The following is a 237,017-nucleotide window of genomic DNA, read 5'->3' as shown; positions in this document are numbered from 1 at the left end:
ACTGCACCATATGACCTGGAGCTCCAAATTCTGTTCCTGGCTTGTTTTCATCCTCTTTCAATGGAGAATAATGATACTGCATGAATAAGCATTTTCATAAATGGATTCTTGTTTAAAATTAACACACTTTTAGAAGTTTTCCCTTTGCATTTCAGACAAACAGATAACTTTCTTAACCCAAGTGGAATGTGCAAGCCAGGTTGTAAAGCCTTACTCAAATGCATGCGAAAAACAATATTTATTTATACTATTTTTATGGCAACCAAAAAACACTAAGCCATTTTCAGACTGGTTTTAATTTCTTTAAAGGTCCTATGACATGCTGTTTTTTGAATGCTTTTATATAAGCCTTAGTGGTCCACTAATACTGTATCTGAAGTCTCTTTCCTGAAATTCAGCCTTGGTGCAGAATTACAGCCACTAGAGCCAGTCCCACAATGAGCTTTACTTAGGATGTGTCATTTATGTGTCTGTATCTTTAAATGCTATTGAGGAGGAGAGAGGGGGGCAAGTTGGAGGGTGGGGGTGTGGCCTTGACCAACTACCACTTTGATTTTTGCAAGCCATGATGTCTCTCTCTTTCTCTCTCTCAAATTCTCTGGGTGGGCAAAGCAGAGAAAGGGGAGGTAACCTTCCTCCTTATGACGTCATAAGGAGGAGATTCCAGATCGGCCCATCTGAGCTTTCATTTTCTCAAAGGCGGAGCAGGATACCCAGAGCTTGGTTTACACCTATCGCCATTTCTAGCCACTGGGGGACCATAGGCAGACTGGGGGAACTCATATTAATGTTAAAAAACCTCATAAAGTGAAATTTTCATGCCATGGGACTTTTAAATACCTGCCATCTTCTAAACTTGAAAGCTTTCTGAGCCATTCATTTGGATGGAGAAATACACACAAAAGCTGGGCAACATTGATCTGTAAAACCTTCGTTATTGTGAAAACTTTCTCATATGAACAAAGTTGTTACAGGTCTAAACATATCTCTTCTAGGGTGGCTTTAATAGCCCTCACATTTGATGTACGCATCAGACTCTTATTTTCTTGACTGTATTCATTTCAATACAGTGTAATAATATTACAGGTATTGGATGTGTAGCTGTAAGCCAAGACCTAAGAAAGATTGGGGCATTTCCTAATGCAGTCATTTGTATCTTTGCTGTGCCTCCACAGGCAGTGACACTCATACATTTAATTAAATCAGTCTGCCTCAGCCATTATGCATGATATAAATATTTATGTTAGCTTGGGCAGAATGCTGCACATATTTGAAAAGCTATTTGTTTTGCCATCTGCAAACTTCAATTCATATGAGAACATTGTTATCGTGCATCCACAAAACACATGATTGTATAGAGCCAGTTATTCCAGATAATTCCTCTGCACCACCACAGAAGCAAAGCTTTTATACATGCTTTGCTTCTCTGGCGTCACTGTCACTAGTTTGAAAGTCACTCTGTGAAGTGAACATCACGTTCCTCGCCGTAAATGATAGACAATCTGCTATTCTGTATAGCTCAGCACCTTGGTGTCCAACAGGCGTGTCCACAGTCTGGGTGTGCTGTAGAAGGTAGGTTTTTATTCTCAGATCCTATGCAAAAGGTCATGTTTTATGTTGGCATTCTCAATTGTCAGTTTATCCCTGTCTGCCTCGGTGGACCAAAAGGAAGTGGTGATTCTGTGCTTTGAAAGAATGCTATCAGGGGAAACCAGAGACCGGCAAGAGAGCCATTCATCTTCCAAACTGTACAGCTTTGATGTCATGGTCTGTATGAGAAGAAGTGTTTCATTAGGAAGCTGGGGGAGAACAAAATAAGTGTGATTGTGAAAAGAACAGAACCATCCACATAAAGTGTAGCCTTCATGTTTTATAACTCTGTGGTGTAGCAATATGACTTCACACTCACCGTATTTACAGACATACATCAAGCTTTGCTATCAGATGAATGTTTTATTCCAAAAGCGGCCACATATGTTCTTTTTGAAACTCACCTTAGATGCACTTTGTGAAGAAAACTCTCCTTTTTAAGTGGACAGCTAGCAAACTATTACTATTATCCAACCAATCACATTAATATGTTGTCCACTCATACATTTAACATAACAAGTAAGATGATATTTCAGGCTGAAACAGATGAGTAGCTACTGCAGTCAGATACTAAAATGTTGGCAGAGAGTCTCTGTGGCCAACCATGATGTTTAATAGATCAAGGAGGCAGAAGAGCCCAGTGAGACACAGCACATATGTTCATGCCACTAACAATCTGCATCGGAGGGGGGCTGACAGTGGACTGCACAATGGCAAAGGCAATGAGGACAAAGCAGAAGTGGATGCACACATTTATTCAGAGATTTTATTATGATAAAATAATTGTCAGTGAAGCTGTGACAGCATATCTGTGGGATAATGTCAGTAGATTTGAGTAAAATACAGACTTCACTTATCCCATATAATAGGGCTTAAGTTAGTGCTAGCAGCACAGCTTTATAGATGGAAATGTCGCTCTGTCGGCCCACCACTTTGGTGCAGACTGAAATAGCTTAGCAGCTGTTTGATGGATTGCCATGAAATTTAGTACAGAAATTTATGTTCACTAGAGGATGACTCCTACTGACTTTGGTGATCCTCTGACTTTTGCCCTTGCGCCACCATTAATAAAATGTCGAAACTATTGGATGGATCGCCATGGAATTTGGTACATAGAATCTTACCCCCCCTCAGGATGAATTGTAATAACTTTTGTGATCCCCTGACTTTTTTATCTAGCATCACCATCTGGTCAAAATTTTAATGTGTCCAATACTTTGGTTTGTCAGAATCAGAATTGACTTTATTGTCATTGTAGGTACATACAACGAAATTAAAAGTGCTGCTCTTTGGTGCAAACATAAAAACACACACATTAAACTAAAAACAGAGCAGAGAATGTGAAGATGGTAAAAGGATTCAAACTAGAGTAAATAGTAAAATAGTGAAATAATTTAGTAAAATAGTAATACATTTACTTCTATTGCACATTGTTACATAAAGTGCATGAGTGGATGAAAGTGCTTATTGTTTTTTCCTATTTAATGTGCAAATTGCTTGTGGGAAAAAACTGTCCCTGAATCTGGAGGTGCGTGTTTTGGCGTCTATAACGCCTCCCAGAGGGCAATAGTTCAAAGAGGTGATGGCCAGGATGGGTATAGAGTCTTTTATGTTATCTGTGTTGCTTTTCTTCCTGAAGTCCAGTATCACTTCCTTGGTTTTTGTGGTGTTCTGTGACAGGTTATTCACTGAACACCAGTCTGACAGTCTCGGTACCTCGTCCCTCGACCAAATACCTGCAAAATTACTGACATTCTCATTAGCGTCCTTTGCGTTTACTGTTGAATAGCGACTGTTGGCACGCTCACACAAAAAAAACTGCATGACAATGATAAACATTATACCTGCTTAACATCAGCATGTTAGCATTGTCATTGTTAGCACCACTGAGATTTTGATCTGATAATGAGCTAAATGTACAGTCAGGTCCATAAATATTGGGACATCGACACAATTCTAATCTTTTTGGCTCTATACACCACCACAATGGAGTTGAAATGAAACGAACAATATGTGCTTTAACTGCAGACTTTCAGCTTTAATTTGAGGGTATTTACATCCAAATCAGGTGAACGGTGTAGGAATTACAACAGTTTGTATATGTGCCTCCCACTTTTTAAGGGACCAAAAGTAATGGGACAGATTAACAATCATAAATCAAACTTTCACTTTTTAATACTTGGTTGCAAATCCTTTGCAATCAATTACAGCCTGAAGTCTGGAATGCATAGACATCACCAGACGCTGGGTTTCATCGGTGGTGAAGCTCTGCCAGGCCTCTACTGCAACTGTCTTCAGTTCCTGCTTGTTCTGGGGGCATTTTCCCTTCAGTTTTGTCTTCAGCAAGTGAAATGCATACTCAATCGGATTCAGGTCAGGTGATTGACTTGGCCATTGCATAACATTCCACTTCTTTCCCTTAAAAACTCTTTGGTTGCTTTCGCAGTATGCTTCAGGTCATTGTCCATCTGCACTGTGAAGCGCCGTCCAATGAGTTCTGAAGCATTTGGCTGAATATGAGCAGATAATATTGCCCGAAACACTTCAGAATTCATCCTGCTGCTTTTGTCAGCAGTCACATCATCAATAAATACAAGAGAACCAGTTCCATTGGCAGCCATACATGCCCACGCCATGACACTACCACCACCATACTTCACTGATGAGGTGGTATGCTTTGGATCATGAGCAGTTCCTTTCCTTCTCCATACTCTTCTCTTCCCATCACTCTGGTACAAGTTGATCTTTGTCTCATCTGTCCATAGGATGTTGTTCCAGAAATGTGAAGGCTTTTTTTAGATGTTGTTTGGCAAACTCTAATCTGGCCTTCCTGTTTTTTGAGGCTCACCAATGGTTTACATCTTGTAGTGAACCCTCTGTATTCACTCTGGTGAAGTCTTCTCTGATTGTTGACTTTGACACACATACACCTACCTCCTGGAGAGTGTTCTTGATCTGGCCAACTGTTGTGAAGGGTGTTTTCTTCACCAGGGAAAGTATTCTTCGGTCATCCACCACAGTTGTTTTCCGTGGTCTTCCGGGTCTTTTGGTGTTGCTGAGCTCACCGGTGCGTTCTTTCTTTTTAAGAATGTTCCAAACAGTTGATTTGGCCACACCTAATGTTTTTGCTATCTTTCTGATGGGTTTGTTTAGATTTTTCAGCCTAATGATGGCTTGCTTCACTGATAGTGACAGCTCTTTGGATCTCATATTGAGAGGTTGACAGCAACAGATTCCAAATGCAAATGGCACACTTGAAATGAACTCTCGACCTTTTATCTGCTTCTTGTAAATGGGATAATGAGGGAATAACACACACCTGGCCATGGAACAGCTGAGCAGCCAGTTGTCCCATTACTTTTGGCCCCTTAAAAAGTGGGAGGCACATATACAAACTGTTGTAATTCCTACACCGTTCACCTGATTTGGATGTAAATACCCTCAAATTAAAGCTGAAAGTCTGCAGTTAAAGCACATCTTGTTCGTTTCATTTCAACTCCATTGTGGTGGTGTATAGAGCCAAAAAGATTAGAATTGTGTCGATGTCCCAATATTTATGGACCTGACTGTACATTTAGCTCATTATCAGATCAAAATCTCAGAAAGTCCCAGACAAGCTTCCACCCACTTTTGTTTCCACAACCCATGAACCCAATCTACTTGTAATAGTTCCCTGAGAGATTGTTGAGAGACATGGGAGTTATTCTTGAGGCCAGTATCTCTCTATTTTAAAATATAAACACCTATTCTGTCCCTGGTCCTCTCAGTTGTCTTTTGTGTCAATAGTGAACTGTAGGAACTCAAAACATGATGTATGGTAAGTTGTGATTTCCAAATCAACTCTAGTTTTCTTATGAGATTGTAGGCCTTCGCTTTTTTGCATTTCAAGATACTGTAGTTGTGTTAAAAATGAGAAACTTATTTTTTTAAAGAAACTTTAAATTGCTGGCTTAAAATGGTAACTTCTACTGTGTACATTATACTGCAGTGCATTGAGATTGGATGCCTGGTGCCAGTTTTCTTTTTGTAGAACCTACCTACTGTACTGTATCCTCTCAGGTGAACTGACCTAGCTTAACGCATGCTCCTGAGGAACAGATCGAGGTTGATCGCATGCTAGATCCTCTCCATTTATTTTTCGGAATGCTGTTTTTATTTGTATGCATGAAAGACATGGAAGTGCTTTCTTTTGCTCCCATAACTAACATTGAAAAATGAAATATATCATGAGGTTTTCTTGCAATATTTCTACAATGCACTTTGAAAATCTGCAACCTTGATAAAAAGTGATGTACATAGTCAGTGTATATTCGACACAAAATGCTTCTTCTTGCATAGAACGAGTGAGTGCGCAACTCAAGCGGAGAAACAGTGTGTGAGGAGTAACACACTTAATCTCTTCTGAACATGCTGAACTTAAGCTTACTGGTGCATTGCTACAACTGACTAATCATAGGGTTAGACATTTAGAAATTCTGTAGACATTTTGTAATTATGGCTTCTACAAATTATAAATGTACTGATAACACTTTTAATAACCCCAGCCAATAGAGCTATCTGTTGTTACCAACTGCTTTTTAATGTTGAAACTTGATCATGCTTAACTTAATATCAATAACTTGTTACACACATTCATAAAGCTACTGTACACTATTAATAGTTATGTGCTGCATTAGCAAACAACAAAAAACATTTAAATGAATGATATTAATATGTTCAGTACTAAGTTTACATATCTTTCCTCATCATGATTTATATATGGAGACCCAGGGTGTTAAAATTGAATGAATGAATAAATAAGTCATTATGAAATAAATAATATATTAATTACAAATAAATTAATAGACATATATAACACAACCATGAAATAATTTGTGAAATCAAAAACTCATTAACTCATCGCTTATTAATTTTTACAATAACAGAGTATATTGCACGTCATTTATATTTTATTGTAGCCAGTTATGTGATTGGCTGTCGAAGTCGACTCGAAGTCACAGCCAATCACGTGACTGGCTCTGGCCAGTTGGTCTTGATTGACAAAGGAAGACTTTGTGATGAAAGGTGGCAATATGAAATAAAACAGTCGCTGGGAAAAATGGTGGTGTGAAATGAAAACAGACTGGAAAAATATGAAATATAACTAATATTACTCTTTACAGCAGGCAAGAGAAAATATTTAAGACTTTTGTAAATTAAATGCAAGACTTCTATTTTTTGAGGAAACTGAGTTCAATGCTTTTCAAGACTTAAGACCTGCATATACTCTGTATTTAATGTTGGAACACTTTTTCTCCATATTTATAAAGCATTTCCTATTGCTTTCTATGTGTGGTATTAACAATTTATAGATGTGTTTAGTCTTCTGCATTAAATAAAGCATTTCCAAAATGTTATTAACAGCATCATTGGTTGGGCTTCATAAAGGTTATCAGTGCATTTTTTTTATTCGCTCCTTAAATTCAACATGTGTACAAAAGGCTGTTTGTTCTGTTTATTTATCGATGCATCATACATATGAATAAAATATTTTGATGAACGTAGAAATTATATACTTTATATACAATATGAATTACTTATTGAAACACCTACTATAATGCATATTACTCTCCCTGTATAATCACAAGGAAAGCATTAGCACCTTTCGAAATGTACAATATGAAAGTAATCTTTTAAAATAAATTGTTGTTACATATTCTATGCTCTTGTGTCTTTATTTTCCAAAAGTAAACACTTGAACTGAAGCTTTTTATTCATTCGTAAAGAAGGCCAAGTCTCAACAAAGGTGTAGTTTATTAAATTACCCAAACATTGTAAGTAAACAGTGCCACTGCGTATACTGTCATGACTCTATTCACATACACCTAAGCCACATTTGGATAAACGCATACATTACAAAAGTCAACTTAAAATAATCCCTTCAGGAAATCTATGTAATGAAAACTACAGAATTGGCACAAGCTTGTTTTCAAAAAAGGCAACAGAGTAAAAAGAAGTGAAGAACCTTTTTTTGACATTTAGTGAAATGAAAAAGAGAATACAACTCACAAAAGTACAATTGTACAATCCAAATGACTAAATGTCAACGTCTAGTGCACATGCTGACAGTGAAAAAGCATTTTTGTGACAAATTGAACCGTTTTAACAACGTAGAGAAAAAGATTGGAAGAGACCGCGCTGAAGGAAGAGCTGAAACAAAAAGACATAAAATACAAAGACGACAACGTAAACAGGAAGATGGGGGGGGGTGGTAGAAACAAAAGGCGCAGAGAAATAAAATGAATTGCGTTTGTGAGTTTATCCCCCCCCATCCACTGATGTTCAAGAGCAGAAATACTGATTACAGACGCGGGTTCGATAGGATACATGTGGTTTCTGACAACAAAAATCACTTTTTAATTGGAAGAACGGCAGAAACACAAGACTTGCATAGAGAGACCTTTAAAGCCCCTGACACACCAACCCGACGGCCGACCGTTGGCAGAAAAGGCAGTCGGACTGATGAGTCGGCTCCCCGAGGTCCAAAAAGTGCCTCAGAACACACCGAAGCAACGCCGACTTGAGCGTACGTTCTGCGCGTGCGCGAGACGTAATACGTCTCCATAACAGCAGGCGGCAGCTGATTGGACGAACGCGTCACATGGGTCTGGATGCTTCCGGGTTTTTCAATCGGATATAATGGCGGGTTCGTTCGGAATACAATCTCATATTTTACTAAAATAGTTCACCAGAAACGTGTTTCTGAAAACATTTTAAGTGAGAAATAGGCCATGCAGTTGCTGAATCTGTCTTCATTTCAGATCAACAAAGTCAGTTTAAAAGATGTTCGTCAGATTTTGAGAGGCTTAGTCATGCTCATCCCACTTGTCATTTCCGGGTTAGCGCTCTACCAATCAGATTGGTCATGGAGCCTGACTGCCCACCCTCCGACCCAGCAAGTCAGGTCGGCCAAAATGAAGGCCGACAGCTCCTCGGACGGACGACAGCACGGAACATACTGAACAGACTCGAGTCACTGACCTCGCCAGACTGTCCGACGGTCGATTATCGGGTTGGTGTGTCAGGGCCTTTAGAATTCCCAGCTGCATAGACAATGAAGCTGCAGTTGAGCAAGTATTGTCTAATGAAGATGAGAGGTCAAGATATAATAAAACTGAAGTTCTGCTCAGGGAAGTCCACGCACAGTGTTGTTAAAGGGGAGCACCGCTGAAATATGGATTTATTCTGTAATAAAATTTTTGTCTGTAAAGATATTAACCCTAAAGGAAAAACACTCCTATGACTGTCTTAAAAACCATTACCTGAGATTGTTGAAAGACATTTTTAGGGACAAGCCTATTACAGTTATTGATGTTAATCAGATATGCAGTCAAATATGTCTCCTTTTGTTTCTTTCAACCCTCTTAAGAAATGTCAGTTTATTGTCAAAGGATTGTCCTCTCCTTGAATATGAGTGGGAATGACTACAAAATCAGCAAAAAAAAATTGCAAATATTAAGAAGGTGTAGACTTTTTCAGAATACCGTAACATTCGGAAAGTCTATTTTCAGCGGAACTCCCGTTTGAGATATGCACCCAAAAGTGCACCATTGAGTGAAAGACAGTTTCACCACATGCCAGGATCACCAAACTGGAATTAAGTGTTTGTGCCACTGACAAAATACCAACACTGCGATATTACACTGCCCTTTTTTGGGATGCAACAGATAAAACTAGATTCAGTCAGAGGTTGCAAATTCACGAATATTTGACAAACAATGCACATTATATCTATGCTGAATCTGTCTGGCACATTTCAAACATACTGAGTAGATAAATGAGAAGAGTACAGAGTTGGTGGATAATCCAGCATGAGGTTATTTATAGTGACTAAACAGCAAAGGGCCAGTTCTACGTTCACTGTGGTTTCGGAGTATTTAAGCTGAACAGGAGGTTTGGTTGCAGTGAGCACCATGGAGTTATACATTCAGCACTGCACCACATCGTTAGTACAACAGATGCAGGTCACTGTACAGCTTAGGTTCAAGAGTAGATTTGGTTGTAGTTGCATATATTGCTTTATTCGTGAAAACAGTTCAGATGCATAAATGAATTAACTGACCTGTTAAAAAGTGGCAACAGGTGAAGGAAAACATTCATTTTAAGGTTCTGGGTCACAGTCTAAATTTATCACAGAGAGAAAGGAGCCAGCTGAGAGTTGAAGTTTTGCCAACTATGAAAATATCTTGTAATATGGACAGAAGGAGAACGAAGAAGTTCAGTGAACTTATGATTTGATAGATATTAGAATGAGCACAGCGTTGCTTATATTAGATATCAATTATATGCAATGCTGTCATCTCCTTCATAGACTAATGGCTACTTCAAGGACTTACATGGTCAGCAGTACTGAAGTTGAAATTTAAGATATCACATTCAACTGCTTATAGCTGGTAAAATAAAAGTCCACTTCAACTGCATCAGCTGCAAAATATAAACTCGATCTAATCAAAAAGTGCTTTCAGGGAAGGAAAATACTTCTATATTGATACTGTAACTCAGCTGGTTTACCTCAGAAAGTTTCTGATTAAAAAAGGGACAAACTTGCATGTCATCTCCGGGTAGAACTGGAGCAGGTCTGAGCCATTATTCAACCTGTAATACTGTATTTTTAACTACAGTCTAGTTAACGCCTGTTCATGGCCTTCTTGGTGCTCCCCTACAGTCGGAACATACAGTATGTTGTTAATTCTCTCAGTAACCACCCAAAACGTTTTAATTCTTAATGTCCTTTCAATTTCGTGGGGATGAAAAAAAAACATTCTTTTGTATTTCAAAGTAAAATACAAAGCCACGAGCATCAGTGATTTCTCGTTTGTTGTTGCAGTTTCAGAGCATTTCAGGGCCGGCAGTGAAGCCATTTCAATATACATTTATAAAATGTACCACTTTGAAAATACTGGCACAGTAGCTGAAGGCATAAAGGAAGAACAATAAGATTTGATATTGACATTTTGTGTAGTGGAAATTGCACACATCCCTCTGCACCTACACTGTCAAGAAAATGACTTTTCTTAAACATAAACACCGAAATATACATTTAAAGCATAAGATAAACACAAATGCACATTGCTTTCCTTTTCTGACCACATTTCCTGGTTGCTCCTGAATGACATCACATTAAGGCGAGCAGCTGGTCTGAGAGGTTATTTCCATCGTTTTCACTGTGGCTGTTATTAGAGTTGTCTGCCAGTCTTCAGGGTGAAAGACTGCGGTTCTTTAAAAGGTTGCATTGTGGAAGAGGGGAAGGGGGGAAGGGGGGGGGACTTCAGTTTAACTGCTAGACAGTCGATGGTAAAAGTAGATGTAGCCCAAGTCTTTTGGAGGCCTTTCTGACAAACACACTTTGTGGTCATTGTAGATCACCCACCTACAGGAAAACAGAACGTGTGGAGTGTGAAATGCTTTGTCAAGTGTCACTTCTTTCAAAAACAGACTGCTATGAGGACAGAGGAAATGGGTCCATTTATTTTTTCCATTCAGTCTGAGAAAAATTGACTGTCCCTATGATTTTCAGACCTCTGGCGGCAAAAGCTTAAAAATGAAATTACAATTTTCTAGGCCGATTCCAATTTTTCATTGAGTTTGGGTTTGAACGTCAAAAAGTAACACCAGCGTGTAGTTTCTTTTTAGCATCTAACATCACACTTTCGGTCACTATGACAACTACTACGCTCAGAAACGTGCCAAAATATGAACAATAACGTCACTGTCAACGAGCTTATCTGCTAAGGTTAGCTACCGACTGTTACCTTGAAACTATCCAGCAAACAGACGGTAGCGTAGGGTGCCGTTACCTGAAACCGGTGATTTAACGTCATTGCTAATTTTACACACAGTTTAACAACAAAACAAAACGCTGAGTGAACATTACTAGCTACGTTTTTCATGTTGATTGAGCTTTATGCACCCCCATTAACCTAGAAAACGGTTTTAAAATAGTAACGTTAATACAGCATGTTGGAGTAATACAGCGTCTCCTGCAGCGGGGAGTCAGAGGCATAGGGACCGTCACCGCAGCGTTTGCTAACGTTAGATAATGTTAGCTTCTTGTCTCATCTGGGGTCTGATAAACCATAAATTCATCAACTTCAGTTTCCACAATGCTATTTTCCAATAAACTGTAGCAGTCCGCGTGAGTGCGGATTTCATGTCGCGGCTTTCGTCGCTGTTTGTCACTTTGCCTAAGATTGAGTGACAAGTAGTACTCGCCCTTTTGTTTATTTGGTTGCCATGACTTCGCGAGCGATGACGTCCTGTCACTGTTCCAGTTGCTCACCCTAAAGCACCCTAAAGGGGAGAGAGAGTGGATGACAGTTCGCTTGAGTTCAGTAGAGCAGACGGCTCTGCAGAGTCACTCTGCAGTCGTAACTACGACTTTATGACTTTTCATAAACAGCTGAAGGAGCGGCGGTGCGTGGTGTACATAGCGGAAATCCTGTTGTGTATCTGCCCTATTTCTGATACCGTGGCAGCAGAAATTTTACCGTGGCAGCCACTGCAGGCAGAAACACTGTATTTATTTACAGCATTTGACCGGCATAAAATCGGCATATGTCAGACTGACCGACCGGTCGCCGGTCATGGCTGATCACGTGAAAATCGGCCAATTCCGGTCACCAGCCGGTCAATTGGTGCATCTTTAAAACTTACAATAATTTAATTTCTTTACAACATTGATTTCCTGAGATGAAAACACATTAGGATTAGACCAATAAAAACAGACATTTCTGTGACAGTGACTTCTAGTGATCAACAATATGCTGTCGGTTGTGTACCACAATGAACTGAATGAATATAAAGTTGAGAAACTGTGTGCAACTCACCTTCCCTCCTTTTTGATGTGACAGACATAATGTCCAGACATCGTGGATGCTCCCATGTGACTGATGAAAGCAAAGAGCTCATAACCTGAAAAAGGGGAAAATCAAGTCACATATAAAATATGTGATTAGATAACACAGCAGTGTTTCACACATACTAAATGTCTTATACTTAAACCATCTGTTACACAACCTGCTCATGTAAACACAGAGCATTCATACAAGCCTTGGCTATAAAAGACTATTTTAAGGCCTCTACACAGTAAAGATAAAAGGGCAGTTGCTAAAGGCAATGCCTTCATGTTACAGATCAAGCACAGCATAAAAAATAATCAAAAAGATCAAATATACAGCCATAATTTAAAAATAATTCAATATCAGTTTTTTTATGGATTTTGATGACTAGTAAACAAGGTCCTCTTGTGGCAAGGACAGTTCAGAATATGCTTCTGTGAATAATATACGTGAAACTTAATTAAAAATCATAGAAAAGCTTACATATACTTATAGGGAGTAATGAGTCGCAGCGTTAGCCTAGACCGGCGGGGGAAGGTGTGTAGCCACAATCACGGAACACAGCCTCCCTATCTCCCCTTCTCTGCAGCTCTTAGTTATGCGGTTATAGTTTTAGACTACCGGGGTACCTCCTTGGACACACTGAGCTTCTCTCTCCTCTCTCTTTCCATCTGTGTGTATTCATGTCACAGAAATGCTTGTTACTAACATAGCTCCGGGGAGCTTATTCCCCGGAGTCCTTATGTTCTTTTTCCGCCCAGCATCATCATCTTGGATCATGACGGCACCTACATCATGGTGGCAGCCATGGTCCTGCCCTACGCCCTGCTGTGCCCTATTACACCCTGCTACGCACTGCAATGCCCGGCTTCAACTTGCTATGTCCGGCCAACGCCCTGCCACGCCCTGTTACGCCCTGCTGTGCTCTACGACACCATGAACTATTATAACTATTACAATATCTTTATTGTGACTATTATTGGGACTATACCCCCAACCGGCACCGTCAGACACCGCCTACCAAGAGCCTGGGTCTGTCCGAGGTTTCTTCCTAAAAGGGGGTTTTTCCTTGCCACTGTCGCACTTACGCATTCATGCATGCTCTTGGGGGAATCACTGGAATTGTTGGGTCCTTGTAAATTATAGAGTGTGGTCTAGACCTACTCTATCTGTAAAGTGTCCTGAGATAATTCCTGTTATGATTTGACACTATAAATAAAATTGAATTGAAAAGCCAGAATGTCTGCATTGCAAATGGAATTTTTAGATTTTCACCCACACTTTTGTGTGGTAGTTGTTTAAACACCATTGGTATACGTATGTAGATGCTTTGTTACACTACATATTTTATTTGTGAGGAGCGTTAAAGGGGAACACCACTTAAATTGAGATTTACAATGTTATTTCCACGGCGGAGGTAAGTTCAATCAATATTTGTGAACCTGAGCTACTCTCTTTCAAAGCCAGAAACCAGAGAAGTAAGTCTTAAACGAGTGATGTCATCAGGTATAAAGTCTGGATGGCTGCTCCATAGACAATGAATGGGAGACTGGTTTTGTGGATTCACAGAATGTTTGATTTCTTTTTCACACCAAATGAGCGTCATTCTATTGTAGTGATCTCAGTTCTAAAACAGAAAATACTCTGAACATTCACCTGAGTGCTCTCAGTGTCATCTATAACATCTTTCTGAATTCATCATCTATCGAGCAGTTCTGACTTAATATTTGATGACATCACAAATTGGAGTTTTAGCACTCTAGTTTTTGGATTTGGGAGAGAGTCGTTTATGTTTAGCAATATTTTTGGACTTTCTTGGACCATAGGAATAACAGATATGAATTTTGAAAATGGTTCCCCTTTAAGAGCTAAAAAGCTGCTGCATCATGTTTTTGTGCCTGAAGTTGGTCTGGCAGAGCAGCTCAGGGAGCAGCAGCACCACAGTACACTGTCAGCATCAGACATTAATTGGAACTGAGGGTAAACTGGCCTTTCATAGTACATAAGGTCCAGGCAAAATTAAAAATCAAGCGGTAGAAAATGCCCTCTGACACTTTTTTTGGACTCTGACCCCATTTTAATTTAATTGTAATGCAGGTCTTTTTCTTGCAAATGAATATACTAAATATGCTAAACGCTTCTGCTGGATATCTGCCCCATTTACCAAGCTTACTATAAATTTGACTCCACCTATCATTGCACTTCTACTGATTCAACAGATGGTGCAAAATGTCAACCTCTCATTACTTGATGCACCTTAGATAAGGATCAATAACAAACAAAGTCAAGACAGAAACAGCAGCTACAATCAGTCACGCAGAGTCACTCACGTCCCGGTCCGTCTTTGACCCGCGGGCCGGACGCTTCTCTGTCTGGGGACAGTGTGGAGTCGCTGTGTGAGTTGGCGTTGGAGAAAGCGTTGCCGTTGGGCTCCGTGTCGGCCATGTCTGAAAGGGCATCACTCTCCTCCTCCTCTGGGTGGGTGAAGATCCAGTCGAGTGCTCGTTCGAGGTTGTTGTTCTGAAAGAATGTTTCAAGTTTACTACGTAAATTCAATGTAATCCAAAACACAAAATGCCTCTAATATATTAGTATTGAAGGAAGATTTTGGTAGTTGTCGCTTTCAGATATATCAGTGTTGGTAAATCGGTTTTAGCCAGTTAAGAGTGTGCTGTAGGAGGATATCACCATTTCCTGGGAACATCCTGTGCTGCACAAACACTGATGCATAATATGACTGAAGCAGCACTTTCTTCTAAAAAGTGTGAGATTTAACAGGAATTAAAGGCACATAGAAGACATATGGCCTACATACAGATAGGCTACAATACATATATGAGGTCAAAATCTGGGCTGAGGATAATACATTTTCATATTCTATCTTTTTTTTTTTTTTTCCTCTCTCATTCCCTTGCTGTTGTGTCTTTAGGTAGCTCCTCAAAAATAAAAGACAATTTATTGGGGAGGTTGCAGGTATCCATCTGTGCACAATTCCCCCTAAAGGATGTTTGATTTTAATCTAAAATAGAGGTGTGATTGCTGGAGAAGTCTTGATTGGCGAATGAAGCTGCCTGCTTTTTCTGTCTCTCCCAATCAAGTCACTGAGGTTGAAAACAATTTCCTCCTCCTAATTTTGGACTAATAATAAACCGGACCATGAGACCCCTTTCTGCGTCACACCTCCATCCCCTCAAGAGGAATATGTTTTTCACTTCCACAACATCATAGATAGCAGGGAGTTTGGTGGTATTGTGGATGATAAACGATAAACAAGGAAGCCTGGTGTCTATTTCCGTGCCTTAATAACAGTCTGCTGTGCTATTTTTGCTGAGAGGGCAGTTTGAAATATGAAACATGAGAAACGGGGGCCATTTCAAAACAGGGGAGATAATAAATTTGCTGCAGATGCATTCCCTTTGATTCACACACAGTAAAGAATCAGAACTTCTTTACTGTGCGTTTAAAATTAATTTGTGAGATGTAATGATAAAATGGCTTGCCGTGTCTTTGAAGCAGATCCTGTTCTTTCCATATGCTGCTGGCACTATTTGTAAACACCATGTAGAGCAGACATCTTTAAATCACTCTTGACATGTAAGACCTACATTACATTTGCAGTTTGGAAAGCAAACAAGTGGGCCAGCCAAGCCCATTTATGAGTGACAGAGCTTGGTTTTCATAATCTTGCCCTCTCGTTGCCCTCTTTTCAAACAACACCTCACTTCATGCCAACCTCCTGCTTTGTCATGAACTGGTGACACTTTTTCTTTGAACACGAAGGACACTCTTCCTTTTTCTGTGGTGTCAGGCAGGTTGCTGCTGTGGTGCTGTTTCTGCACTAATCAAACTGTGTGGGTGGTTCTTTGTCTGCAGATCTTCTCTTGACTTTGTTTTTTTCTGCCATATAACTCTTTGTCTCTGTGAGTCACAGACTTAGGCCTCCTGCACACTGCCTGCGTGGTGTGAGTGTGGCGTTTCTGTTGCGTGGCGGCTGCGTGGCGTTTTCTATGTCTTTGCACACCAGAAACGTGTCTGACGCGGCACTGCTGCTGCTAGCCTTGTCTGTACACATGTATGTTTCCCATTGATAAAAGGAAATAATAGCGTGTTCTTCAACTTTATTTTGTCAATATTTTTGTGTCTGTAAATTTGTTTGCACATATTTGATTTTGATCACCCTTGTTCGACATATGGGGAGAGAGTTGTGGAAATATACTGCACTCAACCAGTAGTATACTTCATGTTAAACATAAATATACTGATTTGATTACAGTAAAGACAACGTCGGCAGTATTGACGGCAAAATAGGCTACAGAATATTTCGTTCTGTATTGACAGGTGCAATATTTGAAAATCGATAATTTTTTTTTTTTTTAAATTACATTTATATCTGCATTTATGTCAAAACCTAGAGACTTACAAACATCAAAATGTCATTTATTAATATGTATTTGTGTCAAAATGACAAACATATTTTTGTATTCTATTTTGCCTGGAAACGTTTCCAACATGCTTGTGTGTCTCGTGAAAAATAGGTGTCGGTTCTATTTCTAGCATGCACGCGTTTTCGGCGCAGCTCAAGCTGTGCCTGAGACGTGCGTGTCACGCAGGCAGTGTGCAAGCTCTAACCTGTTAACATGGGAGCCAAAATAAAAACCAACACGCCACGCAGCTGACACGCTCATGCCACGCAGGCAGTGTGTAGGAGCCATAGACAGTATATAAGAATGAACCAACAGATCCCGTTGCTCTGGACAGAGACCAGTGAAGGCCATTAGAAGCACTTTTCCGGTGATGGCTGAGCGTTACTGCGCAGCCTCCAACTGAGAGAGACGACGTAAATGTGCCGTGAGCAACGTGTCTGAAAATTGTAAGTCTTCTGGTAGCTGTGTCAAGAGAAATCTCAATCATTCCCAATCTTGCAGAGACGGAGAGCGTAGGTATATGTAAGAAGATAACATGGGCTAATTATTGCTAACTAAAATGCTAGTTAACATTAGTAATTAAACTTAAACAGCTAATGTGAGACGAAACTGCCTGCGTGCTTCTCCTGTACTATACGGGAATTCCTCTACTATGCGACAGTAAGTCCCGTGGTTATGACACAATCGTTAGCCTATTTTTACAAAAACGTCTGCTACGGAGCCATAACATGAGGTACAAGGTAATGGAGCCTTTTATACATTGTCGTGTTTCTTTAGAAATAAACAATGGACAAATAGAGTCTTTAAACGCTTCAGATGTAAAGTTATTCACTGTCAAAGTGGCGCCAAAATGAATGGCAGTCAATGGAATGCTAACGGGAGGTGATGGCTTATTAGCATCAAAATGGCACCATAGGAGGTTCGCGGTCCGAGGAGAAGCTTACCCCCTTGGTAGGAGCCCTAAGGAATGAGCGCCACCTACAGAGGTCTGACTCTCAGGAAGTGGTGCCGTTTCCTTTGTTAGCTCAGTCATGGCGGCCATCACTGCAAACACTAGCTAACCTTCCCTTTCTGGCCAGTCAACACAAACCACTGTTACACAATACAGCAGCAGAGGACTTTAGTCACAGGAGAAGACGTATTAGCAGCAGCAAATGCAGAAACTCAAACTGAGGTTGATGAACAACAATTTACTCTTAAATGTAGAGGATTAGGACTCATTTGAATTAGCTGGCAGAAACAAATTATTAGAACAAATAAGAAATGCAAGGAAAATAAGTCTCAGTGCCAGCTAATAGGAAGTTATTTAATATCAAGACATGAACAGAGTGGGCAGAAGACTGACCGTGGCTTTAAGTGCCTGGATGCTGTGAGCGCGGGGGAAGCCCATTGAAGTGAGGATGGCGATGCTCTCCTCGGGGGGCGAGTTGCCCAGGAGGGTGGCGCCCATGGGGTTGTTGCTGGTGGAGGGACCCGGATCCATCATGGAGGGCAGAGTGAGAGGTTCTGCAAAGTCTGTGAATAGATAGATAGATCGATAGATAGATAGATAGATAGATAGATAGATAGAGATAGATAGATAGATAGAGAAATAATGAGATGCTGTAGCTCTCCATATATTTTTAACCCAATCAATTAACATATTTGTGTTGGATGGTCAAAGTTACAATATCAACACTAAGTACAGAAGTGCAGTTTCATGAAGAAAGTTGTATCTTTATTTTTTTAAACAAGTAAAACACATACAACACTATTAACAGTGTTAACATCACAATATTTCTGACTATGGGGGGATCTTGTGAGTATTCATAAAGTCCCAAAACAACTGGAAAGGTGAAACACAGATCTCTGATCTCTGATATAACTGCTGTTCAAAAGAATCCATACAGGAAGAACATTACATGTCAATGTAGGAAACATTTGAACACTGAAAAACTACTTGTAAATGTTTATAGCCTCTGCATATAATACATTTAAGAATACATTCTTTCTCATTTCCAAGTGAACTGCAATGCTTTGTACATCAACAGATTCAAATGAAAAAGAAGTGACCCTCAACCCAGGAACAAGGACACTCCGGCTGGAATTACTCGACTGTTGGTCGTATACAGAGCTTTCATTACCATCCTTGCCATAAATGAAAATGCGTACCACTTATCTCCCACTCCTGTCTCTATCTCAGACTCCTTGTCTTGTGTCCTTTTGATTACCACATACAGTTGTTTATATGCAATAGGCAGAGAAACTAAAGAAAGTATTGAAACCAAACAAATGTGGGGGAGGAAGGAGAAGTTACATTTGTGCAGCAGGCAGGGACGGAACTTTTACTGAGGTTACTGAGCCTGAATGCAGCCAATACTGCGGATGCATTAAGCCCATTTAAAAACTAACAGGCAAGGGGCTGCTCTAAATTCTCTCCTCTCCACTGTAGAAGCCCTTTACAGCCAACCAGGGAAATGAAAGCGACACGAGTCAATTCCTCAGGGAGCGTCTCTACTGCTGAGAGCCTCTACAGGGACAAAGTCAGCTCCGACAAAGTTTCTGATGTTGATCATGACGCACTGCTACACACACACACACACACACACACACACACACACACACACACACATAAACACCTGCAGTACACAGAGGGATGCAAAGTCTGCATGATGATGCAAAAACTGGGGATGTGAGATATATCTCACTTTGAATTACCTTTGTGCTTAAAAGGTCCCATACAAATAAATTTGCCGTGGCATTGTACCTTGCTGCAGAAATGTTTTTTGGCAGCTTTGCATAGGCAAAAAGCATAACTCAAGCTGACCCTGGCTTTCCAAATTAATCCAATTCTTGGCCGACCATTGGGTTTTGTGAAGCAGCATCTCCATTTCTCTTTCTCGTTCATTGTCCACATTTAAAAGTAAACTTAAAACTCTCCTCTTTGATAAAGCTTATAGTTAGGGAGTGAGGAGTTGCAGCGTTCGCCTAGACCGGCAGGGGAGGGTGTATCGCTACAGACATGACACCCCTTCTCTTCTCTGCTTCTCTTCATAGTCGTCAGATTAATCTACCATAACATAAAAATAGAGGGAGGCAGGCCAGTACAGCCCGATCGGGCAGGGGAGAGGTCTACCCCGACCAGGCTCCTCTCCTTGACCTGTCTTTCTTAGTTATGCTGTTATAGTTTTAGACTGCTGGGGGACATCCTTTGACACACTGAGTTTCTCTCTTCTCACTCTTTCTATCTGTGTGCATCCTTGTCCCAAAATGCTTGTTACTAACTCAGCTCTGGGGAGCTCATTCCCCGGAGTCCTTATGTGTTTCTTTTGCCCAGCATGTTTCCTTGGACTAGGGTGGCACCTAAATCATGGTGGCAGCTGGCCGGTGGTCCTGCTCCGCACCCTGCTATGCCCCGTTACGTCCCCGCTATGCTCTGCAGCGCCCTGCTACATCCTGCTACGCCCTGCTATGTCCTGCTACGCCCTGCTACGTCCTGCTATGCTCTGCTGTGCCCTGCTCTGTCCTGTAACGGCCCTGCTATACCAGGAACTACTACAACTATTATTTCTGGTCATTTTTCCAGTATCTTTATTGTGACTATTATTGCCATTGTTCATCACACCCCCAACCGGCACCGTCAGACACTGCCTACCAAGAGCCTGGGTCTGTCCGAGGTTTCTCCCTAAAAGGAAGTTTTTCTCACCACCCGAGGTTTTTCCTCGCCACTGTCGCACTAAATGCTTGCTCTTGGGGGAATTACTGGAATTGTTGGGTATTTGTAAATTATAGAGTGTGGTCTAGACCTACTCTATCTGTAAAGTGTCCTGAGATAACTCTTGTTATGATTTGATACTATAAATAAAATTGAATTGAATTGAGTATCTTATGCTCGCCTCTTGAAGTCTGCAGACTCAGCTTATTTAAATTGTCGGAGAACTGTGTCTCTTTTAGTGCAGCTGCTGCTCAGTTTATCTGTCACCAGCATTTTTGGGTTATAGTCTGAATCATGCTCACAGATGGCTCTAAACTCTGTCCAGTGAAACAGACACTGATGGTTACCATCTGTATTATTATCGGTCAACACGTCACATTGTAATTTATCTTTAAACTATGAAGAAATTGTGAACTTTTTGCTGTTTCTTTCTGTTGTACTTTCATCCCAACAGTAAAAAGTATAAACATTTGTGTCTTGATCTCTCCATATTGATGTTCCATTTGAATGCAGTGATGTTCCCTTACCAGGCTCTTCCATGTGTGCTATGATCCAGTTGAAGGCCATCTCTGGGCCCATGTTGCCTGTGTAGTAGACCGCCTTCCTACAGGCCTCCAGCGGAAAGCCCATCTCCGCCAGCTGCATTACTGCCGCCTCGTCTATTTCTGGAGCTGAGGACACGACAAACCAACATCAATAACTAAAAACATAGCAGTTGCTGATTCAACACTCCAGGTAACTTTCCAGCTTAAACAACCAAACAGATCTGCAGGGGCACTCTCTTTGGGCCTCATTAAACAAAGAGACCGGAGGAGAATCAGCCCTGGGGATGTATCTTTATTGAGTTTGGTGATTTATCAAGGAGAAAAATGAGTCTGGCTAAAAACAAGCAGAGCCACGTGGAAAAGTAAAGTTTAGATGTAGAGAGCAGCTGCAGCACCTGCTCAAGTATGCATGGTCAGAGGTAGCATTCATCACTATTGCTTGGTGCCCAAAATAAATATTGCATGGCTATAACTTCTATAAACATTACATATAGACATAGTACTGAGTAACTGAGATCTGTAAAAGAGAAATTAAATACTCACAGTCCATGGAGCCCATGGAGTTATCTGAGAGAGGAGAGGAAACGCAATGAGATCACACACACAGTGTACTTTTATGTATATGAATGATAACTAATTTACAGGTAACATAAAAAAACCTAGAGAGAATCTTTTAAAATCTTGGTTGGTAACAACATGGTCGGATTATCCTGCAAAGGGGCCCCAGGGCAAATAATTAGCTGCTGGGGGCCCAATTAATGCCCCATTCTGACTCAATACATTTGGGAGTTTGCTGCTACAGCCCTATTTTGTCTTGCATGAGCAGCAGCCTATAATGGCTAACAATTACGGCTATAATGTTAACAAACTTGAGATATTTCTGTAAAATGGGCACTGCTGAATCAGTTTGCTGACTGTTTTATATGTATGCTGTTTGTACATTATGTTTTAACATTTACCATTGTCTCCTAATTGTCACTTGTGGGCACAGGGGCTGCTGTTTTTCAGTCATATTAGGGATGTCCCTTTACAGACAGAGCCGATTCAAGATGGGCTCAAGCTAAGATGTCAGGAGAGACTTTTGCCCTGCCACCACCTGCAGTGAGCAGATTGGTCGTCCCCAACTGTTCACAAGCAATGCAATCACAACTTAAGCAATTCCTGCTTGTATCAAAACAATAAAATACACACCGTCTCTTTCCCAATTCATCTTTTTCTCTTTTTGTTTTCATCTTTTTGTCACCAATACTTTACCTGAGAGTTTTACAAAGTCAGTTGCAGTTTTCATTGTCGTGCTCACCCAATTTCTCATGTGCTTGCGCCCTCTCTTTGATATTTTCACTAAATATATGTACAATTATAAAACAGACCAGTTCATTTTAAATATCCAGTGAGTATATTAAATAGAAAAATTATTGAGTTTTCCGGTTTAATCTCGAAGGAGACAATCAGATTAACAAAGAAACCAAAACCAGAAATAAATATCTATAACGTTTGAGCAGTTTTTAATTGTTTGTTTTGTGGTATAGGATAACGGAAAAATGGAATCACAAACAGCCATGATACTTTTTTTTTGTTCTTCCATTTTCTTAATGGCCTGGAATAATTGAGTGAATGGAGGATACACAGACCAATGAGAAATAATGTGGTCCAAGCAGCATGCAGGAAAACACATTTGTGCAATGCTTCTGTGTAATCAATGAGAAGCACTGAAGCTTTCTGGAGACACAAGGTTGACCAATGATTAATCACTGCTGATGCCAGCTGGGGACTAATGGGCCAGTGGTTCATTGGCAACCGACAAAACCCATCATATAAACGTGACATAAACAAATCAGAGAATGCATAGAAAACAGCACTTCTCCCGACCTCTTTTCATTTCACAGTTTCAACGGCATGGTTTACACACGTACTTGTTTTAACCTCTCTGTCTACAGATAGAGGAAGTCAACAGGAGACAAAATGGAGATTCCAATTACTCTCAAACTTACTACATCCAAAAAACATTTACACATATTTCCATGCATTGATTTCACTGTGGCCGTCTAAGATAGCTGCATAGCTTGCTGCTGTCAGACGTAGATATGCACTGCTGCCTAAGCAAGGTAGTTTCAGCTCAAAGAAAGGACGCTTTAATGTGTGAGAAGAGTTTTCTGCCCTAAAAAGCAGCCGGCTAAACGATTCTGTAAAGCTCTCATGAAAAAAACACAACATCCTGAATCTGTCAATGTGTGAAGCACAGCAAAAGGCTGCTTGCAGATGTTCGTGTCTTTGCAGACTGGACATCCATTTTGTGTTTGGAGCTTGAGATGGCACAAAACACTTTGTGCTTCACGCCTGCTAAAATATTAAGGAGAACACTGATAACTTGATGTAGCTGAACTTGATATAGCTGAACAAACAACGGAAGAAGGAGGCATGGAGGAATGAGAATTAAAATCACAGAGGAGAAAAACAAAGACAAGCAAGAAGGAGGGATGTTGGAGTTTTGGCCTTCCAGGAAGAGAGGCAGACATAAAGGCTCAAGTACACTGCATGTTAACATCACTAAGTACTGATGCAAAATTTCACGAAAAGTAAAAACAAAAGTGTTTGTGCTCTAAAACACACTCGCTGGCTTTCTGGTAGGTTATTCCCACAGCCCAGGGAAGTGCATTATAAGGGGATCTTAAAAAATCATTATAACCTATTAGGCTTAGCCACACTGTGAACACAACATCTTTTCAGTAATTGATTGAGCATGCCTTTCCCATAGGATTCCATTCAATATGCCCTAAAGAGAAAACTTGGGCAGCTTTGAGCAGAACATCATATTAGAGACAATTTCACGGATCATTTGTCCCTGTCACAAAAATACCAGACACCTCCTGACAACGATGTTTGGCAGTAGCTTCGGAACAACAAAATCTGAGTTAGTTCTCAAAGTAACACTGTATTCCACTTTATTGGGATTGGGATATTTAATATTCTGTACACTCAAGTATACAATTAGAGTGGACACAATATGTTTGGGATAGCTGGGGTAGCTTGGAGATAACCGTGTTCTTTAAAATTAATAAAATTACTGTGAAATTGAAAATAAAAAGGCCAAAAGTGCCCCCCAGTAGTTAAAAGCGCTGTTTTACGTTTTTGTTTTCCCAAGTAGTTGCATAAATGCAAATATATCCCTGTAGGACACTGTAGGTGAGTAATGGCAGCTTGTGACCAGGGGATCCTTCTCAGTGAATTCTGGGTTAGAAAAATAGAGCACGGTCTGATGTGAAAACAGCCGAATATATTTGAAGCACCACCAAATGCTGGCATCAATGTTTATTTGCAAATATTCAGCAGAAATGAATATAGAACAAAATTTCACATTAAAAGGGGCATAACATGTCCTTTACATTATCCTAGTTGTAATTACAGTGGTAATCGAGGTAAAGGAACACACACACACACAAAATGGACTTGTTCCGTACCTCTGGTGTCTTCAGGTAGCACGATGGGAGGCATAAGGTCAGGCAGCTCCTCTTCACTCGCCTGCAGCCCAGTGGCCCGCAGCCGGCTCAGATCCAGAAAGTCTGGAACATCTATGGCCAAGTCTGTACAGGAATAGACAGATATAAAATTTACTGAGCAATGCATTGACGTGAATGGTGTTTAGAGCCTTTGCTCTTAGGTCCCTGTAAGCTGAGGTTCCAAAAGCATTTCAGTCCAAAGCAGTTCAAGACACACACATTCATAAATTGTTCATTTATCAATGGGTTTGTTTTTTTTCTTTTAAATGTTGACATTCATCATCAAATCCTTGACTGTTATTTTTCATCAAGTTCAGGGGGTGCCATTAACTTATATTTGAACACCTCTTAGTTCCACGGAGGAGTGAAAACAAATGTAAAATAACCTAGATCACATTATAAGTAAGGAGTCTCTGCTGGCACTCCACCATAAAACACAACTGTGACTGTGGGCCACGTAAAACTTCTAAATATATTAAGGAAGATCATGATTTATAAATAGCAGTTGACACAATTTATATTTTTATATTATAGTTCATATCTTATTAGTAAAAACTGCACAGAGTTAAACCCTTGATTTTGTTGGCAAGGGGATGAGGGTTCACAGAGTTTCTGCAATTCAAAATGCTGCAAGACACTCTTAAATTCAGTGAATTCTGGTGTTCAGATAAATGTAAAACTCCAGCAGCCCTTTAAAGATATGGACAGAGTGAAAGATGGGGTAGTTTATGTCTATATTTCCAAAATTGCAGATGAAGCCATTCACGAGTTTACAAAAATGTACAGTTTCACCATAAACTGTATAAAAGAGTTTCACCTACTACTGTATGTGCTTTGCGAATTGCTGTTTGATGGTGCCCTCTGCTGGACATTTACAGCACTACAAATACTTATAATTGAGTCACAACATTGGTGTAGACCTAAATAGTCTATGGTGTAGACCAGTACAAGTTGAAATCCCAGGGTGAAGGGTGACAGATAGTTACCTAGTTTCTTCGGCACCCAGTCAACCCCAAATGTGAATTTTTTTATCTGCAAAACCAGATACTCTGGGAAGGAGGCAAAACGGGAAGTTCTGCAGAGAAAAAAATAACAATTTTGAAAACACAGAATTTCACATTTTTATCAATACAATTGGTTTTAATTTAAAGACGTGAGGTGGGATGAAAGCACTGAGGTGTAAAGTAGTCATTCCATGCCCAAGAACAGGTGGCCCTTTGCTTACTTGATTCCGGCTGACTTTGCCTGCAGCGCTGAGCTCCAGAAGTCAGGGACGTTCTCCGGCTCTGTGAAGGCCTGCAGGCAGGCGGTGAAGGGGATCCGTGCTGTAACAGGCTCAGGAGGAGCCCACGTGTTCTCCTCAGCGTCCCTCCGCTTGGCCTCGTATGCCAGCAGCTCCTCTGGTAGAATGACAACAAAGACAAACCCTTTGAGCTGTGCAAATACATTAAGTGTTAACATCGACAAAACTCCATAATATTTATTATTTTAAAAATTCAAATTTAAGTAAAATCAAGGGTGATACAATTTGCATTTTAATATTACTAAATTATTTATGGTGTTCAAGATGGCCTGCTGACAAGACAGCCTTATCATCTTTACCAGGGTCACATTTGTTTATAATAATTATACATGATCATATGCAATCACCTTTAGGGACAAACGCTGTCCCTCCCTCACTTTAAACTACACAGCTCCCAGTCTGGCCCGCCAGGACCTTCTGTGCCCTTTCAGAGAAGGACCTGCTGATTCTCCCAGCGGCTGGTGCCACTTAAGGCCATTGTCATGCCAGCTGTGTGTGCGTGCGTGCGGGCTCCTTTACCTCTATTGGTGGCCGCCTCAATGGGAGCTGGCAGCTGGATGCAGTAGTCCACCCGCTGAGTGTAACGAACCCGACGTGTCTGGCAGCACTGAACTCGCTCCTCCACCAGGAAGCGGAAGACATCGCTTGGGTTCTCCGAGCCTGCACTGTTCCTCTGTAGGACAACAATGTATAGGGAGGATGAGAGGGTGAGTTTTAATATCAACCACAAAGTCAGGCAATGAGATTAGGCACGTTTCAGTTTGATGACAGACATATAGACTTTTTTTTAAAGTACTGAATAAAGGCCAGGGATGTGGTCCAACACCGATAAAATGGAGGTTCCTCCCAGACTGCAATCGATACATAGTGTTTTCTTTGCACATTTTATTTTTCACTCAAGATTTTTTTCATCATTTAATTCTTGACTTCACTTATATCAGCCAAATGAAATCCCAAAGGCAGTCAAGCTGTCCCATCTGTCCCTCACATTGTTTGGTATGTTGCGCTAAAGCACCGATAATCTCATATTAACTTCATTAGCCTGGAGGGTTTTAGTTTCTTGTAGTCTACAAATACGTTTTAGAGAAAACTCTGAATATTTCTGTTTGTATTTTAGCAGTTCCAAGACAAAAACACAAGGATTGTTATTTAAAATAATGTATGTCTGCTTAACAGCTGTCCGGAAGCTTCACATGTACCATGAATATGGAAAGCTTCTGTGATGAATCTATTCTTTGCTGTGGTCCATTGCAGTCTCCTGGCATGACTTCAACACAACTGCTGTTTGACCCACATCTCTTAATACAGTCATTTATAATGTAGATGCAACTTTTTAATATAGGAACTGCCTCAACTAACCGGACGTGTTGCATCTTTTTAGAATCACAGGCACATCAATTATGATTACTGAGAAGTTCTGTGTGTCCTCACTGCTTATGAACCGCAGGGGTCATTGGAGTTTACACTGCGTTTATTTGAAGATTGTGATAAAGGATGGCATCAAGACTTAACACACCAGGTTGCATTGCAAGTCAGAGCATGGCATGAGCTGAGGCAGAATAGGAAGCATTATCGGTCCTCCCTGTGTACCGGATAGCACTGAGCTATATATATCCAGGTCGAGAAAGACACGTCAAAGCACCCTATGTATACGTACCAACAGAAGATACAGTGTGCTGTGTTTAGTCAAAAACAGACCCTCCCCTCTCAATCAACTGTCTGGCCATGTGTGTCAGGGGTCAGATGTACTGTAACCCAGCCATTTTGTAAACATGTTATGATTTCACAGTGGAGGAAATTCAAGTTTAATGGGGCAGTCAGTTTTGTGACACTTTGTAGGGTTAACAGGAATTATTGACCAAGAAAAAATCTAATTCCAAATTCCAGAGCTTGAAATATCTAATTACAATTATGGTGATATCCATAACATGATAGTAGTAAATGTTCCCTTCAAGGTTATAATCACATTTTAAGAATGAACTACAGCAAGTGTATACATTAAAATAAAAACAGATGGCAATTGAGTCATCGCCACAACAACTGAGCAAACTCCATCTGCTGATGAAGACCATAAGATGGGGTTAAAAGCTCCACAAAAAGCTAGCAAGTGGACCTTGTGTTAAGATATTTTGGACAAACTATACAGTAAGAGTCCTTATTATACAATTTTTTTTAAGCAACACTATGTAACTTTTCCCGCTTTGGTCCCCCTACAGGTTGTCTCATTGGAACTACAGCTGCAGCTAAAAGTTACATAGTGTTGCTTTATGATACCTTGTCACAGGAGGTTTTGAGCTGGTGGAAAGGCATGAAAGGTCAGAAGACCACCAAAATCATAAGGAGACATCCTCTGAGGACTATTAACATCCAAATACTGCAGTGAACAATTCTTGACATCAATTTATCAACTACAAAAAAACTAAGAAGAAAAAAATATTTTAATAAACAGCTTGAAAAATACTTTTCATATTATGCAAATAATTCTGTAAACACAAACAATCTAGATTCAGCACTACACGGCACATATATATAATTTATATTGTATCGTTTTATCAACTAAACAGCATCTAATAAATCAACAGGTGCTATTTAGGTATGAAAGTTAGTCTCATGATGTCACATACATACTAATCTCCTATTGTACATTTTGAATATTTTGACGTGCACAGAGGTTTAGCTTCACTCACCTCCACCACGTTTATGATGTGCAGGAAGAACTCGTGGGCATCTTGTTGTCTGTTAGAGGAGAACTCTGGGTGTCCCCTGCTGACCAGGGCCTTCAACATCCGGGGAGAGACACCCTTCTGCTGGTGCTGGAATGACAACATTTGGGCATCATACACACACACACACACACACTGACTGTGCATAACCACTCACCTGTCTCAGAGGGAAGTATAAGACAAGACAGCAGACTGGTGGTGAATATTACAGCACACTGAAAGCAGCATTCCGTGGCCTGCCAGTACCAGGCTCTGTACCAGAGAATAACCAGTGAATCCAATATAAAGAACTGTGTCAAATAAATATGCCTTTATATTTCAGTAGTCTATATCCATGACGTTCCACTTCCTGGATTGCTCAGGTGCTGGCGGATATTCCCTCTTCCCTCTTTTTTTGGGCCGGATGTCCCACACCTTCTGCTTTCTTTGTGTTGGCATTCTAAACTCCGGTTGATTTATGAGGACTATGGTTGACTGCTCCTCAGATCTCTGCAGGGTAAATCCAGACAGCTAGCTAGACTATCTGTCCAATCAGATTTTTCTGTTGCACGACTAAAACAACTTTTGAATGTACACGTTCCACCAAAACAAGTTCCTTCTCGAGGCTAGTTTGCAGAGGCACCGTCATTGTGTCCGGGGCTTAGCACCGCCCAAGACTATTGTGATTGGTTTAAATAAATGCCAATAAACCAGAGCACGTTTTTCTCCCATCCCGGAATGCTATGTGGACTCACCAGACCCTACTCCGCAGCGCTGTGGAGGAAGGTCTGGCAATGCGAGACTATATCTTCAGTAAAGAGACTTGCTTTTATACCCTGTAAACAGTTTTGAATCTCTAAAATATCATATTGAGATACCATAATACCAATTTTACTGCGTGATCCAACAACACAGAGAGTGCTATTGGCTGTAACTCAAAGTTTAGTATGCAGAAAATGTACAGCATCAACAATAAACAATTGGCATCACAGCCTCCCAATTAAATGGGCTTTACCTTTAAGGGACTGCTAAGCAGAAAATAGAATAGATTAAATAATAAAATTGTGTCTGGCTTATTGGTGTGAAACACTCAATGTTCAAAGTCGGAAGTATCCATAAGCCTTTATATGCCACCAAGCAACACAAGCAACTCGTTCTCTCTCGTGGCCTGAGAGGCAACACTCAATGCTCTCAACAACTCAAAATACTCACAGCACTAAAGCAATCTTAGTGCCAGTCATAACGGTCTTGATACTAGCAGCCCATGAATAAAAAGCAGTTTTTGTAGCAACATGGTATGCCAACGTTAAAGAAAACGTTACACTTTTTTGAGAGATAACCGTTATGCTTATTCGTTTTCTGGTGGACAGTTACCCATACATTTTTTGCCAGTAAAAAGACTTAAAAAGCCATTTTAATAAGAATATGTAATTGCAATGGGTAAGTAGACTGACCACAGCCTGCAAACTCGAGCCCCTTCTCAGCTGTCAATATGTATTCAAACCTGCTCCCACCATCACATGTGAAGTGAATAGGAAGCGCAGGATCACAGTTCTGCCCTATCAATTACTGTGGCTGGTAAAGCTTATAAGAAGCCCTGTGCTGGGCCTCATTATGCTTTAATTGCTTTCCTCTCCTAGTTTCCCAGCAGCTGTGTACTATGTAGTTCAAAAGGCAATGATTTCATATCATATGCTTTTAAATAAGCAAAGCAAAACACAGAAAGTATATAGCCAATCAATTGGCAACATCAATTAAACTGTTCAGAGACTGCAGGAAGCACAAGAGAATCATATACCACAGCTAATATTTGTGACTTAAGCAGCAATGTGGGAAATTAAAAGCAAAACACAGTATGGGGGTGTGCCTGGAGCGGTGTTCATAAACAATTTGAGTTGCACATTTGGGACCGCAGACAAAAGCTATTTTCGGACTGAAAGAAAAAGGTCTAAGCACAAGAAATCTTGATAATATGTCTTCCTTTTGTTTCGATCAACATTTTCAAAAAATTACAAAAAAGCTCAGGTTTAACACATACAGTATACTGCATTATAAAAAGTTGTTTCATGTTTACATTGGGAAAACATCAAACTGACAAGCTGAAACTCTGTCTTGACAACCCTAACATTTTAAACTAGGGCTGTCAATCGATTAAAAAATGTAATCTAATTAATTACATACACTCTGTGATTAATTAATCGAAATTAATCGCATACATAATTAACGGTGCCTGAACCGATACTTTTTAAGAAAGTAAAAAAAGAAAAGAAAACAAAAAGGGTACTAAACAGTCGGTGACATTAAAGAACGGCTTGTTTATTGCTAAGGCCATATGGTCAAAATTAAATGGTTTAATAATAATGTATAACAATAACTTATTTCACTAGTAAATTGCTGTTGAACGACAAAAACAACCACCAGATGGGAAAAGGACATTTACAATAACTTCAAATGCACCACGAGGCTGTAGTTTACCACTTTCATTGAACGTACCGTCTGTGTTGTTTTTCCGACAGCAGCTGCAGATTGTTACATCCCGGTGTTGAATCCTCTACAGTAAAACACAGTCAAACTTTACACCGTTTAGCGTTAGCTGTCAGCATTTTAACCGTGTTTAATCCAGCTACTAGCTAGCGGTAGGCTAACGTTAGCGGCTGTCGAGTATAGTGTTAACTAGCGTCATGTGCAGCGGTGTTTGTGTTTCAGAGCATCAGAGAGAAGTGCAGACATATCAGTGGCACCAGATTTCGGTAGCCAGGGTTGGCAGGAAGAAGATTTTTACAAGTAAATGTTCCAATTAATAATCCAGGCAGCACATTCTCGTCTCCCTCCTTCATTTTACAGTCCAATGGGGCTAGAACGGCTCCAGGTCAAACGTCAATATGAAATGGATTAATCTGCGTTATTTTTTTTAACGCATTATTTTTTCTCAGATTAATTAATCGAAATTAACGCGTTATTTTGACAGCCCTAGTTTAAACATTTAAAAGAGTCACTTTGCTACCACTCAATATTAACATGCTTCTGTCTGTTATGGGGACAGTTTGGGAGCTGGACATACCCAGTTTAATACCTTGTATTCTTCTTTCATCACCTGTTCAATGAGCTCAGATTTCATGGGTGGTTTGGAGTACTGGCCTGAGAGCAGTCCATGTCCCAGTTTAGCCCTGTCGGACAAAAACAAAAGGGATAAACATTAAAACATACAGTCAGTCCTTTAGTTTAGTTAGGCTGATTTCTTGGATGACACACTCTGAGGGAACATGTGTCTTCACTCATCAGAGAAGAACATTTCAAAACCTTCAGACAACACACACCAGGGGCCTGTTTCACCAGGCAGCTAACGTGTTAACCCAAGTCTCACAAAGCTGGTTCCAGTTCAAATTCAGCTCTAGTGCCATGGTAACAAACCTTTTAGGCAATATATCACTTTTCTATTCTCCGTCTTTTCCTAAATCCTTCTGATTTGCAGACATTCTAATTTGTAATGTATTTGTAAAAAGTTCATTTTATAACAAATCTTTGTTCCTTCTTCAGACTACAGACAGTCTGTATAGATTAATCATTTGTAATTCACCATTGATGATTTTAATTCATATAGAAACAAAATCGAAACCGATTCCTCAATATCTGTAATAACGAGTCTGAACTTGCTCATTAACTGTAGGCGGCAGTCACTCAACCCATTTCAGTACAACTTTCACTCAAGTCTTATGTTGTTTTACACACGGCAAGAAGTATAAAAGCAAGTTAAGTAAAAGTGAAGGCTGAATTTTCTGAATCTCTTTCTGTACTTTCTTATTTATTATGCACATTAAGTACTAGAACCCAACCGATAAAGGATTTTTAAGGCCAATAGATAGATAGATATATACACAATAGATAGATACAAATATTTGGTGATTTAAAAATCCGATAGATTATATATATATATATATATATATATATATAAAAAACAGAAACGCGTAGCAAAACATATACAACAGATTTCCCTAATGTTAGTTATTTGTAGTTATTTATGAGTCCTAAATAAAATAATATGATAATGCAGTTTAAAAATAAACTTGTTTGTTTTATTGTCACAACAGAACAGAGGACCATCCAAGTATATTAAAGTTCTGATAAATAAAATGTATAAAAATACAAACTTAAGATATGAAACTTAAAGGGTTAAACATGAGTGTTGCCAACAGGGACAATGTAGAGCGCCCTCTGGTGGACAAACTATGCAAAGCAAACACTCATAACATGGTTGAAGGTTGTTTCGTCCGTTTTTATATTTTATATTATTCATTTATCGGCCATTATAAATGCAGATACCGACAGTTTAGAAAATGCCTAATATCGGCCGATAATATCAGCCCGCCGATATATCGGTCGGGCTCTATTAAGTACAGAATACAGGGTAACATATATTAATTCAATTCGAATAAGCATACCTCTCCATGAAGATTTAATTAACGCTCTGCCTTTAGTGCTATTAAGAGAGGGGCCATATTTAATCAATACAGGCCCGACGCACTAGGAGACAGATTTTCTTTCTGAATGACTTGATTCCTGCTGACAGGCTATCAAATACGAACAGAGACGGGTATAAACATGTTTATCTGGCAATGTGCCTCAGAATATGAAACGTTTGTTGCTTCACATATCTGATATCTGTCGGCTGCCTGGCTAAGACTCTATTTACCTTTCATCATGACCACAGCACCCTACTGACCTCTTGCAACACACTGGCTTACATGACAAGTATTTAGCAGAACACATGGGAAAAAAGGCTTTCACCCAACAAAATATCTATTATTTATTAGCTTAATGAAGATTTAGAGACGATACTTGTCCCTCTTATAAAACTGCAGAGGCAATATTTAGTTATTTCAAGCATTTTGTTAACTAATTTGAAGTTAGTCACCGACAACAAAACCTCAGCCTTTTGTTAACCACAGAGACAGCAACACCTTCACTTGTTTTGTGTACTGTAACACTGCATTATGTAACACTGGAGTCACTTACATTTGTGTGGCGAAGTCCTGGCTGGGGTCAAGGGGTGAATAGTCAAATATTCTCTGAAGATTACCAACATACCTAAAGATCACAACACATGGAGATGGAGCACATGGGACGTTACACAGACACAAGACCATTGGAAGCAGACAGATGTGGCACTAAGAAGACACTAACACCTTCTGCTGATGGCCATATTAGTAATTTAAATATCCCAAGTTGTTTCAAATAGAAATATTACTCTGCATCATCAAAAAAAGTCATATTTACCAGTTTGGCCTATTGAACCTCTTGTTATGTGTCTCATGTTGCTAAGAAACTCATATCAAAATGCTGGTTCCAAGATCTCTTTAGTACCTGACAAATGTTATACCTGCCAATCAACCTAATATTTGCAATATTTTATTTTAGCAGCTTTGGTAATTCATTTAAGTCCTTCTCTGTGCTGCATTTACAGTATATTTTGTCTACCTCCCATTGTTACAAAGACATGGGAAATAAAAATCAATTAATGAAATCAAGTTGTGTTCCTTTTGATAACAAAATTCTGTTTATACTCAAAGTGACATAGACTCACTAAACATGGCTTTTTTGTGCTCTGATAGAATTGCTGTGATATATATGAATAATGTAAACAGAAATAAAAAAATAATGGGGGGGAAATAAGTCTACAGTATATCCAAAATAATATAGACAATAACATATTATATGTGAAGTCTCATCACAGTATACTCACATCCTCTGAAAGTCTGGGATGCTGAAGAGGACCTGTAGCACTGTGCCGAGGTAGCAGCTGTTCCCCAGGTTTTTGATGCCTGTGTAACCAGAACCAAACACCGCTTTCAGCTTCATGCCCGACTCCTGGATCACCTCCCATTCACTGACCCGCGGCCGGGAGTTATTGTCTGTGTGGTGACCATTCTCTGTCTGCAGGGAGAGAGATCTGTGTGAAACCTTCACTGTGGAAGCCTCACGTTTTGGTCTTGGTTTGTTTGTTCACAGCTTAACTTACTCTTTTCTGCATCTGTAGCATGTCTATTCCAAAGTGTGACAAGTGTTCTGATATGTGGGGGTCCAACACAGCTTCCTCCTCCTCAAATGAGTAGACATCTGAAACCAAAGCATCGATTAAATGACTACGATAGGTCCGATTTTTAATCTGACTCTAAAGAAAAAGCTTAACATTTTTAAATTACAGATTTCTGGTCAGCAAGTCCCACCATACCATGCCCAAATCTCTGACAAAGTGTCAAATAAACATAACTGAAAATGATGAGCTCCATGACAGATACAAGGTTTTACTGCAGGGCTGTTTTAGATTGTACAGGTGTACATCGTAACCTGGTAAATCAGTGCATATCATTTTCAAATCATACTATTTAAATACAGTCTTAGACTGTTTTCTGCTGTGACACTTTGCCAAAAGTTCCTTTGCATTAGTAAAACTCAAACAATTTAAAAGGACACCGACTAACTGACAAACACCATGTAATAACTCGGATTCTGCAGTCTAGATAATGATGTCACGTGTCTCAGACCTGCTCCGTCAGGGGTGATGGTGTCCAGTTTGACAGCCAGGGGGTATTTGGTCTCTTTGTAGTGGTCCAGAGCATGGCCGTTGCCTCCGCTCCCATCAAAGAACCACTTCCCACAGAGCACTGCTCCATCTGTCAGGTTCAGCCACAGGTTTTCTCTCATCTCACACTTTTGACACTTCCAGCCACTGATGGTAAAGAAACAGAGACTCTTGTTACCGTTTTTTTTATCCTGCAGTCAAAAAGAGTCACTGAATGACCGCATTTTGCTCACAAGCAAGTGAAGTAGTGATCAGATTTACACTTTGACTGTTAACAGATTGGATAAACAAGGCCCACAGCAAGACAAAGTAATGCAGTCATGTGAATGGCTACACAAATGCAATCATCTACCCAGAAATGTAAGGCCCAAGGTATAAATGATACAGTGGAGTATCAGTGTGGCTTGGTGCCTTTCCTACCTGGGTGGGATCCTGACCCCATTATCCAGCTGTCTGAGGCTCCTGGCGTGTCTGGACACCTGGATCTCCTCGTCCCAGGATTCAAGCTCCTGCTTCTTGTAAGCTGATGGTGCATTGAGCACTGCGTCACAGGCGATGGTCACCTGAGTGTCACAGGAAACAGCAGAGACAGAATGAAGTTCTGGAAGTGGGTGTGATTCATGTCACGTTGAAAATACATCAACCTTCTTCTTAAAAAGAAAGCTGAAGGGATTAAGAACCTCTCCTTAACAGTTCATTTGTCAGATATACAATTACCTTACCTATTTAAGATAACCTTAAATGTAAGTAATCAATAACAGTAAATGGAAAGGACAAATCGTGGATTTGCAAGATCTATGAAAGACATTGTTAAGCTGTACCACATAAAGCGATTGATTCACAGACAGAGCGGCCCTCTTTTGCTACTGTAGTGCAGAAACAAACCATGCAAAACATTGCAAAACAAGAAGGGTAAGGGTAGTAAAACAACTATGCTCAACATCACAATTTGTTCATTAAATGATACATGCATAAAATCATTTTTAAATGTAACTCCCATGACATGCCAACACCAAGCCTCATTCACTGTAGATGCTCACACTGCTCTAAAAAAATAAAACAAAAAGGAAAACAGGAATAAAATGTCTTCTCTGGACTCCATGCAAGAAATGAAACACAAAGCCAAAATATATACAGTATGTGTGTCCAGTGGTTCCCCAGACTCTTTTCTTGGCCAAAGAAACAGCCTTTACACTAAAAGCTTCCACCAAAACCCATCCAAATGAAAACTTTTAAACAGCTACTAGAGGTTAGGTGAAGCACAGGGGAAACTCGAGCTTCCACAGAATATATTATATTATATTCTTGAGTGCAAAGTTTAAAATGTGTGACCATGAAACTCTTACTTAAACCTTAACAAATGCAGGCTTTGCGGCTCTTCAACCTGTCTGTTCAGTGACAGGGGAACCACTGAGTGCACCCTCCCCATCGACATGCATAGAAACACACCAGCGCCCGTGCAGCACCGACTCACTGACCAGAGCAGGCAACTCCTCAATATTTGGTAAGGGGATCTCGAAGTGGTCTGGAAAAATGACAAGCTTGACCTCGTCTTCATATTCATAGTCCTCTCCGTTAAAATCACGGTTTAGCTCTAAATCTACAGGGGAGGAAGTAAACATTGACATACTTTGTTATTTTATGTTCTGTTCTTTTCTGCCCTCGAGTGTGAGGTCTGTTCTTTTTTTTAGGTCCTTCCTTTGTTACTTCAGTCAATAACATAATAGTCTGATGATGCAGTTGAGTACAAACAGATGAATCATTGAACAACAACAAAAAGAAAACAATGGCACCTTTATAACAATGACAGGATGACTTCCTACGATGCTGATGACTCTTTTGCTCAATTCATGTAGAGCTATATTTAGCCCTTTATAACACACTCTTATCAACAGCAATTTATAGTTACTTAGGAGTACTGAGGATGGCTTACATCTCTGACATTTGTCTGTGCAGCTATGGCACCCTCATGTTATTATTGATTATATAATGAGACTGCTTAAAATGTGAGCTGCACTACCATTATTATTTTCCTTATTGATTAATCTGCTTGGTATTTTCTCGACTAATCGTCTATACCAGTGGTTCCCAACCTTTTTTCCTTGGCGCCCCCCCTACTTATGTCTAAGAAAAGCTGAGCCCCCCCTCCGAAACCGACGTTAAGGTAACTCTCGAGATAGAGCCTTACTTTCGTTTTTGATACAGAGGGGTTATCAGCACTTTTACGTTTCTCCGCCATGTTTCATTCATAAAATAGTGATGCCGTGGCGGCAGGAAAAATGAGGATGATAGCAGCTAACAGCTGACCTGATGACAGCAAGGGCCACAGGTTAATAGGTCACAGAGGTTTGGCCTACTAAGTAGCCTGCCTACAATTTTAAGCGAGAACAAAAATATATAGTTTTTATACAGACTTTTGTATACATTATATATTCTAGTGTATTATCATAATTTGTTTAACATTGTCTAACTTTTTTTTTTTACCTCAACCTTAAACCAGATAAAGACTTGCGCACCCCCTGTGATCTTTGCCACCCCCCTGAGGGGTCCCCGGACCCCAGGTTGGGAACCACTGGTCTATACCATGTTAGAAAATATGACCAACACACTTTCCTAAAGCTTTCCGACTAACAGTCCAAAACCCAAAAGACATTTAGTTACGATGGAGCTGAAACGAGTAGATCAATAGAAAATGAACCTGCACTTATTTTGATAATTGATTAATTGTTTTTGCCAGCTAGTTTTCTGTTTTTCTGTTACATTTTTTGGGGGGGGCTTTTTTTGGCCGTTTGTCATACAAAATAAGGCATTTAAAGACATTATCCTGGGCTATATGAAGACAGTCAGTCAGCTAATTGATTACTTAACTAATCATTTCATTTCAAACTTTTTGAACCAAAATCTAGAGAGCCTCTACTCTTTAAATCACTCTCCGTACAGAGTTGTCCGTTCTCCACTCCAGCCTAAAGTTGTGTAATGACTCATGAGAAACAGGATCATAGGTTATCCCTGACATTGTTATTGTAGGTTATCTGACGTTACCAGTCAAATGAGATCACTGGACTGGTATGGATATGATGGCAGATACATACATGCCCGCTGTCACATCACAGACCCAAAATGGATGGCAGCAAGAATCGTCTCTTAAAAAGAGTCTGACAAAATTTCTATCAGAGAGACCGAGTCAGACGTTGCTAGAGGGTTGACCTAAACATGCACAGCAATCATCAAAAGGCAACGGATAACAAAGTCTATGACGATTATAAAACAGAAACATCAATTACATTGAGGGTGAGTGGAAGGAATTCCTCCCCCGCCAGGTGATGGAAGGGGGGAAGGAGGGAAGGGGGGGGGGTGTTGAGAGACACCTGGTCCTCTCCAAGCAGCGTCATAGCTGCTGTGGAAGTGTGTCAAGGAGGTTGACAGGTGGTGGCAGCTGAGAGGCCAACGACCAACACCCCCTCCCCACACCGAGGAGGAAGAGGGGAGTAGAGCAGGCTTTGATTTAGAATAGTTACCAACCACATATACAAATATATGGGCTATATTTGGAGCATACAAGGTGCAGAAGAAGGAGAATGGTGGAGAACGGAGGAGAAGGAGGAGGAGTCTGATCATGGGAAACATCTAACGCTTTGGGTAAAGGGCACTTGGGGGGGGGGGGGCAGCTGACGGGTCACCACAGTGTAACAAACAATAACACGAACTTGTAATGGAGGGGTTCTCTTAGCGGCGAGAGCTGTTTCTGACCACACAAATCAAATACTTAATAATAAAACACCAGGTTTAGTCCAGCCTCTGGCCAGTGGTGGAAACTGACTGAGTATGGGTTTTTAGTCTTTTACCTTCATTGGTATTTTATTTATTTTTGCTTGCTTATTTTCTGTTTGGATCCTACTGTATTTTAACAAATGTTTATCATGTGAAGCACTTTGCAACTTTGTCTGTAAAAGGTGCTATATCAAATAAACTTATTATATTATATTCATTACACATCACATACATAAAAAATGTGAGGTACTTGTAAGTTACTTCTACTTAATTACATCTCTGAGGAACTCAGATTTTTACTTCACTACATTTATCTGATCTCACTGTTTGGATCTCTGAGAAGAGAAAACACACGTGCAATTACCGCTTATCGCCATAGGTGCCACCAAAGAGAACGAAACAGAGAACTTAGAGATTGTAACTTTAAGTAACATTTTGAATGCAGGATTTTCACTTGTAATGGAGCATTTTTACATAGTGGAATTGATACTTTTACTAAAGTAAAGGATCTGAGTTTGTCTTCCACCACTGCCTCTGACTTACCTAGAAACACTTTTCCATTTCTTCGTCTGGGGATGGCGCCTCCTGCAGCTCCTGTGGCTTTCTGTGGGAAGCAGGAGGGAAGAGAATCAATTGGATCAGAGAACCCTCATCCCATTAAAGGCATCTTTTAACACCTTTGATGATTCTCTATGTAAAATGCTGGAAAACGCTTTTATGCTCTGCTGTGACAGAAGGCCCAGATGGTTGTCATTTTGTTAGAAATAGATGCTGGATGTTCCAGCTGCCAGGTCGGGTTACAAGGCCAGGGGAAAACCCCTTCCATGGCATAGTCAAAATTAAAGAAAGATAAATTAAGCTGATTCAGTTGCTCGTTTTACAAAGACAATTTGTAGATTTGGACAGATACCATTTATGTTATGTCACACGTCATGTGTTTGGGCCTCTCTTTGCCTGTAGAGCGTGACATCGTTTTCCTCTTTTCTCTCTGTCCAGAGTGGTAGAAAACTAAAATCATTCATCATTAACAGACTGATACACTTTTTCAGTCTACCAACAACATTTTCTGTCTTGATACATGAATCAATCAACAAACAAACTTTCTCTTTGTCAGTGAATCCACCAAAACGTGAATCTGCCAAATGACTGGCTGGCAGCAAATCAACCCAGTGCCACAGACTGGTTTCCTATTTATCCCATCAGGTGACTGCTTCCAGTTCACTCAGCAGGGAAGAGGACACAGTGGCAGACAGACAGAAAGACAGAGAATGCTGACACACTCGAGACCAAGTGGACTCATGGGGGGAAACAGCAGACACAGGAGCCAGCAGAATATGAGCAGCTGTTTCAGATCAGATCCAGGCATGGAAATAGCAGCTCTTTACAAAGCAGAGCTTATCTGAGGGCAATTAGAGCCAGTGAGAAAACATGGCAGCAGCTAAAGCCTTGTGTTGTTCAACATCAACGTTTTTTAAAAAACGGGCTTGTTTGGCTTCTTTTCTTTACACAAAAAAAAAAAAAAGCAAAAGTGCAGTGCACACAGGGATGGACAGAAAAAAACATGAATGTTATTTATATTAATTGGAAGAGTACCACTTTTTGTTTTACATAATTGGCCCCAAATTACCAGGTTCTTTCTGGGAAACATTAGAGGATAGTAAAAGAAAAAGAGGAAACCGTGAAAAATTAAGTGTTACATATAGCTACAAACAGAACAGTGTGAAAGGTTATGGTTGTGATATGGGGAGTATAGAAAGATGAAAACATATCAAGTGTCAGCCAAAAACACTCAGACAGGCCTCAGCCTGAAGGCGAGTCAGGTCCAATGAAAAGGCTAAAACAAATATATTCATTTTCACCTTTCTTTAAAAAGTTGATGACCAAGCACTCCAGCTCCAATAATATGCAGAGCACACAATGTAATATAATCACTGGTGTTCAAGTATCTGCATCATGATATCAGCAATCCAGGTCACTCAGTGTACCTTTTTTATCAAAAGCTACTTTCAGTACTGCATACTTCTGAAGCATCAGTCACCACAGTGTGAATTTAACTTGTAATCCTGATGGCATTAATAACATGATCTACTAACAGAATATACACATTCCACATGTGGCATAATAGTAAAATGCACAAGTGCTTCTTTAAATAAAGAATGGCTAACACTTTAAGTTCCCCTATTTATTTATTTATCATAAGTGGTATACAAACATGTAGTAAATACTTTATAACACACCATAATGTAGTTCTTTGCAGCTTTAAGGACATTTTAAGTGCTTATTATTAATGTACAGTATTTGTCAACAAGTATAACTTTTATGAAGACATGTTTGATATTTTTAAAACAGTGTTATATTATTATTCATTATCTGTTTATACACCAGCCTCCACTTGGGGGTGCACACAAGAGGAGTTATATTTGTGTACAAATACATTCAGAAACATTAGTAGTGTGTAATAAACCATGTGTTAAATGTTTATATACAGCTTATAAACGTGGGATAAAGTGTTACCAATTTTTCAATTCCACGTTCTCACATGAAACTCTCAAACTACATTAATAAGTTGTGCGTGTCAAGTTGTATGAATTAAATTGAATTCACATAGGCTTACTAAAATAGATAGTCTCTCTTGTTGCCTTTTGTGTATTATTGTTTTATTGATTGTAAAATTCTCATTCTTACTACTACTACTGATGTTAAAAATCAGTACCCACCCAAAAATACAGGGCAGGTGTAAAACGTACCTCTTTGACATGTCGTTTGAGGTGCATGTAAACACTCTGTCCTGTTTTGCGATAATGTCTCTCCACATGTTCCCGTCCAAAGCCCAGGAATGTGTTCATACACACATACAGGCCTCCCTCGGACTCCTGTAGACCAAAACAAACAGTAACAATGAACAGCAGCACGAGGTGAAGAACCATCAACACAACAACACGTTTAACAGATTGAAAAATACCATAGAATTGTTGTCTTCTATTTTAATATTGCCTAGTAGCGCAGAGGCAAATTTATATATATATATATATATATATATATATATATATATATATATACTACTATATACTACACATCACACACATACATATATACACATACACACACACACACACACACACACACACACACTATATACACACATACACACACACACACACACACATACACACACACACACACTGTATAACCTCACACAAATCTTCCTTCTTATAATGCCTTTTCTAATCTGACACACAGAGGCAAGGCGGTATTTTAGCTTTATTAAAAAGGTATTTCACAGTGACAATAAGTAGAAGCCGTCGTGACAAAAACATCAAAGCTATCAAGCTTGGCCACACTCCCTGGCACAAAAACATTCACATTGGAAATGCAAGCAAGAGAGATGTGTCAATGATACTGCAAGCACTTTTTCAAAAAGCCTTTCTTGCTCAGTCTTTCTTGCATTTTGTCAAATGGCCCAAAATGTGTTCGAGCACTCTTGCACAGAAAAAAAAAAAGTTACTTTAATCGAGAAAATGGCTGCTGCTGAGAAGCCTGTTTGTTTACTGTAAAATCCACCGAATCGCATTCACCTTACACACACTCTTTTAGTCAAAGAACGTCTCAAAAATGGGATTAATCTTTGATAATTTGTTTTTTACAAACAATTTGATACATCAATGTTGCTGCTACTGTTACATACAATTTCATTGACAAAGTAGTAGGCTACCGCTTTGCTTTTGGGGCACTGAGGACCTGCAGGTTTAAAAACACAGTAACCTTATTCCTTATAAAACAGCTGGTGAGTACCAGTGGACTGAGGCCCACACATGTCACATCTTGGATTGACGTACTGTATCTGAAACTTGTTGCAGGATACAAAGGTATGATGCATGTGACCAGTGGATCACATTTAAAGTATTTTAAAATGCAGGATAAATACAGTAGGACCTCCTTCAGGGGATCTAATTTCTTCTGACAGAAACAACCTCCTGCACTTTCACACGTGGACTGTTAGAAAGACAAAATACATCAAGAATACCGTTTCAAAACTAACCTAAATCTGCAATCAGTGCGGGCCTAACAAACCCCTGTGATAAACCTTTAAGTGGCCCAAAGTGTCATATGAGCTTCAACAGTCCAAGGATAAAAATAAACCAGTCCTTGGGCCAACATGATGAGCTCCAGACAGCTGAGTCACCTTTAAATACAGTTTCAGTCAAGAAAGTAATTTTTGTATTGTATGTATGCATAATGTGTTAAGAGACAAAAACTCAGACTTTCTATCAAGTCTTTACAAGTACAGGAAAGGTTGAACTCTGCATCAGAACTGTAGATTCTGACATTTAAAAGTGTTGAAAACGAAAATGACTAATTAAATGAAAATATGCATCAGCATATGGCTCATGAGATTATCTATGAACTCTCTAGTGACACAATAACATAAAAAAAATACTATAAAAGGCCCAGACTTATTAGTGTCTAGTACTACCAGTATCACAATACTAGCAGGGTTAGCATGAATTTTGGATTAGTCATTGTAAACGCACTACTGAACACAGAAGTGAATTGTAACTGTACATCACACCACACATTGATTGTTATACTATCAAAGGCTAAACAACACTATTAGGATTAAAAAAAATATATATATATATATATATATTAATATTACAAACTTCCAGCTAAGCACCACTGACGCATTTTAGCTGTAAACACCCTCTCACACACCGCAGCTACATCTTGAAATTAATTCAAAGCTCGAGGCAGGTGTGTTAGCAAGTGTGTTGAAGCGGTAATGTGGCCTGAACTGCACCGTCTACCTCTCCCTGCACAAAGGGAAACCCCTCCATCTCTCTCTTTCTCTCTCTCTCTCCTGAGATGTAAACAACGTTGAATTATTTATTTTATTTTATCTCAAGTTCACGGAGAAAGGTGGCCATGGAGACACATACACACATTACAGCAGAATCACGTGTGGTGTTAAGCCAAGCCAAACGAGACTGTCAGTTCCCCCAAACAACGCGCTCATGTCTGGGTATGTAGCCAGTATGTGGACACTTACTGGAGAGTCGAAGGAAAAGGCGCACTCGCTCTTGAAAACCCTGTCTCCTGTTTTGGGCACTCTGATGGTGGGCATGTATGGGACCAGCAGCTCTCCGAGGTCTGCAGCCATCTTCGCATTCCTGATTCTCGCACCACAGTGCTGCGGAGCCAGCGGAGCAGCGCTGTCAGAGGAGGATGCTATTTTTAAAACACTCTGTCTCTACATTCCTCCGGCCAGGGGGATGTGACGCTGAAAAACATAAAAATAAAAGGGGTGGAGGCTGGTTGCAACACATGCGGCAAAGCGAAGAGCATGAAGGCTAATGTTGGTCTTTTGGCTGTTTTCTTTTTTTGCAAAAAAGCTTTGACCTGCGCAGAAATGACATCGCTACTGTTGACTGTGGTGACGCCTTCTGCTTGGAGATGTTTTACCAGAAGGGCCCCTCCCACCTCTGAGGATGATTCATAAAGCCGCCCACACTTAATCCCATGCACTTACTACAGCATGTTTCCCCCTCCAGGATCAAGGAAAAGCATGACTATGAGGTGCACTTTGATTTTTAATAGCTGCTGCTTGCAGTATCCTACAAGCCCACCACACAAAAGACTCCATCCACGTGTTAAACTACAGTAGCTTTTGTTGTTAAAATTATAAACCATTTTTTAAAAGCTAATTTTATTACTCTGTAACATTTTGCGTTTATAATAAATAAATAAATGGTGGAAGTCACATTTAAAAAGTTATTTCGTGCATCTTATAATTGAAGGCCCTTTGTCCATCAGACAAACAGCTTGTCTGCACAGCTCTGCCACCAGGTGGACGCTCTAGTTAAAAAAAAATAAGCAATGAAGCAATTGATTTTCGCAAAATTGTATCCCATGCAGTGTGTCCTTGTTGACAAACTAATGTGTCGCCTGCCACCCTCCTTGTGGATGAGATGAACAAGCGTGATCTGTTTCTTATGGGGCAAATACAGCGCACTATCAAAAGGCTATATCTCAATGTGTACTCCAATCAGATAGACAAGACAAATAAAATAAAAATAAAAAAAAAAAAGATTAAAAAGAAAACAGACCACATAAAAATGGGACTGTACACGAGTGCATATGTATGAATTTAAAACTCAATTTGTTTCTGTACACATCCATCACATCCATTATCTGTACCTGGTTATTCTTTGCAGTGTGGCCGAGGTGGAGATTTTACCTGCACATATGCAGCATCCTGCATATTGATGAACTGTGAGAGGACACAGAAGCATCCAGGGACACAGAGAGGACATTCATACTTCATACAGAAATATCTTACCTACCTTTGCCCAGCAATGTAACCTAATTCACAAAGATTTAAATAATTGTAAAAACATTTTTGCAGCATGAAGCCAATAAAAACACTGGAGAACTAAATATCAGAGTACATATAGATACTTTATTTACGCAAGAAGGGAAACAATGTACAAACAGTGAGATTGATCGGCATGATGTTCTGATGGCAGACACGTCTGGATTAATTGTCAGGTGTTGCCTTGGGGCTGTAGTCAATTAGCTCCTTGTTGAGGGTCCGCACCTGGAACCAGGGGCCATCTCCCTTCATCCTCATCTGTCGACGCACCTCCAGCTGTGTCAGTCTGTTGAAATGGAAAACAAGAGCAAGTTGTGAATCCCAGAATGGTGCTACAACACCCTCATTCACATTGCACAAAGCCAGGAGAAAAGAAAAATCATCAAAAATCAAACCTTCATTTATGCTTGTACACTCAATCTCATTAACATCCTTGTGTGATTAAACTAGACTCACACAGAAACCTGTCTGGAAGCGTAACTGTGCCGTGGCTGTCACTGGTGCTTATAGTTAAGTCAATCCTTGAGGGGTTTCTCTGACTGTAATGCTCAGTAGACGCTCCACACAGAGATTGCCGCAACAGAGGTTGTGAACTGTACCGCCATGGTCCGACTTTGGGACCAACATAAAGAAACACAGATCGTGCCATGATTGCAGTTTGCATCTGATGCTATAAAGGGGTTGTGCTTGATAAGAAACATTCTCTCTTAAAATCAAATATTTATATTTAGTCCATGTTTAGTGTGTGACAAACAATTTCAGTTTGGCAAGATACATTAAGAATTATTTCTGAGACGGTTTATTTCTGTCACCGGAGATGTTTAAGGACAGTTAGAAATATCTTTATGCCCCTGTGTCAAAGCTGCTCTCTGGCCTTCACACATGACAGGAGAAGCTATAACACACTGGTACTAAAACTCACCTCATGTCTGCCTTTTCTTTCTCTATTTGGATTGCAGCCATCATCTTTTCATAGTCCTTTACTGGGGAATCATAGAGGTTCCGTGCAATCCACCTGGTGATGGGGTGCTGCCATGACACACAAGACAGGAGTATCTTTAATGACTGCAAATGTATTTGATCCCAATAAACAATCACTGAAATTTTAGTTAATTAAGTAATCAAGTAATTTAACAATTACTGTAACTATATTAGATTTTATCCTCTTACATTTTTGAATGAATGGACAACTGTACAGAGGCTCCTTTCTGAAATATCTGGAATTATAGAACCCTGCTCTTACAAAATCTGTGGTGGGAATATTACGGACACAACACTCATAAAACATTCACTGGAGGCAAACAGGGCTGCTATGTGTTAAAAAAACGTACTTGGCAATAAAACCCTTTCTGATTCTGATTTAAAGATTGGCACTGCAGCAAAGGCTTCATGATGGCAAGGGTGATTATGGTATGCATGTACTTAGGACTGGGCGATATATCGATATTATATCGACATCGATTATGAGACTGGATATCGTCTTAAATTTTGGATATCATAATAAGTGTTGTCTTTTCCTGTTTTTAATGGCTGCCTTACAGTAAAGTGATTTAATTTTCTGAACTTACCAGACTTCCTAGCGGTTTTATTGTTTGCCTTTACCCACTTAAGTCATTGTATCCACATTACTGGTGATTATTTATCAAAACTCTCATTGTGTTAATATTTTGTGAAAGCAATAGTCAACCCTACAATATCAACATCGATGTATTTGGTCATAAATATCGTGATATTTGATTTTCTCCATATCGCCCAGCCCTACATGTACTATGATGCCCAATTCCAAATTGAATGCATGCTTAAGCCCACCCATTCCTGAACCAGGGTTCAGATCAGTGGCACAACCTCTAACGAGATAAGATGCTACAGTAGTTACGTACCTTGTAGTACTCCCAGTGCTCAGGTTCGTAGTCCTCAGGAGTTTCAGCCAGCTCTGCCTCACCTTCACAACACAGTCACACTCAAGTTCAATTCAAAGTAACTTCTTTTGATTTACTCATCAAATCACATATTTAAATGACAAATTAGTATCAACTTATCTACAATAAAACACACAAAAAACCTGAAGACATATCCTTACTTACCGGCAAAGACATTCACACATGTGACAATGACAGCCATAGGAATGCCAGTCAGGAGGATGTAATATTGCTGTGAAAAAGAAATGAGAAGACAAAATGACATACTGAAAATTGTAATGTTGGGGTGATTAAGACTGGAGCTCCAACCAAGTCAACATGTCAGGAATAATTATTACATTGAGGCAAAAGCAGTTGGCATTTTATGCATGGCTTTAATTTCATTACACTGAACCTCTATAGCGTAGAAACTACAAGATCAGGAGAAATGTTTAGACTGGAAATTTTGGACACTTTGGGTTTGATGCCTGCATGGTTTCACTATTGGCTCCATGTCAAGTTAGTAATCCAAGTGTGGAAGCTTATTCTATTGCTGAAATAAATATAAGTCATTCTGGATCAGTGCATCTGCATTTGTGAAATATAAATATGACATGAGCATGTGCAAACATGATCTCAAATAAGGGCAATAACGGCATGTTATTTATTAGGTGGTTCAATAAGTAAATAGTTTTGAACAATGATGCAACTACCTTCAGGAATACAACTTTAAAGACTGTTGAGGGGCTGAAGTTGAGTAAAATTACATTAAAGGCTTTTATTATCGTTGTCAAAACTGTAAAAGAGTGAGCAGGTACACCAGGGCTATCAACACACAGATGTTTATGAAGACTTACTGCTGCTGGCATCAATCTTATCTACTAACTGCAGCACACTTTAGTTTCTCATGATCACAGGAAATTAATTAGATGGTGTTACAGTACTCACCAATAAGCGCAGAAATCTCCTGTCATAGAAGTCAGTGGGTTTGATGACAAACATTTTCTTTCCATGACCCCAACGGACGGCCACTGCAAGGCAAGGCAGGGGGACACTGTTGTGATCATATATTTCACAATTAAAAGGTGGGTGCTTAACTGGCACAGTACTGATATCAACACATAAGACTAGACCGACTGGGATTTTGGTTCTTGTGATAATGGCATGAACTTATTATGCTGTCTGTAGTATCTTAGTAAAGTGAACAATCGGTGCCTCATTATATCCACAATACTGATGATCATTCCTCAAATGTGTCTTCTTTTTAATAAATCAGGGGTGAGCACTATGAACAAAATCACTATTATGATCATTATCACAGCTTCATCTTGTCAATGATATCTACTAAAGTTTATCAAATTGTGTGGAAAAATGTTCAATGTGCATCCCACTGAGTCAAATGGGTTTTATAGCGTAATAGTGTCTACAAATTACAAGTAGCCTACACATAATATATTTCTCTGGTATTTAAGCTCTCGAGTTATTACAGAAGTTGGTAACATAAGGTGTATAATTCATTTCGACATTGTAAACCACAACATTTTGTAAGAGAATTTTGACATGATTATAACGTTAATAGTGAGATGATTAATTGTCATTCAACCGCTAGCTATCAATCAACTTTTACAATACAAATACTACTTGCTCTATTGAAAAGAACGGCAATTTAAAAAGGTTATTAGCTGACAAATACAATATAGCAGCTGCATGTTACGTTAACTACTGAAGTAACGTAACTAACCTACTTTGAACTTTTTGTTGACAGCAGGACAAACGTTACCAGCTAGCTAATATTAGCAAGCTAACAAGTCCCGGCGCAAGGTCATAAGAAGAGACGGCCACCTTTAGGGTCAAACTTCTCACTCTTCAAAGGCCAGGGTGTCTCTTACCTTTATCTGTCCGTGGGATTGTTCGAGTAAGTACATTTGCAGCATTATTTCCAGATTTAAGAGGACTCAGTCTGGCTGCAAAAGCAGCAGCAGACCTGAGAACACTCATGCCCACCATGTCTACTGAGGGATGGCGTTTCAACAACAAGAGCTCTGATTCGTTGATGAAAGAGTGAAGCGGAAACCGCCATCTTTAACGAGGGCAGCTCCTAGGGCCAGATCATATGGCAGATTCGTTGATTTTTATCCTTCACAATAGTACATACAGTATATAAACGTGGTAACATAAATATATATTAATAACTGAAAAAGTAAAACAATAAAAACAAAACATTTAATATAGAAAAATGCATGACGGGTAATGTGGGAAGGACTACAAAGCATGCTACAAGGCCAATTTTTTCCCTAGGATGGTAAAGGCATGACCCGCCCTACTCTCCCTTTGATTAGCTAGTACTTGCCTGCTCTGGTTGGTTCGGGTTTAGAAAAGATGAGTGGGATTGGTTAGGCCAAAGTGAGAATGTCAGGGTAAGCCAATCAGAGACAATCAGAGGCAGAGTAGGTCGTGACATATGTTCCCCATCCTTGGGAAAAAAAAAAAAGTACTTGCCTACGATAAAGATGGCGGCGTCCTCCTCAGCAGGACGCGTTTTGACTCTTTGCAAGCAGTTTCAAAATGTCTTTAGGATATCCTCATCGATAAATACTCAGCACTGTTCTACTTCTTTGATCAAATACCAGCCTCGTCTTTACAGGTAAGACGCAGTTGCAGTGTGCAAAACATGACACATAAGCGACGTTAAAGTCAACGTGTTCATAGCTAGCTAAGCTCTGCTCCCATCAGTGACAGTTTGTGTGGATTCTGTAAAGGAGTCATTATCTAATAAAATACAATAAATACAAGCCTCAATATATTAACATGGACATCTTCAAGTCTTTAGTATGATGCCACCTCCAGACGCGTTGAGTTCATCCATTGACATTGGATTAATGTAGAGCCATGGATCTAGTGGCTTGTTTTTGACTAACGTTAACACATAACGTTTTACGTTAACTCTTAAATTTAGGATTAGGATTTGCAAGTGCCTCTCTGCAGCTCTCTGATGACTTGTTACAATTCAAACTAAGAAGTGCAATCTTAGGAAAATGGAATACACATTCTAATGTGAGGTTGATTATCCCTTTTACATGTTATGTGAATTCATTTTTGCACCCACCAGGGAAAAGTCTCCACTCGCTGCCCTGTCTTGGTACAGTCCCGCCAGCTCTGTGGGACAGTGTCGAGCCCTGCACACAACCATCAACAGGAGAGGGCTGGAAGAATTCTTTGACCTCCCTGAAAACTGGGGAGAGACCAATGTGAAGTCAGGTAAAACACTTCAGGGAGCTTATGCCTACTATGGCTGCACAGTCTGCTTGTGTCTTTTAATAATAGACAATTGTTTGACAATATTCTAGGTGCACCATGGACTGCCAAACAACTGAGAACAAAGAGCAATGAAGATTTACACAAACTCTGGTAAGCACTGTTGAGATCACACCGGTGCTTCACAGTGTATGAACATTTATCAGCTGTCCGTAACGCTCTTGTTCTATCTCAGGTATGTGCTGTTGAAAGAAAAGAACTTGCTGCTCACACTTGAGCAGGAAGCAAGAAGGCAAAGGGTTCAGATGCCGAGTCCAGAAAGATCAAGGAAGGTTGGTTTGATCCTCAAGTGATATCTCCACCATTAATGTAGAAATAGATTATATATTACATTCGACAGCTCAATTTTGACTCAGCCTTTGACTGAGCTTGTTGGGATGCAGGGTTTGTACTTGCAGGACTGTGGGGGTTGTTTGTTTTAAGTAGGAGCCCTGGCTAAGATAAATATTGCTGTCTCCTCCTTCCTCCCAGGTTGAGCGGTCGATGATCAGACTGGAGACGGTGGTGAAGGAGAGAGAGACTGCCCTGCGACTGCTGCAGACAGGACAGGAGAAAGCCAGACCAGGAGCCTGGAGGAGGAACATATTTGGATACGTCTACTGGTGAGGACAGATTCTCCGTATGCATTACATCACACATGCACATGGAGAAATGCAGCTATCTTAATTAACATTTTTTAGGTTTCCTGTGGAGTGCTATGAAGCTGTTTTTCTATATTTGCGTCCCCATTTATTTATTTTTTAATCTCATGGACACACATGCGTGTTTCAGTTCCACTGATCGTGTGGTGGTGAAACGCCAAGATATGCTGCAATGCACTAGGGAAGAACCACATAATGTTAACAATTCTGAAATTTCTGAAAAAAAATCGACTTTGCAAATGTTTTCTGAGGAAGGAAAATGTACTACATTTCTTTCCAGAGTTCAAGAATACACACTGATCATTTCTAGTCAAAGCAGGTCGCGATTTCAACAGAATTTAAGTTTAGGCAATGCAGATTTAGATGGCCTGGTTAGCTCAGTTGGTAGAGCTCGACGCAGCAGCCTCGGGTTCGACTCCGGCCTGCGGCCCTTTGCTGCATGCCATTCCCCCTCTCTCTCCCCTTTCATGTCTTCGTCTGTCCTGTGGAAATAAAGGCCTAAAAATGCCCCCAAAAAATTATCAAAAAAAAAAAAAAGAAGCTGATTTAGACTTTCTGCAGGTGATCTGTTAGCTGATTGCAGTTACCTCTAAGGGCCAGGCTTTAGAAAATGAAAGGTGGTAAGTGGCATTACTTATGCACACTTGTTTTCTTTCCCTCAGGTATCGATTCAAAGAATATGCTATTCCTTGGCACATGAACAGAAGGTACAAGCGAAAGAGGTTTTTCACACCCAAGTTTGTCCAACCACACATAAGGTAAGATATGGCAGACATGCAATATTGTTGCCCTTTTTATAGTGTAAATTGTTTTAGTAGATGTAAAATGTTTGTAGTTTTTGTTCCCTTTTTAAATGTTTTTTTTTATTTCATATTTCTGTCTTGCAGACTGCGTATAGAGAAGCATCTTCGAGAGAAGGCCAGGAAAGCCACATTAGAGAAGAAAACTCAGTCCAAACTCAAGGAGAAGTTTCCTCGTGTGAAAGTTTCCGCATCGTGAAATTTCAAGCACACATTTTGCAATATTGGAGTTTGACAGCTGTGAGCCTGACGTGTGTCCAGAAACAAGGCCTTCTCTGCATTTATCTGCTGAGTTAATGTGAATACTCAAGTCTGAATCGGCTCATGTCAATAACTGAAGGTCTGAAACTGTTGTCCTATGTCGAGTACGAGTTTTTGTCCAGCTGTTATTGGAGCCTATAAGATAAATTATGCTACATCACCCTGAAATGTTTGTCAGTTTTCATACCTTATATTAAAACAAACCATGGATCATCTTGTACTAGTCCGCAAGATGATTTAAAGCGTTAATGCAACTTAAGTCATTTGATACCGTTATGAAAATGTTAACCTGCTGTTTTATGTCCAACAACCACGTTGGTCTTATTAGCAATTTTACAAGAAACCCTCACAACAATCAAAATAAAGTGAGCTATTATACTTTCATCACACACTTCATTTAACAGAAACTGACTTTATTTTTTTTAAAAGACAATATGTAGCTAATGACAAGCAAAGTGAAAATTAAATACAGATTTATTTGAGTTGACACCAAAAAGCAGAGGCGAGAACTGACTGTCCTTTTGCCTCCGATTAGCTTAAGAGGCTTATGAACAGAAGACATTATTCACCTTCATACTAAGGTTGTTCCTCCAAATGCACGTTCTATTCTGCAGAAACCTTGCAGAACAAATTTAGTTTTTCCACATTGTGATCAAAAACTTCATTAAGGACCAACACGCTGATATTTAATGATCCTCTGCACATGTCAGACTATTAAGTAGGGGGAACAAGAAAATACAATAGGATCAAGCTTTTGTCGATTTCCAGAAAAACCTTTTGAAGATGTGAGGTTTCCACAAAACTCCCAACAATCTAAAGATAAGGCAACAGACTGACTAATGACAAACAAAGGAACGTAAACCCCATTTCATCATAGTAACAGTTTACTTTGTATAGGTTTGTCTTACCGTCACAAATCCCAGACAAACAAAGTTATTTAAAAAAAAAAATATATATATAGCCGTGGGCGTTCCTGAGTCCAGGGTCAGAGGTGCGTCTCATGATGTTGAGCTTGTGGCAAAGAGGGTGATGGACAGGGTGGGGTTGGGTGTCAAATCAAGGGCACTTCCTGTCTACACACTGCTTTCCTCCTTCTTCGTACTCCTGTTTGGAGATCCACATCTGCTGGAAGGTTCCCTGCCAGACACACAATTATTATTATTATTATTATTATTATTATTATTAGTTTGAATAAATCAGGATAAAATAGGAGAGGTACGATTACACACATACTGTAACTAAAGACAAAGCTGTCAAGCAAAGTGGATGTGTGAATAGTTATGCATTTTGCCACCACTATTATCAAATTACAAGTAATAAAAGTTTAAATAAAAAAAAAAGTACTTTTTTTTTTTACAAAAAAAAAAAGCTGTTGACAAGAGTCCATCTATTTAATACTGTATATCACAGAGATAAAATAGAAACTTTCTCTTGAAATATTTAGATATGAATGCCACGGGGCTCCTCTGCAGACACCTTTCGCTCCTATTATGAAAAGCCATTTGCTGGTGGTAGCCTGATGGTTCAAGAGCAAAGTCAACAGCTCTGGAGGTTCTGCTTTAAATCCCATCAGTGTGTGAGGGACACCTTTCCCTCAAGAAACTACTGTGATAAAGATTAAAGCCATGTTGATCTATTCTAATGACGCGGTTGTAACTGCTGCGTGTCCTTACGAGTGACGCCAGGATGGAGCCTCCTATCCAGGCACTGAACCGGCGCTCCACTGTAGTGTTGTTGGCTATCAGCTTCAGCCTCATGCTCTGCAAATCACAGACATACATTTCAACTCTGGCAGGAAATAGAGTAGTGTTTAGTGGTGTATTTAAAACAAATTGTGCATAAATCAATACTTGTGCCGTGAATTATAATCCAATTTAGCTGCAGTCTATCATTAACTACAGCCTAAGATAATACATGTTCATCAGAATGTGTGAGGAAGTGGTGGCATTCACTCACAGGAGGGGTTTTCTGGGAGAGTTCTCTGTTTAGTCGGTCTGTGAAGCCCTGAATGAGTGTGTTTCCTCCAGTCACCACCACACTGCCATACAGACCCTGAGGCACAAAGTCAAATGGTTTAGTAAATTAGAGTTTCTGTTTTTAAAGCAACGCTGAAGACAATGAATGAATTTATTACCGTTATTATTCCTGAACAGAACCAATACATGAAAATGCAAGGGACTGTTTGCAGCATTTTAATTGAAGCTGCAGGTTGGCCTTAAGGCCCTGACACACCAACCCGATAATCGGCCGTCGGACCCTCTGGCAAGGTCAGTGACTCGAGTCTGTTCGTGTGTTCCGTGCCGCCGTCCGCCCGAGGAGCTGTCGGCTTTCATTTTGGCCGACCTGACATGTGTCGGAGGGCGGGCAGTCGGACTCCATGACCAATCTGATTGGTGGAGTGCTAACCCGGAAATGACGAGCAGGACGAGCGTGACGAACGCCTCTCAAAATGTGACGAAAATCTTTTTTTTTTTTTTGTCGATCTGAAATGAAGACAGATTCAGCAACTGCATGGCCTATTTCTCGCTTAAAATGTTTTCAGAAACACGTTTCGGTGAACTATTTTAGTACAATACAGCACAATTTAGTACCTTCTTAACAAGCCGCCATGAGAGTCTGGATTTGAATTTCCGGAGAAACCAGACCCACGTGACGCATTCGTCCAATCAGCTGCCGATTTTCATTTTTTGGGCGACAATACAGATAAGCGCCGCCTGTTGTTATGGAGACGTATTACACGCTCAAGTCGCTGTCGCTTCGGTGTGTTCTGAGGCACTTTTTGCACCTCAGGGAGCCGACCTATCAGTCCGACTTTTCTGCCGACGGTCGGCCATCGGGTTGGTGTGTCAGGGGCTTAAAACTCACCTTTTATGATTTACCTACATTCCTGGCTAAATTCAGCATCAACAACAAAGGTTTAAGCAAGATATCTTTACCCAGTCAGTCATTTGAAATGAATTCTAATTTGGAGCCTCATTTAAATGGATATAAGTTCAAACTGAAGTGTCTCAAAGAACAGGAAACATATTTCAGACACCAAACAAATGTGTAACCCTTGTTTAAAACATGTTGATAATCACCGGCCGGATGTCGATGTCACACATTCCAACGCTGGTCGTCACCACGTGGCCGACTCCCAACATGGTGTTTCCAGACAGGCCCTGAAGTGATCACAACAACCAACATGAAAATACATTTTCACAAAACTTATTCATAATGCATAAAAAGCAATACTTTAAACAACTTTTCATGACAGAGCTTCCCTTATTTAGAGCAGTAGGTTTAGCTATTTTCGCTACCCTGTTACCGCTACATTAACAGCACACACCTTGGCATTAGAGGGATCAAACAGCCCTTCTGGGATCTTCAGCCTTTCAGCCCCAAAGTCACAGTTGTAGCCGTTAGGCAGCTCATAGTGCACTGTGGGCATCTGTGCAGCAACCCTGGTGAAAGAGAGGGGGGGGTTACTTTAGGAGGAAACTCTAATTTTAACCTTTCAGAAGAGATTTACTTTTAGCATGCAAACCTCCATAGAAGCTGAGGGTTAAAGTGGCAAATAATGCTCTTACTGTTCATCATATGGCGAGTCTGACACCTGCAGCACAGATGCCTGGAAGTCCTGGATCACACACTGCAGACATTAAGAAAAAACAAGTTGGCACACATTCGACAAAACACAATACATACCAATCAAATCAACTATTCCTTTATTACTGCAAGGATTCAACACACGTAGAGTAGTCTAAGAGTTTGCTGCTTACATTGCACATGTAGTTGTGCCATGAGCGGGTGACCTGAGGTAGTTTCTCCTTTTTCTTCCAGCTGGCCGGTGATCCCTCTCGCACTCCATCCTGTAATGATAAACACAGTGGTTGACACGGGCTGGTATGAAGGAAGATGACAACAAGGACAAACGCACACTGTGTAGGCACATAACACACAGTCAAATGTTTTTTTACCTTTGATGCAATCATGTAAGGGGGGACTATTTCAACATTTAACTCTTGAAAAAGCTCCCGACACTGCATGCTCATGAAGTCTCCAGCCAGGGGCGATTTGACGATGCCTATCAGAGAGAATAAATAACACATGGCTTGAGGGAACACGGTAAATCTCCCCCATGTTTACATATAATACAGCAACTCCACGCTCTCTGTTTAAACTCGATAAATTACTTAATGTGGCCTTAATGAATTAGCAATCTCTTAAATGACTCTGCTTCTTTTGTTTCACTGCAGCTCGGATAGTTTCAAATAGTTTCGTATTTAAAAGCATAATGTTGCCGTTTTACAACATGATTTAGTTTCATCCTGAAAAGTGATTTCAATCAGGCGCCGTTTACACAGAGGAATCTTTAGAGATTAACAAACGCGATGGGCTGATGGCTCACTGATAATTAATCTTGCCCAACAGTAGTTCATAATGGTAACGGAAGCTTGTATTAACAGCTGGCTTGATTGGCAAGGTTGAGATGCAAGTTTAACCAGCAGATGGCAACATAAATCATAGATAAGGTAACACATGCATCAATGAAGGATTATACATTTTCCATTACTCCTCTTAGAAGCTAAATCCCCTTCTTGGTTTATATAGCCAAGTAAAATCGGCAGGTAGATCATCCACTTATGATGATGTATGATAATTGTTCACCTTGCTGCAGGACGTAGCCATCATGCACTGGAATTGCTGTGGTGTGTGTGGCTCCGCTGTCAAGGACCAAGCCTGTGGACCGCCCATTGGCAAAGCTTAGACACTCAGAGTTAAGGAAATGTAATACATTAACAGATACAGTATTAGTTCAGCAGACTTTTCATAAGAGAAACAGTTCTGTGAGGCCATTATCAAACAGTAAAGGGAAAGTCAAATGGCATATTAGCTCAGTCTCTCGTCCTTTTTCTGGATGAAGTGAAATAATAAAAGGATACGCAGATAGCACAGCGGATTTGCAGAGGAAGAAGGCAGGAATGTTGTAATGTTCGAACATCAGCTCTGTTAGTTTCTCTCGTTTCGCTCGTGTGTTCCACTGCGGACACAAAACAGAAAATAGGCTGCTTAAACAGATTATTGTCAGCACAACACACACTACTAAGTTTCTCCGTGAGGTGATGAGGACCACAGCAGGAAACAAACTCAAATCCTCGCCTCACCATACACAGATTATGGCTAACACAAACCAAAAAAGGTCACCAGTTACCATGAGCATTTAACTAACAAGTTAATATTTTAAGACAGATCAGGACTAAATCAGCCAGCATTTCGCTGTTGGCTGATACATTCAAACTATGTGAATACTGTTCGGCCTTGGTACAATCACAGAATATGTAGCCAGTGTTGTTCAGAGCCAGCTCGTACAAATGCTAACTCACCGATGCTTCTGACATGAGCACTGGATGCAGGCTGGGTTCAGACTTGAAGTGCATCTTGTAGGTGTGATCCAGAATGGCCTGGAAACTGTCCCAGTCCTCAACTGTAAAAGGGACAGAAGAGAAAACAAGGACGGGGCTTGTTAAATGTCAAATCACTGTCAGATTACTGCTGATTTACCATTTGTGGCTATTACAATTATACAGGTGAAAGCAAAAGGACAAACAACCATCTGTGATAAGCATAAGATAGCCAAAGTTGTTCAAATTCCACCTTTAGTTTTGGAAAATATGCAGTTGTTGATGGAAACTACATATGTAGAAGTCTGGTACACATAGCAGCTATGTTCTCAAGATATGTCCTTACTTTATACTATATGGCATGCAAAAAATAAATAAATGAATAAATAAATCACCGTCACAAAAAAACTTGCATCTTTAATCATCATCATCATCATCATTACTACTGGGTCAGATGGCGGAGAAAATAGAGTGATGATGAGCTTTTTTAGATAATAAATTGAGCATCAGGCACCAATGTTCCAGGTCAGCCCTCAGAGGGAGCCTGTGGTCCCACGGTGCTGTTCTGCTGCAATTAAGATTGGTGTCACACTTGTCTCTAAATAGCCTCACAGCCAAACTCAGCTGGAGCAGATTCGGATGAGCATCATCAGCTAGGTCAGTGCACTGAAGCGCTTGTTTCATATCCACTGTAGGCAATACTCCTGAGGTGAAAAATCAAACACACCAGCAAAATGTTGCGTACGTAGCAGAGAATTTCGGCTGGGCTTTGAATGCTTGGGACAGAGCGGAAATGATTAGACAATTACCTGATCGGACAAAAGAGAGGAAATTCATTTACAACAATTTTGATAACCGACAACCAAAGACAAAAGCCAACATTCGCTGCATCCAGCCTCACCAATGTCAGGCTTTTAATATCATTGGAAATATATGTTATTTGGATTTAAGTTATTTGAAAATCTCCCCATGGGCTCTGGGAAATTGTAATGAGCATTTTTCACTTTTTTTTTTTTTTTTTTACATTTTATAGACAAAAATAAGTGATTACTCAAAAGGAATACAAAATAAAAAAAAGATTAGTTGATAATTACAATAATTGGCTGTTGCAGCCCTAGTTTAGAATTGAGAAACACAATATAGTTTTACCATAAAAATGAAAACTGGGCAGACAAACTGAGCCTCAGACCAAATCATGGGGAAATAATCCAAGATCCAACAGCAGTGTTTCCTCTATGTTGATATTACAAAAAAAAAAAAAAATTTAAATTAAAATGTCTGCCGCCACGGTATCAGAAATAGGGCAAACGCACAACAGGGTTTCCGTTATGTACACCGCCGCTCCTTCAGCTGTTTATGAAAAGTCATAAAGTCGTAGTTACACGACTCTGCAGAGCCGTCTGCTCTACTGAACTCAAGCGAACTGTCATCCACTCTCTCTCCCCTTTAGGGTGCTTTAGGGTGAGCAACTGGAACAGTGACAGGACGTCATCGCTCGCGAAGTCATGGCAACCAAATAAACAAAAGGGCGAGTACTACTTGTCACTCAATCTTAGGCAAAGTGACAAACAGCGACGAAAGCCGCGACATGAAATCCGCACTCACGCGGACTGCTACAATTTATTGGAAAATAGCATTGTGGACACTCAAGTTGATGAATTTACTGTTTATCAGACCCCAGATGAGACAAGAAGCTAACGTTAGCTAACGTTCGCGAACGCTGCGGTGACGGTCCCTATGCCTCTGACTCCCCGCTGCAGGAGACGCTGTATTACTCCAACACGCTGTATTAACGTTACTATTTTAAAACCGTTTTCCAGGTTAGTGAGGGTGCATAAAGCTCAAAATCAACATGAAAAACGTAGCTAGTAATGTTCACTCGGCGTTTAGTTTTGTTGTTAAACTGTGTGTAAAATGAGCGGTGACGTTAAATCACCCTACGGTACCGTCTATTTGCTGGATGGTTTCAAGGTAACGGTCGGTAGCTAACATTAGCAGATAAGCCCCCCCCCAGTGATTTTTTTTTAGGACAATAGCTCCAGTGCAGCACCAAGGACAGCTCTGGACATATGGCCCACATCTGGCTTTGAATGTCCGACACATCCACAATATAGACCAGAACAAACAAGGATAGGAAAATATGATAGGCAGACATGGCGGTAAACCCAAGACAGAGTTGCCTTCCACCTAGAGGACACTATACGGGGGAGCTCATTATAATGAGATGCCTTGGTCTTTAAATAACCTCATTAATATTCATGATGAAGAGCAGTCATCTATACGTCAGCCAGGGTTGTGACGAGTTCATCTACAAAGTCGGCTGGCAGACCAAAAGAGTCTAATTATGGACATGGATCGAGCAGACAGGATTATAAATATTCATTGCTGAGTTTATGTCACAGACCATGACAAAAAACTCATGTGTGTTTATATGAGTTGTAAATGCTGTCATTTCTCAGCATTACATATACATACATATATACATATATACATATATATATCTCACACTCACACACACACACAACGAGTCAACACTTACTCATGCCATTCTTGAGTGGAGACATGACCTCCATGCTCTCCCTGGGTACCCTCAGCTGGTTGGTATCAATAAAGTAGGTGGTGCCACTCTGCTTGCTCGGCTTGTCACCATCCGTCTCCATGGGTGTGCTGCCATCCTCTCGGTCAAGGGTCACACCTATCACCGTGGGGAAGTCCGCCTGAGCCGAGCCAAAACGAAACAGGACGCAGTACAGGTCAAAACTCACATGCTCTGGTTTACCAATATCAAGCATAAGAACGAAAGTTAAAGAAAAACGTTCTTTCCCATAATGTAGTCAGACATGTGCAATCTGTGCCTGTCAGTGGCAAAAGCAAGCACTTTTAGTGGACGTACATTGACGGTGCGCAATTGCCCCAAAGGATCACACTGTTTCGTAGCTGCAAGGCTCTCGCTCAACACTGGACCAATTTCAAAAATGGTTGTCCCCATTATTCAATCAGGCACAAAAACATGAAAAAAAAAAATAGGGTCCTGCTTGAAAAATACTGAACTTCCTCTTGAAGTCATTCCATAGGATTTTTTTTTCCATTTGTAATTTTGACTTGTCAGTAGCAAAAGCACAGGTGTTACTAATACCATCAACAATGGCTCTGTTCTATTCATGTGCCCCAGTAAACCATGACAGTGTGACAGTGAACCAGCATGGACAATACCGGTACCCTAAAACTGTAGCAGCTAAATGGAATTCAGCCCTCATTTATTGTATTATGTACACCTGCAATTTTCCTACCGTGATATGTCAAAATGTTCTGGGGGGGGAAAAAAATATTACAGCAGCTTGTGACAAAACAAATATAGCGATTAAAGCTAAAACAATTAGTCAACTAATCAATTAATTTATTGACAGAAATGGATTATTTTGGTGATCAACTAATTATTAGTCGGTATTTTAAGCAAAATTGCTGGTTGACAAAACAAGACATTTGAATAGGGTTGGGCATCGTTTGGATTTTAATAATTCTGATTCCAATTCCGATTCTTCCTTTTCGATTCCGGTTCTTATCGATTCTCGATTGCGATTCTTTGAGGGGTGGAGTTGAAATGGGTCACATGCCTATTTTCACAAATAAGAGGAAAGTTTGATTTTGATTCAATGGTGGGTTGCTTTTTCAACGTCAAATAAAGCGCCACTAGAGGGCTGCTAACGGCGCTCCAAGGCTGCAACACAACAAGCACCTGGTCGCTTCGGAAACCAAAACTCACGCATATTAAATTGGAAAGCGATGATTGGATTTGAAACCAAATCCTCTAAACGATTCCAATAATGAAACGATTCCACTGGAATTGTAATTTTTTAAACGATTCCAAGTAGGAATTGGTTCTCGATGCCCAATCCTACATTTGAATATGTCAGCTTGGGCTCTGGGAACCTTTGATAGACTTTTGTGATATTTTTCTGACATTTTATAAACTAAAATATTGATCAATTAATAAATAAATATCAAAATAATCATTAGTTGCAGTCTGATAGCATTACTGTATTACCGATAGCATTACTGTATTACAATAGCTTCTCTTATCAAACTGATATTTACACAATCAAGATCTCCACCTAAAGCACAGATCAATCAAAACGGAGCAAGCAATCCAGAATGATCTGAACTCAATTTGTGCCGTCTGTCTCCAGGGTGACAGCCCTCATTTCTTGACATTGGCGAACCCCCAGAGAGAAGATGAAGATGTACAGAGGAAGAAAAGACACATAGTTAATCAGGTCACTTGAGTGATCCACTTACCTTGGGACAGTCTTCTCCTGCGTAGCCAGCTCTTACAGTGTATGAGCCAATGTCGAACACCAAAGCTCCCACCTCATCTGCAAAAATGAGAGAAGTGCAAATAATTTGATTTAAACTGTAAAAGATTATCCACCAGAGAGGAAGGTCTGTAATTCAAAAAGAGTTTAAGTCAGGGATCTAAAAAGACATACCTTTTTGCAATATATTGTATTCTTATAACCATCCAAACTGGCACTCATGTATTAAGCTGGATGTTGTACACTAAATTTTTACTTGAAAGACCAATTTCTTCTTTCAACTTTCACCAATTCGCTACACAGGCTGTTCTACTGGATTTGCCAGATCTGTTTCAGCAACATAAACTCAGTATGTTACATTGTTATGATATTGTAATAACGCAATTAAAGCTTACACAAGGACATAGTTGTTGAATGAAACCGATAAAAAAACTCAAGTACATTTTAATTCTATGGCATGGTTATCATTACAATTGAAAACAAACTGAATGACATGTTTAAGTAAAGTAACGGTCCTCCGAGCAATAGATCCACTTCAACAAGAAGTTGTTTCAGCTCAGGAAAAAAAACACATTTGTGACGTTCTTAGATATGTGAATGTCAACAGAAAGGCAAACGTAAAGCTAAATAACGTTATATCGTTCAGTCTTAGAGAAGCTACGTGTAACGTTGCCCTTACACAAACGGAACTGGATGTGTTCATGACTTCGACAAGCCCACTTTCATTCATTTCCTTGCTAGCTAGCTAGCTAGGCGACCCCGGGGTTACATTGCTGTTGCATAAAATAACTAAGCTCAAACCACAAGACGAAGCACTTCAAATGTTAACAAATTCACATTTTCTTAAACGCATGATGATTAAAGATGTTAGCAAGAATGTAGCTTTATTCCACAGCGAAGCTAACGTTAGCACACCTAGCAAAGCTAGCCAACTATAAAGATGGCTAGAGCTAGCTACAGAACGGGACAACGTGCACAACATTTTCGTTTTATTTTAATCATAAGAGCCCACTCACCGCCTCCATACACTCCGCCACTCATCCTCTAGGTTTTCGCAACAGCAACTTCCTTAATATAAGTTATTACAGCAGAATCACAACCGCTGAACGGTTAATCACAACAAAGGGAATTTGTTAGCATGGATCAATCCAAGCAGGCGCCACACTGCGTCGAGGCGGCTGTCCAATCAGAACGCAGCACAGTAACAGTACTTCCGTTTCAGCTGCAAGTACATCCATGCTCTGGAGTGGACGTGGCCCTGCGCAATTTATATCAACGTAAGTGAAAAACTGATACATAAATTGCATTAGCTTACTTTTTAATCATTAAAAGTGATGTACAGATAGTGTAAGAGCAGCGTTTATAACAGCACGGTGATGTTAGTTAGTGTTAACCACAGGACCTTGAGTCACGGTCGTTTAAACTCAACAAGATTGACGCTGATCTCCATGTCACTTCATGCTGCAAAAGTAGCAACACTGACAAACGGAATTTGGGACTTTGCAAATGGAAAATGCAAACCTGAAATTATTCTTTTGGTTTACATTCGGTGATATTGTCGGTGTTAACTGTTTATTTTGATGTCATAAATAAGTTAAAGTTTCTAAAGCCTCGTGGTTGTCCAAAGTTGGGTGAGTTGCGCAGGCGCATAGGTTGGCTATGGTTGAGTAACTTGCTGGTCGTATACTGAGAAGAGCTATGATTATACAACCCATAGACTATTTCGAATGAAACGCATAAAACTCCAAAGATACTACTTTTAACTAGTCTCAGTCTTAATACATATTGACTTGTGGCTTCTGTTTTATTGACTTTCAGCTATAGATGTTTTTAATATATAGTTTAATATGAGAATATCATGCATTTTCACTATCTTGGTCTAAAAAAATATCAGAAAATAAGGAGTAAAGCCCAAGGTGATCTCTTGAAATTGCTTGTTTAGGGCCTTTACGATATTTCAGCATTCATAGAGAAGAAGTTGGAGCAAAAAGCACCTATATTTATACTAGCAGTCTCCGATTAACACCTGTTGACTGGCCTCATTCCTTGTTGTACATGTTCACTGTATCCTGCAACTTTCTGAAGTTATTTATTAATTTTGAAATTGAAAGTTAACTCTTGAACTTTGAAAAAGCAGTTGACAGAACTGGCACTAGTTAGTGGACATAAGATTAATAAGATATCATTTTGATAAACCGTGGAATTAGGTAATTTCTCAGGGAAAATGCCAAACATTCTCTAAATCAGGCTTTTCAAATGCAAGCATTTGCTGCTTTTCTTTGTTTTATATAATTGTGAATATTATTGAATTTTAGACATTGAATTTTAGACTGAGGTCTTTTTGGGGTCTAGGAAATTGTGATTTTCACTGAAATGTTATCAACTAAACCATTGCTCGAGATATATATATATATATATATATATATATATATATATATATATATATATATATATTATATAAAAATATTATCAAAAGGTTAATCATTTGTAAAAAATAATCGTTAGTTGCAGCCCTAGACAGAGCACGCTTATCAGAATGTTGTGGTGAGATTGTTCTGTCAACAATCATTTATAAATGTTCTTCGAACCTTTTTACTTGTAACTTGTGAAATAAATTTTTAACTTTGTTTACTTCCAGCACAGATGCAGCACTGCCTCACACTGACCTTTGCCCGGCACAGTAGGCTCCTCTTGAGAAATAAATTTGCATCTATCTGCTACCAGCAGTCGGCAGCCATGTCAGGTCTCCTCATCAACCAGCCCAAATACTCCTGGCTGAAAGAGCTGGGCCTGTCTGAGGACAACCCTGGCGTTTATAACGGGAGCTGGGGAGGCAGCGGGGAGGTGATCACGTCATACTGCCCCGCCAACAATGAGCCGATTGCCAGAGTAACCCAGGCAACCATGGCGGAGTATGAAGAAACTGTTCAGAAGACGAGGGAGGCTTGGAAGCTGTGGGCAGATATTCCAGCACCCAAAAGAGGAGAGATTGTGAGGCAGATTGGAGATGCACTTAGAAAGAAGATTAACGTCCTGGGGAGCCTGGTGTCTCTAGAAATGGGCAAGATCTATGTTGAGGGAGTGGGAGAGGTTCAGGAATACGTTGATGTCTGTGACTATGCTGTTGGTCTGTCTAGAATGATTGGCGGGCCCATGCTGCCTTCAGAGAGACCAGGCCATGCCCTGATCGAACAGTGGAACCCAGTTGGTCTTGTTGGCATCATCACGGCCTTTAACTTCCCTGTGGCTGTCTATGGCTGGAACAACGCCATCGCTCTGACCTGCGGCAACGTCTGCCTCTGGAAAGGAGCTCCAACCACACCTCTCACAAGTGTTGCAGTTTCCAAGATTGTGGCTGAGGTTCTGGAGCGCAACAACCTGCCCGGTGCTATCTGTTCCATGACCTGCGGAGGCGCTGATATCGGCACAGCCATGGCGAAGGATGAGCGGGTGGATCTGCTGTCGTTCACTGGCAGCACCCACGTTGGCAAGATGGTGGCCATGATGGTGCAGGACAGGTTCGGTCGTAAGCTGCTGGAGCTCGGTGGAAACAACGCTATCATTGTGTTTGAGGATGCTGACCTGAGTCTTGTGGTGCCCTCCGCCGTCTTTGCATCTGTGGGAACCGCTGGCCAGCGCTGCACCACCACAAGGAGGCTGATGCTGCACGAGAGTGTTCACGACACAGTGATTGAAAGGGTCGCCAAGGCCTACAAACAAGTCCGCATCGGAGACCCCTGGGATCCCGCCACCCTTTACGGGCCTCTGCACACCAAACAAGCCGTGGATCAGTACCTGGCAGCTATTGAGCAGGCCAAGCAGCAGGGTGGCACTGTGGTCTGCGGAGGAAAGGTGATGGACCGTCCTGGAAACTACGTGGAGCCCACCATCATCACAGGGCTGGCTCACGACGCTCCCATTGTCCATACCGAAACCTTTGTCCCCATACTGTACGTCCTCAAGTTCAAGACAGAAGAGGAGGCGTTTGCCTGGAACAACGAGGTCAAGCAGGGCCTGTCCAGCAGCATCTTCAGCAAAGATATGGGTCGGGTTTTCCGCTGGCTGGGGCCCAAAGGATCCGACTGCGGCATCGTGAATGTCAACATTCCTACAAGCGGAGCTGAGATCGGAGGAGCCTTTGGTGGAGAGAAACACACGGGAGGTGGAAGAGAGTCTGGCAGTGACTCATGGAAGCAGTACATGAGGCGTTCAACCTGCACAATAAACTACAGCAAGGATCTTCCTCTTGCCCAGGGAATCAAGTTTGAGTGAAGCCTTCAGGTGGTTTGTTTAAGTGTTTAATAAGCCCAAAAGAACAGCACTACATGTTTGAGTGGCAGAGTGTTATCTAACAAATGCTAGACATTTGTCACTGCATGTTTGCACTCAGAAAGGTCAGTTTGAATTTTAACGAAATTCAAAATAATTTTGGATCGGTTTAATTTTTCCTGCCTATGGTTGAAGCATCAGATATTAATTATGGTTTTAAAACAGTTGTGTTGAAAGTAAAATACTGTTGGTGTGCACTTTTCTATTAGCACTTAGAAATTGAGTGGGAATGCTAGATTACTGTACCAGATACTTTGTACTGTTCAAAAAATAAATATTACTTTTATTTTGGAAGAAAAACTGGAGGGGACCTTATTCATTTGTAGATTAAAGCAATGCAGTGTAAATAACATTTCAACACAGACAAATCAACATTTTAAGGTTAATAGGAGGTAGCTAATTAAATCACTGGCTGTTTGCATTTCCTTTCCAGCATTATTATACTGTACTTTTGCACCCTAGAAGAAAGTCACTGTGTACTTTCCAGACAATAAAAAAAGTAAATAAAAGTCTTGATGTTGACATGACTTGGCCGGCCTATTCTTTATAAAGTTTCACAAGGAGGATTAGAAGAAGCAACAGTAGTCACTAAAACCTGTACCAGTACGACGTGAACATCGGCACATTCAGCTGTTTTATTGCAGCTCTTTCATTTTTATGATGCCTTGTTTTTTTCCCCATGGGTCACTCAAGTATCAAAAGCCACTGATTTAGGCAAACAAAATATAAAAAAGCAGTGAGATATAAGAAAGTGTCTTCTTAAAATGAATGTCTAATTTGGATTTTGTGTCAAAGACAATGTGTGGGAAACATTAAACCCCATTTCTAATTACAAGAAAAATCCTTTTGTCATTGCTCGCATATTAAAACCAAATACTTAATTGTGACTCCATCCAATCAGTTAAATCACCTCTGCAGGTAGCCACAGAGAGCACCGTTTTGGTGCAAAACATATGTGTTATTTGGTAAGTGGTTATAGGCTAAGTCTTGTACACAAGAGTTCAAAAGACAAAATATATACAAAATAAGACTACACTACAGCAGGCCATTAGCAGAAGACAAAGTGACTATCACCAGCACATTTTAAGCACACATTTATTGTATTTGGGCCAATTTATTTCACAACCGTTGTTTGAAGCCGTGTAAAGCTGTTAATTACTGCCGTTATTCATTGGATATTATTTCACATCAATGCAACTATAAAATAATTCAAAAATAGATTGCCAATAGGAGCTGTGCTTTAAGGTGCTGATTGTACAGTACCTACAAATTGATGATCTGGTAGGCAGGCACAATGCTAATATTCATACTATTTTGAATGTAAAGATTGAGTTATACATGAGGAACCCTCATCCTCAAAAGGCCTTTCCCACAGCAGCCTTTTTGATTTGTTATAGTAGAAACACACAGGTGTTGCTAATAACATTAAAGTGGTCATATTATGCTAATTTTCAGGTTCATAATTGTATTTTGAGATTTCACCAGAATAGGTTCACATGGTTTAATTTTCCAAAAACACCATGTTTTTGTTGTACCGCACATTTTTGCAGCTCCTCTATTTTAGCTCCAGAGTGAGACCTCTCACTGCTGTAACATCTTTGTTGGCAGTCGCACATGCCCAGTAGCTAGGTAAGATCACATCAGCTAGCTAGCTGTTTGTTTCTACAACTTCAGTAGTACAGGGCAGGATTAGCCGGGAGACTTCTTCTAAACGAGGGCACACTTCCAGCTTTGCGTGTAATACCTGCAGAATAGATAGATAGATAGATGGATAGATTTTTATTGATCCCAAAAAATGGGAAATTCCGGTAGGGACATGTAAGTAGTTCTTTTGTAGATTATGGTGAACTAGTGTGTGTTGTAGCATGCTACGGTTAGCCACCTCGTTTCGGCTAGTGACGTAAATGCCCTGCCGATTTTGAACAGCTCACCTGGAGACTGAAGGCAGGACACATTCAGAAACTGTATCTCACTCAAAACAGCATAGATGGATTTTTTGTATGCGTGTGGAAGCACCAGAGACACAAAATAACACCCCAAATCCCAGAAAAAGTGTATTTTTTTCATAATATGGGCACTTTAAAGATGTTCTATTCAAGTGTGACAGTGAGCCAGCACGCACAACGCCAGGACCCTGAAACTAAAGAATCTAAATGGAATTCAGCCATCATTCATTTAATTATTTACACCTGTGATTTGTACGTCTTCAGTTTACAGGAGGTTCATATACGTCTGTCATGCTTCATACAAGATGTACTTGTCCAATTATCTGACAAAAGTTTGTATAGGTTCTGTGTCAGCAGTATTTGTCTATTGAAAAGACTGAGTGATACATATTTTACATTTCTTGGCATTTCTTAAAAAAGGCCTTTGAAGAAACATCTACAGCTGACCTCATCTTGGATGATCCACCCTCTTTCCTTGACTTCCACCAAGTGCATGCTCCCCTTTCTCCCGAATCAATTAATCTTCCTCAATATCAAAGATTCTTCTAGCAAATGAATCCTACATGCAGAGCAGTGTCCCCCTTTTTTTTTTTTTTTTTTTTTAAAGGTAACTAAACTTCACTGTACTATGAACTGTAGAAGTTTTTGATAAGATCAAAATGACATAATGAGTAATGAACCTGTCCTGGAACTCAGCATTACAACATGTTTTCCAGAAACAGAGGATTTCTGTAACTCTGTCACTTTAATAGAAATACTACTCCATCTCACATCCTCCATGCCACCCATATGCTCACCCTCCCACTCAGCAGCTCTCTACCTCATTCTCCCTCTCTCTCTGCATTTACTGCTGCTCCTAGCAGCATCTACACTCACAGCTGAAAGGAAGAACTGAAACGACAGCGCTCTGTACGACTCACAATCAATGCCATTTAGGACATATGCAGAAAACTTCCTCTGCTACTCATCTGCAAAGGTAGAAAAGCTTTAATTATTTGACTACATTTTGAGGTTTTGGTGTGCATTAGTGTGCATATTGTCTGGTGTTTCCTCTTGATTCATTCATCTAAGATTCACTGCCCCAGCAAAATAGCTGCTAGGGAAAATCTGAAATTAAAATAACTGTATATTTGGTCAAATGTCCATGTAAAGAATACATTCCTACAGTTTGGAAATATATTTGTATTCTAACAAAACATCAAAAGAAGATCTGAAATCTGCTCTCGGCGCATCATATCAGTTAAAACAGAGATGGGTGTGGAGCCCAAACTAACAGTCAAGCCACCCCTGCTGAACTATGGTAAGAGAGGAAACACTGGTGACTGGGGTATTTTGGTTGTGAGCTTGTCAAACCAATCTGTAGCTCTGGCATCAAAGGTTCTGCTTGCTTTTCAGGCAACTGGGAGGTAAAACATTATCTCATGTTCTGAATCCAAATGTCAAGTCAATATTATTGTGGGCTCATGGTAATAAATTAATGATCATCTGGTATCATAACGTTGCAGCTATAACGGGAGGCATTTGAATAGTGTGCCATTAGCACATCAGGGTTGTTCCTCACTTCCTTTATTTTTCCCATACATGCCTTGTGTGATTCACTTCTTTGGAAACTCGAAGCATGTTAGTTCATGCTTTATGTTGCTTGTTGCACCCTCTATTTACAGAAGTATCTGGGATTCCCCTGGACTGAAACACTCTCACTTCTTCTCTTTGCACATTTCCTCTGCAGCTTCTCCCTGAAACAAAAAGCTATACACTTCTGGCCTACTCATTCTGGTTTTAATTAACTCTTTTATGTACATTTTTCACATGTAACAGGTGCTTTTGTATTTGTAGCAATTTATAATACAAAATGACAGGAAACATTTCTGATGTTGCATCTTTAGAACATTTTCAGGAACAGGATAGTCTTTTTTAATATTAGATATTGCATTTACCTTTTCCACATACTATATATACACACATTAATATTATATATAACATGCATGTCAATAAGAAATATATTCTTATTTATGAAAGCAGCCCAGGATATTTTTACTCTCAAAAGATTCTGACCTGTGATTGAATGTTAACACTTATTGTTCAATCTGTTATATATGTTTTTGTGCGGATTCTAGTGCATGAGCACATTAAGACCATTCCGTCTTAGTGGGCAATAATCTATTTTTTTCTATTTTCTGAGTGAGACAAACCAGTATAGACATGATATGAACATCTAAAGTTCTAGCATATTGATATTAAACTATTGCTGTGATATTATGATTGTAATTTTGTTCACATTTCCCACCTCTACCCCAAAATGGACATCATGTCAATTCTCTATCGCATACATGCTTCTGTTCTGCTGTATTCATTTGAATAGCAACAGTGCTTTGCCATCAGAAAGCCTGACTCTACAATCTGTGTCCTGATAGTGTGACTCCAACACAACATGAGAGGCATTATCACAGAAAGGATGAGGGCTCTTCACCAAGCTGCCGGCGTGACAGTCTCTCATGGGCCAACAACAGCACTGAGATTAGACAAGAACCTGACACAGAGGCCGAGTAAACTACTAGTAACGCACTGGACTTACACACGATCTGAAGTGATCTCTTCTGAAAAGCTACACGTGAATGTCACTGTGGATCCTTGTTGCGTGACCAACTAAGGATCTGCTGGGGATGGTTATAGCTGATGTGCCAGATCTCTTTCTTTAGTTTAGATGCAGTGCAGGTAGCCATACATTATGATTTACAGTAGAGAAAGGTTTTGCTTTTTGGAGACTAGCATAACATCTGAAGTGTGTTCACATCTAGCCAATCTGGGGAAGATAAAAAAAAAAGCAATGTGTTCTTTAAAGATATAGTTTATCAGCGTGTTTAACTAAAAATGGATAATTTCCATTGTGCCAGTCAAGCTTTACTTGCTGACTGGCACCAAGCCGTGCCAGTCAGCAAGTTAAATCCTGAAACTGTCAACATCTATTTTCCTCATCAGAGAGAGAGAGAGAGAGAGAGAGAGAGAGAGAGAGAGATGGAGTGGTGGTGGCGAGCCCAGCAAGGCACGCATATTTTAAGTCACTTTGCACTCTTCAAGAGAGCCCTTTTTTCAATAATCCATTATGCATAGCAGCTCTGGCTCTCCCTGGTATTTCTCCTACCTTCTTGACGTCAGTTGCCATTTGTGAGGGTTACCCTGGCAACGGACAGCCTCCCCGGGAGATGTCTGGTGGATAAGAAGGCCCTATTAAAGCCTTTTAAGGTTCTACTGTCGCTACACCTTTTAATTGCCTCTGATACAGTGGAAGTATTACATGGGGGTCGTTGGGCGTGTTGCCACATGTGGCCAAAAAATGGGAACGCAGATAAAAATAGACATTGAGAAGCTGCTTCAGACTGACATCCCATTATCTCCACTTGATTTGATCACCCACGTATTGGGCTCATTTTTGAGCAGTCCTGTGAAACTGAATTGATGTGATAGATCTATTTTTGGCCACGTTTTGCTCTACTCTTCCGTTACACAAAGGACACGTGTACGAACAATTTTAACAATGTGACATTGTAGCGTTAAGATAGTAATTAAAGAACAGATAAAGCACTCCGCCTGTTGTGATGCCTCTGAACAATATGCGGATGTAATTATGAGATAACATGAAAAGATCATACATCAACCAAGTCAGTCATGTAAGACATTTGACCCTAAATCCCCTCTGGCATGCAAACTTGTAAGTGCACATTATTGATTATTATAGTAGATTTTGCATGTATGCAAAACATCCAGACTGCAGAAACATCAGATGCAAACAGTAGAATAAAAATGCTGTCTCCAAATGCCAACCTGTGGTTAGTTTTGAGCCTTCTTTACACAGTACTGAGGGAATACATAAACCCTAAAACCTCCCTCACATTCAAATTATTTCATTCAGCTGCCTGACTGCTGCTGTACTTTACTGCGCAACCCATGCTGAATTTGCATTGATGCAAAAACGTCTTATTCGTGGGCAACAATACAGTTATAGATACTGTACACGATACCTGTTCCAGGCTCCAGGAGGGCTATTTATAGCCTCACCAACATGTGTGTCTTTCCTTTTTTTCCACACACCAGGCTATTGATGTGCTATTTTTACAGTGTCAATGTGCACCCTCCCTCTCCTTTTGGTTGCCAAGCAATGGGCCAAGGGACCTGATTGGCCAAGGATGTGCTTTTGGACACCTTGACTCGGTTTCTCAGCTGGCTAATGAATTCAGTATTTTCACTCACTAGAGGCAGAGAGCAGAGAAGGTTGACTCCTTCTTAGTTTTTTTTCTGTCCTTGTGAATCAATCTGTGGTCCAAAAAAGCTACAAAATGTTATGGTAATAATATAATATAATAATAATGTTTTAATGAAACATAATGTACAGTATGAGTAGAGTTCAATTGTGTTTGCATGATTTATATCTTCCATTGAGTATTCATTAATACATTTGTTGAGCAACTTCAGATGTTACACGCCAGACCCGGGCTGACCCAAGATTGTGTCATCTTTAAAACAAGTTAAGGCAAAAACCTGTTTGTGTATCATCGTTCATCATGCTATATACATTTAACAAGAACAGGAAAACTCGCTCAGATGTCATGATTATTGTGAGGATGAAAGGACTATTTTGTCTCTGATATAGGGGAAGATTTGTGGTTATGATTTGGTATGTACATCACACTTCGCTAAATTGTATGTGAGGATATTCTGCCAAATGCAGTGAATTGTAAGCTAGTATGAAGGAATTGATAAAGTATTTCTCGTTTTGAGAACAACTGTCCAGAAACACGAGTAAAACAAACTGTATATTGCTGTATTTAATAATGTATTATATTTTATTAATTACATTTTGGTGGCAACACTAATGACAAACCAACGACAACATGTTTCTGCTATCATGCAAATCCTAATCCTCCTAATGTATTTAGGGGGAAATTGGTCTGACACACCTAAACTACTGCTGTGTGTGTGAATTCAATTAGACTTAATCTGACCCCATGCCACTCCGAAAGGAAACCAAGGGCTGGGCAACTTTCATCTTTCCTCCATTGATTGTGGCTCGTGCAGAGATATGGAAAAGCCTATCCTACTGCTCGCTTTCATTGGCCCCATTAAAAATGCATCCTGTCCTAATGGAGAGAGATCCTTTTCAATGAGCCCACTGCAGGCCAACCGTGGTGTGCTGGGGTTAGACTTGGCACAGCTGCCTCCATATTTTTTCTGTGCATTTTAGGGCCACCACTAACAATTATTTTTTTTTATTTATATAATGAAAATAGTGAAAATGCCCTTCACAATTTCACAGAGTCCAAGGTGACGTCTTTAAATGACTGTCTAAAGCCCAAACATAATTTACAATTAGGCCTACATAAAACAGAGAAAAGCAGGATAATCCTCATATTTGAGAAGCTGGAATCAGAACATGTTTGTCATTTTTGTTTGATAAATGAATGAAACTATCAATTGTCAAAATTGTTGCTGATTCATTTTCTGTCAATTGACTAATAGTTTAACCATCCAAAGGATATGGCTACATGCAGACTTAGCCTACTATATCTTTTGCTAATTACAGTCTCATATAGGCTGACAGTTATCTTTGAATAGCTGCAATATTACCACCTTAGATTTTTTTATCTATTGCTGCACCTATATAACCTACTGTAGCTTGACTGAAGTATGTTGTACTTTGATATGCAAAATAAACAGAAAAAGAAAACGTAACTTTATAATAGTGCTCACAGGTCACAAAGAAAAGTCACAATAGGTAATTGATAACATTCACACATTAAACTAAAGAATATTGTACTCTCCTCACCTCCAACTTTAACATATACAGCAGATTTACGACTGTCCTGGTTTTATATATTGGCATTTGACCAAATCATAAAGTGGATTTTTTTGGAACCAAAAGGTGTCTTTGCAAACCTGAGGTGATGTCCATCTGAATCACTACTACTACTACTACTACTACTACTACTACTACTACTACTACTAATACTACTACCACCCTATACTACTACTACCACCCTATACTACTACTACCACCCTATGCTGCTACTACCACAGGCTTTATAGGTCTAAAATTTGTTTCCTGTATCCCATTCGGTTCCTTTTTGTTGAGTGGGCTGACGGACGGTACCATTTTATCCGTAGGTTACACAACCTATTTAAGACATTTTCCCAAGCTAAGAGAAATGTTATTACCGATGGTTTTGGAGTGCTGATTTAAATATAATACGAGTTAATTAGGGACTGGTATTGTATAACGTGTTATATTGGTTAGAAATTAAAAATGATCGATCTATTCACCACCGTGCACCCCTCAGCGTAGGTTGTTGCCATGTTCCCACTTTCATGGGTGTGGTGATTAGCTTGCTTGGTGAAAATTTTAGTCTAATCCGACCAGAGTCGCGCTCCCTTTTGCACCCTTTAAACCGATTAAATTGTCTCAAAATTAACACGTCTGCCTTTGCGATTTCTTTCACAGCTGGGACCATGGTTGTCGTGTGAAAACGGATCGGTGTGACTCTGATTGGAAGGACGGACAGAGCCAAAAAAAAAGCCCATTTCAGGTAAGGACGTGTAACGTTAACGTTAGTCTTGTCTTGATATGTTGGAGGCTTTTAGGCTATTTCCTGCTTTGCCCACGGCGGGTGTAGTTTGTTTTATGTTGAGAGATGCAAAAATGCCCGTGAGCTTGAACTGTTGTCTGTGCTGTGAGCAGCAGTGTAGCTCTTGACACCCAGGCTACTATTGCTTCAATGCTTTTTTTTTCTTCTTCCTCTTAACAGTTAAGCAAAGCTGGAAATTCACTGCAATGCAAACGCGGCCTTTACAGGCTGTCAAACGACTCTCACGCGGAACTATAGGGGCAAAACCTTTCACTAGTGGGCACATATTCATCTGTTCGCATTTCGTACATATGAGCTTTCTCATTTGTGGTTGCACGACACCCTGCGTAGCTTTTCCTTTTCTTTTCCATTAAATATACATGCCAGTCCGCCTTCATCCGAGCGGCAACTGGTAGCGTGACGTTGCGCGAGGCTCATGCAATTTGTTGCTTGTATGAGAAATGTATCACGACTCCGATAACTTCGTAAAGACGGTTAATAGCCTACATGTTAATTTCACCTAACGTTACAGTCCATCTACATATGATGTAGCTGAGATAGCTTCCTGTCTTGGCTGTTGACTGTCAGCATAATAAATCAGGCCAGGTGGGTTGTTGTTGATTTCTGATATACAGTATGAAGTTAGTTTTGAATCATGCATGTCATCAATCTGAAGATTATTTGCGGCTGGTTAGTACATAGGCTACCTATGGTAGTTTTTGGCATAGTGCTTTCCCACAATGGCCTGTTTAATTAAAATCAAAGGTGGATAGCATGGTGATTGACTTAAAATATATCATGGTAAATATAAATGAAGTGGGTGTGATGAGCAAGCAGATACCATACACTGTCGATTTAGAATAGTCAAATAGTTATGTCATTTAACTGTAATACAGACTTTAAAGCCAGGTAAAGCTCAACCATTAATCGATTCATTGATCAACAGAAAATTAATTGATACGATTTATTTACATTTTTATAATTGCTTAATCGTCAATTATCAAGCTCAAATAACCCAAACTGTGGTTTCAGCCTCTCAAATGTGAGTATTTGTCACTTTTCGCAGTCTTTTATCATTGTAAATGAAATAGGCTACATGGGCAAAACGAGCAGTGTGAAGACATCACTTTAGGTTTTGTGAAAGTGTGACAAGCATATTTCACTATTTTCTGTTTTTTAGACTAAATCAGTAGTCCATTAAAAGAAAAACAAATATTCAGATGAATTGATAATGAAAACAATAGTTAAATGGAGTCCTACAGAAAAGAAGAGCCAACACTAAAAACATGTAACAGTAACCTGGAAAATGAAAGATATACCGTCCTCACAATAATAAAACTGTGTGGGTGGCTCATAGGGACGGGGATGCAATAATTAGTATATCAATATAATAATTTATGGACTTTTATTTGAATTGTATCGCGACGATATGATCATGGATCGTAAAATTCTGTTCTCAAAATCAATGATTCTAAATAAATTGTAACTGAAAACCTCAATTGAGTTCCTATAGTTTTTGTTTTACATGTATTGAGAGCCAAAAAGTGGAACACAGCTTATTGCGTTAAACATGAACTGAATATTTCATGTGACTTTGCATACGTTTGCCACATGTTGATATTATACACAGATTCAACCATACCACCCAGCCCTAATGTACTGCATCTTCAAGCTATACATATTCCTATTTGTACACCTGTATGTTACCAAACCTATACCACACCTCCAAGAAACTAACCTGGGGTAACAACAAAATAACAGCCGGCAGTTTTTATAATGGACCCGTAATACACAAGCAGGAGACCTCAAACTTTCCCGTAAAAGGGTCATGGTTTACTGCAGATTATGGATGTCACTTAGGGCCTGTTTGGACAAAACAGTTTCTGTCTAATTGGGTTCTTGTAGTTTCGATTAGGAATGATGTGTGACGACATGATGTGTAATTCTGTAGCTGTCTGGTGTAGGTGGGGTGAAAACCTATGATTAAAAGTAGGTCATATACTGTAGTCATTACACATGGATTTCACTGTGTTCCTGTCACTTCTGTGTAATAATAAGCAAAATCAATGAGCATGTATAAGCTGACGAGGAGAAAGACATGTAGCCTCTCACTGGAATCTCACCAGGGCATCCTCCATTCTCCAGATGTTTGGAATAGTCAGTGGTTTACCTGAACAAGTTTAAATCTGGTGGAGCTGGCCTGTTGCATCCAGTTTTCACTTTCACACACCAAGCTGTAATGCATTTCCTGCCAATCCTGTACAGACACTCATGTCTCCTGAAATTGTCTCTCAGATAGGAACTGTGACGGTGAGATCAGCCGTAGGTGTAGGGTTATTTTTTTTTGTCAAATATTTAACAAAATCAAAACTTGATCATCTAATGAATATCTGAGCATATTCAGTATCCTCCAGAGGTATGTTTCATAAATTAAAATGCATTAAGTGATGAAGTACTGAATAAAAGTTGCTCTTAGTTTAAGAAAAGGAAAAAGGAAGGAGCTAAATATTGGTTGGACTTGAACCTTTAGGTTGTACATGTAAAACAAATTAAACACATCGTAACATTTAAGAACAGACTAAGTCTAAACCACATTTTCAAGTCAATTTTCAAGTGTTGTAAGGGATCAAAATGTCTGAATATGTACAAAAAATGCATACATTTTTTTGAAATGTTCTGTTCATTGTAACTAATTCAAAGGCTTACAATTTTGCATTGGAAAAACTTGTGTCCAATGTGATTTTGATTATGATAAATATTTAAAATCTTACTGGAAACACTGGTATTAATGGCTCACAGTGGACTATCGCAATAATTTGATTAGACCTGGCTGTTCATAATGTTAATTCCTTAACTTCCTGACCATTTCATGTTGTTGGGCCCCTGTGGCTCTGGGTGCAGCTGCATTGCCTGCACCTCCTGCTGCTCTATTCACCAGTCTTTGTTCATGAGCGTTATGATTCCAATCTTCTCCGGTTTTGACAAAGTGAAACTCTTATGGACTTAAAGCCTTTACTGTCCTTTGGTTATACGTTTCCTGCTGAACATGAACTATCGCTGAGTCAGCAGGGGCACACACTAAAGCGACAGTGTCCCCTGTAACAAATATGTTGTGACCAAGCTTCATTATGAGAACCAGAGACTATAGTGACTTGTGACTGACAATAACCTTACTATGGAGAAGTTAAGGAGATCTCTCTGTGTCTCTTTTTCTCCCCAAGTAGTATGAAATTGAAAGGTTGCATGCAAATGTGATAATTTTTACCGTTTTTTTTTTTTTTTTAATGCAATTATATTAACAGCAGCTCATAACATATTGTCAGCTGAACCAGATGTAAAAACAATGATTACATGTATATACAATTTCTCAAAGTTCTGGCATTTTGTTTACAAAAGGACTTTTATGATCACTCAATTACCAAAATAGTTCCAATTAATTAATAGTTGATTAATTTGGTGTCAGTTGACTAATTGACTAATAATTTCAGCTCTGCTTAAAGCTGCATACCTTTTTAACTAACGTTACATGCTGCCAAGTGTAGTGTTAACTAGCGTCATGTGCAGTGATGCTTCTGTTGCCTCCAAGTTTGTCTCGGAGCACCAGAGAACAGCACAGGCATTTAAGTGGCACTGAAATGAGGCACCTCTGCCAAGCAGCACTATCTACTGTAGCTGGCAGCCTTATTCTACACAATAGGCAGCGCCAACACACAGCTCTGCCTTTGTCACCCCTGATCCTGTGCCATGCTCTGGGCCTGCATTGGCCTGGCTGATTAGCTGCATGACTCCAGTCACACATCTGGAGAAAAGACTCACTGCTCACTGAGTTTTACAACTATAAATTGTTACATTTAAACTTAATTTAGTCCTTTAGTAGGCTTTTGATAGGCATTTATCAGTATGACATGTTTTGGCAGTTATGTGGTTAGTTATTACAGCAGTAATGAGTGGACTGTTTTGGTTTCTATATTACTAATATTTATTATCCACGTGAACGAGATAATTTATGAGGCACTCCTGCAAATCACTGCCATTGCATGCCTAAAATCAGAGCTGTCAGTTTTATTTAAACGGATGGCAATGCACCCCAACACATCATGTTTTTCAGCGTCATCTTCTGACATAACTGCGTTATTTTCTACCTCATCTCTCTTGTGTGCTCCGTTGCCTTTCACGACACAAGCCTAAGGCTGAACACATTGATTAAAAATATTTAGCCAAGTGTAGAAGGTCATAACGGGTGTTTTGGTAGTCTACAAGGTGCTTTGTGTGACGTGGCAAATTTCAGAGGCATACAGTATAATGGATCATAGCAGTCATAGAGCAGCACCACATCACAGGTGAGCTGACGCTGAGAGCCTCTCTTTAGAGGGGGTTGCGTCAGCGGGAGGCGGCAGTGACGTCACTCCCGGGCAGCTGAAAGTATTGCAAGTCCTGCTGCCCCTGATGCCTCATTACTGTCAAAGAACTCCTTGGCTAAGACAAGAGTCCTCGATAAGCAGTCCAAAGCATCCTCTCTTGTGTTTGCAGAGCAGAGGCACAATGGCCAAAACCAAGTGAACCGAGAATCAAAGAGTAGCTTTTCACACATTCAGAGTATCTTAAAAGGCAATCGTAGCAGCATGGACATCAAACCATTGTCTTACGTACTTAATAGCTATTTGTAAAATGATGGGTTTTTCTTTCTTGGTAAATAAAAAAGTAACTGGGCCCCAATGGTTTTAAAGCCTCTGCAAAAATGAAGATAAAGCACAAACAACCTCCTTTTTACATAAACATGATTTCTCTGTGGAGAGGAAGGGTTGGACTTGGTGTAATTGTTGAATTATAGAAAATGGAACTGAAAATTTTATCTCTGAGGTTAGACTTCTGGACAGCCTGGAAAATGAGGTGTGTGTGTGTGTGTGGGGGGGGGGGGTTCGCAGTCCAAACATTTCTGAGGAGTGTCTAAGTGCTTTGTGACCCACATTCAGGCTCCCCAAGGTAAAGGAAGTGGAAACACACACACACACACACACACACACACACACACGTTTGTGCACGTTTTAAACAGATCTGACATACCTAACCTAGACACACGTTTAAATAAATGCTCACATAATGTAGCTACATACACCCATAGATGAATATATGCACACATGTTCTCTTTTGGATATAATGTCTAATAAACCATCCTAATCTGCTCACAATACACACACACGTACTTTCGGGGCTCTTCGGGTGGGGAGATCAAACAGCGAAATGCAACAATACAAAAGGCTGATTAAGTCGTCAGGAAAGGTCAGAGCCTGGCTCAGATGGCCTTTTGAACCAGACTGGGGGTGTTTGAAGAGGCAGGCCACCCTCCAGGCCTCCACCCAACCCCACCCTTTGCAGCATCATTCTTTGGTCTGAACCCATACAGGATACCTATATTTGTCTGATGGAAGTCTTCCCATTCTTCACTCTCCTTCTGCCTGTTGAACACATAGTATTTCTGTCTTTGTCTTGCAGGTGTCAGCTGGTAAAGCGTGTCTGGGTGTGAGTGTGTGTGAGTGTGTGAGTGTGTGTGAGTGTGTGTGTGTGAGTGTGTGAGTGTGTGTGAGTGTGTGAGTGTGTGTGTGTGTGTGTGTGTTTTCCCAGCCCAGTCAGTATTTGGAGCGGAGTGTGGCCTGAACACATCACAGAGAGACAATGAGCGAGCTGGAACAGTTGCGGCAGGAAGCCGAGCAGCTACGCAATCAGATCCGGGTACAGCAACATTTTGTGTGCATGTGATCTATAAATGTCAAGTTGTTTGATTATTCTGTGATCACTGAGATTTTCACTTTCTGTAAATAGCAATAATGTACAGCACATGTTTGGACACTTATTTAACGTAGGTTTTTAGTCTTTTGTTTCATTATTTGTTTGTCCGTGCAGTAATCTTGTGCGTTACATGTAGCTGTGCAGTGACTAAATAAGCTATAATTTGTCGCTGGTCAGCATGATTGAGGTTTTTGTTGTGTTGCAGGATGCCAGGAAAGCCTGCAGTGACTCCACTCTGTCACAGGTAAGACTTTTTTTCTACATTTCAAAATTTCAAAATTGTGTAAATAATTAGCGGTGTATTTTCCTGTGCAGTTGTACACATTTTCATGGTCACAATTTATCATATTTTGCAAAAGAAGGGAATGTTCAAGACATTAAAAGTTACGTTTTGGACGTATTATTATTATTATTATTATATGTAGTCTATAAATCAGGGATCCATACACTGTGCAAGAACAGGCCGACATTATAATTCAATTTGCAGCAATTCCTGAACGTCTGAGACATTTTTTTGCTTATTCTCTGCCAGTCGTCATGATACGGTGTAACAACTGCCAGTGTCATTCATACACTGATCAGCATTCACGAGGTGCTTTGCATTGACTATTTATGGTTAAAAATGGGCGTGTACAGGGCGGGATAAGGGGCTGATCCACGTACGCACGCTTGTAGGTAATCTGTGATTTATAAAGCGAACATTGCTTACAGGTGTGCGTACACACGGTTTTATAAATCTGACTCTTTTTTTTTTTCGGCGTACGCCATTTTGGGCTTTTGGGCGTACGTACACTTATAGTAAGGATCCTACGCACAGTTTTATAAATGAGACCCCTGGTCAGAAGCTAGATAAGACAATCTCACTTTTGAATACCTTCGAAAGTTGCAACACAAATCTACGCACTGCCTTCAGTGTAAGTCAGTAGCTAATCAAGGTCAAAATAGACATTAGAAATTCCCCAGCCTGTTAGTATTTACAAACATAAGTTGTCACTGATTCCATATAAATACTCCAGACATTATACACCAATATAAGGGTGTGTGTGTGTGTGTGTGTGTGTGTGTATGTGTGTATGTGTCTCCGTCCCTGTCCCTCCTGTGTTTTGGCAGATCACAGCTGGTCTGGACTCAGTGGGCCGGATACAGATGCGGACGCGACGCACTCTCAGGGGCCACCTGGCCAAGATCTATGCAATGCACTGGGGAAGCGACTCCAGGTAGTGTAGTTATTCTACACACAACACAATTATGAGCCAAGACCAGGAAAGGAAATGTACCTTTTTATACCACTGGGGTTTTTTGTCTTCCTGGTCGGATTTCTGTTTTTATTGTGGGTTTTTTGTGGGCGGCTTTATCTGTAAAAAACAAACAATCTGTACTTTTAAGATGATATCTAACTCTCCCCCCCCCCCCATTTCTGGAAAGTTTTGTTAGGCCTTATAGATGACAAAATGCAGTTGTACACCCTCAGTCCATCGTCAACTTGTTTTAAATGTTGTTCAGCATAATATATAATTTTTGATGCAGTGGTTGATGTAGGTTTGTTGTTTCTTCTGCTGGTTATATGGTGTCATTTTCAGCTGCTTTAGGTTGCTTGCTTGGTTGTTTCCATTCAAAAGATTATTTTAATCACTGAACACACTGAACCAAAATAATATTACATAATAGTTCATTTTAGCTGATTTTATTAGAATTGTACGACCTTTGAAGCCTGTGTTAATTTCGGTCTGCGCTAAGACTGTTGAGTTTCTAGACTGCCAGTGACAGTATGGTGACTGTTAACACTACAGCTATAACTGTCAAGATCTACAGTAGGGCTGCACGACATGAGTCTAATTTACGATAATGTTGTTGAATATCGCGATAACGATATTACTTGCGATAAATTAATGGATATTAAAGTACTCAGTTCTGCATTTCTGCTGCTTTCAGTATGAAATACAACATATTGCTTGTTGAATATAGAACAAATGAAAGGAAATAATTTCCAACATTCTTCAAACAGTGAATTGAATGTAAAAGGCACCACTAAAAAAGAATGACATTACATTTTAAAGTGCAGTTTTCTGATATTTTCTTGTGTCTTTCGCGATGTGTCACAGCTTTTCGCAATGCGTTTGCGATTGTATGCATTGCGCCAGTTGATATTGCGAAAAAATGATTCCCTAATCTACAGTATGTTAGGGATGGGCAATAAAGTGCAGCCAAGAGCTGAAAGTTTGCAAGTTTCCATTTCAGGCAAACATGGACACACCTTTAGTGGGAATTTTACAATAAAATCACCAGTCTGGCATCGGCTCAATCTTGGTCTTGGAAAGTTGACTTAACTGATTCAATTCTTACATAATTAGTACTTCCTAAGTAATACCACCAACTTGACAGTCGATATCTAGGCTATGCAATGTAGCATAAAATTGAAACCAAATTTCAACTCTCACTGCAAATATACACAGGTACAATTACCTTAGAATGTAGGAATTTTCAATTGTTATTAATATTTCTGTGTATAATATGTCTGTGTCACTATTTATCTTTCTTTCTGTCCACCTGTCTCCCAATGCAATGCACTGGGGCAGTGACGGCAGTCCCAGGTGTGGGGCTATACTACTATCAGTACTACTACCACTACTACCACTACTACTTATTATTCTACTAATATGACTAATACCACCATAATTGACTGTCACTACTGCCACCTCTGCTACTACTGTACATTTGTCTGAGTGCTAGCACTGTTTTACGCCCTCACTATGAGCACAGTAATGATATTAGTTGGGCACCGAGAGACAGGCAGCCACCACAGCTTATTTAATATTTCCTTAAAGATGCAGTTTGTAAGATTTAAACCTTTTTTTTTAGATTTTAAAAGTTTTTCAAATGTGATGATTCACAATTTATCAGTGAGTCCAGATTGGACTGCACAACCTACAAACTGCTTTTTTAAATGGAATTCCTGCAATTATGCAATTTTATTTTCCCTACAGTATGCATGCAGTGCACTGGCTTTATCCATACAAAATTAACTGGAAGACGGTGTAGCAAAAAAGTAGTTCTGTTTCTCTGGTCAAATTTGTAGATTTGACCTGTTCTGCAAACTGTTCTTTTTAAGCAAATTAGTTTCAGTAAAACCTACTGCAACTGATGATGCATAGGCTGTTTAAACGTGATAATTCTGTTATGTGTGTGTGTGTGTGTGTGTGTGCGCCTAGCACCTTCTGGGTGACCCTGCAGGAGGCCAGTGTTTATTTTGTATACAGCCACTGACATTTAAGCGTGATGGCTCTCCACTTGATTGTAGCATAGCACCGTCAAACCACTTCCTGTCCTTGGAGAGAGGGAAACGCCCAGTTAGGAAGGGAGGTAGGGGTTCCAGCTGTTTCTGCATCTGCACCACCTATAAGTCTCACTCTATACTGACTGTTTCTATTTCATCATCTTCTCTGCATTCCCTTTTTGGCTGTCCCTTCTTGCTGCCCCACCACTGACTGTAAATATTAATGGACAAAGCATCCGGTTTGGCAAAGTGCTGCAAATGCGGAAGTGCCTTAAACCTGCATTTTATCTGAATTCCAGCAGGGGGCGACACTTGCGGTTTCAAAAGAAGGTCGGTTTCTGTAGAAGTCAATGAAAAAGTGACCCACTTCTCACTTGATTTATTACCTCAGTAAACCTTTTCACAACGAGTTTATATTCTCAATCGCTAGTTTTAGATCTTCTGCAATACAGAATGATGTTCATTTTTTTAATTATGGTCTCGTTGATTTTATAATCGACGATAAAGCAGGGGGTGTTTTAGGGCGTGGCTATGATGTGATTGACAGTTTGCGGCCTGTCAATCATGACAGAGGTTTAGCAAAGCTTATCCGTGAACTTAAAACCTAGCGAAGCTAAATCTTACCTTGAATTATGTAGGCTAGCTTTCAGCAGCAGTTGCATCCAGATTGCCAGTGATAGTGTGTAAAGTAACGTAGAGTGTAAGCAGCGTTGCCAACTCTCAGCTGACGTCACAGTCAGATACCGCCCAACAGTCTATGGCTCCTCCCTCACTCCTCCCTCTCGTCTAAAATCGTCACTTCCGCAACCAAGATGGCTGCGCCCCTAACGTCAAACTCGACGACTCATGGCAGATCTCCACAAACCAATGGGTGACGTCCCACGTGCTCTGTCCATTTAATGTTAACCGTCTATGTGCCCCACCCCAGCTTCTTTCTAGTGCTTTCTCAACCCTTCAGGCTTCCACCTCCCACCCGACAGTAGGGACTTTTACATAACTGGGGTAATGAATATTACATGGCGTGGGACATTAAAAGAGACTTCCCTGGATGAGGAGACTTCCACCAGGAGGGGGAAGAAGAGGGGAAGAAGGAGGGAAATGGGGACTGGCAGAGAAGAGTAGGGAGCTCACGCTGAATGCTTTTTGACAGAGCACCTTAGACTTATTCAGACAGTGTAGCACAGTACTCTGTTAGGTGGCTGCTGGCTCTCATTGCTTTTAATAATCCAGGTTGCATGTATTTTAGATAGTGTTTTTTTCCCCCCCAAGATTATGTGTTTTATGTGTGACCAGTGTGTGATGCTGCTGTTCTTAACATGTTTCTAGGTTACTGGTCAGTGCCTCGCAAGATGGAAAGCTAATCATCTGGGACAGCTACACAACAAATAAGGTGAGATTATTCAAAATCAATAATAGAATGCATAATATGTACAAATACAGTTGCATTAAATTCCATCCGAGTTACAGTACATTTAGAAGTTTTCTGCCATCAGCAATGTGCTGCTCTCGTCAGACTTCGCTGACTCTCGTCTGGTTAGACAAGCTGATATCAACTGTCCAGATGTTCCTTTTAGAGTACAGACTGTCATTTATGCACTGGCTCTCTTAAACACAATACTGTTGTAAATATGTTGGGAACTGCGACAGGCCACCATCCAAATGACCCAATTATCTCTCCTTATTGAGAAGCAAATTTTTTATAATGAAGTAGTGAAGTAAAGAGGAAGTGGCAGAATTTTGTCAGCTGATGACTTAATTGTATCACACAGCATTTTGGATTGAAGCACATAAATTGACCTTAAAGCTGAACATTACTTCCTTTTTATTGTATTTAATAATAATCTCCTGGTCCTCAGATGCATGCCATCCCGCTGCGCTCTTCCTGGGTGATGACCTGCGCCTACGCCCCCTCTGGGAACTATGTGGCCTGCGGTGGCCTGGACAACATCTGCTCCATATACAGCCTGAAGACCCGTGAGGGCAACGTGCGTGTCACCCGAGAGCTACCCGGACACACAGGTAGGCCAGTCAAAAAATAATACTAATAAAATGAGCCGTTTCCTGACTCAACAGAACCAGTAACTCTGAGCATATTTCTTATTTCTATTATGTTAACTAACTTTTAACTGTTACTTATTTATCATATCCCAACCTGAAGGCAGCACTCCAGCATACCTGATTTGTTCAATACCTGTGACACACATACTGTATATTTCCTTACTGTAGTTTTAGATTTTAGATATGTATAGACTGGCTGGTTCAATGAGTCAAACAATGCTGTTGTTATTTTCCACTGGATGTCACGTTTTCACGGGCTTATTTACAGTATGTCTCCTGGCACACACATCCCCTTGAAGTGTTAATTTAACCTTAGCTAGATCAGTACTTACAGTACATTTAATTAGTTGTTTTCTACTACATGGCTACAGTGCTGGATGAACATGCCCATTTCGCAACTTTTAAAAAAATTTCAAATCACAGGATGTGGATGAAGGGTGGGCTCAGCTACCTAAGCACAATCTATACGAGTGGGAAGGGCCACAGGTTACAGAAAAAAGATCTCACCCCTGGTTAAAACTTACGTAGACAACATTGTGAAGAAGGATTAGCATAGCAGTCAAAATTCAGTTGTGGTAGGCCACCATGTGAGTAGTTCAAGAGTAAAGTGCCTTGCCCAGGTGTACTGACAAGGCAGGGCAGAGCTCTCCGTGTCTGATGTTGAACCTCTGTTTACCTCCAGGTTACTTGTCCTGCTGTCGTTTCTTGGATGACAACCAGATACTGACCAGCTCTGGAGACACCACCTGGTGAGCAACCACCCTCTGCTCCTATCTGCACAGTTTAAATAATTTAAAGCTCTTTACGTTATAGAAATATTCCGGTCTCCATGGTACGCAGTAGATTGTAGATGCTCCACCACATTATATAAAGATGTCAAAAAGTTTCTCCCCAATATCCATCCTCTTATTCTCCCTATCTTACCCTCATGTTGCTGTTGTGGAATGCCCTTTTGTGTGGATTTTACAAAAACACTAGTCTAGTACGTGAAAGTAGATACCCACGGCAGACTCTGTCAGTCATACAGGGTTATAATTCTACAAAGGTGTATAAAGATGCATATGGAAAAAAGCCCTTCAATAACGGCACTAAAATTGTAATAATTCACATAAATCATAAAATTCAGTTAATATAGGAGCTAGTATGTCTTAGATAATGTGTTATTATTACAGCATTTATTGTCTCGGGACAATCATACCTAAACGCTACCTCCTTTCTTGCAGTGCATTGTGGGACATAGAGACAGGCCAGCAGGCCACCGCCTTCACCGGCCACACAGGGGATGTGATGAGTTTGTCTCTAAGCCCGGACTACAAGACCTTTGTGTCAGGAGCCTGTGATGCCACCTCCAAGCTGTGGGACATCCGTGATGGCATGTGCAGGCAATCCTTCACTGGCCACGTGTCCGATATCAACGCCGTCACCGTGAGTACTGAAACCTCACACACACACACACAGTCTCTCTCTCGCTCGCTCGCTCGCATTTACCCAGATTACTTTACTCCGATCATTTACATCAGCTTGTAGCGATCGCAGCCTTTGATAAAACAGCTCCTGCGCCACAGACGCACTGCCAGACAGCCTAGAGGCCGGTCGCTTGTTTATTGGACAGAATATCCGCAACACCAAATTTATAACGTCAGGGTTAGTTTGAAACGGACCAAACAAGGTAGGTGTGAAAGCAACCTACGTCATCTGTTTTAACCACGCTTACAGGCTTAGGTTATTCCCTGGAGCCGACATCTGAGTTAAACACGAGAAGAAAATCAAAGAGTAACTAGGCAAGAGGCGTCACTAAGTGTAGTTTTCCTTGTCCAGCGGGGAACTTGAGACTGTTTTTGTAAACAAAAAAATGGTGTGATCTGGAGTCATCGGGACATCTTTCATATATTTTTCCTTTGCAAAGTATAAAGTTAGAATTTTGGGCGCCCGGATAGCTCAGGTGGTAGAGCGGGCGCCCATATTTAGAGGTTTACTCCTTGACGTAGCGGGCCTGGGTTCGACTCCGACCTGCGGCCCTTTGCTGCATGCGATTCCCCCTCTCTCTCTCCCCTTTCTCGTCTTCAGCTGTCCTATCAAAATAAAGGCCCGAAAATGCCCAAAGACTAATCTTAAAAAAAAAAGTTAGAATTAAAATGTTATCTCATTTTATTAGCCACTAATAAAATACTACTATGTTGGGTGGATGCAGCAATATCTTGGAAAAGTTAAATTACCCACAAACAAATTATCTTTTGTGTTTTGTTTCGTTGCTCTAACATGCCAGACTTTAATTGCTGTATGAACTTTTTATTGTGGTAAAAACAAGAAAACAAGGAGCCTCTTTAAAGAAAACCTCTCCCCAAAGGCGCCAGCCCTCTGCCTAAAAAAACACGTATGATGATTTAACAACACTTGCCTGACCTCTGCTTGATTTTTTTTCTTTGCTCTTGCAGTTTTTCCCCAACGGGAATGCCTTTGGCACAGGCTCAGATGATGCCACCTGCAGGCTGTTTGACCTGCGTGCCGACCAGGAGCTGATGATGTACAGCCACGACAACATCATCTGCGGCATCACCTCTGTGTCTTTCTCCAAGAGTGGCCGGCTGCTCCTGGCCGGCTATGATGACTTCAACTGCAATGTCTGGGATACGCTGAAAGGCGAGCGTGCAGGTAAATGGCGTCTGAAGTCTTAATGTAATTTTTATTTATTTTTTCAATTGTAGATGACCGATGATCCGACTGTCTTGTTTTCTTGTACAGTGACCAGCAAATGCTGCAAATTCTGACACTTTAGGAAGTGAAATTTTTGGCATTTGTGCCTGAAAAATGATTATATTAATAAAGAATTATCAAAATAGTTGGCAGTAATTTTTCTGTAAATCGATTACTCAACCAATGAATTCACCTCTAATATCAGGCATAAGTTTCATCCTAAAAAAAGATATTAACAGACAAATGAGTAGCAAGTTGAAATTGAATCGAGTACTAGTGTGAACACGGACTGTTTAACTGCTTATGTTACAAAGCTGAAGACTTTACAGTCATTTCTAAGTAATTAATTGATGTTATGTTTGAAAGGCTTTTGACTTTGGGTTGTGTAGTAGTAGTAGTGATCAACCTTTTTGAATCTGGTTTATTTTCTTTGACCTCCAGGTGTGCTAGCGGGCCACGACAACAGAGTGAGCTGCTTAGGGGTGACAGAAGACGGCATGGCTGTGGCCACCGGCTCCTGGGACAGTTTCCTCCGGATCTGGAACTAATCTCAATCTCTGCCCGCCAACTTCCTCCTTCGCAACCCCACCCCACATATCCCAACTCATCTGCTGGGCTGGACCTGAGGGGTGCTCGCTGTGTCAGCCGAAATCCTCTCAACTCACCCCCAGTTCTCCTCTCTGCTGGCGACCTGCCCCCCTGTGAGAAAGTACCAACTCTTTCTACCTTTTCAAGTGACGTTTTTTTTTTTTTCACCCAGCTATTGCACAGAAACAAAAATAACCTTTCAGTAGAGTTGTCCCAATCAAAAATAAAAAAGAGATGAGTAATGAAAAACTGAAGGAAAAAAAATAGAAGATTTCGCCCTTATACCAATTCTCTTTTAGATAAAGAACATCTGTTACCGTGACTAACAACAAACAAGATGAGCGTCAGTGTGTAATATGTAAATGTATATAAAAAGACAGTATATATGTATAGCATTATGTGTGTATATATGCATCATATATGCATATATAATGTGTATGTATATATTTTTGTAGTTTATTTCCCACACTTGAGTTATTTTTATGATTTGGGGGTTTTTATGTTTTATTTCAACTGTACATATTCACATTACAACATACAACATGATGCCAGAAACACTTATTGTATCCTGTATGAGTACCAGATGTAGTGTCAGACAATTTAGACACCGCAACGTATCATAGTTTAACCGAAAAAGTCTCCTTTCATTCACTCATTCATCCAGCAACAAAAGAGGATTTAGCAAGTAAACAAAATAATTAGCAAAAATATAATTTGTCCCAAATAAACTCGCGTTCCTCATTTGTATGTGTATTATAATTACAAGCAGTGGGCCTCATGCATCCTGTTTCTACAAATTCATGTGAATGATGACAGTTAAATTTTTTTTTTTACCAACACAGCGCCTGGCATTCCTCACCAGTCTTTTCATGTGGAAGGAAACGCCACAATGCGAAACACCAACAAGTGGTGTTTTGGGGATTTTAGTCTGGATTCAGCTTCAGCTCCAAAGTAGAAACCGGTGAATTTTAGGCTTGAGATAGATCATTTTATCTAACTGGAGACCCTGCCTTGGCCTCTACTCACATGGATTGTGGTTTCAAATCACTGGATGCTGAATCCACATCTGAAGACCACATCCATTCCATGCAAATCAACAGCTGTGTGGTAGGATTGACAACCCCAAAATAGTCCTAAATAGAGGTTTTGCATCATAATATCGTATGTGGCCTATAGAATCTACGCTTTTCCTAAGAGTTGATACGAGCATCTCAAGTTGCCCGTACAAATGACACTGATGGAGAAAAGGCATCGCAAAGAGAGACTTGTTCTCCCCAAGCAGAAGCCGTTGGTGGTGCTGAGGCCTGTATGGACACATGGTAGAGAGCTCAGTCGTTATGTGGCGATATTTAAAGGACCATAAAGGACAGCAGTGACTCTGTCTGCGGCCTCTGAGGACTAGAGGAAAGATGCAGAGAAAGGAAAAAGGAAAGTTTGTATGTCATTTTAATCTTTTTTTTTTTTTTTTTTTTTTTTTTAAGCAAAGGATCAACAGATCTTTTTGTCATCAAGGTATGAACTGAGTGACTGCATGGAATTAAAATCATGTTAGCCACTCCTAAATAACACCAGTGCCACCACAAGCCTGTAAATAAGTTTTTTCTTTTAAGGGTTTAACATTTTTATTTCCTCACCAAAAACATGTATCGAACTGAATATTGCTTGTGAAGAAAGTACACTTGGTAGACAGAAATGTACACTTAGTAGAAAGCTAGACATGCACTCACAAACTGTAGTACAAATGTAAACCATTGAGCACATGTGACTTATTTACCCATAGAAGTGCTATCTCTGATTTTGAGTATTTTCTCATCAAACATCTTCTATTATTTTGGTTCCAATAAAGGCTTAATAAAATAAAATACACATAATGTATGTGAGTTGGACCTATCCATCAGCTGTCTAAGGTGCCTATCTCTGAATATAAACATTTGACCCACCTGGGCTGGATAAAGGAGGGTTTGTGCTCCTGTGAGATGTGGCATTATTGTGTCTCCATTCTGCCTTACGATACCATTCATAATAGAAGGTAATACTAGCATCGACTACAGTAATGTTTTCCTCTTACTATTCCTTTTTAGACACTGATCAGTAAGAGAGATTGCTAATTATTTCTTTTCCCAATAGAAGCACATTCTGATACTAGTGAACACTAAAAAGCATGCTTACAGAAAACCACTGCGACCACATGCAGCTCCATACTGCTGCTTAAAACAAGTGTTTTACATCACTTTTTATACAGTTCTACTTTCTACTACTACCGTACAGTTTGTAGTATTTATTTAGGTTCAATCAGCTATCAATGAAACCCCTCTTTGGCATACCGTGATTCTAGTGACTTTTTTTTGTTTTGAAGTGTTTTAGCTGCTTCTACCTGGCTTTGCATTAATTAATTCATTTTGAGAGAATGTTAAAGATTAGTTATAGTTTTTAGCCTGAGAATATCTTTGCGGTGTGTAGGATGTGATATGTATTGCATATCAGTGTTGAGGGGTGTGTGTGTGTGGGGGGGGATTTGCTGATGTATGTGGATAACGTATAGATTTAAGTGTTACTTTCTCATTTGTGCCAATGTTATCCACAGACCCTGAGCTGTGAACTGAAAACTAGTCAATGTGACAAAAAAACAAAACATGTTTGCTCACTACTCAAGTGCCAGCCTTCTCCATATCCATCAATTCAAGTCACATCAGTATCTGATTTTATACCCAACCACTTATATCTGAAGATGGGGGGGGTTGTCCCAAAGTCAGTGGACATCAGACGCTTATGTGTTCCCAGATTAAGATGAGAAAATGTATTTAAAGGGATAGGTTGATATTTTTTGGGAAATGTTTGCTTTCTGGCGTTTAAAAATTAGGCAACAACCAGCAGCCTGTTAGCTTAGCACAAAGAAAGAAAACCGGGGGAAACGGCTAGCCTAGCTCTGTCTGAAACTCACTAGTTAACATGTTATATCTTATTTGTTAAACAAAAACCCGACAATTCACCAAACTATTGTTTTGGCTGATAGCAGTAACTTTGTTGAATCTCCGCAGCTTGCCTAGCAACTGGCCAGGCACATACCTACACCGTTGAACTTCAGTTTTTGTACATATTAAAAAAATGAGATGTGTTAATTAGTCAGTGTTGATAGATGATGATAGGCAGACATCGTTACTGCTGGACAGAGCCAGGCTAGCCGTTTCTCTTGTTTCCAGTCATTATGCTAAGCTAGCCAGCAGTTAGCTATAGCCTTTTAAGTTATTTGGTAACAGACAGACATGAAAGTGGTATCTTTCCTAACTCTCCTCAAGAGTATTCCCCAAAATGTCAAACTATTCCAATAAACCCACCCTGTTCTTTCATGACATTATGAGCTGTGAAAAATAAAAATACACCAAAGCCCTTAACAGCTGAAAAAGGGGATTGTGTGTATTACTGACAGTGATATTCAGCAGCAGCCATTTCCTCGCTCTGTGTGTAATTCAGCAGTATTAGCAGCTGAACCTGGAATAGTAACACTTCTACATGCCTGTGCAGTTCACACATTAATCCAAAAGGTGCTGGACTTCATTTAATTTCACAATATTGTATTCTCATCCAGTTTGTTCTCTTAACTATACAACCAATATGGATCTGTCAAATCAGCTTTTTTTTCATTTACAGTATTGCCCGACATTGTTACCAAACTACCAAGATCTGTGACTTCTTTGAATCGTTGGACTGCTATGTACGTTTTTTGGCGATCAACGTGAGTTGCGATTGGTCAGTCACCCACAGTGCCAACGTCTAACTTCATAGAGCAGATGTGAAAATGTGTTACTGCTGCACCATGTTTGGCCGTATTTCTGCATTTGCACAACCCTCAATTTAATATCTGGATATGAGAAATTGAAAGTTTCTGATTCAATGACAACCCACCACTTGAATTGATTATGTCACACGATCACCACCACAGCACCATCACAAAATAATGCACTGCCCTTTGACTCTACAACCTACTGTTCTGATATTTTGTTTTGATTTTATTTATTGTTTTATGTTTTAAGCCAGTAAAAACCAGGGACTTGGTGCCATGATAATTCTCTTACAGTGCTTTTTGTGTGGAATTATAATCACTTGTTATGGAATAATTTTTATAGTCTTTTTTCACACCAGACCTTTTTTTTGTATTTGTACAGTGGCTTGGTGATACTGATATGTTGCCATGAGTTATTGTAACCAATAAAAAGCTTCTAACCAAGAGTACAAACCCTGACTGATTTCCTTTATTACAGAAATGTAGACTGTATACAAATGTATAAAAATCTATATGACATAGAAAGGGACATAGATTTAAGTAATTCAAAAGCAAACATTTGGTGTTTGTTTTTGTCTAACCGGGGCGATTCTAGGATCAGACCTTTAGGGGGGCTCAGCCCGTAATGAGAATGTGACATGGATATATAGCTAGGGCATGCAAAAGTGTTAACCCCCTGCCCCCCCAAATCAGTAATTTCATTAGCCGATCATCTCTGAGCTAGCTACTGAACAACTGAACAATGTCAGCTAACGTTTTTTAACACTATGATGGTACTAAATCGGACATTTTATAAATCACTGTAATAAAGACCAATTTGACACAATGTTCTAACATTCTGCAATTTAGGTGCTTACGTTTCAATTTGGAATTAACCTGCGACAAGAAATTACCGACTTCTTCTCTGGGGACTACCGACGTTAAACTTCACAACCGCACTCCTGCTCTCCATCTGACAGATCAGATAGAGACTCAGCCAAAGGCGGGAGTCTGGCACAACCACCTCCGATTGGCCAAAATTACGTTTCTGTTAATCCCTTCCTTGACGGGGTTACAGGTGCATAGCATTGGCGACAGACACACAGGATATTAAACCTGTTTCAAGCCCTTTTAACCTGTAATTGTTTGTCCTCTGTCACTAACAGACACTCATTAACAGGCACGTTTGCAAACTAACTTGAAGCACAAACATTGATTAAAAAAAAAAAAAAAAGTTAAAATCGCCAATGGGTCTAACAAACGAGTGCATTTAACCTGTCATCAACCTTACATCTATGTTCTTGCCAGCAGCTTCTTCTTCACTTCCTTTGTTGTTGTATAACTGCCACCAACTGTAGATAAGTGCAATATCTTGAAACCATTTGCAGGATGTCTATCACACTGCCTGCATAGGCACATGCATGTGGTCCTCGTGCACAATACAAACAAAACGTGGACCCGCCCATAACAGCATTACAAGTGGTGAAAAACTCCACGGGTACCTTTAAAACTGAGTTCTGAAAGTAAAGTCTTTCTAATAAATGCACAAAAAGTCAGTTTCAGATAGTGGCAGATTTAATACAATCATGCAAATCTGGAGGTATTTCAACACGCATTCAAGAAAAAAGGAGACAATTTGAGTGCAGTCGGTTCTAATTGTTATTACAAGTCTACTGGGTATATATAAAGTAGGATATTATCAAAATATATGAGGATTTCCAAAACCTTTGATCTATACAGTTTAGATAGTTAGAAAATAGAACATGAACCAACAGTATGCTAAAGACATGCTTTCCCTTTCTGGTCAAATTATTTCTCTCAGTGAATTGACTAACTACAATTAAGAAAAAAACTGTTCTGTTATTATTAAATATATTTATTTTTTGTTGCTAACATACAGCAGATCATGTGCCCGAACAGATACTGTACATGTACAATCTTACAGAAACTCAAACTTCATTTGATCCACAAAAGTTAGTCAAAAAAAGGCATATTCACAGTTAGAAGCACGTTAGTGTCAAAATGTAGCACCCGACCGGTAGCCTTCCCAACGACCGAGATTCTATCGCCACCTTATAGAGTGTCTTTCCACATATTAAATCCACGTTTCTTTGTTTAACAGGCAGTTTTTGTTTTACAGTTTGTTCACTGCGGTTTCTCAAGCACCACTGGGCTGGCTGAGGAGAGGAGGAGGGAAAATACTGGCGTGTCTGGGCCTTCAATCTCCTCTGTCCACTAAGAGTGACAATTCTGATTATTTTCATTATCAATTAATCTTTTTTTTAGTTGACAAGTCAACAAAATGTCAAAAGAAGTCAAGTGGTCATTGAGTTACCAAAAACTTTCTACAATTCAACTATTTTGTGTGACAAAAAAAAAAAAAAACTAAAATAACTACATGTTTAAGAATGACACAAAACGACCGAATCTTTACACTTGAGAAGCTGCAGAAGTTTGGTATTGTTGCCTGATAACCTTTCATCGATTATCAAAATATCTTTAGATTTCTTTTCAGATGATAGACCAATCGATGAATTGATCTCTCTGTCCTGCACTACTGTCCACAGAAACTGTGGTGTAGTTTAGGGGATGAGGCCCAGGTGCCATGAGGCGGCACCTGGCTGAGGAATGATTGGCTCAACAAGAACCAAACTGCGGCGCGATGAAGAAGAGCAGCTCACTGCTGAGGCTGCAGGTACTGATTTGTGAACTCCTCCAACTGTTTCTCCAGGTCTGTTGCTTTATGTCTGCAGAGGAAACAAACACATGTCAGATTTGGACCAACTTCATTTCTAAATGGTTCATTTCACATTTCCAAAGATGTTCTGTAACATCTAAAGTTACATCTTAATTCTGTAAACAATGCAGTCATATGTACATCATGACTGAATAGCTGACTTTTTTGCCAAACATAGTATATCCAAACAGTATTATCAATTCCCTAACCTTTCATTAAAAACAGTTCAGACTTCTCCCAACCTGCCTAAAATCCCTGTGTTTAAAGAACTAATTTGCCATTTTCCACACATATTGTGTAATATGTTTGTTATATTGTGACACAACTATGTAGACATTTGTACATATCAATACTCAATATAAAGCAAGCTCTTTTTTGATCACAAGCACAGGAGCAGTGGCAATAAAAACTCAAATGTATTTCCTTGTGTTATCGGTTATCGCTCTCTTTGGTTGCCTCCAGGTCTTGACTTTTTTGTTGTTGCTGTTCCTGTACTATCACTCATATCATCTAGATATTAATTTCCCCCAGACTAGACCTTCCCAAATTCCAATTCCCCATCCCCTCTCTTCTCCACCCTTCATGTTGCCCCCCCCCAATGAGAGAAGGAGCCAGACTGACCGCAGGCTCTTGGAGTGTTTCTGAACGGTCTCCAGCTGATCTATCTTGGCTGTCAGTTGGCGGATTTCAGCCTCAAGCTCTTTTTGCGTCTGGTCCACCTGCTGACAGAGCCGGGCAAAGGTTGCCGCCATCTCCCTGGCAACACAGAGGGCACAGCATTGCAGTGCTTATTTATTTAGCCCTGCTACAGAGGGGAAGGCTGCGTGGGACTAGGATCTATATATCTATCTGTGTGTGTGTGTGTGTGTGTGTATGTGTGTGTAAATGAGCACTTGATGTCAGCAAAAATGTGCTGCATGTAGAAATATTAATCAAATTAAGTACAGTGAGTATTTGTGATCAACATTTCATGTACCGCTCGGTCTAGTTTGTCCTACTATGAAATTACAGAAAATATACTGTATCAGGACTTACTGTTGGACCTGGTGGCTACAGTTTGCACTAGTAAAGCTGACGATGAGCTGCAGCTTCTCACTTGCGTAGTCCACAAACTGGCGCTTCAGAGTGCGCTCCTTTGCCTTCGTGGTCCAGGTGAGTCTCTCGTACAGGTACAACAAGCCGTACAGTGAGGCTGACAGGCCGATCAGCCTCCAGCCAACTGTTCTCCACACCTGAGAGAGAAAATAAATAAACAAACAGAAGCTGGGTTAGCTCCCTCACAGTTAGCCATGTGCTGCATTCGTAGTAGCCATAAAAATTAAAAAAAGGACTGGTCAGGTTTTTTTGTATTCAAATCTTTATACAATTTTGGAATCAACATACCACTCCCCCAACGATGATAACGCTCATTGAAGTACGGGAGGTGAGGGATGCCACGTTGGTTGCCATGGCTATCATCAAGTCCTCTTGGCTCATGAGGGCTGTCTCGTTGTTGGGCAGGGCTATCGTGGAGGGGGGTCCTGAGGAGGGCGTAAGGGCCAGCGCTGGTCGAGAGGCCTAATGACAGCAGAGTTTTTCAAAATCGGACTTCTTCCAAATGTTACGTGTTTGCGTGAATTCGGACGCATCACACAAAAAGTAAGAATAAATTCTGACATTAGCTATCGCGATATAAATCAATGAATGTTGATCCTACTAGATAACTAGCTCTCTCCCACAGTGGCAGCCTGTACCTGGAAGTTCTGGTCCACCAGTCTGAGCGCTTTCTGTGCGTTGACAGATCCCAGGAAGCGGTGGACTAACGCTGTCCAGCCCAACGAAAAGTTAAACTCAATGTTCTCCTGGAAGTCACTGCAAAGTGTGGTGCAGTTTAGGTCGTAACTCAGGTCAAACTTCCTGCTGGGCACCAGCATGTGGACTTGGCTCTGGGCCGTAGAGGGAAGCAGAGGGAGCATGCTCTCTGGAGAGTGAGAAAACATGACGTATGAGAAACACAATAGAAATAGACACAAATACTGTAAACAGCAGTCATGGGATCACTTTTATCTTAGTTTGTATTTTAAACATACACTGACGCAAGGGAAAATATGTTAACACTCTAAGGGAGTATCCTTCCAAATCAGTACTTTTACGTTTAAGTTCATTTTACAGTTAATACATGTTTTGTGAATAATGGGGCAGAAAATAACAACAAAAGATGACAGAAACAGCATCGCAACATTATCATTATGGTCTATAACGTAAAAAAGCTACATTTGATTTGAATATACTGCTTTTCTTTATCTCTCCTTAGGGAAAAACCAAATAAAAACATTTTAAAAAAAAATAAATAAATAAAAATAAAAAAATCACACCACAATTTCATAACAACACCTGAGTCCTTTTCATCAGAGGGCACATTAACACCTTTTCAATATCACTGTCACTGAGCACAGCTTGCATGCGTGCCTGACACAGTGACGCATTTGTAGCATAATGGGGCATGGGATGATGGCATTCAGCGAGGAGGGTAAATATAGCAGGGCGCTGGGTGTTGCAGACCATAGCTCGAGTACCCAAAAGGTTTTGACTAAGTTTAGCAACACTCTCTAAATGAGTAAAAACAATGGTGGACTGGAAATCTGGGCTGAGGTCATTTTCTAGGAAATTATGATTTCTTCCTTGGTCTTTTAAACGAAAAAGAAGAGGTTAGAAAAGTAAGAAAGTAAGAAGGTAAGAAAAGGTTTTGAGAAAATTAGGATTTTAGACAACCAACCATACATTTACAATCTTCACTATTCTTCCATCTGACAGTTCTTTATTAGTATTTCTGCTTTATTAAGATGGCATACTCAATAATACAAAATACCATAAATGAACAAGAGAAAGCTTTAAAGCTTTAGTGCGTAACTTTTTGATATTAATGAATGTCCGTTACATTCAAGCCATTGCCAAATGAGTTGCTACAAAGCTAATTAAGACTATCAGCTCCACAACTCTCTGTATTTCTCAGTATGGCTACGTTCAGAAGATTGTGTCGTTCGGTGACTTTTGAGCGCAGAAACTCGAGTGAAGATAATTACCTCCTCTGAAAGGTCCATCATGTTTTTTTAATCCTCCGTGTCCTCCTTGGCCACAAGCAACTGTGTGGAGGAGGGGTGGGGTGCGTGCGTGATCACGGAAGGCTTGTATCATGTGGACGCGCCGACAGTTTTGTTGTCATTACTTAGAACTCCTCATGGGGGGCGACAGAAACTATGTACTATAGCTTTAATCTCTCACTTATGGTGTCTACTAAATTCACGTTGATCATTAAGAGCTCAATGGTGTTTTAAGAATCTGACACACCAACCCGACGGCCGACCTTCGGCAGAAAAGGCAGTCGGACTGACTGCCTCCCTGAGTTGGTTAAAAAAGTGCCTCGGAACACACTGAAACGACGCCGACTTGAGCGTACATTCTTACGCAATACGTCTCCATAATAGCAGGCAACGCTAATCTGTATTGTCGCCCCAAAAAATTAAAACCAGCAGCAGACGAACATGTCACGTGGGTCTGGCTGCTCCCGGATTTTACAACCGGGCATAAATGGGGGCTCGTTCGGAATACAATCTCATATTTTACGAAGATAGTTCACCGAAACGTGTTTTTAAGCGAGAAATAGGCCATGCAATTGCTGAATCTGTCTTCATTTCAGATCGACAAAGATTTTCGTCAGATTTTGAGAGGAGTTAGTCAGACTCATCCCGCTCGTCATTTCCGGGTTAGCGCTCCACCAATCAGACTGGCCATTGAGTCCGACTGCCCGCCTTCCGATTCAACATGTCAAATTGGCCCAAATGAAGGCCGACGGCTCCTCCGACTGACGACGGCACAGAACACACCGAACAGACTCGAGTCACTGACCTCACCAGACTGTCCGATGGCCGATAATCGGGTTGGTGTGTCAGGGCCTTTAAGCCCCCACCGTCGACTTCAAGGCACCTAACCCTAGTGCCTTCCATGCAGCGCTGCCTGGAAGACGACATTGGGGGCTTAAAACACCAAACAGGTGTAGGTGTAGATTATTATTTGTTGATTTCTTTAAGCCAACCTCTTGGTTCAGCAGAACTATTCACTCCTGATAGCTTAACCTAACCTCATTATTTTGTACACAGTTAAGTTTGCCGTTTAATTACCCACCCATCATGTAACTCTGAGAGGACTGGACAGAAGCGTTGATGGCGTTGGAGCAGCGGAAGGCCAGATTCTTGCCCATCCCCTCCTCCACGTGAGCCAGCAGCTCCTGCAAAAAGCAACAGGAGTCACAGGTCACAGCAGTCAATACAAGAAAGAAAAAACAGAGCACATGTCACCAGTGCACCACAGATTATTGGCCAGGAAATGGTATGATTGTGAAGAAATAATCTGCGCCTCTACTTACAGACTTGTAGATCTTGAGGACATGTGGCGACGGGTGGAAGTCAGCGTGGAACTCATCAACGATTACGTTGAGACGACAGATCTCCTCTCCCATGGCGCTGGACACCTGGATGAAACATAAGCATTCAGCTACAGCACATCATCACAGGAGCAGGCAGGACTTCCCACCAGCTGCCGTCAGAGCTCAAGCTGGTGCACTGAATAGCATATTTTGATCTTTTCCTGATGAACATCTACCTGTAAGACCACTTCTGTTCTTGGTTTCTGTCCAGGCATCAATGTGTTTTTTTAATTTTTTCTACTGTGTTACAGTTGCAAAACTGCATGCAGCTGTAGTATTAGAGGTAGGCATCAAGCTGAAACTCTTATTTAGAGTAGAGCTGAAACAACTAATCAGTTAATCGATTAATTAACAAAAATTAAAATCAGCAACAATTCAACTGATTCAAGTCAATCATGCAAAATGCCCATAATGTGCTGGTTCAACCTTCTCAGATGGAAAGATCTGCTGTTTTTATGGCCTTCTCTGACAATGAATTGACTATCTTCAGCTTTGGGGCTATTTGAAGACATAACCTCGGCCTCTAAAAAAAATGATGATAGGCATTTTTCACTATTTTCGGCCATTATAACCAAACAGTTCATTAAGAAAATAATCAATGTATTGACATGAATCAATGATGGAAACAATGGTTATTTATCAGTTTGATTCAGAGCTGTTGGTGTAAGCAGGTAGGTCCCGGGCAGTAAGGTGAGAATAAGAACATTTAAACAGGACATTTAATAGTTCTTCCACCAGTCGTCGTCTACATTACCTTAGACTCCACGTCCTCACTGATGGCCTTGATCTTTTTCTTGATATCATCAATCAGCAGGTTGAGCTGATTCTTGACAAACTCCAGCCGGTCTATCTGATACTCTCTGTCCTCCAGTGCTTTCACTCTGAAGCCCCACCCCGCAGACAGGAAATTAAGTCACAAATGCAAACTAGCAGCTGAACGATTTCACTGTCAAAAAGAAGCAGGTGAAGATACACAACGAGCAACACAGTAGAAAGTAGCATTTTTGAGAAATCCACTGATAGTTATAGAATGTACTACTTAATGTATCCCTCGATTACTAAACAAAAGTCATTAAAATTGTGTTACACCAACATATCTATTTAGTTTCATAGGTTACCTCTATAAGCACTAACCATAGGAGACAACATCAGACTTACATACAAATAAATCTCAACCAATCCACTCCCACTAAAAGAGTATGTATGGAGCAAGATACCCACCTCTTCTCCGCCGCCTCGATGTTGATGGCGTCCATGATGCTCTGGACTTTTTCTGTGATCTGCTTGGCCCTGATAGTGTGCTGCTCAAACTTTGTTTTCACTGCTGACTGCGAGATACACTCCTGCGAGGCCATAACACACAAGTTACTGTGACGGCTATAGGGGCTGCTGCTGGATAGGGTGCATGAACATGCACGCTACCAGGGACGAACAGAGGACAAGATAGACACCTGCTACTTTAACTTAAGAGAAGAAACAAAATGGAAACACAGGTGTGAAAATGACAGCAGCAGTGTGTGTATCTTGCGTCCTACAGCCCACATATTGTGAAGTCACAGTAATGTGTTGGTAAAGCGACAGGAAAATTATATAAAAAATAAAAAAAATCAAGTGTACACAATTAAGAATGCAAGTGAAAGAAAATTTTAAAAAAAATACTGTAACATGTAAAAGTAGGAATATTTTGTAATTTTGGGATAAATTATCAGTTATCATAAATCACTATTCCACTCCTAAATACATTGTAGCTCATGCAAAACAGATTATGTCTAAAGCACCATTGCTATTTTTTATATTTGACATCTAGTTATGATCCATAAGATTTTCATGAATTCAAAACCCATTTTTTAATTTCAGAAATTGCCTTCACATACGAGTGGGATGCACTTATCTCATTAATAAGAGGCTCACTGTTTATGCTCCTAAAGGTGTATCAGAGCTGTACTAAGTTACTGCTAATGCAAACATTTCATGCTGCTGCTACTTCACATTTAAAACCTTCAACTGGCCAAACAGGTGGGGCTTTTATTGTGAAGCGGCAACAGGAAACATTATGTATTTGTCACAGGCAGGCTGCACACCTCCAACTCTTCAGCAAGGTAACCAACTTTACTGTGGGAAAGGACGTGTTTGGCTGTACTGTAAACAGATAGAGCAGCTGCTTTCTGTTGTATTTCTGACAAAGTAGCTGCTCAACGTGTAGTATTCAACCGCACTTGCTGTTACCACGGTAACCACGGGTGTCCCCCAAATCAACCACGACTAAAATCTTAAGGATTATAACTTTCAGTCTTGTGATAATTTCCTCCCAGTATGGACACAATTAAATTCCTGCTAGTTAGAGTCAAAACACAGAAAACTCAACAAGACAGAACAAAATCAAAGTGGACTGAAAACAAAATGAATGTCCTCGCCTAAGTGAATCTAGACTTCAGCAATGAAGACGCAGGTTGATGGGGAAGGCACAGTGATTGGTCTAGAAGGCGGTCAGTGGCAGCGACACCTAACCACTGAGCCAGGTTCAAGTAGTTGACCGCTCAGGTTAAATATTACTGTTCAGTAAGTAAGGACTGGTTGCTTTTCATTTTATTCAATTTCCTTTACTATGCAATAATCACACACACACACACACACACGTGTAACTGAAACAATAAAGTAAGCTCTGATAACAAAGAATGGAAAAAATAGCCTCACTTCTCATAATAGTGATCTCCCTTCTCTCTCCAGTTGCAACTGATTTTCACTAGCAGCAGCCAGACAATATCAATACTTAGCTCTTCATGATACACCAACCGCAGTGTTTATCAACTTTATCAGTCTCCGTGTAACCTGCTCTTTTTGGCTTGATTTGACACTGGTTTCACCTCAGAGGCATACCTGTTGACACAACTGCCTGGTAGCAAATATATCGACAACTAATCACAAATGTGCCAACATTATTAAAACTGCTCCATTTTTTCAGGTTCAGACAGGAAATAGATTTTGCTTTGAGAAGTGAAAATAAAATTATTGGAAGACATGGAGAGAGAACACACACACACACACACACACACACACACACACACACACACACACACACACACACACACACACACACACCTCAAACCTCCTCTCAAAGCATTGGAACTCCTTCAGTCTCTCCTGGAAGCCCTCAGCCAGGGCTCCACCTGTTGGATGAAATGATCACATTGTATGTGAAATAAAAAAAATCTACGTGCTATTATTGCACAAATACACAACTTGCATCAGAACAGATACCTTATCCTACACCAGGTGTGAAATATGTAACTGTTTATTGACTTTTATCGTTATTAAGCCTACTTTTTTGTTTTGGATTATTTTCATTACTGCAATCAATATGTATATGAACACCTGTATCCAAATTTTATATAAAGATTCAAGATTCTAAACGTTTTGCCATTTCAACATAGCTGTTAGGAATTTGGTTTGGTAAACAGCATACTGGTTGGAATGGTATCAAACAAAGATTTGAACACGGTTTCTCCATCTTCCAGGAATACAGCATCCGCTAGAATGTGAAGCCTCACCTGTTTCAGGCATGCCCTGTGCACGTTGCATGCGGGAGTTGAGCACCTCTTTGGCGGAGACAAAGAAAATGCGGTTGGGTGCCTGATCACGGTCCACAACCTTCAGCTCCTCCACCAGGAAATTCACACAACGGTCTGTGTGCTGCTTCCTCACCTGGAGGAAGAGGTGTCACATTCTGAGGGTGCTTTATGGATAATAATATGTATATGTGGCTAAAAATGAATTCATAAAAAACTATTTTCATTGGAAACACTGTAATTTAGTCTGTTTAACCAAATTACAAAAAAAAAAAAAAAACATGCTTGATGGTGTTTTTAGCCCCCACCGTCGACTTCAAGGCAGCGCTGCGACCGTCGACTTCAAGGCACCTAACCCTTGCCTAACCCTAGTGCCTTCCATGCAGCGCTGCCTGGAAGACGACGTTGGGGGCTTAAAACACCAAACACCATTAACCACCATTATTTAACTTTAGTGGTAGCTAGTCTTGCTAATTTTGCAATAATCTGTAAAAACAAATATGACATTTACTTCTGTAACTATCAAATGTTATTGATTCTGACATGAAACAGATACAACAGACGGTTGACTCACATCCTCCATGTACTCTGGTTCGTTGGCTGAGGCGTCCCAGCGGTTGTTGAGAATGAAGATGTTGGGCTTTGACAGACGCTCGTTCACTTTGTGGAAAAAGTGCTTTTCCTGGATGATGGAAGGGGGGGAGAGATTGGTAAGAGTTACTCAAATCAGTGAAAGAAATCTACATTTAATACCCCGCTTTTCTCTTTTTCCTCGCAATCAAAAACTTTACATTTTCCAGAAAGTGGCAAAAGAAAAAGCACCATTCTAGATCAAAATGTATGTTAGTTTCAACACAGTAAAAATGACTTTTGTCATTTACTGTTGATTCAAATTCCTAACCTGCATTAGATGCATGTGCTGTGCATCTAGGAACACAAATATGTATTTATTTTACTTTATTCATTTTAATGAAACTACTAAGTATATTACAGAAAAATGACCAGCTGAAATGGGATGCAGATTCAATAAACATTGTGGGTGTATACTTAACGAAAGACCTAGCAGGCTTATCCAGCATCAACTTTGGACCTTTGAACCCAAAGGTAAAAGCAGATGTCTAACTTTAAACTGAATAAACAAAACTGAAATTTTAAAATGTATATATTCCAAACACTACTTATAGAAGTGACAACCCAACAGTTCATGGAAAGGGACAAACTGATATCCAGGTATATATGGAATGGTAGAAAACCAAGAATTATGTATAAACTTTACAACTTAAAAAGGAACATGGAAGAAATGGGCTCCAATGCTTACTATAGTATTACTTTGCAGTTAAGGCAGGGCAAAACCCATGTATTACTTGGTGTGCACCAATACAGCAAAGTTGGATAAAAATGTTCATGTTTGCACACCCAGCCAGAATTCAGGCTCTCAGTGACACATAACGCCACTACTTGCTCTTACCATTATTTACATAATGCCTGTGATTTATTTCCATAGAGCCCAGAGGGGAATTTGCGTTGCTTTCCCTTTAAGAGCTGCTGCCGGGTTAAGGAGCTCTGTGATTGCCTGTGTGTCCAGCTTCACATTACATGAATGCCTGAGCAGACAGAAACAAAAATGATGCCTGTGTGGCTGGATACAAACACAGGCAGCCACATTCTCCACTCTTTAATCAGTTCAGCATAGAAAACATCCACACTGACCCTTTGAGTTCACATAAGTGACTGACGTAACTGAAAACTTACTTAGCTGCCTATTGTGGTTCATTATTATAAGTTATGACAATTTAAGCGGTCAAATTACTGTACTATCGTCACCTTGAGTAGACACAAAAAGGAACATTCAGTGATAATAAGCTATGGAAACAGAAATTGTAATATCTACTCATAGGATTAACTATTTTCAAACTATCCATACACTTGTAAAATGTAACGGACATAATGTGTAATAACCAAAAAAATTGTAGGACAGTGACAGAGTTTGCAGCTAATGTACAAAATCAAATTCAATTCAATTGTTGAATGAGTGATGCAAAGTTGCTTTGGTTTGATTATAAAAGCCATCAAGCCTCTTCCTAGCTCAAGTTATTCTATCACTGTAAGCTATATATGAACTTGAAGGTGTCATCTCAGCAAAAGTTAATCCTTGATGCAGACTGACAACAATGGCCACCCTCAATACCAACATGTACTGTACATTTCACAGGATATTGGCCAGTCATGAGCTTCATGAGGCTCAGAGGCATTACCGTGTTCATAAGTGTGGATTCAGAGTTGGCCACCAGCACAAAGACATCAGCATCCAGGCAAAACTTGTCAATCCAGCTGTCCAGTTGTGATGTGACATCTGTCCCCGGGCTAAGGGAGTGGAAAAGAGGTCAAGAGGTCAAAAGCAGGACATCTACAAAATATGTAAAGTAACATTTCATTTGAGCTTGATTTTTTCTGCACATTACTGACTTTATCTGTGTAAATAACGCTAACAAATTGATTTTATTTTTTTTATTTTTTTTACAAACTTTGCAGATCTGATTAACGGATCCTGTCACCTGTCTACAAGCACCAGGTCGTCTCGAAGCAGAGCACATCTGGTCTTCGGCCAAAACACACGGACAAGACAGCCGGCGTCCAGACTCTCATCCATGTGGAGTGCGTGAGCCAGCTGGTTTACAGTCTGCAGAGGAGATGTAAACAGACTGAAGTTATGCTTGTTAATGTAATAACTTCTGTTTAAAGTAAAAGCATTATGCAGCAATCATTGTTATCATTCTGTTAACTTCATGAATTGAAGAAAACATTAGCTACCATTATTATGATAACGCGTTTCCTGTAATTGTAATAACTATGACTCTACTATCTCAGGCCATGTGTGATTGTTGAGCACCAGAGAAAATCTGAGCACAAGGCTGTTTCTTTGATCACACAATCAAATATTCCACAATGGCAGTAATACATCTCATCAACCACATCCATGCCATTCTGACTGCATGTGGGCAAACACTAGTAAATCAACAGAAATGTGAGGAGGTGCAACATCACTGCTGGTCTGATTAGTGAACATGGCCAGTTTCTGGTTTGTGTTAAACCGTGTCTCTCCAATTACTCTAGCAGAAGTACAAAATAGTTCTCAATTGTTGAGAACAACAACAATTTATAAATATTTGACCAGTGCTTATAAAAGACTGAAACCTAACCAAACCTTTGCAAAACAGTTATTAAAATAACATTTACCTTGATGCTCTTTTCCTCATCAGAGCCCTCCGTCTTGAGGTAGGCCTTGTCATCATCAGTTCCCTCTACACTAAGGAAGCAGTTAGTGGTGTGGCCGATCCCGCTGGGCAGCACGCGGTCTCTCAGCATAGCGTTGACAACTGTGCTTTTACCATTACTGGTCCTAAAAACAAACAATCACAGTCACTGACTGTATGTGGAACCAAATCATTTGCTCATATCTCAAATTGATCTCACAATGAACACATGTAAAGTCGTGTCACATCCTTATTTATATTTAACTGTGAATGCAACACACATATGTAGCTACTAATGGGTCAGACTGAGTAGATAATCTGGTTACACTTGCAACGCAAAGTGTTTTCAATGCAAGCAACTCATTGCTGAATCAAGCAGAGGTCATCTCTTTTTTCTCTAACACACCCTTCCTATTGTGTTTTGGATTTATAAGTGTTCCTTTGCATCAGTGCCGAGCACAACATGGTTCAATTAACATCAGCTTAAACTCAATTACGCAGCATAGCTTTTACCAATAGAAAATGAATGAGTTGACTCAACAGTGTCATAACAAGGACACTAGTCAAATTAAAAAAAACATAAAAGTGAAAGCAAAAGTGCTATTTAAACAGTATGGGGAAGAACTAGTTTAACATGCACAGGCATGCACATCACAACAATTACGTCTGTAAAGGATGCTTTCATGGAAAAGACCATTTGAGAATCACATTAGAAAAGTGTTCAAGACAATATTCTCTTCAAATAAAATTCAGGTGTGTATATAGATGTTTTACCTGCCAAAAAATGCCACTTTCATGTGTCTGCGTGCCAGCACCTCCTTAATGACAGCAAGTTTGTCAGCATAGGCCTGGATCTCCAACTTTTGATCCTGACTCGCAATGTTCTGCAAAGCTTTATTGCCACAGGTTTCTGTTCAACACACACACAGACACATAAGAACACCTACTTCATGAGACATTCAGACGGAGAGAGCTGTTGATGTCATCACTTCTCTTTAACATAACATTATTTTGTATACAGATAAGCAAACCCTCTCACCTTCTACAAAAGCTGACGTCTCTTTCACATAGTTCAGTAGTTGTTCAAACACATCGCTTATCTTCTTCTTGGCTACAACAAAGTGCTTCAGAGGGGAGAACTCCCCCCGACTTGAATCTGACCGTATGAACGGAGGAGCTGCAGCCATTGTGTTCAATCTAAACACAGAGAGGGGTCAAAAAGGGCAAACAGTTATATCAGTGCACACACATGGACAATGTTCACTAACGTGATGGTCATATTATCATACTGTTTAGATCAAGCATGACGGTTTATGTTTGTGATGATAAGATTGCAGTTGTACAACTTTTTAGGTAACGTTAACTGTTACACTGCAGTAAAGCTGGAAGGTTAACGTTACATACTGTATGTTAGCCAAGTGGGTTAAGTTATATAATAATAAGTTATCCCACTGTTAGTGAAGACCGCATAGATGTTAGCAATGACATCGTGCAACTTTGATACACAAGACACATGAGAAAAACGCTATACATGTTTGGCTTTTATTTGGAAATCGTATGTTAAACGAGCGGCCACGTTACAAAACAAGCTAACTGATTGAAGCTAGCTAACGTTACAAGCGGCAACGCGGTAGCAAACTAGCATTAGCTAGATAGGGGTATTATTGCCTTACCACAGTCCTAACACAGCCAGTGTCCTCTTCTCATAACACAAACAATATTGATCCGCAGCGACAGACAATCCTTTGCCTCGCTGGAAGATACTTGCTGTCAACCTGGCTGTCTTCTCCTGTATCCCTGTAATGGCACAAATGTCAAGCTGTTGGTCGCAGACAGAGAAAGGCTTCCGGAACAAACTTCGTAATAAAAACCCAGTTGATCAGAGATGCTGCGTTTAACATAGTATTTAAATGTAGTTGGTTGGATAAGATTTTAGTTTAGTTACTGCTGACTTGCATATGTTTTAAATAGCTGTGGTTGATAAATTCAACTGATTCACCTTTGCTCGTGGTTTTGATTTTACAGGGTATCTATTATTATTATTATTATTATTATTATTATTATTATTATTATTATTATTATTAAGGTTGGTATTTTTTTAGCAAATGTTTTGACTGTTTGCATCATTACAGTGTAGTCAGAAGAAGCAAAATACGGCAGCTTTAAATGTATTTTGGTCTATAAAAACGTGTTGGCTGAAGCTACATCTTAAATTTAATATTCGCAATCTAACGTTAGCTATATGTGATTTCAATAGTAACACCACACTTGTTATGTTTTTATTATTATTTATTATACTAATGCCAACTGAACTAATCATACATTAAATAAACATTAAAAAAAATTTAATATCATAAATATTTTTTTAAAACTTATGTTAACGTGTGCTACACATGACGGTTCATAAATTCACCACTGTGATTGTGACCGTTCCATTTCTTTTCTTTTTTCTTTTGAAAAATTACTAGTACAGTACAGTTACTAGTTTCCTGCTTTCTTCATATTTACTGTCCTCAGCTTGATGCAACTTCCAACTGACCGGGGGAGGGAACATGTGACCAAAAGGTTGTCGGTCAGCCAATCAACGAGCCAAGAATCCATCCAACCCCTGTGATCTCATTTACTGCAGCTGCACATAGCAAGGCTATAATGGATTATACACAGGACATGTTTACTGAATATAAAGCTTTAAAAAATAGTGTCAGAAATGATGGTAAGTTATATAATAATACATATAAGAACTATGCATAATTAGAAAAATAATAAAGGTAAGAAAAAAGTGTGATCTGTTTACTTTTTTCACTTGGAAAAGGTTAAGAACTCTCTGTTTAAACCCTCTCAGGGTTTACATTTCCTTTAGCTTCATATCTGATTTTTCAGGCCATATCAACAATATATCACCAAACTGGTACACTGGTCCTACTGTTCTCCATCCATTACCTATACCCATTTATCTGCAGGGTTGCAGATGACAGGAGTCTATCCCAGCTCACATTTGTTGTGCAATACATCTTTTACCAAGCTCTCTGTAGAGCTGTACAAACCCCATGAAAAAAATTACATTTATTCATATAATGTCACCTCTCCATGCACAGAGAATAGACAGCATTTCAATGAAATCAGCAATATCGGTGTTGCCTTTGCCAGCCCACAATAACTATTATTCATAAGAGCAGTGAGGCTGCTTGTGAATGGGACAATGGCAGGGAGGAAACGCCTCTCTGTGTATGTGTGTATGTGACCTTAGCAACTGTGGCAAACTGTCACCAGTCAGAGCAGCGGACACTGAAATACCTCCAACAGGACCTCCAGCGTCTGGTTTGGCTTTGGGATATTTGACAATCATCTCAGAAACTTGGAATCAATCTCTTTCTGTTTTTCATTTCTTGCTGGATTTCTTTTTGGTTATGTGCGGATTTATGATGGAGAATTAAAATGGTGAGGAAGAAAAAGCTGCTGGTGTTTGAGTAAGTATTAATCCTGTATGCATCTGCTCTGTGTTGACTGTTTGAGCCTCTGACATGAATTCGATAAAATCACTATCATAATGCTATAACATTACAACGAGGGATGTTAAAGGTATCTATGGCACTTTTTTATAATTTGTATTATAGTATGTCTACATAATGTTTTGTACAGTCACAGTGGATGTTTTAGAGCATTATTAAAATAATCACACAGAGTTAAACTGTGTGTTTTCATGCCAGAGTTTTGGTTTGGTAAAATAATAAGAGGCTTTTTTCAGCGTGGCTCCAGCATCATACATTAATGATGAGATTGATGTACTAATTGCTCTCCTGGGCAGATATAGATTTCATCCTATCCATATGTCATTTTGATCCAAACTAAACATTTCTCTTTCTCTGGAATTAACCACCTTGACATTTTAATTTCATTTCATCTCAGGTGATCATAGGCAATTTGTTTTAAAAAATAACAATTTTCACAAAATTCACATTTTTATGGGTGATAATAACCTGGGCTCAAACTATTTTTCTGTCAGCTTCCTCATTGTGTTGATGCTATTGTGGCAGCACAGGTGACACAAGTGCCTATGTGTGTATTGTTTGTTTGTGTGTGTGTATGGGTGCCCTTTACATTGTACCATCCTATCTAGCATTCTCTTTCTCTGGGAATTTAGTTTTGTTTGCCTTTTGACTCTTGTCTTAACATAAACTCAGTCATAGAATAAAAAATCATATATCATTTCTCAGATTCATGTTAGTGATCTTTTAATTCTTTTGTTTGTTTCTCCTAAATGTGTTTCCTTTTCTTTTTAGAATTTGTGGAAGCATGATGTGGGATGGATAAACAACAACAAAACTCTACTGTAAGTTGACTGAAAGGCTATAATGAATGACCTGACATTTTTAACATGTTTGTTTTTATGATGGCCGAATGTGGCTATGTAATGATGGAGTATGAATGAACCTGCTGGAAACGTATGTGTGAGTCATCTCAAGAGTCTATTTACTACTATTGTTTCCCTAAATTGTAACATGTATATACTTTTGACAAGTAATCCAGCAACTGTTGAGTTTAAAAAAAGGCCTAATAAAAGATTTTAATTCATTTAAGTTTTCAAGGGATGTCATACTGCATCAGATGTTTTGTGACCATAATATGAAATCATCCAAATGTTTCCATATTCTAAACATTCTTATTTTATACTCATATGTCATTGTTTTATAATAGACACATAAAGCTCTGCATCACTTTCATGAAAGCAATGTTTCAAATAGTTATAAACTGCATCTGTAATACTGTGTGTCTCTTTCTCACTCTGTGTACAGATGGCCTCTAATGACCCTGACCTTCCTGACCCCTCTGCTGACCCCCAGCCTGGTGACCTCATTGAGATCTTCAGACCAGCCTATCAGCACTGGGCTCTCTACCTGGGAGATGGTTACATCATCAACTTAACTCCCGTTGGTCAGTACGAAATGAGACGAGTGTAACTGGCTGAGCTAAGTTTAACAAAAAAAAGTGATATCTCAAACACCATAGGACAGGAAACTCAATTAATAGGAAACTATTGTCCAGCTGTCAAATTTGACTGCACTATCAAGGCACTAAAAGTCACATTTTATCTTAAGTATGACCATTTAGACACCAGCAGTCACGTGTAGATGAATTTGAAGCACTTTGATACTGTGGGTTTCAAGTATAGGGTCCTTCTGCAGCCTGCCTAAAGCTATGTTAATCCACACACCCACCTCATCAAAACATCTCTTTAAACACGGTAATGGATCGGGAGTGGTGAAAAGTAACTAAGTACATTTACTCAAGCTCCGGCCGGGAACACTGTTTTCACCCTTCTCTCTCCCTGCGTTTACTGCCTGTATTTCAACTGTCTACATTAAATAAAGGCAACATGCTAAAAAATATTCTTCAGGAAGGACTTTGACTTGTAAAGGAAGTATTTTTACATTGTCGTATTGTGACTTTTTCTTATGTAGAAGATATAAATACTTATTTCACCACTTTGGTTTGGTTTAACGCCCCTTAGCACTAACATTCTACAACATGAAATATTTGTGACTAAATATGCAACTATCAAAGTTGAAGTTTAAAAGCATCCTTACTTATAATGTGAGAGTTTTACACTCAAAACTTAACATCAGTCCACCAACAGTCTCTATATTATGGTATATTATGGTTTCTAAAAATTGAACTTTGTGTAGGACTTGTGGCTGGTTCGCTGGTCCAGTTTTGATGAAATGATACATTACGATAATACATTTAGTTTATGTGGCTAGCATCCAAAATGACTTTGGGATCTGTTTGTTGTGCATCCCCACATCAACTGTCTTTCTATATTTTGTTTCTAATGATTTTAGGTCCAACGTCCAAAAATATTCACTTATGGTAAGTTGTAAACACTGTAGGAGAATATCTTGTTATCACACTAAAAGCCTCTCCTCTTCCTCTCCAGATGAGAACCAGGCAGCCGCCATGTCCAGTGTGAAGTCAGTCTTTAGCCGGAAGGCAGTGGTGCGCATGCAGCTGCTGAAGGAGGTGGTGGGAAGCGACTCGTACCGTGTCAACAACAAGTACGACCACAACCACACACCCCTGCCCATCTCGGAAATCATTCAGCGAGCTCAAGTCCTCATTGGCCAGGAGGTGTCTTACGACCTGCTGGGGAGCAACTGCGAGCACTTTGTTACTCTTCTGCGCTACGGGGAGGGAGTGTCCGAGCAGGTCTCTCACTGTTTATTTTGTTTCTGTCTCATGTGCCATCAGGGCAAAATACTCACTTTTCACTCAACATATCACAGTGAATAATGACATGTCACCACTACCATAGTTTTACTTCTGAAGTACATCTTTTAAAACAGAACAGGACAGTTACACATTTAAAAGACAACTTCTTTAAAATAAACCTTACCATAAAAATAAATCAAACATTTACTTTTTAATGGCCTTTGTTACTTTCTGTACTCCAGACAGGTTTCTGTGTACATTTCAGTTCTGTGATTGTGTGATTGTCAGTTTAATTAAGGGACACTTTTACTTTTTCTTTTACCTGAGAGGGTTCTATCCATTTTAGGTCATAGGTCTGGCATAATTAGATAAACTCACCTAAATACAATCACAGTTTTGACTGTCTGGATTTAGGCACACGTTTCAGTTGTTAAAGTTATGGCCACAGTCTGGGTGAATATTAAAAGGACATTCCACCAAAATCTATGTTTTGATTGTCACTCACCCCTGTAGCCTTGAAAAGGGGCTAAAGATTTTGTACTTTCTAGCTTCACAGAGCATAGGAGCTGTGTATAAGGTTGAACTACTTAAGTTTCCAAGGGTTTCCATGAGTTTCCAATGGTTTCGTGTCCAGTTTTTAGGTTTAAAAATTATCAAAACATCTATATAAACCTCTCAAAAAAATCTTTGCTGTTAATTTTTATATTCAGTGTGTTACAAACATATTCAGCCTAAGCACAGTCCTTGTTCATTAATATGTTTAAGATCACGATAATCCTCAGTACACCTCCTCTTGTCCTCCTTGTCTCTTCAGGCTACACGGGCCATTGGGGCCATCAGTTTGGTGACGGCAGCAGCCAGTGCCTTCTCTGTCCTGGGACTGATCAACACACGTTCCAGAAACAGGCCTTTCTGACAGCTGTGTTCTTCACTGAAGGGTGTTGTCTTCCATCATTCATGCGGCTGTGATTAAAAATAATTAAAAAAAATAATAAAGAATTAATAAAAATGCAAATGACTGTGTTACTTGTTCAAAAACTGGCCTCATATAGTTTACACCATATAGTATCATCTGTGTTTGTTGGTCAAATATGAATAATTCTTCAGAGAGTAAAATTGTTGATGCATTAGTGGTTGCTTCAACTAAATTATGGCAACTGGTCATGCAGACAGTTTTGGTTTTACTTTTCCAAGTTTTGAGATATCTGTCCCTGAGATTTATGTTGCCACCCTAATACAAAGGGGCTGGATTCATTACGAACAACAAGGCATGTACACTATCCAGAACATGGACAGTCTCTGGAAAGAAAGGTTCCTGCTGAATTTTGTGAATGTAATTCCGTTGCGGTGATCACCTCAAACCAAATTCCATTCACTTAATAAATTATTATACATTGTTATACTGGGGTGTTAGTAGAAATCTCACCAGCCCTTTACGGCAACATACTGTGGTATGTAACACTGCAGAGTAGGCCTACTACCTTATTTACTGTTGGGTGGTTGAAGACAGATATCTTTATTCAGGGGGTCTGTGACCCCCCAGGGGCTCCTCAGATTTACTGCAGGGGGACCACCAATTTAAAAAAACAAAACAAATTAAAATATATCGGAAAATATACATTAACATGAATCCAACATATTAGATAAAAAATAAATCGCCCTATTTGTGAACAAACTGAACCATATAATTTACACAACACTGATAATAGGCTGTTTGGCCTATAGGTAAGGTAGCCACTAAGGTAACCATCCACAGATACAGTTCAGCTCAAGTACTGACTGTGCCTTTCACATGTATGTTTATTATATTGTAATAGCTTAGTATTGTATGCACCATAAAAAATGAATATGTGTACTATAGGTTTAGGTCGCCCTACACCTTATTGTAGGTGTTGTAGGTTTTTTACAACTCAATTTAAAACAATATGCAGTAGGGACCCCCTACTGCTCCGTCCCTCTTTCAGCTAAGAGGTCATTGGCCTAAAAAAGTCGAAGACCCCTGGTTTAAACTACAGCAATGTCTCATATTTTTTATGACTTTACGTGTTTGGAATGTAAAAACTTAATCAGAAAAGTAGTAACTAGCATTAACATGTGATGGACTTAAAAGCACCACATTTACCTTTAAAAAATGGAGGGATTAAAGTGGAAAGCTTCTCAAAATCCAATTACATGACTTAAGAATTTAAATCTTCAAACTGTAGTAACAACACATAATAGACCTTTTTCACGGCAGACGTGTTGACATGTCATAGTAGGAAAAGCACAGGTGTATTCAAAACCATTCATGATGGCTGCATTCCACTTAGGAGAGGCCCTGGTATTGAGCATGCTGACTCACTGAGATAGCTCACTGGGACACTTGATGGAACTGAGCCATCGTTAAGGTTACCAATTTCAGCTGTGCTTTTCCTACTATGACAAGTCAAAATGTCTGCTGTGAAAAAGGTCCATTAAACGTATTACAGTTTTTTCTGAATGCTTAAACCCTAACCGTGATTGTCATAGCACAATTTCTAAAACTATTAATACTTACTTATTAATGCTAGCAAAACCACTCACTGAGTTTGCAAAACTAAAAGCACAAACACTGCTTTGCACTCAGTTTGCAATTTTGTAACACACACTTTGCAAAACTGTAGGTACAATCCACTGCACAGCACTCTTTTTGCGGAACTGTTAACACATCTCACTGCTTTACACTCATTTTCCAAATGATCAACACACTCCTAGCAAAACTATACACATATATGGCTATTATTTACACTATTTTGCCAACTGTCTGGCACACTGTCACATGTGAAAACTGTTTTAGAAAATTAGTTCACTTTGCAATCAGCCTAAGCACTATAAATAAGCCACAGGTGAGCTGTCCGTGTGGAGTACAATGGAGGGAGCAGGAAGAGTGAGAATTAGAGGAGGCCGAAAGAAGAGGACGTGGAGGTGAAGAAGTAGGAGGAAGAGGAGGTGAAAGAGGACGCGGAGGTGAAGAAGTAGGAGGAAGAGGAGGAGGAAGAGGGCGTGGTGAAGAAGCGAGAGGGAGAGGACGACAAGGAGGTGAAGTCAGAGGAAGAGGACAAGGAGGAGCAAGAGGAGGACGAGGAGGGGGAATAGGAACGGTAAGAAGAGTAAGAAATAGAATTACTGATGACATCAGAGCTACAATAGTGGACCATGTAATCAACCATGGAATGACCCTGAGGGAAGCTGGCCAAAGGGTTCAGCCTAACTTGAGCCGCTACACTGTAGCAAGCATCATAGGGACATTTCGAAATGAGAATCGGTTAGTACAGTCACTTTGCACTAAGTTTTGTAGCACTGCCAAGGGGCGGTTCTACATTGAATTACACCCATTTGAGCAAAATTGCTATATTATAGTGTATATATTTATTTTAAGTTCTGATAACTTGTACTGTCATATTTTGTGCAGAATTGTGCTTATTGTCTTTTGAAAATGTTGGAGGTGGAGATTGTGCAACTTAAAAAGTGTGTTTCCTGTTGTAATTGCAATAGTTAAATAACTGGATTCTCTTAAGTGTGTTTTTCAAATGTTCTAATGAAAGATTTGTGCAATTGAGAAATATAATTTTCTCTTTCACTTATGTTATTATTTATATATATATATATATATATTTTTTGTGTGTGTGCCAAAAATATATACAATCAGATATTTCAAAATTGTAACAACAGCAGAGAGCAACAATAATATAAATAAAATACTAAGAATAATATACAAATAAAATATAGAATAAATAGGCCTATTCTAAATAGCACAACTCCTTCATCACACAAATGTGAAAACACACTAAAGAGAATCTAACTGTTAGGCTACACTATAGCACTAAGAACAGAAAACACAAATTGAAACCTGACTTTTCTGGCCTTCCTTAATGAAAAATCATCAATGATGTTTTATTGTATGAAATCTGCTCCCCTATTGAATGCTCACGGGCGCACGCCCTTTAAAAAAAAAAAAAAGTAGTCAAAAAATGTTTGCATTTCAGACGGCCGACACGAACACACAAGCCTATCAACTCGATAATAAAACCGTAAAGTAGGCAAGGCTCTTTCAACTCAGGATAGGACTGAGATGAAAAGTTTAACTGACACATAACCGCGATCAGCTTCGTGGGTGCTCAGTATTAGCGGAGCACCAACGGTATCGGCGCCTACGCCCAGCAACCCGTTCGACCCAGAGGTGAACTGTCCCCCGCTCCCCCCTCCCCTTTCCCCTTCTCACACAGCTTCTCTGTGCAGTGTGCGCACGGCACCTTCTCAGCAAGCAGGGGCGCAAATTTGCCAATTCCCCACACGGTGAAATGATAGATAATACAGTAGAAAACCGCTTCGAGGAATTTTTTTTTTTTGTTTTGTTTTTTTTATAAATAAGTGCTCGTGCCGCCCCCCATGAGTCATAAAAAAAATGCGCCCCGGGCGGCTGCCCGCTTCGCCCTGCCAAAAACCGCCACTAGCACTGCCATACTCTAATGAGAAACACAACAATACCGTACATGTAAAAATACTGAAATTGTTACTTTACAGAATTGCTAGATGTCCAGATGCTGGGGGCAGAGGAAGAATGTTTACTGCAGAACAAGAGACCCATATAGGCTAGTCAATATGGTGATTGCAAATAATTCCATAAGGCTACGAGAAATATTGAGGATGACACCACCTTCCTAAACATACACAATGTGAGTATTTCTGTATTATGTCGTATACTTGCCCGCAACAGAATCCGAATGAAACAAATCTTTTCCCTTTTGAAAGAAACCGTGGACGTGTGAAACAACTGCGATATGACGTGCAGGTAAGCTATAGTATCATTGGTACTGAATCTGGAAGTGCATACTGTAGTGCTGTGCATGGGCCTGCTGTGCTGCATTTGTTATGTCTTGTCCAGAGAGTGGTGGAGCTGGAGGCAGATGCCATGGGTCATGAGCTGCTTTTTGTGGATGAGGCAGGTTTTAACCTCACTAAAACAAGGAGACGTGGCAGGAACATTATTGGACACCGTGCCATACTCAATGTCCCAGGACAACGTGGTGGTAACATAACTATGTGTGCAGCTATAAGTCAAAATGGTGCTGTTCACCATCATGCAACCCTAGGCCCATATAACACTGCACACATAATTACATTCCTGGACACCTTACATGGCATGCTCACTAATGTTCAGAGACCAGAGCAGATCAGAGGCCCGTTTCAGAAAGCAGGTTTAGTGAAAACTCTGAGTTTGTTAACCCTGAGATGAGGGAAACTCTGAGTTTTCCGTTTCAGAAAGGGAGGTTATTTAAACCTGAGAGAGAGAGAGAGAGAGAGAGAGAGAGAGGGGTTACTCCAGTCCGTTTCAGAAAGAGAGGTAACTTAACCTCAGAGTCAGAGGTTAAGTTACCTCTCTTTCTGAAACAACCACAGTTTCCCTCATCTCAGGGTAAACAAACTCAGAGTTTTCACTAAACCTGCTTTCTGAAACGGGCCCCAGACGTCATCATATGGGACAATGTTAGTTTCCATAGGGCTGCTTTGGTCCGCAACTGTTTTACAGATCACCCACTCTTCACTGTACTCAAACGACGAAATTGTGTGGTCGGACCCAGAGAGACGACACGATGTGAATCAGTGAATTACTATTTTGTGTTTTGACTTTGGAAAAAAACACTTTTGTTTGTTTTGATGTGTGTAAATAAACACCATACTTGAAGTTTGGATCCCTGTATGTTTACAGAACTATGACAAAAGTATGACCTCAAACTGACATAGCCTACCTTGTGCACAGAGAAAGCAAAAGCCAAATGTGTTCTTTATTCATGCCATCAGTGTGTAGTTGGCGCATTGTGTGCTTATTAATGTCATGGCTTGTGTTAACTGTTTGATACGAAAATACAATTTTTACGAAGGTTTTCTTATTTGTGTGTAGAGTTTTACAAAAATAGCCAATAGTTCCAAAAAAAAATGTGCCTAAGCCATCACAAAAAACTGTAAGTGACTTCTTACTACTGGATGTTATCAGGGTTGGGCTACAGTTTAAGAAGCGTCATGGATTGCATTCTGCGATACAAACAGCAGGTGGCGGAAACGTCCCGTAAGCAACGGGGGCAAAAAAATCCGAAGAAGAAATACGTGCAGTGTGACGTTAAACGTCTGCGCCGAGACAGCCACACGTGTTGTTTTCATGGACGTTTGAGTGCCTGGTGATATTTTTGTGTTAGAGTGAAGAGTAAAAACCACAGCGAGAAATATGGGGAAGAAACTCAAAGTCGGAAAAACCAGAAAAGATAAATTCTACCATCTGGCTAAAGAAACAGGTAACGTTAGAGTACCACTCCTAGAAAACATAAGCTTGAGACTGTAACGTTAAGCATTGGAGTAACGTCAGATATCAGCATTAGCAGAATTGCTAGCCAACTCGCTAACACTAAATAAAGGTGTGCTGCATCAGGATTTTGGAGTCGCAGCTGTCTGATAACATCGTGTTTTGTGTTTTTCAGGTTATCGCTCTCGTTCTTCCTTCAAACTCATCCAGCTCAACCGTAAATTTCAGTTTCTACAGAAAGCCAGAGCTCTGGTCGACCTGTGTGCTGCTCCTGGTGGATGGTGAGCTGCCTGTCACCGAACAGATGCTAATTACCTGTTTTAAAGCTGGGATGCCCACACTTTAGAGACATAGAGGGACACAAAGTAAACGCTGGTTAATTTCATCCTGTGAAACGTGTAGACGTTCAGAAAATCTTTCTACAATCTGTTGCTTTCAATAAATGTTGTAGTTCAACCCTACTTCAGTAACGTTATTCATTTAGGGTTGTTAATTGTGTTATTACAAATTTGTTCTTTGGACAGTTGGGTAAAGACCAACAACAGCCCTCCAATAAGGGTACTGGACACCATGATAGAAGCAGGAACTCTGGTATTCCCAAACAGAATACCTGTTTATACATAAGTACCCTTTTTCGAGGTCACAAATGGGGCTATGTATTTGAATGTCTAAAAGGTAGAGATGAGAAATGTATGTTGTGGAATATAGGTAGCACAATGAATACACTCATGATTCAAAATCTCCTTTCAGGTTGCAGGTTGCGTCCAAGTTTATGCCTGTATCCAGTCTCATCATTGGTGAGTGTTATGTCATCAGTATGGTTAGCTGATAATAAATTGTTCTGCCTCTGCTAAGGCTTTTGAAGTCAGTTGTTTAAATAAGTCTCATTGGTTGTTTTGGAATAAACTAATTGCAGTCTAATTATTGATTAGTAAGATACGGTGAGACAAGTTTTTAAAAAGTGTTTCCTCTCGTCAGGTGTTGACCTGGTGCCCATCAAGGCCATCCCCAACGTGGTGGTGCTGCAAGAAGACATCACCACCGACAAATGCAGAACGGTGAGGCAGCTACTGCAGAGTTCAGCACGTCACTGAAGTAAAACCGACATCAGGGTCCTGGCTGCAGTGTTGCATACACTGATCTACACAGGATAATCAATTTAATAGCCCTGCAAAAAATATGACGCTGGAGACACAGATGATTGTGCCATGGCATTAAACGCCTGCTCTGTATAGTCACAAACTATAGGATAGTTCTAAACGTGGGTTTGTTAAATGTGATACTGTCTGTCCCATATACAGGCTTTACGAAAGGAACTGCAGACTTGGAAGGTCGACGTTGTGTTAAATGACGGAGCTCCGAATGTGGGAGCCAACTGGCAACATGATGCCTTCTCACAAGGTAGGTGCAGCCAAAGCAAACGTTTGCCGCTGAGTAAAGCAGTAAGTAACCAGCTTATTTATAAGTGCCATGTGTCTGAAAATATTAATACATAAATAACTGATAAAATGACATCTTTGTACAACATTTGAATGCAGTTTGAGAGGAAAATGAAATGTTCTTACCTTTTATTTCCTCTTGTGTTTTTGTGTCCAAATCACATCCATGAGTAGTTTATAAGTGGCACCTGTCATAATGGATCGTATTTGAACCTAATGTCACAAAATCTCACTTTGTCCCTTGCTTCATCTCCAGCTCATTTGACCCTCATGGCCCTGAAGTTGGCCTGTGACTTTCTGACCAAAGGTGGTACTTTCGTCACCAAGGTCTTCCGCTCCAAAGACTACCAGCCACTGCTCTGGATCTTCCAGCAGTTATTCAAGAAGGTGCAGGCCACCAAGCCACAGGCATCTAGGAATGAGTCCGCTGAGATCTTTGTCATCTGTCAGGGTCAGTGGCAGCTACATATTACAGTCTGTAATGAAAAGAAAAACGTATTTCTTTAGCCACTTCTGCAGATTACATCTAAACCAAATTTGTCTTTTTCTTACCAGGTTTTGTTGCCCCAGACAAAATCGACAGTAAGTTCTTTGACCCCAAACATGCGTTCAAAGAGGTAGAAGTGCAGGCCAAAACTGTGAGGGATCTGATTCCTGTCAAGAAGCCAAAGGCATGTACACTGTACGGGATAATTGAATCATAGATTAGCCATCATTTAACAGATACTTTCAACTTGTTTGGTCACAATACGCACACCAAAATCGACATTCATATGTTGAGGTTGTCGATATGGTGTGACCGTTCATTACCGTCATATATTCATGACCGTCCAGATTTGACACCAATATCGCATGTTTTATTGACCAAGCAGCTTTACTTTTGTTCCAGGCCGAGGGATACACAGATGGTGATCTGACACTCCACCACAGTTTCACAGTGACGGCGTTTCTGAAAGCTGACAATGCCATAGACTTCCTGGACAAAGCCAGTGAGGTGAGATCTCTGTACTACTTTAACTTGTCAAAGACCGATGCTGGAGGTCTGCAGTTTCATAGAAAATCCTTTTTAAAATATAAATTTCAGCTGTAAGTGGAAGGATGTTGAGAAAAATTTTAGATTTATGAAGAATTACTCTGGACCGGATTATTAGACGCTACAGTCCATAGTACGATGTATGTAATGTAGGGCTGTCAAACGATTACATTTTTTTAATCGCGATTAATTGCTGAATTTCTATAGTTAATCGCATATTTTATCACATGATTAAAATTCTATTATTTTGCATTTCAGAACAGTTTTTAAGTACATATTAACAATCGAAAGCAATTTTTACCAGTGTATCTTGATTGGGAATCAAATGAATGCAAAGAAAGTTACTTTATGAACTTGATTTTAAGATTTGTAATTATTTATTTACTGTAAACAAAAGAAAAATGTGTGAATCTGTCATTATTGCACAATTCCTCCAAGTACCTAACTAAAAATCACTATCCTTACTAGAGTCAATATAGTGTTTAGTAACTCCTAAATAATGTTGATTACTCACTGACGTCCAGTGATCACCGGTTAATGAGACAACGTTTGCAGCACCTTGCAGCAGTTCCAGTGTGGCTGCTTTCTCCGTGTGGTACAGGCCGTGTATCCGTGAAAACTGTCTCCCTCGATGGCAACGAGACAGGTCAGAACATGCCAACCGTAGTACGTCTTTAAGACCCGAGTCCTCTACGATGCTGACAGGTCTGCAGTTAGTTGCCACCCGTTTCGCAAGAGCTGTAGTCATTTTTTGGGATTTGGTTTCATCCACATGTTGGCAAGTAGCACTCTCCATAATAGTGCTTTGCCTGAGTGGGTAGCATGCTAGCGGGTAGCATCACTTTAACTGTACTACTATGCTTAGCTCGTAGGTGGTAGCTCAAGCTTGACGTGCTTCAGTGATATTTTAATTTGGCTTTACACAATGCACATATGGCTTTCGACTTGTCTACGAGCCGTCCGGGAGTTTTGGAAAATAAAAAGCTCCATTCAGATTGTGTTGCTGCTGTCTTTCTCCATCATGCCTGCAGCAGCAGGATGTGTTAGGAGAAAGTGGCAGCTTGATGATAAGTAACGGTGCTGCAAAGGGTCAAAATAGTAGCCTGTTAGGCATGACGTGAAGTGTAAAATAAATTAATAAATGCCGGCATGCGATTAAAAAAAATTAAACGCGTCAGCCCTTAATCGCGTCGCGATTAACGCGTTAACGCTGACAGCCCTAATGTAATGTAAATTGACTGACCTCAGTGTGAGAGAGACAGAAAGAGAAGGAGACAGAAAAGAAAATCCTAAGAAAAAGCCTACCTGTACCATTCTTACTCTGTCTTCCTCCCTCAGATCACCTTTGACAACATAGACCTGCAGTCTCACCCGGCCACCAGTAATGAGATAAAGGAGTGTTGTCGTGACATCAAAGTGTTGGGACGCAAAGAGCTCCGGTAAGTCAGTTTTTCAGTACTTTTATTTATTTTTTTAAATATAGGAGAGATAAGTGACTCAAGCATTCGTGTGTGTTCTTTTCTCCATCCTCACATATGCAGCCTGCTGCTGACCTGGAGGTCCAAGCTGAGAAAATTCCTGGCCAAAAAACTGAAGGATGATGCCAAACAGCCTGACCCGGACATCAAGTAAAGTCTTTACAGCACATTTACAAAAAGCCACTTAAATGTTATTGTCTTTGCCAGAATTTGTCATAGGAGATTGAAAAACATCTCTTTGCTTTGTTTTTAGCTTGAGTTCTGATGAAGAAAAGGGTGCTTCAGAGGACGAACCAGACAAGAAGAAAGAGAAGCAGGGGGGAGAAGAGGATGACGAGGAGGAAGAAATGGAAAAGAAACTGGCAGAACTGAAAGCGGAGGAGGTGGCTGAGCTCAAACGGTATGACACTTAAATTGTTCAGGATTACTATTTTCTTTCTACTCAGGATTTTACTTTTTCTGTTTGTTGCACTACTAAGTTGCAACAGACCCCACAAGCAGGGTTGTGAAGTAGTTGTTACGATGTGCTTGATTGAACCAGCAGCACTTTGATAGACCTTATCATCTTAACCTCTTACCCTTGGTCTGGTTTTAGTGGAAATGTATGAAATTGGAACTTGCGGTTTTGACATTTTAAGTAAAGACAGTTTGAAAAACTTTCATGCTTCATCAGGAAGAAGAGGAAGCTGCTGAAGGAGCGGAGGAAGCTGAGGGAGAGGGTGGAGCTGAAGATGGACCTGCCTGGCGTCTCCATCGCAGATTCCAGTGACTCATCCATGTTTTCCCTTGGCACCATCAAGAAGCAAAAGGTGACGCCAAAACACAGACGCACACGTACAGATGCAAAGCTCCTTTTTGGGCTTGGTTGGTAACATCTTTATATGTAGACTTCATTCTGTTTGGTACTTTTAAGTTGTTGACATCAGTTGGTGCAGATTTGGACTCATCTACTGCCAAAAGTTTTTTCAGTGGCCCTTTGGCTTTAGAGGTTTAAGTCAAACAAATAAAGCTTCAGTCTACATAACTTAATAATTGATATTCACCTCTCTTCTTCAGGCGCTCACTGATATATCCAAGGGGGACATGCAGGTGGCAGACACCCTGGTAGAAGAAGATGAAGACCTTTACCTGTCTGAGGAAGACGATGACGAGGCGGATAAAATGTCCCTGGCCTCTGACTTGGATGATGACGACTTGGAAGAGGTGGAGCAGAGACAGAAAGAGCTGGAGAAGAACGCACCAAAGAAGAAGTAAGTGAAGTAATACTGCATGAAACAAGTCGGTCCACTATTATTACTAGGAAATTCTGTTCCTGCCATATTTTGGAAATGACATCCTACTATTGCAGAAAGAAGTGTCATACCCTCCATAATTAATTGTACTTTTCCAGAGTAAAGTTCACTGAAGAGGAGGAGGAGGAAGAAGAAGGGCAGGATAGTGGTTTGCTGGTGGAACTGGAAGGAAAAGATGAAAAGAAGGAACGAGAGACCAACCTGTGGTTCAGCAAGGTTTGTCCACTTGTGCTCTCATAATGTAATGGATACAATGTTCATGTTGACAGTTGCACAAACTGGTGGCTGTGTAATGATTTGTCACCTGCAAATGAGTTGATTTCTGTGCGACCTGTGACCTTTGACCCTGCCGTCTTTTTGCTCTGTAGGGCATCTTCTCTGAGATCGACCTGGAAGGAGACGCAGAGAGTGAGCTCCGACAGACCGAATGGCTTCAGAACAGAAAAACAGGTAAACGTTTCACATTCATGTATTCACGCATCCAAAACGGATTTTCCATACCTGAGTGTAAAAAAAAAAAAACATTTTTGGATCTTCATTTGGAAAAGGCAAAAAGAGGAAAGCTGAAGAAGAAGAGGAGGAGGAGGAGAAGGAGGAGGCGGCTGCTCCACCAGAGAAGGAAAAGGCGGGACCTTCAAAGCAAGCTGAAGAGGAGAGTGACAGTGACTCGGATGACAGCAGCGACGATGAGAAGTAAAACCTAATTTCTTGTGGCTGTCTATGCTGTTTTCTGTTCTAAATATATGGATCCAATTTGATTCATACTATTGACAATAAGTAATTGCACAAATAAATCATTTAATATTTTGCTCCTTGTTCAAGGGATATTCTCAAGATGAAGCAGGTCACTAAAGGGGCTGGTGGGATGTCGGGAGAGGCGAATGACGTTGACCTCCAAGTTGTTCCTGTAGAAAGCATCAGTGAGTATGAGATGCATTCATACTCCAGGGGGGGTTTAGCTGGTGAACTCCAACCTACACAAATCCTAACATAATGCAAGAGAAACGAGGCATCTTAAATCAAATGTCATCGACATCAACTCAAAAGCAATTGCATAACCAAAACGAGAATGAACTGTTCTCTTCTGTGCATGCACATGCAGCCAGTAAAAGTGCTTCATCTTCATGTTTTTGTGTAACCACGTGCATGTGTGTGGGTCCTGTGCTCCTCAGGTAAGAAAGCCAGGATCCTGGATGCAGAGGGCCTGGCCCTGGGCTGTCAGATCGCCACGTCTAAGAAGAGAGCCAGGGACCTGTTGGATGGCTCTTTCCACAGGTGTGTGAGTGCATGTGAGGTATCCCAATTGTGTGCCCACTTTTCAATCAGTTCAAATTGTCTCTCAAAGCTTACAGTAAATAAAGTATCAGGCTGAAGATGTTCTTATTTTCTACAAATTCAACAAAGTATTGTTCCTAATAACAAGTGCCTGTATTGCCAATATCATTTTTACAAACGTATAAATCAGCCACACATTTGCACTGGGTGACATGTTCTGTCCTATGATGGACATGGGCACTAGTTTGTTTTTGACTCAATCCCCCATAGAAAGTCCTGCTGTTTTTTATTTATTTTTTTAAGATTATTTTTTGGGGCATTTTCGGCCTTTATTTTTGACAGGACAGCTCAAGACATGAATGGGGAATGGCATGCAGCAAAGGGCCGCAGGTCGGAGTCGAACCCTGGCCCGCTGTGTCGCGGAGTAAAACTCTATATGTGGGCGCCCGCTCTACCACCTGAGCTATCTGGGCGCCCAAGTCCTGCTGTTGTAAATACTCGCTTGTGCACCTAATGTGTGAAAATAAAAATGTACTGTATATTTGTGAACCGTTTTTTAAAGATTTATATCTTCAGTAGGAACAAATTGGCTTTAGGGTTGAGTGCCACAAAAACATAGTAGGGAGGACAATAACAAGTATAGAATAACACCAGACTTATTTGAAAACAATGTGATATATCCTACTGCTAAAATCTGTGACCAGGTGCCACATGCAGTAACACCACAGTGTTTACATCAGCCTTACACACACAGTATCTAATTCTAAAACGGGTACATGTTTGAAAGATGCCTGTACAGCAAGCTGATTGTATGATGCTCCTGCAGGTTTGCTAGCTCCGAGGAGCAGTGGGATGTACCGGAGTGGTTCCTGGATGACGAACGGAAACACCGGAAGAAGCCGGTGCCGGTCACCAAGGAGATGGTCGAGGAGTTCAAGCAAAAATGGAAGGAGATCGATGCCCGACCCATCAAACGAGTTGCAGAGGCCAAGGCCAGGAAGAAGAGGAGGGTAAGATCTAAGAAATGTACAACGGTGCAACAGTTGATGGAACATAAGGCTGACAATGCTAAAAGATGATCGGACATAAAACTGGATCTTTATTTAAAAAATCACTACAGCTGATAGATCTGTTTTTGTTTTCGAAACAAAAACACCTTGAACCGTTTTAATTTAGGGAACCTCAGGCAAAGTATTTCTGTAGATCTTGATTTGTAAGTTTCTCTTTGACGCTTCCAGATGCTGAAGAAGATGGAGCAGGCTAAGAAAAAAGCAGAGGCAGTTGTCAACACAGTGGACATCTCTGAGAGGGAGAAGATGGCTCAGCTGAAGGGGTATGACATCACACATGTAGTGTTGGAGCCACACTTCAAAAGAAAATGACGACTCCATTAAACTAAATGCTTCCTTGTGGATAATTGTATCAATAACACAATTTCAATCATTCTGTCTTGTCTTTTTCCCATTCTGTCAGTATCTACAAGAAAGCCGGCCTGGGAAAGGAGAAGAGAGAAGTAACGTACGTTGTGACCAAAAAGGGAGCTGGCAAGAAGGTGAGGAGGCCCGCCGGCGTCAAGGGAGCCTTCAAACTGGTGGACGGACGCTTGAAGAAAGACATGCGGGGGATGCAGAGGAAAGAACAGCAGGCTAAAGGGGGCAAAGGAAAAAGTGGTAAAGGAAGAGGAGGACATGCAAAGGGTGGCAGAGGAGGGATGAAAAGTGGTAGAGGGCGAAGAGGAAGATAAATTTGAACCCGTAGCACTCTCAGTCTTGCCTTCCTAACTATTAAACATTGCCTGGTCTCATGTTGCAGGTATGGAGCTTTGTGAGCTAAGATGCCACAGTTTGGGCTCTTGTATCATGTCCAGAGGCTAAAATGAATTTTGGTCATTCAAATGGATGTTGTCTTTTTTTCTTTAGCAACTTTTGCTAAGGTTCCTGAAAACCCATTTAGATATGTTCTGTGGGTACTTAAATACTGGTGTTCTCTGTACGTCTTTCTGAAGATGTAGATTAGTTGTCTTGAACTATGTAAACGGAGTGGTTTCACTCAACAGCTAAACTGTAAATGGCAGAAATCAAGTTAAAAATAAATGTGTTCTCCAGAAATGTTGCCATTAATGTAAATATTATATACACATTTTTGCAATAAATGTTTTGTTGAATCTTTAATTCAGTGTTTCCTGTGATTATAAAAAAAAGTAAATTCTTTAAGAACCTTCATTCCTTTAACTTTCTTGACTTTTTAGAGATATGTGGTCCTCACAGGACAGCAACGATACAAACATGATCTTATAGAATATGATGCATTGCTGTAGATTAAACTACCCAACAGTGTAAAAAGGAGTTTAAATTGGCACAATCTTAAACCTCAACAGCAGTGAAATAAATTGTACACATTAATGCAGCAGTAACATTAATCCAAAAACACTGACAGGGAACAGTTTGCTGCACACGACTACTTTTAATCTGAGTACATTTGACTGATAATACTTACATCTATTACTCAAATTAAGTTTTCAAATGCAGGACTTTTAGTGGAGTATTTTCACAGTGGGATATTAGTACTTTTACTTCAGTAAAGGATCTGAATACTTCTTCCACCACTGACTATGACTTATCTTGAGTGAATGTTTTTTTTTTTCTTTGTAATTTTCTAAATAATTTCACTTAAATTATCTTTTTCTTCAACCTTTGCTGAGCACTTGTCATCACATAATTTTATTCTTCCAAAGAAAAACCAAATAGATTAAAATTTAATTTTTGACTAAAATAATATATAGGCATACCGTTTCCTCTGAAATTCTTTTTCCCTTGAACCTTTGCGACGTTGTATCGTAAAGCGGCTCTGGCAGCCGTAAAACTCCAAAGAAGGAGAAGAAGCGGCTGTTGTGTTTGAGTGGAACGTATTTAATATTCAGCGTGTTATTGTAGCATTCGCGTATCAAAGTGTCTTCAAAGACAAATCTTAGTCGGTGGGTCTGAAATGATGATAGCAGTTACCATTACGTTAGCTTGTTGAGTTAAGTTGTTAACTCAACTTTGTTGAATAGCTAACGTTAGCCACCTGTACTTGCTTTCACTTTAAAGTATTGGAAGTTATTACTGCAGCTAGTTAGCTCTAACACTGGACGGTTAGTTGGGAAAGTACCATCGTTTCTCTAGCAGGATGCTCCTCATTGTCCTGGTATGCAGCCTGTCTCTGGCTGCCACAGGACAGCAGGTGGACAACGACTGGATAGACCCCTATGACATGCTCAACTACGATGCTAGCACCAAGACGATGAGGAAGCCTGCAGAGGTTGGGTGATGTTAAATGTCAACACTGGCCGAATTGCATTTGCTAACGTTGCAATTGCCCTAATTCTCTGAAGCTGTGTTAATATCTCTGCTGTGATAGTTAATGCGTGTGTATGTATGGCTTGCAGCCAGCAAACTATGACAATGTGCCAACCAAGAGAAGAGAGTATACTCAGGACCACGGCCAGGTGGAGCCGACGCCGTGTAGCAAACAAGTAGAGGCTCTACAGAGACAGGTTTGTGGTTCGTTCTGGAGGAAACCAATTACTGTACAAGAGTATCTACAGCTATACAATGGCAGACGATGTTCTCTGCAGATAATAGCAATCATTTACATCTTTAATTACTGGCAGATTCAAACAGTAATCAGTAGATGTCTGAATATAATTCAATAAAAATCAATCAATCATATTCTTTAGTGCAACAGAAACACAAGTTAAAACAATTGTGCAAAATGGTAGAAGCGTTAACTTCTACCAGAAAATGTAGGGCCTATCTAGCAGAGGACAGACCCTCCTGATTGGACAGACGGACTGTCTTGTCTTTTAACAGGAAGGAGAGGTGAAAAACACGGAAAAGCGCCTACTTTTAACAGAGAGACAGTCCGTCTGTCCAATCAGGAGGCTCCGTCCTCTGCTAGAGGATGTGCCGTTTTCCTTGTTTGCTGTCGTGTTTTCCTAATTGCCGTTGTGTTTTTCTATTTGCTGCTGTGTTTTTCTATTTGCTGCTGTGATTTGCACTTCAGGGCCACCGTACTTACGTGTATTCATAAGTTTGAATGTTAGCTGTTAAATATAAAATAATATAATTTGATGTTGTCATGTTTCTGTCTAAATATCAAGAATGCTATGCAGCAGCAGCGCAAACTGTGAATCATGACAACTCAAAAAGCTCCCCTATATGTGATTGTCATGATTGGATGACTAGCTGCCAGTCAAACACCTTGCTATGGCAACCCGTAGCCTTAAAGACTCCTTACCCCTACCTTGTCTTTTCTCTTCATAAAGACTGGGTACTACAGGTAAGAGTACTTTATCTTGGGTGTAGAAAAAAGTGACTTGATTTGGGACTTGATGTGCCTTAACTAAGGACTCAACTTGATATAACCTGTGACGTGACTTGCCCCCAAAAAATAAGACTTGCTTGAGCAAAGATGACTTGTTCACAACACTGACAACAATACAGAAAACCTAAAAACTGGTGCTTGACGTGACAGGCAGGCTTTAGATGCCTCAAAATGAATGAGCATAAGGTTACTGGACACATCGGAGACACTGTTCTGCTTTGCTTTCATCAGAATGAAGAACTAAACAAGAGAATCACGGCCATGTCTCAGCAGCCTTCATGCAATCCAGTGTTCAAACGATTCCTTACCAGACTCCGGAAGGAAATACAAAGAGTTGGTTTGGTATGTGGTCAATTCACAAGTATTATGCTGTGTTATGTGGCTTTGAATATGTCTTTGCTAATCTTAAATGCATTTTACTGAACCTTTCTTTTAATCATCATGTGGCCTACATTTGACAATGCTACGTGTCCTCTTTGCTCCCCAGCCCAGTGACTCCACGGACATCCTCTATGATGCCACAATCGGCCTGTCCTCACAAGCCATGGCAGAGATTCAGACACTTCTGGAGGGTGAAGACAGCTGGAGAACAGGGGCTCTGGACAATGCCATTAGTCAGATCCTGGTAGATCTCAGGCCGCATGACTATGAGGCCTGGAAGTGGCGTTTTGAAGACACCTTTGGCGTGGAGCTTGACACACTATTAAAAGTAAGCCTCATTTGTTAATCTGAAATCTTTGTTTGTGGGTCTTTACGATACTTCAGTCATGTACTACAATTAACATCCATAGTCAAAGCTTTAAAATCAGAGTGTAGTCTTATTTATATATATATATATATATATATATATATATATATATATATATATATATATATATATATATATATATTTATTATTATTTTTTTTGCATGTGTCATGAACTGTGTATTGCAAACTGGAGTACCTGGTTTTTGTAGAGAGAAAATGTAAATCTTTAATGTCTCTTGCACACTAGATAACTTGTAAAATCCACCAGAATTGTATAATACCCAAAAGCTCAAATGTAATGGCAGAATAAAGCAGATTTCTGTGATTGTTTTTTTTTTCCTTAAGTCAACGCAGTACTCAAACAAGAACCTGTTGCCGCTTCACTCTCAGTGGTATATGCACACAAGTAAACGGGTCGGCTTTCTCCAGTAAACTCATTTCTTAAACATCATGTAGCAACTAGAAACCTGGGTTCCATAATCAGGTTTGGGATTAGAAAAAACACAAGCTACATTTCTCCTGCAGAAAGACAATTTCTTGGCCATGTGTGCGGGTCAAATTGTACTCAAAAATTGTAATTCTTAAATTTGATTGTAATTGTTCGATCTGTTTGTGTTCCAGATTGGGCTGGGTGTCCTGGTCATAGTGGCCATCATATGCACTCAGCTGTGGTCAGTGGTGTCCTGGTTCATGCAGTTCACTAGACTGTTTGCTGTCTGCTTCTTCGTCAGTATTATCTGGAACTGGCTTTATCTGTACAAGGTGAAATTCCCTTGCTGTTGTTTAAATGTCATTCAGTGCTTTTGTTTAGACAGATAAGTTTGTAATACCATTAAAGGTTTTTTATTTTTTTTTCAGATTGCCTTTGCTGATCACCAAAGCAACCTAGCGAAGATGGATAAAGCCTATGAAATATGCACTGGAGTGAAGAAAATTGACTGGACTGATAGCTTGAAAGGTGAGCCAATTACGTGTGTGTGTGTGTATATATATATATATATGTGTGTATGTATGTATATATATATATATATATATATATGACGATTTTTTTTTTGTTTGTTTTTACTTATTGTTGCTCCATTATCATTTGATACATTGTTAGTATGAAAATATTGATTAAAGCAGCTTCAATCCATCTAACAAATTCCAAATCAAGAAATGTGAAGATACATGGTTTTCACTGCACTGCGATGACAAAACATATGATGATAATGTCCATGCTTCTTGTTAAATCCATGATGTAATAACGTTTGGTACTTTTACCACGTTGAAGTTTATTTCAAAGCCCCCTGTTGGGATTGATGGATTGATTTGAAACAATGACAATAAGTTGTGGCCAGGTGTGTATCTTTCTGCTGATCCATATATGGGTCCGTTCACCACCACTGACCCATTCACATCAGTCAAACATTGCTTAGTGCACATTAAATGTGCACTTTAGTTTTTACTTCACCGCAACCCACTTGGATTTGGGTCGGGCACGCCTTTGCCCAACTCTGGAGATAGTCCATCTCGGGCGCTACTCGGCCCAACTCGGCGTGTTTGAACTGGTAATGCGCGACTTGCGGGCCAAAAGTGCTACTGTTTTTTTTTGTCGTATTTTTGCAGAGTGGTTCAGAAGCACCTGGACTCTTCAAGGTGACCCTTGTAAGAAATACTATGAAGTCCTTATGGTCAACCCCATTCTGATGGTACCTCCAACTAAGGTATGAAGGTCACTATTATGGCATGTATGTGTTACGAGTCCCAGGGATGAGTGCCACAGTATCTGAAATGTAACCTGCATGAAAGCAGGTAAAACGGGAACAATGAATATACGGTGCGTCTCGTTTCCTTCCAGATTGCTTCTCTGGTTGTTTTATTAAACGACTCAAAATCATGTAAACATAACACATTTCTGTTCTAAGCATTTCAGTTCTTTGTCTAAGTTCACTAAAGTCCATCACTTAATTCAGTATACAGTTTAAAGATATGTGATGAACACATGTCCGTTGATTTTCATATTTAATAAACATCTTTAGTTAAAAGTACATCAAGCCATGCTACTAGTGCAAATATGACGTCACCGTGGAAAAACGCCGACAGGACAGACTTACTTTCTCTCTGTCTTTATACTTGTCAAAATCACCAGAAACATTTAACAATAAAGCCTAACCTTGTAAACTGGATATTTCTGGGTTATTTACAGTTTACCAACCTGTATGAAAGCAGGTAAAACAGAAACAATGAAGATATGGTGTGTCTCATTTCCTTCCAGATTGCTTCTGATGAAACAGCAGAGGTGCCGCTCTCTTACCAATCCCCGCAGCCAAACGTTCCGCCTCACTGCTACCCAAAGAAAACCGCATTCCTCACTCCATTAGTGTAATGACAATTAGTTTTTTCCCCTAAATACAGACATAAATGTATTCCATAACCCAAAATTATAAGCATAATATTTACTCTTTCATTTGATCACATAAATGTGGTCACACTATCTTGGGTGTGCCACATATGTGTTTTCAGTGCACGTATAGGCTATATTATGCTGCATAATAATACGGTTTGTTACAAGGCTATCGGCTAACTACACAAAGTCCTCTCTGAGGCATCATAACATAAAATAAAACATAGACAAAATGTTGCATTGCTGTTTTATTTTCCAGGTTTTTAGGCATTTATTGAGGAATTAGAATGAAATGTTTCATGCTATCATATAAATGGGTTCCCATTCGACATAAAGAGTCATCCTGAAGTTGACTATTTTAAAATGTGTATCAGTTTAGAATATATTTATGGGTGTGGCAATGGCACACACAAAGTTAACATTCTAAACGTCCCTCTCTGTTTAGGCAATCGCAGTTACCATCACAACATTCATCACAGAGCCGCTGAAGCATGTTGGACAGGGGATCAGTGAATTCCTTGTAGCCCTCCTCAAAGATCTTCCAATCACACTGCAGATCCCAGTTCTCCTCACTATCGTGATCGCCATTGTGGTAAGGACTCTTTACACTCGCACACTACGCAAATAAATAATATCGGACAATGTTTCTCTATGCTGCTATATTTATTTAACTCTTCTACAGGTATGCATGTATGGAAGTGTGCAGGCATCGTTCCGGTATGGCATCACTGCACCTTTCCACCGCCCTCAAAGGGATCCACCTCCTCCACAGCTGGAGCACCCGCAGCCTCACATCCAGGAGATCGAGGACGGTGACCACTTAGCAGGAGGGGACGCACCACAACATGCCCAAAGGCACAGAGTCAATGATGGCAGATTACAAAGGAACCAGGTTCATCAGAGGCGGCCTAACAGACCCAGGGAAGAGCCAGCCAAAGTGGTTGTGGAGACACTCCGCACTGCCGGGCCTCCCTACAGTGAGGATGAGACGGATGCTGTGCTGCGTGAGGCGGAGCAGAATCCCTCCGCTGAGTCAGATTCAGAAAACCTGCAGGAGACACAAGAGGATCTAGAAGGAGAGAGCGCTAGCAGTGTTGCTGCTAACACAACCCAAACAAAAACTAAACCCACTGAATCAGATTCATCTCCATCAAAGACTAAACCTCTGAAAGAGAATGAAAAGCTTTCTCAAGATAAACTCAGCAGAGACAGTGGAGCACCCAAACCTCAGCCAGCAGGAAGGCGGCCTTTACAAACTGATGTTCAGGTGAGTTCTTTTTAAAATACATTAACTAAACTAAATCATATTTACTGTACCTGACTTTAGACATACAATAGTGCTTCTTAAATGAGATGTAAACTTTAAAGTACACTGTTTGTCATGTTTTAATGCTTCAGCTTTGCACTAATGGGATGGTGAATATTCACATTGGACATAAATTGGTAAATAAGTATTTAATAAATAGTTGTTTTATGATATTTTTTTTATTGTTTTGTGTTTTTTTTCTGTTGATAGCTGTAAAGCTTGTCTTGTGCTTGTAAATGTGTTTTATGTACACGTGGATAGATGTTATAGCTTAATATGCATATTTATTTACTGCCACAACTCTTACATTTGTTTCAACTTTAATAACACAAATTACACTGTATGTGCCGTGGATTTTAACTGGGATGCCATGGCAACTGGAGCTTGATGATATCCAAAAGTGCATGAAATAAATCTTTGATTCAAATTTTAGTTAACTAGTTTTAGCAATTAAATCATTTTTCTCTGTAACCAGAAATGTTGCTTTTTTCTCCTCCCTCTCATCAGTATAGTCATGGTTAAAAATGTGACATTTGTGAACAACTAGTACTTAAATCTATTTTATAATTTTGTAGGTATGTACCGAATCATCATTTTTTTTTATTTTACATTCAAAGCTTTTATTTAGGTTTTGGAATAAAGCTTTGAATGTCTGTCTTTGTCACCCTACCGTTCTTTAATGACTATAACTCAATAACTCAGTTTTGGCAACATAAATACCATAGAGTAGGGCTGCACAATTAATCAAATTTTAATCACGATTTTGGCTTCCCACGATCAAATTCACGTGGTCGAGCGATATTTAAAATGCTTCATTCCGTTCATAGAACGCTCTGTATCAAAGTTTTTTCTTTTTCTTCCAAAGCTCCGTAAACCACTGTCTGATCACGTGCCTCCATGTGCCAATCAGAGTTGTTCCCTGCACCGCGCAGCTTAGTTTAGATGTTAACAGTCATAGAGGACAGAGTAACCTGAGGAAAATTCCACAACAGATGGCAGTCGGTCATAAATAGTCACGAGGTTTACCAGTTTACCAGTAAACGCAACATTTTGTCCCGTCTGTGTTGTTTTTCAGACAACAGCAGTGACCAGTGCTAGTTTGAGTCTTTTAGCTCATAGCTTTAGCGGCAGACTGTTACTGTACGTCCCGCTGTTGGAATCCTCTACAGTGAAATACAGTCACACTACACCGTTTAGCTGTCAGCATTTTAGCCGTGTTTAATCCAGTTACTACTGTAGCTAAGGGTAGGCTAACGTTACCTGCTGTGTAACGTGTTATTAGTGTTTACTAGCGGGACATGCAGCGATGTTTATGTTGTCTCTAACGTCTGTTTTGGAGCATCAGAGCGCAACGCAGACATTTAAGTGGCACCGTAATCCGCGTGGCTATTTCGTCCGGTAGATACCGGGCACTGGTGCCCTATTGGCACCGGATTTTAACATGCGCCGTTAACGTGAACAGAAAATTGCGTTGCCTGTATCTTTTCACGGCAAACGCGCATGTTTGGAAAGCAGTCGCACAACAGCTGAAATGGCATACTCCTTACATAGTATCCTTCAACAAAGGAGGAATGTAGCACAATGTGGATGTATTGGCAGGAATGTAGCACAATATGGATGTGAAAGCAGTTATAATTAGCCTATGTGACAATACAATTTTATTTGGTTAAAATCAACAAATAATCGTGATAATTAATCATGATCAATATATTGATCAAAAATAATCGAGATTATCATTTTGGCCATAATCGTGCAGCCCTACTATAGTGTATGTAAAGATGGACGACGCGTCTCCACTTCCTCCCATTGTACAAAAGTGAAGCCGAAATCCCAGAGTCTGCGCAGTAGTGATCGGGCGGAGGAGCCGTGGTATCAAAGCCTTGGCCATACACCCGCTAGACCAATCATGAGTCAATCACAGCTGTCAATCATGAGGTTTCGCCCCATTTTTTTTGGCATCAAATAACTAATAAAAACCAAACTTATCCGAAAAATTAACACATGAACAAACAGAAACCATCTTCGGGCATAATTTATTATTTACTATAAGTTATGATTTATTTTTGTAGTTTGGTCCATGTACCATCCGCTAACATGGAGGGGGTGGGATTTATGATGTATACTGCAGCCTCCAGGGGATAATTGACATGTTTTGGCTTCACTTATACAGTTTATGCATCAACCCCTGATAAATGCGTATTAAATATGTAGGCAGCAGTGTAATGCAATAAGGGCATAAAATAATGATAAAATAATAATCAAGCTCTTAGACTTGTAGCAACATTATGCTACGACAGAAACAACGCTCTGGAGTTATTGGAAAAGTTTGGATCACACAAGTCAGAAACAATCCTAAGCAGCCACCACTTGAATCCAATTATGCAAATAGTATAATACTAATAATATTAGTGTAGCCTAATCTTTATTTGCAACTGTGCAGAAATACCGACTTTAAACTGAATAAATAGACAAGCAAAAAATGTGCGCAAAATTTTAATGTCAACATTACTAATGAAGCTTCGAACTATTCATCACAACTTCCTTAGCAATAAAGAGGTAGAATTTCACTGCATATGAGTACATTTAGTTCATGAATCTTCATTGGCATTTAAAGGGTTTTAGCAGCAAATAACATAACCCCTTCTCTTTCTAAAATGTAATGCAACTAAATATCTAATGATTTATTGATTGACATCTCTAAATATAATGTACTTTGGTTTAAGAATGTACTATTTGCTGCTACAAGACATTTTTTATTTGAGCATGTAAGCATTTTTGTGCAACATATTTCTGATGTAAACCCCTTCACTACAGGACCTACAGGTCTCAGCAGAAGACGGGACCTCCTCTGTCTCACTGCCGTCCATTGAAACTGTCGGAGTTCCTGTTCAGGAGACATCTGCAACATCAGTGGAGTAGGCAGCTTCTCCATCGGTCAAAGCTGAAAGCATAAATGCGAAGTGATGCAAAGAAGACTTAATAACTGACTCAGTCATGTTTAAATGTGCACAAACAACGTTTTGGAGGTAACCCAATGGAGAGAGCAGCCCAGTTTTGCCAAGTAACTTTACCTCTCTGCCCTGCGGTGCACTGAATGTGCCTTTCCCTGAGCAGAGTCAACAACACAGTTTAGTGAATCTGCTCATTATTTCATGATGATTTCGGCTCTGCTGTATTTCCTCAGTTAGAAAGAGCCAAATGTTTGATCGACCGCACAGCCGCCACAATAAAATGGTTATCAGGGAAAGGGAACGGATGCTGTTAAAAACAATGTTTACTTGGTCTGGTGTTTCTATGTTTTTTACCCATGGGTCAGGAATCACGGTCACCGTCTTTTCCTAGTTTCACTGTAATGATAACGAAAGACTAATTATAACAATGAACTAGTAATAATGTTTGAAATTTTGAAAGTTAAATATTCATTTGGATTTTGTAATTTTAAAAGGGCAAACCTTGTAAAGCATGACAGGATTACTGACAGCATGAGTGGCTGCAGTGGAATTCATAAACCAATTTGTATATTAAAAATGAAAATCTCTTGTAGCAACCTGTTCCCAAAGAAAGAAATGTAATTGTTAATACTGAATTAGGCAGCAATACTTAAAGCTGCACCAATCAATCGTTCAGCTCATTGTTTTGGCTTTCAGGCCCGAAACTTTACTGAACCAAACGGCAGACAGACTGGGGAGCATTTAGCAGCTAAGGAGTCAGATATTTATCTCAGGAGTTAGTGAAGATTAAAACCGATTAGATTTGATTTCAAACATGTTAAAAACCAACAAGACATAGCAAAAGAGATTGAATATTGGACTTATGTACATCAGGTGGACAGAAACATGAGTCCAAATGAATGATAACGCTGCTTATTGTCTGCTGGATGTGTAAATAGGCAACTGCTGCTAAAACGTTCATTACATCAACTTTACAAGGTGATCCTCTATCCATGTTGTGCAGTTTATTTTTACTACCCCCAAATGGCAAACTGTATATGTACATTTTCCAATTTAGTAGCCAAACGTTATTACAGGTGTGTGACCGTAAATCTTATTAATCAGTAATAATCAAATACAAATAAAATTTTGTTACAATGAATTTGTTGCTTTGTCAGTGTGAAGCTTTTGGATTGTGACAGCCATGGCCTGAGGCGTTATATTTTCAGGTTGTCTGTCTGTCAATGCGTCTGTCACTTTCTTTTTTTAATTTTTTTTTTTTTTTTTTAAAGATAATTATTATTTATTTGATAGGATAGCTGATGTCTTGAATGGGGGGAGAGAGGGGGAATGGCATGCAGTAAAGGGCCGCTGCGTTGAGGACCGAGCCTCTGTACATGGGGCGCATGCTCAACCAGGTGAGCTACCCAGACGGGTAGCTATATATCTCGGGACTCCCTGGAGAGAATTTTTCAAATTTGGCACAAATGTCCCCTTGGACCCAAGGATGAACTGATTAGATTTTGGTGGTTAAAGGTATGGTGCGTAGTTTCTGTCGCCCCCATGAGGAAGTTTAAGTAATGACAACAAAACTGTCTGCTCACCGTCCCCACTCCTCCACACAGTTGCTAGTAGCCAAGGAGGACACGGAGGATTAAAAAAGCATGGACTCTTCAGAAGAGGTAATTATCTTCACTCGACTTTCTGCGCGCGAAAGTCGCCAGTTGACATAATTTTCTGAACATAGCCTTACTGAGAAATACAGAGAGTTGTGGAGCTTATAGTCTTAATTAGCTTTGTAGCAACTCATTTGGCAATGGCTAGAATGTAACGGACGTTCATTAATATCAAAAAGTTAAGCAGTAAGCACTGACGCTTTAATGGTCAAGGTCACTGTGAATTCACAAAGCGAGTTTCTGGCCATAACTCAAGAATTCCTACACTAATTATGACATTTCACACAAATGTCTAATAGGATGCAATGATGAAGTGATGACACCTGAATGCCATATGTCAAGTCACAGGCCGCATTTCTATTTAAAAGATGAAGCTGTTGAGTATCCACACTTCCATGTTGCCCCAAACAGATGTTAGTCAAAACCCTATCTGAGGAGTGTTTTTTGTTTATATATGATTGGATTGTGTCTGTGATGTTACTTAACATTGTGGACAGGGCTGTAGCCACCATTGAGGTCATATCCTTGGTATTTTTCTGGAGTTTTAGCACCCATGGGGGAGTTTATATGTCATAATTAAAAACATATGGTGGATATTACAGGCTGATATCAGTATTTTTTTAGACCAGACCCTTTATACATGACTAGTTTTTTGGCCAACAAAATAAAAGCTTTTCCCCATCAGAATTGAATTCTTAAAATAAATGAAACTTAAAAAAAAGAAAGAAAAGAAATTCAGAACTTTTCTTTGAAAAGTTAGTGTAATTTTTATGTAATCACGACAATAATTGAAGAACAGTACAGATAAAGCATCTTCATATTTTTTTTTAATTTTATTTAGTTTCTTACCGTTGGAACCATTTCGATCCACTCGGTGACCCCTGGTGGCTCACGGGCCCTAGATTGGAAACCTTTGCGCCGCCTGAAACTCATTTCCTGATTGGCTGACTGGAAGGTGCGTAGTGTCACAGAAAACCCAGCTGAAGAAGAGACTTTTCTCTGCTGTGAGTGTGTGTCTGTTTGGCAACTACGTACTCTATTAAGTGCTGTGTCCACGTGGATAATCAATAATGGAATTATTGGTTCGATATCTGGACCGGAGCAATTCAATTAGGTACGTTACTTTTATTTTTAATGACGGGTTCAAAACTTCCTTAGGGGGGGCATGTGTTAGACAAGTATTAAATAGTATAAAATGGATGTTTCTGAAATCTAATTTGTAGGTTAAACGAAAACAGCTGATTTAGTTGCCAAAATGAACATAAAGCCTGTTTACATGTTGCCTGGTTTCTGTCAGTAAGAATGACAGGACCAGACACATTGAACACTGAAAATAACTGTAAAATTAGTAAGGTTCATTTTCCACAACTGTAAAAGTTGTACTCAGGGGCGCTTGTGGGCGACACACTGTTGGGAAAATATTGAAAGTGCACTCCCTGAGTTAACCTTGGACTCAAACCCAGGCAGCACCATGAAAGCATGCAGTGTACTCAGTACATGCAGTCCTTCCTGTGAGAGATGACTATTGCTCAAGTAAATTATCATGAAATATCTGCTTTCACTTCTGTTTTTTCTTTCATCCATAGTGCTGTATCCTGGCCTCATCATACTTTTTTTTGCACGATATTACATTGTGTTATAACTTTTCTCTTTACTTTTATAACTTTACTTTTTTCAGCTCTGTCTCAACCCAAGACATTATCAAAGAGGATAACCTGAGAGATGACCTGCAGTATTACTTCATGAGCCCGTGTGAAAAGTACCGGGCCCGAAGACAATTACCCTGGAAACTTGTTGTGCAGATTCTGAAAATCGTCATGATCACCACACAAGTATGTACAGTTGGGATTGATGTTAATGTAGATTAGGAAAGAAGATCCACCCAGAAACATGCTCCCTGGAGCTGGAAATGTAATCTGCCCAAGGCATGTAGACTACTGCAGTAAAAAAGTATTGATGACTTCTGTGGAGTGGACAGATTTTGACACACAGGGTCCTACATAATCTGAGTTTGTTGTTTTCATCAACGGAAGATGATGAAAGGAGTGAACCCCTCCCATACATCTGAACCTTGCTCCCCCTCCCGCTGCTATAAAGCTAGAATTGGTACTTATTTGGTCTGACGTTGCACTGGAAAATGATTTTGTTGTTTCAGTAGTGGACAAAAGTAAACAAAAAACAAAACAGACAATCAATCAATCAATATTTTACTTCTTTAAAAGTTACTAGCTAGGAGATAAATTGTTTTATGCGATCTTTAAAATGCTGAGAAGACAAAGTCCAAATCTGTGTTGTAAGTGAAGAAATTGGAAATTACAAAATGAAATGGACAACATGCTGCAATCTCTAATGATTTAAGTAAAAAAAATCATTTTCACGGAAAAAATGTTACTCAGTTGGCTTTGAAAATATTCCAAAAAGTGTAAATGCTAAACAGGATTAAATGTAGTTAGTTTCCTTCACGAAGTATCTACATGAAACATAAATGTTCCCCGTTGTTTCCTCCGTAGCTCATCCTGTTCGGCCTCAACAACCAGCTGGTGGTGTCCTATAAGGAGGAGAACACGATGGCCCTCAAAAACCTTTTCCTGAAGGACTACGGTGGGGTGGATGAGGACGACTACAGTGTTGCTGTCTACACCCAACAAAGTGTTTACGACAGTCTGTTTTATGTCCTGGATCAGGCAAGTTGGACCCCCTCACCTTACTCACCCACACACCCTGCTATAGCACTTACCACTGCTTTGAAAAAAAGAAAGGAAAGTCATGTTTGTAATGTAGCGTTCATGTCATGTGGGAGAGATGGGGAAAGATTTGCATGTTGACAACTTCTGTGTATTAACAGACACTTTGCACATTACATTTGTGTTTAATTACCTTCAGCAACTCTTGCTGATGTGAGGCAAGTGTGTCAAATAAATAATTATCCATCCTATCATGGTCATAGTAACACGGATAAGCCTGTATCCTCGAGGAATCGAGCCCCATTGACACCATAGACTGTATAAATAAGACCTGCACGCAGACAGTCAGGTGAACACTGTTATGATAATGTAGACGGGTATTAGAATAACCACATTTATCATCTTCCATGTAAACGCATAACCCGAGTAACACTCAAAACTGTGACACTAATGTTCATGGAAGAGTAGTCATTATGATATAAACTCTTAGCATTTAGCTTACATTTTAATCCTGTGAAACAGGGTTGCTAAGGGAACTGCTATATTTTATTCAGTTGACCAGGCTTTGTGTTTTTGTTTAATACGGCAGTTTGCAGCTTCTCTCCAACATTATGTAAATCACCCCAGGACAGTTTGTTTTAACTGAGGCTTCTGATATTTATAGTACAGCCAGTTGGGCCGGCTCTCTGTGGGTTCCATTGGTTACGGTGAGGAAAAAGACGGCAAGCTGCTGTCTCTCGTCATCTGTAAACAGTACTACAAGAGAGGCAGCATGGAGCCCTCAGATGAGGTCAATGATATAGACGCCCAGCTGGAGACAGGTAAGAGGAAACTTTATTGTTGTTCTGTTGTCAATATTTTTATTTGCTTTAGAATACCCCTGTAATTTAGAGTATGTTGCACACGTTTTATGTCACAGTACATGATGAATTGCAAACTTGATCACCTGTATTCAGTGGTGGAAGAAGTACCTTTTTACTTAAGTAAAAGTAGCAAAACCTGGGGTGTAGTAATACTCTCTTACAAGTAAAAGTCGACATGCATTCAAAATTTTACTCAAGTGAAAGTACAAATGTATTAGCACAATTTATCACAATTTACTTAAAGTACGCAAAATGGCTCATTTCAGAATAATGTAGCCTATATACTGTATCATTGAATCATACGTATTGATACATTGATGTGTTCATTACTTTAATGTTGCAGCTGACGAAGGTGGTGCCTATTTTAACTACTTTATATAACGTTACTGCTGCATAATTTGTGGGATGAATAAACATTTATCTTTCTCTATAATCTGTTAGTTGATGTATATTTTGTATTAATAATCTACATCTGCAAAGTAACTAAAGGTGTCAAATAAATGTGTTGGAGTAAATGGTACAATATTTGTGTCTGAAATTTAGTGGAATACAAGTACAACGTAACAGAAAATGGAAATACTTAAGTAAAGTACCTCAAAATTGTACTTAGGACAGTACTTAAGTAAATGTACTTAGTTACTCTCCACCACTGTCTGTAGGTGTTTTAAAGGAATATACATTTTCCGATTGCATGTATAAAAAAAAAAAGTGAATTCAAGACACACAATGCATGCAAGAATTCAGATTCATTTTACATTTGTTATATTTGTGTTTTTCATGGTATTGATGCTTATTTAATTACCAGTGAAGTTTACCTCTTTAAAATGTGCTGTAAAAATTTCAGTCAGGGTTGCTTTCTTTTTTGTGCTAGTAAATTGTCATTTTTTTCTTTTTTACTTTCAAATATCAGTACAGTAGGAACTGAATTACTAAATAATCAATATTATGAGAAACAACGTACCTTTGGGGCAAAATAAGATCTCAGTGACGGTGTTCATTTTCTCACTCATTTATCTCCTCTTATAGTTTGCATGTCGCATGATCCAAAGACTGCAGACCAATGGAAAACCCAGAATTCATCATTTTTTGATCTGGACTTTTACAGGTATACACATGCTACTATACTAGTACAGTGTACTGTATGTGGCTGCAGCTAATGCACATCATTTACTTTTCTCTGATCTACATTAAAATCTTTCATTTTGCTTTCAGGCTGGTTGACATCAAAATAACCTTCCAGCTGAAGGGAATTAACCTACAGACGGTGCGTTCACGGGAGTTACCTGATTGCTACTTGTTCAACGTTACGGTATGGTTCAGCCATATTCTCTATATAGTGTAGTCATTATGAAATGAAGTGTACATAAGCAGGTAAAATCCAGGTGAACAATTTGATACTTTCCATTATTGAGAGGTGTAGTGCGGACAACTTCCATAAACCAATCTTACAAGTGTTTGATCATATAAACCACAGATAAGAGAGAAACTGTACAAATTGTTGAACTGTATTGCCCACACAGCATTCCATGATAATACAACTACTTCTTTTCTTCGGCCTTGTCCCCTAGATAACATTTGACAACCAGTGTCACAGTGGAAAGGTGAAAATATTCTTGGACATAGACACTCAGAGCTGTGCATGTCGAGACTGGAAGATATCTGGGACAGGTAAGGTGTAGTTGTCTAACCTAATGGAGAAAACAAATTAAAACAAGTATAAACATACATAAAAGGCAAAAACAGGACAGATTATGGGATTATAAGAGCTGTTTGTACAATTTGGCTATTCTAGAGTGCAGACAGAAGTTAGCACACATATGCATATTTGTTATATTTACATATGCATATTATTGGAATAAAGTTTAAAGGAAAAACCCTCATGAGGAAATGAAGTAGAATAAGTAATCTAATATATGCATGTTATGTCATTAATATTGAAAACTTTCACACTGGTATGTGGTAGGTCACCTGTAAATATGTGATTATCTATCATTATTTTTTAAGCAGTGCACGTTCACCAAATCCCACATGTTCTGTATTTTTCTGAAAACCTATAAACAAAACTATTTGACCCTGAAAAATACAAATGCCTTTTACTGTTGACTGTTTGAGGCATTTTCCTGTAAACTGGTAGTAGTTATCCGTAATGAGTGTGAGGGAGTTATGTAAAAGATAACCCCCCCCCCACGCACACACACACACACACACACACACACACTTTGTCTCTGTTTCAGCTCAGAAGAACACACACTATCTTCTGGTGTTTGACGGCTTCGTCATTCTTGTTTGCCTCACGTCAGCTGTGCTGTGCACCCGCTCCATCGTGCTGGCTGTCAGGTTACTCCAGGTCAGCTGTTCAGCCTCCCACTGTACAGTATATCAATACAATACAATATCACATGTGGGAATACAATATCTAAAATGCCATCTATATCACATGTACACATTAACTCATCAATTTGATACTGTGATGTAGATCTATGAGAGACTGAACTTGCATTTGTGTATTTTAAGAGATTCTCCAGATTCTTCCACGAGAACTACAACCGTAAAGTGTGTGAGGATGACCAGAAGGAGTTCCTGAACGGCTGGTATGTGCTGGTCATCGTCAGCGACCTCTTGGCCATAATTGGATCCATACTAAAGATGGAAATACAAGCAAAGGTAAACTGAATCATGTACTTCTGTCTTAGAGAGAAGGTTACTGTATCGGGCCTAAAACTGACTTGGATTACTACGTCATATCTCAAATAAACCTAAAACAAGATTAGGTAAAATGAAAAGAATGAAACCAAAGGTTTTAAGCAGTAGGCTTCATAGAAATGTGAATGCGTCACCTTTGATTTTATGTCCTGTGATTTATGAAGTAATTAAGAAATACAATTCTGGGGCGCCCGGATAGCTCAGGTGGTAGAGCGGGCGCCCATATATAGAGGTTTACTCCTCGACACAGCGGGCCAGGGTTTGACTCCGACCTGCGGCCCTTTGCTGCATGTGATTTCCCCCTCTCTCTCCCCCTTTCATGTCTTCATCTGTCCTCTCAAAAGTAAAGGCCAAAAATGCCCAAAAAATTATCTTAAATACAATTCTGGGAGTGTCTTAGTGTCTGGTGGACTTTGGAGTTAAAGGTTTTAATGTTGACACTGTAAAGTGTTTAACCCAAGCTTGACAGAGGTAGAAACAAAACTTTTCCCTTATATACACTCCCCCCTAACTGAGGCTTTTGTTTAATAATAATAATAATTATAATAACAAAAACAACTGGATGACTCTTTGAACGAAATTTCTTTTTATAAAAGCATCTGTAGGAGCCAAAGTTAACTAAAAAAAATTTAACAAAAATGTTAACATTTTTATTTTATTACAGTGTGCTGTTAATGCACACTGTATTGAACAAAAGGTGTTGAATATTACATTACACGTTAGGTCTTTATTTTGACAAATCTAGCTTACTCTGTTTCTGTTTTTTGAGCTGCTGCGCATGTGTTCTGTTTTGATAGAAGAAATCAGAGCCATTGTTTGGTGTGTAGTTGCAGCGCAAGGTTTTTTTCACCGTTGCACAACATTAATTAATTTTGCCACTACAGTATCTGATTGGAGTGGTACTATATAAGGATGCAAGGTACTGAAATCTGGTAGCAGAGGGGAACAATGCAAATTGACTAAATGTATCTACAGTAGAAAGAAGTTTCGATTTAGACTTACAAAACTTGAATACAATGTTCTCAGTAAGGTATTCGTGTTATGAGATAAAAGCTAAATTGTCACATTATGTCATCCATGAGTTAACAGTTGATAGGACGTTCCTCTGTTGCAGTTCCACATTGTACTTTAAGCCCTAATAAAAATAATTCATGCAGCTCGTGTCACAGTTTACCACAAATGACCTGCTTGTTACAGTAAAATCATTGATACCGTTATGTAGCTTTAAGTTAACTTAAAGTGTAACTCCTGACCCTGTTTCAACCTAGTCAGTGCACCAGAGGCTGGGGTTTAAAACTAAATATTAGCTAATCCTTCAGGGCTTTACTGAGGCCTGATTTCCAACAGTTTTCTCAGTGCTCTTTGTAATTGTGTTTTCCTCTCCTGTAGAGTCTGACCAGTTATGATGTATGCAGTATCTTCCTGGGAACGTCCACATTATTGGTGTGGGTCGGCGTGATCAGGTACCTGGGATACTTCCAGAAATACAATGTGAGTCTGTGAACCTTATTCCACCCCTCTCTACCCTAATCAAATGTCTTTCCACATTCTCTCATGATTCGTTTACCAATTACTTTTATGTCTCCATGCTTCCTTTGTGTCTAGGTGTTGATTTTAACCATGCAAGCAGCCTTCCCCAAGGTCCTGCGTTTCTGCTGCTGTGCCGGCATGATCTACCTTGGCTACACCTTCTGCGGGTGGATCGTACTGGGGCCATACCACGAGAAGGTAACTCTCTTAACTGGTGTGGTGAGAGCAGAGGATGTGGAAGCCTCAGGGTCAGAGATTAGAGAAGTGAAGTTATGGTGGGGCAGTTCAGTCATTCAAACAGTCTGAATGCCTGCACTGAATATTATTCTCAGGGTTATGGAAATTAGGGGAACTGTTAAGGCTCTTTTTCGTGACTTCGCCCTTCCTGAAAGAACTGCTGAGGCCACAAGAAAAAGGTTGCATTAGGAGTTCCCAAAACATTTAGGTGTGTGCACATAAATTGGCTGAAACAGCATTCTGTGATTGAACACAAGCTAAAGTACCATGAATGCTCACTGGAGTCAATTTGGTCATTCGCTCAATTCACTTACTGAATACTGTGTACAAAATCTGTTCTAAATGATTCAAAATGTAAACATGCATCACAGTTAATGAATACAGGTGTGCTGTACCATGTTTACCCTTTTTAAAGGTGCCCTGTCACACACAACCGTTTTTACTTGTATTTTTTGAAATATGTTAGGTCCATATGTGTTTATGTGGTGAATGTGAAAATGAACTGTTACCTCCTCTGTCAGCTCTAGCCACTGAAAAGAAATAAGCGGAGAAATCAGGCCAATTACAAAAGCTGGTCAGTCTGACGTGGTGTTGCCTGAGCTCATTACTATTCATGAGCTCGCCCAGTTGTGCTGGGTAAAGGATGCTAATAGCCAGGCTCTCATTGGCTAGCTGTTAGCCAATCAGAGTCAAGCAGCTTAGCTCGTTGAATATTAATGAGAACTGGCACAAATCGAGCTGAGTCTTCCTGCAGGATTTCTATACCACGCTAGAATGGCTTGAAACAAGGTAGCCAAGGCATTTTTTCCACAAAAAATGTTAGTTCATGGTAGAACTTCAGACATTACCACAAAGTAATGAAATATGTGCAGCAGGGCACCTTTTAAAAAGTAATAATACAGGTGATTATAGATGTCATCCTTAAAGGTTTTATCAAAAGCTTAAAGTGGGAGAAACATATCAGACTTCCTCCCACGGTTATTTAGCTTTTGAATTGCTGTGTCAACATTATTTTCTGCAAATTGAAAAAACTGAAAAAATGTCTTCCCCATTACAACCACTAGATGTCAGTATGGGTCTTCTCCTTGAAACCTCAAGCGTCAATTAGAGCAGATTTCTGTCCCTACGACCACATTTTGAACATCTTAAACTGGGAGTTATTTCCACATTCATGCGCCCATGCGTGCACACACACACGCACACACACACACCCTAGTCTCTGATAGAAACAACCACATTTTACGTATTTTTGTGGGATTGATTTCCCCTTTTATCAGACAGAGGACAGCGTAGAGGTGTAAGGGAATAAAAGGGGAGAGAAAATGGGATGACATGCAACAAAAGTCCTCTGCAGGACTCAAACCGGGGGTGTCATGATCAGCATTTTAAACTCCTAAGTTACCATAAAACAATCCGATCAACTGCCCCAAATGGAGAAAGTTTACCACACTTTTGAAGTTCACACAACATAGCAAAACCTGCACGTTACAATAGATTAGAAAGTGAGAAACAGAAAATAACGGTAAATGTAACGGTATTGTTTTTCTATGCTCTGAAAACACAAAGTCAACAGTTATTTTTACTGCAATCAGGGGACATTTGGAAAGGGGAGACCCACAGCTTCAACTCAGACGGTCACCTTAACTGGGAGGTCCTTGGACAGCAAGTCCCATCAGGGATTATAATAAGCGGTCCTCGCCCGTTAGGATAAATTATTTACGGAAGTCCAAGCAGCAGTGGGCGTCTAAACAAGGCAGTGCTCGTACTGTAGGAGAGACAGCTGTGAGATAGACTGAGATCACCGCCCCGGGGCGAACTGACGTCCCACTGACCAAATGTAATAATATATAGATAATATTAAATGAAGAGGAGTAACTACTGTAAATAAGTTGTGGACTGATTTGAAGTGTGTCAGTTTACTTAAGGATCACATACTCTTGGTTAATTAATAGACTATAGTTTAAGAATCATATCCAATAAAATAAAAAAAAATCAAATTTTCTTTTACTGCTTTTAATTATTATAAAGAACAGATTGTATTCGTAAATGGTGCACAGTTAAAATTAGTTGTTAAATGCACTTATGCTTCCATGTCCAACCCTACAAGAAAAGTTTATGTTATGTATAACATTACTGTCACATTAATTTCAGTTTCAGTGAAAGTGATGACCTGCGATGCTGCTATGCCTGCAGTTGACGTAAAACAGGTTTTTAGTTCCCTGTTTGTCCATCGTTTCAGTCAACTGAGACTTGGTCACGATATTTCCATTGCGGTGGCTGGAGGAGTCCCCTGTAGTGTGCTATCAACCCCTCCAAGATCCTCTGTGTATTTACTGAAGGAATAAACAGAGGATGTTCGAGGACTTGCCATCCCACACGTCTTCAAGTGCTGTAATCCATATCGTCGCAGTGGGATGTTGTTTTTAGATGTTATCACATTCTGGGGGAAATTGGCTTCTTTCATAATGTTAGTGTCTGGCTTTCAGGCTCTCCCTTTTTAGCCATCTGTCTTTTTGTTTGTCTTTCTTTTATCATTCCACCTATGTAACTATCAACCATCATGCTTCTGTCGGTCTTCAGCACCTCCTCCTCCTTCTTTGTAAGCCTATCTCTGTAAGGAGATTTTTTTTTTTGTTGTAAAATTATGTCAAATCTAAAGTCAAAAGATGCTTGTTGGAAAATGTACATACAGGCACAGTGTGTTTTTAAACTGGCTGTACATTTTGTTTACTTGAACACACTTCTTCTCGTACTTGGCTTGTTACTAGATCGGAAATGATTATTCGATTAATCAGTGAGTCGATAAGCAACTATTTGAATAATTCCATACCATACTTCCAGCTTCTCACTTGTGAGGACTGTTTTGTCTTATAAATATATTTAGCTCTTAAAGTGTTTTGTTTTTTTAGGTTTCAGAGTGTTAAGTGGATGAAACAAACTAATTTGATAACCTCACCTCAGGCATTTGAAACTAATGATGGGAATTAATTGATCATGAAACTAATTGTTGGAGACCTACTTGTGACCGCTTTAAAATGCAGCTACGTCTTACGACCCCTCGTCAAAGGTTGTAAATGTCACCCAGTGCTCAACCAGTGTGGGTTTTATTTTTGTGTGAAAACTTTATAGATGCCTGAAGATGTAAAAACATCCAGTAATTCACAAGCAAAAATCAGATATTAGAAAAATTGTTTGCGTAGCAGAAATATATATTTTCTGCTTTGCTATTCTGTTCATTATCTCAAAACTCCTCCGTTTGATCTTGCTAGCCGTTTATAGCATTTGCAACTTTCATCCAATCTTCCGTCCCCTCTTAATGTCTCTAGTTTGAGGGCCTGAGTCGTGTGGCGGAGTGCCTCTTCTCCTTGTTGAACGGAGACGACATGTTTACCACCTTCGCCCAGCTGAAGGACAAAAACACTTTGGTGTGGCTCTTCAGCCGGGCCTACCTCTACTCCTTCATCTCCCTGTTCATCTACATGGTGCTGTCGCTCTTCATCGCCCTCATCACCGACTCCTATGAGACCATCAAGGTACTTCTGCTCTGGTTTGGTTTTAGTGAAGTGAAAGCTGTGGCACAAATTTAACTTTTAATCTTTTTTACGCCATGAAAGGAAGTTTAGTAACTGGAAATCCATGGCAAACATTTCTCATTACTCCACTCACAACAATTAGCTGATTCGATTAGTTGCAAGACAAAAGATTTCTGCTAAAATGTTAAAATCTTTTTAGTTGTTTGTTCCATGTAGATCGGTCTTCATAATCCAGTGTGGAGTTAGTTTCTAAAGTCTAGTATGAAAAAAGTGTTGTTTCAATTGCTTGCATTTCTTTGCGTTTTTCACCAACAGAGGTTTCAAAAGGACGGATTCCCACTGACGGACCTTCAGAAGTTCCTCAGAGAGCAGAACGATTTTCCTGTTCTAGAGGAGAGCAGTCAGACAGACGCTTACGTCAGATACTCTGTGTTGTGCTGCTGCCAACGGTATGAGCATGTTTACAGTCATGTTATGATGCTTTAATCATATTTGTAATCCCACCCTGCTGCACACACATTCACACCTGGAAGCTGCACTGTACAAACATGACTTCTCATCACTGAAACAAGAGCGAAATTGGGCCCTATTTTAACGATCTAAGCGCACGGCATGAAGCGCCTGGCACAGGTGCGTTTTAAATGCAGAGCGTGTCCAAATCCACTTTTGCTAGTTTGACGGTGGAAAAAAGGGTCCGTGCGCTGGGCGCATGGTTCAAAAGGGTTGTACTTAGTGTCTTCAAACTTAGACCAGGTTTTTGATGGTCAGTGGCGCGATCACTTCCAGATAGGGCCCTATATACTGTACTGTAGATGATTATGTTTTAAAGCACCCATATTATGCTCATTTTCAGGTTCATAATTGTATTTTAAGGTGGTACCAGAATAGGTTTACATGGTTTAATTTTCAAAAAACACCATATTTTTGTTGTACTGCACAGCTCTCTCTCACTGCTGCAGATCCTCTTTTCAGCTGGTCTCTGTTTTAGCTACAGAGTGAGACCTCTTTTCTTCTTCTGTACTATCTTTGATTGCACTTCACATGCTCAGTAGCTCAGATGTAGATCATGTCAGCTAGCTAGCTCCATAGACAGTAAAAGAAAGGCTGTTTCGACAACTTCGGTCAGTTACAAGGCAGGATTAGCTGGGAGACTTCTAAATGAGGGCGCACATGTAAGTAGTTCTTTCGTAGATTATGGTGAACTTGTGTGTGTGTGTTGTAGCAGTGCTTTGCTATTGAGAACGAGGTAGCATGCTAGCATTAATGTTAGCATGCTAACACTACGAGCTAATGGTTGCGGTTAGCCAGCTCGTTTCGGCTTGCGACGTCACAAGCCGTGCCGATTTTGCTCACCCGGAGACTGAAGGCAGGACACATTCAGAAACTGTATCTCACTCAAAACAGCATGGATGGATTTTTTTCAAAGTTTGTATGTGTGTGGTAGCACCAGCGACACAAAAGAACACCCCAAATCCCAGAAAGTGTTTTTGTCATAATATGGGCACTTTAAACGCCTTGCTCAAGGACAGTGTGTAAGCTAGTAACGCATCTGTTTTTCCTCTACTGTATATTTTCTGTCACTTTACATTATGATGGTTGTTGTAGATTAGAACTTTTCTTTCTGTGATTGGTTTTACAGCCATGGGAAAATGTCTCCCCATTGATAGATAGAATAATAGAAAATGATAGAAATTTCTCTGATGTACCTCAACCAAGGGGTTTGGTAAGATTTTTCTGAAAGATGATTTTTTTTTATTTTCTTTTATATACAATCCTTTTTTTGTGTTTTTGCAAATAAACAGCATGGGCGGTACAGTGTAACATGTCTGCTACTTAATTTGAGTTGGAAATTTTTTTTAAATTTTCATTTTCAACTTTAGTTCTTTTCTTATTTAGTTCTTTTCTTTTATGCTGCTGCCAGAAATTTAAAATACATCTGTCCTTTTCATTATTGGATTTTGCTGGGTAAGATGTAAGTCTGTGACTTATGATTATTTTCATTATCGATTAACCTGCTGATTATTTTCTCGATTTAATTGATTGTTTTGTCTATAAAGTATTAGAAAAATAGTGAAAAATGTCTCTCGCAGTTTCCCAGAATCCAAGGTCACGTCCAAAACCCAAACCTTTTTTTTTTTTTTAAAAGATTATTTTTATGGGCATTTTCGGTCCTTATTTTTGACAGGACAGATGAAGACATGAAAGGGGAGAGAGAGGGGGAACGACATGCAGCAAAGGGCCGCAGGCCGGAGCCGAACCCAGGCCCGCTGCGTCGAGGAGCAAACCCCTACCAAAACCCAAACCTATTCAGTTGACAATGATATAAAACAGAGAAAGGCAGCACATCCTCATAATTTGAGAAGCTGGAAGCATCAAATGTATGTCATTCGTCCTTGAAAATTGACGATTGCTGCAAAATTTTCTGTCAATGGATCATTCGACTATTATATCGTTGCAGCTCTTGAAAGTGCTTCAAGCTGGTTTTAAGAACCAAATGTATCCCTACCTAAGTAAATCACTTAAACCAAATGTGGAAACATTACACATACGGTACAATTTCAGAGTAGAAAAACTCAGTTTGCTTTGCTTATACCTTTTTGCTACAGCATCGTATTTGTCTATACATCCCTGTTTTCTGCTCATTCCTTTTCTATGAGCCGATCTCTGTCATCAGCAGGCAGCAGACTGGAGTTTCCTCCACGCTGTGGTTTGGCTCTGTCTTACGTGGTCTGAGAGCAATGAAATTAGTGGTGGGAGCTATGCAGACACACCCAGTGATGGGCTGATTACAGAGAAACTGAGGCTGTGCACTGGGAAGAACCCCCCTCACCCCCATCTCCCCCCATTGCTCCCTCCTTGCTGTTTTGCCTTCCAAATAAACAGGCCACAGTCGATACTCAGTTAAGACGCAGGCAACTGAGCCATACAAGTTTTGTTAATGCATGATGGTTAGTTGGGAAGAGTTATTTGATTTGAGCTTGATGTGTTGTGCAAGTTTAACTGTAGTTACCTTTAAGTGTGTGTCTGTGTGTGGTAGATTACTTCACACTGTATCCTCTTATTTCTTTATCACTTATCTTACTTTTGTAATCGGAGAACATTTTGTCTGAATATTAAGTTGCATTTGTCACGTAATAATTTCACCATGTCCATTTTGAAGCTGTGTTGCAGAATTTATGCACAACTTGCTTGCGTGCTTGTTGAAGAGTTGGTGCCTCCTCTTTTACTCTGTTTCTACCAAGAAAGCTCAACCAAAAGTAGCACGTCACCAGACTGCGGTGTCTTACTTTGGCTTTTGGTTCTGCATTCGTAAAATGTTTTATAACTTTTTAAAATATTATTTATTTTTCCCGTTTTGAAACAGGAAAAGGCTTAACTGCAAACAGACACCATTCTTCTACTTAAAAAAAGCATAGACCATTTTATGACCAAGGGCAAAAAGATGTCACTTGTATAGCATTGTGCAGTGTTTGCCATCAAACTATTATTTTCTGCAAGCCAGAGCCTCAAATATTTGTAAAAAAAAAAATAATAATTCTGAGTGATGTAACCAGTAGAAAAGAACTGAATATGTTAAAGATGGAAACATTTTCCTTCTTTTTCTTACAGTATGTAAGTATCAGTTTTTCCTCTCAGGGCTCTTCCATCGTTATTTTACCAGACATTAACACTCTGACTCTGCTGTCCTTCCTGTATTCTCCACAGCTGTTTTTTATCACTGAGCCATCCGGTTTTCCTGCTCTGGATTGTCTTGAGTGTTTAAGGAAGTGTAGTCTCATTTACAGAGTCATTATGTAATAATGTGTTATAGTGCAATGTAATCCACGACTGACAATTGAATATGCATCCTCTCTGTGGAGATTAGCGTAAAATTGCCAGTGGCCTTTTCAGAGTTGGCTGACCTGCTGTCATTAGGATTACTTTTGTCAGTAACACAGATTCTGTAATTGCAGTCATTTGCAGCATCTGAACTGACAAATTTTATTTTATGACCGTCTTTGTCTCTTTCTGCTTCCAAAAATTAGATCAGCGTTCTCAGCTAACATGTTAGTGTCTTACTGGATGAAATTTCATCTGTATGTAATTAGCCTGCCTACTGTTTTTTTACTGCAGTAAGTTATCTTGTTTGGAAAGCAAGTTGAGGAGCAAGAGTCATCCTTTTAAAACTTGTTATTTGGAACCAGTATATCTAGTTTGTCAGTTAAAATCATTTATTGTGGCTCAAGAGTTGTATGAATGAAATTGAATGTTGAATGGACAGGTATGGAAAAGGTTGTAACTCTATATAACTAACCGGAGTCCCACAATGACAAAAATATCTACCTGATAAATGTCAGCATGTGTTTTTACACAGTTTAATATAGCAGCGGCCAAAGAGTGGATACTATTGAGATACTATTATGGAGATTTCACAAAGGGACTGCTAAGCTGTACATAGAGGCAATTTATAAATACAGTAGTACAGAGTCAGTTTTGCTTTCCAAGAGAATGTTTGGGCACAACTTCCTTACTCTCTTTGAAATACATTCACATCCTCAAATGGCTGCAGCACTTTGTGGAATAGAGAGTCTGAGACTCGGTTTGCAAACTCAGCAGTAAAATGCGCTGCTGCTTATGGCAGATCATAAAGATTAAGGAAAACATGTCTAATAATTTACAGATTTAATGAACCAGGCACATATTTAGCCGTTTCTCTTGAGAGCAAACAGCCAAACACAAGAAACTGTTCAGCATGCATGGGAAAAGGCTGTCATTTTCAATGTGCTTGTTTTGGTGGATTTATTCTGAGAATGGGTAAAAAAAACCTCTTCCCACATCCCTTCATTGTCTCTCTGTGTGTCAGGGCCAACCTGAAAGTCCAGAGAATAATGATGTATTTTTGGGCTGGTTTGAATCATAGGAATCGACTATGATGATCTGTGTAGGAGATTATCTCAACAACAAAGTAGCAAGAGTTAGGAGAAACCTCACCGGTCTGAACAAGTAGCTATACACACATATACATACTATCAATATATCAATGTCAAAGATGTGAAAACTTATGACAAAAACTGTGAGATGTTCGCTAATACATCAATTAAGCACCCTTATTAATGCCCTAAAGTACCAGGGTTCAAAATTAGCACCATAGAATTTAAACATTCACTAGCCATTTGGCTGGTGGACGAAAAAGTTAATTTTGAACCCTGTAAAGTACCTGTAGAAAGCATGTACGTACTTTATATGGTGGTGTTGATGACGCATTGGGTGTCTCATACTTCTTTTTGGATCATGTTGTTGCAGAGTTCCTGAAAGTGACGCTGTCATCCTGATCAGCTGACAGCTGTCCCACCTCCAGAGGACACGGATAAGGGAGGAGGACGATGCTGGGAACAAGACTTTACACGTCTGATACAGACTTGAAGATCAAGCTATCCCCTGAAAAATCCCGAAAAGTATAGTTACTGATTCTGTGAGGTGTAATATGAATCGCCAAACAAGTTCTCTCTCTTGAACATGAAACTGGAGCTTGACCTAAGGAGCTGTAACTTGAAACAAAAGGTTTCATAACTGTATCTATTGGAGTTCTGGATGCTGTTGAGAAGTTTACTTGGCCTGTTTAAGGTCTGTACATGCATTTAGTTGCCAAAGAACTGCATTTAGTGTTTCCAGTGTATTTACACTGGTGCTATGCAACATTATGCAGTGCTAGTTGTAATTTATTTAAGTGTTGTAGTAAAGATTGCAGTAAATCTAATCTTTTCATTTATCAATTTTTAGGGTGTTTCCCAGCAAATCACAAGTAAGCGACACACATTTCTTCTGTGCTCCATAAAGAATATTAAGTGCTCCAAAGGTTTCTCACAGCTGAGATTGAGTAAGACGGGAGTTTGAAATGAGCCAACCTGAACTACAGAATGAGTCATTTTTATCAGCAAATCTACAAGCAAGTTTAGATGGTGAGATAAGCTGGATCACGACTTCTCACTTTGAGTATAAGCACTGTGCTTTTGACATGATAAATAATCAAAGGTGTTTCCTTAAACTCGTTTTTTTAACATGCTGGATGAAGTTCAAGGAGTTACCTACAGCAGAGTTACCTATAGCAAAGACATTTGTCGCCTATAGGGCTGCTTCATAATGTCATTCAAAACATTGTTTGAATAATTATAGCTTGGATATACCTGAGGTAGTTGACACCTGTTAATGAGCCAACATGTCTTTATCTGCCATTCCAGACACTAGTTGTCCTGTGTGGCAATATTGCCTCTATATTAGTCCTATTTGATTTTAAAAGGTCAAAACTGAGACCAGAGCAAATCACATCCTTTTCAAGGATGAGAGCAGGATATTTACTCTTACTTACAGATCTGTCTGTTTGGGTCAACCAACATCACTGTTATTGTTCAACACAACACAAGCTAAGAACAAATGTCAATATGAGGTGTGCTTTCAAACAAAACACGCACATTTGTGGAAACCGGGAGCGAGCGCTGCACTAAAGACAGCAATTATTGGGATTTTTCATATAAACAGATGTGCAGCTCCAAAAATCTAACCGTCCAATTTAAAGCTACATTGTGTAAGAATTTCTCCCATCTAGCGGTGAAATTGTATATGACAACCAACTGAAAATTACTTTCTAGCCCCTCCTATTCCGAGCGTGTTGTAACTCCTACGGTGGCCGTATTATTCCAAGAAGTACAACTTCGGCTGTGAGTGACGTAAAACTATTATTACACTGGAAGGAATTCCTTCCAGTGTAATAATAGTTTTCGTGTAATAAACGTTTTTGTTATTTTGGTCCCATTTCATTGCTAACATCAACTATCAGGTTCCCAAACAAATACAAGCTAATGTTAGTAAAGTATCAGTGTGATCGTCCATCTTCAACAGGCTTTCAAATCTGCTGGCAGATCGAGTAATCTCCCGGCTGGCATTCATCACGGTGCCACTGAGTGTAAAAGCGCGAAAGGCAGAGGTATGTCCCTCTTTGGCTAATGTATATTAAAGATGGAGGCGCAAATGGCAGAATACATTCAAGCGACTCACTCGTATGTATTCTGAATGATTCTGAATGTCAGCTTCTACGATTACGAGAATACTTTGATTAGTTGGTGGAAGTAATTGCACATGAATGAGCACATATTTGTGAAAGAACAGGGTTTTTTGCTAAGAATCAACTCAAAACATTACACAATGGAGCTTTAAAGGAGAACTACCCATTTGTGAATTCACACACTGCACTTTTGTGAAAGAAGAAATCTGAGAGGAAACTGAGTTGACACTAAACTGATACAGCATATTCAAAGCTTGATTACCGATGTATAGTGTAGTAACAACAAATGTTTGCCTTGGGACCCCATGGCCATGCTCTACACTTAAGGAATAGGGAAATGACTGTTTTCTGTGGTGGAAGAAGTACTCATATCCTAAGGTACCAATACAACAACAAAAAAGTATCCAAATACAAGTGAAAGTCTTGCATTCAAAATCTGACTTAAGTAAAAGTAGGCTCAATCAGCAGAAAAGTATTATCAGCAAAACTTATGCAGAAAAACAGCACCTGTATCTGACACATTATATATTATATTTTTATTAATAATACTAAGTAGGGTTTTATTGTAGCTTTTTGTTGTAGCTGGTTGTGGTGGAACTAGTTATAACTACTTTTATATAAAGTTTTGTAGCTGAGTCCAGGGGTCTGGATAAATCTGAGGAGGTGTGAGATGGGAAAATTCTTCCACACACACGATTATTTTGCACTTTTATATAAGCTTTACTTTTTAGTTAAATATTGGAAATGTTGACCTCTCATTAACATCTGGAACGTGAGAAGGAAAGGGCCCCAACCAGACATTAAAATAAGCGGCCAAAAGCCCATAACATTTGTGAACCAATGGTTTAATCTTTAACAATGTGTTAGATTTGATCAAACAGACAGCGCGTTTTGGGGTCCCGACTTCACTGCAATGCTTTGAATTTGATCCGACCGTGAGCTCGCGGGGCCACGTGCGGTCAACCAGAGGAATTCACGTGCGAGGCTGGGTGGCACACGCCCCTACGTCACCGAGCTGAAGACTCAAAGTGAAGACGCGCAACTTTTCTTCCTCCACTTTGTCCTCTCGCTCTGGGCTGTCACCTCCTCCGTCCACAGCTGCGGAGACGCAACGCTGCAGGAGAAACATGATCGTTAACTCGGCACGGAATATTTCGCAACTAGTCTTCTGACTCACCACGGACAGACAGCCCTTCACCACAGGTACTCTCACTCGGCCGATTGTTTTTCTAGGTAACTCTTTGTTCTTCTTTTTGGGATTATAATTTGGTTTTTGTCTGCTTCATATGTTGTTTTTTGGGTATGCAACAGTTTATTTCCCTTTGTCAGTCCCTCTGTGGGAATTTCTCATTCCTCCCTCCTCCTTCGCTGTTGCTGGTAGACCAAGTCGGACAGGTAGTAGCCTAAAACTAATTGCATAATAAAGGTTTCTCAAGTCATGAAGAAAACTGTACTTTAGCGTACATGTGTTACGTGGAATCTTGTTTTGCTGCTTGTCTGTAATGTTTACTCAAAGAAATGTTTGTACAGGTAGAAAATGCGGAATTAATCTAGACATATCTCATGTCACTAGACTGAGCCTGTTGTTTTGGCTCTCTTTTTAATGTTACCAGGGTGACTATCTTGTTTAACTTTATTCAAAGCAGTTTCTCCCAGTAAATGGGTTTTGGCATGTGCACTTGCCTTTTGGAGTTGAGTAATTACATCTCTCTTGGCCTTGGGTGAATTGGCACCATGCACTGATTAGACATATAAAGCATTTCAGTTTAGACTTTTCCTCTCTCATTATTCTTCTTTTGCTTTAATTTAATATATTTAAAACCACAAAACTGGATTTGATATGTCTACAAGGCATTTATAGATATGATTTATCAGGCATTCTTAAATATAGGGCTGCAAATAATTATTCTCATGAACAAAAATCTAGAAATAAATCAAGAATCTTCTCGATTATTTGATTGATTGGTCTAGAAAAAGTCAGAAAATAGTGAAAAAGTATAATTAATTAATTTAATTTCCCAGAAACCAAGATGATGTATTCAAATGTCTTATTTTGTCCAAACAGTCCCAAACCCAAAGAAATTCTGTTAACTATCACATAACAGGGCTCGACAGTAACTGTTGCCAGGTTGCCCATGGCAACCAGATTGAGTCAATTGGCAACTGTTTCGTGGCCTCTGGTTGCCCCCTTTGACAACCACCTGTTCAATTTTAAATTTATAAAAAATAACCAAAACTTACAAAACTGTAAAATCTTATTTCAAAAGAAGTCTATATTTCATTTGGTTGTCTCCGTAAAGTTTGAACACTATACGTTCGTGTACAACACATTTCAGCAGTTGTGCGACCGCTTTCCACACACGCGTTTGCCGTGAAAAGATACAGACAAAGCAATTCCCTGTTCACGTTAACAGTGCATGTTAAAAACGGGTGCTAATATACTGTCTATCAACCGGACAGAATAGCAATGCGGATTTCGGTGCCTCATTAAGGGCATTATACAGTAGCCGCAGCTAGCTGGCGCGCGCAAATGTAATGTCATGGAATCGCCATAACTATTTATACCAAGCCCCCAGGAAGAGCTCCACTGTCTAAAAGCCACCATGGGCTTAGCGGATAACGGTGGTACTGCACCCCATGGCCCAGAAAGACTTTTCACATTGACTTTGCATGGCGAAAGAAACGTCTATATTTCAGCGGATAATTTGTTTCGGGGTATATCAACTTACCAGCCCGAACACTGAAAGGGTCCTTGTTTAAAACGTCACGTTTTTAACATTTTTAACATTCACTAGAAGCAAATCCAGAATTATTAAATTTGGCATGATGCACGCGAGCAGACCCACGGGACTGCGCCCGCACGCTCACATGACTGTTCTCCCGAGCTCATGTAGCTAGCTGTAATAATGGATATAGCTAATGGTTGTAATTCACCATGTGTTCTATTAATACATCCATGGTATTATCTTATGAAGTTATGATACATCTGAGGGATGTATGTATGCTCTAAAGCCTGTTACGTGGATGTAAAGTCATTAGCATTTCCCAAACTTGCGGGGCTATCGGCTAGCTAGCTAGTTGCTAACATCAGGGGTCGCTAGCATGGCTGTATTAAGATCTATACATAGCTAGCTATATGCCTACATAATGTTACTACAGACATAGCGATTACATTGCCTTGGTTCTCTCCTATGACACATCCGAGGGCTGTATGCTGTAAAGCTTGTAATGTGGATGAAGGATGAAGCCATGGATGAGCTTTGTTCACGAAACTGCAGGCTAACTGCTAATTAGTAGCTAGCTAGCTAGTAGCACGACATAATTATTAAATCTCCTTGGTTGTCTAGCTAAATACATCTGTCGTTTATTTAGCTAAGCATGTAAAAGATCGGGAACAACGAAAACACAATGTTTAATGTTAGTGAATATTTTAGACAATGAAAACGGCGAGTTCATGAGTTCGCCACTTGTAAGAGACACGAGAGAGAAGCTCATGAACGAGCATGTTGCTACCGGTTGCTAAGACAACACAAACAAATTGTTGCTAGTGTGCGTGTCCATCGTGACGTCATGGGCCAACAATGCGGAAGATCCAAGCTCCATGTTTGCTTTATGCGCTTTTGAGCACTCTCATTGGAACGTACGGGGCTTCACGCCGAACACTGTATCCAGTTCCCTTAATACATCCATGATTTATACCCGCGCTGGTTGCAGTCTTCTCCTGAACAGAGGTGGCGCTAATGAGGAAAGGCTACCGACTTTGCTCTTTCTACAGACTAGAAGAAGAAGAAGAAAAAGAAAAACTATATATAAGCTAGCTATATATCTGGGCGCGCCGGCAAGATCTACGTCATTTTGACGTCACAACGGTGCGCGCCAGCTTGGCTGTGGCTACTGTAAAACGGCCATTATGGTGCCACCTAAATGTCTGCGCTGCTCTCTGATGCTATGAAAACAAACGTTAAGAGGCAACAGAAGCATCGCTGCATGTCAGGCTAGTAAAAACTAATAACATGTTACACTTGGCAGCAGTTAACGTTAGCCTACCGTTAGCTACAGTAGTAACTGGATTAAACACGGTTAAAATGCTGACAGTTAAACGGTGTAAAAGTGTGACTATTTCACTGTAGAGGATTCCAACACTGGGACGTACAACCGTCTGCCGCTAAAGCTATGAGTTAAAAGACACAAACTAGCACTGCTGCACTAGTGGTCACTGCTGGTTTCATTATTAAAATGTGTGGTATAGTTGAATACGAAATGAATTGCTCCAAATATAGGCAATTTAAAATGGCAACCGTATTGTCAATTCCGGCAACCAAAAGCTGATGCCTGGTTGCCAAGCTGGCAACTACTTTAAAAAGTTAGCGTTGAGACCTGCATAAGACAAAGAAAAGCAGCATAGGCCTACCCTCACATTGAGAAGTAGGATATAGGAACGCTTGGTATTTTTGCTTGATAATGAACTATTATTCAATACAATTTTGCTATACTTGAGTTGATAAATGAGTGATAAATGGTTCCACTTCTTTTGTTTTCTCACTCTCTTTCCACAGACTCACCTCTAAAATGGCCCAACAGAACAGCTGTCATTATAATGAGTCCATGGGCTTCTTCTACAACAACAGCAACGCTGAGGATAGCTGGAACAAACCCAAGCTCATCCTGGTGCAGGTGGTGGGCTCTCTCTTCTGCTGTTTCATCCTGGTCTCCAACGCCATGGTCATAGCTGCTGTCATCACCAATAAGAGGTTTCACTATCCTTTCTACTATCTTCTAGCCAACCTCGCCGCCTCGGACTTCCTGGCAGGCATAGCGTACGTGTACCTCATGTTTAACACAGGTGAGGTGTCGCGGAAACTAACAGTTAAAGGATACTTCATTCGTCAAGGTCTTCTGGACATCAGTCTCTCAGCTTCGCTGGCTAACCTGCTGGTAATAGCGCTAGAGCGCTACATCTCCGTCATGAACTGGAAAGTCCACAGTAACCTGACGAAGAGGAGGGTGACCCTGTTGATCGTGCTGGTGTGGGCCATCTCCATCTTCATGGGGGCTGTGCCGAGTCTGGGCTGGAACTGCATCTGCAACCTGAGCGACTGCTCCCAGCTGGCTCCCATCTTCAGCAGGAGCTACCTGATCTTCTGGTCTGTGTCTAACCTGGTGGTGTTCCTGGTGATGGTGGTCATCTATTCGAGGATCTACACCTACGTCAAAAGGAAGACGGCAGTGCTGACGCCACACACCAGCGGCTCCATCAACCGCAAGAGGACGCCCATTAAGCTCATCAAGACGGTCATGGTTGTGCTCGGTAGGTGCTCGTCGTAAAATTGCTGTCTGTGCAGGATCATTGATGCAGTGAGTCGGAACATTTTCCGCATTAGTCAGGTGTAAGTATCTGTTGTGTGTGCGTCTTTCGTCAGGGTCACAAAGTCCGGGCAATTCACCGAGTCACTGCTGAACATGTTGGACTGTAATCTGTTTTCCTGATAGGAAGGAAAACCTTGAGCATAACACAAACACTTGTGCTTTCAGTAAACGTGTTGGGTGCTTGTCAGGGATTTGAGGGAGCCTTTAATAAGTGCAAAAGACTCTTTTAAAGTCAGATTTTTCTGAGTTTGTTTTCTGCCCAGTGGCTTAAACCTATTACCCATTCTGGTGTTTAATTATTTGCTAAATTAATTAATCATTCATACTATAAAATGTGAAAATATATTAAAATATGTCCCTTACAAGTTTTTCAGAGTCCAAAGGGACATCTTTAAAGTGCTTGTTCTGTCCAACTAACAAACCCCCAAAGATATTTTACAGAATGTAAAACAGGAAAAACAAGCAAATCCTCACTTTTGAGAAGCTGAAACCAGAGATTTTTGTGATATAGATTCCTTAAAGGTATAATATGTTACTTTTGTCGGTTGGTATTTGTAAACACAGCATTCAAAGTTGGCACTAGTTCAACGAGTGACAGTAAGAGACATCGTAGAGAGATTGTATCTTTGTATAGCCGCTAAATGTTGCCTTGTGCATCAGTATTGGACGCCAAGGAGCTAGCAAAGTGAGGGTATTAGGAATTAGAGCGGGCTGCACACCCTGGACGCTGTTATTGGCTGGGGTTTACAAACCCGTGTTGGGCCCAAAGGCTCTTGGTTGACGCCCAAAAACGTTCCCACACACAGCAAAATAAGAAAAAAGAAAATCCAGGTAGAGGGCAGGGTCTCTGCAGATACAGACACAATCGCACGCACCAGTGGGTCATAAGTGATGATTGAGAGGGATTCTTATTGTCTTAATCCTGCGTAATATACCTTTTTAAAATAATTAATTATGAAGCTATAGGCAGTTTTTTTTCAATCAATTAATTAATCAATTGACTTATTGCCGGAGTAAGAAAGCTTAAAAAACTCCACTTTTCCTTCCCTTCTTATGCAGTTTTTATCCTAGGTGACACAGATATCCCGGTCTGGCTCTCTTTGTTTAGGTGTTGTAACTGGATACCTTACACTCAAATCATTCCCCTCCCAGCACTTTCCTTTTAAGAACGGAGCAATAGGACTGCCCCAACAAATTCGACCAAAACAGACTCTTAAATGAACAATCACATGCACAAGTATAACACACAATCTACATTAAGTCACCATACCAGCCAACTCTGAAACTGATGTATTTCAGAAAGCGCTGCAGGTTAGATAAGTTCATCTCCATGTTAAATGTGCTCAGTTTTCGTTTTCATACACGCATACACTTTATACAGTCACCCAGATAAAAAGCATGCATGAGATACTAGTAGTGAATTAGCACGGTCGCCCTGCAGGATAATAGTCTGTCATTGTTCTTTGTCTCTTTGGGCACTCGGCTTGTTGCCTGGCCAGATGGCTTGACACAGTTTGTAGCGTAGGAGCTGTCTGCCTTTGTACACTTTATTCCAGACTGCTGTGTAATTATCTCTCTCTGCAAGGACACTGCTCCTGAGCCTGTGGCGTACCACACCACACTGGCCTTCATTGAACGTCCCCTCCTCCCCACCCATCCAATAAAAAAAAGGAAGAAGAACCTATACTTGAGGACTTTGTCAATTGCTTTCAGATGCTTTGCTGAGTTCCCTTGAGCTTTTGGAACCGTTAGTACCAAGTGTCATTGTTAAATTCCCTGTTGAGATTGTGCTGTGATTTTTGGGTGAAATGTAAAAAAAGCATTTTTGTAATATGCACCGCAAATAACACACCAGCGATATCTGAAAGTAAAAGGAAGGAAATCTAAAGACTTCTGAGGCATGCAGTCAGGTCCAGGTCAATGGGATATATTATTCAGGGAAAAAAACTTTTGTTTCAGATGAAAAGCAGTCTGTTGAGGTAGAACTGGTAACCGGACAAACCAGTTTAGAGACGCTTAACCCACACATGCTTTGTATAATGATTAAAATGAATGAGTCCTTACGCGTTGATGCGGATACAGTCGGACATTGTCAGACACCTAACAAGTAGAGAACAAAAACATACAGTACGTGTAAATTTGCACGTATAATTTAGTTACTTTGAAATGACATCTATTGTATTCTCTTGGTTTACACTTGTACTTGTAATTTAATAGTCTAGAGCAATTTATTTGTATTATATCTGAGAGCGCTGGGGCCTGTTTGTTAAAAGGAGCATCAAATTACACCATGCAGATTAAAAATTTCTTTTTATTCTTTAAGTGCAACCACAATCGTCAAATGAATACCAACTGAGAAAAGGAACATGCTTGAAATGTGTGTTCTTAAAACCCTCTTTTTCTCTGTCGTAGATTAAAGGGGAAAAAGTCAATTTTTAAACTTCAATACATGAAAAACTGCCAATGAAAGACCATTAAATGGGGTCTCACGCAATTCCAGTTGAGTTAATTTTATTTTGAACATGTGGGCTATCAAAGACAAAGAAAAAGAGGAAGAAGAATGAGTTTCTGAATAGAAATTCACTGTAAAAATGTGGCAAACATTTTGACTTTCAGACTTAAGAGCAGTAAAGAACATAAAAACACCTCTAACAGACCCTTTCTGTCTCTGTACAGATGTATCCATGCTTGTATATGTGAGACAAACAAAGAGAGAGAACTTGTTTTTGTTCTGCAGATGTATTGAGGCGGTAGAGATGGAGGTAGTGCAGACAAGTTGCTGCTTGTGGCTTGTCCTTTCAGTTCCAGAAATCTCTCAGTAACTGTTTGTGTCCAAACATGTTTGAAATCAAGTGCAACTTCAGTATTTGAGTACAGATGTGTCAAAAATGTCAATAATCATTAGCAGCCCTAATTAATACATCTTTCCGTTAAGTAAGCCATACCGGTATTCTCTCCACCACCCTGGCTCTTACAGTATATAACTGTGTTTTTTGACTATGTTTCTACCTGCCAGTTCAATTTTCACTACCAACATAGGAGTGCAGTGTGCAAAAGTTAATTGAAATTTGGAACCACATAATAATGTTTTGTAAAGGTTTTTTTTTTTTTTTTTTTACTCAGGATAGTTAATAAAGTACTTACCGATATGGTATATTGCATGAATGCGCCTGTAGAATGCAAAAAAAAAACACCAGAATTTGAAGTAGAGTGAGACCTCTTCCTGCTGCTCTCACTTTCCCCTCTCTGTCACACAGGCAATGCATGCACAGAGCAGCCAATAGGAACGCTCTCTCTATCTGAAATTACCTGTGATTGGCCAAAGTCTCCCACTACGGAAAACTCTGAAAACGGAGCTAAGAGGAGATGCAGAAGTGTAGTTTTCTCTCAGAACACCTGAATTACAATAGAGGGTTTTCACCGACGTCACGTTCTGGGCGGTAACCTGGATGCGCGGCCATATTGGAGGCACTCAGTGTAAACAACTGAATGGAGTAATGGAGTATTGTGCACTTTGGATGCTTTAATACTTTATGTCTAAACAACAGAAAAGCTCATCAAAACGCGTCCAAGATGCAAAGGCATGGAAGGACTTGCACCACAAAAAAGCGATATTTTGAGAAATTACAGTTTACTGGCGGTGCAGATCCCTACAAGTTGGCTCCCTCTTCTTGGATGCATGGCGACCCGGTGATTCTTCCTTCAGTTGCATATCCCGATATAGTCAACTACCTGGTTTTCTCGCCGAGCCCATACACAGCGGAAGACCTTAAATCCTACAAAAGTGTGGAGGCTTATAACCAGATGGTGTGTGGATGGGTGAGGGAGACGCAGTACCAAGTCATTAACGACCAATGTGTTGTGAAGGCCAAAGTAAGTAATGCAATAACGTCTTTAATCAACCTAACCTTAACTGTATGATATCATTGTGATACTCAAGGTGTAGCCAAGTGACTCTCAATAGTTTTTCATTTCAAAGACCGAACAAGACTCGTTTTCCCTCGTAGATCCTGGTTGAGCTTTGCCAACCACAAGCGCCTCCTTTCCAGGAAAGAGTTTCTTCTGATAACGTCTGGCATTCCTCTCCCTGGTTTTTAATAACTTTTAGAAGTCGCTAATATTCCAAATGTTTTTCTCGGTCTGACCTATTGGTACAACCTAAAACACAGCAATAATTAACCATTTTCCTTTAACGCCGTTCGGGATCTACTTCAGTTCCTGTGCTTTGTTGTGATGCGGAGTACCTCCAACATGGCGACTTCGGGTCTGATGACGCGTCTGATGATGCGCCGTGAAAGCCCTCTATATGCTGAAAGATTATTATGGAACAACTTTTGAATTGCAGGAAAAGTTTAATCTAAAAAGTTTCACATAAGCAGACAGTATTTGCCTTCTTGCCAAGAGTTAAAGGTAACAAAGTTCACCTACCAGCACCGCTAAAGATTATGTGTGATCTGTGCAAAATATAAAAAGTTGTGGTTTTATGGGGGGTTTATGTGCTGGACTATTTCTTGGCCAGGCACAGCCAATTCTGTAAGTTTTTACTGATGCCTGGCAACTTGGTTAAGACAAGACCCCAGAAAGTTACTGTGCCCAGCCAAGAAACAGTACTTTAAAACTATTATAAGTACCCTATTTGTAAATTGGAACTTGACCTTTTGAGCGAGGTGTCATTTTTTACACGCTGATACCTGCACATACAAAAGAGGATACATGTGAGAAATAAGCATTACAAAAACCTAACTGATTTGCGGTATTTTTTTTCCTGAAGGGGCCTTTGTGATCTGCTGGACCCCCGGCCTGGTGGTTCTGCTGCTGGACGGCCTCAACTGCACGAGTTGTGACGTCATGAAATTAAAAACGTGGCTGCTGCTCCTGGCTGTACTCAACTCCGTTATGAACCCTTGCATCTACTCCTACAAGGATGAGGAAATGTGGACAACCTTCAAGAACCTCATGCGCTGCATTGGTAACGGCACGCGACGGCAGCGGTCGACGAGGGCCAACGCCAGGCCGCTTAGCTCTGGTCAGGATACGGGAAACAGTCAGCCTCCCTCAGAGGAGACAAAAAATGACGATCAGGGCATTCTTTAAACCTGAAAATGGAACTTGTTAAGAATTAACCAGAACTTCTGTCCAGCTCTGACAGGACATATCTTATGAAGTTAGAGTTGACAAGAAAGAGAAACCACATCAGTTGGTCTCAGGGAGTCGTTGTAGTCCTAAAAATACTGTCTTAAAGAGACACTGCAGGCCAGCTGCTCCATTGTAGAGCAGTGAAATGGAGATAAGAAGAGACCTTGATGCACTACTAATCCCACAGATGGATGCAAAGATGTGCTTTTTAAGTTTTTGTCAGGGTTTTACAGTTTTTAGATCCAATACTCCCATTCATGTGTATTGGGAGATTTGGGTTGCTGTTTCATTCTGCTCTTTTTGTCTTCGTCATCACATCCCTGCTGGTTATTTCAACTTGGACAATTCTACTCTGCAATGGCTGAAGAAAGAATCCAGTATGAAGTCCACAGTGGTACATTTCTACTTTTACCCCCCAAAAGGGTAAAAATCATCCTGCAAAGGGTGACTTAACTTTCTCCCTAATGTAAATCTGTGTACATCTGGTTGCCTTTACGTTTACTTCCTGAGTAGCTGATAAGGGAAGCAATGCTGTAATGGATGATCTAGTTAAGACGTGCAACTTGTTTGAAGTCGGGTATGCCTACTATAAAACTGTAGGTTTGCTTGGGTAGGGCACAGTTTTAAAAATGATTTCCATTGTTTTCCAATGGAAATAATGTTTTCCATTATTCCCAATGAAATATACTCTAAACTGCTGTACTAAATATATCTACTTGTAAATCCTGTAAAATGCTTAAAAAAGAGGTGAAATAATTTCAAATGTATGACAGCTAGTATCCTCAGCATGACCTGCTTGTTTGCAATTTTAAGTCTACGAAATCACACCCTGCTTTCTTTTGTAAAGCAGGTTTTCCTCTGGGGACTAGATAACAGTCACTCCTTTCTTGTCCCATCTGTAATCTTTTATCAGTTCCTATGCAGCACCTCTGAAGAAACAGCTCATAAATGATGGTTGTAAAAGGATGTTACGACACACTGGATTCCTGCTTGAGTTTCAACAATACCCTGTGTACCTGCAGGATCTGACTGAATAGACTACCCACACACGAGGCCCCCCCCCCCCTCCCCAGACTGCTCTGACGCCTCCATTGCTAAATCATTGACAGGGTTCAAATGACGTTTCTTTAACCTGCTGTACAGTATTTATGCCACTTCTGCTGTAAAAGACATGACATCATTAAAGCTATTTCATTTTTATTCTGGGAGTGTAGGAATGTCACACATTGAGAGTAGTGAGTACAAGGTTTACAGCTACAATGGGGGTGTTTCTTTATCGAACCAAGATTATTCATGGTCATACAGTAGTTAGTAGGAACCTCTAATATGAACATCAGTCAAAGTAGGCTACCACAAATGGGTCATATACTATTTTTATTCAAATAAATGTATAAGCTACATAATGTGATTTTAATCTTACAGTCTTAAGCATTTTCTGGCATTCACTACTACTGCTGCTACCACTTTGGTCTAGACTAAAATACCTGAACTACTGGATGGATTGCCATGACATTTTGTGCAGGCATTCAGTCCACAGACTAATCCTAATATGATGAACCTTAAACACTTCAATGGGATCAACTGACTTTTCCACCATGATGTTGACATGTGTGGTTGTGAGTGAAATGATAATTGGATGTACTACAAAAAAAATGGTGCCATTCATGTTTCCCTAAATTACTTTGGGGATCCCCTCACTTTCCTCCACCACCACCACCATCAGTACTATACAATACTTTGGTCTATGACCAAATACCTGCAAAACGGACATTCCCATCAGAATCAGCTATACTTTGTGTTTAGTGCTAATTTGCAAATGTTAGCATGCTAACATGCTGAACTAAGTTGTTGAACATGGTAAACATGCTACCTGATAAACATCAGCATGCTAGCATTGTCATTGTGAGCATGTTGGCATGCTGGAGGACTGCAGACTTTTAAAACGTTGCACACACCACCCACTTGGCACCTACTTTAGCCAAACAATGAGATTACACGTAAATCCTGTTTGACTGAGGCAGACTGTTTTCTGATTTTGAATTAAAATGACTGTCACTAACTAAATTGTCTTGACAACACTGTAGTGCAGTTAGCGTAACAAACAACAAAAAAACCCACTGAAAATTGAATTATCTGACACTCCTATTACATGACTTGTACTGCAGTCAATAGTTGATGAAGTACCATTGCTAGAGATTTGTGGTGCTCAAGAGCTGCCACTTTAGGATGATTTACTCTGTTCAGGCCAATTAGTGGATGACCTTCAGTTTCCATTCAGTCAGTTACATCATTGGTTAAAGAGCTGGAGAAAAGCAGAATTGACCCTAAGTGGGAGGAACAAGATCCTCCTCTGAATTAGATTGCAAAGTGCTTGCATCAGTAAAAAATAACCACATACAAGTATTTTATTTTAATTTAGTACAGCTTTCTGTGATTAACGGTAACCTGACTCCTTGCCCTGCAAATGTTACCCATCAACATCTGGAAAGTGGTTAAAAGTGTTTGGCTAAAGGAAGAGTGAAATTCATTTCCCTTCATTCTCCAGGTAACCTGCTTTTGCAACATTTCTAATCACAGGTTAAACTCCGTTTATGCTGTAAAATCACACTCAGGATTTGATCCCCTAAACACAACCAGCGTCCTTTGACAGCAGAAGAAAAGGTTCAACAACACTGTATTTTTCGATCATAGAAAACTACTCTGTATGTTAATGACATTCAGTTTGTTTCAGGTTGAGGTTTAACTTTATTAAAGTCATGTTATTTTCATTGAGAACATGATTTATTATTGTGAGTACTGTAAGTCCTCAGCAGAGCCCTCTGAAGACCTGTCGTGACTGCTGCCTGCTACTCTGGTTTTGCATTCCCAAAAACATAAACTGTAAACGTGTGTTGTGGCAGTTTTTTTTTTTTTTTTCTTTTACAGCTGTGCTGTAATTACGCATTCTTGAAAAGCCAATTAAATTACACAGATGTCAAAAAAAATGCTGTCCTTTGGTTTGATCTAAATCTCAGAGCAAACAGATGTAAGCAGAGAAGGAAAATGTTCATCAGTACACACAGGGTATGATGTTATAATAATTAACCCTTGTGCCATAGGTGAGGATTCATAGTTTGACAGTCTAACATAATGATTAGTGCATCATCACAAATCACTCTACATATTACAATTTATTATATATGTAAATTGTAAATGGACGGCATATTTACCCAAAGCCTTTACAATGTGCCTCTCATTCACCCAATTACGCACGTGTTGTTTACTTATTTTTTGATCAGATAGTTCTCAGTCGTTGGGCTGTTTGACGGCAAGGTAAAGCGGTGAAAATAGTCTGAATATAGCGTACACTAATAGATAGACAGATATTGCTTTTTTAGGTGATTCTTTTTTGTGTGGCTAAAATACATTTTGCTGCTGCTCCCACCTACAACAGAACATTTCTTAGCTTCCATGTTGGGACCTCTGTATGCTTCTCCAAACTGGGGGCATGCTGACCACCATCTACTGTAGGTAATATACTGACTATGGAGAACTACCACATACAACCCCACTTCAAAAGATCAAACTATCCATTTAAAGGGCCTACAATCATGTCTTCCAGGGTTGAATGTGAAAATGTCAAACTGTCAAGCATACAGAAAAACACTTTCCCTAGGTAAAAAACACTGATTCAAGACAGTATAGATGGCGTTCATGCAGAAGACTTAAACAGTAGAAAGTGGTGAGTTCACCTGCAGCAGAGACCTCTGGGTGATTCTGACCTGTAGGACAGTGAAGGTGAACGAGTACATGGCCAAACTGTGATTGGAGAGCCTCTTCTGCTGATTGGACAATTAGGGACAAAGTGGGTCTCACAAAAAAAAAGAAAAAGTGCACTTAAGTTGTGTTGAGATGTCCACACACGCACACACACACACACACACACACACACACAAGCACGCACGCACGCACGCACACACACACACACACACACACACACATACACACACACACACACACACAAATGTGTTAATTCACTCAGTCAGTCGGTTCAGAGCGGGTCCGGCCACAACAGCAAACCTCCTCATGGCTCTATGGACAGCGGCATCCCTTTACCTGTGTTTCTTTCTGGTAAGTTTTTAACATAGTAGAGGATGAATAAATGTAACATATAACAACTACAACATATTTAATTCCAGAGAGGACATGTGTACTAAAAGGCCACAGATGTTTAAGGTTAACCTGTTAACGGACTGCACAATGATGTCAAATAAGGGCAGTGGTGATGCATTTTCTTATGACTGTATTTACACAGAAGAAAAACAATTGTGTAAAATGAGTGTGTGATGTTCACATTTTCATTTATTGCTGAGGTACCCCTCTTGCTTTTGTTGTCTTGTCAGAAACACGTGTTGCTGCGTGCATGTGGTCATGGGCTTGTGGCGTTTGTGTATTGCTTGGTTACTTGCCAGCATTTTTTGTGGCTGATTTCCTCGATTATAAAACATTCTGTAATCAATCTTAATGAAAAGATAACAATACTGTGTTTCCTACTTACACATATTCACCATAGTGCTAGTTGAGTTGTTACTTAATTCATTAACATACTCGCATGACAAGCTCTGACTTAAACACCTTACATGTATTAAGCTTTTCAAATATGTTTACACACATAAAAAAAAAAATGCCTTTACTTTAAAAAAGCTTCCTGTCTTCGCCTGCAGGGAGTAAACTGCTGGCATGATCTGGACAACACAGAGTATGACTGTTGGCCAATCAACAGTCCAAATGATTACAACATGATTAGCTGTGGTGGTAAGTTTTTATGTAGGAGTTTGTTTGAGTGTTTCATTAAATTTCAATTCAATTTTATTTATAGTGTCAAATCACAACAGAAGTTATCTCAGGACACATCATTGCAGTTAAAACAGCTGATCTGTAGTTGCTTTAGGGAATTTATGTGAGTGCTTTTCCTCTTGTGGTTGACAAGGAAGGAGACAACATTTACAGCATTTGTACAGTATTAATGACAGTGACTTAGTAGGTTGGGCTCAACAAAATAATGTGCAAATACAACACACAGTATCCTTTACTGCACGCATATGTACACTGTTTGAATGTGTATGTTCAGGTGGGCATGTGTGTTGTCACAGGTCTGGAAATGGCCTGGGTGCAGCGTCCTCCAGAGAAAGTAACCAACGGGGAAGAGTTCAATGTCTCGTACACAGTGACAGCCTCAGATTCCTTCTATGATTACGCAGTCAGGAACAAGATTTTCCAGTTCAGGTGAGTACGTTAAGTAAACACATGGCATCCTAAATGTCTGCCACGCAGGCACGCACACACACACACACACACACACACACACACACACACACACACACACACACACACACACACACACACACACACACACACACACACACACACACACACACAAACTCACCACCATCACAACATTAGGAATAGTGTGTCTTGAAAATATTTAGGAGTAAAAACATATATTTTGAGTGTAAACTCAAACACAGTGTCTTAATACATTTATCAAAAAAGAAAGTAGGACAATTAATCAGATAATACACTATACACAAATACTCAATTAACTATTCCTGACTGATGCATCTGTGTTATTAAATATGTCTCTCATCTTAATTAAGGCAGCTTTCATTTTCAAGTTAAAGCTAAAGAAAGGTGTTTTTTGTTTGAGCTTCCATTGTCAATAGCATCACAGGTTTTTGTGTTAATTAATGTATTTGTATACCCACCCATGTTCCCTTCTATAGTAATGCGTCAGAGGCAAAGAGGTTCTGTCATGAACATGAGTGCCCAGCAAACTGGAACAACGCCAATGATATTAATTGCTGCGTGTATCACGCCAACATCCACTCCTGTCCTCTTGGTCTTATGGTGAGTACTTAGCATTGGATGATTCCGCTGCGTAGAGGACCTCTACATATGTGTGCCTGCTCTACCAACTGCGCTAACCCAGCCACCTCAAAGTTTATCTTAAGATTAGTTATCTCTGGAAATTTTGGTGTCTTAAAATATCTGTGGTTTTGAATCTGCTTGTCTGTGAGTGATTAACTGTGAACCGATGGTGTGAGAAGTTACCATTCGACAGTGTTTGTTAAAGCTTTTTGACTTTAAGAATTAGAGCTAAATTACACAGTCCTGTATCAGTCATTAGAGTAAAACCTGGCCCAGAGGATTCGTTATACAGGGCTTTCCCCCTCTGTTTCAGCTTTCAACACAAAAGTAGATATCACGTGTCTCAAAGCACCGTGACTTTGAAATCAAAACTTTTGTGTTGACTAAATTGAGATGTTTAAAATTTAATTATAGTTAGAATTATTAAAAAGACTACTTAAAAGTAATTTTGCAAGTAATTGTATGGTAATACAAGTTTCTAGAGCAGCAGAAACACATCTACTCTGTGAGTAAGAACACAACTTGTTGAACCCTAATAACAGTTATTTAAATATCAGCACTTACAAACACATGAATGAATTGTGTAAAAGCCACATTTTGGTATAAAATCTCTATTGTTGTGTTGTCTCTTCGAAGAAACAAGGTGGAATCTGTGGCCCGTGGATTCCTGACGATGGTAAAATAGTTACTCACACTGTCTCCAAAGCAGGCAAGATGTCCCAGAAATATTGGACTTCAAAGGTGAGCCAACACAAACAAAACTCTTCAAAAGAATGGTTAAATCTTTCACACATGTTGTGGTTTGGAGAACATTTGTAGTATTTCTTACAGCTGCATATCCTGTTAATCCCTGCAAATATGTTATTTTATGCATTGTTATTTACACACAAAGAAACAAATCTCTGAAAAGGAAATTTCACTATTCACCAACTGCATCATATCACTGACAGCACAGCCCAGCACATTTTTTGGGTAAAAGAGTCTGTCAAATGGCAGATGTTCAACTTCAACTATATTGTCTGAAGGAAAATTCATACAACTGTTTTTCATGCATGCAATTTTATATAATCTAAGGATGGTCAACCATCACTTTGTAGTTTAATTACAAAACAACAAATTAAATTAAATGATATACTTAGCAATATACAGTACAACCTAACTATTCCACAGTATAATTTCTGTTATGGTGTTTTCTCCTTTAGGTGGTGCTGATCCATGTGGGAGTCACCTCAGTCATTGCTCATATCAAAATAGGACACATGCATGCAGCACTAGAGTCCAAAGTGCTCGTTGTCAGTGCTCAAGGTCAGTCTGCTACGTTTCCATTTGTTGATATGCTGAATCCTAGCATGTGCTGAATAATGCCTCTGCTGCTCAGCCATGATACGGTATAACTCTATATTTGTACAAAAATTACCATTTTTGGGGGTGTTCAGCAATACAAAACTATGTAAATAAGTGTTATTAACTAGACAAAGAGACTAAGAGCACACTGAACCTGTACAGAAACATTAGGGAAAAGGTCAACTTTATACCTGCTAGAAGAAACCTAGATAACCAATACAACCAAAACGTAAGCATACTTTTATAGAAAGATTTTTTTGTTAATGTATCCGTAATTGTCCTTAAAACATCATGATCATCCATGTGAATTATATTTTAATTTACTTCGACTCCACCAGATTTATTTGATAACTTTAGTTACTAGTTAGTTTGCAGATTCAGAAGAATACACAATGTAACAAATATATTATTATAGGTTAAGATAAGCTAGAATAAGACTTTTTCGATCCCAGAGGGGAATTTACAAGCTACCCAGCAGTATATAAATAAGTTAAAGTATCTCCATCTTTACCAGCTGCAGCAGTACAGTGATGTACACATTCATTCATCAATAATTATAATCTATTAATACAATACTTATTACAGTTTTTTCCGATCGCTATGACAATTTTCATAGACTTTCCTAAACTCTTAATGCACCAACACACCTACAACACACAATTGACAAAACAGTTAATTTCATGCTCAAAATCACAGATTGAAAACTAAACTCTGACACTAATTTTCAAAATACAATAATTCACTAACACAATACACTATGTCCACCAAAACAATGCAAACGTGTCAAAATCAAATAATTCTTCCAAAACACTAACACATGTTCTCTTCCAACAGGAACATTTAGTCAATCATAGCACAATGTCATACAAAACACTAACATCAGATGGAATTACAGAAACTGCATTATTTTATATGTGTCAGGTCTGCCCTTATACAATAGACAATGTCAGGTCTGCCCTTATACAATAGACAATAGTATAATGTATTGATCATAGATTGTGTTTTACACTGCAGTTTCTCTTGAAACCTCTCTACATTTTTGTTTTGTTGGGTTTAGTAAATGCATGCATTTTGTTTCTTTTGCTGCAGAAATTCAATACAAAAAGTGAATGACCCATCTCAGAGTAGCTTTATATATTAGCACAAAAAGTAAGGAAATTTGTGTTTGGTAGATTATTTCTATGTGGTAACAATGCTTTTTGGCAATAAATCTTATACCGTTGGAAAGCCTGTTTAGTTCACTTTCATATGGTGCCCCATTTGTAAGGTACATGCATTTGTGGGATGAGCAGCAGTGCTGAGTATGTGGGTTGCGCCTATGAAAAATTTGCCAAATCTTCTTTGCCATTGCCAAACAGGTTATTTTGCTGTTGCTATTGACACTTGTCACTTGACACAGGGATTTTATGTTCAGTGATGAGTCCAGATTCTGCCTACGGCAGTTGGATCATAGGGTCAAAGTGTGGAGAAACACCGATAGAGTAACACCTTTTGGTGGAGGCAGTGTGATGGTGTGGGGTGGCAAAAATGAGGCTTGTCATCATTGGAGGCAATCTCAATGCAGAGAGCTTTAGAGATGAGATTCTGCAACCAGTGGCAATCCCATATCTCCACAGTCTGAGACCGAACTCTTAACCACGTTGGCTGACTTGCGACAAATGCTGTTTGAAGAATGGGATGCCATCCCACAGCAGTGTGTGACCAGGCTGGTGACCAGCATGAGGAGCAGGTGCCAGGCTGTTGTGGCTGTGTATGGTTCTTCCACACGCTACTGAGGCTCCTGTTTGTGAAATGAATAAATTGTTAAATTGCCAATATGTTTTGTTTCTTCAAACTTCAGTCATCCAATCCACCAAACACCAAACGAGTCAATGGCAGAATAAACTGTTTGGCACTGGCAGAGAAGATTTGCCAAATGTTTCATAGGCGCAACCCACATACTCAGCGCTGCTGCTCATCCCACAAATGCATGTTCCTTACAAATGGGGCACCATTTGAAAGGGAACTAAACAGGCTTTCCAACGGTATAAGATTTATTGCCAAAAAGCATTGTTACCACAGAGAAATAATCTACCAAACACAAATGTCCTTACTTTTTGTGCTAAGTTCAGAATGTACAGTTTACTGTATGAAAAAAAGAAGACCGAGACAGAATTGTCCTGGTACTCGCCTTCTGCAATTTTTCTTACTTTCTTTGTGTTCATCTTTATTGTTCCTTTTCCACACAAAATCAGCCCAAATAGGTCCTCTTTTACTGTATGTACTACAGTAACATATGGTCACGCGATTGAAAGAACCTCAACACCTGAGAGTGTTTTCTAGATGGGAATCAGCTGTGATTGATCTATTTGCATAGCTTCAATCAGCTGTTTCTCAGTAGCAATGGAAGAAAATGGAGTGGGTATATTTGTGTTTATTTGTGAACAGCTGTTCACTTTCACTTTAGCCTATACGTTAGGTTTAGAACATGAATCATGGTGTTATCTGTTCTGACATACAGTGTGAAAGCATTTGCAAATTGGTCAGTAATAATCCATTGTTTTGGTCTTGGTTGAGCGTAAAAGAAGTTCAAGCATTTTAAATTTGTGTTAATTTATGCATTTTGTGTCAAAGAAACAAGAAATGTGTTAAATGTATACCCTACACAGACAGATGTTGTGCTGTGTTAAGAGTTTAGGAAAGTTGTTAAAAGTATTGAAAAAATTGTCATAGCGATCGTAAAAAACTGTATTCTGAAATGATCCATTCTGCATAATGCGTAATTTTACTTTTTTCTACTTTAAGTACATTTTAATGCTATTATACATTTGTACTTAAGTAGGATTTTGTGTGCAAGACTTGTAACAGTATTTTTCAGTGTGGTTTTGCTACATTTACGATATGAGTACTTCCACCGCCACTGAATTCAGTGGATGGAAATCTGAAATATAAAATGTGTGATTGTGTGGTTTCAGTGTGCGGGGATGATGTCTGCGAGCCGGAGGAGAGCTGTCTGAACTGTCCTGCAGACTGTGGCATCTGCCCAATGTCCATCATGATCAAGGTGGCCATTGGGCTTCCAGTTGCTCTCTTCAGCAGCGGCTTCATCCTAACCATGGTGGTCAGTCTGTGCTGACACACACACACACACACACACACACACACACACACACACACACACACACACACACACACACACACACACACACACACACACACACACCACCACCATCACAACAACAATAGTATGTCTTTTAGAAGAACATATATTTTGAGTGTAAACTCAAACACAGTGTCTTACTGTAATACATTTATCAAAAAAGGAAAGAGGACAATCAGATAATACACTATACACAAATGCATCTCTGTAATTAAATGTCTGTTATCTTAATTATAGCAGCTTTCATTTTCAAATTTACTGTACAGTATTGTGTAAGGGCAGACCTGACACATATCAAATAATGTAGTTTCTGCAATTCCATGTGATGTTAGTGTTTTGTATGACATTGTGCAGTGATTGACTAAATGTTTGTGTTGGAAGAGAACATGTGTTAGTGTTTTCGAAGAATTATTTGATTTTGAGACATGATTGCATTATTTTGATAGACAGTACATTGTGTTAGTGTATTATTGTATTTTGAAAATCAGTGTTGGAGTTTAGTTTACAATGTGTGATTTTTAGAATGAAATTAACTGTTTTGCCAATTGTGTGTTGTAGGTGTGTTGGTGTGTTAAGAGTTTAGAAAAGCTGTTAAAAGAATAGAAAAAATTGTCATAGCGATCGTATAAAACTGTAAGCTAAAGAAAGGTAAGCTGGTTTTTGTTTGAGCTTCCATTGTAAATAGCATCACAGGCTTTGGTGTTAATTCATTTATTCGAATACCCACCCATGTTCCCTTCTAGTAATGCGTCAGAGACAAAGAGGTTCTGTCATGAACACGAGTGCCCGGCAAACTGGAACAACGCCAATGATATTAATTTCTGCGTGTATCACACCAACATCCACACAAAATGTTTCATGTACAGATGTTTATCTTCATTTCCTCCCTGCAGTGGCTCCAGTACCAGAAACAGAGGATGCTTTGGGATGAAAGCTGGATCATCAACTACAAGAGCATAATATTTGGTAAAATGTCTCACGCTCAAGTTGTTAAAAGATACTGTTCACACATACAGAAAACTTTACATAAAAGACTTTAGTAGTGTACTTAAGAAATGGATCATTTTCATTTTACTTTAAAGTGACAAGAGTATAATTGATATGTTATCTGTTATATCTGTTGCTATTGAGATTATCAAATTAAATGTTAATGTAAGTAAGAGTGGGTCGGGCCTAAAGGATATTTTAACCTCTAATAAAAGCATTTTAACAATACAAAAAACACAGTCATGATTGAATTTTATTACTTTTATAACTCAGCAGTAGAATTTCTCCAAACTATTCTTGAATGAACAGTAAACTGACCCTGAGTATCTAACTGTCTGGTGTATGCAGGAAGAGTGTGCATGGACCTCGGCAGCAACATGAGCCTGCAGCAAGCCAAGAGTAACTCCAACATCAGTCGAACTACTGATGTGACTGTGTGTACCGGATTCAACTCCTCCTTTAAACAAGGCTTCATCCAGCCAGGCATCTAGTGAGAAACATTATTATTAGTTTATATAAATGCACATGAAAAAGTAAAGACGTACCACCTAACTTTTTAAAAACTCTTTTACTCTTTTGCTCTTTTGCTGTGTGGATCAATAAAATATGGACAATACTGTTTGGATCAGCACTGTAAAGTTAGTAGCAGTGTAAAAAAGAGAAATAAAAGAAATTATAGAGATGACATTAAAAGGATGTATACAAAACAATACCTTAGACTACATACATAGGCCAGTAGTGCAACTCCAGTAGCCATGATGTGTGAACTATGGTATAAGTATATTGGTATAGGTATGAATAATAAGGAAATATACATAATAATAACATAATAAGGTATATAATACACTATATATACTGTATATGTGCAGTAGGCCTATATGTAATATGCACACACTATACAATAATAATACAATACTGAAAAAGTACAGGCTATATAATACAATTAAAGAGAATACTATGAAATAGCATATAATACAATATATAAAAGTACAATAATAATATATAAAAGTACAATAATAACAATATACATAAAAAATGTTTACATTACATTTTATTTAGCTGACACTTTTATCCAAAGCAACTTCCAATAAGTGCATTCAACCATGAAGGTACAAACTCAGAACAGCAAGAATCACATAGAAATACATTATCTTCAAATAAGCCAAATTACAAAGTGCCACGTGTAAGTGCAACATGTAAGTGCATATTTGCATTTGTATGTTATTTATAATTATTATTTTTATAACCATCATCTTCTTGATCAAGGTGCAGTCAGACGAGATGTGTTTTTAGCCTGGAAGATGTGTTGACTTTCAGCTATCCTGATGTCAATGGGGAGCTCGTTCCACCACTTACGAGCCAGGACAGCAAACAGTCTGGATTTCGTTGAATGATTAGGTGTCACTTGCAGTGAGGAAGCAGCAAGTGGATTGGCCGATGCAGAGCGGAGTGGACAGGCTGGGGTGTAGGGTTTAACCATGTCCTAGGTGTAAGCTGGGCCGGATCCATTCGCAGCACGGTACGCAAGTACTAGTGTCTTAAAGCGGATGCGGGCAGCAACTGGTAACCAGTGAAGAGTGCGGAGAAGCAGTGTAGTGTGAGAGACCTTAGATAGGTTGAAGACCAGTCAAGCTGCTGCATTCTGGATGAGCTGCTGCAGAGGTCAGATGGCACTTGCAGGAAGACCAGCCAGGTGGGAGTTGCAATAGTATAGATGTGAGATGACAGGAGCCTGAACCAGAACCTGAGCCACATTCTGGGTTAGAAGGGGACATATCCTAGACTAGGTAAACCCAGCCCGATCTGCTGGCGATTTGATTTCGCCCTGCAGTGTTCAATCTTGAAAGATTGAGCTTGATCTTGTGATAGCCAGACTAGACATATCCTTCTTATGTTGTGCAGCATGTATCTACATGATCAGGTTGTTGCAGCAATGTTAGCAATAAGGGAGGGATGGTCGTTGAGTGTCACACCTAGGTTCCTAGCAGTCTGGGTGGGGACTGCCACAGAGTAGTTGGTTAACAGCGAAAAGAAGAGGGGACCCATGAAGGAACCTTGAGGGACCCCAGTTGTGAGAGGACAATGTTATGACACAGACTCAAAGTTAGGTACAGGGTGACCTCTTACCACCAGTCCATGGACAGCTGATGAAAAAAAGGTTCCAGGCTAATTTTGGCACATTTTACTTTTATGTATTATTAGTGTGCATTGTCCCTGATAAATGAACCTGAAATAATTAGAAATAAATAAATCCTCTCCAAGTTACCCAGTAGGTGCGGTCTTTGAGGTAAGATGTGAGCAAAGAGAATCCAGAGCCTGAGACACCTAGATCCTGAAGAGAGGAAATAAGGATCTGGTGATTCACTGTGTCAAAGACAGCAGTAAGGTCCAGAAGGATGCCCACAGAGGAGAGAGAGCCTGCTCTAGCAGTGTGAAGTCCCCCAGTGACAGAAAGGAGGGCAGTTTCAGTTGAGTGGCCTGCATTGAAACCAGACTGTTGGAGATCAAGAAGGTTGTTCTGGTGAAGATAGGAAGAGAGTTGAATGAAGATAGCACGCTCAGGTGGGTTCCTTAAGGTGAGGGGTCACTCTTGCGTCTTGGAGAGAGTTAGGGAAACAGCCAGTTGACAAGGAGGTGTTAATAAGATTTTGAGAAAAAGAAGAAGGTAGGAAGCAATAGACTGGACAAGTTGAGAATGTGAGAAGGTATAGGGTCAAGGGGGCAGGTGGTTGGGCGGGCAGAGGTTATCAGGGTAAGAACTTGATTGGGAGATAGGGGGTGAAAGAGAATAGAGTAATGGATGAAGATGTGTTTGATGAAGGTGGGGTGGAGAATGAAGAGCATATGCCATCTGTCTTTTTATAAAGTAGCTGACAAAGTAGTTTGGTAGAAGGGAGGAAGGAGGAGGAAGACTGGAGGGGTTCAAGGAGGTTAGAGAAGATGGAGAAGAGTTACTTTATTATAGTAGTAATAAAGTATTGATTTAAGTAATATAATGCAATGTAAAGTCAAACAGTAATATAGATATTGTACAGTACTACTTTCTTCATTTACTTTGTTAATTGTCAGTTTACTTTCATTAAATGAGTGAAATAAATAAAATTAATGTAGAAAAATATTACTTTAAAGGTCAGTAGATAAAGTTAATGTGCTCTTGACAAAACTTGTATTACTGGTTCCTCTGCATGTCACAAATATAAAATGATGAATTCTGTGGGAATGTCTTCCATGTTCTGTATTTAGGTATTTAAGCTGACTCAATTTTAACTGTCTTGCAGTGATGGGAGGACGGTGGCAGTGAAGCACATCCAGAATAAACATTTCACACTCTCTAAAACCATCAGAAAAGAGGTGAAAGAAGTTAGGTGAGGGAAATCCTGCAGTGGAAGATGAAAAAAATAATTTTACTAACATAATAAGGTTTCTCAAATCCCTGCAGCTCATGTAATTTATCACATTGTCTAGGCAACTGGACCACCCCAATCTATGTAAATTCATTGGTGGTTCCATCGAGGTTCCCTATGTCAGCATCATCACAGAGCACTGCCCCAAAGGAAGTCTGTCTGATGTCCTGCTGAATGACGACATCCCCATCAACTGGGGCTTCAGGTGAGAACATATTACATACAGCTTCAGTTTTTTTTTGTTACATGTTTACCATTTGCCAATCTTCTCATTCCTTAAGTAGTAATAGCAGTAATGGTGGAATGTAACTAAGTACATTTACTCAACTACTGTACTTAAGTACACATTTGAGGTACTTTACTTGAGTGTTTTGTTTTAGCTATAGTTACTAGTTAATTTACAAATTTAGATTTTTGCATACAAAACATATGAAGACCTTATGAAATAGGATGTTTTCTTATAAATTAAACTACCCAACAGTATATGCAAGTACAGCTGAAATGATCATTTTTCATGCAAAACATTTCATGGTTTCAGCTTTCAGCTTTTCATTTTAATAAATTAAATTTATTTTTAATCATTTAGAATTTTGTATTATTGGTTGGACAAAACTAGCATTGTGAATGTGTCACTTTAAGCTCTGTGATGGCATTTCTCACTATAGCAGTAAAATCCTGCTTTTACATTAATGCATGAGTAATAATAATATATTTTAGTTTTTTGTACAGTTTATACTCACACATAGGAGCTGAAGATCATCATGAAGTCAGTGCTTGCAGTTAAATAGATGAGGGATTTTGTGGTGTGCGTTTTTGTATTCCATAGATAACTGACCCACAGATGTCATCATGATGTGATTAAATACTGAATGTATTTTGCTGTATACAACTTTAGCAGGGAATGTCAGATGATAGTGTCAATACCTCAGATGAGCAATGAGGAAGAGCTCCATCCATAGACTCAACATTTTACATATTTTCCCTGACTTTTACCTTTGATTGAAAACAAATGCGTTGTACACACAAACAGTGTTTCTTCTCCCATGCAGACTGTCCTTTGCCACTGACATTGCCCGCGGGATGTCTTACCTCCACCAGCACAAGATGTTTCATGGGAGACTTCACTCCAGAAACTGTGTTATTGATGACCGCTGGGTGTGCAAAATCTCAGGTAAAACAATTCTCAAACACAACTTGAGTCTGCAGTGTGAAAGCATTTTGGTCTTTTTTTATATTCTGTTTTCAGCAACCACACATCTGTAATAAGTCACTCAACATACACAATTTGAACAGAAACATCTCCTTATGGGAATCATTGTACTACTCAGCCACATCCTACACCAGCAGCAATGTTATTATCAAGGCAAAGTGAAAAACAACATCCTGCCTCACTGTACTCTATATTTTTCTGTGTTGGGCTTCAGATTTCGGGCTCACAGCCTACAGAAGGGAGAACTTTGAGACCGTCAGTAATGGCTTCAATTGTGGGGATGTAAATCGTGTATACTGTGCCCCAGAGGTCCTGCTGGGAAGCAGCTCCAACATGACGGCAGCAGCTGATGTCTACAGGTGTGTTTGAGTGTCACAGTATAAGCAGTTAATTGTAGTTAAAACAGTTCATTTTGGATCACACATGAACATTTGATACAAATCAAAGATGTAGAAATTGTGTTAGGTGGAGGTGGACACAGGCAACCATCTTCATATATATAAATGAAAAGTGTTGAATGTTGAATCTTTGCACTGGAAAATACATGAAAATAATATAAGTTTTTTACGTTTGCCTCCTCTCCTCAGCTACTCCATTATTTTGGTTGAGATTGCAACTCGCTCTGACCTCCTTTTAGTGAGTATGACAGGCTTCTCTGTAGATTACAACCTTCGGTTTCCTTTTGATCTTAGCTTTGTAACCAGCAGTCCTCTCTAACAGGACCAGGCTGAGGGAGTGAGGATGGATATTGTATGGCGCCCCCCTCTGCCTGAAGTCAAAGCAGGGAAGGCAGATACTGACTGTCCCAGTCAAGCAGACTACTGTGAGGTCTGTTTCATGTGCAAATTATGAAAATTAATTAACACATTTTTTATATTAGTATTACATGTCATAGGCATCTTACTGTATACACATATTAGACAATAAGATGTCGCTCTCTTCTCTGGAACCTTTGAGCAGCTTATTAAGAAGTGCTGGTGTCATAATGTCACCATGAGGCCCACGTTTGAGCAGGTGAAGAAGATGCTCGACAAAATGAACCCACACAAAGTCAGCCCTGTGGACATGATGATGAACCTGGTAATAACACACTGAAATATGGTGTAAAGCTACATAGTTTACATTAGATCTACCATGAATAGTACAAGAAATATACCAAATATTATGTGACATTATTTTGATTCGAATTCCCAAACGACAAAGGCTAAGAAAAAAATTAAAATGCTATTTGTGCCATCTGGATTGTTTGGAGTTTCAGACACAAACAACGTTTGTTTAACTGCAGATGGAGAAGTACAGCAAACATCTGGAGGCTATAGTTGCGGAGAGAACACAGGACCTTCTTCAAGAGAAACAGAAGACGGATCTGCTGTTATACAGTAAGTCAGGATAACGGTGTGGAGTGACGGGAAATAGTTGCATGTCTCTAATGATTAATCCAAAGCAGAATCATGATATTGACCAAGTACAGATTTTAATTATTTGTCTGGGTGACATTGCAGAGATAACATTGATAGTACAAACAGGACTGGATTTGTAGTTCATTATGTTAAGGGTAATAAACAGTAAACTATAAAATGTACACATATACATTTATTATTTACAATATGTGCATGTGGTAGTGCAGCATATGGCAAGTTGCCTAAGGCTGAGTTGTTACTGTTAGTTGATCATTCTTATGAGTTAATTAAAGTTGAAGTGTAAATCTTGAAGTATTAAAGGACACTGTCAAATGCGCTCACTGCCATCTAGTGGTACCTTCATCATTCCGCTCCATCCCCCCAAAGACTAGGGGCATATTATTTAAAGTCATGAAATCCCGTTGCAGGTATGTTACCAAAACCGGTGGCTGATGACCTTCGTCAAGGTCGAACATCAGAGGCTCAGAGCTACTCCAATGCCACTGTCTACTTCAGGTTTGTGTTCTGTAAAGCAAGTTCATTAACATGGATACATTTAGATTGATTAGTTATTGTTTTTCCTCTGTACAATTGTTTGGTTATATACATATAGAAATAGAACTACAGATGACTAACACTGTATTACTCCCCTGTGACAGCGATATTGTCGGCTTTACTCAGCTGTCTGGTGCCAGCACTCCCCACCAGGTCGTAGACTTCCTCAATCAGCTCTATACCACCTTTGATGACATTATTGACATTTACGACGTCTACAAAGTGGAGACAATAGGCGATGCTTGTAAGTAAGAATGATAAAGTGATTTTTGAACTACTAACAAAAAGTGATGAATCATTTTTGATAAAGCACTACCATTAAAATATATGCATTTTTAAATCTATCTCAGCTTGAAAATAAGGACAGCAATGTGTTGAGAGGCAGATACACAACTGAAATTGATGATTTAAAAGGCAAAAACAACCACTGATTTACCATCTAAAGAGTGTCTGTGTCTTGAAATGTTATCATCAGTGCATCTCTATCTTCCATTGTCTCTTGTCATGAAATACTGGCTTATTTTCCAGACATGGTGGTCTCTGGGGTCCCAGAAGAAAATGGCATCAATCATGCTGGAGAGATAGCCAGCATGGCTCTTGATCTAGTCAGTGTCTGTCACACTTTCAAGATCCCTCACAAACCCAACACACAGCTGAAGATACGCGCCGGCATTCACTCAGGTAGTGTGGACATCTCACCTGTATCGAGCATCAGTTTTTCAGTTTATTCGACCAGTGCTGTGCTTTTCCCAAAGGTTAATATATAGCAGATGACGTTCAGAGGACACATTCACAGTTCAACAATGGTCAAAGGTTGCAGAACGCGAGAGTAAACTTAAACGACCTGTTTGCATATATGAGAAGCTAAACATAATTAAATGTAAATGTAAAACTAAAATAAGAAATTTAACTTTAAAAAGGTGTATTATTTCATATGCAAAGATATTCATTTTGATAAGGTATTTCACATATGGTCATTTAAAAAAGGATAATGAATAAAGCATCATTTTTGTGATAATTTTCCATTCTTCTCAACGCTGACCCATCCATCAATCTCACTGCATTTCCAAAGTGTGACAACATAAATGATGAATGAATGTATTTTAAGATAGATAACATAAGTAATGTAGAGGAATGTTTAGAGCATTATCACATATCTCACAGCCTGACATCAAGTCCGTACAAACCAATATAATACATTCATTATCATTCTGTAGCAACACATGCCTGTAACTAGAAAATCATTTTTAACCCTTTTACCAGACTTGAACCATCATCGTGGGTCATGGATTGCTGACGACCTTTTTTAATGTTTCTTTGTCACCAGCAAACCGTCCTGTATGCTCCTACTACTGAATTTTTTAATTTCTCCATATTTAAAGTGTTAACATTACAGTTTTAGTTCTCTGGTATGGGCTTTTTTAGCAGGTTGTTCATGTTCACAATTATTGATTTGACTCCTTTATATATACAGTTAAGTTTAACTCACCGCTGCCCCCTTGATATAACAAATTCAGATTCAGCAATGTCATGTATTGAATACTATCCTCCCAGTACAATTACTGCTGTTTTATTCTGCCAGGTCCTGTTGTGGCCGGTGTGGTTGGCACCAAAATGCCTCGCTATTGCCTGTTTGGGGACACTGTCAACACGGCATCACGCATGGAATCAACAAGTGAAGGTAATTAAGAATTAGATACACTGCATATATGTTGAATAATGTGCAAATTACATACTTGGTCTGTGCAGTTTGTCTTACATTATTACAAACATGCCTCACAGATCTCACACCAACTTGTAGTTGTTTGTAATATATGTATGCCACTCAGTACAGCACTACATTTTTTAGTATATGACTTGCACGCGTTAACATAGGAGGTACTATATTGTATGAAATCTATATTTAGTGACTATAATATTGACACAAAATCTAATATACACTGAAAATTATTTATATAAGATAATAAAAACACAAATTGCACATTTTATTTTTCACTTTACAACACATTCATTTTAATAGATCTGTTTCATACTAAAAGGTCAACCGCTCCAATTTATTATTAATTGTAACATTTTTAACTGGCTGTTTAGCTAATTGTTTCATACAAATGATGTTAATTCATAAAAGTTTTAACAAAAGAATAACATGATCAAAAACATGCATTACATTTTGCACACAATGATGCACAATGATCATACAAAAAACTGCTACAATACATTTCAGGCATGCATTATTCATATTACTATGCAATACTACATGCTGTGTGTTTCTTTATAATCATGTCCATAGCTCTGAAGATCCAGGTGAGTGGTGCCACAGCTGACCTGCTTCACACACTCAGAGGTTACGTTCTGACATGCAGAGGGACACTTATTGTGAAGGTAACATTATATTAATATGTGTATATATTTAATATATATATATATACAGTATATATTATGGCATGCCATTTAGTAAATGATTATACATATGTGAAGTTTGAATATATTGAATGAATCTTATTCTAAATATATTGAATGAAAGTCTGAATATATTGAATTAATCTAATTTTGAATATATTGAAGGACAGTCTGAATATATTGAATGAAAGTCTGAATATATTGAATGAAAGGCATGTTAGCCTGATGAAAGGGACCTGACCAAAGAGGTTCCTTTCATTCGGTCTTCCACGATGAAAAAGTGAATAAACTTCTTCATTGGGAGAACGTTGCTGGATACGGTTACTGTTACCAGTGTTTTGGCCCGTACACGCATTCGCCAGTGTGTTAATAATCTCTTTATTGCTCAAAATTGCACTAGATTTCTTGCTGATTCGCTCATAGTGTCACACTTGGTTAGGATTAATCACAACAAAAACACAAGATGGCGGCAGACAATGATGTCAGATTCCATTTCAACTTTCATTCAATATATTTAGACTTTCATTCAATATATTCAGACATTCATTCAATATATTCAGACTTTCATTTAATATATAATCAGACTTTCATTCAATATATTCAGACTTTCATTCAATATATTCGGACTTTCATTCAATATATTCAGACTTTCATTTAATATATTCAGACTTTCATTCAAAATATTTAGACTTTCATTCAACATATTCGGACTTTCATTCAATATATTCAGACTTTGATTCAATATATTCAAGGTTCATTCAATAGGTGATGGCACAGTGGATATGACACATGCCTTTGGTGAGGGAGACCCAGGTTTGATTCCCACTGTGATACAGCAACCAATGTGTTCCTGAGCAAGACACTTAACCCCTAGTTGCTCCAGAGGTGTGCAACCTCTGACATATATATATTTCAATTGTAAGTCGCTTTGGATAAAAGCGTTAGCTAAATGTAATGTTATATTCAGACTTTCATTCAATATATTCAGACATTCATTCAATATATTTAGACTTCCATTCAATATATTTAAGGTTCATTCAATATATTCAGACTTCCATTCAATATATTCAAGATTAATTCAATATATTCAGACTTTCATTCAATATATTCAGACTTTCATTCAAAATATTCAAAGGTCATTCAATATATTCAGACTTTCATTCAATATATTCAAACTTTACATATTTATATATATAATAATTTCCTCATTACAACAGGCAACTGAGTGTACATCCACAGCCTCTCTTGGATAAGACCTAACTAGGATGATAAGCTTTCTTGCATATACTATTTCTACCTTCTTTGGTACATGCTGTTGTGGAGGTTACCTTCTCTGTTTAAAAGCCTATTAGATGCAACGATAAACATAATCGCACACAAGCTGGTTCACCAACTTTGAAAAAGATCAGAGGAAATTCAAAACTTTCCTCTAAGGGAAAAAAAACTGGGTGTGTCTGGAATTAGTGCCTTTTTTCTGTAAAGTATAGTATCATCGAGTTCTACTGGCTTCTATTCACATTGTAACCTAAGACCTCTTTTTGGGTGGTGCCAGCCGGTGCGATTATGGGGGAGGGGTTTCTCAGTCCCAGCGGACAGGGCGGCTGACACTTGTGATGTCTTGCTGAGAGGTGGCCTCAGCTGCTGCTCTCTGCCCCCCATCAAACCATAACGGCTTAATTTAAAATTCAAAGGGACACATGCTTTGCAATATGACTCTCTTATCTTTCACGTCCACTCTGACTCTCATTTTTCTGCAACAGGGAAAAGGAGAGATGACAACATGGTGGCTTGATGCAAAGAGAGGCGATTACTCAGATCCATTGCTCAGAACAACTGAATCCAGACTCCCAGTGCCAGTGAGTGACTAGATCTGGGTAGAGCCTAAAAAGCGACAATTACTGTATGAAAACTGGTCATCTTTGTGTTGTGCAATTAAATTGTGTCCAGTGAGCAATATTGCAGTTAAATGTATACAATGATAGGATGTACTTCTAGTTGATCATGAATTTAAAGGTCATACTGCACTGTAAACCTAATAGAAGTTACCAGTCAAGTGTTCAGAATTGTTTGTCATTAGCATAGTGCCATTGTTTTAACCAGAAGTGATGAAGACAAGCACTCTAATAATAATTTGAAATGCACAGTATCTACAAGGAGGTGCAGAATATAGTCATGTTTTATTTTTTTCCACTTGTTGGGAAGAGTGTAAAAAATATGCAGAGAAACATGCCAGAGTTGAGAAAATGATTATTATTTTTCTCTCATATATATATATATATATATATATATATATATATATATATATATATATATCTTAATTTGTATTGTATTCTTTTTTTTTTATAAATTAAAGGTAAGGGAGATATTCACTGCCTGAAAATTAAGAAAACCCTCTCTTACAATAAATAAATAAAACTTAGCAAAGAACTTAGATTAACCCCATTTGAATTCTTACATTTGAACTAAGAACTGGCATCTGAATAGGCCTTTTGCACAGGACAAGCACAGGTGTTATTAATAAACTTTATAATGGCCTTTTCAATTATTTCTTTTTGACAATTAGGGCCCCAGCATTGCTCATATTGCTTCTTTGGAAAAAAAAACTGAGCTAGCTTAATGCTATTAGTTTACATGTATCTGTTGAGAAAAAGGTAAATTCTTCTTGAAATGGGTGTACAAGGACTTTGGAACCAAACACTTCATTCAAGCTATGTGATGTCCAAATTATGTAGTTTGCCTTTTTTTCCTTCTTTTAACAATGTCTTTATTGATTTTTGTTTACTTACAATAAAACTTCTATTTTGTAGTCTGCCTCTTTGATGCAGAATATATTTGATACAAACACTTGGCCAACTGAACTACTATTACTAACAACAATTTTACTTTTGTAAAATAAGAATGTACATTTGTCTGTATTAGGTTTTGTAAGGTGTTGCTTACTGTGTTGCAATACGTTACTTTATTGTACTGTTCTTATGTGATGTATAAATTGCATTAAAGTTACTTTAAAGTCATAATTTTGTGAATTCATATTATGTATCTAACTAAATTGCACTGCTTTATATCAGTTAATTAATTAAATTAATTTGCCATTTAAGTCTTGCTCCTTACACATTTAAGTGACGTTGACTGGTGTTTCTGAATTTAGCACGGTAAGTAGAGTGAAGGGTTTTATTTGACCTTATTTGATAAGAATCATCATATCCACAAATATAAGGTTATAATACCAAAAGCAAAAAAACAACAACAATTATACTAGCTCTTTATAAGTGTGTTTTAATAACATTGACATCATTAAAATGGGTATTTAAAAAAGAAAATTGTTAAGGCAAAGATACTCTTTACCAAATTGTTAATTGTTTGAAAGTGTCTTCAAAAATCAAAATGTCTTTACATGAATCTAACATATTATTAGCAAATATAAATCAGCCTATTTGTGAGAAGAAAACACTGATGATAGGCTGACTGGCCTATAGGTAAGGTAGTCACTAAGGTAGCCATCCACAGATCCAGGTAATCCTTAGGATTCATTGTGCTATGTTTAACATTATAACATAATTGATGAAATCATGCCAACAAATATTTTAATAGCTTAGTATTTTATGCACTAAAAAGGTATAAAGGCTTTAGGCCGCCCACACGTTGTTGTAGGCCCAGTTTAATATGCAACTTAATTTTATACGATATGTGGTAGGGGGTCCCTGCTCCATCTCACTCTCAGTTAAGGGGCCCTAGGCTAAACGTTAAAGAACCCTGCTCTACACCGTCTGGTAGCCTCAAGTGCCTCACAGCCGGGAGCCAATCATATTGAGCCGTGCTCGGTTGCTAGACAACGAGTCGGCCAATTAGCTTGCTGTTTGGTTTGCGTGCAGTGGTGTGGATTGTCCTAGGAGCTGCTGGAACGTGAAGCGACGAGCAGTCGGGAAATGCATGTGAAAATGCAAAGTTAAGTAAGTAGGCTACTCGAAATATTTTGGTGTTCACTTCTTTATAAAGTAAACATTTTAACGACTGCATTCGTGACTACAGTAGGCAACTTGTTAGGCTAAGATAGCAGCCGCTCGGCTTCAATGTCAAGATTGTTTTCAGGTGGGACGAGGGGCACTCAGTGGGCAGTTAACGTCTGGTGGTTAGCTAGATGTGTAAAGGACCTGCATAGCCTTTAAACAAAAATATTTTGAGTAACGTCCTAAAAATATCGAGTTAACGCCAAGGTTACACATTATTACCGAAATTAACAACATAAATTAACGCCACGCTTGTTCCAAGCTATCCCACTTTTATAGTAACGTGAACTCAGTACATTTTATGTAAACGCTAGCTGAAATTATGTGACACCATTAACATTTGTTTCGCATACTGTTAAATGGTTTGTAGAAGTAAGGTGACCTAGTAGATATTATGTGGTGGTCACCCAAGTCAGTTTTTATTGCAGCTCCCAGCAACGAAAGAGTTGCTGAGATGTCAGTTTGAGTACACTTTAACTTCAAATTAACTGCATAGAAAGTGTGACATTTTACAAAACTAGGGTATTTAAATATGTGTCAACTTATTGGGTTCACCGAGCAAAATTTAATGCAATCTAATTCAACGGTATATGCAATCAATCCTACCATGAAGGTTATAATGTTCAGTTTTTGTTAAACTGTTGAGGTGTTGTTTCAACGTTATGGTTCATTCTGGAGGCTGAAGTTTGTGGTGCTTATGAACTGTATTCCATTAACGTCATACTAAGAGGCGTGTCTTATTTTTCATATTAATGAGGGTGACAAAATAGAAAGGGAAAAAAACTGAGCATTATTATCTTCATGAAGGTAGGATTTAATGCAGGGCTGTTCTACTTAGAAACTGAGTGTAGGCAGATCAGTCTGAGCTGTCTCCTGTGAACCCATCATTAAGTAGGCTACCCCTCATGGTTGAGAATCTGTTCTAAAATGTCACACAGCATGTTTTTATCATACATGCCTCCGAGGGACCACAAACCTTAAAATATATTCTATAAATACTTAGATACTTAGATATTTCCCTTCGGAGATTTTACACTGGAAAATAAATTTGACTACATTTTTTTAATTAATTAATTTATTCATTTTATTTGTTAGGGACCATGTACAATTTTTAACATAAATGTTGCCATTTGATGCTGTACCAGAGTTAGCCTTAGGCTAATTTACATCTGCAGTCCCTAGGCAGGGCACAATTTAAATCCAACAGTAAAAACATGACAACATCTAACAAAACAACAAGACAGATCACAAATCCTACATCAATATAATGCACATTGTGACACACACACACACACACACACACACACACACACACACACACACACACACACACACACACACACCTGTTCAGCACCATGTTGAAAAACTAAAAACATGAAAGAAATAAAAGTAAAAATTGACTTCAACTCAACATTTTTGAGTTGAAGGTTAACACTTGTTGAGTAGTCAGTCCAAGCAGCGTATAGTCTTGTTAAGCTTTGTGGCTGTAGCCTTGCCATCTGTCTTGTCAGGCTGATTAAGTATCACTGAAACCAAAGTGCAGGTCCCTGGAGTCAATAATGAGTCACACACAGCCTTAAAGACTAAAATGTAAGAAAAATGTAATACACAAAATGTTCTTTGTAAAATAAATATGCAATGTGTAAATTCACTGCTCATGCTATGATCGTTGCTGTCCTAGAATGAGGTGTTGTAGATGATACTACAGGTTTTCAGTAACATCTGTATAGTGTGTCTATTTGTTAAAAAAAAAAACAAAGGCATTTTTCTTACAGGAGGAGAAATGTTTCTGATTGTGTGGTTCTGCAGACAATCACCATACTGTCTGTCTGGGATTAGTCTGATCAGCTCATGATAAGAGCATTGAGATAAGATGCCAGCCTTGTCCAAGCTTGTAACCTGTTAAATAGTCCTGCAGTAATGGTGTACAGTACTGTATAAACCACAACAACATAACAATCATAACAAGCTTTGTAAAAGACTGTAAATAAACACACATTTTAATATTTTCTATTACATTTATCAGCTGGCTGTGGGTATACTACGTGAACACTATTAGTTTGTTGTCTTCACTGAATGAATGAAATAGCCTTAGTGATTTTGCTGTCCACATACTCATTATTCATCAACATACTGTTATTTAGGTTGCTGTGTGTTTCCACCCACTCATTGCTGCTGCACGTTAACTTCCATTGCCTCATAATCCAGTTGAATGGGCGCTGCTAATCTGACCCTCTATTTTAGGAGCACTGACTGCATAGGTGGATGTTGTGGCAAAGTTTGTGTATCCTGCACATGTAGTAGACGATCCAGATACGCAGCCTGAAGGCTGCCCTGCAACAATGCCAGAGTCCTCCCTGGGTGAGTGAGTTTTTGACTTTTGAGTTTGTAGACCAGTGCATATGCACTGTTAATGAGACATGTTGGCTATTGAACTCAGCAATTGTTCACCTTTTATATGTCTCAGAAACTGTACAATATTTTGTAATGTAATTTTATGTCGGCATCATTTCTAGTTAGATGAACTGAATCACAGTACTACAGTATTCTGCCTTCAGCAGTTGTGTGTAGGTTACTGTATCATTTTGACTTCTAGCTTGGTCTATGTATCAAACCTTGTGAGTTAGGAACAGGTTAAACTGACCCATATGGCAGATTAATGCTATTCTTAGTGTCTGTGCCAAAAGTAACCTCAATTCATGTAACATTTACTGTATATAAAGTGTTTTCCTTTTCTGGTCAAGCATTAACAAATTAGTATAAGACCATACCAATATATATTTGACAGCCATTTCCCCCCCAAAAGTTAAGGACATTTGCAGCAGCTCCATTGAATGTAGACCATCTCCCTTGAGGCAGTCTAGCCAATCATCGCTGCCACTGCACAGAAACTACATGCTCAGTACCTTTTGCACAGAGAAAAACGTGCAGGAATGTCTATCACACATCAGTCAGGTTGGTATCCTTACATGTGTCTCTGATTTATTATTAGCGCAGTTATTGATGCTTGTGGTTTAACGCATGTACAATATGACTGCAATGTCCTAGGTTTAAGTCTCCTCCACATCCTTTGCTTCCTTTTATTCTCCTTTTTACAGGAGGTGTCATCTCTTGGCCTTCCACCAGTTTGGGTGGAGTCAGGAGGAAGCTCAGAAATGAATGTTGTGGCTGTGCTAAATTGCATCTATGACCTGATTCAGCTGCACCGCAGGGGCCTCCGGACTCTGGAAAACATGGAAGTGGAGCAACTTAAGTCCAGCAGCAATTTGGACTACCTGCAGCTCACCAGCACCCAACTAAAAGTACAGTTACATTTAAACCCAGTGATACCTCCATATGAATATTGTATTTAAATAAAATATAGATTTGGTGGAAGACAAATGTTCAACCAAAAGCAACTCAAGCGTTGCCGTGTCAATGTTGTTCTGTTATCATAGGAGCAGCTTGAACTGTCCAAAAGAGAAAACACGGGACTCCTTGAGAGAGAACGACAGCTGCAGCTGAAAGTCAAGAGTTTGCAAAACTGTCTGAAAAATGAAAAAGAAGAGGTATTTTCTTTGGACTTACTGCCCCAGACAATGTCGAGTAAATCCACAGTCATGTTTTTGGTCTCAGGTGGATAAGCATGACACTTTAAACAGTAAACACTTGTTATTTCCTCCTGCTAGGTGCAAAAACTTCAGAACATAATTGCAAGCAGGGCCAGCCAGTACAATCATGAGATGAAAAGGAAAGAAAGAGAATTTAACAAACTGAGGGAGCGCTTGAATCAACTTCTGGTTGACAAAAAGGAGAAGAAACAAGGTTAAAGAGAACCTGTTCCGCCCCATCCTTTGCCCCAATGTTAAACATTAAAATTGGACATGTCCTTTAAGACTCTCTTTCATTTTCTCCATTTGTCTTTCTTGCTTCCAGCCATTGATGTATTAAACAACATTGGAAGAGCTGATGGGAAGAGAAGCCTTTGGAAAACTGAAAAGACAGAAGCAAAGTAAGTTTACTTCTAATGCCTTTTTTGTCCAGTCATTTTACATTATCTATGAACTTTCTCTGAAGACATATATTTTCATGGGTAAATAAAAAATGCGGGAATACAGGAGAATTAAATAAGTCTAACGCACTGACCTTGTTTAGGATCCTAGTGCCCTGAGGGTAGAGGCTCTTCCTGGGTTGGGATCTTTAATGATTTCCTTAGCCTTATTCTTGCAGTGCCTGTTGTAAGTACCCCTTAGGCAGGATAGAGCACCACCTATTATTGTGTGTTCAGCCAAACAAACCACTCTTGGTAGGGCCTTGTGGTCCTGTTCGGGGCTGTTTCCGTACCAGGTGAGATTATAACGGAGAAATAAACATAGATGATTAACTTTCTCATCCCAAGGCATGAGGGGGAGATGTATAAGACTTTGCTGAGTGACTATGACATCCGACAAAGGGAGTTGCTGCTGGAAAATGCAGAGTTGAAGAAAGTGTTGCAGCAGATGAAAAAAGACATGGTGTCCATTCTGAGTTCAAAGAAACCAACGCTGAAAGACGACCAACATCAAGATGATGATATACAGGTGAGACAAGCTGTTTTTCTCTTTCTTACTTTTTTTATTTCCAGTCACTGCTCTCACTTCATTGCCTTTATGTGATATGCAATATTGGTATTGGTATTGTTGAGTAATATACTGCAGGTAGACATACAGTAGATCTCTTACCAGGGGTTATTAAACATTTTTTCCCCATTTTGCTCCCAGTATTTGAACAACCAAATTAGGTGGAATGATTCTTAAAAACATTGATTACAAATTGGCTGATTAAGCAGACAAACACAATAACCATGGCTAAAATGGGTCAAGGGGTTTTAGACTTGTGTGCTACTAATGGATTGACATTTCTTTTTATTTTCGTTGTCAGGCTGACTCGGAAGAGGAAGTGTTTGATTCCAGTAAAGAAAGTGTAGAGCTGTATTGTGTGTATGCCCGGGAGAAGCTGACCAACAGTATTCGCCTCCAGTGGAGAAGACTTAAGAGCCACGTTGAAAGATTGGACAACCAAGGTAGTCTTCATGTAGCATACTTTCACTCTTTGACCCTGATACATAAAGGAATGTAACTTTGTGTCTTGTAACGAGTATAGATAATTTGGATTCCTCTCTAACCTCAAAAGTAGCTTTTGTACCATTGATGTGGCAAAAGAGATATAGAACAAGAAACCGAAGCATGCTTACATTATATACTGAAGCCACAAAGAATCTTTGTATGGAAGCAACCAAAACAAAATGTTTTTCCAATGACATTCCAGACTGGATCCTAACTTCCTGTTAAAGTCAATACATAGAAGATGGATGTTAGCCTAATTGTAAAATTAGATTTTCTGGGTTGCTTGTCCAGCATCTTTGGCTCAGATTGGCAGGAGCAAAAATACTGATGCTGTTTCCCGAGAGACTCATGAGGAGGAGATGGACAGACTGAAGCTGGAGATCCAGCAGTGCAAAGACTTCATTCAAACACAACATCAGCTCCTGCAGGTTAGACTGAATTACTCTGACATTTTAGCCATTAAGCTCTCTGGAGAGTTCATTAGTTCAAGTGGCCAATAGCAAGAGTCAAAGTCACACTGCTGAGACAAGAGTGCCATATAACTCTATAAAACAATTTTGAGTAGAAAGTAAAGGGACACTTTGAAAAAGTTATACATTTTAAACTGCTAGTTTTAAAAATTAGTCAACCTCTAACATTGTAGCTTCATCTCAGGGTTTACTTTTTCTTTTATCGTGTTAACTGAGCACTTAAATTGGAACCATGTTTGCATGTTGGTGAAAAGATACAGTATTTTGTTTGTTGACACTTTCTTTATTAAATTATGGCTGTACAAACCATGGCACTTCTTTTTCTTGTAGCAGCAGCTGAGCTCTCCGTATGATGAGGAGAAGGCATCGCTGCTGAGCGACTGCTACATGCTGCAAGAGAAAGAGCGCTTCAGAGATGAGTGGAAGACCCTTGAGGAACAGAGAAAGATATTTGAGAGGGAGAGGAGTAACTTCACTGAAGCAGCTATAAGACTTAGCCATGAGGTGATTTATAAAACCTATTTTTCCCCAAAGTTGGTATGAACTAGAATTTAGGGAATACGCTACATTTCACTGTTTGCAAAAAACAGCTGTGTGCCAAGATGACTGGTTTATGTCTGTGTGCTCACTTTAAGTTTAAAAAGTATGACTTGCATCTGGTGTATCTTGCAGAGAAAGGCCTTTGAAGACGATCGAGCAACGTGGCTCAAACATCAGTTTTTAAACTTGAGTCCATTTGCTGACTCAAAGAAACCCCAGATGTCAAAGTCCAAAAGTGCCTTTTTAATATGTGAGTGTCCACTCCCTGACATTGGACAGGCCCAGGTCACATTTGTCTTTATATTTGAATCTTCCAAAGTTGATTTATGTTTTTATTTATAATTATTAATAAGTAACTTTATTAATAAAGCTTCATATTATCTTTGCAGCTAAAACGGAGATGAGTGCAGCGTCATCTCCAGAAAAGCTCATCAAAAGGCCATCTGATACAACCTCCCCCACACCCAGATATGTCCCACTGACATCACCATCAACAGCCGAACTGTATCCCACACTTTGCCTTGTCCCAGAAAACAGGTACAGCGTATAATAGTACAAATAATGACATGACATGATGTACCTCTAAATGAATGCTGCTATTGTGCACCCTAAACTCTTTGTCAAATTTCCAGATCAACCAAACCAAAGAGATTGACTGAACATGTTGAAGAGTCAAGCATCTTTTTAAATGGAAATGTTCCAGTTCAGCACAAACACTGGAACGACCGTGAAGACCACAGCAGCCACACACTCACAAAGGAAAAGACAAGCTCTATATGAAGCCAAACACTTTAATAATTTGAATCAGAATTCCTGTTAATGTCCATTGATTATAGATGATTTGTAGTATTTCAGAAATGCACCTGAATTGTGAATACCAAACAACGGAAGATTAAATAATTTTTAACAGTTGAAGCCAAACAAGAGTCCTGGTTAGCTGCTGGTGTTCTGTGCTCTGTGTGACTGAGAGCAAATCTAATTGTTTCTTTTTAATTATTTTACTGTTTTGTATTTAGATTATGTGATAAATGTATTTATTTATGTGGTGCTGTACATCTTGTTTTGACAGTCATATCTAATGTGTAGAATCTTAGTCTAAGGCTAGTACTTGTGCCACAAAAGATCATGTGTAAGGAGATGTTGCTTTGCCCTTGTTAATGTTTGCTGTTGTACATACACTTGCCTAAATATTGCTGTTTATTTCATAACTTTTCAACTTTAGTTATCATGTTAAACCTCTCAACTGGCACATTTTAGAATGTAAAATTAATGCTGCTGTTTCACAAAATGCAATAAGAAACTGGATGAAAAATGAAGTATTTTTCTATAGTAAGATAAAGAAATGTGGTTGACAGATATTACAGTTACATCAGTAGCTGGTGATGTAGGATGTTACAGTAAAATAGGAAAAGGCTGAAAAATTTAACAGAAATTACATAATGTGTAGTAGAACCCTGTCACTGAGTTTAGTCACTTTTTTTTTTATTAATGTTTATTTAAGTAGCTTTATATTGACAGATAATAATTCGTACATGATGTATTCTATAAAATCTTATATTCTTGAAACATTCATTATACATTCTTGAAACACAAATTTCTTGTCACTTGACCTTTATTGGCCTCTCTATCGCAAAACAATTCTTACTGATCTTACTGAGTTACTGATCAACAGAACTGCTTCACCTGTTCCTTCCCATTCATTGGTGGCCTATAACTGACGAAAATGGAGACCACTGAAGTAAACAGAGTGAAACAGCAATTCAACAACAGGACTGTCTAGTAAAGAGGTAAGAGGTGTAATAAATTGCTTTTGCTTTTGTGGCTAGATAGTATTGCCCTTGCATGTTTTGGAGCTGAACTGAACCATTGTTATTAAATAATATATCTAGTACTAAGTTCACATATATTGTACACTGGTGATTTTGTATTTGGTTGTGAAGCTGTAAAGTACATCATCAAGGAAATGTACTCAATACAGTGGCCACAGAAATTTGTCTTTTTGACACCAATCAACTATAGTAGTATTTGGAAATGTAAAAATTAAATTGAAGTTGAAGAAATACTCAAGCCATTGATGAGACTTTTAAAACTATTTTGAGAGCGATGACACTTTTTCTGGAGGTGTCGCTCAAAAGACTTTCACACATACAGTAGTGGCCGAAAATATTGCAACCCTTGGAACATTTAAAAACAACAATTTTCTCTAAAATAAGTTGAAATTGACAAATGTATTTGGTCACCACGATTCTTTATTTATCTGTATAGACACTTGTTTTGGATTCAGAAGGGGTTGACTGATTTTTACAATTTTTTTGTTCCTCTGCATACCAAAGAAATACATATGTGAACACCAAAAAATTGATTCCACAATTGTTTTACGATTCAAATGAAAAGGTGCCAATCATCGTCCACGAATGCACATTCTTTAACAATAATGGAATAAACCTCCCAAACTTTTACATTAAAAGAAAAAAGCTAATCAGTGTAGTAGTAGTAGGGTAAACTTTTTTTTTTAGCACACTGATTCTCAGTATGAAAGGACATTGATCATATAGTGCATTTACCCTTTAAATAATGCATCACTGTAGATCTATGACGTCACAATAGTCAAAATAACTTAACAGAAAACTTATTTTGAGATGCAGTTCATTTAAATGGAATTGATGTAAGTGACCAACAGAAGAAAGTGTTATTAAGCACACTGAGCAGTGCAGCTGCAGGCTAGGTGGGCTTCTGTTGTTTTCCTCAGGTCCACGCTGTTATCGTAGATGCTGCGCAGACTCTCTGGGCGATTCAGGGCAGAATCTGCACAATTGAATGGAGCAGAATGATTAGGAAATGTGTTATTTCTCTCCACGTTTTCATATTCTGTCACTTGAACCAGCTGTGATTTGTTTGCAGTCTCACCAGCAGGAAGGCAGTGGAAGCCGACAGTGACAGTGGTGGTTTTCACAGGGAAGCAGCCGGGCAGGCAGCGCAGTACGGGCTCAACAGAGTGGCATTGGGATTCCTGGCCATGGAGATTTACCTGCCTCTCCAGCTGCACAGATTCAAGCTTCATACGACACTCTGTAGGAGAAAGGTGTTGATAAGTGAGTTTCTGATGGATTCAGTGCATCATAACATGTTTAAAATACCTGCTTTAACCATATGCAGTGATCTAACAATTGTGTCACATCACAGTGGAAAAGGATCTTGCTGTAAAAGTAATTACACAATGTCCTTTGTGTCTTACCAGTGCTGTCCCTGCAGCTCGTTGCTGGCAGAACCCAGGAATGAGCGTAGCTGACTGCGTTCTTGGTCAAGCGTCCATTAGGTGTGTGGTATTCTTGTCTGATTTCCCCATCAGCCTTTCCACAGAGTCCACAGGTCTGTCCTCTCATCCAGTCCACAACTTTAACCTGCATTGCAGGATCATATGAGACATTACAGGCTATCCAATATACATTGTGTGTCAAATTTACCAAAAGCCAAAAAATCTTTTCTCAGAGGTCAAAGTTTGAAGCCTGGAATTTGCAAACAAAAACCTTTTATTATCATTTTATACATATTATTAAGTGTCCATAGTGAGTGTTGCATTTACCGCCCATGAGTTCTTGTCAAAAAAGACTTCTTGAAGACCATGGCTGGGAGCGTACACAGAAATGCCTTCATCCTTTGGTCTGATCTGGATTTTAGCTGTAAGCAACAACAACAACAAAAATTAAAAAACATTACGTAATTTTTTTTTAACAACTTCTAAGTATTTGGACCATGATGTGTAGTTTGCAATATTATATTTAAGGGGTGGGAATAATGTGTAAGAACCTGTGGGATGTTGATACGGCAGGTTGTTGATGGGTATTTCCATTCCATTAACCTTGACAATCACGTCAGTGTTCTTCGGGTACAAGTCAATATCACTACAAGTACAGAAATGAAAATGTTATTTTGTGTTGTCAACTTGTAGATTAAAACCACAGTTTATCTCTGACACTCACATATCAGCAATTTTCACATTGATGTGGTTCTGATCAATGTGATCCTTCTTCAGCAGAACCATGAATTTCAGCTCATTGGTGCAATCCTGTGCCAGAACTTGGTAGCAAGACAACGGCATATTGTTCTTGTATCTCCTGTTGTTGAATGTGGTCAGTGTGCCTTTGACGAAGCTACATTCAGCTGTAAAGAATAATAAAAATTTTTTTTTGAATCCTTGGTCCAGAGCCAAAGATGCCTGTCAGTGAATTATTAATCAATAATGTAATTCATTACCTGCACCAGCCTTGGCAAACAAGTAGTGGACGTTATCAGCAATGTCATCGAAGGGGGTGAGACCTTTGATTTCTTCAAGTGGCAGTGCAATTGGAAGACTCAAAGCCACCTTATAGACAGTATGCTGTGGACAGAATAATTCCATTTATTAGACAAACAAAAACAAACATGGCTTTATATTTTGGGATAACTACTGAATTTGTCATACTGTTGGTGTTTTCCAAATGAAGTCAATGGTCCTGTCAGATGTGGCAACTACTGTAAGTGAGAGCTGCTTAGCGGTGTTTTTATCCTTTCCTTGAACCATGCCAGCCATTATGGAAGCAGGAATGACATCATACACCCTGCAAAATAATTTCCAAATATCAGATATTTCATAGTCTATATTGCATATGAGTAGGCTAAAGACATGCGTTTGAAGTTTCATACTTCTTTGCATAGCGTTTAAAGGCCGAAGGCAGGTTGTTCCAGGTCACTCTCACGCGAGCTGCAGGGCTTGGACCAAGAAGACCAGTCTCGGCTGCGATCGTGGTTTGGTACTGCTTGCATTCAGCTCCCCAGGCGATTTTAGCCTATTGAGAGACAGCAGATGTGATGATAAGGCATTTGTTTTTAACAATTGATATTATGTCCTAACATCTATGATTATAAACGGGACAGTGTCTTACTGTGACTTTTGACTTGCTAAGCACAACTCCATCAGCACAGCACTGCCAGTTATTATCGGCAGCCAAGGCAGCCATGATAATCTGAATTCTGGTGGTAGGTTTGTGCAAGTAGACTGCCACTTGGTATCCCATTATCTTTTTGTCAGCTCTGACGGCACGGAAGATGATGGCAACATTAGGAGCAGCTCCATCACCAAGGAATCTTTTCTGTGGGAACAGTCAGGGTTAAATAATGCGAGTAGACCAACAAACCCATCAGTAAAAAGATTTAAAGGATTTATTTATTTATTTTTATTATGTAAGATGACCAAGATTCACCTGTTTGAAGATTGCCTCAAAGCTCGAGGCACTGCTTCTGCTGCTTGAAACTGCAGCTGCTTGAGAAGTGAGAGCCTACAATAATAATATATGGAAGTTTAAAGCCACCATGAAAAAGCTGCAACACAAGTTAACATGCAAACTGAACAATATGTTATTGTTAGAAGCACCATCTAAACGCACCTGCATCTTGTGGTTCTTCTGGAACTTGTGGAGATAAAGCACTCGCTGTTCAGAAGAAATATTTCAGTCAGATTCCATGCTTTCTATGATATGTAGACACATTCATATTTTTCCATGCAAACAATCTTTACCTTTGAAAGACTGGCACTGGAGCTAGAGGAACTTGAGCTTGCAATGAAGAGCGATGCAAGGCTAGATGCAGAGCTGGACTTGCTAACAGATGTGGAAGAGCTGCTGCTGATGCTGCTGCGAAGTCTACGGACTGGAGCAGCTGCATTAATGGCCTTGCTGCTGACATGAGATGAGGAGCTAGAAGAGGAGCTAGAAGAGGAGCTGGAAGAGGAGCTGGAGCTAGGGCTTGAGCGAGTTCTGCTGGAGCTAGAGGAGAAAGATGAGGTGACATTCCTCTGACCAGAAACCAGGATTTTCTTGAGCTTCATTAAGACTGGGCTTCCGTCAACGGTTTCTTTACTCAGGTTGATCTGTTTAATGAGCTTCTCTGCAGCCTTTGGTCCAACTTGCACCTCCATCTCCAGTCTCTCAATGACATCACCTTCAACTGAAAGTATCATCAGATAATGGCATTAATAATTGCTTTGTGAACAATGCTTCTACAAAATGCACAAACGTATTGTGTTATCAATACTTACTTGCTTTGAAGGAAAGAGCAATAGAGTGCTTTCCAGCCAGTTTGTACAGGGCAATGTTCTTGATGTAAGCAGCATTCTCAGTAGCAATCTTGAAACAGCCCTTCAGTCCAACAGCTTTAGCACAGTACTTCTTCTCAAACTGAACTGCTTTGGGTCTTGCAATGAAAATGGGAACTGCCACATCCTGGGGAATGATCTCTGAAGATTGTGACTATGAAAAGAAAAACATTAATTATATTGTAAATGTAAATACTACTGTTGCTATCATCAAATACAATGTTTAAAGCTCACCAAACTATCAGCAGCAGATGAAACAATCTTAGATGTGAGAATCTCCCTTGAGATTGGTTGCAATGCTTTGGCAGGGATGATGGGAGTGATTCTTGCACCAGCAAGGTTCTCAATATTTCTTGCCACAGCAACAGTCTCAACACTGTTGAAAGAACAATAACTTAATCATGTAAGCTCCTACAATAAAAACTCAGAATTTAATATTTTTGAGAGTACAGACTGAGTGAACAGTGTTACGCTTACTAGACAGCTGCAATGTTTTCAGGCACAGAAACAGGCAGAGCTTCAATCTTAAAGTGGCCCTCGTTAATGTCAAGTCTTGCAGCAATTTTGGCTGGCATAATGGAGTTGAGTTTAGCTCTTGATAGCACAGCAGCCTGGAATATGGCGGTGTTTACCCCCATCACAGCAAATATGTTCACAGCAACACTAGAAGGAGAGGACATTTGGATGTCACACTTCATGATATGATATATTTTGTGCTCATTTTTGATTTTAGTGTCAGATGTTCTACATACCTTGGTATGATCTCAGCCTCAAGCTGAATGTCTGTCTTGAGTAGGTGAGCAAGATGGAAGTTTTCTGGCAGAGCTGGTGTTGCGATGGCCCTGACTAAGAAAACAAATAAACCCATGTGTCACCATTTAGCATAACACTTTTAACACTCTTGTTTCCACTATTAGATTATATTGTGCACCATGTACCATCAGTGCTTCAATGTTGTTTTTATGAAAGCCAAGTACACTTGCAATTACAAAGAGTTTTACAAAATTACAAATTGCTGTTTTCAAGTAGGCCTACTTTAAGAGCATATCAGCACCTTTTTTGATAAGCATAAAGTAAACTAGATTAGTGGGATAGGTGGGACCTGTAACAAGCTAAACTGTGGATGCTTTGTAGCTTCTGCTCACCATGAACAGTTGCAGCAGCCACAGCAGCAGTGTACAGACTGAGCTCCATTGGAATACCAGCAGCAGTTGGCAGGATACGCCTTATTTCAGTGACTAGGAGGGGCTTAGCAAAGTGGAAGGAAGCACCAGACAGCAGAGCCTTGATTGCATTCCTACCAACAGAGGGTCCGGTGGTGAGCTGTAAAGAAGAAGTTATCATAACTATTGTGTCTTGCAAAAAAAGTGAATAACAATTTGTTTTGAAATTGGTCTTGAGGTTGACATCTGAATCATACCGCAATGGCCTGGTCAATCAAGACTTTGTCAATGTTAGCAAAGGCAATTTCTTGACCAAAGAATTTGACATAGATGGAGGCCAGAGGTGTGCTGGTGGGCAGAGCCTTCCACTGAGAGAGCTGTGGAAAAAGGAAACACAATCCGAAATCCAATTTACTAGCCTGCTGTAATTTATCATATGCCTTTTGTATGCTATTCTATCCTGGTACTTGCAACTTACTGGTGTTTCATACTTACAGCCTTAATGACACGCTTCATCTTGGTGATCCTGTCAACATTGTCAATGAGTGCAGGGTTTTTCAGAAGAACTTCCTGGAGTCCCTCAGTTCTTACTCCAACCTAGGAAAACCCCAACATGTTAAAAAGGTCATTTTTGAATTCAAATGCTGATTATATAGAGGGCAGGTGTTTTCTTATCCTTTTTACCTCCAGAACATCAGCAGCAGCTCCAGCAAGGAAGGCACTTGCCTTAGCCACAATAGATCTGGGCAGAATGGAGGCAGCATCATTGATGTAGTAAGCGCTGGCAGCAGCACCAAACATCATAGGATCTGAAAGAGTTTGACGAGATGCAGTTAGTTGATCTTCCAGATAAAGAAAAACGCGAGGTAACGCAAACCAGATGTGACATTGGCATTACGGTTATAGATGTCCATGTGGATGGCTTTGCTGAAACGGAAGCTCAATCTGTCCAGACTTGGGCTCAACATTTTGACAGCGATGTTGCAAGCTGCAGCACTGCAAGAAAAATTGTAAAAAAAGGCTGAGTTAGCAGAATTCAGTTCACAGAGATGGACTGATGATGATTAGGGATCAGAGAGTGCTCTTACACTGAGGCATAGATAGGGGCGGTGCTCCTGGTCAAGGACTTCATGTGAGAATAAGTGAAGCTTGCTACCTGCAGATTCTGCTCTGTCGTCACAATGTTAGCAAGAGTTATAACCAAACCCATTGGAGGCCTTGTCTCAAACAGCACAATGCATGCAAGCATACGAAGCTCTGGGTGAAGAGCCTTGTCCATATAGAGCTGAAGAGCCCATTCCTGGATCTGATTTACAAGAGAAAGCAAACTCAGTATAAACTTATATGTAAAAACTAGAATAGTTTGAAATGCTCTTTAGTGTTGAGAATTCACCATTCTTGGCTCCTTCTTAGCAATGCTCCTCAAGGCCATGATGGCTTCAGCATGGACTCTCATGGGTAGAGATGCAGCTGCAGTGCCATGTATGGGCAGGATCTTTGTGATCGGTTTAAGGCTAGTAGGATGGCCAGCGTTACCCAAAACCTTAAGGAGCAGGATGATGTCCTCGGTCTTACCTTTAGCGACAGCCTCTGCAAGGAGGGCTTGGATGGGCTGTTGGGGGAAAATGAGGGATTAAGATCTCCTTTTCTCATCCAGAAATGTGCAGAAGATTTTGAAGTAATATGAAAAGCACAATGTTATATTACCTTTATTAATTCAGCAGGACAGACCGCTATCTCAACACAGTATTTTGAAATCATGGTACCGAAGCCAAGGAGAACAATCTCACGCAGAATTGGGTTTTCCACTATCTTGTTGTTGAATGCCAGGGCCTATAAGAGAGCAACAATCAGAAATCTTTCATACCCCCATTTGTATTACCGACAAAGTAACTTGCTTTGTGGTTTACCCACCTCAACCAGATTGATGGCCTCAGTGTTTGCGGTCACCATGTGAACAGATGCAATCAAAGCCTGAGCAGCTTCAGCTACAGCAAGGTCATCAGCTAGGAATTTCTCCTTGATGAATTTCAGAGCAACAGGAGTTCCAATGGCCGGAATGGCATCCACAATCCACTGTCTGGAAGATGAAAATTGTGTGAGTGAACCTGTATACATATTTTATTTTTATTTATTTTTTATTTTACCAGGGAAAAGAATCACATTGAGATTACAATCTCTTCTACAAGTGAGCCCTGGCCAAGAAGGCAGCACATAAAGGATACACTTTAACAGACAACAAATAACAGACAAACAGGGATGGACTGCAAAAATAAATAAGAAATAAAAACAGAACATATTTTAAAAACAAGCGCAGACATGTTGATATATTTGATTTAAGTAGGACTTGAATTCAGTATGTGAAATAAAAACCTGCAGTTTTAGCTGATTTTGCAAGTCATTCCATGAAGTTGGAGCACTGTAGCTAAAAGCAGTTTTGCCAAACTCTGTTTTAGTTTGTGGAACATCATACAGTATGTACCTACTTGATCTTAGATTGTATTCAGATCTACTAGGTGTTAAAAGTGTATTTAAATATGAAGGAGTGTGTCCAGTTATTGATTTGTACACAAAGGTCAACCAATGTTTGAACCTTCTTGTGTTGAGTGAGGGCCAACCTACCATTTCATATAATACACAGTGATGGGTAGAGTGCTTTGCATGCGTTATAAATCTCAGTGCTGAATGATACACAGAATCCAATGATTTCAACAGGGTCTTTGTGAAGTGTCTGTAGAACACAACATCTCCGTGTTTTCTTATCTTATTCAAATGTTCAAAAACTTAGTTACCTGTAGACAGGTTTGGTTTTGTATTGGCTCCAAACCATTTCCATGTCTTCAAAGTGGGCTACACGGAGAAGCTGAATGAGTTCAAAAAACTTTATAGGGGCATCCTCATGGACTCTCTCCATATTGTGGGCAACCAGATGATTCAGAACCTCCACAATCTAAGAACGCAGAATTGAAGGGAAAGTCATTTAACATAGGAGAGATTTACATATTTCCTGACCTTACTGATAATTTAAAGCAATCTAAGACAATACCTGGGCCTGTACATTGGTGATCTTCATGAGCTGAATGGGTGTCTGAAGAAGCTCAGTGGAAAATTCGTACTTAAGAGATCCACGGTTAACATACTGAGTCTTGATGGGTACAATGGGAGCACTCTGAATCTCAAGGAACACCAACGATTGCCTTAAAAGAAATGTGAAAGGTTAATACAGCTCCATTAAATCTAAACACTTGCATTATTACATTCTGAGTGTATATATTGACATACTTGGTCTCCATCTGAGCAGCTCCATTCATCTCAGTGAAAGGTGAGAACTGGATCAGCTCATTGACAGCTGCCTCCAAGAGCATGATGCCGTTAGCAACTGGCTTTAAGATGTAGTTGTATGCTGTAGTTCCTCTCAGGTTTTTTGAATCCTTTGAAAACGAACCACATAGTTCCTTAGTCATGCAACATTTTCTACTTCCTTAGATGTATGCATGACAAAACATGTGTTTGAACCTACCTGCTGGCACTCTGCACATTTCTCAGTGTATGCCAACCCAATGTCCTTCATGATCTTCTCCTGACAGTGGTTTAGATCCCGGGTCTTTGTTAAAATGATGCGTTCAGCCTTTTCGTCTTCACTGATGGCATAGATGGTCTTGCACACACCCTGAGCGCCGTCCTAATGAGAAAAGTATATGTTTACTAGGGAGATTCAACTTCCTGTTATGTATTCATAATCAGTACTGAAGGATCTTTGACAAACCTCCTGCATTTCATAGACATTCTGTGTCTTCTTGATGTTGAGCTGAAGGACATTCAGGATACCTCTGTAGACGTTCAGCACCATTGTTGAGATTCCCTCAGGGGCGAACATTTTTCCAACAACACCATTGGCATACTCAAACTTGATGGGTGTCGAGAGCTGAGCAGCCATGGCTGAAGTCAGCTTGGTTGCTGGTATAAAAGGAGCCTTAGGCCAGATGCCACTGTACTCATAGAGCTCAGGTTCCGCAAGCTAGAGTGTAAAAAGTAAGATTAATTACATGGCAGTTTGCATTTTAAAAGTGAGAAGATTGTTGCTTGCACCTGCTTTTGATATTTACCTTCAGCAGGTATATATTTTGGGCTGCAGCACTGATGAGAACTTTGCTGCTGACTTTGAGTCCGGCTCTTGCCAAACCTTCCTCCGGCAGACCGCTCAAGAGCAGTGCCTCATACTTGTATACATAAGTCTTACCAGTAGCAAAGTCAGGAACTGTAAGAACAATTTCACTCAGTGAGATGTATTCTACCTCATCCCCAAAGCTATTTGAGTTATAAATGACATCATATTAACCATAAATCATAACATAAACTGTATTTTACCAGAATAATTAACCTTCATGTAACTTTAGCTGTGTGGTAAATGTTGCAATGCATTGTCTAATTATTTATTGGTTTCCATATATTGTTTTGAAAAACTTACCAAAGTAATGATGTTGACCAGCTGAAATGACATAAAAAAAAAAAAAGAATAATCCATAAATGGACAGTATCCAGTGTACAACATACAGCTATGGTTACTCCAATACTGATCTTTTTTGATCTCTTATTCCTCATAGCAATTAAAAGACTTCTTGTCTTCTCTGTTTTTATCACTTCAAATAACTTCAAATATAGAATGTATTGAAGTATAATAAATTGGATAACTTTTAAAATGTATATATAAAATAAAAAAATTAAAACAGTAATTTTGAACTGAAAGTGAAAGTCATAAAAATACGTTAGTAACTGTCTTTTCTGCACAACTGTATGAGGTGTTAGCTAGTGTGCTGCTAAACCTTAAACTTTAAGCTCTTTATTAAAAATTATCATTTCAAATGCATCATTTAAGACATCCAAATAAGTTTTTTTTTTTGTTATTTGCATTTTCTGATTAAAAAAAAACCCTGCATTTTTTAAAAGTCAAACCTTCACAAAAACAGAGAGCATATACTCACCCACAAAGGCCAGAGTCAGGGCAAGCACAACTACTCTCATGGCTGATGGGGATGTGAAAGTCCTACAGTCACTGGCCGCCTTTTAAAGGGTAATGTCAAACAAGGATGTCATGAAGGTATGATATGAACCCTGGAATGTTTGATCAATACAACCTATTAGATTGGTTTAGCTTTTAAATTCAAACAATGTTGGTTTTGGGTTTGGGAGGGCAAAGGGGTGTGTATCAGTGGATGGAAAGTTAGGGTCACATAACCTTGTTCTCTTCAGAAACAAGTCAAGTAAGTAAGTTAAGTATTATGTTTCTAAATATTTGCTGTCTCACAATTCATTTTGTAATACAATAGAAGATGATCCTTTTTTTCCTATAATGATCCTTACTTTGTTTAAAAATATTACATTTTTCTTTTGCTTATATTTGCAAATATGTTGTCATTACTTTACATATAAAAGAAGAAAGAGAAACATTTTATCAAAAGAAACATTGTTTTTAGAGTTAAACTGAGTACAGTTTTTTTCAACAATTTAAAAGAAATATATGGTTTTATTTGAATCAAGGGTTATATGACCCTGAAAATAGATGAGATCTTTATTTAACTTAAAAGAAACGTGATTCAGTTAATTTCTGTCCAGCTCCATATTCATATAAAATCTACTGTAGGTGTTAGCTTGGATCATTTTTGTCTTTCCATATTCACAAGTGCTATTAATTCATTTTATAAATGCTGGTGAATGTCTGTGGCATCTCTTATCATATTGTTGAAATGCAGTTTCAAAGTTCACACAAGAGGGCACCATGACTGTTTGCTCACTTTATTTGTTGTGGGCAGGGTGACCAATGATGTCATGACATTTGAGCAGATCTGTGTCCCTTGTGCTCAACAGTGTTGCAACTGTGAAATGGAAGTGTTATTACCATGTAAACAGAAACTGTTAACTTTACTGTTAACTTAAAATTTAGTGTGGCTCTGTCTACTTCTTGAAAATGCCCACTTAACCTATAGAGTCCAAGCATACATGTAGTTGTTATAATTGTTTCAATAAAACACACTTCAACTTAAAAAAAAGTAAACAAACAAGATCCATGTTCTTTGTTTTAACTGTTTACAATGTTCACAATGAAACAACAGTAAAGAGTTATTTATCATTAGCAAATTTAATAATATAGAATATTAATTATTGACAACCTGTGAAGCAACTCATGATTTATTGTATTTCCAAAACAGTCTAATTAATGTATAACTTATTGTCTAGAAGACATCAAATTGCACATTTATAAAAGAAATAAATCATGTTGCCGTGGATGTATTTCTATAGATCTATAATAACTTTTTTAAATATAAAAGCAATTAGCCCTTATAATGGCATTAATGTAAATTTATAGTATTTCCCACTGCAGATCTGGACACTAAGGGTTTGCCTTTAACTGACAGCATTTTCAACCTATAGTGACCGATTAGGCTGAGTTATTTATTTCTTGACTTTCTGTGACATCTAAAACCGTGTGAACCTAAAAATGCAAAGGATAAGATCCCAGCTATTGCCGTGTAACCAGTGGGTGTTGATGTGTGGGTGTTGGATGGCAGGCTGATGTCTGTTCCTCAATCTTCTCAAAGCTGTTCAGCGTAATTTTATTTATTGCCACTGGTACATGATACAAACGAATAATCACTGATTAATTGCATTCTTAAAGCCTCTGAACACTAGTGATTGTCAAATGAAGTGTGAACCACTGTCTTTACTTTCTGAGCTCACTAGATGGCGGTCTCTGTTCAACAAAGGGTTGAAAACACACTGAATTGCTATTCCTTTAACCTTTCTCTTTGAACAGAGAGCGCCATCTAGTGAGCTCAGATAATAAAGACAGTGGTTCGCGAAGCTTCATTTGACCATCACCCACACAGGTGATATAAGTTATTCTGGTTAATTAGACATCTGCTCAGGCTGAAAGTGGGCCGGAGGAGCTTAGATGGGAATTTATTAGGTCAAAAATCTTTTCTACCAATAGCAATGATAAAGCTGTCATTTGCCATGCACTAACAGATGCAACAAAGCTAAAAAGAGGCTCAGGAAGATGTCAATCAATCAGTCTATACACACCCACACTATCACGCTCACAGAGGCAGTGGACCCTCAATACACGACTCCGGTAAGTGGAATTCCAAAATTTTTATTTGGAACACAAACAAAACTCACGGGCAACAGTTTCCAAATCGACAGGCAAGGGGAAGTCCAAAAACAGGCTAAGGTTAAAAAACACAGGGAATAAGAAAAACAGGAACACAAGGAATACTGGAAATGCTCAAAAGCTGACACAATGGAACAGAAGATCCCGCATAGAGGTGCTGACAAAGTCTCAGGGGCACCGGACACCGGCATAGTCTCTCTAATAGCACATTTATATAACAATTTGGACCATGTGCAGTTTTTGATAAACAACTGAAATTACATTTGTGTGACACACACAAATCACACCATTACAAAAAAAATCATAATATTAATCACTTATTTTCTAGTAAATCTTAAAAATATAATCGATTCCCATCTGGTTCAGGTTTGGCACTCAGTGGAAAAGTGCTGCAATTCTTCCTGCAGATGGCATCTTTATTCCCCTACTTGTAGAACAAATATTTGTTGATGGGGGAAGGGCGATCACCCTCTCCCAGTGGGAAAAGGGGGACATTGACTTTTTAGGAGTTTTTGATGGATCTCAAGAACAATTTTAATCTGCCAGGCCCATCCTTATTATTATTATTAATAATAATATTAATATGTATATGTATGTTCCTCTCTACGTTTTGTTACCTGTAATCTGTTGCTGTTGTGTTATATTGTTTATGTTTAATAAAAACATTTGATCACAAAAAATCATGCGTTCCAAACCTAAACCTGAACCATGGTTTAATCAAAAAGCTTTTAGCTGTTAGACGAGAATGCAGGAGAGCTGAACGCAAGTGGGAAAAAGACAAATTGCAGGTGTCTTTTGACATTTTAAAGGACAGCTGGTGCAGATATAAAAAAATTGTTAAAGTGAAAAAGACAACATATTTTTCTTATTATTTTAAATAATTGTCACAAACCTTGTGTTCTTTTTAATACTATAAATTATTCTTAATACCCCCAAGTCCTGATGTATCGTCAGAAACTTCTCTCATATGTCACTATCACACATCATCTCTGCTGTTTTAAACCAGTTTGAGACAGTGTCTCTTTTAAAATAAATGTCATATGCAACCTGTTTTTTAAAGCTCTTCACAGCAGCTGCATCTGCACTTTTAAAGGTTTAATGATCTTTTATTAGCTACTGATTCTGCCATTCTTATGCTTTTAGATCTCTGAGCTGCTTTCAACACAATAGACCATAATATCCTTATCTCTCACCTTGAGCACTGTGTTGGCATTAAAAGTACTGTTCTGGAATGGTTCAGATCTTACTTGTCTTTTCTGTCAGCCTTGGTGGCTCTGCATCCTCCTTACTGCCTCTCTCTTGTGGAGTTCCTCAGGGTTCTATTCTTGGGCCAATCCTCTTTCCCCTTTATATGCTCCGCTAAGGGTCAGTTTATCTGTGTTTTAAGCACCCAGTGTCTCCTTCCAGGCAGCGCTACCTGGAAGGCACTAGGATTAGGAAATGGTTAGGGTTAGGTGCCTTGAAGTCAACGGTCGCAGCACTGCCAGGAAGGAGACGTTGGGGGCTTAAAACACCATCGAGCTAAGGGTCCATCCTCAGAATTTATGGCATCTCGTTCCACTGTAACTGAAACGAAAAGATGCTAACTCTTAAAGCCAATGTTGAGTTGTGTCAAGGACATTAAAGCTTGGATGGCATTACATTTTTAAGCTTTACTGAAAGCAAAACTGAAGTCCTGATATTTGAACCACGTGGTACCTGGCTGGACCTGTGTTCCCTGGAACCACTGTTAAATATATGGGTGAGGTAATGGACATGGGTGTGGTAATGATTTTAAATTGGCCAAGCAGCCCTTTTTTAAGCCCTTTTTTATCTTTTAGTCATGCTTGCAGTTGGTCCAGAACGCTGCAGCTCATCTTTTATAAAACAAGCAGACGAGACCACAATTGATCGGGGGTAAAACCGCTCTTCGGTGGCTGTTCCATTGTTTTCCAATGGGGAGAGTGGTGCCGTCCGACTAGGCGGAGCGCTACCATTGGTGTAGCGTACCACTCACAGTTCAAATTATTTCAACTTTACCTCTGCTGCTGACCTTTTAAGGCCCAAGCAATTCAAGAAGCAATCATGACGTATACTTGCACTTTGCCCCTCTGCCCTTGCGGTTTTACTCCAGATCATGTGTAGGCGGCTTTACAGTTACTGTTAGCCCCCAAACTCTGGAATGAGTTACCTCTGCCTTTTACTGTAGGCTGGCCCCTACACTGCATGCATTAAATCCTGTCTTAAAACTCAGGCTTTTAACACACTAGTTGCCTCTCTTTATTATTGTCATTTTGTCTGGTCTTATCTGGGGCCCGTTTCAGAAAGCAGGTTTAGTGAAAACTCTGAGTTTGTTAACCATGAGATGAGGGAAACTCTGAGTTTTCTGTTTCAGAAAGGGAGGTTAATCAAACCTGAGAGAGAGGGTTAACTCCAGCCCGTTTCAGAAATAGAGGTAACTTAACCGCAGAGTCAATTACTATGGTAACTGAGTCTGTGAACCTAATCTGGTCGGGAGCAGGTTTTCTTCAATAAATCTTGAGTTTCTCTCAGTCTCCTCCCTCTGACACGGCGCTCTTTCATTTCCTCATTCAGAAGCTGTATTACTTCGCAGGGAGTTAAACATATGTCGGGAGATGATATTGAGGCCCCGACTATATATGCATTTTCATTTCCAGATAACTACCTATTTGAGCGGTATCGTTTTTCTTCCCAGTCTATCAGTTATGTAGCCTACATAACCTTATCTCCTCCGTCCCAGCACATTCTGTGTCACATAATGTTTTTTTGCAAATGGCAGTTTTCTTTAAAACATTGGTGATGCGGGGCATATTAGTAAGGCCACTGCAAAGTGCTGTCAGAAGAATGTGACTCGCTCTGAAATGTTTTTTAAACATTTTTGTAGTGTTCCCTGGACACAAGAACCATTAAAAAGGAGTTCCACAGTATTGCAGGTGAATGATGTAAACCCTTTGAAATAAAAGATTATGAATTATAATTCTGTTAATGATGGTGCTGCAGCCTGAATGGGATTAGTAGGCCTAGTACTTCTTCGCCTGCAGGATTGCTCCTAAATGAAATAGATTATCCATCTATAAATTGCAGGAACGTCTGTCTGTCTGTGTGTTACACGCGTATCTCTCGAACTGTTAGTCCGATGGATTTCAAACTTGACAGGTGTCCTACTACAGGCACGAGTAAGTGCAGTGCCAAGTTTGACATTGTTTGGATTAGAAATGCAAAAGATATCGTCGGTAAAAGAAGCACACATTGGCTTTTGCTGCTCTAGCCACTGGCCACTCCCCCTCTCCCATTGCACACTGCGCAGGACCAGAGACAGAGAAGGTCGAAGAAAGCAGCAGAGCTTTGGCAACTAAAATGTCAAATACACCTCAAACCCACAAAAATGTGCAAAGTAGCACTACTTTGGACTGTCTTTGACTTTGAATAAACAAACGACAATTCCCAAATTTAAGGACGTTAAGGGTCTTTGACTCTTTTCCTGCTATTGTATTAAATTGCTGTGAGCAGGCAGAACATAGTAATCTCAGAGATTATTCCTTCACAGCGCTGTGCAATGCGAGAAAATCTCAGAATTGAACCGGGCAGACACAGCAGTTTTAATTAGACTCACCCTGGGTCGGGTTAATTAAGTCTACTGCTAACTTACAACACTAATAACATTACCATCGCCAAAATACCCCCGTGAATCAAATCCATACTTCACCGTTAACCGTCAAGCCACTAAACCTAGGTTTAACACATCAGCAGAGGGGTTAATATCCATACAGCTGTATGGAATTTAACACATCAGCAGAGGTGTGACACGAGACCAACACCGTCTCTCTCTCTCTCTCTCTCTCTCGCTCTCTCTGCACGCACACACACACACACACACACACACACACACACACACACACACACACACACACACACACACACACACACACACACACACAAACAGTCCATTTGTGGTGGTTGATGAACGCAAATATGTGCTGATTAGCTCTCATAACGGGCCGGGTGGGTAGCGCACTGCCATGAGTCCATGACGCTAATGTCTGATTACTCCACATTGTCATTGTGATATTTTGTGATTAGCCTACATTCTGAATCTGCCCCGTTCTCTGTCAGGTAAATACAGTAGTAGGTGGGCCTACAATGTCTTCCTCTGATGTAGCCCACACTGTAAGTCAGTAGTAGGCTATACAGTGGAGTACGTGGTTTGGGGTCCTTCTGTAAGTAATTTTGAGGTACAATTTGGTTTTGAAGAATTCTTCAAGCAGCAATACCACAAGCCAAGCAATCACCCGTTCCAAACAGGCACATTTTCAATGGGCTCTCTACTAGTAGGTTAAATACCATTTCACCAGTAATGTTATACTTTGATTAAATATGATATTAATACACTATATTGGAACTCACGCATTTACTCTAGCAGCAATTTTCTCCCATGCAAATTCTCTCTCTTTTGCAGCAACCGCTGTGTTGCTTTTTTAACGAAATAGATGTTCAAACTCGCTGTATGTACGCATGAGTATTTTCGCCGGCGTTTGTTTGTGCTTGTTACCATGGTGAATCGTAGTATCATGGCTCCATTCATGCTGCCTTTTTATTGTGGTGCACGCGCTTAACTCTGAGTCAACCTACTCTGAGTTGATTGAACCAACTCAAATCAGCTGTTCTGGAACCGAAAACTCAGAGTTTCCCATCTCAGGGTAAATCAACTCAGAGATCAGGGTTAGACTCAGAGTTTATTAAATTTCCTTCCTGAAACGGGCCCCTGGTCTTTGTGTTTTTACTACCAGAAACTGAATTTGAATAATTTATGTTTGAATTTGTATTGCAGTTGGTCCCGTCCAGAGCAACGGGATCTGTTGGTCCATTTCTTTAACTGTCTAGCTAACCGTCTAACTCGTCCAGTGTTTTAAAATGCAGCGCGGAAGTGAAGGCAAAACATTTTCAATGACGCAAGCACGCAATGACGTGCACTTGCTAGCCTGTTCCATTTACGTGTTCTCCAAATGCTAAGGAGGAGCCTGGCCTAGCCTCTGAAGGACCTGACTTGGAAGGACCAGTCCTACCAAGGAAGGATCCTGGACTTTGAGAAACGCCCTATCTATCGATCTGCACTGGATTGCTCTTACTTCATCCTTCCACTACCCGGATGTCTGTCACAGTAACTTGAAATTTATTTTTGAGAACTGAATTTGAATTGTGAGAACTGAATGTGAAGATATATAGAGAGTTGAATTTTCAGTGAGGATCAAATTTTATTGGACTATCCAAACGAATAAATTCAATTTCAATTTAAACTATTCAGATTCAGTTTTTCAATGCAATGATTCAAATTAAACAATACAATTTCAAATTATGTGATTCAAATTCATTTTTTTCAATGCAATCGTTCAAGTTTAGCAATTCAAATTCAAATATAAATGATTCAAATTCAGTTTCTGGTGGCACATATTTCAGCCCATATGCAAGGTCTGTAGTACATTGCCATTGCAATATCCCATTTACACTGATTGAGTTAAAGGGCCAAAATTCGTCTACATTGACTATAGCGCCCCCTAATGACTGAGCTTAACCAAACTTGGTACAGAGCCTCAGAGCAGCATGCCAAACAAGCATCACAAGTTTCATGTTGATAGCAATTACTACAGCAGAGAAATTGCAATTGCAAATGTTAGTTTGTAAGAGTTATTTGGCTAAACGTGTCTACGTTGATTATAGCGCCCCCTAATGGTTGATCTTCGCCAGATTTGATACAGAACCTCAGAGTGGGATGTCGAACAAAAATACCAAGTTTTGCTCTGATACCTATTAATTTGGCTGAGATATGCTAAAGTTCGTGTTTGGTGCGCTGGAGCTGTGAACCGCGTTGCCTTTCATATGCGGTTCCCATGTCCCCTCGGGCTTGGACCCCTAATAATCCTTAGGAAAACAATAGGGTTCCACAGCTCCGCTGGATCTGTGAAGCGCGTTGCCTTGCAAACGCGGTTCCCAGCCCCCTCAGGCTTGGACCCCTAATTACATGAATTATATTTAAATTTGCTTTATTGACATTTAGCAGTTGCATTTGTAAAGGGTTTTTGTAAATAACACGTTTCACCCGTTCTGCAATTTATTTAAATAACAGTTCAAACAAAGTACTTAAAATACTTGTGTGAAAAAAAGTAAAACACTAGAACTGCAAGCAGTTATGACGGGGTCCAAGCCTCCCCGGTGCGAGTTGCCCCTGATGACACGTGGAGCCCACAAAAGCGGAACCCACGACAGCGGAGCCTGCGAAAGGAGAACCCAAAGCACGACGGCCGCGAGGCAAAAGTCAGGAAATTTCACTAAGTGCAAACTCCAAAGTCTGTAGTGAAATGCAATAGCAAATTTCCCATTCATTGAGTAAAAGGTCAAAACGCTTCTATCTCAATTATAGCGCCTCCTAAAGGCAGATAATCACCAAATCTGGTATAGAGCCGCAGAGTGGCATGTAGAACAATAATCTCAAGTTTTGTGATGATAACATTTACTGCGGCAGAGATATTGCTATTGGAAATTTCCCATTTAAATGCATTGACTTATTTGCCAAAATGCATCTATGTTCATTATAGCGCCCCCTAATGGCCGATCTTCACAAACGGTACAGAGGCTCGGAATGGGATGTCGAACAATAATACCAAGTTTTGATTTGATACCTATTGATTTGGCCAAGATATGTTGAAGTTTGTGTTTTGTGGCTAGCTCCGAAAATTAGTTTGGTTGTAAATTGCGCATACTTTAACGTAGCAAAATTATTTTTTGAGGAGTTCGAAAAAGTTGGTTTTGCACATTGTGTGATATTGCGAAAAAAACTTGTTTGCAGAAATGGGCTATATCCTGTGATTCAGCTTGATTCCAGGAACACGTGGATGTAAGGTTTTCTAATGTGCAATGTGTAATGTGGGAATTATAGGCAAAAACACGTTTGACATTATTATAGCGCCACCTAGTGGTCCATATGTGTAATATTTGGTATGTGAGGTCCATGAACCATTCTACATCTACACTGTAAATTTGAAGTTGCTCACATTAGTGTAAGTGGTGAATCCAAACCTGGGTACCATAGGCCATGCCCACTTTGATGAATCAGTACCCCACTGTAGGGGTGGCCTAAGGAGTGGCCCTAGATGATATCCTCAAAATTTGGTGGGGAGCCCCAGAGGGTAATGGCAAACAAATACTACCAATACCTCTAAAGTTCACTGATTAACATGTTTGTTTATTCCCTACAAAAACCAAAGTGTAAAAATGTAAAATACTGTATGTCATTTTTACACTTCATTTTAAACTAAACTAACAAGCCACGGAATCTTCAGAACATACAGGGTAGCATGAGGCTATTACTACTTAGCTAACAGTCTGACTTCAGGGTTCTGTTTTGAATACATGAATATACTTCACTGGAACTAAATAGATTTAAACCACAACCACTATCATCTCTTTACAATGTTTGCTAATTTATACATAACAATTATTTTAACAATACTCAAAAATGTTACTTTTGATTTAAAAAATATGTCATACACAATTATTATTTTCTTTTGATATTATTTCTTTAATGAGCTTGGATATTTCAGACAGTAAAAACATAAACAGCACTGTTCTAGAAGTAGACCCTAGAGACTCAAGACTTGCCAAAGAAACGGATTGGCCCTTTTTGGACTCTTATATTCTCCTGGAGCCACATTCAGACTTTCACATTGTAGAGTTTTGTGACTTCTTGCCAGCAAAGACTAGTAAGAAATAATGTTTAGCATTGAAGAGATTGTTGGAAAAGAGGAACAGTGTGTTGGATAGATTTTGGGTTGCTACAAGGTGACTAATTTGATATAGCATTGATGAGCTTTCTTTTTCTATTGTTTTGGTCTGTGGTAATGAATATAAATGGATGAACAAACAGTCAGTGTAAAGAAGACATGCTTCGTCCGGTCTGCAATTTATTGAAATTTACAGTTCAAACACAGTACTTAAAAATACTTGTACGAAACAAAAAGTAAATGATATGACTGAAGACCATGAGATTAAGCGCACTGAGCAGCGCAGCGACAGGCCAGGTGGGCTTCTGCTGTTTCGATCAGGTCAGTGCTCTTCTCATAGATGCTGCTCAGACCCTCAGAGACATTCAGGTTAGAATCTACAAAAAAAGGAGAAAGTAAAGCAGTTAGGTGCTGTATAACATAAGATGCTAGTATTATACAGTTTTGCTAACCAGCCGTGATTTCTTGCAGACTCACCAGCGGGCAGGCAGTGGTAGCCAACAGTGGCGATCGTTGTCCTCACCGGCATGCAGCCGGCCAGGCAGCGCAGCACGGGCTCAACAGAGTAGCATTTGGACTCTTGGCCATGGAGGATCACCTGCTTCTCCAGCTTCACAGATTCAAGCTTCATGTAACACTCTGGAAAAAGGGTGAAAAATAAAGGTAAGCACTATAATTATACATACGTATAGCAGTATTTTATTAGTTTCTTTATATGCTTCATTTTACCATTCAGAGTATAAATGTTATTTTAATAGGAAGGGTGAAGCAGGTACTGTAAGTATTACCAGAGGCATCCCGGCAGCTCTTTCCAGACAGAACCCAGGAATGAGCGTAGCTGACTGCGTTCTTGGTCAGGTGTTCGTTGGGTGTGCGGTACTCCTGTCTGATTTCTCCATCAGCCTTTCCACAGAGTCCACAGGTCTGTCCTCTCATCCAGTCCACAACTGTGACCTGGGAAAAAACAGTTAAGTATTTGCTCCATTACCAGTTTCGAGATTAATAAATCTAAATTTAAGTAGTCAGATTTTTTTTGTATCACCTTCAGCTCATTCAGATCAAGGTAGACCTCCTGGAGACCATGGCTGGGAGCATGGAGCGCAATGCCCCCACCTCTCTGTATGATCTGAATTTTGCCTAAAGTGCAAATATATATAAAAATGTGGTTTTTAACTTTCAACACATTGATTAATTGTAGCATGTTAAATTTAAATAAATATATAAAAACCTGTGGGATGCTGATATGGCAGGTTGCTGATAGGGATTTCTACTCCGTTAACCTTCACTATGATAACATTGCCCTTCGGATGCAGGTCCACATCACTGTTGGAAAACAATTGAAATACATGTATTACAGTTTTTATCTGAATTGTTTGTCTTTTTGGGGGACAATAGCTTCAATAGAGATATAAATACTATGTTCATACATGTTTCCGATCTTCACATTGATCTGGTTGTGTTCCTCTGTTTGATCCCTCTTCAGCAGAACAATGAATTTAAGTTCCGGGGTACAATCCTGAACCAACACCTGGGAGCAAGAGTGGGGCATCTCGTTCTTGTATTTCCTGTTGTTGAATGTGACCACTGTGTCTTTGACCATGGAACACTCAGCTGGAGTGGAAAGAAAAAGATAAATCAGTAAGTTAGCTATTTAATGATCAGCCTGACAATTTAGTAAAACATGTTTCTTTAAATGTTTTCACCTGCATGAGCCTTGGTGAGCATGTAGGAGATCTTGTCAGCCCAGTTGCTTTGGTAGGATTCTAGCTCAGCAGCAGTGTGACCAATTGGCAGAGCAATAGGGAGATGCACACCAAATATGTATAATGTCCTCTGTAATATAAAAATATTAGAAACAGTTGTGAAGTGTGTAGAAAATGAATGACAAAATATGATGCACAACATTTTCTGTGTGCAAATAATGGGCAATAAAACTGCACCTTTGGTGTCTTCAGCATAACATTCAGGCTTGTCTCAGAAGCAGCAGCCACAGACAGTCTGATCTGATTACGAACATTTTTTGCCTTTGCCAGGTTTACTCCATATTCCTTAGCGACGCGGGAAATGTACTGAGAGATCCTAGGTAGACATAAAAGTAAAGGTTATTTAAGCCAATTTAATTCCCAAACACGTCTTCATCCAGGATGCCTAATTAAGGTTATACTTATACAGAATATCAGTTTTGAAATCTGCTTAGTTTGTGATATTACCGTGTTGCATAGCGCGTCATGCTCTTTGAAAGTTTGTCCCAGGCAACCTTAACGCTGACTGCAGGGTCTTTACCCACCAGACCAGTCTCAGCCGTGATCTCAGTCTTGTATTGTTTGCACTCAATGCCCCAGGCAATCTTGGCCTAAGAGAAATTTAAATTAGAGGTAAAATCTCAAGCATCATACTGATGTCTAACAACTGTTGCTAAATCACCAAATCAAAGTTTTTACCATCAGCTTGTGGTAGCTCAGCATCACACCATCGGCACAGATTCTCCAGTGGTCATTCTCAGCCAGGTTGGCAATAATGACCTGAAGTCTGGCAGTAGCTCTGTCAAAGTAAGCTGCAATCTGGTATCCCTGAACCTTGTGGTCAGCTCTCACGGCACGGATGAGAATAGTTACAACAGGAGCGACAGCATTAGAGAGGTACTTGGCCTTAAAGTGAAAACCAGAGATTGATATTAATGAAAGTTTAGATTTTTCCCACCGAATACAAGAGACTGTAAATGACTTGGTCTGAAGACTTACCTTATTGTAGATGGTCTCGAAGCTGTAGGCACTGCTCTTGCTGTTGGCACGGGCTGTGGAGAGGGCATGCTGCAAACAAAGAAACCATACATTAGCCTGCTCCAACATGATGTACACGATGTGGCTGTCTCATCAATCTGATAATTACCTGGTGGATGTGGTTCTTGATAAACTTCATTTCATACAGTTGTTGCTGCAATAGAAACATTTGTAGATTAGTTATTTCACATGTTTTTGATTCTACTGTTTTTTTTTTACATGCTCTGAGGTAAAGCTGTCTCACCTTGGACAATGATCTGGACCTGGAGCTGGAGCTGGAGCTGGAGCTGGAGCTGGAGCTGGACGAGCGGCCGCTGGACACGAGAGAAGACTGGCTGCTTGAAGCACTTCTGGAGCGTGAGCTGGAGGAGCTGCTCAGTCTCTTTGATGCCTTGCCGACTGCCTTGCTCTTGGAGCGAGAGGAGGAGCTGGAGGAGGAGCTGGAGGAGGACTTGGATGATGTGGAGGAGGAGCTGCTTGAGTGGGATTTGCTGGAGCGAGAGCTGATAGAACGAGAGCTGCTGGAGCTGGATGACGCTGCTGTCCTGTTCTTCAGACCAGGAATCAGGATTTTCTTGAGTTTCATCAGGACGTTTTTGTCCTCAAGAATTTCCTCTTCCTCGCTCAGGTTAATCACTTTGAGGATCTTTTCTGCTGCCCTATCTCCAACCTGAACCTCAATTTCAATCTTCTCGACGACTGGTCCGGCAGCTGCAACCAAATAGATAAGTAGATATCTTACTTTTTAGCAACTTCTTACAAAATTACTTATATTATAATTTTGCCATCCATTTCACTTGCCTGGAGCAACCTCAACAATGACCGCATGTTTTCCAATTATGGTGTAGAATGGGCAGTTTTTGATGAAGGCTGCGTTGTGAGATTCAATCTCAGTGCACGCCTTGATTCCAAAGGTTTCGATTACAGCACACATTTTCTTTTCAAAGGCCTTGCGGACAATTCTACTTGACATGTCAACAGGAAGGATTTCAGATGACACTGACTGTAAAAGCAGAACAGAGGTCACCACATTAATTTGGAGCGGGGTTAATGTTTGTGTCGAAAATGTCATTGAATCAAACTCACCATATCACCAGCCGGAGAGGATGCAAAGGATGAAATCTTTGAAGAAAAGGTTTTCCTTGATGTCTGTGCTGCAACTTCAGCTGGAACCACTGGTGTGATTCTGGCAGCTGCAAGGTCTTCCACATTTCTTGCAACAGCAAAAGTATCAACACTGTTGGAGGAAGGAAAAATAGTTTTAACAAAACAGAATTTCAAAACTGGGTGATAAATGTCACTTGGTGACAAGGAATAGTACATACTATACAGTTGCAATCTTATCGATGCCCTGAACAGGCAGGAGTTGAAGCTTGAAGTTCCCCTTAATCATGTCAATTCTTGCTTCCATCTTTGCAGGAACAATTGTGTGAACTCTGGCTCTTGACATCAGAGCAGCCTGGACGAAAGCAGTATTCACTCCCATAACTGCGTAGGTATGCATGGACACACTGCAAGGGACAGAAACAATTTTTAGTAGGATTTTCCTAAGAACATTTTTTTTAAACTGATGAGAAGAATCTTAATAAGTTATCAAATAAGCTGCACCTAGATTACCTTGGAGTAATGGCAGCCCTGATGTTGATGTCAGACTTCAGAAGCTGGGCAGCATGGAAGTTTGCAGGCAGAGGTGGTGTCACAGTGGCTTGGACTGTGAAAAAATAAAATTTTTACTATCTGTATAACTATTTTTCTCAAACCAGCAACAGTTAAAAGGTATAAAATGTAAGATTTACCTTAAAAACAATAGTATAGATTAATTTAAAAAAAAGTCATCTCTCAATCATCACTTATGACCCACAAGAAGTTTGTGGTGGATTCTGTATCTGCAGAGAACCTGCCCTCTGCGTCAGCAAGGAGCCTTTGGGCCCCACATGGCCAATAACAGCGTTCAGGTTGTGCAACCCGTTTTTATTCTTAACCGCTGCTTTACCCCTCGGCGTCTCATACCGCCGAACAGGTTTTACGACACACAAACAGAAACAGACAGGATGAAGCTCTACATCCTCTCATAATCCGGCAATGTGACACCTTCCTTCAGAAGTGTGGGTTTGTTTATATGTGCTTTAGAAAATAACCACCATGAAACAATTGTTCGGCGCTTCCTCTCTTCATTCTCTCTCTCTCTCTCTCTCTCTCTCTCTCTCTCTCTCTCTTGCTTGCTAACTCTGAGTTGGGGGGAGGGGCCAATTTTAAACACTATGTTTACAGATCAGTACATATTATACCTTTTAAGCGCAACTTACGTTCAACAGAAGCAGCAGCCACAGCAGCAGTATAGAAACTGAGCTCCATGGGCAGACCAATGGTGGTGGGAAAGATGCGACGAACCTCAGCAACCAGCATTGGTTTTGTCAAATGAAATGCGAACCCAGACATCACAGCATTCAAAGCATTCCTGCCATAAGATTGGATTGCTGTTCCACTGGCAAGCTGTAAACACAAAATTGATTATAGGACATCAGATATTCAGTTCATAACCATTGATTACTTAGCAGGTAGAAGACTAGTTACAGTAGAATATGCCGTACCTCAATAATCTGATCAATAATGGCTTTGTCAATGTTGGCAAATGCAATTTCCTGTCCAAAGAATTTCACATACACAGAGGCCAGGGGCTGGCTGGAAGGATGAGCCCTCCACTCAGAAAGCTGTGCAAAAAAGAAAACAGTTAATAAAATGTATGTGTTTTGATTACATAATTATTTTTATTTTTTAAATATATTATCTTATTAATATATTATCATCATCTCTTGAACTTACAGCCTTCATAACTTGTTTCATCTTGGTCATCCTGTCAGCATTCTCGGGAGACTTTTGTATTTTCAGAAGGGCCTCCTGCATTCCCTCAGTTCTTACTCCAAGCTGAGAACAGGATAATTATTTGATGGGTTAGTATTTTCAAAATGATTACTAAAAATATAATGTGCAAGGTGCATATAGCCAAAATAATCAAGCCTGTTGACAGAAAATTTTAATCTGTTACGTTAAAGTTAGGATTCATGGCAGTGGTAAACAGCCAGAGATGTAGGCATTAATTCAAAAGGCTAACTACATTTTTTTTCCTTTTTGCTGTTATGATTTGACACATTTGCATTGTGCAAGGGTGTATAAGATGGGAGTGGCACATGCCAGATATATGAGAGCCTTTGGTTCTGTTAATTAGCTATGTAAGACATGATTGTCATACCTCAAGAACATCAGCATAAGCTCCTGCAAAGTAGGTGCGAGCTTTGGCCACAATGGCTCTTGGAAAAACAGTTGCAGCATCGTTAACATAGAAGGCGCTAGCAGCAGCACCCATCATCCAGGGGTCTGTAGGGCAAAATATGAGAACCTTCAAAACCCATGTTTTAATCTAAAAACTCTGATGACAAATTATTATCCTGTAGTGCTCTTACTGTGGTAGGTATCTAAATAGAAAGCTCTGCTGAAGCGATAGCTCATTCTGTCGAATTTGGGGCTAAGGATCTTCACAGCAACGTTACAGGCAGCAGCACTGAAAGTAGAACAATAAAATACATATGATTATTGGTGCTGACATGTTTAAATAGAAAACCAAAACCTGCAAAATGAAATATTATGTAAGTTCTTACACAGAGGCAAAATCAGGAGCGGTGTTCTTGGTCATGGCTTTCATGTAAGAGTAGACAAAGCTAGCGACCTGCAGATTTTTTTCTTTCAAGAGGACATTGGCGAGAGTAGTCACCAGACCCATTGGCAGCTTGGTCTCAAACATTACAATAGCAGCAACCATTCGTAGCTCTGGGTGGAGAGCCTTGTCCATGAACAGCTGAACAGCCATTTCCTGGATCTAATTCACAAAGATGAATGTTATAAATAAAACATGTCTTAAGTGTATTCATTCTTAGTAATGGAAGAAATCGCAAAATCTAGTCTCACCATCTTGGGCTCCTTCTTAGCAATGTTCCTCAGGGCCAAAACAGCATCAATGTGAACTCTGTGTGGCAGGCCAGCAGCAGCACTTCCAAAGCCAGGCAGGAGCTTCATGATTGGCTTCAGGCTGGCAGGATGTCCAGCATTACCCAGGACTTTGAGAGTGACAATGACCTCCGCAATCTCACCTCTGGCAACAGCCTGGATAGCAAGTTCATGGATGGGCTGTGGGAGCAACAGAAAAAAAAACATTTGTGTCACTGATGTTAGAACTTAATTTAAGTTATATAAAACATGTTTAAAAAAAAAAAGATACATACCCTCATTAGCTCAGCTGGGCAAGTTGGGTTCTCTGCACAGTATTTAGCAACCAGGGTGCCATAGCCCAGCATGACAATCTCACGAAGAACTGGGTTTTCTTGTATCTTGGGGTTCATGGCCAGGCCCTGAGGAGTGGTGAAAATAAAGAACTGATTATGCGTCCCAGTTCTCACATCATTACAAATACTCAAGAAAACTTTTAACATTGACTTGCCTCGGCAAGCTTGATAACCTCCAGGTCGGCTGTCACCATGTGGACAGATGCCAGAAGTGCATGAGCAGCTTCGGCAATAGTCATCTCCCCAGCGAGGAACTTCTCCTTGAAGAACTTCAAAGCAGCATGAGTACCAATGGCAGGGACAGCATTTAGGATCCAGTGCCTGGGAAAGAGAAATAATATATTATTATATTATCCATGGCATGTTTTTTTCATGGCTCTTCTCTGAATGAAAGTGGCAGTTACCTGTAATCGGCTTTAGCTTTGAACCGAGTCCAGAGGGCCTCAATACTCTCAAATCTGGCCACACGCAGCAGCTGGATGAGCTCAATGAATTTCAGAGGAGCATCTTCGTGGACCATGGCCACATTGGAAGTCACCAGGTGGTTTAGAATCTCAACAATCTGTCAGTAAACAAAACATTTCCCATCTTAAAATTTGCTGCCACAGGATGAATTACCGGGGGGGTATTTCCTGAAGTACCTGTGCCTCGGCATTGCTGATCCTCAGAAGCTGGATGGGTGTCTGGAGAAGCTCGCTGTCAAACTCGTACTGCAGGGATCCACGGGGAACATATGGAACATCAGCTCTGATGTGCTCCACTGCAGTCGTGATCTCAGTGAAGGTCAGGATTTGCCTGTGATTATACATCAGCACTACATCAATGTGCAGTGACATTTTGTGCAGATTATAGCACTGACATCACTGTTATTGCACTCTTCTTTTTCATTTAAACCACATACTTAGCCTCCATCTGGGCAGCGCCATTCATCATGTTGAAAGGTGAGAACTGGATGAGCTCTGTAGCAGTTGCCTCCAAGATCAAAGCACCTGTGGCTGCTGGCTTCATGATGTAGCTAAAAGCAGCGGCTCCGTTCAGGGTCTTTCCTCCCTGCATTGACAAGACCCACAATATTGTCAAACCAGCAGTGTCCAGCAGTGTACTGTACTGTAAAGAGTATGAAGTGAGAGGAAAATTGCACTTACAGCCTCACACTCAGCGCATCTCTCTGTGTAAGCCAAGCCGATGTCCTTAATGATTCTCTGCTGGCAGTGGTTCAGGTCCTTAGTCTTGGTCAACAGGATGCGGTCAGCCTTTGCGTCCTCACTGATGATGTAGTGGGTTTTACACACACCCTGTACTCCAGGCTAGTTCACAAAAATCCAAACACAGTTTGTCATTTTAAAGCAATGTGGCATTTTGTGGGTGGAACTCTATGAAAATGAGTTATTTGTACCTCTTGCAGCTCATAGACGTTCTGAGTCTTCTTGACATTCAGCTGGAAGATGTTGAGGATTCCTCTGCAGACATTCAGCACAGTTTCAGAGACGCCAGCTGGTGCAAACACTTTGCCGACAACACCGTTTGCATACTGAAACTTGATGGGTGTCAAGAGCTGAGCAGCCAGGGCTGAGGTGAGCTTGGTGGCTGGGATGAAAGCATCTTTGGGCCAGATGCCACTGTACTCAAAGATTTCCGGGTCTACAAGCTGTAAGGAGGAGTGACAGTTTGAGTGAGTTGAACACTTGATGTTTATAAGCCACTTAGAAAAAATCATTATTCTAGTTCACTGACTAACCCTATTCCCTAGTTATTCATGTTGTTTACCTTCAGCACGAAGGTGTCGGCAGTTGCGGCACTGATTACAAACTTTGCTGATGACTTTCACTCCAGCGCGTGCCAGACCCTCCTCAGGAAGGCCACCCATAACAAAGGCCTCATATTTGTAGACGTAGGTCTTTCCAGTGGCAAACTCTGGAGCTGCAATAATAGATACCAAAACAAACTAGGGAATTAATTTGCATTTCAATAAAAGGTTGAAACTGAGAATCAGAAACGTTCTATATTTACACACCAGAATTACATTTTTAACGTAATAGAATAACAACTTACCAAAGTTGACCTGGTTACCCGCTACAAAACAGGAAAAAAAAAGGTTATTTTATGTCTTCAGGGGACAAAATGAAATACAGTAATTATCAAAAACAGTAGAAAGAGAATTGATAATGTTTTAAAAGACGGTGTCATGTTAATAAGTTATCACTAAATGAAAATAAAAGAAAGTCTGTGGTGTTTGGTAGTGTCAGGGCTGATTGTGAAATATTAAATGGAATTGATAATGAAAGAGTATATAAAAACAATTCTAGTGAGTGATTATAGATCAGAAACTGTTTGAAGCTACATATAGAATATATCAATCAGAAACTAATCTCTAATCTAAATATATTGCTATTCCTCTATTTTTTCCAAATTGTATTAACCTGACAAGCAAGTTGGTAAAACTAAAGAACTCCAGAGTCTAATTTTCTGCTCTAGCATATCATCAACATTACACTTTCAGCAAGTGCAGTACTTGTCTTATTAATTCCAGTTATGTTTTTCCTAATATAACACAATATAATATAAGTGGAGAATTGCTACCTTGTACTCATCTACATGTCTATGATCTCATTCTACAAAAAAACAAATTTTCAGAACTTTAATTTAATTTAAAGTTAAACCTAAGTTGATTTAGTTTAAAATGCATGAAGAAATAAAGATGTACTTACCAGCAAAGGCCACAGTGAAGGCTAGCACAAGCACCCTCATGACTGGTGATAGTGGACGACTGCAACCAGGGGCTTCCTTATATATTCCTTTTTGCTGGATGTGTGCCTATTAAAATGTATCATTAACTAAATATCAGCTTTCATTGTCATTAATGTTAACATGCCCTGACCCTGCAGATTAGATGAATGGAGTAAAACACGAAGGAAAAATGTCACAGACAGGGTCGTATCCAGGGTTTTAAAATTAGTGAGGTCCAGATTTTTTCTTTTAATGGAGCTTATTAAACTGGACTTTTGGACGAGCAACATTCATACCAAAATGATATGTCTATGAAAATGACATCTACCAACACAACCCAAGTGTGTGTGTGTGTGTGTGTGTGTGTGTGTGTGTGTGTGTGTGTGTGTGTGTGTGTGTGTGTGTGTGTGTGTGTGTGTGTTCATACCTACATCACACATCATGGTCTTTCTGTGCTCCTCGGCTCTCCTCTCTGGTCATTCATTTATATTTAGTGTGCATAATTGTAAAAAAAAAAAAAATTAAAGAAATAATGTTTTCATGTCTGTGACATAGCCTATTCTACACATGGCTATATGGCCTATATGCTATAGACATAAGACATAATACAGTATAGTAAAGGGTGTCAGCTATGTAAGGTTGCTGGTATAATGTTGATATTGTAGTACTGGTACTATTATTATTCTCTGCCCTATGTTAGTATGTCAGTCATGTTGAATTAAGTACATGTGTTTGTAGATATTTGTGGTTTTTTGTGTGCTTTAATGCAAAATCACAACATTATAATAACATCAGCACAAATACAAATGAAAAGCTTATGCCACTGCCAGGGGAAATACATATAGCTCAGCAATGAAGCCATCCAACAAAATAAATAGTTCACATTTCCCATTATACAACATAATGAGACCACAGAAGATTACAATGACACAGTTTTCATGCCTTTAACATTGGATGTGGGTCTGATATTATCTAAATAATGGTCAAGCTCATTTATAATTAAGTAATGATTAACCTCCTCCTTTCTGAATTCATAGAAACCAAAAAGCACATTTTTATAGTTGTGATCGCTCGCTGGCTCTGGTGTGGGCTCGGAAAATGTGTCTGCAGCGGGGTTAGAGCGTTCTACAGACTACAAATACTGCCATCCTCCACAGTAAAGGAAGATAAACATTATAGGCTACTCTTGTCCCGAGTAATCAGGGGTTAAATTGAGATTTGTTATGTGGGGGGGGGGGCTCTCCCTAGGAGGGGTATGGGGTATGCCTCCCCCGGGAAAACCACATACATATAAACCATTAAATGGCAATTGTTTTTTTGAGTTTTGTGCAAAGAAATTGAGAAATCGAGTCTTACATTATATGTGCAAAACTGCACGTTTAAGAGCCTATACTTTGCATTGTTGTAGTATTAACAGGTATTAGGGCATTTAGCATTTACATTACTGTTCATCAGTCATCACTTGATTACACATTGTATTACCTTATGTAATAAGAAGTGACCCATACAATGTGCCAAACATAATGTGCCACATGAAGAGACAGTGCAGCATATGACAGTAGCAACAGCTGAGAATACCAAGATTTGGGTTTGTGGTGACCAGGTCCACCTCACACAAACTTCCTTCTCCCATTCTCTCTCTTTACTACTACCACACACACACGCACGCACGCACGCGCGCGGACGGCGAGGACCGGTTCAACGGCTTGGTCAGCAACATGAACTCGTAGCGGCCGTTGGAGCTTCCGAGCACCGGGCTTCCACCGTTGCGAACGGGGTTTTTAGCTTTAGGAGAAGGCATTTTATCTGTTAATCCTACCGAGGTAGACACTAAAGGCGTTATGTTGACCCGCAGTGGTGAATTGTCTGCAGTGCTGCGCGGGCTGTTGCCGTGTTCCGATTGTTCTCATCTCAGCTCCGCCGAGACAAAATAGACATGCCATTTAAAAAATCTTTCATTTATTGTCAGAAATGTTTTCAAAAGCAACACTTTAATTAAATTGTATGTGACATATTTCCAGTAGGCAACTGACTGCAAGCAGGCACATCCTGACACAAACGAGCAGGCTTATGCCCCGGAGAGCCCCGGCCCAATTTAACCACTACGAGTAATCCTTCCTCCTGCACGTACACATCCGAATATCCCTCGCTAGCTGAAGCTAACAATGTGACAGTTCACGTTTACTGTCTATTTGTGCTATGAACAGCGTGCCTCACTGAGAAAATAGGCAGGACGTGGCTCGAGCAACGTAGCTCGAGCAGCGTGGCTCGAGCCGTGCCTGCGAGCTGTGTGACCTGTTACACGGGCGCCGAAATGAAAAGCAGGTCTGAGGCGCACTCGCGCTGCTTAGGTAGGAGGTATGTACTTCATTTAGATGCAGACTAGTGTTTTTTTTTAAGAAATAATTACCGAAGTCCAGCCCTCGGTGACCTTATTGCTAGCTATGGCCACGGCCAATGACATAATAAGTTATCTTAACCTGACTTTTGGCTTTCCTGACAAAAAAACATCCCAATGTCCAAAATCCAACCATGTTTTCTAATCCAGTCTTTTGTTCCAGTCTTTCAATAAAATGTCACTGTGTTGTGACCTGCAATTTTATCAGTTCAACTGTTGACTCTCCAAATAACTCTCCAACATTTGTTTAGCCTACTTAACTTTTATTCTCACAATGTTCTAAATAATCAAAACGCATCAAAATCAAGTCAAGAAGCTTTTTTTCTATTTAATTCAATTCAATTTAATTTATAGTATCAAATCATAACAAGAGTTATCTCAAGACACTTTACAGATAGAGTAGGTCTAGACCACACTATAATTTACAAAGACCCAACAATTCCGCCAATAGCAAGCATTTAGTGCAACAATGGCGAGGAAAACCTCCTTTTAGGCAGAAACCTCGGACAGACCCAGGCTCTTGGTAGGCCGGCATCTGCCGGTTGGGACACAGAGACATTGATACAGATATAGAGAAATATGATTCACAATCATTATAGCAGTTGGTATGATGAACAGTGGCAATTATAAAGATAATAGATCTATGACTAGAAATAATAGTTGTATCAGTTCAGGGCGTAGCAGGGCATAGCAGGGCCATAGCAGGGCCACGGCAGCAGCTCCGGGGAATAAGCTCCCCGGAGCTAAGTTAGTAACAAGCATTACTGGGACATGAATGCACACAGATGGAAAGAGAGGGGAGAGAGGAGCTCAGTGTGTCAAAGGAAGTCCCCCGGCAGTCAAAAACTATAACAGCATAACTAAGAGCTGGTCTAAGGCAAACCTGAGCCAGCTCTATAAGGGTTTGTAGATGAATCTGACAACTATGAAGAGCAGCAGAGAAGAGAAGGGGTGCTGTGTCTGAAGCTATACACCCTCCCCTGCTGGTCTAGGCGAACGCTGCAACTCCTCACTCCTTAACCATAAACTTTATCAAAGAGGAGAGTTTTAAGTTTACTCTTAAATGTTGAGACGTGGTGTCTGCCTCCTGAACCCAGACTGGGAGCTGGTTCCACAAGAGAGGAGCCTGATAGGTAAAGGCTCTGGCTCCCATTTTACTTTTAGGGGCCATCCACACAGAAACACTTTTTGGTATAAACGCACGTTTTGCATCGTTTTGGCCGATCGTCCAAACAAATCCTGTAAACGCACCGCCTGAAGACGCACTTTTTTGAAACCTGGTCCCAGGGTGAAAAAATTTGAAAACACCACCCTTGCGGCCTCGTTTGGACGGCGCAGCCGCATGCATATCAATGTCATTGCCACACCCCTCGACCTCTAGCCTTCGACCTCTTATCCTGCGACAACATCTCATAACAACAACAATTCACTATCAGTCCACACAAATGATTCTGGTTTCCTTGCACTAGCCATTTTCGTCATCTTCTTCTTGTGTTTGGTTTCTTCTTCTACTGTCTGTTTGTATACAGCGTGCAAGCTTTATGCACATGTTCCGCCTCTTCTCCGTTTTTGGTGAATTTCTGTAGCAGAAACAGCGCCACCTATAGGCCTGGAATATGAAGTAGCGTGTTGAGTCATTTACAAATGGATCTGTTCTTGAAACGATGCCAGGGAAGACGGGGAAAAAAGATCGTTTTGGTACGTGTGGACGTGGCTTTAGAGACCAAGTAACACAAGTAACTCTGCATTCTGGGAGCGCAGTGCTCTAGTGGGACAATAAGGTACCATGAGCTCTTTAAGATATGCTGGTGCCTGACCATTAAGAGTTTTGTAGGTCAGGAGAAGGATTTTAAATGTAATCCTGGATTTTACAGGAAGCCAATGCAGAGAAGCTGATACAGGAGAAATATAATCTCTTTTCTTAGTTCTTGTCAGTACACACGCTGCAGCATTCTGGTTCAGCTGGAGAGTCAAGGTTGAGGAGTGTATTTATCATCAATTACTTTTTTTTTTTTACCACAAATGTACTCACCAGTTTTCTAGAGTAATATTAGGGCTTTCCCCTTAAGTTCAGTACAATATATTTAAAAAATGTGTCTTAAAGCATATTGGCCACATTGGTGACATTACTGATCCATGAAGGCTACCACATGGTCTGGATTGGTGAACAAAAACTATTCTGAAGCTTTGCTTAAATTAGTGCAAAGGAGAATGATATTCAATATGTAGTGGTATGGTTTTGTAGCACAGTGTTGTATGTGTAATCAGATTGACAGTCAGTAACGTGTCCACACAGCTTGGGATTAAATGTAAAGTAAATACTCTCTTTGCTTATTCCTGTTCATGCATCATTGAACAAGGCATCTCAACTACTGCTGTAGCACTGAATATGACAGACTGTAGTGTGTGGTAATGTCTTTCTAAAAAGCATATTGGATTTTCTTAATGTATTTACAAGGTAACAAACCTTTATAATGCTAAGCTACCTATGGTTATTTATTACATTGGCCAATATATTGACCAAATTTAAAAGTCATCATTTGGTTAAAAAAATAGTGACGACTTGCCAATTCACATTCTTCTGACATGACAACCTACACTGAAACCTGTCAATATTTACTCCATGTCCCTGGCATTCTAATTCTCTACACAAGTTTATATTAATTTTAAATGAGAATTGAAATGCATTTTTTTAAACAACGTTTTGGTTGGGGTACTATTAACAACTTCGCGATGTACGCTACCTGGATGAAGTTAGTACCTTGTGGGCCTCCATACAGAAGTAATTAGACTAACGTGATTTGTTTACAGCTCAAAGTCTGACTGGTCCGACTTCATTGCGTTTAAACTTCCTCCTGCTTCAGAAATGTTCTGGTTTCATCTGTTTTTGTCATCGATCCTGGTGTGCCGGGCTACAGTGTGTCCGTGTGAGAGACCGGAGCTATGTCAACAGATCCGCGAGGAGAGAGACTTTGAGGTAACGTTAGTTAAAAACGTCAGCTTGTTAAAAAGACGACAAAGCGACATAAGTCACCCAACGTGTTGTTGAACCTCCACCTGCAGCATATTACTGATATAAGTAAGCAAGTTAGGGATTATCATTGTTAACGGAAAACATTACATTATTGCAAAGTAGCCTAATACTTACTTGACAGGTGAATTTCAAGAATAGAACTGGAAATGTGGGATCTATTCACGTTAAAACTCCACTGAACACGTAGTATTAAAGTATTTTACTTTGATGTATCATATGACTATTTAAATAAGTTTTTTACAGGATAATTCAAACTTGCAAACTTCCACCAATTTCTAACATCCATACCTCCTATAATAGTTACAGAGCAGACTGAAAGAGGAAATATAAATAAAACATTTAGCTGTAAATGGAGTTTCTGTAGGGTGATATTTTAAAATTATATCACAAACCTTTTACATATTGTCCATGACTTATAAAATTGGATCTTATAATGGAAGTCTATAACATGTTATGCTTTGGATAGTGAGCAATGCAT

At 39.6% G+C, this 237,017-nt stretch overlaps 17 protein-coding genes and 1 long non-coding RNA gene across 28 annotated transcripts in view; 11 read left to right on the top strand and 7 right to left on the bottom strand.

Moving 5' to 3' along the window:
* Positions 1-10,880: 10,880 nt before the first annotated feature.
* Positions 10,881-44,400, bottom strand: usp13 (ubiquitin specific peptidase 13). Of its 3 annotated transcripts, none has more exons than XM_078258897.1 (21): positions 44,031-44,400; positions 41,731-41,856; positions 39,527-39,587; positions 36,691-36,812; positions 35,633-35,775; positions 35,175-35,359; positions 34,649-34,746; positions 34,373-34,563; positions 33,646-33,717; positions 31,694-31,799; positions 28,618-28,743; positions 26,450-26,603; positions 25,853-26,027; positions 25,614-25,702; positions 24,589-24,711; positions 21,674-21,697; positions 21,113-21,256; positions 18,237-18,406; positions 14,798-14,987; positions 12,456-12,540; positions 10,881-10,999 (listed from the first exon to the last, which is right to left on the bottom strand). In XM_078258897.1, exons 1-21 carry the CDS (start codon positions 44,139-44,141, stop codon positions 10,903-10,905), a joined length of 2,592 nt encoding a protein of 863 aa, XP_078115023.1. In that variant the 5' UTR covers positions 44,142-44,400; the 3' UTR covers positions 10,881-10,902. The 3 variants fall into 3 exon arrangements, with proteins under 3 accessions (XP_078115023.1, XP_078115024.1, XP_078115025.1); XM_078258898.1 differs by having other exon boundaries at positions 31,706-31,799; XM_078258899.1 differs by having other exon boundaries at positions 31,727-31,799.
* Positions 44,401-45,422: 1,022 nt separating this feature from the next.
* On the bottom strand, positions 45,423-49,284 carry ndufb5 (NADH:ubiquinone oxidoreductase subunit B5). The gene is made up of 6 exons (XM_078258896.1): positions 49,141-49,284; positions 48,200-48,282; positions 47,438-47,504; positions 47,234-47,295; positions 46,276-46,382; positions 45,423-45,639 (listed from the first exon to the last, which is right to left on the bottom strand). Exons 1-6 carry the CDS (start codon positions 49,256-49,258, stop codon positions 45,519-45,521), a joined length of 558 nt encoding a protein of 185 aa, XP_078115022.1. The 5' UTR covers positions 49,259-49,284; the 3' UTR covers positions 45,423-45,518.
* Positions 49,285-49,738: 454 nt separating this feature from the next.
* Positions 49,739-52,652, top strand: mrpl47 (mitochondrial ribosomal protein L47). The gene is made up of 7 exons (XM_078258895.1): positions 49,739-49,895; positions 50,361-50,509; positions 50,599-50,659; positions 50,742-50,838; positions 51,038-51,168; positions 51,870-51,965; positions 52,095-52,652. The coding sequence occupies exons 1-7, from the start codon at positions 49,762-49,764 to the stop codon at positions 52,204-52,206; spliced, it is 780 nt and encodes a 259-aa protein (XP_078115021.1). The 5' UTR covers positions 49,739-49,761; the 3' UTR covers positions 52,207-52,652.
* Positions 52,653-52,664: 12 nt separating this feature from the next.
* actl6a (actin-like 6A) lies at positions 52,665-63,153 on the bottom strand. Of its 2 annotated transcripts, XM_078258894.1 has the most exons (14): positions 62,982-63,153; positions 61,949-62,025; positions 60,192-60,369; positions 57,635-57,735; positions 57,194-57,291; positions 56,919-57,013; positions 56,228-56,334; positions 56,030-56,119; positions 55,838-55,899; positions 55,597-55,711; positions 55,349-55,429; positions 54,225-54,320; positions 53,942-54,028; positions 52,665-53,405 (listed from the first exon to the last, which is right to left on the bottom strand). In XM_078258894.1, the coding sequence occupies exons 1-14, from the start codon at positions 63,004-63,006 to the stop codon at positions 53,325-53,327; spliced, it is 1,293 nt and encodes a 430-aa protein (XP_078115020.1). In that variant the 5' UTR covers positions 63,007-63,153; the 3' UTR covers positions 52,665-53,324. The 2 variants fall into 2 exon arrangements, with proteins under 2 accessions (XP_078115020.1, XP_078115019.1); XM_078258893.1 differs by having other exon boundaries at positions 56,030-56,334.
* On the top strand, positions 63,147-66,816 carry aldh7a1 (aldehyde dehydrogenase 7 family, member A1). 2 transcript variants are annotated; one of them, XM_078258890.1, is made up of 2 exons: positions 63,147-63,242; positions 64,604-66,816. In XM_078258890.1, exon 2 carries the CDS (start codon positions 64,609-64,611, stop codon positions 66,235-66,237), a length of 1,629 nt encoding a protein of 542 aa, XP_078115016.1. In that variant the 5' UTR covers positions 63,147-63,242; positions 64,604-64,608; the 3' UTR covers positions 66,238-66,816. The 2 variants fall into 2 exon arrangements, with proteins under 2 accessions (XP_078115016.1, XP_078115017.1); XM_078258891.1 differs by having other exon boundaries at positions 63,156-63,242; positions 64,609-66,816.
* Positions 66,817-69,112: 2,296 nt separating this feature from the next.
* On the top strand, positions 69,113-93,485 carry LOC144523372 (guanine nucleotide-binding protein subunit beta-4). The gene is made up of 11 exons (XM_078258889.1): positions 69,113-69,216; positions 74,734-74,818; positions 80,351-80,587; positions 80,850-80,888; positions 81,755-81,861; positions 85,245-85,308; positions 85,775-85,937; positions 86,659-86,725; positions 87,200-87,401; positions 88,412-88,628; positions 89,112-93,485. The coding sequence occupies exons 3-11, from the start codon at positions 80,531-80,533 to the stop codon at positions 89,216-89,218; spliced, it is 1,023 nt and encodes a 340-aa protein (XP_078115015.1). The 5' UTR covers positions 69,113-69,216; positions 74,734-74,818; positions 80,351-80,530; the 3' UTR covers positions 89,219-93,485.
* A 1,086-nt stretch (positions 93,486-94,571) lies between these two features.
* On the bottom strand, positions 94,572-108,880 carry mfn1b (mitofusin 1b). Its single transcript, XM_078258888.1, has 18 exons — positions 108,711-108,880; positions 108,077-108,234; positions 107,812-107,947; positions 107,021-107,183; positions 106,339-106,463; positions 106,039-106,147; positions 104,358-104,465; positions 103,766-103,919; positions 103,317-103,384; positions 101,439-101,560; positions 100,972-101,098; positions 100,158-100,262; positions 99,917-100,019; positions 97,489-97,715; positions 97,139-97,312; positions 96,791-96,987; positions 96,377-96,511; positions 94,572-95,765 (listed from the first exon to the last, which is right to left on the bottom strand). The coding sequence occupies exons 2-18, from the start codon at positions 108,222-108,224 to the stop codon at positions 95,696-95,698; spliced, it is 2,271 nt and encodes a 756-aa protein (XP_078115014.1). The 5' UTR covers positions 108,225-108,234; positions 108,711-108,880; the 3' UTR covers positions 94,572-95,695.
* Positions 108,881-110,328: 1,448 nt separating this feature from the next.
* On the top strand, positions 110,329-114,206 carry plaat1 (phospholipase A and acyltransferase 1). Its single transcript, XM_078258141.1, has 5 exons — positions 110,329-110,504; positions 111,318-111,367; positions 111,831-111,969; positions 112,973-113,241; positions 114,059-114,206. The coding sequence occupies exons 2-5, from the start codon at positions 111,341-111,343 to the stop codon at positions 114,158-114,160; spliced, it is 537 nt and encodes a 178-aa protein (XP_078114267.1). The 5' UTR covers positions 110,329-110,504; positions 111,318-111,340; the 3' UTR covers positions 114,161-114,206.
* Positions 114,207-119,388: 5,182 nt separating this feature from the next.
* ftsj3 (FtsJ RNA 2'-O-methyltransferase 3) lies at positions 119,389-128,248 on the top strand. Its single transcript, XM_078258887.1, has 21 exons — positions 119,389-119,552; positions 119,736-119,841; positions 120,311-120,357; positions 120,539-120,618; positions 120,862-120,961; positions 121,256-121,450; positions 121,555-121,670; positions 121,889-121,993; positions 123,371-123,471; positions 123,574-123,660; positions 123,764-123,910; positions 124,184-124,319; positions 124,567-124,760; positions 124,901-125,018; positions 125,171-125,252; positions 125,351-125,495; positions 125,625-125,722; positions 125,975-126,077; positions 126,904-127,087; positions 127,316-127,410; positions 127,551-128,248. Exons 1-21 carry the CDS (start codon positions 119,486-119,488, stop codon positions 127,819-127,821), a joined length of 2,577 nt encoding a protein of 858 aa, XP_078115013.1. The 5' UTR covers positions 119,389-119,485; the 3' UTR covers positions 127,822-128,248.
* A 661-nt stretch (positions 128,249-128,909) lies between these two features.
* On the top strand, positions 128,910-138,974 carry clcc1 (chloride channel CLIC-like 1). The gene is made up of 10 exons (XM_078258886.1): positions 128,910-129,377; positions 129,505-129,612; positions 130,674-130,784; positions 130,930-131,151; positions 131,812-131,952; positions 132,049-132,148; positions 132,799-132,896; positions 134,022-134,168; positions 134,259-134,843; positions 137,697-138,974. Exons 1-10 carry the CDS (start codon positions 129,246-129,248, stop codon positions 137,799-137,801), a joined length of 1,749 nt encoding a protein of 582 aa, XP_078115012.1. The 5' UTR covers positions 128,910-129,245; the 3' UTR covers positions 137,802-138,974.
* Positions 138,975-140,423: 1,449 nt separating this feature from the next.
* On the top strand, positions 140,424-156,775 carry mcoln2 (mucolipin TRP cation channel 2). 2 transcript variants are annotated; one of them, XM_078258879.1, is made up of 14 exons: positions 140,424-140,602; positions 141,167-141,320; positions 141,999-142,172; positions 142,837-142,993; positions 144,062-144,140; positions 144,248-144,344; positions 144,604-144,703; positions 145,270-145,382; positions 145,550-145,699; positions 147,128-147,229; positions 147,344-147,466; positions 150,832-151,038; positions 151,354-151,487; positions 156,322-156,775. In XM_078258879.1, exons 1-14 carry the CDS (start codon positions 140,559-140,561, stop codon positions 156,356-156,358), a joined length of 1,671 nt encoding a protein of 556 aa, XP_078115005.1. In that variant the 5' UTR covers positions 140,424-140,558; the 3' UTR covers positions 156,359-156,775. The 2 variants fall into 2 exon arrangements, with proteins under 2 accessions (XP_078115005.1, XP_078115007.1); XM_078258881.1 differs by lacking the exons at positions 140,424-140,602; positions 141,167-141,320 and having other exon boundaries at positions 142,008-142,172; positions 142,842-142,993.
* On the bottom strand, positions 143,890-156,325 carry LOC144523367 (uncharacterized). The gene is made up of 3 exons (XR_013502493.1): positions 156,257-156,325; positions 145,254-145,402; positions 143,890-144,723 (listed from the first exon to the last, which is right to left on the bottom strand). It is a non-coding gene; the product is annotated as an uncharacterized LOC144523367 (long non-coding RNA).
* A 116-nt stretch (positions 156,776-156,891) lies between the features above and the next one.
* Positions 156,892-171,470, top strand: lpar3 (lysophosphatidic acid receptor 3). Of its 4 annotated transcripts, none has more exons than XM_078258884.1 (3): positions 156,892-156,977; positions 162,634-163,385; positions 168,216-171,470. In XM_078258884.1, the coding sequence occupies exons 2-3, from the start codon at positions 162,647-162,649 to the stop codon at positions 168,536-168,538; spliced, it is 1,062 nt and encodes a 353-aa protein (XP_078115010.1). In that variant the 5' UTR covers positions 156,892-156,977; positions 162,634-162,646; the 3' UTR covers positions 168,539-171,470. The 4 variants fall into 4 exon arrangements, with proteins under 4 accessions (XP_078115010.1, XP_078115009.1, XP_078115008.1 ...); XM_078258883.1 differs by lacking the exon at positions 156,892-156,977 and adding an exon at positions 159,137-159,310; XM_078258882.1 differs by lacking the exon at positions 156,892-156,977 and adding an exon at positions 159,138-159,280.
* A 1,827-nt stretch (positions 171,471-173,297) lies between these two features.
* LOC144522895 (atrial natriuretic peptide receptor 2-like) lies at positions 173,298-191,153 on the top strand. The gene is made up of 22 exons (XM_078258140.1): positions 173,298-173,374; positions 173,713-173,845; positions 174,343-174,466; positions 175,124-175,228; positions 175,690-175,792; positions 178,786-178,931; positions 179,864-179,936; positions 180,306-180,447; positions 183,236-183,322; positions 183,423-183,566; positions 184,411-184,532; positions 184,786-184,930; positions 185,159-185,207; positions 185,292-185,399; positions 185,532-185,651; positions 185,857-185,950; positions 186,400-186,487; positions 186,631-186,770; positions 187,055-187,207; positions 188,109-188,207; positions 188,817-188,908; positions 190,687-191,153. Exons 1-22 carry the CDS (start codon positions 173,359-173,361, stop codon positions 190,792-190,794), a joined length of 2,391 nt encoding a protein of 796 aa, XP_078114266.1. The 5' UTR covers positions 173,298-173,358; the 3' UTR covers positions 190,795-191,153.
* Positions 191,154-192,786: 1,633 nt separating this feature from the next.
* Positions 192,787-200,621, top strand: LOC144523364 (afadin- and alpha-actinin-binding protein-like). 2 transcript variants are annotated; one of them, XM_078258878.1, is made up of 14 exons: positions 192,787-192,876; positions 195,178-195,294; positions 195,740-195,888; positions 196,032-196,235; positions 196,371-196,481; positions 196,602-196,737; positions 196,849-196,924; positions 197,312-197,492; positions 197,833-197,974; positions 198,309-198,445; positions 198,821-198,991; positions 199,160-199,277; positions 199,417-199,564; positions 199,660-200,621. In XM_078258878.1, the coding sequence occupies exons 2-14, from the start codon at positions 195,276-195,278 to the stop codon at positions 199,805-199,807; spliced, it is 1,740 nt and encodes a 579-aa protein (XP_078115004.1). In that variant the 5' UTR covers positions 192,787-192,876; positions 195,178-195,275; the 3' UTR covers positions 199,808-200,621. The 2 variants fall into 2 exon arrangements, with proteins under 2 accessions (XP_078115004.1, XP_078115003.1); XM_078258877.1 differs by having other exon boundaries at positions 198,818-198,991.
* Positions 200,622-201,667: 1,046 nt separating this feature from the next.
* On the bottom strand, positions 201,668-211,342 carry LOC144523362 (vitellogenin-like). 2 transcript variants are annotated; one of them, XM_078258876.1, is made up of 34 exons: positions 211,299-211,342; positions 210,427-210,595; positions 210,087-210,338; positions 209,841-210,002; positions 209,603-209,751; positions 209,367-209,517; positions 209,113-209,270; positions 208,235-208,400; positions 208,028-208,153; positions 207,714-207,932; positions 207,409-207,626; positions 207,219-207,316; positions 207,005-207,129; positions 206,816-206,917; positions 206,578-206,697; positions 206,303-206,480; positions 205,910-206,003; positions 205,635-205,820; positions 205,392-205,533; positions 205,101-205,311; positions 204,735-205,009; positions 204,582-204,659; positions 204,447-204,495; positions 204,268-204,317; positions 203,950-204,156; positions 203,711-203,853; positions 203,490-203,625; positions 203,282-203,405; positions 203,008-203,188; positions 202,835-202,929; positions 202,611-202,705; positions 202,263-202,428; positions 201,935-202,096; positions 201,668-201,832 (listed from the first exon to the last, which is right to left on the bottom strand). In XM_078258876.1, the coding sequence occupies exons 1-34, from the start codon at positions 211,340-211,342 to the stop codon at positions 201,720-201,722; spliced, it is 4,944 nt and encodes a 1,647-aa protein (XP_078115002.1). In that variant the 3' UTR covers positions 201,668-201,719. The 2 variants fall into 2 exon arrangements, with proteins under 2 accessions (XP_078115002.1, XP_078115001.1); XM_078258875.1 differs by having other exon boundaries at positions 204,268-204,342; positions 204,451-204,495; positions 204,582-205,009.
* A 10,068-nt stretch (positions 211,343-221,410) lies between these two features.
* LOC144523361 (vitellogenin-2-like) lies at positions 221,411-231,188 on the bottom strand. The gene is given in 35 exon segments (XM_078258874.1): positions 221,411-221,640; positions 221,741-221,902; positions 222,052-222,217; positions 222,306-222,400; positions 222,492-222,586; positions 222,691-222,874; positions 222,967-223,096; positions 223,204-223,342; positions 223,474-223,616; positions 223,705-223,911; positions 224,005-224,073; positions 224,153-224,197; positions 224,288-224,754; positions 224,845-225,046; positions 225,130-225,280; positions 225,369-225,554; positions 225,661-225,754; positions 226,350-226,536; positions 226,635-226,754; positions 226,867-226,968; positions 227,294-227,418; positions 227,505-227,602; positions 227,700-227,917; positions 228,007-228,225; positions 228,321-228,446; positions 228,536-228,701; positions 228,785-228,942; positions 229,022-229,175; positions 229,282-229,430; positions 229,526-229,687; positions 229,777-230,028; positions 230,148-230,186; positions 230,188-230,300; positions 230,433-230,453; positions 231,089-231,188. Coding segments are annotated over 35 exon segments (5,097 nt in total). The 5' UTR covers positions 231,129-231,188; the 3' UTR covers positions 221,411-221,527.
* Positions 231,189-236,296: 5,108 nt separating this feature from the next.
* The window catches only part of ctbs (chitobiase, di-N-acetyl-), a 17,859-nt gene continuing 17,138 nt past the window's right edge, over positions 236,297-237,017 (top strand). Inside the window, exon 1 of the mRNA XM_078258870.1 lies at positions 236,297-236,482. Coding sequence (XP_078114996.1) covers positions 236,372-236,482 — 111 coding nt within the window. The 5' untranslated portion in view covers positions 236,297-236,371. The remainder of the gene's footprint in view (positions 236,483-237,017) is intronic.

This window comes from Sander vitreus, chromosome 9, assembly GCF_031162955.1.
Source record: "Sander vitreus isolate 19-12246 chromosome 9, sanVit1, whole genome shotgun sequence".
Lineage (NCBI taxonomy): Eukaryota > Metazoa > Chordata > Actinopteri > Perciformes > Percidae > Sander > Sander vitreus.
The sequence above is the reverse complement of the archived record's forward strand: the minus strand, read 5'-3'. Positions and strand labels throughout refer to the sequence as shown.

Excerpts from the sequence above, each read along its gene's own strand:
- LOC144523362 (XM_078258875.1), bottom strand. The coding sequence starts at position 211,342 with ATGAGAGTAGTTGTGCTTGCCCTGACTCTGGCCTTTGTGGGTGA. Across the intron at positions 206,481-206,577 it reads TGATTGACCAGGCCATTGCG|CTCACCACCGGACCCTCTGT; the intron begins GTATGATTCAGA and ends TCTTCTTTACAG. Across the intron at positions 202,429-202,610 it reads TTGACAAGAACTCATGGGCG|GTTAAAGTTGTGGACTGGAT; the intron begins GTAAATGCAACA and ends CCTGCAATGCAG.
- actl6a (XM_078258893.1), bottom strand. The coding sequence starts at position 63,006 with ATGAGTGGCGGAGTGTATGGAGGCG. Across the intron at positions 55,712-55,837 it reads GACTCGCCATATGATGAACA|GGTTGCTGCACAGATGCCCA; the intron begins GTAAGAGCATTA and ends CTCTTTCACCAG. Across the intron at positions 54,029-54,224 it reads TCTCCCAGAAAACCCCTCCT|AGCATGAGGCTGAAGCTGAT; the intron begins GTGAGTGAATGC and ends TGTGATTTGCAG.
- usp13 (XM_078258897.1), bottom strand. The coding sequence starts at position 44,141 with ATGGCTGCAGACCTCGGAGAGCTGCTGGTCCCATACATGCCCACCATC. Across the intron at positions 21,698-24,588 it reads GCTACCTGAAGACACCAGAG|ATAACTCCATGGGCTCCATG; the intron begins GTACGGAACAAG and ends CTCCTCTCTCAG. Across the intron at positions 14,988-18,236 it reads TCCAGGCACTTAAAGCCACG|AACAACAACCTCGAACGAGC; the intron begins GTCAGTCTTCTG and ends ACATTCTTTCAG.
- aldh7a1 (XM_078258890.1), top strand. The coding sequence starts at position 64,609 with ATGCAGCACTGCCTCACACTGACCTTTGCCCGGCACAGTAGGCTCCTC.
- LOC144522895 (XM_078258140.1), top strand. Across the intron at positions 174,467-175,123 it reads CCTGTCCTCTTGGTCTTATG|AAACAAGGTGGAATCTGTGG; the intron begins GTGAGTACTTAG and ends GTCTCTTCGAAG. Across the intron at positions 183,567-184,410 it reads CCCATCAACTGGGGCTTCAG|ACTGTCCTTTGCCACTGACA; the intron begins GTGAGAACATAT and ends TCTCCCATGCAG.
- clcc1 (XM_078258886.1), top strand. The coding sequence starts at position 129,246 with ATGCTCCTCATTGTCCTGGTATGCAGCCTGTCTCTGGCTGCCACAGGA. Across the intron at positions 131,953-132,048 it reads ACTGGCTTTATCTGTACAAG|ATTGCCTTTGCTGATCACCA; the intron begins GTGAAATTCCCT and ends TTTTTTTTTCAG. Across the intron at positions 132,897-134,021 it reads TGATGGTACCTCCAACTAAG|GCAATCGCAGTTACCATCAC; the intron begins GTATGAAGGTCA and ends CTCTCTGTTTAG.
- ndufb5 (XM_078258896.1), bottom strand. The coding sequence starts at position 49,258 with ATGGTGGGCATGAGTGTTCTCAGGTCTGCTGCTGCTTTTGCAGCCAGA. Across the intron at positions 47,505-48,199 it reads GGAGATTTCTGCGCTTATTG|CAATATTACATCCTCCTGAC; the intron begins GTGAGTACTGTA and ends TCTTTTTCACAG. Across the intron at positions 45,640-46,275 it reads AAAGAAAAGGCAGACATGAG|ACTGACACAGCTGGAGGTGC; the intron begins GTGAGTTTTAGT and ends CCATTTCAACAG.
- mfn1b (XM_078258888.1), bottom strand. The coding sequence starts at position 108,224 with ATGGCTGCAGCTCCTCCGTTCATACGGTCAGATTCAAGTCGGGGGGAG. Across the intron at positions 107,948-108,076 it reads GACGTCAGCTTTTGTAGAAG|AAACCTGTGGCAATAAAGCT; the intron begins GTGAGAGGGTTT and ends TGTGTTGAACAG. Across the intron at positions 96,512-96,790 it reads TGTAGCCACCAGGTCCAACA|GGAGATGGCGGCAACCTTTG; the intron begins GTAAGTCCTGAT and ends CTGTGTTGCCAG.
- mcoln2 (XM_078258879.1), top strand. The coding sequence starts at position 140,559 with ATGGAATTATTGGTTCGATATCTGGACCGGAGCAATTCAATTAG. Across the intron at positions 147,467-150,831 it reads TGGGGCCATACCACGAGAAG|TTTGAGGGCCTGAGTCGTGT; the intron begins GTAACTCTCTTA and ends TAATGTCTCTAG. Across the intron at positions 151,039-151,353 it reads ACTCCTATGAGACCATCAAG|AGGTTTCAAAAGGACGGATT; the intron begins GTACTTCTGCTC and ends TTTCACCAACAG.
- ftsj3 (XM_078258887.1), top strand. The coding sequence starts at position 119,486 with ATGGGGAAGAAACTCAAAGTCGGAAAAACCAGAAAAGATAAATTCTAC. Across the intron at positions 120,358-120,538 it reads TGTATCCAGTCTCATCATTG|GTGTTGACCTGGTGCCCATC; the intron begins GTGAGTGTTATG and ends TCCTCTCGTCAG. Across the intron at positions 120,619-120,861 it reads CCACCGACAAATGCAGAACG|GCTTTACGAAAGGAACTGCA; the intron begins GTGAGGCAGCTA and ends TCCCATATACAG.
- plaat1 (XM_078258141.1), top strand. The coding sequence starts at position 111,341 with ATGGATAAACAACAACAAAACTCTACT. Across the intron at positions 111,368-111,830 it reads AACAACAACAAAACTCTACT|ATGGCCTCTAATGACCCTGA; the intron begins GTAAGTTGACTG and ends CTCTGTGTACAG. Across the intron at positions 113,242-114,058 it reads GGGAGGGAGTGTCCGAGCAG|GCTACACGGGCCATTGGGGC; the intron begins GTCTCTCACTGT and ends TTGTCTCTTCAG.
- lpar3 (XM_078258884.1), top strand. The coding sequence starts at position 162,647 with ATGGCCCAACAGAACAGCTGTCATTATAATGAGTCCATGGGCTTCTTC. Across the intron at positions 163,386-168,215 it reads GACGGTCATGGTTGTGCTCG|GGGCCTTTGTGATCTGCTGG; the intron begins GTAGGTGCTCGT and ends TTTTTCCTGAAG.
- LOC144523364 (XM_078258877.1), top strand. Across the intron at positions 196,236-196,370 it reads TCACCAGCACCCAACTAAAA|GAGCAGCTTGAACTGTCCAA; the intron begins GTACAGTTACAT and ends CTGTTATCATAG. Across the intron at positions 199,565-199,659 it reads TGCCTTGTCCCAGAAAACAG|ATCAACCAAACCAAAGAGAT; the intron begins GTACAGCGTATA and ends TCAAATTTCCAG.
- LOC144523372 (XM_078258889.1), top strand. The coding sequence starts at position 80,531 with ATGAGCGAGCTGGAACAGTTGCGGCAGGAAGCCGAGCAGCTACGCAAT. Across the intron at positions 81,862-85,244 it reads CACTGGGGAAGCGACTCCAG|GTTACTGGTCAGTGCCTCGC; the intron begins GTAGTGTAGTTA and ends ACATGTTTCTAG. Across the intron at positions 85,938-86,658 it reads AGAGCTACCCGGACACACAG|GTTACTTGTCCTGCTGTCGT; the intron begins GTAGGCCAGTCA and ends GTTTACCTCCAG.
- mrpl47 (XM_078258895.1), top strand. The coding sequence starts at position 49,762 with ATGGCGGCGTCCTCCTCAGCAGGACGCGTTTTGACTCTTTGCAAGCAG. Across the intron at positions 49,896-50,360 it reads TACCAGCCTCGTCTTTACAG|GGAAAAGTCTCCACTCGCTG; the intron begins GTAAGACGCAGT and ends TGCACCCACCAG. Across the intron at positions 50,839-51,037 it reads GTCCAGAAAGATCAAGGAAG|GTTGAGCGGTCGATGATCAG; the intron begins GTTGGTTTGATC and ends CCTTCCTCCCAG.